The 286027-nt window shown below is 47.4% G+C and overlaps 5 protein-coding genes, 3 long non-coding RNA genes and 1 pseudogene across 14 annotated transcripts; 4 read left to right on the forward strand and 5 right to left on the reverse strand.

The window, feature by feature from the left end:
* Positions 1-4419: 4419 nt before the first annotated feature.
* On the forward strand, positions 4420-22528 carry LOC116277741 (protein FRG1). 4 transcript variants are annotated; one of them, XR_012064334.1, is made up of 10 exons: positions 4420-4705; positions 6667-6737; positions 11822-11947; positions 12744-12801; positions 13129-13243; positions 15534-15638; positions 19155-19246; positions 19775-19885; positions 21148-21312; positions 22168-22528. XR_012064334.1 is itself a non-coding variant. In XM_072950130.1 (9 exons), exons 1-9 carry the CDS (start codon positions 4644-4646, stop codon positions 21206-21208), a joined length of 801 nt encoding a protein of 266 aa, XP_072806231.1. In that variant the 5' UTR covers positions 4420-4643; the 3' UTR covers positions 21209-22528. The 4 variants fall into 4 exon arrangements, 3 of the variants coding, with proteins under 3 accessions (XP_072806231.1, XP_072806232.1, XP_072806233.1); XM_072950130.1 differs by having other exon boundaries at positions 21148-22528; XM_072950131.1 differs by lacking the exons at positions 21148-21312; positions 22168-22528 and adding an exon at positions 19993-21007.
* LOC140689412 (uncharacterized) lies at positions 4725-6649 on the forward strand. Its single transcript, XR_012064336.1, has 3 exons — positions 4725-4958; positions 5052-5122; positions 6578-6649. It is a non-coding gene; the product is annotated as an uncharacterized lncRNA (long non-coding RNA).
* Positions 22529-35759: 13231 nt separating the features above from the next.
* Positions 35760-233786, forward strand: LOC140689396 (uncharacterized). Its single transcript, XM_072950111.1, has 8 exons — positions 35760-35901; positions 36088-36279; positions 47628-47674; positions 227086-227204; positions 227636-227762; positions 232345-232463; positions 232895-233021; positions 233745-233786. Exons 1-8 carry the CDS (start codon positions 35760-35762, stop codon positions 233784-233786), a joined length of 915 nt encoding a protein of 304 aa, XP_072806212.1.
* Positions 59905-106017, reverse strand: LOC116279550 (uncharacterized). 4 transcript variants are annotated; one of them, XM_072950137.1, is made up of 20 exons: positions 101041-106017; positions 100333-100505; positions 99929-100114; positions 97636-97702; positions 93783-93877; positions 89583-89697; positions 89247-89420; positions 85718-85824; positions 84283-84420; positions 82748-82830; positions 80558-80710; positions 79888-79939; positions 79439-79508; positions 76948-77458; positions 75365-75517; positions 68656-69021; positions 67885-68075; positions 66089-66299; positions 61330-61375; positions 59905-60187 (listed from the first exon to the last, which is right to left on the reverse strand). In XM_072950137.1, the coding sequence occupies exons 5-14, from the start codon at positions 93809-93811 to the stop codon at positions 76970-76972; spliced, it is 1410 nt and encodes a 469-aa protein (XP_072806238.1). In that variant the 5' UTR covers positions 93812-93877; positions 97636-97702; positions 99929-100114; positions 100333-100505; positions 101041-106017; the 3' UTR covers positions 59905-60187; positions 61330-61375; positions 66089-66299; positions 67885-68075; positions 68656-69021; positions 75365-75517; positions 76948-76969. The 4 variants fall into 4 exon arrangements, with proteins under 4 accessions (XP_072806238.1, XP_072806239.1, XP_072806236.1 ...); XM_072950138.1 differs by having other exon boundaries at positions 99929-100086; positions 100333-106017; XM_072950135.1 differs by lacking the exons at positions 93783-93877; positions 97636-97702; positions 99929-100114; positions 100333-100505; positions 101041-106017 and adding an exon at positions 90373-92304.
* Positions 112259-113755, forward strand: LOC140689417 (uncharacterized). Its single transcript, XR_012064343.1, has 2 exons — positions 112259-112940; positions 113413-113755. It is a non-coding gene; the product is annotated as an uncharacterized lncRNA (long non-coding RNA).
* LOC140689416 (uncharacterized) lies at positions 132759-160372 on the reverse strand. Its single transcript, XR_012064342.1, has 5 exons — positions 160213-160372; positions 148464-148547; positions 147769-148309; positions 135728-135844; positions 132759-132945 (listed from the first exon to the last, which is right to left on the reverse strand). It is a non-coding gene; the product is annotated as an uncharacterized lncRNA (long non-coding RNA).
* LOC140689554 (adenylate cyclase type 1-like) lies at positions 162465-167658 on the reverse strand. Its single transcript, XM_072950597.1, has 7 exons — positions 167587-167658; positions 166989-167101; positions 166846-166870; positions 166691-166762; positions 166456-166563; positions 165742-165858; positions 162465-163693 (listed from the first exon to the last, which is right to left on the reverse strand). Exons 1-7 carry the CDS (start codon positions 167656-167658, stop codon positions 163490-163492), a joined length of 711 nt encoding a protein of 236 aa, XP_072806698.1. The 3' UTR covers positions 162465-163489.
* LOC140689390 (adenylate cyclase type 1-like) lies at positions 167584-186984 on the reverse strand. Its single transcript, XM_072950107.1, has 8 exons — positions 186970-186984; positions 186716-186832; positions 184553-184667; positions 182410-182534; positions 176818-176957; positions 172337-172462; positions 171675-171793; positions 167584-167666 (listed from the first exon to the last, which is right to left on the reverse strand). The coding sequence occupies exons 1-7, from the start codon at positions 186982-186984 to the stop codon at positions 171727-171729; spliced, it is 705 nt and encodes a 234-aa protein (XP_072806208.1). The 3' UTR covers positions 167584-167666; positions 171675-171726.
* LOC102534987 (cAMP-regulated phosphoprotein 19 pseudogene) lies at positions 190496-190809 on the reverse strand (annotated as a pseudogene).
* Positions 233787-286027: the final 52241 nt, after the last annotated feature.

The following is a 286027-nucleotide window of genomic DNA, read 5'->3' on the forward strand; positions in this document are numbered from 1 at the left end:
ACAGTCATTGGATATATAATATAATGATATTTTTATGAAACCATCAGTATCACTAAAAAATATAATTATTATAAATGAAATCATAAAGAAAGAAGAAAAATCTTCACTCTGACAGTGCCAAACTTTGAACTCATTGCTAAAAGTTATGTTTTTACAAGAAAAACTCTACACAGTTCTTCTATGGGACAAACCTAATTGCACCCTGAAAACTTAATAATTATGGAATAAGAACTATGATAATTTTTTAAGAGTACCTTGTGTTCTTGGAATAAGCTGCCCTGTGTTATTAGAAGGGAAACAGCAGCACCTTGTGGACAACCAAGAAAGTGGATACATTTTGCTCAAGTATCAGGTTATATTAAAAATACCATTTTTTTTAGGTTTGTTGTAGCCCTTTCTACAAGAGACATAGTGTCATATTTGTATTTAAAGGACAGAATAGCACTGCTTATAGAGATCTATAAATAATCCCAAAATGTATTCAGGGAGACAAATCATCTAAATATAGCTACAAGAATGCTTTTCAAATTCCAAATTCAGGTGGGGAAAAAATGAGACAGAAGACTTCTTTGAATGTACCAAAAACTTAGAAGACAGACAAAAAACGTCTTTAATTAGGCAGTATCAATGATATCTATTCACATAATTCCTAATTTATGGCAATATCATAATCTAAAAGTAAATTCCAGCAACAAGAGCAGAAAGGAAAAGAAAGAAGAGCACGACCTTTATCTCCACACTCCCAAACCCCTCACCCCCCAAAACAGCTGCTTTCTCACCTGCACTTACCCTCTACCCTGTGCACATGTGACCCTGGGAGGTCTTGAGTTCCTTTCAGGAAGGCTGCAAGGTCAAAACCCTTTCTGTAATAATACTTAGGTGTTATTTCCCTCTCCCACCCCTATTCTCTCCCGAGTATACACTGGAAGCTACCTGGCCAGCATGTGATATCACAAGAAATTGAACGTGGAAGCAAATAAGAGACCAAGATCTCTTTTATTAAGCCAGACACTAAAGACATATGCAAAAATATAAAATGATGCCACTCTTCTCATCATCAATTTTAATAAAGTATGTTATTTACATGAACACAATAGGTCTATTTTCTAATAATTTGTTAAAATTTCTCAGTTTTCATTTTTAATATGGTAAATATAGATGGGTATAATCCACATAAGCAAAAGCTCTTTAGGGTCCTCAATAATTTTTAAGAGTATAAGTGAGTCCTGACACCAAAGTCTGAGAACTGATGCTCTGAAGCATACTCTCTGAAGTAGCTTCCACCCACTCTATTTCTTAAAGACAATGCTTGATCAATGATCTCCTATTCTCCTCATCCAACCTGTGTTGCAAAATCGAGAAGCTATTTCCCTACTCCAGGACTCCTTGGTAGGGGTAAGTTCTCCAGATTGTGGGCATGATTTATTAACATCTTTTATGAAGAGTTCCCTTCATGTCATTAGCCTATTTGAAACTACTTCCTTCACATCCCCTCTCTCTAAGACATTTTTGTAAATGTTCTCTTTCCAGGCACAAGTAAATAGGGCTTTGCTTGGAAATGTGCCAGTAGGAAAAGAAAAAGAAAAAGAAAATGCTTTGAGGCTTTGATAAGTGAGAAAATGATAGAATGTGGTAGAATGTCATATATCCCAACTGAAGTCCTGTCATCTTGTACTCTATGTGATATATGTTCTGTGTATATTCGTCAATGTAACATGCTGCAGTGGTAAATCCATAGAGCACAGTCCAGAATGTCCCAGTTTAGGTCCTTAGAAGATATGCTCATGATAGACTTCATAACACTCCTGAAATGTTAAGTATTTCTCTTGGCAATGATTTAAGACTCAAACATAAGACCTGAAAACATAAAACTCCTAAAAGGAAACAGAGAGAAAAAGTTCCTAGACATTCATCTTGGTGATAATTTTTTGGATATGACACCAAAAGCACAAGCGACAAAAGCAAAATACCTAAATGGGACTACAACAAACTAAAAAGCTTCTGCACAGCAAAAGACACAATCAATAAAATTAAAAGGCAATCTATAGAGTTGGAGACAATATTTGCAAATCATATTAATATCCCAAGTATATAAGAAACTCATTCAATAGCCAAAAAAAAACCCCACAAATAATTAAAAATAAACAAAGGAAATGAATGGATATTCTTCCAAAGGAGACATATAAATGGCTAACAGGTACATGAAACGATGCTCAATGTCACTAACCATCAGGGAAACGAAAATCAAAACCACAATGAGATGGGGGGAGGGTATAGCTCAGTAGTAGAGTGCACACTTAGCATGCATGAGGTCCTGGGTTCAATCCCCAGCATCTTCATTAAAATAAACAAATAAACCTAATTCCCACCCCACCCCCCAAAAAAACCACAATGCAGTATCACCTCACACCTGTTAGAATGACGATTATCAAGAAGACAAGATAAGGATATGGAGAAAAGGGAACCCTTGTAGCTGAATAAACATAGTTATTGAGAGGTTAAATAACTGATAAAGTCATCTAACTTATAAAGACAGCAAGGTCTGTCCACCCAAGCAGTCTCTCTCCAGAAGCTCCACCCTTAACTATATGCTATACTGCCTCTCACTGCACGTGACTTAGATGAAGGCCCTTAAGATCAGGCCCTGAGTGGAAGCATCTTTTGTATCCTCTTATCACCAAGCATGGTATCTTTGCTGAGATGTCTGATAAATAAGAAACTGACTTCCCAAGGCCTGCTATTCTTTACCCACCCAATTTTCTCCTTCTTTTTTTCTACCACAACCCCTTCCATCTAGTCGTCACACTCTAACTGTTCCACTCTGTTTATTATCCCACACCAGGCTTCAGAATCCTAATAATAATTTAGCAGACACTTACACAGGGTCTACTGTGAAGCAGGCATTAGGTAAGATGTAGGTGAAATAAGCTATGGTTCCTGCCCTTAAAAAGCACACAATTAAGCAATAGGACGAGAAATGAAGGATAGTTGGGGAAATACAGGAAGTCATTCAAAGATGGCTTTTTGGAGGAAGTGAGGCCTGAGTTTGTCTCAAAGGCTGAAAAATGGGGGCCACATGAAGAGGGTAGATAAGAAGACAGGGAAGCATTTTAGGCAGCAGAAACAAACACAGAGCATTCAAACATTTCCAGTCATCTTGTGGGACTGAAACAGGTGGCAAGGGTTCAGTGGTGAAGAATCAGAGGACAGTCATCAGTCGATTAAGTTATATTAGGATGTTTCCTCCCGAAGGCAAAAAGCAGCATTTAATAGATTTTTGGTAAAAGGGAACAATGATCAGCCATTTTTTAGAACGATCACTCAGCACTATAGAAGATGGTTTGGAAGGGGTATAGAATGGAATCAGTGAGGTGGGTTATAAAACTATTGAAGAGACTGGAGCAGGCAGGAGAGATATTCAGGTGACTGAAGCTGTCAAAATCCCTCTCAAGATCCACCCTGTACAGAAAGACCTCTCTACAATAGTTTTCACTACCACCCTCCCACCCCAACTCCACTCAAATTCCTACAGGACTAGTGAAATCTGCCCAGATGCTGATACGTCATTGTCTTTTACTATTCCTTATTTGATGCTGTAATAGGGAAGAACAAATCTGGCTCTATATTAGATCTCTTTCTTTCACTTTAACCTTTCTTTGTATTCTATTGCTTGTTAATCACTAAAGGGGTGTTGCCTATAAACTTAAATTATACCTAAGGCCCATTTCTAGGGATCCTGCCTCCCAGGTAAAGAGTGTTAAGCTAAATTACCTTTGTTTAGCTCACAGAAAACACCCTGACCAGGCCCGCCTGTGAATGGCTGCAGGCAGTAAGAAATCAACACCACCCCTTCCGAGTCTGGCTAGAACCAGTACTTTACACCTCAATTCAAACTCGGGAGATGGTCCTCTAGGACATTAGTTGGCTATTTTCTCCGTCAGCTGGCTTTACAAATAAATTCATTATTCCTCGTCCCAACACCTCCTCTCTTGCTTTATTGGCTTCTCCCAGGGCAAGCAGAATGAGCTTGGACTTACTACGACATTTCTTCTCCATTACTAGAGTCTCCCTAGTTAAAATAATACAATAAACGTTTATGGACTTGAGCTGGCTTGTGGAGTCGTCCAAGGTCAGGTAACGCCGTCGCCTCGCCCCCGCTGCGGGGGACCGTCAGGACCAGTCCGCTGCGAAGAACCTGGAGGGCGGGCTAAGTCATTCCACCCTCTAACCATATTATCGTCTCCTCCCCAGACCCGGCAGGTGGTTCTCTCCAGTGACTCACCAGGCCAAGCTCGGCTGTGAGATCCGCCTGCTCAGCAGAGGGCGCGTCTCCTCCGCGTTCCTCCTTCCGACGAGCCCCTTCAGTTCTCCTGACGCGGCAAAAGAACGCCGCTCTGGTTAGGCCCTCTGCGGCTGCCGTAGCCCCAGGCTGTAAACAGGAAGTCGGGCTCTACTTGGGACGGGGGGGGATCCTTGCGTGAAAAAAAGCCAGGGATCCGGGAGAGTCAGGTCCGCTCCGCTGCTGCTTACATCTGAAGGAGTCAGCCCTCAGTTTTTTGCGTCCCTCGCCCGGCCCTGCTCCGGTCGACGTATTTTGCCCTGAACCAGCTCCCAGCTCTTACTACCGGAGCGTCAGGGGAGCCATGGCCGAATACTCCTACGTGAAGTCCACCAAACTCGTGCTCAAGGGAACCAAGGCCAAGAGGTAAGACGGCAAGTTTGTGCGGCGGACTCTTCCCGTCTCTTTCGACAGCGCTCCGCCCTCCCTCCACGCGGCCAGCCCCGTGGAAGACGTGGGGCGCTCGGGTTCAGGCTCCCAGCCCGGCCTCTTGCCGGAATGGACAGAAGCTGCGACTCGGTTCCCGGGGTCCGTGCAAGGACAGGCCGCAGAGCTGGGCGGACCAGCAGCCCAGGAGGCACAAGTCCTCCGCTTGGTGGATATGTGTTAGTCTGAATGCGTAGGTTACAACAATAACTTCCTTTATTAGGGATAATTATTTTCAACATTGTCTCCCTCCCCCTTAAGATTTTTAATCAATTTTTTAATGCAGATGTGGATTTTGAAAAGGATATAAGCTCGAGCCTGGACTCCACCAATTACTAATTTTATGATTTGTGGCAGGTTCGTTAATACCTTTCAGCTTCCATTTATTAATGTATTGGGAGGGGTTAGTGATACTTTAAAAGGCTTATGAGGATTAAATAAGATAACATCGACAGTAAATAAGTAGAGCCAAATGCAAGGAAGTGGCGTTTTATGATGATTAGATCTTTCAAGAAAAGGAATCTGCCCACTAATATCTCCACCTCTGTTTTAACTGATAAATTTGCTCGGGTTTGATTATTAATGCAAGTGTTGAGCAGTTCATCCTGGTCTCAATGATAGAGGTTTTGGAACTTTTAGGTGAGTTAGAAAGCCTCAAGGAGCAAGCTGAAGCCACTACCCTTGAGAACTCTGCCTAGGGGTCTGGCATCATGAAGAATTTATCCTGAATACATCTGAAACTGTTACTGTCTGAATTTATAGGATGGAGGGGAGAGTTAGCTTCTGAAAGCTTATGATGAAAATGCAAACAAGTGTGTCTTATAATCATTGTAACTGTCAACATAATTAACACGTACGTAGCACTTTCTATGTGCCAAGGACTGTTCTAACCACTTTGCATATTAACTTTTTAAAAAATCATTCTTGAGGTTTTTTATTATTATTGAGGTATAGCACATATACTATAAAATTCATCCCTTTAAGGTGGAATTCAGTCGTTTTTACTATATTCACAAAGTTCACCACTGTTGAGTTGCTGAACATTCTCATCATCTCAAAAGGAAACCCCGTAATCATTAGCAGTCACTTCCCATTTTGCCCTTCCTCTAGTTCCTGACTACCACTAACCCTCTGTTTTGTTTCAGTTTGCCTATTCTAAATATTTCATATAAACAGAATCTATAATATACGACGTTCTTAGGATAACATTCTCAGGGTTCATCGATGTTGTAGCATGTATCAGTCACTACTCATTCCTTTTATGGGTGAATAATATTCTGTTGTATAGATATAACATACGGTTTATCTGTTCATCAGTTGATAAGCATTTGGGTTGTTTGCATTTTTTGGCAGCAGAATAATTCTATCACTATTCTTATACAAGCTTCTGTGAGGACATATGTTTTCATTTCTTTGGGTATATACCTAAGAGGAGAGTTGTAAGGTGATATAGTAACTGTTTAACTTTTTGAGGAACCCAAAACTATTTTCCAAAGCAGCTACACCATTTTACATTCTCAGCAGCAGCATATCAAGTTACACATTAACTCTTAATCTTCACAATAACCTTAAGAGTTGGATTTAATTATTATCCTCATTGTATAGGTGGGGAAACTAACTAAAAGGGGGTGAAGTAAATTTTCCAAAAATCACAGAGCTAAGAAATGACAGAATCAGGATTTTAAAAGGCAGCCTGGCTCCAGGGTCTGTTCTCTTAACTGTAACACAGTACGTACAGGATCAGAAGTGACTTCTCAGTATTAGAAGTTAGAGTGTATATAACTTTAAATCAATTTGTATATCAATGTTCAGCTTCAAAGATTGTTCTCAGATTCCATCTTATGATATTTAACATGCAAATCAACATATCTAAACTCATCTATGAAAATTATCTCCTGTAGTAAGAAGAAAAAGAGCAAAGAGAAGAAGAGAAAAAGAGACGAAGATGAAGAAACTCAACTTGATATTGTTGGTGAGTCAGTTCCCCGTACTTTATTCGGAGAGCATTAGTTGAGATCCCTTTAAAAATATTTTCCTAGTTAGGGATAATCAGTGAAAAGAAAGTGGAAGGAATTTATAACTAACCGCTATTTGTCTTAAAGAGCCCAACTATTACTTACAGTTGTAGATTGCTTTTATGCTCTAGCACAATGGATGTCACTGATGTCTTTTTCATTATTAGAACAAAGCATAGGAGAGAGGACACACAGCTCTCTGATTTAAAAGGTACCATCATTAGACTTTGTAATAATCCAGCGATTCTGATACATCATTTTAAAGGGCTGATATAGATAAATATTATTTAACCAAATATAGGTTACAAATTTTTTTTTCATATTGCAATCCAGTTGTTCCAACATCGCTGTAGAATAGACTTTCTTACTTCATTAAAGTGCTTTGGTATCTTTGTCAAAAATCAATTGACTTTATATGTGTTGGTCTGTTTCTGGACTCTGTCCTATCGATTTCTCTATTCTTTTGATATATTCGTCTTGTTTACTGTCATTTCATAAAGTCTTGAAATCAAGTGGTGTGAGTCTTGCTTTGACCCTTCTAGATCCTTGCATTTCCATACAAATTTTACAATCAATATATTACCTTCCACAGTAAATCATCTTGGATTGTCTGGGTGAACTGTATTGAATGTAGGTCATTTGGGGAGAAACAACCTCTTAATAACATTGACTCTCAATAATTTGCAGTTTTCATTATACACATCTTTTTAAAATTATAAATTATTTTATAATTTTACATTACTTGTAAAGAGAATTTTTAAATCTTATTTTCCAATTGTTTGCTGTTAAAACATAGATGTATAATTGATTTTTGTATATGGACTCTGTAGTCTGAGATACAAGTAAATTCATTAGTTTTAGTATTTTTGTTTGTTTATATAAAAAACTAAGAAATCTGCAGTCATATTTACTGCAGATAGTTTTACTTCTTCCTTTCCAATCTTTGTTTCTTTATTTCTTTTTATTACCTTATTGCACTACCAGGACTTCTACCATGTTAATCAAAGTGTTAAGAGTGGACTTAATGGCCTTGTTCCCAGTCTTAAGCAGAAAGCTTTCAATAGTCCACCATATAGTATGATGTTAGTTGTAGGATTTTCACAGATACCCTTTATCAAAATGTAGAAGTTTCCTTTTAAACTTTTTTTTCAGGAATTTTTAATCATAAAGGTGTCTAATTCTAACTTTTTTTCCTACATCTGTAGAGATGATTATATGGCTTTCTTCTTTTAGTACACCAATGAATTACATTTGATTCATTTTCAACTTTTAAACCAATCTCACATTCCTAAGATAAACCCCACTTGGTTGCAATGTGTTATTCTTTGTATATTGCTGGATTTGATTCCTAACAGTTTTAAGAATTTCTGCATCTGTGTTGATGAGGACATTGAACTTGTGTATCCTTTTCTTGTAATGTCTTTATTTGGTTTTGGTATCAGGGTAATACTGGCCTCGTAAAATGAGCTGGGAAGTACTCTCTCCTCCCTTACTTTTGGAAATAGCTATTTAAGATTGGTATTATTTCTTCTTCAACATATTTCACCAGTGAAATAATCTGAGCCTAGGTTTTTGTGTTGGCTTGTTGTTTTTTGTGGGAATATTTTTAATTACAAATTAAATTTCTTTAAGATATATTTTCAGATTTTCTTTTGTGTCAGTTTTGGTAATTTATGTCTCTTTAGAAAATTTTCATTTCATCTAAGCTGTTGAATTTATTGGCATAATGTGCAGAATATCCTCTTATTCCCCTCATGATGTCTATAGAATCTGTATTGCAATCTTGTCATTCATGCCTCATATTGATAACTTGCGTTTTGGGGTTTTTTTCCTGCACCAATCAGTCTAGCTAAAGGTTTACCAGTTTGTTAATCTTTTTAAGACCCATCTATTGATATCATTTATGTTCTCTATTGGTTTTCATTTTCTATTTCATTTCTTTCCTGTTATTATCATTTCCTTCCTTTAACTTACTTTCAATTTACTTTGCTCTTATTTTATAGCTCCTTAAGGTGGACATTTAGATATCCTTCACACCACTTTACCTATATTCCAGATTTTGATGTCTTATTTTCATTTTCATTCGGTTCAAAGTAGTTTGTTTCCCTTGTGATTTCTTCCTCGGTCCATTGGTTTTATCTTTTTGGGGTTTTTCTTTTTTTGACCCATGGGTTATTCAAAAGGGTGCTATTTAATTTCCTTTGCTTGGAGATACTGTGGATATCTCACTGTTACTAATTCCTATGGTCAGAGAACATACGTTACTTTCTTGGTGAACTTCCATCTACACTTGAAAAGAACGTGTATTCTGCAGGCATTGATTTGCTGCTCTCGAAATGTCAGTTAAGTCATTTGGTGGACAGAGTAGACTTTCAAATCTTCTGTGTCTTTACTGACTTTACTAATACTACCATTTATTAGAGGATTGTGTTAAAGCATATCTAACTATTATTCTGGATTTGTTTACATCTTATTTTCTGTTTAAAGTATATTGAAGCTTTGTTATGAGGTACATGCACATTTAGGACTTTAATGTCTTCCTTTCAGTTTAATGAAATGTCCATTTTTATTTCTGACAGTAGTCATTATCTTGAAGTCTAGTTAAATCATTTGAAGAGCCTTTTGCTCCTATCAGACTTGTTTTTTGTTTGTTTTTTATCTTTAATGATTAGAGGTATTTGGTTTTGCCCTTAGATGTAGATTGTGGCCCTTATTCTAGGAAGGGGTCCTCAAGGGGCCTCAACCAAATGCCCAGGGTACTCTGCGCTCTCTCCACACCAGTGTCTCCCAGCTCTCATGATCTCTGGCGTCTTCAGTCTGCTCTCAGCAGCCACAGCCCCACTGCTTGGCCTTGTGAAGTCTTCCCAGCACACATACTGCCCAGCCCACAGCCAAGGCCCTGCAGAGAGTCCCCACGTATACTTCTGGGGCCCCAGCCCCTGTGCAGTTCCCTCCTGTCTAGAACCTTACTCAGCAGATTCTGATCACATCAGGACGCCAGATCTGAGGTCAGTGAGACTGCCTTGCTCTTCTTGGGCTTCACTTCCCTGCACGGTGGTTGAGACGCTGCCATTCGGCAGAAGGCTAACATGAATGTGATGTTCACCTCATGTGTTTCCCTTTTGTCAACAGCCATAATCCTGTTAACCTGTGTTCCAGTACCAGAGAGTGGTTTTCTCACATACTCTGCCCAGTTTCCTAGTTGTTCACAGTGGGAGGGCAAGTCCAATACTGATCACTCTGTCTTGGCTAGGAAAGGAAGTCACTCTGTCCTCTTCTCCTTGTCCTCCCACCTTCTCATACATTCACAGTTTCCCAAGGTTCCTACACAAATAACAATATATTTTGGGGGAGGGGGGAAATCTTTTTTAATTTTGTGAAGCTGTTCTGTTGATTCCATGCAAGGATCTGAAAGTAAGCTAAAATTTCTACTAATTTTTATTAGTTATGAAACAGAAGGAAGAAGAGAGAAAGAACTCTTTTAAAATATAATAATATATTATTATCAGACCCAACAAAAATTAGATACAGTTTAAGTTCATACTTAACAGTGAAAAGCTGAAAGCTTTTCCGCTAAGATGGGGAACAAGACAAGGATGCCTACACTTGCCACTTTTATTCAGCATAGTGTTAGAAGTCCTAGGCAGAGCAATGAGGCAAAGAAAAGAAATAAAAGACGTCCAAATGAGAAAAGAAGTAAAAATGTCACTATTTACAGGTGACATGATATTATATATAGAAAACCCTAAAGAGTCCACCAAAAAACTGTTAGAACTGATTGACGAGTTCAATAAAGTTGCAGAATACAAAATGAATATACAGAAATCTGTTGCATTGCTATACATTAATACTGAACCACCAGAAAGTGAAATTAAGAAAATAATCCCATTTACAACTGCATCAATAAGAATAAAATACCTAGGAATAAATTTAACCAAGGAGGTGAAAGACCTGTACACTGAAAACTGTAAGACATTAATGACAGAAATTGAAGAAGACACACAGAAAAGATACTCCATACTAGTGAATTGGAAGAATTAATATTATTAAAATGTCTGTACTACCCCAAAGCAATCTACACATTCAGTGCAACGCCTATCAAAATTCCAATGGCATTTTTCATAGAAGTAGAACAAACAATTGTAAAATTTGTATGGAACCACAAAATATCCCAAATAAAGCAATATACAGAAAGAAGAATAAGGCTGGAGGCATCACACTTCCTGATTTAAATTATATTATAAAGCTATAGTAATCAAAACAGTGGTGGTATTGGCATAAACACAGATACATAGATCAATGGAACACAATAGAGAGCCCAGAAATAAACCCATGCATATATAGTCAATTAATTTACAATAGAGGAGCTAGGAGTATACAGTAAAGAAGGGACATCCTCTTCAATAAATGATGTTGGGAAAACTGGACAGCCACATGCAAAAGAATGAAAGTGGACCGCTATCTTGTACCATACACAAAAATCAACTCAAAATGAATTAGACTTAAATGTAAGGTCTGAAACCTAGAAGGAAAATATAGGCAATATGCCCCTTGACATCAGTCTTGGCAATTGTAATTATAATCTGGAAGGATACATAAGAAACAGGTTATAGTCATTGCCTTTGGAAAGCAGTCATGGATGGCTGGAGGCTGAAATGAGAGACTGTTCTCTGTAAATCATTCTGTGCCTTCCCGTGTTCTGCTGTTTTATATTTTAAAAGACCCTAATCTTGACTATGGTGGTAGTCACCTACATCTACACACACACACATACAAACATACAAATGAGTGCATGTAAAACTGATGAAAGCTGAATAAGTTTCATGAATTGTATCAGTGTCAGTTTCCTGGTCTTGATACTGTACTACAGTTATGCAAGATGTTACCATTGGGAGAAAGTGAGTAAAGGGTATATGAGATCTCCCTGTATTATTACAAATGCAAACTAAACAAATTTTAAGTAAGTTACAACAACAGCAACAACTAAGGACCTTCTATCAAATCCAAAATATAAATTTAAATTACTGATTTTATTTTTTAGGAATCTGGTGGACAGTAACAAACTTTGGTGAAATTTCAGGAACCATAGCTATTGAAATGGATAAAGGAACCTACATACATGCACTTGACAATGGACTTTTTACACTGGGAGCGCCACATAAAAAAGGTTTGTGTCTGGTAGAAGCAATGGAATGGAAAAGGCCACTTAAAGTATATATCTTATGATATTCATTCACTTACGCCACATTCTGACTAATCTCAAATATATTCCAAAGGAAAGAATCCATTTATTTTGACTCTTCCACTTTTTTCCTTCCTCACTACTTACCAATGATTGCCAACTCCCTCTCCAGTGTAAGCATTTGAAAACATTCTGAATAGTTCCAGAAGAGTATCTATGGGAATCAAAAACAATACGAGTCATTGAAATAATAAGTGGAAAGAAAAAGGAAACCTGTTTGAGCAAAGGTTTGAATTCCTTTGTTCTTTAGACTTTTTGCCAAAACTAACCTGGAGCATAGTTAGTACTTTGAGGTTCTCTCATCACTTTTAGCCCAACAGAAGAAGCACTAATGAGATAAAAGTAATTGAAAGATTCAAAAGCAGAAGCTTCTGGTCTGAATGGCCATCCCTTGAATAAATTAAAGCATTTAGTTTTTTAAATATTAAGTGCTTATTTGTCTATGTGCTGACTGCATTTTAAAACACAGATAGTGTGTTGGAAGTGACCAAATAAATAAGAATCATGCTGACCTATCTTATTAAGTATGTGAAACTAGCACTTTAGTTATCTAGGAGATAAAGTAGCTCTTGATACTGTGAATACTGTATTACAAATATGTCATAATCTTATATTTGATTTTAAAAGAGAAAAAGCTACTTTTTTAAAGCTAAAGAATATCTTTATATGTGTATTTATAAGAAACATCAAATTTATTTTAAAATGATTTTTTCTCCTATAGTTGATGAGGGTCCTAGTCCTCCAGAGCAGTTTACAGCTGTCAAATTGTCTGACTCCAGGTAAGCTTGAATTGAACTATAATTAACACATTATAATGCATTACTTAAAATATTATATATCCATTAAAAGTAGTGTATTTGAAGAATAATGAATTTGGAAAATGTTTCCTATATAATATAAGGTATTATATAACACTATTTAAAGGAAATAGAATTTTAAATTGTATGTATAGAACTACAGTGTCCAATGTGGTAGCCACTAGCCACACATGGCTTTTGAACACATGAACTATGGTTAATCTGAATTTTTATACACACACATTTTTTTATGTTGCATATTTAATTTTCTTTCAGTTTTTAACATTTACCTGTTTTATTACTCTGAAGAATTGCTCTGAAATCTGGCTATGGAAAATATCTTGGTATAAATTCAGATGGACTTGTTGTTGGGCGTTCAGATGCAATTGGACCAAGAGAACAATGGGAACCAGTGTTTCAAGATGTAAGTACTATTTTGTCTTTAAAAGCTTCTTGTCAATATAAGAGAAAGTCTCTAACAGTCAATGAGAGCATATATTCTAAAAAAATGTAGAATGCAATAATATAAATCACTAAATTGGGAAAACTCCACATGAATTCATAACCTTAAAAAGATCTCAAAAAAATAGTACAGCACAGCAAAAAAAAAAAAAAAAAAAACAAAGTGAAAAAATAAGCTACAGAATGCGAAAAAGTATCTGCAAACCATATATCTGATAAGGAGTTAATATCCAAAATGTAGGAAGAACTCATACAACTCAGTAGCAAGAAAAGCCAAATAATCCAGTTTAAAAATGGGCAAACAACGTGTGTGATTTAGATTCCACCTATAAGTGAGATCAGTTTTTCTCTGTCTGACTTAATTTCACTTAGCATAATGTCCTCAGGGTCCATCCACGTTGCCACAAATGGCAGGATGTCCTCATTTTTTAATGGCTGAATAATATTCCCGTGTGTGTGTGTATGTATGTAGATACAACTTCTTTATCTTTTCATCTGTTGATCCACACTAAGGTTGCTTCTATATTTTGGCTACTGTAAATAATACTGCCATGGACAGGTATCTTTTTGAGTTAGTGTTTTTGTTTACTTTGGATATAATCCCAGAGATGGAATAGCTGAATCACTGCTAGTTCTATTTTTAATTTTTAGGATCCTCCATACTACTTTTCATAGTGGCCGTACAAGTTTGCAATGCCACTGAGAGTGTACAAAGATTCCCTTTTCTCCACATCCCTGCCAGGATTTGTTATCTCTTGTCTTTTTGATGATGGCATGAGGTGGTATCTCACTATGGTTCTGATTTTAATTACCTTAATGGCTAGTGATGTTGAACATCTTTTCATGTACTCATTGGCCATTTGTATGTCTTTTGGAAAAATGTCTATTCAGGCCTTTTTGCCTAATCCAATGAGAAAAACATTTCATACTGCAGCCCGGTACACACGTATGTATAACAGAAGCAAGAGTTGTGCTTAACAATACTTACTTATCTATGTGTTGAACACTCTGATATTTTATATTCTTTAACTTCTTTTGCTGTGTCTTTCCCCTTCCCCCCAGTACTGGTCAGGACCCACTAGACTGATTTCAGAAACCATTGCAACCAGGAGGGGTTACAGCCCCTTCTAGATGATTCTACAAATATAATGAGATACTTATAATAAAAATTATATCAACAGAAGAGGCCAGCATATCATAAGGCCAGTATAATGAGTCAGATACTTCGACTCACACAGAACTTTAGGGACATTCATTTCACTTATTTTTGGGAAAGACACTAAGTTTAAAAATGTTATATTTAAATGAAAAAGAAACTTAAAACTCCCTGATATAATAAGTAAAAACTGTTACAAAAAGGGTCCCAGCCAAAAGATCAGCAGCATAGATTTAAATCACCTTGGACTATGTAGCCACATACAGGTTTACCAGAAGTCATCCAGAAGACAGAAAACCCAGTCCTTGCCACCTTGAATAAGAAATTAAATCAATTCTATGTTATTAGCACTTTTGTAACTGGATATGATAGGTTACTAATACATTTTGTAATGATTAGATTTATAAATATAGTGTCTGATGTTTAAGTTATTCAGAGTTTTCCAAAAGAATCAACCATATACAAGTTATAATTAAATCTTATGTTTGTTAAGGAAATTTAATTAATCAAATTTATAATCTAGGTTTAGATACATAGGAAAACTAGTTTTCACAGTTTTGTTTATTAGAGTCAATACAATACATTGAGCATTAAACAACTAAGTTTGACTATTTCTTCCCAAAAGTCCCTCAGATATTGATTCTTAAAAGTTTTGAGCAGTAAATTAAAAGGCATCAAAGGCTAGCTTTTATATTATGTATTTTTATATTTTCCAATTATGGAGAAATTTTACTTAAAACACTACTATTTGAGCAAAATATTATATATTACAATTGTTTTGTCTTTATAGCTTTTTTTTTTAACTGAACTAAATCCATTACATCCTCAATAGATCTTTGAGGCCAAATGAAATAATTCTATTCCATCTAGTTAGAATTTAGTCCTATAACTAGAATATACTAAAAATATTTAATGTGGTTATCTTTGAGTAGTAAGATTATATGTGATTTTAGTTTTCTGTATTTTTTTTCCCCAAGTTGTCTTCAAATTCTTTTTCCTGATTACTTCTATAATCAGGGGGAAAAATAATTTAGTCTTGAGAATTTTTTGCAGATATTCTTATAACTCATTTTTTTGTTATTATTGTTTTATTTAGGGGAAAATGGCTCTACTGGCCTCAAATAGCTGCTTTATTAGATGCAATGAAGCAGGTGATATAGAAGCAAAAAGTAAAACAGCAGGAGAAGAAGAAATGATAAAGGTAATCATGACATTTTTCTATGGAATAATACATGGCACATATGATGTGACTACATCTCTTAAATGTTGCATCACTTATTATCACTTTAAAGGTTTAAATTCATAGCTTTTTATACTGTCTCCAAATAAACTTTAATTATAAATCCCGTAACTGACTGTTTGCACCATGTGGTAGAGAAATACATCTAAGAGCTACCTTGTTATTCTCTCCATTTATTAGTGTCTTTTTCTGAGTAGTTAGTTCCACATGCTTCTTAGGCCTATGTCTTCTTTCTTTCTTGCCTGCCTTTTAAGTTATAATTTTTTAAATAGATGATGTGTTCACATGGTTCAAAATTGTTTAAATACAAGCATGGAAAGCATGTCCCCCATCTTTCTGTAGCCTTCTTGAGTTCCTATATAAAAAATGAGTTTTTGTAATTTTCTACTCTCCTGAAGTTAGCCTGCTGTACATACTCTTTTAGACCTTGATATTTTTTCCTTTACATTGTATGCTAGAGATTTTTTGTTATCATTATTTAGAAAGTTTTCTCTCTTTTTAATAGCTATATAAGACTCCATTTTAGGTGTGCTCCATAATTTAATCAGTTCCTTATAAATCGAAATTTAGATGATTTCAGTCTCTTATCCTTATAAGCAGTGCTGCAGGACTTAACTTTGAATACACCTCATTTTGTAGGTGTGCAAGTATATGTGAGGATAAACTTCCAGAGGCAGGATTACAGGGTCAAGGGTACATGCATTTGTAATTGTTAGATACTGCCAAATTGTCCTCCCTAGGAGTTATACTAATTTAAACTCCCACTGGCATGTATGAGAAGGTTATGAGTTTAATACTTGAGCATCCATGTTGCTAGTCACTATATAAAATATATAAACGTCATAGCAGAACTTTCAGAGCCTTAGCCCTCAAATTCTGGATCTCTTAATGAATAAGTAAGTCTTCCTTACATGAACAGAAACACAAAGCACCTAAAACGTGTGTGTGTGTTTTAATTTTTTTTAAACATTTTTTATTGTGTTATAGTCATTTTACAATGTTGTGTCAAATTCCAGTGTAGAGCACAATTTTTCAATTATACATGAACATACCATATATTCATTGTCACATTTTTTTTTCTCTGTGAGCTACCACAAGATCTTGTATATCTTTCCCTGTGATATACAGTATAATCTTGTTTATCTGTTCTGCATATGTCTGTCAGTATCTACAATAAACTAGAAATTTCTTTCTCCCAGACTTAACTTCCCTAATCCTTTTCTTTATTTCATTGTAAGAGTTGTACAGGCATCTTCATATCAAGGTGAAAGTCCTATTAAATAAAACTGTAAAGTAGATAATCAGGTAGTTATAGTAACTGGACTTTGATGAAGGCCTTTAAGGCTTAATTTTTTAGCCTTACTAAAATCACCAGATCTTTAATGAAAAACATAACAGCAAGATGAGTCTAAAGAATAACTACCCTTGTTGATGCATTGTTTTCCTTTTTCTTGGCATTCCATCCCAGTACTGAGCATTCTGAACTTTGCCTAATTTGTGTCTGTTGGCAAGTCATTACAGCTAGTCTGATCCAAATTCACTGTGTGTAATACATCAGTGAGGGCCAGAGTGGAAGGCTCAAAGAAATGGGGGGGGGGGGGCTTAAGTTTTACAAATAAAGCATAAAAATTCCCATTACATTTTCTCTACTATCAGCATAATTTAAAAGCATCAAGTATCTGAATATGCTTTATGTTAAATTCCGTGTCATGTATTTGATTTTATTTTTAAAATGTTCTCAGTTTTCAAAATACTTTTTACTCTTACAGTATTCTTTTTACCTTGAAAAATATTGCTAATCTTTCTAAACAAGAATGCTAATACCAGTAACTTTATTCATCATTTGTAGTTGATTAATGGAGAAAGAAATGCCATTCTAGACAGCTTAGGAATTAGAAATTTCTGTATATTTTCATAGTTTTCTCAGAAATCATTTTCACTGCCAAAGTCTCAAATAATTTAAGTATAAAACCTAGATATTCTTTTGTTGTAATTTGAAGTGTCAGTCATAATATTTTTCAATTACATGAACAAAACTAAAGCAAGTAGCTGCAGGTACTCTGCTGAATGTAGCATATGCATTGTTGTCTTTAATCTTCATAATATTCTGGTGAGGTGGTTATTATTAACTTTACAGAACAGGAAACAGCCTTTTACCCTCCTTACATCTCACTGTTTGGATCAGTCACTTCATGAAAGTCACATAGCTCGATAAGGCAGAGACAGAGTGTGTACCCAGGCCCAACTGACTATAGAAATTACATTCCACATCACACCGCTTCTCAGGAAGCAGGTCATAAGAAAAATGCTGATGGATTTCTGACTCATCTATTTTTAATTTTATTTATTTAATTTTATCTTATCATGTTTAAATTATTTTTTATCTGGATTACATTATAAAAGCATGATTATTGAAGACAAACAGTGCAGATATGTGCTGTACTTTGCACATCTATAGGAAAAAAACACTATGCTAATTTATCATTAATTATAACCATTTTTATATGAAGTACCTGTCAGATTTCCCTGGGTCTGTTTTGTTAGTCAGGTACCTGGGAGCTCTGATAATCCTGAAGTCTTTCCACCTTGCCTTTTGCACTGCAGGCTCTGCTAGTCTGTGTCAACATCCACCTTTATGGCATGGCTTTATCTACCAGAATACATTCCCTCCTGCTAAAAGCAGTATTGTGTCACAGACCTAGTCAGGAATTTCCCCAGGTCTTTTAGGACCCCTCTAACCACACATATTACTGGCACATGCTTTATTGGTCACCACTTTCTAAGCAATCTAAGCAATCTTTCTTATGCTCTGAGCCACAGAGATCACTTTGGAGATGTGGGTCCTTTGGGTTGCAAACTGCCAGTTCCACAGCCCTGAATTCTATTCCTCTCCCCTTCTTGCCACACTCAGTTGGTCCGAGTTGCTGTGTCTGTGTCAGTTAATTTATGCCATATGATAGTAAATATCTTGTCAAAACTTTTGAGGATATAAGGAGGATTTAAAAGGGGTGGGTTCCAATTAGGTAAAAACATTGTATTATGTGAAAAGTTTTAATGTATTTGGTATATCCTATGCAAAGTAAAACAGCTATCATCTTAAACATTCAGTGTTATAAAATGAACACTAAATAGCAGGATAATTTGATCCTATTGTATTTCTTTTGAGGCCAAATAACGTTAAACTTTGCCTAATTTACTTAGTGGGATCTGACCTGTAAAACGCTTTTCAAATTTTTTCTTTAGTGTTTCTGATGTAAGGGCTCTTTAGAGAAATATGTAATAACAATTATTTAGATAAATTACAGTTATAAATAAAAACACTTATCTAGAACCTGTCTTTTTCTGAATCTAATTGTTCAGTTAATTGTTTCCTTCTTTCATGTAAGGAATCACCTAGAATGCTATTGTGTAGTAAGTAAAGTGGAGAAGGGGGACGATAAATGTATAACCTGTTGGGGTCTCATCTCCAAAATCCAGATTAGATCCTGTGCTGAAAGAGAGACTAAGAAAAAAGATGATATTCCAGAAGAAGACAAAGGAAATGTTAAGCAGTGTGAAATCAATTATGTGTATGTATTTTTTTTCTTTTTGAAACTATAGATTTGGCAGTGAGAAGTGCTTCTCAATGCAACTAAAATAAAATACCTGAAGGACAAAACGAGGCAGCATAATCTAGATTCTAGGACAGAGCACTAAGCAGAAGAAGCCTTCTCTTAAGGCTTCAGTTTTCCTAGTTATCCTGTTAGCTTTCAAAGCTCAAGTCCCCTGGGTTGGTCTGTTCTCCCTACTCAATGGAGTGGCTCTAATTATCAGTACATGATGCTAACCAAATGCTGTCCCACAGCTGGGATACAAGAGACTCCAGCCAACATTCCCAAATGTTGCGTCTGTAGGGCTTCCCAAACAACTGCCCTATTGATGGTGTGGTATGAAGGTCATTTTTGTAGTTGGAAAGCTATATGTTAAATATTTAAGAAATACAATTCGTTTTTCTTTTAAATAAATGAAAAACCTGTAAAATATCTGTAAGCCCATCAGTGAGTATGGTATAGCCAAATTTGAGATGCTTTTCAGGAAAGATATTTTCTTCCTAACAGAAAGAAATTCCAGAGCTTCCAAGACCACAAACTTAAAATAAGTAAAGAAGACAGTAAAATTCTTAAAAAGGCCCGGAAAGATGGATTTTTGCATGAAACACTTCTGGACAGGTAGGTATATTTTTATTCGTACTGTTTTCAGTAGCCAATAGAAGTGGTGTATATAAACCCATGTTCTTTTCTTAATTACTGTAATTTTAAATTTTTGAATGTTGTAGTATTACCGAAAAAGGACATTATAAGTCGGGGAAAAGATCACGAAGAAAGAGTACCTGAAAATAGCCGGATTCCAAGTTTTTATTTTTGTTGTGAGAAATTCAGATTCGACTGAAATAAAATTGAAGCACTTTTATTAAGCTGCATTCAGAAGTGTGCAGGATATTTGTCTTAGTACATTATTACTATTTACTTATTACTGTTCCTGTTTAGGTAAGTAATGTCCTAGATTTACAACAAAAATAGGGTTAGAGAGGTTTAGCTATGAGCTTACAAGTATAAATCAAGTAAGTGCCAGATCAAAAGAGAATTTGGTAATCTCCTGCCACTCATTCAAGTCATATGTTGCAAAATTAGCCTTAAGATGTGTCTTTACACTACTTAATAAAAGACAATGCTTTATCTTGTATTTGCTATCAGCCAGCTGATCAAGTGGGTTACCTAAAGTCAGAAATAACGCAGTAATTTTCTCCAGCTGAGAAAAATTAGCATGTGCCTATTTTTAAGAAATCAAGAATGAAATATAAAAAATAGTCAGGATGTAGACTCAAAAGAAGAATACAGTCTATGTCCTATGACTTTTATCACTTATGAAAATACAGCATTGCCACCTTATTAAATAAACGTTTAGGGCATGCTTAAATTCAGAGGCAATTAAAATTGCTTATGATGGATTAAAAAAGCTCTTAGGCAACATGTATTAAAGATTAGGAAAAGATTTTTGTAAGAGTAAAATCCATTTAGTATGAAACATAAAATTGAAGAGTAAAATTTTAATTAAAATATTTTACTATAAGCGGTGTGGTAACATAATAACCAAAATTGAAAACACAATTTCTAAGCATGAGTTTATGTTTAGCAGCAGTTGACTATATGACATATTTCATGTAGATTAACTTTTATTATTTGTTTTGTTTAAACAGGAGAGCCAAATTGAAAGCTGATAGATACTGCAAATGACCGCAACTTTTGTTTCTGTCTTCTGTTTTTTCTGAATAAAAAAAAAATCAGTGGAAATGTTTTTACAGAATTATTGTACTGTTATGGAATTACTGCTGAACCAGTAGCTAGATTTAATCAAGTTTAATTGAGTTCATCGGTAAACATGTATAATCAAAATTTGAGATGTTTTTCAAGAAAGGTTTTTTTTTTAACAGAAAGAAATTCCAGAGCTTCCAAGACCACAAACCTAACATATTCCACGGATGTACTTTTTAGCTAATTGCAGTATTTCACATGGAAATGAAGCACAACTTAAAGTGCCACAGAATTTTTTTCTGGACTTCCTGTCATAAAGCATGAGATGCTACTCGAAGAAACAGGTGATGCCACACCCTGTCTAGTTCTCAGCGTTTATGTTCCATCTGTCACCAACTCTAGAGTCACGTGGCCTGTCTACAGCAAGGTAGCTAAGCTACCAGCATTGACCTTAAAAAGGAGCTCCCGCTCTAGATCTGGCCCTAACTTGGCATTCCGTTTCCAATAGCTGGATGTTCTCCCATATTGTGTTCTCTTTCTTCTGATCCTTGGGTACTTAGTACCCTGATCCCCCAAAGTAGTGGTTCTCAACCAAAGGCTATTTTCTCTCCCAGGGGACATTTTGGAATGTCTGGAGACATTTTTGGTTGTGACAGCTGGGAGGAGGGGGTGCTCTGGTCTCTAGAGCGTTAGGGACTAGGGATGCTGCTAAACATCCGACAATGCACAGGACAGCAGCCTCCAACAACAAAGAATTATCCAGCCAAAATGCCAACAATGCCAAGGTTGTGAAACCTGCCCCAGGTCTTAGACTATTCCTTGCTTTCATCAGCTCCCCAACCCCTAAACATAAATAGTTCAAATTTACATACATAAGAATTGCCTAGGGTACCTATACATTTCTAAGACCCACCCTTAGAGATGCAAGCTTAGCAAATTTAGGATTGGTCCCCAAAACTGACATTTTAACAGGTACTCCCGGTAAATCGAGAGTAAGTGATCAGAACCACACTTTGGGAAACACTACCCTCACGAGATTGAAGCTTCCAACAGTAGCTTAGTACTGGAGATCACCTGCCAAAAGACTGATTTCCCCGGAACACACATTCCATCTGCCTGAATTTCTGAACATAGTACGTTCCAGATTTCTTGTCACTATACCCACCCTCTTGTTTACCCAATTCCTGTCCCCATTCCAGGGAGCAGGACTACTTACAGGTCCTGGCAACCAAGAAGATACAGATTAAAAATAGGCATTGCCTGCCCTCATGAAGTTGATACACTAGTGAAGGAGGACAACAAATGAATAAGATACAGGTAAGATGGGCAACAGACACATGAAAAGATGCTCACTAATCAGCAGGGAAATGCAATCAAAACCACAATGAGATACCACTTCACACCTGTCAGAATGGCTCTTATCATAAAACAAATAAAAATGATGAAGAGAAAAGGAAACCTTTATGTACTGTTGGTGGAAATGTAAATTGGTGCAATCACTGTGGAAAACAGTATGGAGATTTCTCAAAAAACTTTAAAGACTATGATATGACCCTGCAATTCCACTCCTGGGTATGTATCCAAAAAAAAACAAAAACACTAATTTGAAAGGATACATGCACCCCAATGTTTATAATAGCATTATTTACAATTGCCAAGACATGGAAACAACCTAAGGATCCATCAATAGATGAATGGATAAAGAAGATGTGATTATATGTGCAATGGAGTACTACTCAGCCATAAAAAATGAAATTTTGCCATTTGCAGCAATATAGATGGACTTGGAGGGCATTATGCTGCTCAATGAAATAAGTGAGAAAGATAAATGCTGTATGATATGTGGAATCTAAGAAATACTACAAAAAAAGAAGCAGATTCACAGATTTAGAGACCAAACTAGTTACCAATGGGAAGGGAAGGGAAGGGCAATATAGGGGTGGGGGAGTGGGAGGTACAAACTGTTAGAGTGTACGATTGACTCAAGGATGTATTGTACAGCACAGGAAGATAGCCAACATTTTGTAATAACTAAATGGAAAGTAACCTTTTAAAGATTAAAAAATTCAGGTAATATGTAAATCTTCCTTCCCTATTTCTAGCATTGCATTTTATTACAACCCCCATGAAAGCTCTGAAGTTAATCTGAGAGTGGCAGAGGTCAAGAATGAATGCATCTAAATACAGTCTTGTGTTCCACGTTTTTCCATCTTGTACATAAGCATATTGAGAATTTGTGTTTAAAGCACTATCAAAATCAAGATACATTCCGGCTGAGCATTTCCCTGATTTACTAGTCTAATAACCTTATCAAAAGGAAGGTTTTATACAATAAAAGCACACCAAAAAAGCTCCCCACACCCAGTTTTGTGTGCTCATATTTTTCAGATTAGATATTTAAAATTTTTCTGTCTCCTAGTTCACTAACTGTTTTATCATCTCCAAACTGTTAAACACATCTGGTTGTTTTTTAATCTCAGACAGTATTTTTCACTTCTAGAATCAATTTGATCCTGTTGTAATTGCTATTGTTATAATTTCTTTTTCTCTGCTGAAATATCCTGTCCATTCATTACAAGTGTACTGGGGAGCAGTTTATTTTTAGGCAGTTATAAATAGCTACCTTAAAAATCCTTGTCTACTAATTCCAACATCCGGGTCATCTTGGAATCAGTCTCCACTGATTGCCTTTTTTTTTTTTTTAGTATGTTTCTTGATATGTCTGATATAATTAGATTGTATCTGGACATTGTGAATAATGCATTGGAGACACTGTGGATGCTGTTTTGACTAACTGAAATTTAGAAAATTGAAGAATTACTATTTTTTCATTTAGTATGCAGTTAATTGGTTGATCACTAGCTCCAAATTCTCTCCCCACAGCAGGCAACAGCTGAAATCTCACATTCGGTTTTAGTTTTAGCTGGGCTGCTTGAATTCTGCCCCAAGAATGTGGAGCTTCCAGATCAGTGAGAGATTTGGGTAGTGTGGCTCTACCTTCTGTGGCTTTTTCCTTTTTCAGCATTTCCTCCCTACTTTCCAGATTCTTAGGTTACTCTGAATCCTGTCTCAGATTCCTAAACTAATAGGACTTAAGGTTTCTATAGGAGTTTTAATTACTCTTAGTGGCACTGCCTGGGGCCTGCCCTAAGTCAAAAAGATGTTAAAAATATGGTTCCTTTCTTACTAGAATTAACTCCATTCAAGTTGCTCCATATTTTTGGTCACTATCCATTACCTTTAGATAATTTTTAATATTTTGTCCAAAGTTTAAGTTGAATGTGTGTGAGAGGGTCAGTCTAGTACAAGCTACTCCACCATGACCTGCTCAAGCTCTTACCAGTTCCTTGTCTTCTCTTCCCCAGATTAAGGACCTGCCTGGACTTGCCTAGGTACAGGTAGAAAACTCTTAACATCCTATAGAAAGAAGTTAATAAAGAAATCATTAAAATAAAGGAATACATTCATACATCTTAAAATAGGCCTGAGTTCCTAAAATGGACTCAGAATACCAGGTGAACCACTACCCACCCGAATGCTATGGAGTTCCTGGGTCATCTCTAGTGTAGACACTAATGAGTCCACAGCCTCAATTCCCTATTGCAGGACTTAACATTTACTCGGTTATTCTAAACTCTTACGACACAGAAGAATATATTAAAATACGCTAGCTCAATATCATTTTATTCACTAAATTATTATGACATGATACCTTTCATAACAGGGATAAAAACATCAAAAATGAATCTTCAAGATACTGTTCTTTTATGGTGTTGTCATAATCAGTATTAGCCTAAGGGGCTTAATTCAGGTAATCTCCATGATAATTTTTTGCAGCTCACTCGCCTTGAAAGTCATTTCATTTAATAAAAAGATTAGAAACAAAATAAGAAAATAATTTCATACCTTTATTTTCCATTTCCTCAACCACCTACTACTGGTGTTTTTTTTTTAAAGTGCATATTTCATTAAGGAAACTTGATTTTTTTTAAGTGCATATTTCATAAGACAGGTTATGACATTCCCTGTATACTTTACCCCAGGAAAATCTCTGGCCCTATTTGGTGTATTTCTGTTTAATTTTTTGCCACTGGACTACTTCTCTTAAAGCATTACTAAAATTTATTTTCCATGACAGAGAAACAAAAAGCCTTCTTTCTATTTGGCCTTGTGTTTCAACCCCGCCTTTGTATTTCATAAAAAATATTTTCTTTTCAGAGTGCATAGCAAGGACTTGCAAATGAAAATCTGCAGGTGTTCACTTTCCTTACAGTGTTCCACAAACCTAATGAGGTTTTGCAATGCTGTTCTGAGTGCTGCTAGTAGAGAAAACAGGGTGTAGCACTACTTACTGGTGTTTATTTTTCCATCATGCTATTTCCTAATTCTGGTCCTTAGATACAAAGTGGAATCATGAGGAAGAGAACAAAGAAAACAAAGCATGTCTCTTTACTCCTTTAGAAAGGTGGAAACAAATATAAGTAGACTCCAAGGTAAGGAAGCTAGTCATGAGTTCTAATTTGAGTTCTGGAACTGCCACCTGACAAAATTAAGTTGGACAGCTGCAGTCAATCACTTGTGGGGGCAGGGGGGAGTAGGCAACGCTTCAAGCTTCTAATGTCATTCTTTTTCTGTATTATTTTTCATGCATGTGTAAGTATTACTCCCTGTTTTTTTATCCTGCTGCTACATATATTCCCCCGAAAGTTTTTTTTTTTCCTCCAACTAATACCAGAAAAAACCCAGGGAGAACTTAGGATAATAGTTTAGCAGACCATCAACATTCATTCAGCATGATGTTACCTGTGTATGTAAAATGGCCTTCTAAAGTGTGGTGACTTGTTTGGAAATGGCCAGTAGACCTCAGGCCATCCTAGGCTGTTGTATAGCTCCTGAGCCCTAAGTCCTAGTTTAGATCAATTTTAAAGTACAGCAGCACAGAAATTGTTTAAATGTATCCCTTCCTGTTGTTGTTTAGGAAAAGAATTTCTTCCCCAATTGCCTACAGAAACAGAACCTTCTCATATGCATCCTTGTTCTTCATTTTCAGCCCAAAAATCCTCTCTAGAAGGCCTTGTAAATATCCATCACCACCTCTCCACCTATGATTACCAACTTTTCTTTTCCCATGTTCCTTTTGCTACCATAGCCTCATTCCACACCAGTATGATCTTTCCATAAAACAGAAAAATGGACAAAGACTTAAGAATTCTGAAGAAGGGAAAACAAAAATTCTAATACACAAATTTCCTCTTGACTTTCCCAAGAAAATGCCCCTTCTGACTTTTTCTAAGCTGAATTCAGCTTTCATTCCAGTGCACCCAGGGTTGGAGAATCATATACCATGGCCCCATGTACCAGTTTTGAAACTTCTCATTATCCCCACCCATCACCTTAGGCCTAGAAGCACACATCATCAAACTCATTACCACAGCAATTCTGCATGGCTCTTCATCAGCGTCCTCGAACCTGGCCCTGGTTCACAGTCTTTCTCTTCACTGAGCCTCCCATCCTTGGTTTCATTGACTTCAGCACTGACACTGTTGTGGCCTTTCATTCAACTGCCTTAAAAATCTTGTCATCTATGCTCAGCTGATCTTCTTCTCCACCTTAAATTAACTATAGACCAACTTGGTTACATACGTATTTTGCTTCTTCCTAGACTGGAAATCCTTATCTCTAACTCTGACCCTTCAGGATCGTGGCTGTTCGTTTCTTTACCAATGTACTTTTCATTTATAAAAGTTTTGAAATACATTGTCTTAGTTCCAAGCCCGCTCTGTTATTATTAGATTTAATTTTCTTGCAGTTAGTGTTTATTTCTAAATCTAATAAATGATTTGCTTTTTAATACATTGTTTTATAGTTGTGAATTCATAGAATATAAAGTATCATTTTTCAAACCAATACTAATATCTTCTTATATAACAAATACATTACCTCTAAGAAATTCCACATTTTGCTCAATTCCAACTATAGTCAGAACCCTCAGTTTTCTCTTTAAAATTAGAAAATTATTGATCAATTGACCATATGGTGTAAATAAGAAGTGAAGGAAGAAAAGTCATTTTACATGTCCAAGAATACATCTACTATTCTTCCTTCTGTTCTCACCCTCACCCTTACTGTTATAACAGAGTTGGCAGCTATGGTACTGATAGACCTACCATTTAAATACACAGAATCACAAACTAATAAGTACTATGCACTGATTTCCTTCCTTCCTGGGATTTCTCATTTCACTCATATCAAACCCAGGAAAAGTGGGGGAGCTTCACCTTTATAAAACCAGGGCTTCCACTCTAAGTGGTACAGTAGACTCGATACCATGAATGGTACTCCTTATTAAAACAACTAACACACTGAATAAAATATTTTAAAATACCTTTTTAAACACCACTCGTCCACACAAAAGAAAGGAATCTATAGATATCAAACAAACAAAAACAGGAACCCTCAGAGGTGAGTAAGTACCAAAGCTCACTCTCACCTGAACGTTTCTGCCAAATCCTGGAGACTCTGAGCTTTTGTTCTGACAAGCGCCCAAGATACAGGAGATAAGAGCCTGGACTCACACAGGAGGGAATCTATGACTACAAAGGACTATTCCTTCAAGGATAACAGTGAATGAGAAATAAATTTTATTGCACAGTGGTGAGTAACACATCTTTTCTTCTGCTTGGCATTGAGTAGAAGGGAAAGAAAAAATATATTCCCTGAGATGTAAGCGTAAGCTGGCTTCAGGCAGGTTTGTGACTCAAAATCACACTACCTCTGATTTTAAAAGAAAAAAAATCTCAAGGAGAGAATTCCATTAAAAATTGTCCCATTCGGCTCTGCCTTTATGATCTTAAATCCTACCAAAAAAAATTTTCAAAGAAAATAAGCAACTAAAAACTAAAAAAAGCTAAAGAAAAAAGAAAAAAAAACAGCTCAAAGTCAAAAATACAGAGAAAGCAAGCACCTTCAGTGAAAATCAGGAGAAACAAAGTTTAATCATCAAATGTAGACTATTAAACAACTATACTTGACATGTTTAAAGAAATAAAACAAGCTGGAACATAAGCAGGAAATAAATTACAAAATACTAAGCAGATTTGAAAGAAAAAATAAGAACTTTAAAAAATAAACATATTTAGAAATTCAGTGGATGTATTAAATATCAGATTAAACAAAGGCAAAGAGACTTAATGAACTAGAATGTAACTGAATAACTGATCCCAAATACAGCGTACAGAGACAAGGAGATGCACTATACAGTGAAATACACATCAAGAGACAGAGAACAGGTTGAGAATGTATAATGTATGCCTACTTCAGGTACAAAAGCAGAGAAGAGAAAGAATGGGAAAGAGGTAATAGAGGTAACAACTGAGAATTTTTCAGATAACAGATCTTAAAATCCTAGTGAATCCCAAACATGGTAATTAAAGATACCTACTTAAGCACATTATGGTAAAATGGCAGAACTACATAGAAGTTTCATCTTAAAAGCAGCTAGAAAGAAAAGAGTGATCACCCAAAAAGTTCAACAGTTTAGCTGATTGCTGGCTTTTCACTAGCAAATATGAAGCCAAAAAACAGAAGAGTACCTTCTGTGAGCTGAGAGAAAGTAATTGTCAACCTAGAACACTAAACTCTATGAAACTATCTTTCAAGAATAAGAAAAGAGCACTAATGCAAAATAAAGACATCACTGGCAGATAAAAATTGAGATAATTTATCAACAATTGATCACCATTAAGAGAAAAATTCTAGGCCGAATGAAAATGATCCCAGAGAGAAGGTCAGAGATGTAACAAAAAATGTTAAGCAAAGATACTGAAGATAATAATGGGTAAAGCTAAGCAAAGCTGACTGTATTTTTAAAACGAACAATAATGCTTAATTTGTGGAAGGGGTGTTAAAACTAAAATATTCCACAAAAATAGCATATACTTGGCAGAGAGAGGGAGATTGGACTTAAACTATTACAAGGTCCTAAATTTGTTCAAAAGGAGAGGGGAAAAATGTAGATTAACTTTAGACTCTGTTAAGCAAGCAAATTAAAATACTTAGGGTAACCACTAAAAGAAGACACAAAGGAAAAAAGGAAAGGAAAATAGGAGGGAAGAGCATAATATAATGGCAGAAATAAAGGTAAAGATATTATTCATCACAGTGAATGTAAATGAGCCAAATGCTCCAAATTTTTTCAATTGGATTTTAAAATATCAAGCAAAAGTTGTTTAAAGAGACACGGAATTCAGAAAGTCAATGAATGGGGAAAAAATTTCTAACAAAAAAGCATTATAGCTATGTTAGAAATTTAAAACAAACGGAATTATTAGAGGTAAAACAGGTTACTATATAATGATAAAAGAGTCATTTCAACCCTAATTTGGAAAGATACACACACCCCAATGTTCATAGCATGGTATTATAGCAGCACTATTCACAAAAGCCAAGACATTGGAAGCAACCCAAATGTCCATCCACAGATGAATGACTAAAGATGTAGTATACATACACACAGTGGAATGCTACTCAGCCATAAAAAGAATAAAATAATGCCATTTACAGAAACATGGATGGACCTAGAGACTATCTTGCTAAGTGAAGTAAGTCAGACTCAGAAAGACAAATATCATATAATATCACTTATATGTGGAATCTGAAATATGATACAAATGAATTTATTTACAAAATAGATAGACTCACAGACACGAAAAACAAACCATGATTACCAAAGGGGAAATGGGCTGGGGAGGGATAAAATAGGAGTTTGGGATTAGCAAATACAAACTTCTATATATATCTAAAATAACAAGGTCCTACTGTATAGCACAGGGAACTATATTCAATATCCTGTAATAAACTATAATGGAAAAGAATATGAAAAAGAATATATACATACACACATATATACATAACTGAAACATTTTGCTATACACCAGAAACTACCACATTATAAATCAACTATACTTATATTTTTTAAAAATTTAAGAGTCATTTCACTACAAAGATAAAACAATTCTAAACTTGTATGCATCTAATAACAACTGCAAAATATATAAACAAAAACTTAAATCTACAAGGAGAAACTGGCACATCTACCATAGCATACCTCCCTTAATAATTAATAAATTAAGCAGACAAACTCAGAAAATTGAATAGCATAATCATGAAGTGTGACCTAAAGGATATGTAAAGAACATTTCACATAAAAGGACTCATATTCTTTCAGGCATGGAACATATACAAATATTGACTCCATGCTTAGCCATAAAGTTAGCCTCCAAAAGTAAAAAACAAAGACCATATATTCTGCAAAATGCAATGAATTATTTAGAAACCAGAACAAAAGATAATTTACAAAGTTAACTGATACTCTGTGAGTGATGCCTCTTATCCACATAGAATTGCCTCCTTTGGCATTTATAAAAGAGAATTAATTTCTCTACCATTCTCCAATATATTTACCACAAAAGAGATACATGCTATACAGAGAAAATCATCAAAATGCAAAAATTACTCTACCTTGAATTTATAGTACAGAAATTATCACAGAGCTAAGGGAGATAGAAAGTCCACGTGTGCTTGAAATATATAAAGTTCTATACATTTGGAAACAAATTTTAAACATCCACTTTTAAAAACTCAGCTCAAAGAAGAAATCAAATTAAAATGATGAAATAACCCTAATTATTGTCATGAAAATGCTACTTATCAAGACATTAGGAAGGTAGCAAAAACAGTAAATACTAATTTAATAAAGTTAATTAAATTAAATGTATAGCCCTTTATGCTTATAGTAGCAAAGAAAAATATTCTAAATTAATGAGCTAAACATCCAACTTACAAAGTAGGGGTAAAATCAAAACAAATTCAAAGGAAGTAGAAAGGAGAAAAAATAAATGGTAGAAAATACTGAAATAAGAAACAAAAAAAATTTTACAGGATAAACAAAACCTAAAATGACAACTTCATATGGTTCCACCCAACAGAACTGAACATACATAAAGTATGTTTGAATTGTGGTTGGCTTCCTAAGTTGATATATATGCATGTTAGCGGTATTTTCTTTTTCCGTTGTAAATTCCCTTTGATCAGGAATTCCTATGTCACTGCATGTGTATCTTTCATAGCAACTAGCGATTTGCTCGGAACTTTCAGCTGGTCATTTAGTACTTGTACACATATTACTATAATTGCCATTGCTGGCTTCTGTTGTCATTTCAGGGTGATAATCATTCTCCTCGCCTTTCCTAGTTGAGAAACAACCGAGAAATATTCACAGGCATCAGACGGGAATCAATATCAACTTTAACTGCTGATTAAACTGGAATAGGGAAAACAGATTGGACCTTAGGCCAAGATGGGATACCAACTCCTTCTCCTCTGGAATGAATTTATGCACTCAGTCATTTGATAAATGCAAACTGCTTCCCAGCGGCACAGCTAGTTTCTAACATGGCAGGGAGTAACCTGAGGGCAAGGTGAGGCTAGGATGGGGGCAGCAGATGAAAATAGTTACAAAAGGCTCCATTTTTTACAACCTTTTCTCCATGTCTCCCAGAGCCACTCTTTCATGATGCTTTTCCTTAAGTCTTCATAGCCATCGTGTTAACATAGTACTCTCAAAATCTGTTGGATGGGTGCCAATTTTGGAAGATGTGGTCAAAGGCAGCAACTACTTTCCTTTCCACTCCTGTCATCCAAGGCTTACTACTGTGGGCAGACAGATTTGAATGAGAGGGCTAAAAAAGTCAGGCCACACATGTGCAGTGACCCGTTCAGCTATTTACCAAATAGGTAAGTTACTCTTCCCCTAGTGAAACATGAGTTAAAGAGCTGGGGAGAAAGGTAACAGTGTTCTCCCCAAAACACCTGACAGTTTGTTAAGTCTAAAGCTTATATGATTTGGATGTTCTTCTTTAAGGGAAAGAATATAAAATGACAAGTGTAAAATTAGATAGAAGGTTTGGAAGGTGAAGGGCCTGAAAACTTAAGCATCTTAGCTTAATAAATATATAGCTTTATAAATCCTCCTCTGCTCCAGCCAAGGAAGACATACCTATTTTTATGTGTACATCAGTTATGATGCTATCGGATACAGTAATTCCACTTGCAAGCAAATCAGCCTGAGCTGGCTTAAATAATAAAGAATACTGGCTCACCGTAACGAGGAGTCCAGTTGTTGGACAGGCTCCATGGTTGATTGATCTAGCAGCTTAACTATGTCATAATGATCCAGTTTCTTTCCATCTCTCTGCCGTGCTGTCCACAGTACCTACCCATCTTTAGGCAGCTCCCTTCAAGTTTACAGCATGAATGCCAGCAACAATGGGGACTAATAGTTTACTGTTTCCTCTTAGAAGAGAAAGGACAATTGCTTCAATCATACAGCAAAAGCTCTGAGATTCAAACCATGGCCTACTGGATTCAAGTCTGAGTGACTAAGGCCAAGGCCAAGCACGGAGGCAAGAGGACTAGGGTAACGAATATGAGACCAAACAGGGCCCACCTCCAGAGAAGAGGCCAATGATAAGGGTATGGCGCATCCAGATCTCATTGCTGCTGTGTAATGGAGGAGTGGAACTACTGAGGTTGGTGAAACATCGCAATATTAAACCAGAAGCTAGAGCATGGAATAATGCACTAAATCTATTGATATTTTACAAGATATTTGTTTGATTTGCATTTCCCCCCATCTTCATTTTTCCCTCTCAGGAGACTGAAAGCCCCAAGGCAGGGATCATTTGTTCACTAGTTACCCAGCACCTAGAGTAAGTGCTCAGTGTTTAGTGAGAGAATAAATGAATTCACCACAAACTTAATCAGAAACAGCTGGTCGGAGCATTAAATAAGTCATTATAATGGCTTATGAAAAGTGGAACTATGCAGGAACACGAAGTCAGAACAACAGAAAAAAAAGATTTTGAGATTATTGGATTTGAACTGAATTGACAAATAATTTTCAAGTCAGAGCAATGTGTCTTATTAAAGAAAGTGGAAACAGGACAAAAGAATTTTATATTAAAAAATGGCTCTTCAAACTCTTACATGTCTAGGGTGTCAGGAGTTCAAGAAGACATCAAAATGTTTCACAAACAGGTGAGTGTGAAGTAAAGGATAATTAAAAATAACTATTTTATTTGACATATGGGGGGCAATTAGATTAAATGCGAGCACTAAATTGGCAGTTTTGTAACAGAATAAAGTATCACATACTTTGAGCCAAAGATAATGATTTAACTTATTTTTCTATACAAAAGTAAAACATAAAGGAAATAAACTTTCCTGGTGTGATAAAGCTCCTGGAGGACAAGAATTGCGTAACAATTTTGCATGACTTCTGATTTTCCATTTTTTTTCATCCTTCACTCTCTGTATTCCTTCCTGAAAAGACGGACAAAATTCAAAGCTTTGAAACTCAGGTTACATTTTAGATATACTAAGCCTCTTTTAAAATTAAACAACTCATTGGTAAATATTTCTGGTAAAATGTTTATTTTTTGAACTGAAACGTTATTTCCATACTTCTTGCTTTTTTAGTGCAAATCTTTGAATATTCAGTTCTATTAAATCAAGCCATACCTGTTCTGGGTACTGTGTTATGTGTGATAATTTCATTCCGGGTGGAGTGCTTAGGCTGCAATGATTTTAAATCAAGGCACCACCTCAGGAACTCAGGAATGTGAGGTAATAGATTAGAAAAGGTCCAAGAATTTCAGCTATTCTGATAAACAATTTGATTATAGATGCTGACTCTTGCAAACTAAACAGGTTATCCAGGTCTTATACTTGGTGGCTGCTGTGAAGATAGTATTTGAATCACCCTTCCCCCTGACATAATCATTCATTTGTACATTTAAATACCATTTCTATGAATATGTCAGTGTGCCACAAATCACAGCAAAGGTTCCCATGGCCACATGCTTCCCCGTGGCCTTCTGTACATTTCTAGTGTTGAAGAATCAAGTAGGTTAAGAAAAAAGATGCATGTGTAAGAAAAAAATGCATAATTTGGGGGAAGTATATTTAAATTTTAATTTGTCTGAAAGTAGAATCAACAGTATATAATAGGGCTTTGAAAGTTAAACGCAAAATTATATGAAACTTATGTCTAAGAATATTATGCCAATTGACGTTAAGTTTTCTGCTTAAAGATTCTGATTTTGCCAGACCACCTAAACAGTAATTAATATCCTCTTGTAGGTAAAGAATGTGTTTGGTGACATGTTTAAAGTGGTCTCAGTAGTATTTAAGATGAATGACCTTCAAACGAAATAGATATTTATATTTTTAAAAAAGGAGGCGGGGAATCCTCTTTTTTTCACTTACTTTAAGGTCCAAAATAATTCAATCTATTTAGACATTCCACATTTGTAGAGTGAAGCCCAGGTATTTACTATGACTCCTTATGCCCTACGTAATCCGTCCTACCCCTCTTACCTCTCAGACTTCATCTACTTCTTTACCCCTCTTCCTTCTGCTCCTTCCTTCCTGACTTCCTGGCTGTCGCCAAACATGCCAGATATTCAGTTAATGCCCCAGCTGCTCCCTCTACCTGGAGTACTCTTTCCTAGGCATTTACAAAACTAACTTCCTCAGCTCCTTCAAATCTTTGCTCAAACATCATTTTCTCAATAATGCTTGTCCTGTTCTTCTTATTTTTAACATTGTAACTCTCCCTACCCTTGATCCCCCTTACTCTGCTTTTTCTCTATAATATTTATCACCTTCTAACATTCTTACATAAATTTTGTTACATATGACGTTCACGTCTACTTATCATCTGGAATAAAGAAGCCTCATGAGGGAAGAACATTCTGTCTTGTTCCCAGCTTATCCCCAGTGTCTGGAGAAATGCTTGGCACATTGTAGGTGGACAGTAAATAATTTTTGAATTAACGACCATTTCTATTATCTACTTGCTTACTGCTGAATCAGGAGCCACTTTAAGCATGTGTGTTTCATAAGTCAGCCTTCCTCTTCAGAGGAACGCTGTCAGCTACCAAAAGGACAAACAGAAACTATGTGGGAAAAACCCAAAGATCAAATTTCATTTCCCAATCTCCAACAAAAAGATTGTTCCCTTTTTCTAAAAAAGTAATATACGTGGGTAAAACTGCAATTCCATACCCACAAGAAAAAACGAAATACATGTAGATTTTAGTTATAGTATTCTGAGTTTTACTGAAGCATTCAAAAAAAAAAAAAGCTAGTTGGACGTCAAGAGGCGCAATCAGAAAGTGGAACGCAGAGGGTAGGATTCCGTTCGACTTTTAAGTAACTCATTTTACCAGGACGGCGGCGTCTACAGAAAGTGCAAATGGCAAGCAAATACATTTTTTATGCTATTTTTCAGGTGCAGACTAAGCAGACACTGACTACCTATCCTCCCAGGTTCTCCTGGGCTCTGCCAACCCAAAGCCTTTGCTGGGCTGGGTGAAAGCGCACAGCTCCTGAAGGAAGGTTCTAGGTTCTACCTGGACGTTCCACCTGCTGTCTAACTGCAGGTAAACGAAGCCTGAATTCTGTGACCTGTCAGCTCGGCTGCGTTACCTCACACCCGGGAGAACCCATGAGGGTTTAATTATCGCCCTCCCGGCGCCAGACACCTGTCGCTGACCCCACAGTCACGACGAATCACCTCACTCACTTGGGCCCTGCTCTCCTCAGAGCGCAAAAGTGGGTCGCGGCAGCGTGTTACGCCGCGTTTTGAAACTCTCGTGAGTCGGGTCCGTTTCGTGGGCATTTGGCACCGAGCGGCCGGAGCACAGACCTCGACCTGGGCCGTTTGGGAATGCTTTGCGGTGGCACCGGGCCGGGCAGTAGCGGGACGAAGCCCATACGCCGGGCTTCGGAGATGGGCGCGGCCCGGGGGGAAAAGTTCCTCAGCCGCACCGCCGGGGCGGGGCTGGGGCTCGGGCGCGGGCGCAACCACTGCGGGGGGAGGGGAGGCGCGACCCAGCCACGGTCCTAACGCGAGCGCTGACCTCCATCCTGCGGGTCCGTCCTCCCTCAAGAAGCCTCTGTCTTCCTGCCGGGCCGCCAAAAAGCCTCGTCCTCTCCTTCCTGCCCCACCTCCTGAGCGGCCGTTCCACACAACCGCCCCCCCCCCCCGCCTTGAGTGGTGCGGTCCAGCTCGTGGGTCACGCGACGGCGGGGGCGCGGCCTGCTCCGAGCCCAGGCGGCGCTTCGAGCGGCCACTCGCGTCTCTCGCGGCGGCGTTAGCAGCTGGGAGGATGCTAGGCTGCGGGCGTCTCATCTTCGTCTTTCTGAGCGTGGCCGTCACCTGCGCTGTGGCGCAGCACGCGCCGCCGGTGGGTGAGCTGGAGCCGCGGGCGCGGAGAGGGGCGCGCGGGAGCACGGGGGTTGGGGAGCAGGTGTGGGGCTGGCGGGGCGTGAGGGACGCCTGGTCCAGGCAGAATCTTTACTGGGGTCTGTCTTTCTGGCAGGGGTAGGGGTGCGGAGCGGTCTGGCGAGCCCCTCCCCGGGTTCCGTACAAGCTGGAACGAGGAAACCTTTGAGGGAAATCCTCCTCTGCCGAATAGTGGTTGTGATTTGCACACCCTCAAATTTGAGTAATTGCACCTGTTCTACCAGTGCCAGGCTCGCGCATCCTGAACTACAAGAGGAGAAGTTCCAGTTGACTTGTGTGCATAACTCACTTAAGCGACTAACTGCCCGATGACTTTGGCATCCTCTACCCCGTGACGAGGTGCAGAAGGAGAAGTAGCAGCTAAAGAGCCTGAGATCTTGGGAAAGGGCGAGGCGTCCCCAGTCCGGGCAGTGGGAGTAGCCCAAGCCGGCCCCGATGTAGCTGCGTTGGCCTTTACCCTAGAGACATGTGAACTCCTGCTCTCAGGGCTCTTTACCCCTCAGGGAAGTAGCAGGGACACAGACTTGATAACTGCAAAAGACAGAGAGGGACCAGTTTGACTCCCATTTTAGAGGGCAGGAAGTAGACTTCGACTGAGAAAGTGCCTAGCCAGAGGTCACACTATTTCCTGAACGTGTCTAAACTCAAGTCTCTGGACGCCCAGGCTAGTGCTCTTGCATAATTCTCTTTTCTAAAGGCAATGAAACTGTATTTTTTCTTTGCAAGTAGATCAGATAAATAGGAACTTGGCTACATGTGACCTGAGACTAAATGAAGTTAATCTTGAATAGTTTAGGTAGGATATTGACAGTAGGAGCAAGATGTGCCTTCTCCCCTTTTATTCTTTTATTTCTCTAAGGAGAAATGCTTTAAGAATAAAATCATGATGGGGAGGAGGTAATTAGGTTTATTTATTTACTTATTTTTTAAGTGGAGGTGCTGGGGATTAAACCCAGGACCTTGTGCATGCTAGGCACACACTTCTACCACTGAGCTGTCCCCTCCCCTGGCCCATTCAAAATTGATATAACGTAAAGCAAATAAAAGCAGAATACAAAATAATATTCGCAGTGATTTCAGTAACAGAAAAATACACAGTATATACATGTGGACAAGGATTGGAAGGATATAAGGAAAAATAAAATTTGTTTGCTTTAGTGTGGGTAGGGAATTAATTTGCTTTAAAATGGCTGGGATTATGGGACTTTTTAAAGAATTTTATACTTTAATACTGTCAGTGCTCTTCAGCCAAAGACCCCAGGAAACACACCTGTAGTTGAAGAAACTGAGTTTATTACTCTTTGTGGTGAAGGAGAATGCGTGTTATAGGCACATGTGGGATCTCTTAGTAAAAGGGCATTAGGAAAAACCTGTTCTATAATTTGGACTTTGGTTGTGTGATTCAGGGGGTGAGTTTTTTGGAATCGGGGTTTACCCTAGATTGGATACTTGTAGAAAGTTAGACCACAGTGTGATTAGATAAAGAAGAAACAGTCATTTGGCAAAAGAAAGGGGAGTTTGGTATTTTGTGGGTTGCACAGTACCCTTGTTTTTTAATCTGGCTTAGAAACATGAAGTGGCCTTGCTTTGCCTCATTTGATCATGTCTCAGATTAACCTTAATATTTGCTTTTTTTCCACCTTTCTCAACGCTTTATTTTTTCAAGGAAGGGTATTTTAAAAGGTATTTTTAGAACAAGAAGAATCAACAGCCCATCTATGAATTTAATAGTTCTTATCTATAACAGTGGTTGTCAAAATCTAGTCTGGCCTCGTATTAGTTTGGGAAGCTGCTTTCACAAGTCTTTTATGAAATGAGAAAAATGAGGGCATAAAACTAAAATTATTAATTCAAAATGTTAGCTTTTATTCTGATTTTCATGGTCTTCCATTTTTTTGTTAAAATGTCCTTTCTTTTATGTATATGGGGTTTTGTTTTGTTTTAACATCTCTATTTGGGAGAATGAAAATTGAGACTCCCCTGTGCTGGGCCCCTGCTAATTTTTTAACTGATCTGGAAAATTCTGGAAGCCACTGACTAAAAGAATTTTTAGAACTTCACAGAAGCTCTGTGAACTCATCCTTTGATGAGAAGAAGCAGTTTTTCATTTTGAATCATTCTATGAAAAACAGTTTGTAGCCACATACTTACAAAAGATATTTCAAAACTATTTTTGATATATATAAATAATGAAGACTGGCTTTAAATTACAAACAGAAATCATTGGATTTGGAATGTCTGGATTTTGTTTTGTTCTGTTTTGTTTTTGAGGCTTTTCAGAATATGGCATATTTTAAGATCTTGAGTCATTCTTTATTATTGATTCTTATTGGTTCTGTTAAGGGATGGTGGTAACAGGCTATGCCACATCTAGGTATTTATCCAAAGAAAACAAAAACATTAATTCAAAAGATATCTGCACCCCCACGTTCACTGCCGCATTATTTACAATAGCCAAGATATGGAAACAACCTCAGTACCTATGAATGGATGAATGGTTAAAGAAGATGGGACATACACACACACACATACAGGTTTTTATATGTATATGATACATATATATGAATACTACTCAGCCATGAAAAAGATGAAATCTTGCCATATGTGACATGTATGGATCTTGAAGGTATTATGTTAAGTGAAATAAATCAGAGAAAGACAAATACCATGTGGTTTACTCAAACGTGGAATATAAAAAACAAACAAAATGAATGGACAAACCAAACAAAAACAAGTACATAGATACAGAGAACAGAGTAGTGGTTACCAGAGGGGAAGGGGCAGGGGGAAGGGTGAAATGGGTAAAGGGAATTAACAGTATGGTGACAGATGGAAACTAAATTTTTATGCTGAGCATACTGTAATGTATACAGAAGTAGACGTATAATGGTTTACACTTGAAACTTACATAATGTTATAAACCTGTATTATCTCAATAAAAAATAAACTTGAAAAATGTTCAAAAAGAAAAAGATGCTGGTGACAGGAATGGTGTAGGCAAAGTCCGGGGAGGGAGACAGAGACGGCATCATTCTGGACTCTGTGGACTTTGTTAAGGATTTTGGAAATTATCCTAAACACAACGGGAGGCCATTGAATACTTTTAAACAAGATATAAATTTTTCACTTTCAAAAGATCAATTTGGATTGGAAGGGAACAAAGGTGGATACGAGGACTCTAGAGGAGAAAAGAGGGTGACTTCTAGAGGGGTGGTGCCCATGGAGAAGGAAGGAAGTGGATGGTTTCAGAGAAAATTCAGGGTTAGAATAAGCAGAAGGAAAGATTGGATAAGGGACATCCTTTCTAAAGTGCTCGGCTGGGTGAATGGTGGCATCACTTATCAGGGAACATGGGGAGGGAAGAATGAAGGTGATTTTCATTCTGGTTATGTCGAATCTCAGGTGGCACTGAGATATCCAGCAGGCCTTTGGGACTGGAGCTCAGTAGAGGATATTGGGAGTCATAGGCATATTATTTACAGCCCACCAGAGCAGGTGAAGATTGAGTGGATAAAGAATACAGAAAGAGAAGAAAAGAAGAGGTATAGACAAAGGCTCAGGGACCCACACATGTATGTGTCAGATAGAGAAGAACCGGCAAAGTTAAATCAGTCAGAATGGGGGAGTGAGTTTTAAGGAAGTTTCAAAGAGAGAGTAAGACAAGTCAACTCTGTTGAATGCCATTGAGATGTCAGGTGTCCATTGTGCTTGGCATATGGAGGTCATTGGTTGCCTTAGCCAGAGCACTGTTGGGAGCAGAAAATAGATTGTAGTAGTCTGTGAAGTGATCAGAAGAAAAGGAATCAGAGGGGGAGAGAGCAATAAATCTGAGCAGATTCCTAAAATGTGTGAAAATTAAGCATAGTGGCTCAGTCATGAATTGCTGAATCAAACTGACTTTTATGCATCAGCTTCTCAAGTGAGTAATAACATTGTTGACATGAGCTGCTGAATCAGCTTTTAGCAGTGATTTCCACGAAGTTTTCAAAAATCTCATCAACACCATCTGGCCTGCCCAGCTTTATTGTACTGCCTTTGCTTTCCTCGGTACTCCAAAGGAAAGAACACACAGGGACCATCTGCTCACTTAGCCCACAAATACTGCATGCTGACTCTGTGCCTGACTCTGTTCCAGATGCCAGGAATGGGTCAGTGAACAAGACAGAAAGTTCTCTGCCCTGATGGAGAGTTTATTCACGATCTTTTTACCTAAATATCCCTCGTTTAATAGGATGCCATTGCATCAAAGATTAGAAAATAAGTGAAAAACTTTGCATGCTCTTTTGGATTTGTTGTATATGCCTTTTCTCAATCAATAGATGTGTGCCTGCTCTATTGTACGTAGAGAACAGTTTAAGAAACAAATTTTGTTTAGAAAATAGCTGTTGGTGAATTGAATTAAAATTGTCTTGCTGGAATTGTTCAGCTTTTCTGATGATGTGAACACTGGTGTGAGCTACATATTTCTTTAAATTACCTTTCACTGACTTTTTCTGATTGTGTGAATAAGACAAACACGAGGGCTTTCTGAACTCTTGTACAGTCTTAGAAGCATACGTTTCATTAGGTTCTCATTAATTCTGCAGGACTCAAGTATTTTAAGGAGCTGGACGAATTATGTCATTTCTCTTAAGCATGGAGCATTTGGGTCACTAATAGAATTTTCACTTTATATGTTACTTTCCTAAATGTAATTGTGTCCAGTATCTCTGTGGTTAATTTTTCTTTGTGAGTGGGGAGGACATAAAGACTGATTACTTTCAAAGAAGTTCAAGTTCCTATCAAATAATCAGAATAATTAGAGAATTCACCGACACAGGGAATACTTCCAAAACATTTTACAGAGATTTTCACCACTTTCTCTGGCCTTAGGAAGCACATATGAGAGAGGGATTGAGATGTTAAGTTGGTTGTACTTTTTCACCCTTGGACAAAGTAAAACAGTACACCAAGCAGAGAACATGATATCGTCCCCTGTCATCTATTTACAATCCTTACCTATCATCTATTTAAGTTTTGACATGTCTTGATATGGTTGTCTAATGTTAAAACCATGTACAGTTGAATTTGAAGATAGTAAGAATCTTTAAATAACAAATGAGCTCACTGTAATTGCATTTCAAGTCTATACATAGATTTTTGAAGCTATCTTTCCTTGTAGAGTCTTCCTTGAAAGTGACTCTCCACTCTACCCCAGATCTAAACTTTTTGTTTAAAATAACTGTTGTTAGAGGGTATTATGCTTAGTGAAATAAGTCAGAGATAAATACTGTATGTTATCACTTAGATGCGGAACCTGAAAAATGAAATGAATGAATATAGCAAAACAGAAACAGACTCACAGAGAACAAACTAGTGGTTACCAGTGGGGAGAGGGAAGGGGGGATAGGGGCAAGTTAGGGGTAGAAGATAAAAGGGATGCAGACTACTATGTATAAAATAAATAAGCTGGAAGGATATATTGTAAAGCCCAGGGAATATAGCTAATATTTTATAGTAACTTTAAATGGAGTATAATTTATAAAAATTTGAGTCACTCTGCTGTACACCTGAAAGTAATACTGTAAATCAACTCTACCTCATTAAGAAAATTAATGAAAAATAATTTTAAAACATGTAAAAGTAAAATGACTTTAGTGTCAGTATCTTACGGACACCTGAAATACCCTTGTGTTAGTTTCTGGTGTGCAGCACAGTGATTCAGTTATACTCATGTATCTTCTTTTTCATTATAGTTATTACAAGCTATTGAATATAGTTTCTTTGCGCTATACAGTAGGGCTTTGTTGTTTATATAGTCTGTGTGTAGTAGTTTGTATCTGCTAATCCCAAACTCCTGATTTTTCCTTTCTCCCCCTTTCCCCTTTGGTAACCATAATTTGTTTTCTATGTCTGTGAGTCTGTTTCTGTTTTGTAAGTAAACTCATTTGTGTTCTTCTTGGAGTCCACATATAAGTGATATCGTATGATACTTGTCTTTCTCTGACTTCACTTAGTATGAGAAATTCTATGTTCATCCATGTTGCTGCAAATGGGATTATTTCATTCTTTTTATGGCTGAGTAGTAGTCCATTGTATAAATATACCACAACTTCTTTATCCAGGCATCTCTCAATGGTCATTTCGGTTGCTTCCATGTCTTGACTATTGTATATAGTGCTGCTATGAACATTGGGGTGCATGTATCTTTTTGAATTGGAGTTTTCTTTGGATATATACCCAGGAGTGGAATTGCTAAATCATATGGTAAGTCTGTTTTTAGTTTTTTTAAGGAATTTCCATGCCATTCCCTGTAGTGACTGCACCAAATTACATTCCCACCAACAGTGTAGGATTCCCCTTTCTTCACACCCTCTCCAGCATTTATTGTTTGTGTACTTTTTAATGATGGCCATTGTGACCTGTGTGAGGTAATACCTCATTATAATTTTGATTTGCATTTCTCTGACAACAATTTTGAGCATTTTTTCATGTGTCTGTTGGCCATCTGTATGTCATCTTGGAGAAATGTCTGGTTAGGTCTTCTGCCCATTTTTTGATTGGGTTGTTTGGGGTTATTTTTTTTGTTACTAAGTTATATGAGTGGTTTTATATTCTGAAAATTAAGCCCTTGTCAGTCACATCATTTGCAAATATTTTCTCCCAGTCTGTAGGTTATCTTTTCATTTTGTTATGGTTTCCTTCGCTGAGCAAAACCTTCAAGTTTAATTCGGTCCCATTTGTTTATTTTTGCTTTTATATTTGCCTTGGTAGACTGACCTAGGAAAACATTGCTACAGTTTATGTCAGAGAATGTTTTGCCTATGTTCTCTTCTAGGAGATTTATAGTGTCTTGTCTTATGTTTATATCTTTAACCCATTTTGAATTTATTTCTATGTGTGGTATGAGGTAATGGTCTAACTTTATTGATATACATGCACTGTCCCACTTTCCCAACACCATTTGCCGAAGAGACTATCTTTTCTCCATTGTATATTTTTGCCTTCTTTGTTAAAGATTAACTGACCATAGGTGTGTAGGTTTATTTCTGAGCTCTCTATTCTGGTCCATTGATCCATATGTCTGTTTTTGTGCCAACACCATGCTATTTTAATTACTGTAGCTCTGTAGTATGGTCTGAAGTCTGGGAGGGTTATGTCTCTAGCTTCATTCTTTTTCTTCAGTATTGCTTTGGCAATTCTGGATCTTTTGTGATTCCATATAAATTTTAGGATTATTTGTTCTATTTTTGTGAAAAATGTCCTGGATAATTGGATAGGGATCACATTAAATCTTTAGATTACTTTGGGTTATATGGCCATTTTAACAATATTAATTCTTCCAAACCAAGAGTGTGTGATATCTTTCTGTTATCTTTAAATCATCTTTAATTTCCTTCATCAGTGTTTCATAGTTCTCAGCATATGTGTCTTTCATCTCCTTTGTCAGGTTTATTCCTAAGTATTTTGTTTTATTTTTGATGTGATTTTAAAAGATACTGAGGTTTTTTTGTTTGTTTGACTTTCCTTTTCTGGACTGGGGCTCTAATCAGCTGTGTAACCTTCTGGTCACTAGTGGAGTTGGACCTTGCATCTAGAACATGACCCTAAAGTTCCTGAAAATTGGAAATTCAGTAAAAGTACATAAATAGGATTTTTGTGAATCAGATCACATTTTAAACTCACAAAAAGTTCTGATATTTAGAAAAATCTGACAGTGAATACGTTAGAATGAATTAAGAGTTCCATTTCTAAAGTTAATAATTGCCTTTCCTATTAAATGATATGTTTGGAAAATTCATAGTTGTAAATTAAGACTTTCTTAAGTAGAGTGCTACTTTTTGGTGTCCATTTCCAACTTCACTGAGCAAGGACTAGTGAATTTAGAGTACCCTGTCCTGTGCTGCAGTCATATGTTGTTATTTTAAAATAGCTTTAGCAATGAAAGTTTAAAACATTTAACATTATGTCTGAGGATCACTTTCTGAAAATCCGTCACATAATGTCAATGAAATCATGTAGTTTTTAAATTTGATATTTAAAAATGTGTGTCTGAGTGGACATACTAAAAGAAAATCAAATAATATAGACAGACTTATGATGAAGAGCTCATCTCTTCTACTGCATTCCCTTTTCTCAGGAAGCAGACACTTTTAACCCTTTATGCTCGGGCCAGAACCCACCTCTACTGTCCTCCTGGTTGCTTGCAGCTCAGTCTATTTTGATTAATTGGTGTTGATGCCAAGTTGGGTGCTAAAGTTTTGAATATTACCTCTGGTTATCTTTATGAGTACTACTGTTGGTAATACGTTTATGCTGAATTTGTCTGAATCCTCTGTAGGCATTGTCTGCTCTCAGACATATCCATCTCGATGATGGATAAAAATTTAGCTTACTTCAACAATCTTCCTTACACCCTCCTTTTTACTTTTTTAACAGCTTTATTGAGATACAATTCATACCATACAATTCACCCACTGAAAGTACACAACTTAATGGCTTCAGCGTATTACAGAGAGTTGTACAACTAACACTACGGTCAATTTTAGAACGTTTTCAGCCCCCCCCCCACCAAGAAGCCCCTTGTCCCTTAGCCATTACCCTGAAACCTACCCTTCATTCTTAGGCAACCAGTAATTTATTTTCTGTCTCCATAGTTTTGCCTATTCTGGACATTTTATCTAAAGGGCATCATATAATACAGGGTCCTTTGTGGCTTCCTTCTTTCACATAGCATGTTTTCAAAGGTTTATCCACATTGTAGCATGTATCAATACTTCATTCCTTTTTATGACTGAATAATATTCCGCTTATGGATCTACCACATTTTGTTCATTCATCAGTCAGTGGACATTCGGGCTGTTTCCACTCTTAGTTATTGTGAGTAATGCTGCTATGAACTTTTGTGTACAGTTTTTTTTTTTTTGTGGACACATGTTTTCATACCTCTTAGGTATATACCTAGGAGAGGAATTGCTGGGTTACATGAAAACTCTTTGTAAGAGTTTGAGGAACTGTCAGACTGTTTCCAGAGAATATAAAATAGGGCAGATTTTATATTCCCACTGGCAATGTATGAGAGTTCCAATTTCTCCATGTCAACTATTTTATTTTATTTTTTAAACATTTTTTATTGATTTATAATCATTTTACAATGTTGTGTCAAATTCCAGTGTTCAGCACAATTTTTCAGCCATACATGGACATATACACACTCATGGTCACATTTTTTTCTCTGTGAGCTACCATAACGTTTTTTGTATATTTCCCTGTGCTATACAGTATAATCTTGTTTATCTATTCTACAATTTTGAAATCCCAGTCTATCCCTTCCCACCCTCCACCCCCCTGGCAACCAAAAGTCTGTATTCTCTGTCTGTGAGTCTATTTCTGTCCTGTATTTACGCTTTGTTTTTGTTTGTTTGTTTTTTAGATTCCACATATGAGCGATCTCATATGGTATTTTTCTTTCTCTTTCTGGCTTTCTTCACTTAGAATGACATTATCCAGGAGCATCCATGTTGCTGCAAATGGCGTTATGTTGTCGGTTTTTATGGCTGAATAGTATTCCATTGTATAAATATACCACATCTTCTTTATCCAGTCACCTGTTGATGGACATTTAGGCTGTTTCCATGTTTTGGCTATTGTAAATAGTGCTGCTATGAACACTGGGGTGCAGGTGCATACACTGTATTCTTTTAGCATAACTCTAGGTAATCATCGCATAACACAATGCTTTGCCATGTGATTCAGTAACAAGATAATCCCTACTCTGCTTGGCAGTGGTAAAGTTTTACTGCAACTTTTGAACTCAGGGCTGAGACTAAAATTTCTCTCAACAAAGAGATCCACCCTCAGTTACTATTATAGAACACTGAATGACTTTGGAAATTAGCTCTTGCTAATTTGATACTGGATTATCAAATTGATACTAATTAATATCTAATATTTTATATTCTAATAACTTAGAAATAGAATTTAAATTCTAATGATTAAATTAGCTTTTGATAATTTAGGTTTACACTTGATAAAGCTGTTTTCTAATGAATTCAATGTAAAATTACAAGGCAAAAAAATACTTACATGAGAAACATACTGTAGTATTTTGATAATTAATGTTTGAATCTCAGGTAGTGTCACACTACCTTGTACACTTTCCATATGAACTAAAGTTAAAACAGCATGTGAGATTTCCATTCCCACAAAAATTTGCTGCAGGTGTATTTTCTGAATTAAAACTGCAGGTCTAGTAGTTTTCTTCCCTACTTATCTTCCTGTTATTGTGGATTTATACTTCTTGAAAAAGTTTTTTTTTTAACTTTTACTATATATTATTATATTTACTATATATAGCAGAAAGGAGATAAATGTGCCAGGCATCTTGAACTAGTAATAAAAGAATGATAAATCAGTGTGGGCTTTTTTGATTATTTTGTGTTAAGAGCTAATTCTGTTTTGCTGCTAAACTTGAACAACACTCCCTTAAACAGTCTGATTGATTGAGCCTCAGTTCTGTGGGCTGTCCTTGCCTCAAGGAACACAGAGTCTGGTCGTGAAGAGAGAGACAAGCAGATAATTACCGTGCAGCGTCCTAAGCATAGCAGTGGACATATATATAGATACTGTGGGAGTATAGAGGAGAGGGTGGCTAGTTTCCTGTGGGAAGTAAAGACTTCACAAAAAAGGCAGTATTTAAACTGGATCCTAGAAGTTGCAGCCAAAGGTTCACGAGGTGGAGAAAGGCATTCTAGGCAGAGGGAACAGGAGACACATGCACAGACATGAAAGAATGAGAGATCATCGGATGTAGTTGTGTGTGGCTGCACATAATAGGGGAGTGGCAGGAGAGGAGGCGGTGGTGGTGATTGGGAGCCAGATTATGGAGGGCCCTGCACAGCGTGCCCTGAAAATCTGGTTTAGGATGCAAATCTCTTACAAAAGAATTGGCTCCTAAGTTCAAGTAATATCACATCCTATCAAGTTATTTCCTTTCAGTGGTAAATCAACCTAGCTGTCATAAACATTTTCCATCTACTTTTTTGCATTTCCTCTTTACTCGGTGTATTTGCATTAGTAAAGCCAAATTACAGTACCTGGCAAATAGTGCAAATTGAATTGAGACTGAAAATGCACTGAAGTTTGAGATGTTACAAGTCTTCATGGGAGGAAAAGACTTTTAAGAGACATTGAAATGGGCTAAAAGGGCGAATTGTACTTAATTTTTGTCTCCACAAACTTTAGCTGTTTCTGCAGATTGCCTGTTTGATTTGTTGTTTTCTGAAACTTTTCATTGTCTTTGTTATTTAGTGGACAGAAGACTGCAGAAAATCAACCTATCCTCCTTCTGGACCGACGTGAGTAAATACCTGATGGTAGAACTCCCTCTGAGCTTGTGGAGGTTTCCCCCCATGCAATGATCTCATAAAAGTGACAACAGTGAATAAAAACTGAAGTCCCGTCTTCTGAGACAAATTTGTTTCCTCAGGTCTGTGTATTATGCACTTGACCAAGACCCTGGACAAATATGAAAATACCCTGTGATGAAAATGTCCTATCATTTTCTGGCCGATCAAAATCATAGGGAAAACAAAAGGTTTTCCATTCTCCACTCAGTTCTTCTGTCTGCCGCTAAGCATTTTATTCTCCCTGACAAATGCGTCATCCCACAGCTGTTCTGTGATTTTCTGTGGTGCCTGAGTGTATATGTTCCCCATCATACTGGAACAAAAAAAGTGCAGAATTTCATGTGAAACATTAAAAAAAAAAAAAAACCCTGGCATGGTAATCAAAACTAGTGGGGACAAAACAGGATTGGAAAACATAAGGGAAGGGCCAGTATCGTGTTTTAGTGTGTTACACATTAATATTTTTAGTCTAGGGTTTTGGCCTTTTCAGATCCTATGTTGCTAAATAGGCCTGTGGGGTAGACATAAGAGTAGCCCAGAGGGTACAGATGTGGAAAAGAAGGAGGAGAAGTCAGGAAGGGTAATCTTCTTTGTCCTGTTCTGCCCTCTCACTGAAAGTAGCCTGGAGCAGGTAAGGGAAGCCAAAGTACGTAAGACTCTAACCAGTAATATGAAGGTAACATTGCAGTTTTTGTAACACTCCAAGCCTGTGGTATTATATGCAGTTGTCTGAATTCTGTTTCTAAATAGGCTCTGTATTCCAGTGAGACTATAATAAACTAAATTCTTTTGATGTACTCATCTTTATGTAGAAAGAAGCAAATATTTGACAGGAAGTAATTTAGAAGCTATCAGTTTCTGTGTTATTCTAAAGCCAGTGCACACTGCAGCCCTCTCCAGTGGCTTGCTTTCCTGGCACCATGTTGGTCTTCATTGCCTTATAGATTGCAAGCATCTCATGGCTGGTCTTTCTGCCCCAATTCATTGAACATTTACTGAGTACCTTCCACGTTTAAGGCTTTTTTTTCCTACTCCTTTTTATGTGTACCTTACGTATCTATGAATTGATTGCTCTTTAAACTGTCCCTGCCTGAGCATTTAACTGATTCCAAGTTGCTGTGTGTCTGTGAGCATGTGTGTACACACACACACACACACACAAATAAAAACATTTTTCCTGTATTTATACGTCTATATAATGTAAATATTTTTGCCCTGGTGTTTCTGGTGAATTTCTTCCTACCTTGCCAGCTTGTTCCCTGCACAAAAGTCCTCAGCCCCACTTATCCTCTCTAAACTTAAACTACAAATGGATCTTGGGATCTGGGAGAGAAGTGTGGTGTTCATATACCTTTCAGTGACAACGCTTCCTCCTGTACATACAAGGCCATCCTTTTCAGTCAGGTGCATAGATTCTGGAGATATGCATGGGCAGCTGTGAGAGAGGAGGGAAACACTGTTTATCCAGCTTGACCAGTCAGATCAACCCTGGAGATGGAGGGACTGACAGCCGGAGCACCCCTGTGTTCATCTGAGTCCCATTAGCATTTCTTTTCTGCTGCTCACTGGTGCTTATCATCCAGTCTTATTTGTGTATGTGAGTGTTGTGTTACTTGGACTGGTTTCCAAGCTACCTGGGGAGCCAAGTGGGTTCAGTCAGTGACTAATACTGATTATGGTGACTTGGGCACAGGAACTGCTAAATCTCAAAAGTAATTTCATGAAGTTTGTTGTTTGTAGTCAAGAAGGAAAATATCCTGTGTTAGTCGCTATTGATTGAATGCCAGTGCTGCTAAGTATTTTTTGCATATTTCACACAATCCTTACTGCCCTCATAAAGTACACATTCTTTATTTCTCTAGGAAATTGAGGTGCAGATGTTGAATACTGAAATATTTTAGAAAAATGTTGAATGAGAAGTGAAATGTGGGATTATGGTTAGCCATAATCATAGTAAGCTTTAGCTATTATAATAATTTTGTTTGTGAGATTAGTAACAGTTCTGTCAGAGAATTCTGAAGAGTGGAGGTTTTACTGTAGAGAGATTTCTGGGGTCTTCCCACCCCCACTTAATTATAAACCTCTGCTGTAATGCATTCGTCTCCTCTTCTTTTCTTCTTTGGAATCCTTGACTGGAAAAGAATCAGGAGTTTAAGGCAGATCTGAGGGACTGGTTTGGGTTTTGTTGGATATTATGAGGAGAGAAGCAGCTGATCGGATTTCACAGGTAGAACATCTGTATCTTATGACAACGCCACCAATGTGCATGGCTCCAGTGGGCCACTAATTTACTATTGCTCCTAGACACTGAGATCCAAATGCACGCTGGTAGGGAGGGGAAGAGGTTAGGAGCACCTTCCCATTGCAGGAGGAACAATAATTATTTTCTTGAATTGTGGGACAGAATTTTGCATGTGAAATTATGATTAGTTGGAAGCTGAATTCACTTGTTTTTATGTAAAGACTTTTTTCTGGGATTTAAGTATTACAGTATTTAATACAGATATCAGCTACTAAGGAAACGGGGGTTTCAAAGTGCTTTGAAAAAAAATTCATTCATTGTGATTTGGTTTAAAGTATGTTCCCAAAATTGTGTGTGCTTTTCCTTTTCCTTTCCTGCTGATAAATAGTTTCATGAAACCTTATACATATACCCAGACCCCAAGCTCAGAGGGACTATATAGAGAAACAAATATTTATTTATGGCAATAGAAGTATAAATAGAATCCTAATTCTTCACTTACAGGAACTAACCCACCCTGGCTTAACCCATCCCCACTATGAACAGTTTGGATAACAGTTATTAAAGCGTCTGGCAACACCGTAGCACACACTCTGGAGCAGTGCAGTAAGGGAGCAAATGCTGCCTACTTTTTGACAGTTTTAAGCTGGTAAGTCACTGAATGGCACACCCTTAGAAGCTATTTCAGTTCAGAAACAAGTACCAGAGAATAATATTTCTGTAGTGACAGAGAAGAGTTACAGAGTTCATCTGCCAGAAATATTGCCCAGTCCATGATAAAGGAGGGGGCGTTGCTCTATCCTCTTAGAAACTGCTGTAGGTAAATGGAAGAGTAGGACGTCTGGGAATGGGTACGACCGAACAGTGCATGCCCCCCATTGGCTGGGCCACTTTCTTGTACTCAGTCACCTTCAAAATGCCCTGCTGCCGTGCTGGTGCAGGCTGGCCTATCACCTATCTCCACTTTGCTTGTTTTGCTTGCCAGTAAATGTCTCCTGGAGACCACAGCACATGAGTGGTGACATTCCTCTACCTTTCTGTAGAAGCATAGGCTCCCACAGACACCACCCTCGTTCCTGTTTGCAAGCTGTGCCTCACCATCCGGTGCTCTCCTTCCTTGAGAATGTCCCCCCAACGCCGCCACACATGCACACTTCTCGAGGAGGCCCGGGAACAGCTCGTGTGGGTGCTCTGAGTGCACCTGTCACATGTATTCTGTGCACAGGATTCAGGCACAGGTGACCAGGAGCTTGGGTGAGCTGCCTCCCTCTGGGGGGTTCTGGTGGAGCTGGGGTTGCCTGCTGACCGCTGCATGAGGTGTCTGTTAGGTGACAACAGGACCCCCATCTGTTGGGGACAGAAAGCCTTCTCCTCTTGGTCTTAGCTTTGTCACCCTGGGGGAGCTCCTCAAGGGAAACTCTTGGCAGTCATATGCTTTGACTCTGATTTCTGTTTAATAACCTGCTTTATGGTTTCAGGTTAGGTGCAGAGTAGGAGGTGCAGAAACTCATGCTCATCTTCTGCCGTGAGGTGAAGGCACCAGTCGGGGGAGCCTTCCTGTTTGTGGGCCCCAGACTCGGGAAGGGTGCCCTGTGCTTGACCATCTGTGGATGCACGGTGGGGCTTTGGGAGTTCTGTCACCCCTGTGATGCTGGAAGTAAATTTTTCTCCACACTGGGTTCTCCTGGAGAGTGGATGGGCTGTGCGTGGTGTAGGGTGTCATCACCTCTCTAAAGCAGCTGGTGACCCAGCAGCACGTTCAGGGCCACTGCTCAGAACTTTGTGTGGGGCTCTGGGGACACTGGTGCCATCCCTTCCTCCTGCCTCCTGCCTCCTGCCCTGTTTGCACAGGAAGTGCCTTCTTTCTGCCTGTGCAGGGACGGCTGTCAGGCCATCAGTGCTGGAAAGCAAAGGCCACGTTCAAGGCTGGGTTTGTGCGTGTCTACATTGAAATTAGTCAAAAGAAAGTAAACTGAAAATTCAGTTCCTCAGCCACGTTCCAAGGACTTGATCACCACAGGTGGCCGGCAGCTACCTCGGTGGACAGCAGAGAACATTTCCACCAGCCACGAGACTCCATTTATTTTTCACTAAGTGACAAAGATGTGCCTTGTTTTCAGCACTGATTTCTTTGTCCATCTTTGCTGTGAGATAAACTACCTCACGTGACCTTCTCTCTTTGTTCTGGTCTTTAGAAGTATGTGACCTGATGCACGCAGCCCCTTTCCAGAACATCTTGCTAAGAGTCCACATGAAAGGTGAACCGGTGTCCTCTGACCAGGGTGGGGAGGCACATCTGTGTGGCCAGAGGGCTCAAGGTGTTTTGAGTTTAGTGCCTGTTCATTGGGATAATGGGTAATTTAATATAGTTAACTGAGTATTGAATCACTGAAGTATTTAGGGCTGAAATGATGTCCTGGATGTGTGTCAGAAAAGCTTGGGGAGGGGGAGACGGTACAGCTCAGTGGCAGAGTGCGTGCCTCGCCTACACAAGGTCCTGGCTTCAGTCCCCAGTATCTCCATTAAAATAAATAAGCCTCATCCCCCCCTCCCCCCAAACCCCCAGAATCGCATAGGAGCAGGGATGTTGAGTATCTGTCCAACAAGAGTGGCAGGAGTTCGTGATCCTTGCAGCAGATGGGCACAGAGGGTTCACTGTCCTGTGCTCTGCTTTTGATTCCTTTGGATTTTTCAATACATTGTTGGCTGGATTTGCATTTCTCTAACTATTCGCGAAGTTGAGCATCTTTTCATGCGCAGTTTAAAAAATGACAATAATAAATACTGGTGATGTAATAGAAAAGCACAAGTCTGACTCCACGTTAGGTCTGTTCCTTTTCCTTTAACCCTGGGCCCTGTTTTCCAGGCTTAGCCTTGCCGGCTCTGCAGCTTTTGGGAAACAATGTTGCCTTTAGCCTGAGATAGACAGGAGAGCCTGTTCTCGGGGCGCTGGCCTTTAAGGCTTCTGCATTCCGGGAACAACAAGCTGCAGACTAGAAAGTAACACTTGTTTTGTTGGAGGTTTTGCAGGAGCATCCTGACCTGGCGCACGGGGACAGCTGCGGGAGCAGAGAACTCCTACAGCAAGAAGTTTACAGCAACTGACACGCACCCCACTTTTTTTTTTTTTTTTTGGTAAAGAATGAGCCTGTATTCTGACTGGGGGAGGATGGTTCTGCAAGGCATTAGTCGGCCATCCTCTCAGTCGGCTGGCTTTCCAAATAAAGTTGCCTTTCTTTGCCCCAACACCTCATCTTTTGATTTATTGGCCTGTCGTGCAGGGAGCAGAGCTTGGACTCGGTAACAGTTTCGCACATACAGCAAAGCGATTGTCTTCAGATTTTTGTCCATTATATGTCATTATAAGAAATTGAGTATCATTCTTTGTGCTCTACAGTAGGACCTTGTTGTTTATTTTATATAGAGTCATGTGTACCTGTTAACCCCAAACTCTTAATTTATCCCTCCCCTGCCTTGTGCCCTTTGGGTACCATAGTTTGTTTTCTGTGTGCAGGAAGCTCTTTTAGAAACAGATTCCAGTGAGCTATAGGCAATGTACATTTAAAATTCTGGTAGATATTGCCAAATGGCTTTTCAAAAAAGACTGTACAACTTCACACACCCACTAACATTTGGGAGTGCCTTGCCTGCTCTGTACATTATCAACCATTTTTCTTTTTTGACAATCTGAGAGGACAGATTCTCACTGTTGCTTTAATTTGCTTTCCTTTTGTTAGGATTGAGGCTGGGTATCTCTCTTCCTTCCCCTCCCAGGACACACAGACATCCTTGTTCATTGGAAAATACACATACAGAAAAAGCAAATTTCTACTGTATAGCACAGGGAACTATATTCACTATCTGGTAATAACCTGTAATGAAAAAGAATATGAAAAGGAATATATGTATGTACATGTATGACTGAAACATCAGGCTGTGCACCAGAAATTGACACATTATAACTGACTATATACTTCAATTAAAATTTTTGTAACTAAAAATAAAATACACATATAGAAACGTTCACAAAGCTTTATTTTATGTGTCTGTGTGTGTGTGTTTGCAAGAGCACACACACACACATTAATGAATAGATACCAAGCAAACACTTGGGCAACCATCACTCTTGTCAAGAAAAAACACGGAATGTGACAAGCACCCCAAAGCACACCCTGCCCCCAAGCTCCTCTCTGATCATAAGCCCCTCCCTCCCGCAGAGGTAACCACTAACTTGTGGTCACACCCAAATAATACGGTCTATTTTAGCCTATATTTGAATTCTCTATGGATGGAACCATATCACACACGTCCTTTTGCCCCGGGTTGTTTGTGAGATTCATGCCCTGTTGCATGGTGATTGGGTGTCATTTCACACGATTAAAAATCATTTCAAATTCTCTCTATACTGGGGGCTGGGTGTCTTCTCTCCTCCCTTCAGTGTCTCACTGGTGGTGTAAAATCTCCCCACATTTCTAGGGAGAAAGATTAAGAAGGTGGGAAGGGGGCTGGGAATTGGGAAGAAGTTGAGGCTCAGAGGAGCCACACAGCCAGCAGGTGCCAGCCCAAATTCACATCCACGACTGTCTGACACCAGAGTCCAGGCTCACTGCCCCATCCCAAGGAGATGAAGCAGCTTCACACAGACCAAGGGCGCCCAGGGTGACCCAGGCTCCGTACAGGGCACATCCCAGTGAGGACTGTAGGAATGCAGGAGAGTTCAGGGAAGGCTTCCTGGAGTGGGCAGCAGTTGACCTTTGCTCTGACCCTTCTTCCTCCCCAAGCCCCCCGCGCCCCTAGCCCAGGGTTGGGGGCTCCAGATGCTCTCACCTCTGGGCAGTGTCTTCTTCGAAATGACTTGTCTGCTTGGCCCCAGATAGGACCTGAGACAGGTTAGAACGTGGAGGCCATGGGCCTGTGCTGGGCTCCTGGGAACCCTGTCGTGACTTACCCTCTCTGCCCTCCCCTTGCAGACACAGCCCTGGACTGCGACCTGAGTTGTGAAGTCAGGCAGGACAGGGGCTTTGTGGACAAGGCAGGGTATCTGTGGCTGGGCCCAGGAAGGGGGATGGAGTTTGGAGCTGCTATAGGTTGGATTAAGATGGATGAGGCCCCTCAGGTGTCCCCCTGCCTCCCAGCTGATGCCGAGGTCTGGGGGGGCAAAGAGGAACCAGGCATGGCTGGGGGTCTTCCACTGGGAGAAAAATCATCACCAAGAATTTTCAAGCACACAGGTGCCCAAAGCTTCCTTTGAAGGGAAAAGTCCTTCTGGATTTTCAGTCTAGACAGGGGGTCAGCAAACATTTCTCCGAGAGCAAGCTAGCAAATATTTGAGGCTTTGGAGCCATACTGTCTCCGCTGCAGGTACTTGGTTCTGCCACTGTGGGATGAGAGAGCTGCAGGCAACACGGAAACAAAGGGATGTGACAGTGTTCCAATAAAACTCCACTCAGAAAACAGGCAGTGGCTGAGCCAAATGTGGCCCTTGGGCAGTAGTATATTAAGCCCCTGATGTACGTGAAAAGGGAAACCTACCAAGGATGAAACTAAGAGCTTTGGGCTGGACTGTGGTGGCACTTGGTGCCCTGGGAGCTTAGAGAAGGTGGTCAGGATGGGTTTTGTGAGCAAGGACTCACTTGAAGTCCACTTGAGCTGGGCTCCAGAGCGATTCCAGAAGGACGACATTCGAGGTGCGGGGACGGCAAGGAACAAGGCCTGGAGGGAGGAATGGGTCTTATAGTCAGGAAGTTGCCTAGGGAAAGAGGATGCTGGCTGGAGACAACACGGACACACATGAAAGACAGCCGTGTAGTTAGACTTGACGGTGTGGGCACTAGGGAGCCATTTGCATTTCTTGAGCAGGAGCGGACCTATCCTCAGAGGGTGGGGTGAAGGTGAACAGATGGAGTTCAGAGGCTGGCCAGGGGGACACTGGGGAGGGGTGCTGGTTGGTCAGGGACCCCACCACCAGCTCTGCTTTGCCACTGGCAGCTGAAGTGGGTCTGGGGGCCTGGTGGGTGTGGAGCCATCCTGCTGGTGATCTGTGACAGGACAATCTGAACTGTGATGACAAGGATAACTGAGCAACACGTGCACTGCCTGTAAGGTGAAGGGGGCAACAGGGCGGCTTGTGTTCCTGGACTTTCAGCATCGCTGCTCAGCTACCCTGCAGGGATTCTGACCCACATGAGCGGCTCTGAAGGCAGAGCTCAGAGCCAGAGTTTCAGCTCCTGATACACCGTGATGTTCCTTCAAACCTACCTCAGACTGGCAGCTGACCCTCCCCACACGCCCAGTGCCACCGGGCACACACACCAGGGCAGAGCTCTGGACATGCGCTGGCTCCCCTTTCTCCCCCTCAAGGGGAGTGGAGAATGCCGACATGACTGAAGCGCCTACTGTGAGCCGGGCCCTTTCCCAGAACTCTCTGACCATTCAAGCCAGAGAGCAGCATCTCCTCACTTCAGAGGTGAGGCTGCTGAGGCCCCTGGAGGCACTCCGCCAGTCTGCAGCAGATCCAAGCTTTCCTATTCCAGCACCAAGTCCAGCCTCCTCCCCGAGTGCTCTGCGTTCCCTGGCCCTAAGGATCACAGGGACTGAGGAGGGTGGCCAGAGGGGTCCTCAGTTCCTCCCCCCAATTTTGGCCAAGATCCAAGCAATTGCCTGCGGCGAACATCATTGCTGGGGCTTGGCACATGGGGTCTAATAACCACAGGATTTAGGGGCTCCCAGGACTGAGGGGCGTGTGGCCCCTACAAGATCCTGAACCTTCTGACTGAGATGAGGACACCAGAGCCAGAGAGCTGAGGGACCCACAGCAGGAGGGAATGTCCGTGTGGAGAGCTGGGGGACAAAGGGGCTTTGCTGCATCTGCCTGGAATTGCTTTCTCATCACCCGCACCTTCAGCCTCACCTCTGGCAGGTACTGGGTGCCTGCTGTGGGCCAGGCACCATGACAGGCATGTCACGGGGTTCTTTCACCCTCATAGCCTGAAATCAACCCTTTGGAAACGTTATCATCCCCACTCTATAGCTGAGGAAACTGAGGCCCAGTGAGAACAGCCACTGAATTGCAGGGATGTCCTCACCGGGTGGGTTCTGAATCCCAGCACAGGCTGCCTGACTCCTGAGCTCTGCACTGACTCCCTCTGCTAACAGGAGCTGGGGGTCCTCGGGCAGCTCCTGTGGGATCAGTCTTCTATGTGGATTGTTTCAGAGCTGCACGCCCATCCTCTGAGGTAGGGACTTGTGTGGTCCCCATTTTGCAGGTGAGGAAACCGAGGCAGCTCAGAAAGGTGAAGGGCCTTGGCCAAGGTCACAGAACCCACATTTCCTGGGCTCAAGTTGAGGCTTACCTGAATCCCACCGTGAAGAGAGAATCCCTAAAGCCTGCCCCGTCCAAACCCCTCATCTTACGGCTGGTGAAGTGGAGCCCCAAAGGGGAGCGGACGCTCGCCCAGGCCCCACAGTGGTCGTCGGCAGCAACGGGACGCAGGTCTCCGTGGAGTCCCTCACATATAGTTTCCATTTTACAGATGGGCCAATTGAGGCGTGGAAAAATAAATGGCACAGAGAAGGCTAAAGGAAGAATCAGGGTGGTAAACCCAACTTTAGCGCACAGAGCTTCCCGAGACCCCCTCCCCTACCTGCCAGATCCCCCAAGACCTGGTCGGGGGCAGGGCTCCTGGCTTCAGCAGCTTGACCCTGGGCCCGCCTCTGCAAGTTCAGATTTTCTGCCATTCCAGCCCTGAGCCCCTGCCCCTGGCCTGTGCGCTGCTCTGCCTCACCTCTGTTAGCTGGGGGGTCTCGGCCAAGGGCGGTGTGCAATTGGTGCTCTATGCCTTAAACTTATAATACAGTGCTGCATGTCAATTACCTCTCAATAAAACTGGAAGAAATAAATTGCGACTTGGGAGACACAGATTTGGGTAAAACTGAGTGTTTCAAAGACGGGAGTCAGGGGCTTATAAAGACAAAAAGCCAAGAGGCTGTCAAAAGTTGCCTGATGAGAATTGTGACTGACACTGACGTGCCAGTCAGGAAACACGTGTCCTTGAGGAATCACAGCTTATTTCAGGCTGGGGGCTTAGTAAGTGGCTGAAGTTCCTGGCAGGTGTTCCGGATGACTTCATTAGGGCAATAAATACTCACGGGGCCGGACTCTCTGTGGGCTGAGATGAGCGTAGGTCGCACCTCCTCCGTGAGCCCTCTCGAGCAATGCAGACTCCATTCTTGTTTTTCTTTCACAAAGGCAGTCTTCTGCTGCCGGGAGCGGTGACCCCAGCTCAGCCTGGAGGACGTTCAGGTGAGCTTCAGCTCACTGGCTAGTGCTGGAGGAAGAGCGGCGTTTGCCATCGATCTCTTCCCTGCAGGCGCGGCAGCGCCCACGCCAGCTGAGAATCAGCACAGCTACCTGTGCTCAGGCTTGCGCTGGGGTGGGGGCGGGGAGCGGTCCTCCACCCTTCTAGGCTCATCTGGCTGGTCTAAGAATTAACCTGACATGAGGCAGACTAACAGGAGAGAAATAAACAAAAATTGAGTAACACATATATTTCCTGTGTATACCGATGGGAGACAGCCAGGGTAAACAGAGTGAACTCACCAAGAAGGCTGCAGCCCTCACCTCCAACATCCTCTTCAGCTAAAGACTAAAGAGGAAGCTGCAGGCAGCAGTCAGTACAGAGGTCAGTTACATGGAATGCCCGGAGGAATGAGAAGTTCAGTTAGACAAGGGCTGGAAAGGTGTCACTTTGGTTTAGACGTGGGAGTCGTCAGTGACTCGCTGCGTGGAAATGGAGGAAGGGAAGACACACCAGAGTGGGTGGGGACAGACTGCTGGTGGGGAAGCAGGCAGATGTCTCAGGAAGTTTGTCGTCAGAAGTAAGACTGTCTGGTTCACGTGAGAGGGATGAAACAGAGGGAGATGTTTACAGAGGGAAATTTGAAATCATCACTGAGAAGGAAGAAGGTGCAAGTTAACTAAATAAAAGTAGCAGGATCGCTGGGCAGTGCGTGACTTTCTTCAGCAGCACTTAGATGCCTGGGGGGATGTGAGGGGGAAGAGTGAGAATCAGTCTGTTGTGCAGCTGGGAGTTTTGCCAAGTAAGCCCACTGAAAAGACAGGAAAGGGAATAAAGGATCTAAGTAGGAGTTATTAAAAATTTAGCTCCTGGAAACTGTTGAGAAGGAGAGTATTTCCCTTACCATCTTACTTTCAGTGACTGGGAACCTGCAAATTAAATTGACAAAAGCAGATTACTGTGAGAAAAGAATTACGTATGAATACATGCAGGAGTTCACAAAGCAATGGGATTTGAAGAAGTGGCTAGAAGTGGGGGCTTATATGCAATTTAATAAGTGACAGGAAAAGGAGAAAGGCATTTTCTGAAAAACAAATGACTTCTTGGTGAGAGGGGAGAGAAAAGGCACTTACGGTAGAACAAGTGACATTTAGGGAAAATAGAGAACGCCTTAGGAGAATGTACGGGAGAGACGGCAGGTTTGTGACAATGTCCGTTAGAGTCTGGTGCTCGGAACTTGTCTCTAATTTTAAGACTGTTTCCAAAAAGTAAATAAATAGAGAAAATGAAAAGCCTGAGGCAGCTTTCGTTTCTCCATGAGGAAACATCTGTGAATCAGTGTTCAAGGTAACATGCAGAAAGCCTGATGGCACCGTAACGATTGTTGGGATCCATCAGAACACTGGAACAGCCACAGCAGATCCAAACGCTGTCCGTCTAAATCTTTAGGTCTAGACAGCGATTAACGCTGGAAAACTCAAAAAGCTATCAATCAGCACGGCTCAGTATCAACAAGTTTGGTGGGTGGCTGGGTGCTGTTAAACAGCTGGCATCCGGGCTCAGTTTGAGGATGTAATACTCCAAAGTGCTGGGTTTTACTCCCAAAGTCTGCTTAAAAGTCAGTGAGATGCAGAGAAGCATGGTTTAAAATACTACATCAAATTTAATCACGCACACAGAATGCAAGAGTATTTTCCCTTAATAAACAGTGCCAGTATCTTACATAACGGGAAGTAAATACAATGTTAGGCAAACAGCCCAGCAGGTAAATGTTTACTATTTATCTTGCAGATCATACACTTATTCTTCCAAATCTCCACATATTCTTCACGTGCTTTTGAATCCAGATCTGGACTTGGACTTGACTCATCCATCAAGGCTACGAGAGACTCTGTAGGACTTAAGATTCAAGTTCAGTAGTAGCTGGAAAGAAAATGAAAGAATTAGACTCTTTACTTAGAATACTTCATAGGTAACTAAATGTCAGTTTATTTTTTAAGAAAAGCTGACTCTTCTAAGTTTGAACGAGAATGAAAAATACCTACATACGATTACAACACAAAATACAAGATTACTACTCTAGACTCTGCCCAGGGCTGCACGTTGAATTAACTGCTCTTGTGGCTAAGGATCAGAGCCCCTGGTTTTCTCATCCTTCATTCATTTACTCAGCAACCATGTACTAAGGCACTGTGACAAGCACTGGAATCACAAGATGAAGATGACAGAGTCCACCCTGAATGATCATGTACCGTAAACTGGAAAAATAGATGAACAGGCAGTTTCGGTACAGAGACATAAATGCCATGACAGGTATAAAAGAGGGCACAGTCGGAACACTCAGAAGGGGCGTCCAGCTTTGTGTCAATACTGTCCCCTCTTTGGTGGCCGTGATGTGTAAGCAGATACCTGAAGGAGGAGGAGAAAGTGTGGGAGGGAGAGGCAAGAAGCAAACAAAGAGCAGAGGCAGGAAGGGCGCCCGCGGAGCTGGACGCAGTCTGACCAGTCGCTGGAGCCAAGGGGCCGAGCAGGGGAGTAAAGAGATACGGCTGAAGACTTTGGCAAGAGCCAAATCGAAGTGGGTGTTTTTCTTCCAAGCTAAGGAATTTGGAATTTTTCCTGAGGGCAAAAGGTTAACCCCTGACAAAGTGAATGACAGGAAATTAATTGTCATCCACCAGGGGACAGGTACAGAGTCTGGGTTTTTGGCCTCAGTCACTACCAAACTCGAGAAGCTGATGACCTCCACGCTTTCTGAGAACAGGTCCGTGTGCAGGTGACAGGCCCATGGGGACAGCAGGAGAGGAAGGGCACGGCCAGAAATAGAGAACACAGACTTCTTGAGTTTTTTTTTTAAAGCTATGGATCGTGATGAATAAATGAGGAATAAGTACACTTATCAGTATGAATGAAATTATGCTTTCACATTTTTCATTAGATATGTGTAAGAAAAAAATTTAACATAGTATCTGTTATTCAAACAATAGAATGAGGTGCCATTTACTCTTTACACTGTATTTCGGAAATCAATGTCTAAATTTAATTCAGAAATGTTGGCAACATACCTTCTTTTAATTCTCTATCTGCATTATTCTCCAACTCCTTCTGCATCTGAAATACGTCAAGTATTATTTTTAATGTGTAAGTTAAACAAGAAACACTATCATAGGAATGACAGCTAGCTTATGAAATGTGGCCTTTAAATAAACACTTTTAGAGACTTGACCTAACTTGGGGATTGCTTAAATAGAAAAAATAATCACAGGAGTAAAATCAAATAAATTCCTACTTACTTTGATTTCAGATAATAGAGAACATATGTATGTAAGGCTACTTCGATTCCCCTGATGGAAAAGCACAGTGAACCCTGCTCTGTCGGATGCACATACTCTCAGAGGGCGATGCCCGATCTTATTAACACAAAGAGTTTAAACAATTCAAGTCACATTCTACACTGAATGCATTACTCTGCAGTTCTCAGAGAAACTGCCTTTTATAAAAGTTTAGGTATTTTTTAACGTTAATGGCTTTTCCCTTAAAATGAGCTTTCCATTCCTGCACTTTGAGAAAACTAAAATTTTAAGGTCTGTTCTTTCTCATGTTTTTAGCACAGAATCGTAGATGCATAAAATGAAGAAAAGGGTTCTGTTATAATGTCAAGTGAAAATTCTACTGGTAAACAAGTTAAGCAAACGTATTTTGCTCTCTGTATATGACTAAAATATTTATATCAGAAAATCTGCTTGAAGAAAAGAAAAGAAGAGGCTAGCGCCAGTTTCAAAAGTTGGTTTCTGATTCACAACTTCCTAGAGTTAGAAATAAGGAAAACAATACGTAATTCTTTAACTGTAACTTTGTTTCCATTCTAGAAATTAGGGCCAACTTTTTGAAACTTGACTTAGTTACGTATTTAATTATGAAATGTGTGGGGACATTTCAAACTACAAACGTCCCCACCTAGAGTGTTCTTTTAAAAATCTTTCTTATAAAAGTCACCCGCTCACTAAACAGGGTCTAAACTAGTACACCAGCCATAATAGACACTGTGGTGATAACAGCGATACAAGAGCCGAGGCCTTTGTAAATGTTAGGTGCAAAGACAAAATTTGGGGCTACCATTAGCCAGTATTTTCAGAGCCTGTTTTCCGTAACACTGTCTGACAAGAGCATTCTACAGAGGCCTTCTGCCATCAACAACGTGACAACAGTGCCAGGTGGGTCCTGTGAAGTGAAAAACACCTAACAGATGAAGGGAGAAGACTTTACTGAAATAAATTCATGTAACCGTTAATAAACACTATGTAAAATGTAGATCACACTTTCACATGAGCTGAATGTAAGATTACTATCTTTTCCTCTGCAAAGCTATTTTCGTAAACAGGTACTTCTGGGACCTTTATGTTTATTTCTAGATGAGGACCCCCATGTCCAGATGGTGGAAGTGGTCTGAAGTCCAACATTAATAAGGAGAAGGCACCTGCAGTTTACTTAAACTTATCCATTTAACAAAAACACAGAAAGGTGAGAAAGTTATACACAGGAAGACAATGTATCAGCAAGTTTTAATTCTAATGATTTTTAATTAGGAGGATTCTCTCCTAACTGGCAGTTTGCAGACTATGTCCCATGGAAATGGAAGGTCCCACTGGGGACACTGCAGGATTGAGGTCAAAACTGAGGTCACAGGCTGAAAGATAATGCTGCCCTCTCTTTCCGAGATCAATTTGATAAAAACACACTTGCCACACACGTATACGCACACGTCCATTTCCAAAGTGAGTATGTTTTCAGATTATTGATACTTTTCAGTTAAAATTTGGTACCATTCTTATTTTAAATGTTATAAAAATAAGTACAATTCCAGAAATGTAATAGAATCAAGTCATTTAACTGCTTTCATTATCCTGTTGTAAATAGGTTAATGTATGAAGGAAATGACACTTGTCAGTTTGTAACTATTAAATGCATGTATTTTGCTGCAGAGAGAAGAAATGAGAAAGTATTTGTTGATCAAGGAGCTAAAAAATTAAGTACAGAGAAAAAAGTGAATGAAAGAAAAAGAACTGGAAGAAGCTGAGTGATTGTCTTTCAAAAGATAACACGCGTCCTCATTTGTCCATTCAGACAAAATGAAACGAGACCAGGAGGGAGTCCACAGGGCAGAGAGCTGATAGCAGAAACAAGGTTACTGAATTCTGCCTCTGCCTTAGAGAAGTGAGCTGAACTACTGTGATAGTTTGATTAGAATTAGAATTCAGAGTGGATGTGCCCTACCTTGGAAGCCTACTTTTAAAAGAAACGTGGCCAGATTCTGCTGAGACGCAGTGCTGTGTCACATAAAAAGTTAAAGTCTTAGGAATGTTAATCGTTTTAGCTCTGGGGGACTGGTATAATCCCATTTAGAAAAAGGGCTGCTAAACTGAATGGACACTTGAGAAATTTAAAAGTTACATAAGTCATTAGAAGATGTTTGAAAGTGTCAGTAATACACCAAAAGTCCAAAATCAATGAGTGTAAAATTTAGTCTTCCTATTTAAAATGGATTTGAAAGACATTTATTAACTATGACCATGCTTCATGTTAGGCACACCAATACTTAAAAACTCTTGAACATAAAAAAATCTTTAAACCAGAGAAATTTTGTCTGTTATAATATTGTCTGGAATCCATTTTTAAGTTTTCAGTTCTGAGAAAAAAATTCTATGTGCAAGAAAATCTAACAGTGGTGTATCTGCTCAGGCTAATTTTAACTTTTCACATTTTATAGTAATAGAGTTAAATAACACAATTGAGTAAAACTGTAAAATTGCTTCTGACATGTAGGACAAAACATCCCAGAAATAAACTAGAATGTGAAATCTGAGGGTAAAAATTAGCAAAACAGATACGGGGTCCATCTGTCATCACTACAACAATGTCACGGGACAAGGCTATATATACTTCATGCAGCAGTAAGAGAGGCGATAAACCCAAGTGTTATGAACTGGAAAAAACTTGCTTCGACAACCAGTACCACCGAAATCATAGACTTAGAGCAATACTTCTGTCAAATTAGAAAAAAATGCGGAGTAAGCTGGAACGTCACAGTAGGAACAGTCCAAAATGTTAAAACCTTGCACATAAAGGAGAATGTTAAATTCAACCCCAATGCCATTTTTAACATTTTGCTTTCTAGAGCCATAGCTGAAAAGCTGTGGAAGTCTGTTGTTTTGTTAAGCCCCATGCAAAAACCCATCCCTTCCTGTCATTTTAAACAGTATGTTCACACCTCTCATAGCATTACTTTATGTTTTCCCAGCAGAAACCATTACATCCCTAGCAATTCCACAAGGTGCCTTCTTTCTCTTATTCTGACTAAGAAATCTGTAAGCAGTAACTGTACAGTAACTCCTGAGAGGCGCCCAGCAGCGCTGAGGGAGACGTGTGTCTGCGCCCAGACACAGCGGGGCTTGTGAACCTCCCTGCTAAACCCAGCATGATTCGGCCCCACGGCCCCACAGAACTACCTGTACCTCGGAACTACAACACTGAGTTTAAAATAAATCATTTTCCAGGGTATCTAGAAGTACTAAAACATAAGACACCTCTCTCCCCCCAAAACATTAAAGGACAAATCTGTCCTCAGGAGCTTTCTCTTGCATTGCTTTTGCACTCACACTCTTCCACTATCATCCTGCAAAGAGACACACTGTCGATTTCTTGGTGACAACTAATGAAAACATTTCGAGTTTGCATCATGCTTTAGCCACTGGCGGAAGTGTTAGCCATGCATTTTTTTTTTAACACCACGCAGTCCGGTTTCATGACTCTGAAGCACTTAGACTCAATTTGCCCACAACCCTGTCTACGAAACCTGAGCTTTTTTCTTCTTTGATTTATTATGACATGAAGCCAAGTGAGAAGAAACAGGTTGAGACCTCACTTAACAAGGGCCTGTGCTACCCTTCTCTGCACCAAGATCATGAAAACACCATCACACCAGAAACCAACGCGCACCACTTTAAATGGCTATTCTAACAACGATACACAATGAAAACTGGTTGTAATTTAAAGACTCCCTACCGTTGCCACCTCGGTATTCCTAAAGGTGAGGGCAAGACAGAGACATAAGCGAACTTCATTTTAAAAATTTAAGTATTTGCTTTACTTGACTACATATTTAGAAATGTTCTACAATTGCTCAATGAGACATTTTATAACAATTAAAATAACAATGCTATAAGTAAAACAGCAATTAAGGATGTACTCTGCCAGAAGAAAATGAAAAAAATTTTAAACTTAAAAACGGAACTTAACGTTTTTAGTGTTACAAGTTTATTGAATTCATAAAAAGAATTTATCTTGGATTCCTTTAAATAAAAAACATCCGCATGTGGTTAAAGTAGCTCAATGCCAATCATTTACTTATGCTTAGGGGTAGAAAAACTGGGGTGCAGCAAAACTTGAAAATTACTATCAACCAGTGCCAAACCGAAATCAATCAGAAACTATGCCAAACATGGGAAAATGGATCTGTAGTTATTTGGCACTAATACTTAACTTCTAAAATAGAATTTAAAATGGAGCTTTTTAAGAACTTTAAAATTTGTCTGTTTAGTTGCATTTATCGAATGAAGTTAATGACAGCTATCTCTTGAAAATTACAAGTCCAGGGACTTAAAAAAATTACAAAATTTCTGTCTCCTTTCTTTATTAGCACAATTAATTATGGCTTTTACTTAGCGTGCGTTAAGTCAAATAAACAACTCAGAATTTCATCAAATTAAAAACAAGAATTATATCAGAAATCTGAAACCCAAGGGAAAAAAAGGTAATGTAACTAACCCGGAACAAGGGATCGCTCAAGTTAGTCGAAGGTTCTGAGAAAGTCCTGAAGCGCCTTCTTCGAGTAGGACTGCCTTTGGCCTCCGCGCTAGTACCAGCAGCAGAAGGCGGTTCGCCAACAGGCCTTGTAGGAACAAAGCCGGGGAAAGAGCTCTTGGGCTGTCTCTCCAGCTGAAGCTTAGAGCTCATCTCGGCCAGCCTCTCATTAACCCTGTGAGGATCGCAGAACACAGATTTCACTCATTTCATTTTCTTCCTAAGTGATGTGTATTTTTAAAGTTGCTATAATAGTAAACAGATTGTCCCATTAAACTGCGTTTTAACACCAAAAATACGTCAGCGAAGACCTACTGTAAACAATTACAGTTTAAAACTGTCCTAAAGAAGGACATATGTCCCTGGGGGGGCCCTTAACTAACAAGTACTTCAAAGTGGGGAGAGTCAGAGATGGAGACGCCCCCACAGAGGACCCCCACTGCCTTCTGCACCGGCTGCATCTAGACATACTCACCCTCAGTAAATCAGTTTAGAAATAAAAACTAAACCATCCCTCAAAGCCATTGTCAAGCATTTGCTTTCACCCCCCTTATATACACATTTCACTCATTACCCGGGAGAAATCAAGCACGCGGCACTGAGCAACAGTTTAGAGCCACCACCTCTGGGGGGCACCAGGCGGCAGAGGCGATGGTGGGAAAGAACTACGACAGCGCCAGGGGCAATTTCAAGTGTCCCCCAATTTCCCAAAGCTCACTTTGTTACTTCGCTTTTACCAGAGGCCTACATCAGCACCTGCTTTCCATAACCAAACAAAATCTCAAGCGGATTTTCACTTTTATGGAAAAAAAGCAAAAGGCCAGAATAGCGCTGGGTGTTTGTTTTAGCCCGAGCCATCAGAGGGGCAACGAGCACCCCGAGCAGCGAGAGGGGCCCCACCGAGCTCCTTCCGCAGAGCCACACTCAGTGTCCCGGCATCCACGCCGCCACGGCTTTGGACTATGTCTGTGAGCGCCTGTGCCTTATGCTATTTATTTCATGCATCCACCAGCAAGATGCGTCCTAACTGCCTCTTTGCTTTACACCGACAACTTTCATAGGAACGCTCTACTTTTGGATAGCGGGGAGACCTGTAGCTTGTAACACTGCCACTCAGGCACCGGAGGTGGGTCCCGCCCTTTCTGTCTTCCACACACCCCCTCGGGCAGGCCACCATATTCTTCTTAGCCACTTTGTGAACCACTATGCTGCCCTTCACCCCCATGTGAATTTCCCATTCCCCAAACATGCCTTTATGTAGCGGAGACAAACTTAGAAGTGTACAGTACTCCGTCTCAGGGTGCCCACGAGCGGTGACACCAAATATCACAATCAAGAAAGTAAATTCACCAAACACCAGTATGGGGCCCCTTGGGTTTACGTTGCGCTCTTCCAAAACACAGTTAATTTTAAACTCATTACCATTTCTATTTATGGGAATTCCAGCTGGAAATTTTGTGATAATATGGCTGTCTAAATTACAAAGTTTGCAAAACCCCTAGCTTAAAGACTAGATCAGGTTAATATACGCAAATATAAAAAATAAAGTCATGTAAAAGCAACAAAAGGCAGGGAGATGCAAACTGCCCTGGACTGACATTTTAAAGGAGACTTCATTTGCTAACATCATTCCCCAAAATTACACTATCTAGTTAGCTCTCACTTGCTACTCACCTCCTGAACCTGGCTCAGTAAGAATGATGCCTTAGAGGCAAATTAGTGACCTAAATTATCTTCTATAATTCTGCGTTTTGACTTACGAGGTTAGCTGACTTGCCAAAGACTTTCTATTTTCTAGCTCTTCCAGGTACATTTGCTTGTACTTTTCCCATCTGTTTTCATCAGAATCACTTTTTAGTTCAGGTTCCAGATCTTTAGCTCTCTGTTCCGTTTGACTGACTGAAGCACGTTTGCACTCTCTTAACACGTTTTCTTGAAGTGCTGCTTGTGCCTAAAGCACATTAAAAGGATACAATTTTAAAAATAATTATAACCTGAGTAATCACAGTCTATTTGTTCCCATTAGTTTTCAGTCAATGACTCAGAGAGCAATTTTAAGTGTGAGAAAACAGCTGAATGTTAAACTACTTATCATCAATGTCAAGTGAATTAAATCTGAATTACAAAATTAAAGTTGAATCACTCTTATACTAGTACTCATGTAATGTGATAGTTCGAAGAATAATAGGATCAACTTAAAATTTTAAAAATTGGACAATACAACCTAAGAGTAATCCCAGAGTGTGGCACAGCATTTACATCACAATATATTCTTTTCCTCCTCGTAGTGTTGATTTACACCAGTTGGTCTTAAAAATGATTCTCTATTGAGAATTGTTCTGAAAGATCAATTTAGTGATAGTGATGATGGAAACTAAATTATTTAAAGGGAGTAACAAATGCGGCCTTCCTTCCAGAAACCTACAAAACAAACTGCTATATGGAAAGTAGGGGAAACACATAAAATGTACACATCCGAACTGTAATTCTCAGCGAAGTGAGTTAGAGCACGTTACAGATCAGTGTCTCACCTGTAAAAACTGGCTGATTTCTTTCAGTTTTTCTAATACATCATGTCTTCCTTGCTCTTCAGTTTCCCGTCTGTACTGCACAGCTCGCCTGAATTTTTTCAGTGTTTTTACTACATCCCGTCTTGTTTGCTCTTCAGTCTCCCGTTTGTCCTGCTCCACTTGACTGTGATCCACTGTATTCATTTCGAGGTGACGTCTGAGGTTTACTGCTTCTTCCTCCAACTTCTTCTTCTCCTCCTCTAGTGCTTCACATTTCTTTTGCATCTGTTTCACAGATAATATCTCCTTTAGAAGAAGCTGAGTTTCTGCACTCAGATGGAGAAGTACTGAAGACGTAGATTCCTCTTTTGCTGGAAGATCAGCATCCTGCGTGAAAAAGGTAAAATTGTTTGGTAATGAGGTTAGCAGACTGAGAACAGCTTAACTCTAACCCAGCATCAAAGGCTGAAATAAATTCAGTTACAATAAAATGGTCTATCTACCTTGTGGAATGGAGAAACTCAAATTACTCAGAAAAATCAAGAAAAAAAGTTCAAACCACCAAGAGTCACAAAAATATACTGTTTACTGTCATCATCTTTGTTATACATTTGTACTTGATTTTACACTCTTTTTCTGTAATTGTTCCATGTCTTTCCTACATAAAATGACTATAAGGCACCTCTTAGTAGAAAGTCTCTTACACCTTCCTTCCCCAAGTCTTCAATCTTCATGATTTTTAAAGTTTTAGGGAGATCGTATTGAATTACTTAAGGGCTGAATTAATAAATGCCTCCCAAAACAAGACTTTTTGAAAAAAAGACTGCAATTAATACATCTTACAAATACGGATTCTAATGCCATAAGCCTTTCTCTGAACTACAAATATTTTATGCTAGTTTGAATTGCATTCCAAGGAGCAATGAATGATTCACAGAGTTAAGGAGAAATCCATCTCCTAGTGTAGTGGTTTAGTAAGATGACCCATACGTTCTTCTAAACAAACAACAAAGCCTTCATTCTTGTAATCCTTTGTGGCTCTCCACAAAACAAGAGAACATACTCAACAAAAACAAACAAAAAAACCTGCTGGAATTTCAGTGACACTGACTTGGGAAGAACTGCTTTCCTTCAGATAGAAGGATTGTTTGCTGAGACAAGGCAGGCGGAGGTGGTGGTTGTAAAACATCTCTACAAATTCCTTGACACTTCCCCTGCTAAATTCCCTCCCCTGAAGTATGTACTGGCCTCAGTCAACTGGTTTCTAGGGGACAGAACGTGGGGGCACTGCTGTGTGATTTCTAAGGCTAAATGGCCTCTGACTTTCACTCCGTAGGGATGCTCACCCTTAGAAGCCAGCCACCACGCTGTGAAGCCCAGGCCACCTACTGAGTGTACACGCAGCTGTCCCAGCTGATGACCCCAGGGAATGTCCTTAACCAAAGCCAGCTCCAACTTCCAGACATGTGCATGAACAAGCCTTTAGATTATTTTAGAGCCCGCTTGATGCCAAGTGGAGAAGAAATGAGCTGGCTCCACTGAGCCTTGTCTAAACACAGATTTGGGAACCAAGCAAATGCTGTTTTGAGTCACCAGGTTTTGAGGCAGTTTATCATATAAATTATTAGCAATAAGTAACTGGCACAGCTATTGATGTGAAAAATGGGGCACAGCCATTAAAAAAGAACCCAAACTGTGGGGATGCCTTTGCACCTGGAGGTAGGCGAAACCTGAACAGATGTAGAGAAGAGTAAGAGTGAAAACCCAAAGTGTCCACGAGACTGTTAGTGGAAGCCTGAGGGCCCTTGAAGGGCTGAGAGTGACAGCTTCTAGGCCAGGGAAGAAAATGACGACCCTGAAACCGGAGGAAACGGGACTCTTGCTACCGGACAGCTGAAAGTAAAATTGATGAGATAAGCTAAAACAAACAAAAAGATTATTAAATAGAAAGGAACCAGGACTCACTGGGTTCAAATTATCTGTATCCCATTTAAAGCATCTCCACATGCCCAATGGTCACATAATGGGTAAGCAGAGAAATGGCTTCCGGGCGAAGATCAAATCTAGGGGGCTGCCAGGAAAACAGTCTAAAGATGAAGCCAAGACTTTGTTAAGACCGTGGAAAGATTTAACGTGCTGCCTCAAATTCCTTTAAAGATCTTAATAGCGTAAGAATTTCAAAGGCGTGGTCCCCCAACAGCTTCACAGGAAGCCCAAGGTGAAGAGTTTATCTCAAAAAGACGTGAGAGTAGCTTTTCCAATGGCAGGAACCCCAATAAAATTCACAGGAAACTCAGTTTTAAAGAGAACTGTGGTAGCAAAACTACTGCTTACTAGCTTGGACTGAAAGAGACAAGACAGTGCAAAATGGGAGGAGGACTTTGGGTTTTTCTTAGAAGGTCTACAAGGACGAAGCTGGCTGGAGAGAACTGCTCAGCTGCAAACAGGGGTCATTGCTCATGAAAAGGACAGAACAAAGAGCTCAGAGAGGGCAACGAAGGAGAACCCCTCCCAGGGTTGGGACTAAGTCCTAATCAAAGAGCCAGCAGCATCAGGCTGCACTGCAGAACTGCTACGGGCCAGCGTGCCTCCCATCTTCCATCTGTGAGTGAGGGAGTCCTCAGCAGTTCAGCAGAATGTCGGGTGTGGGGCGGCAAATAACCCGTGTCTCCTTATCCTCAAGCCTCAGCACTGAGAGGAGTGTACTCAAGGGCTGTACTCCAGAAAGCACGCCCAGGAACCTCAAACCCACCTGGACCTGGTGAAGATGGGAAAGTAAGACCCTGGGCTGGAGCCTGAGCCTAACACCACAGCGACCGAGACCTGCTCACGCCTGTGTGGGGATAAGTCATTTTCTTGTATGGAAGCAATAAGAAAACATTGTGGCTAGTGAGTAGATTATGCTGGTTTTTGAATGTCTCCATACATTTTCAAAATTAATTCCATAAAAAAGGTACAATATGGGCCAACCTTAAGTGCCCTGCTCCTAATGAACAGAAAACGGTGAAAGTGGCACCGAGTGAACTGCAGGGCTCGGTTTGAAAAGGCATTTCAGCTTCTGCCTCGCTCTTAACCCTGGAACCCACTCTCAGGTGGGCAAGCTCAGGCCACAGAGACAGCTTCCGTGTTCCAGGGGAGGTGGTCCACCTGCCCGCCCCACCTAAGCCACAGCCCACCGCCGACATCAACCATCAGACATCAGTGGATAAACCTTCACGTGATTCCAGGCCCCTGCCTTCGAGCTGCCCCACCTGAAGCTGAGAGGAATAGAGGCCAGCTGTCTTGGCCACACTTTTCCTACGTGTAGGTTGTGAACAAAATAAATGCTTATTTAAGCCACTGAACTTTGGGGAGTTTGTTAGGCAAAAACAGATAAACAGAAGAGTGGATGAAAAAAGACAGTAAGAAATGTAACTTGAATAGAGTAGAAATTGGTCCCCTATAAACTGGAATGTAACAAACGTTGATACTAACTTATTAATGACAAAGTGCTGATGAGAAGCAGCAGATAACTGAAAGAAAGACCTCAGAACTAGCGAGAAGGAAGATACTTTAGAGTCCCCCTCCAATTACAGCTTCTTACAAACAGGCATGTATTTCACAGTTTTCCCTCAACTTGGAGGATAAGGAAGACTGGTAAGCAAGGAGACACAGGATTTGAAGTCTAGTAATTGAAAAACAACAAGAAATAGTTTACCAAAATCAACCTTTTTACCTCATTTCAACGAACTGAACTTCTAAGAGACAGGCAGCTTTGAGAAGTTACTAATCTAGCACTCACTCTTCACTTTCCTTTCCTCAGAGAGAAAATAAAATATTATGGAACCATAAATGTAGTGTCCTTTGGCAGTATTTAAATTAAATACAATTTTTCCTTTACCTTACTTAAAAGCTTGTTGGTAAGGGAACGTAAGACTGTCTCAGCTTCGTGTTGTAGCACAATGCTTCCCCATAGCACACAGATTGGCTTTGAACTTTTGAAATTCAAATTACGAATCTGTTATCTGTTTCTGATAAACTGATTGAATATTATCTAATTTTTAACAGCTGTACTCTTGGAATATTTCCCTTGGATGGGATGAAATATTTATTTCATTAATTATGCATTAAGCTATAGAATACAGCGAGGCATCTCTCCTTTTAAGTAAAAGGAGGTAGACACAGGGAGCTGAGAATGCAGGATCTGCACCAAGAACAAGATCGGCACCAGTGTTACACACAAGAACCAAGCCAAAAGAGGACTTCATCGTGAACCACAAGATGATGGATTAGAGAGGCTTCCAAAGAGGAAGGTTGAATTAATCTTTTCCAGACTTATCTTTTGCCTCTAGGTAGTGAAATCTATGGATGAGTCTATGAACTATAATGAATGCAACATAATGAAGTGTATTGCAGACTGAGTCAGCAGATCCCGTGACCATGATTTGATGGAAACTGGAGTGAAGTGGGAGGCACTGGGTGAGAAACTAAAGGTCTGAATGGGGGGAAGGAATGGACTTTACTTTTGCAAGCCTACTTTCTGTCATGTCACAGAGTCAGCAAGGCATAAGCTGGCCACAGGCCCCTTCAGGACGCAGCAGATCTCCACAGAAGTGGAGTTACAGACATTCCGCGACACTGACTTTTTATTATGATGTAAAACAACTGGTACTATGCAAGAAGACTCGGAAAGAGTTCTCATAACATCTGAATTGGTACTGGCATGGGACAGACATAGATCAATGCATCACCACTGAGAATCTAAAAGAAACCCTCACATTTACGGTCAATTGATTTTCAATACGAGTGTCAAATAACTGAATGAGACAATAATAAGTCTTTAACAAATGGTACAGGGACAACTGGATATCCACATGCAAAAGAACAAAATTCGACCTCTACCTCATACAACATATGTAAAATTAACTCAAAATGAAAGAGCTAAACCTACAAAATTCTTAGAAGAAAACACAGGCGTGTGTCTTCATGACTGGATCTGGCACTTGTTTCTTAGGGCAGTAAAAGACAGAAGTAGATTAACTGAACTTCATCAATGTTAAAAACTTCTACTCCTCAAAAGACACCATCAAGAAGGTAAGAAGGCAAGCTCCTGAACAGGAGGAAATACTTGAAAATCCTACATCTGATCAAAGGCTTGCACCCAGGATACAAAAAGGACTCTGACAATTCAATCATAAAAAGACAGCCCAATTTGAAAATGGGCAAAAACCTAAACAGACAGGTCTTCAAAGAACATACACAAATAGATAAGCTCATGAAAAGATCCCCAACATTCTTAGTCATCAGAAAAATGCAAATCAAAGCCACAACGAGATGCCAGTTCACACCTACCAGGAGAGCTGATGGCCAGTGGTGACAGGAATGCATAGAAATTGGGAGAATTATACACTTTGGATAAAAATGTTAGATGGTGCAGCCACTCTGGGAAACAGTATGGCAGGTCCTCAAAAGGTTAAACAGAGTTACCATATGACCCATATGACAGCATTTCCATTCTTAAGTATATTCCCCAAAGAAGTGGAAACATGTTTACACCAAAACTTGGACAGAAATGTTCACAGCAGCATTATTAGCAATAGCCAAAAAGCAGAGGCAACCCAAAGGTCCATCAACTGATGGATGGATAAACGGTTTAGCCCCACAACCGAGTACTGTTCGACAATAAACAGAAATGGAAATACTGACAAGCGCTGTAACATGGATGAACATTGAAGACGTGTTGTCAAATGAAAAAAGCTAATCATGGACCGCACAGCATGTGATTCCATTCCTGGGAAACACCCAGAACAGGCACATCTATAGAGACAGAAGTCAGACTAGTGGTTGCCGGGGGATGGGGGGGCTGCGGTGCTAGGGGTGATGGCCAAGGGATGCAGGCTTTCTTTTTGGGGTGATGGGAATGTTCTAAAATTGATTGTGGTGACAGCTGCACATCTCTGAATATACTAGGAGATACTAACTATGCATCCTAAATGGGTGAATTATATGATACGTGAATATTTTTCTTTTTTGGTGGAGGGAAGTAATTAAGTTTTTCTTATTTATTTTTAGAGGAGGTACAGGGGATCATACCCAGGACCTTGTGTATGCTAAGCATGCACTCTACCACTTGAGTTATGCAATCCCCCTATCATATGTGAATGATATCTCAACAAAGTTAAAAAAATAATCCAAAGGCAGGACTAGACAATTTTCTTAATTCTCTATTTTGGGTGTACAGATGTGATCTGAACTTCTCCATGCTTTGACAACATGTCTAAAATGAATAGAAAATGAAGGCAATGTCTAACTTCAACTGGTTTCTATAATGACCTTTCTGCACAAGGTATTCTGAAACCCATGAAATAAATACACACAGGTTCTATATCCATTCACAAAAGTGAAGATGAGACATGACAATTTCCTGGAACATTCCATGAAACATTATCCTCTGATTTTATCTAGCTTGCCTCATTGTGGTGAGAGATCACTAAAACATACTGTTTAATAGGAAAAAAAAGTTAACTTCTGTGAGGAAAGAGGTATAATTCTCAACTTCTCTAAGGGTAAATATAAGAAAAAAATAAAGAACGGCAGAATGAAAGTCAACACTTAAGAAACAAGTGCATTATAAAGAAAATAAAAGTGAAATTATAATGAAGATGCAAAAGAAAGCTGTCCCTGAAATGCTAGTGTCCTGCAACACTCTGCGCTGCACGTTCATGGCCGACGTGCTGAATTTCATACATACTGGGTTCGCAGTTTGATGTGGCTTCCTCTCTCCATCCTGTCTCTTATTTTCTGAGTTAGTTTGATGATGTGCTGTCACCTCCAGGGATGCTTCCAACGTGGACACTTTCTTTCGGGTGTCAGCCAGTTCTTGCTGAAGCTGTCTCATACGGGCCTAAAAAGATGACTCTGTTACTGAATTTTCAGTCACCTTATCATCAAGTTACATTAATGATATGTAACTCCAACAAATGGGCTTTGAGAACTATCCCCACAGACATCAGTTCACCTTCTTTTCCTCATAGGCACACATTCCTGTTTACTGAATTTCATTAAAGACACAGAAGGCGTGGCCCTCCTGCCTTACTGACAGGAAGTTAACTTAGACAATGGAGGCAGCCCCACCAGCCACTCCCTGCCCCTCCCAGGAAGCGGCCGAGCTTCACCCCCACTGAAGTCTCAGACAGGAAGGGGTGTGCGGGTGGGATGAGCGGTGGTCAGTTCCACACTGTGGAACATTCTCCCTCTTTCTCATTAGAGGCTTAAGTTCAGAGTTCTTCACATATTCAATCTGGTGTTTAAACCCTTCCAACAGACTCCCATCTCACAATAAAAACGAGGATATTCCAATGGCCTTTGGGGACCTGAGACAACCTGGCGTCCCCTGCCTCCTGGACTGCAGCTCCCACAGCTCCCCCCACCCGTCCCACGCACTCCCTTCCTGCCACTCAGGACTCTGGCTGCTCCTCCTCAGTCTGAAAATGGGACCCCAGTGCCAGACTCGAACATCACAGAGCGCCCCAGTTCCTCTGTGCTGGACAAACTTAGATCCGAATGACAGTAACTGAGCCTTGCAATGAGAACTGTGAGCACATTATTTGAAAAAATGTTCAAAGTAAATTACAAATAGAACAGGGGAGACTAAGTCAAACACAGTTTTGCTAAAATTTACATTTGTCCCAAATTATGACTGAATGGTAACTAGATGCCTTTAAGGAGTGGAGAGGTCATAACAATACATGATTTGAGATGGAAGTATTTCTCAATTTAATTCCAATTGACATGAATAAAAATAAAGTTTTATCAACTAAAAATGTATGAAAAGCTACTGAAGGAAAAGTACTGCAAGATACAGCATTTACACATTAACCATCAAGGTAATCCACACAATTGATACTTTTCTCTCTTTCTCTCTCACTTTTTTTTTGTTTACATTTTTGTTCACATAACTGAATCTTAATTTCAAATTACTCATTTTAGGTCTAAGCATTTCATTTATCTGCTTCATGATACTAAAATGTGGTGACAGAAAGATTAAAATGATTTAGGCAGTATAAATTACTAAGACCTGCCTGTATCTGTCAACAGCTTATAGCTTAATCTCTTAGAATTCCAGGTGACACGGCATCTTTACTCAAAGTAAAGCACCTCTCAGGTCTAATTTTTGTTTGCTGCACACAAAAAAATGCCTTTAGGCTGCCTTACGGTGTATATAGCCTGCACATTTTTTATATTCAACTAGTTTCAACGTTCAGCTTCCACCAGGTACTACTTTGAATTCTCTTTGAGGAAGTCTGAAAATTAGTTCCCTTTCTGGGTACTTACTTCCATTTCTGCTCTGTCTGTTTCATACTGACAGTCTGTCCTTTAAACATCTGCATTCTTTAATTAACTCCTTGTTTCCTTCCTCCAGCATGAGAACTCGTGTGCTCATGGCTTCAAGTTTTCCCATGTGATCCAGAAATGGCTCTGGGGTATTAAATATTGTCTTTTCGCTTCTGGCTTCATTTCGAGCAACTTCTAGTTGCTGTCGAAGCAGCGTGTTTTCACTTTGTAGTTTCCATATTGTCTCCTTCAAGAATGGCTGCTTTGCAATGTATTTGATGACGTCCCCTTGTTTGCTCTGAGACAAGGGTTCAGTTTCCTTGTTTGAACGCTGGGCTTGGCCTCGGTCTCTGTGCACACATTGTAATACCAACGTCGTTGGTCTAAGAGCATCTCTCCTGGGATGGAGCTCAATTTCTGGGCCACGGAATTGACGCTCAGCTTCAGGAAGTTGCTGAGGAAGCACCTCGCTGCTATCTTTTGGGTCAGACAGCTCAAAATCCATTGTGTCCTGTAAGTGAAACCCCTCATCTCTTACTCTTTGAACTGTACGCAATAAACTGACATCATAATTTCCTTTGAAGTGGAAGACTAATCTCTAAGTTTATACAACAAAAAGTTTGCAGTAACTGGGTATCCAACTGGAAAAACTTAAGGTGAATACAAACTCAAACTTTAACCAGAAATCCCCCAAAGTTCAAAAATTTAATTGAAGACAGTGAATCCATGAGCTAAGAATCGGAAAGGCCTTTCTTTCTCTGAAATACAACAAACCCAAAAGGCTTAAAATAAAAAATGAATAAATCTGACTACACTTAAAAATTATATCTGACATCTAACCTTTACAGCTAGCCTCAAAGTAAGAGCCTTAGCTCTGTATAAATTGGGACAGGTTAGATTTCCTAAAAAATTCTTTCCTGAGAATATTCCATAAATATTCTCCCTTTCTAACATTTTTAGAGCGAGTTATAAGAAATACATCTACGGATGAATGATAAATCTAAGCACTGTACTAAGCACGTCTACAAACATCAGTTAACTCATTTAGCTGTGACAATTCTGGAATAAAGGGTTAAAAACACAAGCAAGCTGCAGGGTTTTCCCCAGGGCTTCTGACATTCCTAACACATCAACTTTCTACCTAGAGAAACAACAGGTAATCAGGATTCTAAGGATAATATATAGCTTGAAAAGATACATTGAATGGAACATGAGAGGGGGCTAAAAAGAAGGTTAAGAAGTTTTCGTCTCAAATTCTAAGCTCACAATTGGTAGATACTGGAAAACAGACTGTAACTTATTCCTATTCATCATATACTTCTTATCTATTTCCTTGGCATTTATGACATATTTCCTGTCATAACAACTGAACTTTTACAACCTAAACAAAGGGAATAGAAATTTAAGTCATATTTTTAGAATTCAAATAGATTTCATTATGATAGAGTGTGCATGTTATATCACCTGCAGCATGGTGCAGAATTCCGTGTCTCCTCATGCACTCACATTCAAAAAATACTAAAATGCTTCTTACATTTAAGACCTTATTCTAGGTGCTCCAGGAAATGCACAATTACGTTCCCTAATCTCTAGCGGTGTATGCTGATGCAGGGGTTATAAAGTGAATATGCAAATAACTATGCTACAAAGTATCTGAAACTTGAAATTTTAGAATGGGACACGAGGACTGGACATACCTTCTTAAACTATGATACAAAAGAATTCTGAAGTAGGTTTTGTCATATGGTTGTAATTAAGAGTCTACTTTGAGAGCTGCTTGTTATTTCAGGGAAAACATGTATTCTTCAATTAGATGAAGAGTTTTGAATATACTCTTACTGGGATAATTTAGAAAACACAAAGGAATCTATAATATGGATTTTGAGAAACAGAATTTTAATTTCTAAATTTTTATAATTTCAACTATTATTTTAGTCTTAATGCAGAACCCGAGATAGCAATAAAGTAAAACAAACAAAACAAAAACTTCTTTCGTCACAACTCTCTGATACCAAAATAAAAAGTGTCCAAGGGGAAAAAAAAAGACACATGCTACGCAGTTTTGGAACCGAAAGGCCCCAGGAGGGGTCCATGATTATCACAGTAAGTAGCTGTGTGCATTGAAGATGTCCCTGAGGCACGAGTATTATACAAGTGCCGTCAGTGTGGTTTAAAAGTCAAAGAACCCTTATCCTTGGCCAAGTTTCACAGTTCCTCTATTGTGGGAAACCTTTTCACAGTACAGTTTTCCTGTCACTATATATCTTCTAGTCCATTTTGCTTCAGCCTTATCTTCAGTATTTACCAAAGTAAAAAAAAAAAAAAAAAAAAAAAAAAACCTGCCATATTTTTATAAAATGGTTTACTCTGACCAACTTTCTCATACAAACATAAAACAATGATAGGCAGACCACTGCTAAATTTTAACAGTAAATACTACACAAAACTAAATTCAGACCAGAAAAATTAATTTCACAAGAGAACACTTTACCTTGGGAGCAAGAGCTAAGTCATCATCTGATGGAGGCCTTGAATCATCAATATCACGTTTGGGTGAAACTCTTTGGAGCAAAAATACACATCAAAAATAAGTGAGTTCATTTCTTTAAACAAACAAGTCACAAAAGTCTATGCTGAGGGATAAGAAAGCAGATTTGGGAGCCAGGCTGCCTGATGGTCAAGTCACATGTCAACTACTTGCTAACCATGGAATCATGGGCCAACTAGTCAACCTCCTTAAGCTACAGTTGCCTAGTTAACTAACGGTAACCTGTAACAGCACAGCTACTCTGCAAAGCTGTTGTGGTGACTGTACGAGGTAACAAATGTCAAGTACATAACTCGGTGTCTAACCCAGAGTAGGACACTCAACAAGCCTTGTTTCTTTTCTCTGTGTTCCCTTAGTCAACATGAAATTTTTAAAAATCCGTAAAATCCTACCTGATGACAGAGATGTCTTCATGACTCAGTGAAATCTCAACCACTAAATCCGCTATTAAAGAAAAAAGTAAAATAGACTTCGTACCAGCAATAGAAAAATACAGAATATTGAAAGTATAAGACCAATGTTCTGTTAACAAGCATTCCTTTCGGACCACACCTGGAGACTACGCACTTGAGTGAATACTGAGTATACTACTGGTAGGTAATTAATGCATAAAAACCACTTCCCCTCCTTTATATTTATCAAAAAAAAAAAAAGGGGGTGTTTATCCAAATTCGGTATCTTGAAGTGAACTGCTGTTTACAAGGACCAAAATACCAACCAAACTTTACGAGACTCACAAAAGAATGATAATCATTAGTAGAATAAGTATCATAAACTGATGACGTCAAGCTCACACAGCGTGGTGTTTCTGGACGATACCCATGGGACAAACCCACCCCGCCAATTGGCTTTGTCAGCCTCGTGTCATCTGGGCACGGTCATCCCTATTCGCTCACATGCGGTCTAGGGCTGCCTTCACACTGCAATGGCAGACATGAGTAGATCTGACAGGCACCACATGGCCTGAAATATTGACCCTCTGGCCCTTTATAGAAAAAGCTTGTGCATCCCTGCTTTATGTCATAACCAGGAAACCCTAAGACTCAAATCGAATCTTCTTACTCTTCTGCTCAACATTCTTCAATGGATCCATGCAGCTGCCATTGCTGGTTCCCAACTTGACAACCATTTCTTCTTTGTCGTCCTTGCCAGACAACTGCAACTTTTCTTGGATGTTTTCTGCCCCAGTATGCGAAGAAGGTAAACTCTTCTTAGCTGCAAAAAGAGAAATGATTATTCTGCGGTCATCACAGTAACTACATCTCTTTCCCCCGTGGCTGGTTTAGGAATGAGCATGCGATGTAGCCCAGCCAGTAAGATGCTAGGGGAAGTCTACCGGAAGCGTCTCTGTTTTCTTCCTCGTTAACAGGAAACATGCAGAGAGAAGCAGCCCTCCTCACCTGCGGATACTGTCATGTGAGAAGATGACGCTTGGAGCTGCTGCTAATCAGCAGACCAGGAAAGGCGACATCAAACACCAGCAGCCTCACAGCTGAAGGAGGGACAGCATCTGGGATCCTGACGACATCACCGAACCTTCTAAACAATCCTGACTCCTGTTGCTCTAGCCACCGTTACTTAGGCCTCCTATTACTATTCGCAGCTAAAAGCATTCTGACACATCTCCCAAGGTCTACAGCAGACCTCCTCCTTTCTATAGTACTCGAAAGGCTTTCAGAAGCGTGCCTGAGCTAGGTAGTCACCTCGTTCCCAACCATTCCTACAGCATCCTTCCTGCACCAACAAAATGAAACTCATAGATCCTCCAAAGTTCACTGGCACATCTCAGCCTCTGCACCACTGTCCTTTCTGCCAAATGAAATCTTCAAAGATGTTCTGCCCACCAAACACTGCCCTTCTGCCTCCTCCCCTGGCAAACTTCTACTCGCTCTGCATGGCTTACCTGACATCCTACCCACTTTTAAAAAACTTCTTTCCTCACCATGGACTTAAAGTATTTGGCACATATTAAATACCAATAAAAATATACATGAAGACAGTTACAAAGTCCTAGTGGGCTCTGGGACACAGGAAGCACAGAATAAAGTAAAGCAAGTCATAGAAATGGTGACGACAGCAACAAGCTCCCGGAGGCCAGGAACTGTGCTTGTGACCTGTTTGCATTCTGCAACGTCAGAGTGGCGCTCAGTACCTAAACGACACTTAAGAATGTTTTCTGTGAAAATCCTGTTTAAAAAAAATACAGACGTTAACCAGGGACAACTCTGTTGTCTTATGAGCACCTTGAAGACCAAAACTCTGTCTTTTCCATCTTTGTATTTCCTACAGCAGAAGTTCTTTGCTTGATCCAGGTCTACCAAGGTAAAGGTGCCCTCATACAGTTCAGACTGAACAGCACGCTAGGGGTCACATCTAGGCAACACAGTCGTCGTCTTTTTTTTTTTTTTAATGTGAAGCACTTCTGTGCTTTCTTTACAATTTGTTGAGTCCTGAGTTGTGCTATTTGAGTATTTATTATCACAACCCTTTAACTAATGGCAACAGAAAATCTTGTTCTAACAAAACAGTTTCATGACAAGTATCCCCAAAACAGAAGAAAACACCTGACTCTCATGAAGGCGACATGTCGCACTCTGCACTTCTGAGGAATGAAATCGGTAAGAGGGACCTTGTTGGTGTAATGATGCGAAAAGTAACCAGTGCTTCTCAACAAGGCACTGCTTTCCTGACTTCTGCACTATCACTAGGTATCTTTAAAATACCATCTCGTTAGTATGCTGCACACTGGCCCAGCTGTGCAGCTCCAATTGTTGGCCATTTGTTTACAGCACCAGGAAGGTATCGCTGAGCTCCCAGTTTTAAAGACAATCACTTTTTAGTGAGGCTAATCACTATGCAGTAACTAGCATTCATTTACCCAATGGAATCCAACTGCTGTAAAAATTAAAGAGCCAGTTCTGTAACAAGGCCAACTTCTTATAATGTTACAGGAAATGTACAACAAAGTAAAAAACCTGTTTTTCGTATCTACACAAAGATATAATATGGGATTTCAGGGGCCATGATTAAATAAATGAATTTCTTTTCAGACAATATTGTTCCAGATTTTACATTACCTACAATTAACTTCTCAAATAATTCTGCACACTAGACCATTAAGAAAAAATTAATTAAAAAATAAAAACATACATGAAATTTACACACTGGCTTTTTTCACTGCTCTTTCATTATCACAAGTTCCTCAATCTTACTTCCTTATCTATGGTAGGCCCAACAAGAGTAACTTATTACCTGAACTCTGTCCTAGGTCGCTATTTTGAGGGGGAGTATTTGGTATCCTTCCGGCTCTGTAGTCGACAATCAGTTGGTAAAGGCTATGTATAAAAAACGTGATAAATAAATATTACTACTTGAATACTAATATGAAAAACAATTACCAAATATATTAAATTCATAGATTATTTCAGACAATATCAGAGGCAATATCAAAACTTCAATTGTCCCATATTCTTCAAATTTATACAATCTACAAACTTTAAATTTAGCATGTATAATTTGAAAAGAAAAAAAGTAAGGTGAAGTAGTCATGAACTAAAGGCAGTACAGCTCAGTAAGTTAACTAGAGCGAGCCTGACATGTGGTAAGTATCTCGAGCTCAGAAGTCCCAGCTCTATAACCAACAACTATTTGTTCCTGGACAAGGTGCTTCTCTTCAGCTCAAAGTCTCCCTTTATAAAACTGGGATCTTACAGTCTTGTTAGGCAGTTAGTTATTAATACTCATAGAAGTATTACGAAGATTTAATGAAATAATGTATCCCCCAGATGCTCAGAGAATTAGTGGCAGAATGGAATAATTTCTTCCTGAACTTAAACGCTGGAACTACTTGAGAATCCCAAATAAAACCCAATGTGTGTTTTCTTTCATAGGTGTAACATTTAAATGTGGCAGTCTTCAGAAAATGTTACAAATTACAGTGATTAGCTGTTCTTCATGGTTTATAATTCAGGGCACCTCAGCTAGTATATAACTTGCAGCTAAACTCATTTATACATATATGACCTCATACAAGCGTATGTATGAGAACTAAACAAGCCGTCACGCAGAAGTTTACGTGTCGATGGCCACGAAGACCGCGGAAACTGGATCAGCACGGGCGTCCCGGGAGCAGAGGTCAATCACGGCCCGACTGCAGGACCAGTTTCTTTTTCCTTTTCTTCTTTTAAAATTTTATTAAAGGTCTTTAGACAGCAACATCCAGACCCCAGACTCAGCTGCCAAGGAGATCCTGTTAAAACTAGTTTTAGTACCAACGCTGCAGCAACAGAATCAAGGGAAACAAGAGAACGATTAGCATGCCCTCGCCCCGCCCCAGTGCCTTGTGGGAGAGGACTGTCACTGTGGCCCCAGGGAATCCCTTAGGTTCCTGGAAAATTCAAGAGGAAGATTATAGAAGAAAGTCCTCAAAGGAAAATACAGGATTTTCTGCTCTACTAAACATTTCAAGACCCAAATAACTCGTTAGAAAAATCAGGTATGTGACATTATTTGTACCCCATGCATTGGGATTACACTGGAATGAACTGAAGAACAGCAGGACCCTAAGGATAAAGGTCTTACAAACCCTGAGATAAAGAACCCTGTGCCCACTGCTCCATCTCACTAGTCTGGCCTTTGGATGGTTTCCAGCTGATGATGTGAAGGGTCTCACTGCCATCCCCAAAGTGCCTGCTCCCAACTAGGAACTCTTACCTGTCTCATTACAAGTAACAGGTCATTTCCAACCTCAGTTTAGAGATAACTGGCACTTTAATGTAAACACTTACTGTTTAAAACCATTATAACAAGCATATCGTCCAGCAAACCATCCATGTAAATCTAGCAAATCAGTATTAACACGTTTCTCAAGCAGCAGCTTGACTATCTCCGGTGAGTCATGATGTACGGCCAGCATGAGTGCTGATCTAGAATAAAAGAGACAACTTCACTCTTAGGAACTTAGATAGCTCAACTTAGACAGTTAATCTGATCTATTTTACCAAGTTAATATCCTGCCCACCCCTGGAGAACTCACCACTTACATGCTCGAGTGCTCATCTTTGCAAATTACCTCCAAGGCCAAAATGGAGGGACAAAAAAGAAGCCTCCTGTCTTACTTGGCTAGCACACAGTAGAAGTGGCTAATTTAAAGTCCTCTGATGGACAAGAAAGGACGCTGAGGTCACTTATCTGAAGCAGGTAAAGATTTAAATAAAGGATTCCCCATTTCTTCCCTCGTCTGAAGTATAATACTTGAAAATCAGCTAGAGGTCAGGTTAGGAGAAGCTGTTTGCAGGCTGAAAACAGTAATATGAATAAAAACGGCAACAAAAATAGTCACGGCTGCAGTGAATCACGCTGAGGAGCATGTGCCCGGCACTAACCTGAAGAGTCTGCGTATGGTCTTTCTCAGGCACAACCACCCTTGAAGGATGTACTACGACCCTCCTTTACGTGTCAGGAAACATACTGGGTGGTACTAAGTCATGTCCCCCAGGTAACACCCCTGGCCAGCAGGAGAGCTGGGAATTCAACCTCGTCTGACTCTAAAGCCCAGCTCTTTCCTCTTTATCATCCACCAATGACTTGTCTTCTTTAATGGGAATGTTTATTCAATGACTAAAGCTATTTTTCTTCCTTCTACCATTATCAATTAAAAATAAAAACATCAAAATGTACTAGAAATGAAAAGGATAAAAACTGATGAGCCCACAGTATCTGGTAAGTTACTCTCTTAGTGATACTTAATGACAACCTAATAACATCAGTATCCTTCAAAGAAAGTAATTTAAAGCAGTCATCCAAAAAGCAAAACAAACTCCTCTTTGTTTACTATGCATCTTTTAAGAAAAAAATATATACCAAGAAGAGGTTAAAACAAATTATAAAAGAATGAAGTAATTCAACACTGTCTCATAAGGTAAATTAAAATTAGAGTTCATACTAATAAAACTAAAATGAAACCCCTGAACTACTGTAAGATTGTATGACCAAAACTATCAGGTTGCACATGACATCAGTCACTATCATAAAGGAAGATGAATCCTGCTGCATACTGTTCTTTGTAACACCAGGCAGAACAATTCCTTTTCTACCTAACTGATGATGTGTTGATTCTAAGTTAATCCTCTTTTTATTAGGTTAACCTTTCTGATTGGCTGTTACTACTTTAGAACAACATTAAGATTTAAAATGAAAGAGAGAGAGAACACACTATTGTACCTTTGCAGCTTGTCGACTGCATGTACATTTGCCCCATTCTCTATCAAAAATTTGACCATTTCTTCTTTGTTCTCTCTGATGGCGAGTAAAAGTGGTGTGTATTTATACTGTAAAATATTAAAAACAGTTGACAATGTGTAAAATTACATATAAATTTCAAAACTGAGTTTAAAAACTTAAGTTTCTGAACTTACACATACACTATAAATAAAAAGTAGCCCCTTCCTCCTCGCCCCTCTGTGCTCCTTCTCTTTAAAAGGTTCCTCCTTGACCTCCTTGAAAGTTTCCCTGTGAAGTCATTCTCTGAAACTCACTTCAGACATTTGCTGGCTCGAAGAACCTTCACTTCTATCGCAGCGTGTATCAGGCATTCTCTAGTTACCTTACTGCTCAACTACTACTCCTGGCACTCTAAACACTGCTCCAGAGAGAACCATTCAGCTACTGAATCAACTACATTTCTAAGGAGCCATGCTGAGGAGAAAGATACCATACATACTCTCTGCAACATGCAAACCTATCCAATTACAACTACGACTAATCTCATAATGCTTGCAGACATTTCAATGGGAGTATGACTATTTGCATGTAAAGAAAAAGTTTTTCTTAAACCAACTTACAAAATCTAATTTGAAAAATTCCATCCCACTCTTAAGGAATTATTATAAAATATGAAGTAGACTGTAAATTAATATAGACTGTCTTTAAAATCTTGAAATATATATCAAAATAGACCACAAGAATTGGAAATTCAAATGCTTCCAGAGGCAACATAGGTAGCCCGAGTAAGTGAAGGTCACAAGTGAGGACAGCAAACTGGAGAACACACACCCCACCGAGAAGGGGCCAGCTCTGCAGAGCAGACCACATAGGAGCCTGGGCTCAAGGGGGACCAGATTTGATTCTTTAGAAGTTCTGAAGTGTAGATCTCTGCACAAGTCTCCTAAATTTGAAATGTTGACTCAACGTGTGGAGACAAACTGAACATATCCAGGGCCATGTTTAGTCTACAGCCCACTTGTGTTTTTATGTTTGCTGTGTTTCCAAACAGTTGGGTATAAATCAAGTATTTGTATGTAAAACCTTGCCTTTGTTTAGAATCATACGTCTTACGAAAACACTGGGCCCCAACATGTAATAAAAATTGTGATTAAGACACATAATACCCACTTCAAGAATTTTTTCAATGCCTACTAAAACTACAATCTATCTGTATTCTTCCTGATTGTTAATCAAATGGATAATTAGGATTAAGAGGTATAAACAATCAGGCAAAAAATAAGGTACAAGGATGTACTGCACAACATGGGGAATAGAGCCAATAGTTTGTAATAACCGTAAGTGGAGCATAACCCTTAAAAATTTGTGAAACACTCAACTGTATACCTGTAATATATAATATAGTACATCGACTATACCTCAATTAAAAAAGTATATTGTAAAATAAATACATTTAAAAAAGGCTCATAATACCCGCTTCAAGAATTTTTCCAATGACTACTAAAACTACAATCTACCTGTATCTAATTCTCCCCAATTGTTAATCAAATGGATAATTAGTTCATGAGATGGCTGAAACTAAATTATTAAAACAATTCCAATTTGTTACTAATGTCATGGGTCTTGATGTTTAAAACTGCCATCTTGCATGGTATACTTATATATAATGGAATACAACTCAGCCATGAAAAAGAATGGAATACTGCCATTTGCAGCAACATGGAAGGACTTAGAGATTATCATACTGAGTGAGGTCAGAAAGTGAAAGACAAATCCCATAGGATATCACTTAATATGTGGATTCTAAAAATGCGATACAAATGAACTTATTTACAAAACAGAAATAGACTCATAGACATAGAAAACAAACTGATGGTTACCAAAGGGGAAAGGGGGTGGGAGAGGAATAAATTAGCAGTTTTGGACTAGCAGATACAAATTACTATATACAAAATAGATGAACAACAAGGTCCTACTGTATATACTACAGGGAACTGTACTCAATATCCTGTAATAAACCATAATGGAAAAGAATATGAATATATGTATATATATAACTGAATAAGAATATATATGTAACTGAATAATATATATATATAACTGAATACATATAAGTGAATAAGAATATATATATAACTGAGTAAGAATATATATATATAACTGAATACATATAACTGAATAAGAATATATATGTAACTAAGAATGTATATACAACTGAATAAGAATACATATAACTGAATAAGAATATATATATACATATATATATATATATAACTGAATCACTTTGCTGTACACCAGAAACTATCACAACACTGTAAATCAATTAGACTTAAATTTTAAAAAAACTGTCATCTTGATTATGCTAGGGCTCACTGAATCTAACAGATATATTGCAGGAGTCCGTCACACAGCTTTAACCAAAAGAAGGCTCATGATTTCCTATTACTGCAATCAGAAAAACCCTGTTGACCTAATGACCTGGATGGGAACAAATGGTGCAAAATCTTTAAAGGGTCCGACTCTACTTATTGAATCACTCACCACAACCAAGTTTCTAAGACTGTCTGAGTGCCACTGAATGATCAGTGGCTAGAAGGGAAAAGGAGCCATTCTTCAAGGCAATAGATGCTGCCAGTAATATTGCCAGGAAGAGACGGATAAAAGTCAGGCTAACATGGCTGGAAAGGAGAGCACTGAAAGAAGCAGCATCTATCAAACTCCTGCTCTTCCAGAGACGTCTTATTTTTGAGATCTGTGAATTTACATGTATTACACGAATCCATTCAATACTCCTTAACCAAGGGTTGTATCAGAATCTCAGGGAAGTATTTCTAAATACCTGTGTCTAGATCTGCGTACATTTATTCAATCAAAATCTTCAAGGGAGAACCAGGAGAAAAAGCAGGAGGACCAGCTTCACCATCACTTGCTCCCCACCTACAGCCACAGCCCCGCAGGGGAGCTACACCAGGCTGAGCATGGAAGACCCCAAGGTGAAGGTGCACGTGGAGGGCCATGTGACCACCAGCACAAGTGAATGCCCCTGCGGGCTGGCTGTCAAACATGACCTGACCTCACTTGCCCAGATTCTAGAACCTGGGATCCTGGGGTGCTCAGGGCCTGTGGCTTGCTGCCTCCCCTGCCCAGGTGCAGTCACCCAGCTCCCCCTGCTGGGTACTGGGTTCCTTCCTCATCCCACCCATCCCCAGGCAGGCAGGCAGCCAGCCCCTGCCATCACTTTACTCCCCGCAAGCCTTCATCTTCTGTAGGCTCTGAACCTACCACCCACTTCCAGGCACTTCCTAACGGGAAGTTGCTCCTTCTGGGGTAGAAGTGCGGCTGGGAGACAGAGCTCTGCCCTTTCTGTGGGCACTACCTCTAGACTCTGGCCTTGGCTTTGGAGTTGTTTCCATGATAGCAGGGCCTGATGTATTGTATTCAGTACACATATTACTATACATGAAACACCCGTAGCTAGAAAAGACCCTGTATTTCAAATATTTTGAAAATAAAGTCAGTTGAGCTATACCTTGTTTATCGCCTCGATATCTGCCTTATAGTGGAGCAGCTTTGCTGCAATTGATGTATCTTCAGCCAAGACGGCGTAATGCAGAGCAGTGTTTTGACAGTCGTCCACAAGATTTGGGTCAGCACCGTGTTCCAGCAGGATAGTGACACACACTTCTTTCCGGCATTGTACAGCCTGTTGGTATCATGCCAAGAAACAGACTGTAAGTGCTAGGCACTCCAAGTTAACATTCCTCAAGTTCCAGCACTTCATTATATTTAAAACAGACAAATTCATTTTTATTCTAAGTAATTAAATCAAATCAATCTCACGTGGACATGGTTGGCTGCTACACACCTTGATGAGAGCTGTCTTGCCTTCCTCGTCACTAGCATCCAGATCACACCTCCACTGGATAAGGAGAGCCACCACTGATGACTGGCCTCTGGTGCAGGCTAAGTGTAGGGCAGTCCTGGGAACGTAAGAGGACTGTTTAGGAAATCAGAGCTTACTAGTTCAAAGATACAGTTACTCACGTAGTTGTCAACATTCAACAGCATGCTATCCCCACCCCTTTAAAACTAACATTTAGTCTTCTTATCTTAGTTCTTTCTATGGGGAAAGAACAATATTTATTAGCTCTTATTACTCACCACATTAATGGAAGAACTACCTGTTTGAATAGAAAGGGCATGCTGTTGAGATTCAGCTCAACTTGGGTCTGACTTCTACTTTAACACTGTCCCGTATTAGCTCTCACTTAGCCTGACTGTGCCTCAATTTCCTCATCAACAAAATGGGCATGAAGTACTAGTTATCTTACAGGACGCCACTGTGATGCTTAAATGAAAAGCTATGCAAGGTGTCTGGCAGTTCCTTGCACAAACTAACAGCTCAATAATTGTTAGGTAATACTATAATTGTTACCGTTACTATCTTACAAAGACATTTCAATTAAGTAAAATAATAGTGTATCTACTTTGTTGCTGCAAGGATGAGAGAGAATACTGTACTTCAATGATTCTAACATGCTCATTGTCTCACACTTCAACATCTCTGACATGGGAAGGCAATTTAAAATTCATGTCTTACAACCATAGTTGGCAGCTCCTCCCAGGCCTGCCCCGCCCCGCCCCGCCGCTGTTACCTTTTCTTCCTGTCTCTGCTGTCTATGACATTTTTCTTACGTGACAGCAACTCCTCCACTGTACAACTGGCACCTAAATATGCGGCTCTGTGGATCTCCTTTATCTCACTCTTATGGACGTGATACCCAGGCACGGGCTTCTCACAAACCCTGTGTGCTCTCTGATGGGCGCTGAAGCCCACCCAGCTCACGAACTTAGTGAGTCTCTTCTTCATCTGGCTTATCGCCTTCCGACACCGCTCACTTCCCTCCTGGCCTCTTGCCGCCTCCCGATCTCAGCGCTGGCGCTACAGAAGAGCCACAGAGGTCTCGCTGCCACACCTTGGCTGCAAAGCTCAACGGCTCGGAATGTTTGGTCCGGAACAGTCGTAGCCTAGCAACAGCACTGACCCTCAACTGTCCCTCAACTGTCCCTCTAGAGCCAGTGTCCCTGTGAGTGCGCACAGAGGCCCGGAGGCCCAGTGTGCCCAGAGCGCACGTGGGAGCCTAAGGCATTTCAAAACTATGCAATTGCTTGTGGGCCATTTTGGATTCCCTTCAAATGTTGGTGCCAGGTGGCTGAGTGTTTTGGGACATTTCCAGAAGTGAGGCTTGCCCCTGAGAAAGCCATGTTTGCATGCAACTGTGGTTAGAGTGGGGTGGAACCACAGGATGCTGAAGGCCTAGTCCCTCAGAGAGCTCTCCACAAAAAATCTCTAAATCTCCTTATCCCTCAGTTCATTACTTTCCCCGTCCCTCTGGGCCCCAGCCAGTCTCCAGGGAATTTAGCAGATGCAAACAGCAGAAAGCTGTTTTCATGGTTTCAGTGACTGTGACAATATGTATCATTAAGTACAAACTTGAGAAACCAATACGCGCTCTCCAGGTGAAATGAAAATGTGTTTACGCGTGTCTGCTGACCCTGCTCTGTGGCTCAGCCTTATGTTTACACGCTTTCTTCACTTTATTTTAGTTTTTGCTTTTATTTCCACCAAGTAAATCTTTCATCAATCAAAGATTTATTTGGGAGCATGGTATAACATCTGAGAACTTTTTAACCACGTGACTATGAAAACACCACGTCAGTTAATCAGCGAGGCCACGCTGCTGGCTGACCACTTGCAGGAGGGGGGGAGGCAGGGCAGGGCTCTTCTTCCTGCCAAACTCCATCCTTCCTCCCTGTGGGATCCTCTGTGGGATCTACTTCCTCTGTGGGATCTACTGTCTCACTGTCACTATGATTGGGGTTTTCCCCCCACATCTGTCTGCCTATGCCTTTTCCCCCCACTTTTCTATTGTTACAGCAGCGTATTTCTTAGTAAGGTTAGCATAAAACCATAGGTAAGAAGCATAGTATCAACGGAATATAAGTAATTTTTACAAAGGACGGTTTGGGAGCACTATATTCTCTAAGAATCCCTCAAAGGAATGAGGCTTCTGAATGTGTTTTTGAATAGAGGCAGGGAGGGTGTAGCTCAGTGGTAGAGCATGTGCTTAGCATGTAGGAGGTCCTGGGTTCAACCCTCAGTACCTCCATTAAGTAAATAAACCTGATCACTTACCCTCCCTCCCCCTAAAAAAGAAGTAATGGGGGAACCTGGCTCATTGGGTAGCGCTGACCCTACGTAAGTATGCAATGTGGTGTCAGGGTCAAAATTATCAGTCATCTATTCCCAGGAAAGTCCATCGAATTGCAACTCATTGTGGATGCTGTGGTCTACTCAACCGTACAGTAGATGTGGGAAGCTCCAAGACAAAAACAGTAATAAAAGCATAAAACTTCCAAATCAAAGTTATGGGAAGTAGGACTGGCTCACACACAACCTTTAGTCATCAGGTTTTACGACTCTCTCAAAATCAAAACTTCATCAAGTGTTGCAGCATGTGACCATCTCCCTTCACCTCCAAGGCAGCCCCTGTGCCAGAGAGACGACACCTTCACCCTCCTCCAGGCCAGGACAAAGCCCAGGTGAGTGAGGCACTTGCCCCAAGTGCCAAATTCAAGGGGGCATCAAAAAATCTCAGTAATAAAGATAAATAAATTTTTAACACTTAAAATATTTCAAATTTTTAAATGGCAAAAGTGATACAAAAATTAAATTATAAACCAAAAAGTCAAAACATTAAACAAAGGCAGGATCACTATCACTCACTGAAGTTTCCTTTTGCCTCAGACTCCAATACGGCTCAGCAAGGCAGTTTTCTTTTCCAGAACAGAGAAACTGAGACAGAGCATCAATAACACACCCAAGACTTTAAGGCTCATTAGATCAGAAGCAGGGACAAACCAGCCTAGGTCCCTGTGCCAAGAGCCCAAGCCAGTCCCTGAGTGAGGTTCTGTATTTTATACGAAGAAAATCTCTGCTATGAGTTTGAGGAGGCTAATATAATAGCCAATCTCTCAGAAGTAATATTATTCTTAAATAACCTGAAGGGGGAACTGAACTCAAGTCAAACTCACAAGGAATGCAAATTCATATAGAAGCCAATAGAATGTTAATTTCTTTATTTCACTGATGCAATGCGTATCTTTGAAATCAAATTTTTAAAATAAATACTTAATGATGGAAGAGTAAGTGTCTTGAAAGGGCCCAAAAGAAAGAAAATAGTCATGATTTGAATATGATGATATAATACAACACTCCTAAGACTCAATCATCTTTCAGATGCAAAGGGAGTCATAAACTTATGAAACCACAAGCTTATTTGGTCAAACCAAAACAATTTTCCTAAAGCCCAAAATACCTGAGAGTTGTTACAGATTCTAGTGCCAAGAACTAAGGCTTGAAAGGCTGTCAGTGGGTGAAACCCCCCAAAATCAGTTAAGTTCTGCTTCTGCTTTCCATTTTTATTTTTGCTGTCTGTGCTGCTGCTACTCCTACTGCTGTTAAGCTTGTCCATTGTCTAAGGGACACTTCCTACAGTGCACAGAAGCAAGCTGAGGTCCATTTCCTGTGCGCTCACACACTCAGGACACAGGGAAGAGAGGGAGGCACTAGTCACGTCGGGGAGAGCTGGGACTCGTACCTGACCCATTAGTACTAGAATGATGCAGACTTTTTTTCATGTAAGTTCCTAAACAAAGACTGCTAATTTAGCCCATGCCAACTCCTCATCAAATCTATTTATTCCAAGGGGAAAATTGTTCCAAGCTCAAAATAAAAGAGTACTCATCCAAAGTTCTTATTTAAGTGATACGAATTCAGAGATGGTGACAGGCCCTCAATTCCTTCATTCATTCGAGAAACATTTATTTCACCACAGTGAACAGGACACACGTGGTCCCTCTCTCCTGGAGGCCACCTGTGTCTACCCCGAGGGAACAGACAGGAACAGCATGCAGCAGGGTTAAGCAAGTAGCCTCTGCAATCAGACCACATCAGTTCTCTCCTTAGCTAGCTACATATGAGTCCTGTCCTTGACAACGTTACCTGACTCTCCAGGTTCTTTCATCATCCATAAAACGAGGGTGCTAATAATTGCAACCATCTCACCAGGCGGTTGTAAGGAATAAGTACGCCAATGCCTGTAAAGGGTACAGAACAGTGCCTGGCACATAAGAAATACTCGATAAATGTAAGTCATCACAGTGCCAGAAAGCTTGCAGAGTCACCCACTGGCACGTCAGTGTGCCTCTACAGCAGTGTTCGATGATGGAGCGCTCTATCAATAAAGTACTTAGTATCCATTTCCCCAGTCAAGTTAGATTTGTAAAATATATATAAGTATATAACACATAAACATATAGTTTTATATATTATGTAATATTATAAATACATAACATATAATGCATTAATATATATTTAAATATTATATAACTTCTGTATTATATAAAATATAAAATGTTTATATATAAATGTAAGATATATTTTATAAAAATATACATGCACTTTCTCAACCAAAGTATTAAATATTTTATTTTTTTAGTTTTTCAAGAAATAAAAGTATCTCTTCCACCTACACTCTTATAAATGGTCTTGTGCACTCTCAGATGTGGGCACCCCCACTGTGACCACTGCCCCAATGGACCTCAGTGAAACACAAATATGTTTTTAGGAGGAGATAAGCAATGCATCAAATCACTAACCACTCAGCACAGATCAGTTTTTCTAGTAACTGTCCCCAAAGGAAGCAAAGAGCAGGACTCTGAAATCATAGGCCACTGGACAGAGTGCCTTGGAAAGCTGAGGGAGGGACAGCTGAGCAGACAGATACAGCAACTGCAAGGAGAGGGGGTCAGCATGAGTCTACTGAAGCACTGAAGCAAAGAGTTGGATGAGACAAGACCAGAGGAGGGAGGGGCAGTGGAGATGAGGCTGGACCAGACCACAAAAGGCCCGTTAGACAGGTGAGCATCACCAGGAGGGTACAGGTCACACTGTTACCCCAGCATTCTGTGTCTAGGATTTGTCACGAATCTTTTTTGATTTAGCCAAGTATTAATATGAAGTGGGTATAATTTGCACAAGATTTAACTCTGAAAGCGTGTAAATCACGCTTAGGGAGTATCTCCTTTTGTGGGAAGAAACTTCTGTGCATTAAGTTCTTGTTTTTAATGGGAGAGGTGTAGTCTATGGTGAGCTGAAGTGAAATTGAGAAGCCCTAGAGATGCTGCAGCAACTAAAGAGGGTGAAACCCCAAAAGAACCATAAATGGAGACTACTGACAAGTTCTGTCTTGTAAAAATATTTGTTGAATAGAGGCACGGTACTCTGCAGGCAGATCTTGCAAAATATTTGGGCTGAAACACTTAAACAGTTCAATATAGGGGCGGAAACTGGCCCTGGGAGCCATTGGTAGCCACTTTGTTTATCTTTGTAATAGAGAACAAATCTGACTCCATATGAGATCTGTTCTTTTGGCTTTAACCCTGTGCCCTGTTTTCTAAGCTTAGTCTTGCCAGCTCTGCACCTTCTGTAAAGAAATGTTGCCTTTAGCCTGAAATATACAGAAAAGCCTATTCTCAAGGCTCTGACTTTTAAGGATATTGATACTTTTGTACTATATAAACATAACAAGTTGCAGAATAGAAACTTAACTTTTGTTTTGTTGGAGGTTTACACGAACAAAGGATTCCTAAACCAAGAAGTCTGCACCAACCAACCCCCCCCCCCCCTTTAAGTGTAAAAGCAGCCCGAAGTCTGACTTGGGGAAGTGGATGTTAGTCTGCCATCCTCTCCAGTCTGCAGCTTTCCAAATAAAGTCGCTATTCCTTGCCCCAACATCTTGTCTCCTGATTTACTGGCCTGTTGTGCAGCGAGCAGAACGAGTTTGGACTTGGTAACACATTAACAGTCCTATTCCCTCAGTCACAGAGGTTCAGAATCTCAGTCTTCTTGGTCTCCTTTCTCTCCTCAGCTCTATTAGTCATCACCACAACCTACGGATTCTTCTTCCTTAATGTTTCTCCCATCCCTTACAGTTACACACAAGCACTGCAGCAGTGGAACTAATTTTAAAGTAATTTGTGGTATACAAGAACTTCCAAAAAGGAAATAAAAACTAGAAAATTTCCCAACTCTTCTGTCAGTTCTTCACACTACACAGTGTGAAGTTAATTTCAAGATCAAGATCAGAATAACTCATCCTCAAAGGAAAACTGCATCACAACCACTGTCTATCTAGGGCTTCCCCGGGAAGCCGACTCTGAGATAGTTGATTAAACTACAAGAGGTTTTATACAGATTTTCTGCATTTTTTAATAGATGATCACTTTATTGAATTTGTTTATTATTTCCAATTGCTTTTCAGTTGATTTTCTTGTGTTTTTTTGAGGAATGCAATGACAAGATCCATAGATAATAAGAAACATGCTTTCTTATTTAGAACATTAATGCCTTTTACTTTTTAGCTATTTTATTTAGCATGTTTATACTGTGTGAGACTTTAATCAGAATGCTTGTTACACCAATAAGCAGGATACAAGTTATTGGTTTTTATGTATGTGTATACTACTAATTTTATTGAATTTTTTAAAAATCAGGATATTATGTTTTCTGGAAACCTCTCATGATCAAATAATTTCCCCTTTGATTCATTAGTATGAAAAAATATAGTATTAGATGTCCTAAAAGAAAAAAAGTGCAAGAGGTTTTGCAGGGACTGTGCCCGGGACCAGCATCTGGAGAAGGGGAGGGACTAAAAGGAGGCAGGACTGGGGAGAGGGAGGAGGGGCCACAATGCAGGCTCAGGACAGGTCCATGGGGCACTCGGAAGCAGCACTGACCCCTGAGAATTGTCCTGAGTTGAGGGGGAGGGGTGCCCCCGGGACAGGGTGACTCTAGCTGGTGCAGTCCCCGAAGGGGCTGGCTCACAGGGCAGTACTCTCAGCAGCTTCAGGGAACAAGTCTTCATCCCTGATTGGCAGTTCATGGACAGCACAGCACAGCATCCCCACAACACCCCACTGTGGAATGAACTGCAGGGGGCTCGGCCCCAACCAACCAGGACCCTTGATTATTGAGAGTCCCTGATTTTCGTGACTTCAGGATAAATCAGTCATCGGGATTGACTATTGTGTCAGCCCAGCAACCGGAGGAAACACTGTGCTTCCTTTTACCATGGCCTGACACACCATCTTACCTCCCAACACTCACAAAGACTAAAGACCAAATACGTGTGTGTCTGTGCAGGGAATGGATTTACTTTTATCTGACACCAAGCAAGGAAGAAAGTGAAAAAACAGCTCTGAGTCTCCAATCCAAATAAATCTAGTAGACTGATGACAAATTGAAGGGCAAGCATTTCAGCAATTTACAACAGCTACTCAGATTTGAAGTGCAGGAAATCCCATTCACAGAAATAATTTTTTAATGTTGCTCTTCATAGAGTCAAAGCTTTGAGCAGTTTCTCACTTGAGAGAAACTGAAGGGGACTGGACTGCATGCCTGAGTCCTACTGCTCTGACACGTGACTGTGTCCATCACAGACCCAGGAGAGACAGAGCCAGAAACAGAAGCCACACTTCAAAACTAACGTAGAGGCAGAGAGGCCCCACTCATGCCTAATTCTTGCTGGATTCAGCGAGTGACTCAAAGGATGTGCACAGAGATCCAACTTAAGGCCCCCTTCCTTGCCCCATGCATCCTTATTAAAAGGTTGACTTCAAGTACTTGACTTTTTTCAACTTGGTGTTGTCCTGCAATTCAAATCCTTTAGTTGTTACTATTTCTGACACAAATTAAGCTAGAAATGCAATATGGTTATGGTGAAACACTGCCCTGCCCCAGAAATTTCTAAGACTAGAACTGCTAGAAATAGCCCAGAAACAGTCCCCCTACTTACCCAGTTCTGCTAGAAAATGGATCTGTGTTAAGATCAAACTTTTCTTGGCAGGAAGTTCTTGGAGGCCCTTGTAAGATAATGATGAAATAATGAGACCTAACATATATTTATTTGTGTTTATGTGGCAGGGGAAAAAAATGAATCCTAGGAAGATCTAGACCCCATTGATTTAGAAAGTCCTCCTTTATCTACATATTGTTCCAACTGGAGAAAGCAGATAAAGCAAAGGATGTGAAGGCAAGGAGGGAGAAATGTCTTGATCCTTCAGCCCTAACCTTACAGGAAGCATCTGCTCTGATAACAATGACTCACAGCCCCTGATAACAAAGTTAACATTCTCCTTTGAAAGAGGGAAAATGCTCCAGGCAATAGTATTTTCAATAAAACTATGTCAACTGAGTCCAAAACAGCCCCTGAAAGTAGCACATTTCCTTTCTGTTTTTCAAAGATCCATTCTGCTCCCAGGATAGGGTTGTCTGACCCAATCTTGAGCACTTTAGCCTTCCCAAAAGCATATGACCAATTTTCCTCCCAAAGGGAAAATCTAAGAATAAAGTTTAAAAACCAAGTCACAATAACATGCACCTCAGTGTTCATACTATTTGTTTATAGAAAACAAAAAAGGAGACTGATAAAGGAGACTACAGAAGAGACAATGTAGGAGAAATTCTAGAATAAGAGTATGCAAATGCCCAAGCAAAGCCCAAATATCTATCAAAATCATCCTTGTTATTCTGGACCTCTGCCCTGGAGGAAAACTGCCACACTACCAGAGCCAAAGTGATCATTCTTAATGAACAGTGAATGTGGAACTACCTTAAGTGCTGTCTGCTGTGACTTAGTATTTCAACATTTTCTTAGCTATTATCATAAAAGCAAAATTCATTCATTTTCAGAATAAACAGTTCAATAATAAAAGTACAGATCCACCCCCCCACATAAGATGGAAACGACACTTCTGGCATCTTCTTCAACGTTACTATTACTTACAATATTAACAGCTATTGTTTACAGTGTGCCCAATAGGTACTAGTACTGATTGTAACTTTATTAACAACCCTGGGAGGTACCTCATCCCCATTTTACAGAGGAAATTGAGGCTTAGAGAAGTAAAGTAACCTGCCCAAGATCACACAGCTAATACTAAGACTCAGTCTCAGATCTTAAGCACTAACTACATTTCCTCTCCAGGGAAACAAGGCCTCCCACTTTCCTGACATCATACCTATGAAAGACAAAGTGGTCTGGCACCTGCACTTATCACCTCTTCCTGACTCCTATCGCAAGCTAACCCATTCAACTTCGCAGTGCAGAAAGAACCCTGGATGTAGATAAACTTTGATTTTATCTCTTCTCATGATGGGGTTAATTTCTCTGTGCTGGTAAAGGATAAACAAACATTTATAATAATGAAGTACTGTGGAATCCCATCCATCCTTCATTTCATGCCCTTAAATGATGTTTTTAAAAGACAGTTCTTAACATAATAGGAATTTATGCCTCAATTTTTGGCCTCTGACTAAACATCTAAATGTGCATCTGGTTAACACTGTTTGTAGTTGGATGGTAGGATTGCAGGTGATTTTGGTTTATTTCCTTTACTTCCCAGTGTTTATCAGGTTGTGAGCACTGAGTATAGACTATTCTTTCAATTAAAAAACAAAGTTCATTTTAATCAAAAGAAAATGTTTACGTATGTAACTGTTTATCGTCCCCTCCTCAAATTATTTTTCCCTTAGTATCAAAAAAGAAGATACTCCTTGACCCAATTTAATCCTGGGCCTGGTTAGAAAAAAACTTAAAACAAGAGATATGGGTTCTTTTACCAATGGTTCCCACTTTTATGTTATCTGTTCTTTTTCCCGCTACTTAAAAAACTGAAAAAAATTCCATAAAACTAGATTTTTAACTACAGCTCATCTTTTCCTTCCCACAGGACTACTTAGTAAAATCCTCTGCACTCAATAAAGAAATATGGTTATACATGGTTTGTGTAAACCATACATAAGTATGGTCTTGTGTCAAACTGTTAACAACACACACCTCCTCTTCTGGGCACACACTGGTCCATGTTCCCAGCCTCCTGTGCAGCTCAATGTGGCCATCAGAAAAGGAGTGATATGACCACATCCAGGCCTGCCCTATTAAAAGCTCCCAGGGGAGAAATTTCATGCTCTTCCACTGCACTCTTGGAAACCACATGTTAATGATGATGGAGCCACAAAATGGAAGGAACCTGGGTCTCAGAATCTCCACCCGGAAGAGCATCTCAGGAACACCATTTTGGACTCACGTGCATAAGGATTAGAAGTGTATTACGAGGTGGGAAGTCAGTGGGTTCTGCTTGCTTGTCCAGAGTTCTTTCAGAGTAACTCAAGCGGTAGATGTTTACAGTGCGAAGAATATTTTTTAAGTTAAAGAAGTCAGTCTTCTGGTTCTAAGGTGCCATCTCTTAAAAATGCAGGGAAAGAAAAATAAACTGGAAAAAATGAAGAGCTCAATTAATCAAGATGTTACGTTTACCAACTTTCTCTTTTAAGAACTGTGAGGTGGATAAAGCCTTTCTCATATGAAAAAAAAAGTGTATCATGTAAGCGACTGAAAATGTAGGGCTTCTCCATTAACTCACCTAGCACCCAGCTTTATCAACATACTCCAGTTACTACTGCAGAAGGGCAAGACTGCTGCTTATCTCACCTTTTTCAAAGACTCCTTCTGCTTCCAGCACAGAGATGGTGAGGCTGGCCGACATCTTGACCAGCTCCACCTTCACAGTGATCTGTGAGGGGCTGTGTTCCAGAAGCTCCACCCCAATAGTCACATTTCTTCCAGGCCTGATGATCCCTGGGGCTGTCACCAGAAACTTGGGCCTAAAGGAGGGGAAAACAAAGTTTCTTAGCCGCACATCTCTGTTCTTTCAAGATCCTCAACTCTCACAGATAGTGAGACAGTCTCCCTGTACTGTGCCAACTGCAACTGTTCCAATTACTGTTGCCCCACTGCTCCATTTAGCAATGGCACTGACACGCTATGATGACAGTAACACCCATAATCAATTTTTATCCAGCTTTATTGATATAATTGACATGCAGCACCATGTAAGTTTAAAGTGTACAGAGAAGGATATGACTTACATAACATCATGATTATCCTAAGTTTAACGAATATCCATAATCTCATTTAGATACAAAATTAAAGAAATAGAAAAAACATAGTTTTTCCTTAAGATCAAAACTCTAAGGATTTACTCTTAACTTTCATATATGACATGCAGCAGTGTTAGTTGTACTTATCATGCTGTACACTCTCATAAATCAATTTTAATGCAGTAATTCATGCACCACTAGGGGATGGTTGTGTTATAATTTCCATTTTATAAACTACAAACAGCACAGGACAGCTTACCTTGGGACACGCAGAAGTTACCGTCAAAGTATAAGCCTCTAAACTCCTTTACAGAAGGTCTCATCCAGCGTGGCTTTTTTTTTTTTTCTTGGCTTAAACACACACACACACATTTTGCCTGTTTCTTATTCAAATCTTCATGCTTTGGCATCTACTCAAGAAAACACCACTTAACCAACACCACTGATTAAAGTATACCATCTGAAATTCAACTATCCTTGGTGACTTTACCAGGTGCAGAGCATAAAAATCGCTAAAAAAGCACTTTCTCTGCCAGAGCTAGGGGTTAGGGCTCAAGAGCAAAAACCTTTGTGGAGGTAGGGGGCTAGGGGGGCCGACAGGGGCTTTCTATTACTTGGGTGTCTCACGAGTTAACTTCCTACAATGTCTGTACCTGAACCCATGCTTCAATCATCTCGGCCACAGCTTGCCAATGCCAAAGTTGGGATATCTCGTTTAGGGGGGGAAAAAGTCTTCGAAAGAAAAAGGCACGTTATTTGGAAGGAAAAGCTGAGAAAAATGCAGAGGCAACATGGACTAAAAGTGTAACTACAGTCTTTAGAAAGCAGTTATGGGCAGAGACCTTTCAGCAACCTCCTGGGTAGAGAAAGCAACTGTCCCATGGGACACTGAGATCAAGCAACAGACGACCAAACCTCCTGGCCAGGGTCTGGCTGGGGATCACCTCCTGTGCCCCCAACCCCATGCACTCCTACCCGAGGGCGGCGGCCAGCTCTGAGCTCCATAAGCAGAAAAGGTGGATCCAGCATCTCGGCAGCCTGTGCCCAGGGACTGTGGGCTCCAACCTCCTCTGAAATTTCTCCCAACTCTGGAGTTTAGCAATCTGCACTGGGCACACCCCGGAGCCCAGCAGAGGGAAGGATCTAAATTTTGCTGGAATTTGGTAGCTCCATCCCTCCCAATCCATCACAATGGTGCTCCTTGCTGCCCTGGCAAACATCTCAAACCCGGGGCAGGCCGAGTGTGGTCAGCCCACCCTGGCCCCGGCACCGGCCCCGGCCCGGGCATCCCTGCTCCCTGAGGAGAACACAGGGCACCCTGGCCCACCGAGCTTCTGGGGCTGTTTACATTAACGCTCCACCAACGGTGCTTAGTGTGTACAAACAGGCCCATCCTTGCGTGGAGAAATTCATAGCACTTATGTGAGGTGGAAAAAAATCAGTCATTGTCCTCCAGACTATGAGTAAGAATTTTAGAGAAAAGGTGAGTGTGCATGCATGCTCACTCACACACACAGGTCGTTGTTTAATGGATATGAATAGGCACAAAGGAAAACTTTTTTCCTTGAGACAAAAAGTATGGATTATATCCAAGAAAATGTGGTTTCTCAACTTTAAAAACAAAAGGGAGAAAAGAATTCTGGCACACGTGGAAGTTAGGTGTCACCCCTTGGATCTCTGAGAAACAACTATGTGGGAAGACACTCCATACTCTGGGCTGTCTCTAAGCACATCTGCTACATGAAGAATTTTAACAGCACCGCAAGGCTTGGAGCAATTTGTATCAACCCTGTTAGGACCAGGGTGGCTCTCCTGTCCCCAGGAGGGCCAGTGGCCCAGGGTGCCCGGCAGTGGCTGGCCCCAGCTCCTGCAGTCTGGCTTGTGTGCAGCTCCTTTTCAGCTCCTTGGCACTGTCACCATCTTCAGGTGACTCAGGTTCCACCATGACTACACCATAAAAGCCGGGAACTGACAAAAAATGTCAGGAAACAGGCACATTCAGTCCCTGACAAAGTAACGTTTCTAATTTTCATGGAGAAAATGTTTAGATGGTGACATTTTGATACGGGGCAAAATGCAAAAGGGAAAGAGGTCAGCAAAGAGTCGTCTCAGTGGCAGAGCTATGGGCTAAATAGGGGGGAAGCAGCACCTAGACACGGTGTGGTTTTGGCGTCCAGGAACTGCCTGCCTTCCTTTCCTGTGCCACCCTTTCTCACCCTGCTGAGCAGCCTGCAGAGGTCCCTGTGTCCTCCTGTCTCCTGCAAGCACCTATTTTAGTGGCCGCCTTCCTGTGCAGGCAGGGCTCGGGTAAACTGAAAGGGCAGGAGTGGGCACAGGACCTTGGTACAGACCCTGTCCCTGACACAGCTGTTACTGCTTGGCCTGGCCGCCTCACCGCTGTTGTTCAAGGTCCAGTGTGGGCTGTGTCAGGGGCTAAATCAGCGCTTCTCAAGCTCTGTGTGCATGAGAATCACAGTGAAATGCAGATGCGGATCCAGCAGGTCTGGAGGAGGGACTGGAGTTCTGCTTTGTTTCCATGTACAGTGGGCCGTAGAGGGTCTAGAGGCAATTTGGGGGGCACTCTGATGAGAAAAGAAGTTGGACTTAAAGTTTTACTTCATAAGATGGATTGGTAAATCCAGGCATATTCTAGAAGCAGGCAAATTTAAGAGGGACTCCCAAAGATGGCTGATAATGCTGCATTCCAAAGAGACTTCTAGAAAGGTTTACAAAATCCTAGTCATTTTATACAATTCAATCTAGGTAGATTTTAAGCTGATGCAACCTCCCTGTTTATGCTTTCCTTCTCACAACACATATGGAAAACTTAACCATGCAGAAGTTTAGCTATGTTTAGAATCTGGAATTTGCACAGAGAAGACACGATGACCTGCCAGGAACAGAGAAACTACTCAACAAAATTGGTTGAAAGGATTAATTAAAAAATATTCTTCTCGGAGTTTTTTTTTTTTTTAATTAATTAAGAACAACTGAAATTTGTCTGAGGGCAACAATAAGAACTGGGGTTAAATAAGTTATGGTATACCTAAGCAAAAGAACACAGTGAAGTAATTAAAAAGTATGTTCTTGAATTAGGGCTATTTAATTATCTAGAGATAAGTATTCTTGATGTGCTTGCTCTTTGGAGGAGTCTTTTACAAAACAATTTAAAGGTGATTCCATTTTTTAAAAAAATAAAGTGTGCTTATGTGTATATATACATTATAGATAACATACATTGAAGAAAGGCTTGAAGGGTGCTCACCAAAATGTTATTGGTATCCAGATAATTACCTGGATCTGCCAAGTTTTCCACAATGAATATACATATTTTAAGAAGAAAACAAACAAAATGATAGTTTCAATGAGTAGTCTTTAACGGAGCATCTTAGAAACTCTTTGGAATAAATTTCATGAATTTTGATAGAAGAAGTATAATATATATGTGTTCCTGCCAAGAAAACTGAATGGCCTTTAGCATAAGAACCCCATACTGTTCCCACGTCCCTCTGACATGACTTTAGGGTGTGATTCAATGAGAAAAGCAGAACCACGAGGAGACAGATCCTGTGTAACTGTGGGAGCTGGTGGAGTAGCCACGGCCTCTGTGTCAGTGTGAAGCCTAAGTCACTCTGGACAGCCAGAGGAGAAAGCTGCCTGTGCACCAGAACACGGAGATGTGAGGGTGAAGCGGAATGCATGTTTCTGTTACCACTTCCAATGCTGACATCATGGGATGTCACGCAGGAGAAGCTGACTGCACATGCACTGGGCCTGGGATTAAGAAAAGTTCCAGGAGAAGGTCCTCTGAAGACTGGAGGAGCTATGGACCCCACTGCTGCCCCACGCCCACCAAGTCAGTGACAGTCTAGGCGAGTGGCCCACCTGCCTGGCACCCTGCACTGAGCTTCAGAGGGTGAAAGATATGGCTTCCGCTTCACTGCTGGCTTCCAAAATCCCATGAAGTGTCTCTTGCGGCCAACACCTACTCATAACCAGACAGGGAGGGAAATTCTGAGAAGTTTAGCTTCATCTTCAGTAAGCTGGTGCAGTACAAAGCTACCAAAGTCCATGCCTCATCCACTTGGCCTCTGTGTATACACCTTGTAACCATACTTAACTTCAAAAAAAGAGTAGAAAAACCATGCTTGCCCCCAACATGATGCAATTATCCCTCACACAACTAAAACCAACCTGTATCTCCAAAGAGTTTACAAAGTTCCTTCAACTTTGGAAGTTATTTGTCCCTCTTCTAGCTGAAACCACATTCTGCCTTTGACATCCTGTAAATTTAATCCAAATGTATGTGGTTAACTGCTATTAACACATGTTAGATGGTAGAAAAATGAGACGGGGAAGAAAAATATATATTTTTATATATATATATATACACACACACACACACACACACACACACAAACATATCAAAATCAGAAGGAAGTGCAAATAACTATTACAGTCCTTATTTCTGCTCCTGATCACATGGTTGTATTTTTAACTACCTTCTACTACTTATTCCTCTGCCCTCAGTAAGCAGGTAGGCTGCTCACGGCTCTTTGCATGATGGGGTGACTCAAATCTTCACTCCTGAAGGGTGTGAGCCATTAGCAGTCCTCGTATTGTATTGTTGTTTCCTAATGATTTTATTCACAGGACCTGGGAGGACTAACAGATGCCCCACTGTATCTTCTGAAGCCCAGAAATACTCCATACTTCCACTGTGTAGTGGCAATTCCTTGACAATCAAGATCATTCCATCACTCCAGCCAGTAACCACTTCAGTGACTGCTGATTCACTGGCATGAGGAGCCCCAAGGGGCCAGGTTCAACTGCCAGTTAACTGAACCACTACAGTGCCCCCTAGTGGGAATATTTCTCTAATGAGAATTGAGAACTCTAAACCAGCAGAGCCCACTGTTGTGGGAATGAGACAAAAATTTCAGAGGTGGATCACTAGGGGTTAATAGAGAAGCTCCTTTCATTTACATCCTCTATTCTCAGACCAGTGAGGCTGGCTTTGGGAGAAACATTGAGAGAAACATTAGTTACTGATTTAGAGCATATTCTAGGTCCTCAAGTCTCTTATTTTATTTTTACACATTCAAATTGTATAAAAGTTCAGAAATACTAAGTATGAAATGAATGTCTACTTACATTCATTTTCTACTTGAGAACTATTTAGACAGAATTCTGCTAGAACACCAACATTCTTTTTACCAAGGGCAGAGGAGGAAATCCCTGTCCACTGGAAGACAAAGAATGATACTGAAATTAACAAGGAATAAGACTTGTACTTAACTTTCTATATGAAAGTTCAGAATTTAAAATTAGCATTCTGTGTCCAAATTATCAAGTAAGAATGGAGACAGAAAAAAGCATTTTCAGAAGTGGAATGGCTCAGAAATGTTGCCTTCAACGAACTCTTTTCAGGAAGTTACTTTAAGAGGACATATTTAACAAACCAATAAAGTAAGCCACAAAATATGAAGACATAAGATTCAGGAAAAACTTATAATCCCAGAGAGTAGTGAAGAGAGAAGTTCCAAAAGAATACCAGGAGCAAGGTCTCAAGGGGAAAAAAAGGATCTTAATAGAGTAATTAACGTGATGGAAAATGGGGGGAGAAAATCGAGACTATGATAATGTAAAATTGTGCAATGAACGGAAGGAAATTTAGAAACTCTAGGGAAAAGAAAAAACTGGATAAAAAAGGCAGTGTAACCATAACTCATTAGTTGGCTCTGTAGTGAACAAGAACTATATAATGTTGACATAAGCATGGTTTACTTACTTATAACTTAGAGAATCAACCTCATTAAAGGGAGAGCACTTGCCTTTCCTATGTGAACTGGTAGCAAAATAGTAGAAATGGGGAAATTTCTCTTTACAGACGTTTTCCAGCAAGTAAACGTGAAATAAATATTAGACTTAGAAAACCGCTGTATCACAACCCTCAGTGAATTAATACGTCTAGACCAGTTCTATCCATTAGAACTTTCTGTGATGGTGAAAATGTTCCACGTCTGCCCTAATACAGTAGCCGTGAGCAACATGAGGCTGCTGAGCATTGGATATGTGGCTAGAACACCCAAGACACTGATTTTTGTGTTTTATTTCATTTGAATTAATTTAAACTTAAGTAGCTACATGTGACCACCATAGAGGATCATGCATACCTAAACAATGATCATAAATGGCTGCTAGTATTACAAAAGGAAACATCCAGATACTTTAAGTCTCCCTATAGAAGAAACAGAACCACTCAAGTGGTCTTGTCTAAAGACGGAACCTGAATTTAGTTCCAATTTGCAAGGAAATACAGGGGAATATATTAAAATACCATAGGGATGTGTTAGCAAAATTTAGACTGTGGGATTCTACATCAAACAACTGAATTTCTTCAACACATAAACAGCAAGGAAAAATACAGAGAACTGAAAGAAACTATAAATTTAAAGAGACTTAGACAACTAATGGCAATGTGTGAATATTATCTGGCTCCAGATCCAAACAGAAAACTGAAAAAAAAATTACTCCCTTTCAAAATAGTTGAAATTGTACGTACTTACTAGATATTTGGTGATATTTTAAAAATTGTACTAACTGTTTACACTGGAGTTTTAGTTTTTAAAAAAGGCTTCATCTTTCAGAAACATATACTGAAATATTTGTAGGTAAAATTTGCGGTATCTGAGATTTGCTTCAGAAACAATACAGGAACCAATCAGACTCATTAGGATGGCTACTATCAAAGATAAACCACAGAAAGTAACAAATGTTAGAAAGGGTGTGGAGAAACTGAAACCCCTCTGCATTGCTGGTAAGAATGTTAAATGGTGCAGCTACTGTGGAAAAACTGCATGGCAGTTCCTCAAAAAAATTAAACATGCAATTACCATACAGTCCAGGAATTAATTCCACTTCTGAGTATATACCCTAAAAAATTAAATGCAGGCACTCAAACAGATATTTTTACACCTATGCTCATAGAAGTGTTATTTCCAAGAGCCAAAATGTGAAAGCCACCTAAGTGTTCCTTGATGAATTAATGGATAAACAAAATGTGGCGTATTTATACCAGGGGAGATTATTAAGAAAAGAAGTTCTGACACGTGCTATAGTATGTTTGAACCATGATGGCATCATGGTAAGTGAAATAAGCAAGTCACAACAGGGCAAATATTGTATGATTCCATTTATATGAGGTACCCAGAGTAACCAAATTCATAGAGATAGAAAGTACATTCTCCTGGTGGTTGCCAGAGGCTGATGAGGAGAGTGGGGAATGGCCAGTTGTTTAAATGGGTAGCGAGTTTTAAGTTTGGGAAGACTAAATGGTTCTAGAGATGGATGGTAGCGATGGTTACACAACAATGTGAAAGCATTTACTGCCACAGTACTGCACACTTAAAAATGATTAAAATGGCATATTTTATGTTATGAATATTGTACTATAAATAGTTACACTACAGGAGTGGACAAGCAGGAGGGGCTGAGATGGAATTACATGGCTGTAAGTTGGTGGTTGTTTAGGCTGGATGATGGGTATGTGGGAATTCACTGACCTCTTCTCTCTGCTTCTGCATATGCTTGAAATTTTCCATAGTGAAATATTTTTTGTACCAAAACAAGATTTATACAAAAATACAAGAAAATTCCATTCAAAAGAAAAAATGAAAACAGGAAAATGACCAATAATTCCCACCAGAAAAATTAATAACAGAGAAGATAAACAAATGACTGTGAGGAAAATATCACCTGATTGATACTGGTCAAATTTGTAAACGTTTAATTTCTAGAATATACAAACAGTTCACACAACTTACTAATAATAATAAAAAAACCCAATCCAAAAATAGGCAGAAAATCTAAACAAGCAATTACCCACTGAAAACATGTAGCTGGCCAACAGGCACATGAAAAAATGCTCAGTATCACTAATTATCGGAGAAATGCAAATCAAAACTATACCTCACACCAGTCAGGATGGCCATTGTCAAAAAGTCCACGAGCAATAAATCCTGGACAGGAGAAAACGGAACCATGCTACGCTGCTGGTGGGAATGTATTTTGATGCAGCCATTATGGAAAACAGTATGGAGATTCCTCAAAAAACTAAAAATAGACTTAGCATATGCTCCAGCAATCCCACTCCTAGACATATATCCAGAGGGAACTCTAAGTCAAAAAATATGTGCACTCCAATGTTCATAGCTGCACTATCTATAATAGCCAAGACACAGAAACAACCTAATACCCATTGACAGATGACTAGATGAAGAAATCGTGGTACATTTACACAATGGAATACTACTCAGCCATGAAAATAAAATGCCATTTGTTGCAACATGGATGCACCTGGAGACTGTCAAAGTAAAGCAAGCCAGAAAGAGAAAGAAAAATGCCTTATGAATATCACTCATATGTGGAATCTAAAAAAAGAGGACACTAACTCATCTACAAAACAGAAACAGAGTGAAAAAAAGACCTATGGTTACTGGGGGAAAAGAGGTGGGAACGGATATATTTGGGAGTTTGAGATTTGCAAATGTTAGCCATTATATATAAAAATAGACATAAAATATTCTGTATAGCACAGGGAACTATATTCAATACCTTTTAACAATCTTTAACAAAGAAGGAAATGAAAACAAATATATGTATTTATATGCATAACTAAAACATTGTGCTGTACACCAGAAACTGACACATTGTAACTGCTATATTTCAATTTTAAAAAGTCAAAAATAACAGAAAAATAATAAAATGATCAGATTCAATAGTTTGAAATCTGCAATTTTTACTAGTGATTAGTGAATGAGTGTAATAGCATACTTTTGCCTTGAATAGAATTCAGTTCCCCAAGGACTGATTGATTGATTTTCTTTTGGAATTTCAACATTTCTCTATTAAGCCATGTATATCACTGAAATATAAAGAAACCGTAAGTGTTTACAGGAAGATTACCAAGATTGACATCATTAATTTAATATGAGGCTTCATATACTCAAACAATTCATCATCATAGACCACAGAACCTTAAATTTTTGAAAAGCTAAGTAAAACGGTCTATATAACTTTAAATCTGTTTCATGAACACCGCTTCAACAATCATTTGACATACTTTAGGTGCTATGCTAACAGCAAATAATTTAACAATAGCTTTAACAAAACAAAACTAATTTTGTTCAACTCAAAAAAAAAAGTGTTAAGATTCTGTCTGGTCAGTCGTATTCTATTTTTTAGTGACAGGGTAAAAAATTATTGGATTCCCTGTCCTCTGAGCATCTGGAATATCCCTGTTACAATCAAATAATATAAAATGTTATTGTTTGGGGGAGGATATAGCTCAAGGGTAGAGCGACTGCCTGCCTAGCATGCACAAGGTCTTGGGTCCAATCCCCAGTACCTCTGTTAAAAAAACAAACTTAAGTTAGATCCTCCCTCTAAATATTATTGTTAAACTATTAATTACATAAGGAAAAAATGTTGACTTCATCATAACCAAGAGGACTACTAGCTTTTGGTTACTATTAAGATTCAACCATCATTCATTTACCAACTTTCCTGGGTAGCTACTAAAAGCCTGGCACTATTCTAGGCACTGGGGATACAATGAATAAATAAATAGTACTTTTTAATCTTCCAGGGACTTGCATTCTGCAATGGGAAACAGACAAAAACACACACAAAAAATAAGATATAAATGTGGTAAATGCTATGAAGGAGACAGAAAGGCTTTGCCACAGGTTAGTCTCTGAAAGTTGAATTATGAGATTCTAAAACCTAAAAGTAAAAAAATTCATGAAGAGTTACATCAAGATGACATGGATTCTACAACAGACCTTTGCTCATACACAAGAAAACTACAGACATTGTCTGTGAAAACAGATCGATCTTTCATTGTCAAAGCTACTGGATGGCATCACTTAGCAATACAGTGGCCTCAAAAGATAATTAACCTCACAGCTCCAGAGTTCAAAAGCATGTAAACGCAATACCAAAAAAAAAACAAAAAAAAAAAACTAAGAGGCATCTAAGCAGATACAACACCTAAATGTAATGTGGTATACTGAACTGAATGGTGAAGTAAGAAAAGATAAAAACTAAGGAAATCTGAATAAACTATAGGCCATATTAATTACAGTTAATAATGTAACAATATCAGTTTATTAACTATAATCAAAGTACCATACTAACGAAAGATCGTAATAACAAGGGAACATGGTGAAGATACATGGGAACCCTCTGCATGATCTTAATTTTTCTGTAAATCTAAGACCGTTCTAAAAAAATCAAATCTTACCAAAAAAAAAAAAAAACCCCACTAAGATGGCTTCAGGAATTAAAGTGGAAGGGGCGGGGAAGTTAGTAAAGACCTAAAGAAATGAAAAGCCATAAAACTCTGCAATGTGAATTAGAACATGAATACTGAAGACATTCAAAGGAAACTTGCAAATACTTGAGTAATCGTCTATTCATACTAAAATCTTCCTAGGACAGAGATTAACGGATTTTTCATGCACACTAAACAGCTCTGCATCACAACATAAGGCAGGCAGTAACAACCCTAGAGCACAAAACAAGCACTTCAAACCATACTTAACAATAATGATCAAAGGCTGTATCTTATGTGTGGCAGTGTCTTGAAATTGTCATAAAATACCTGAACAAGGATCCACTTTATAAATCTTAGTAAGTTACTGAAAAAACAAGTTCATATTTACTTCTGGAAAAACAGGCAAAGAGGAGACTTGGTTAAAGGGCAGGGAGGGAAAAGTATGTATGAATTGAGAAAAATGATTTCTTAGGTCTAACTGGAAGCAATTTTGCAACTACTATTAACCTACTTTTAATGCCATACAAATTAGTTCAAGGTGGTAATAAAATCTCTGGATTTCTATCAGCTATCTTCTTTCCAGTCAAAAGAAATAAATGTCTTACAACCTAATCTAAAACACCTAGCAGGTAACTCAATGTCTGATGACTCTGGAAGAACTAATACCTCAATGTCTCAACTTTAAAGACAGTCAGGAAAAGTGTGAGAAAAACAACGGAGGATGATCATCTCTACATTATACAGTGCAAAGTTTGCTTAATACAGCATGAAAGCACAACTATCACAAGAAATATTTAGAGACAGCAATCACGAAATTAGAATGTTATACCTCATATAGAAGAATACAGTGACAGCAGAAGCCTGAGAGGTAAATGACATAAAAATTTCACTCAGATACTATGAAATATTAACCAAAAAGAATCATTCAGCCAAAATGACATAACATTTAAATCTAATTTAGATTAGTAAATGATAAATCTGTTCCCTCTCAAATACTCCCTAATTCCAAAGGAAATCCTACAAAACAAAGATGTTCGTTCTGCCTTTTCTCTCAGGAATCCTAACTGTATCACTGGAAAATAGTCAAGAAACGGAGTAATTCCCATTTCCCCAGTAATCCCTGCTGTCTGCACCGCGAGGAGAATCAGACACTGCTTCATGGTGAAAAGAGAAAAATGAGGTGACGTGAAAAATTCCAAGTCAAAGCACCACGACACAGCACCTGGCAGAGACTGGAAAACCTTCATCATTGCCAAACGATCTGTCAGGGATGAAAGTCAAGACAAGAAAACCAGGTTTTCCAACCAGCCGCAGCCTAACCCAAGGGCCACAAATCGCCACTGCCGCCGCCACTCCCCCACTCCCCGACCGCTCCGTCCTCCAGTCACCTCCGAATATACATCCCCTGGAAGCCAGACCAAGCCCCTACCCAGGGGAAAACCATCCGAGAATGTCCCAGGACCCCACTTCCCGCCTTCCGTAAGGCCCGCACTTGTCCGGGCCCAGCCTCAGGGGAAAGCGACGCCTGGATCCCACCCTCCCCGCGCCAGGCTGAAGAGGGCCGGTCCCCCGAGTGGGGCTTCCCGGGTGGCCTCGCAGAGCTGACGCACCGGAAGCGGAGCGGGAACAAGGGTGCGTCTCCAAGGGAGACGCCGGAGACGGGGAGGAAAGGGATGGACGGGAGGCTGGGCCGGGCGGGGTGAGGACCGGGAGGGCAGGTCCACGGGAGCGGGCGGCGTCGGGGACGGAAGAGTCACAGCAGCCCGACGCACCGGGGGCGCCCAGAGGACCCGGGGACTGAGACCGGGCGGCGAGCACGGGCAAGGGCCGGGGGTGGTACGGAGCGCGGGCGCGAGGCCGGCAGGGAGGCTCCGCGGACGGCGGGGCGCCACGGGCGGCGCAGCCGCGGCCGGGGGCCAGGAGGGGGGCGCCACGCACTCACCGCTCTGCTCCCCCACGAGCTCCAGCTCGGACGTCCTCCGCGGAGCCCCGGCGCCTCCGCCCGAGGACACGGTGGAGCCGGAGGAGCGGCGGCCGCCGTCGCCCAGAGACTCCCGGACCGACGCCGCTGCGACCGGCGGACGCAGAGGCCAGAGGAAGGGCGAGCGCGGGGCTCTGTGGGCCCCCGCGGGCTGCGGCGGAGCGAGGCTGGAGCGCGGGGCTCCGCTCCACCGACGGGCCGCCTCCGCTCGGGGCCGCCCCGCACCCGCAGCTCGAAAGGGAGGGCGGGCGCTGTGGGAAGCAGCTGGGGGGTGCTCGGCGGTCTCAAGGCTGCCGTCGTTCCCTTCTCAGCTCCAGGCACGAGCCCGGAGGAGCCGCAGACGCGTCTGGGACCTCACACGCCGCGCCTCAGCGGCCCAGCGCCTCAGCCGCCGCCCGACCTGCTGAGGGCCCCAAACGCCGGCGCGGCGCCGGGAGGGCCCAGGCGCGAGCCCGCCGCCCCGCCCCCAGCCCCGCGTGCGCGCACGCGCGCCACAGCCAGCGCCCGCCTGGGTTAGTCCGCTCTCCCCGCTGCACCTGCAGGGGGAACCAGAGGCCGTTAGGTTTCCACCCACCTCCGATAGAAGCAGACGGTTGGTTTTTTCGTTTCTTTGGTTTGGTTTTACACATAAAGACAATCAGCCAGTTGACCTAACACACTTGCTGCCACGTGTTTATTTTTTCTGTACCTAAGAAAAAAGTGAATTTGACAGTATGATTACATAAAGATGTCTTTTTGTATTTAAAACCATTCGAACAAATTATTTGAGACGCAGTGTTTTGAAGAAGCTATTCTTCTCAGACTTTTTTTTTTTTATTGAAGTAGTCAGTTACAACATGTCAACCTATGGTGTACAGCACAATGTCCCAGTCATACATATACATACATATATGCGCTTTTGTATTTATTTTCATTAAAGGTTATTGTAAGATTGAATGTAGTTGCCTGTGCTATACAGAAGAAATTTTTTCCATCTGTTTTTACACATAGTGGTTAATATTTGCAAATCCCAAATTTATCCCTTCCCACCTTCTTTCCCTGGTAACCGTAAGATTAGAATATGAAAGACAGACATGCACTTGTGTACTGATCTCCTTAATGCCTGCTGATAGAAACTTTTTTTCTTAGATGCAATACTTATTTTCATTACTTTAAAATATAGTATTGAAGTAACAGGTTATAAAGTATTTCTGAATATATTATTTCCCCATAAATTTAGATGTGAAATATTCTGTTAATATCCAAATAATTCATCATTTTGGATTTGATTTTCAATTTGAACCAGGAATCATCTAAAAGAGGATTTAAGTGTTTATATTTTAATTATTAATGTTTTATTCATTACACATTCTTACTTTATCACACGAGGATCAAAATATGGGATGAGTAAAATATCTTTCCTCCACTCCCAAATGTATCAAGTTTTTGCCTATGGCTACAGAAATAAATTTTTAATATATGTTCTGTAGACGCAAGAGAAAAATGTGCATTTTCTGTTTACAGAATAGAAAAGCACTATATTATTACCACCGTACATCATTGTTTACTTTGTCAAATTATGAAAAAAAGTATTAGAATCCCCTAATATGGTTATAGGTTAATCATATTCTCCTGTAGTTCTGTTTTCTTTTCCTTAAAATTTCCATAGCTATGGTGGCCAGTGTACAAAGGATATGTGTGTAATAGTGTCCTTGTCAATTGCACTCTTTATCTATAAATGTATCTTTTTTTCTTATTTAATAATTTTGGTCTCGGGTTCCATCTTAGCTAATGTTAATATCCCCACTTCTGCTTTCCTTTTATTTGCTCACGCTTGGCACGTCCTTGTCCATTTCTTCACCTTCAATGTTTTTAGTTGTTTTCATTTGGTTTTAGCTGTGTTCCCAACAAATAGCTTAAAATTGGATTTTTGGTTTTTTTAACCAACCTAAGTCTGTGACTTCAAAAGGGATCTCAATAAATCCACTTCTATTGTGATAAGACTGTATCTGGTTTACTTCCATCATATCTGTTTTCTCTTAATTACATTTATTGTCACTGCATTTATTTTTATTCATTTCTTCTTTGCTGGACTGATAAAGTTTAAAATTCTATTTTTTCTAATAATTAAGTTTTTATTCCACATGTCTCCCTGATAATTATCTTTCCATTTCTAAAACATTGAGTCCATATATTTCTATTAAAAAAATAAAATGATGCCATTCCACCATCCAGCCATTTCCCTTTGGTCTACTGGAGGAGGGAAGGGTGCTGGTCATTTATGAGCACAGTCCGCAGACACATCTGGCTGTCAGCCCTCTCAGGGTCTGCCACTGGCCGGTAGGCCATGGCCTCCCTGGGGCTGCACACAGCCCGTGACTGGATGACAAGGGAGCACCCCCATCCCGAGTAGGCCCTGGCTCTGTGGGTCCTCCGGGGAGGCCTTGGTTTCTTCCTCTGCTTGCCCAGCGTGCCTCCTTGGCTGCCTCCTCCTTTCACAGGTTGAATGTCTCCAAACTGCATGGATTTAAATGACACAAGTTTATCCTCTCATAGTTGTGGAAGCTAGAAGGCCAAAGTCAAGGTGTCAGCAGTACCCTGCTCCCCCTGAGGCTCTGGACAGAATCCTTCCTTTCCCCTTCCAGCTTCTGGGGGTGGCCATGGATCCTTAGTGCTCCTCTGCATGCAGCTGCATCACTCCAACCTCTGCTTCTGTCGTCTCCCTGTGTCTCTGTCCTCACGTGGCACTTTCTTCTTCTTACATGGACACATCATGTTGGATCGGCGCCCACCCCAATGACCACCTTTTAACCTGATTACATCTTCAAAGACCCTATTTCCAAACAAGTCACGTTAATGGGAATTGGGGGTTAGGACTTCAACGTATTTTGCGGGACACAATTCAACTCATGCCACAGGTACTGACTGCTAAAAACATCTTGCACCCAAAACTCTGGTCCAGTGCTTGCTTCCAGAGAGCCCAACCCATGACATCTCATCTCTTTCTCATCCCCAAGAGGAGATACATGGAGTATTTTCACTCTCACAGCTCTTCTTAATGAACAGTTTATAGTTCATGGTCACATTAGTATCATTTATTTCAACTTGACTAAGTTTTACGAGGTTCATTGCTCAGCGTTTCTTTGGCTGTTCACCTCCCACTACCCCAACACTTTTGATTCAATTTTCATTTGGCTGGAGAACTTCTCAAGTAGTTTTCTCAGGAGTGGCACATGGATGGTCCGTTCCGTGTCATTCCATGTCCAGAAATGTCTCTCTTTTGTCCTCATATATAACTAGATTTTTTGGATTCTTAGCTCCCAGTCCTTCTTTCATCTCTGTTGATGTGCCATTGCCGTCTCCTTGCTTCCTGGATTACAGATGAGTAGTTTCATGCTAGTCGGATGCTCCTGTCTTGTAACTTAGTGGTTTTCTCCTTCTTGAAACCTATGAGACTTTTCTCTCTTAACATATAGTTCAAAAAGTCCACAAGGACAGGTATGTCCTTTTTTATCCATCCTGCTCAGTAAAGGGAAAGTGACAAGAAGCTATTACACAGAAGGGTGATGACTTAAACCATGAATAATATTTAGGCTGTCAAGCTGAGGAATGGACAAACTGCATATCCCTCAGGCGGTGCTCTATGAGTATTACTTCTCATAACCAAACTTTTGATAAGAATTGGACTAGGCAGCACTCAGTTATGGTTTCTGGCAAGAGCCTGGAATGCAAAATTTCTAATGGCCAGAAAGGGCATGATCGTAAGACTCAAGTCTCCTTAGGAAATGTGTTAATATGTAACCTGACACGAGACTCCCAGTTAGAACTTACTTTCTTAAATTATTTCTGACGTTAAACAGAGACAGTTTATGGTGTCATATGGTTAGGCTGTGGAGACACCAGCTCTGTTAACAATAATACATGCCAAGCAAAGAAAATTTTTTTGACTATTTCTTGTCTGTCTCTTCTGGTTATTTGGTATCTGGATTCTGTTCAATAAAAAAATAAATAATTTACACTACTTCATAGCCTTCTACGTGTCTATGCTTTCATTCAATTTGAGTGGAGGAAAGACATTATCACTTACAGAGCAACAACTCTACTGTGTGCAATGCTGTCACATACATGATTTCACTGACTCCTGCAATGAATCCCTTGGCATTCTCCAATTTAGCTTGTGCTATTTTGACGTGTGTAATTGGATGTCCTGTAACATCCATGGGGTGCAGTCATTTTTAATTTTGCTGAGGTTTTTGCTGTGAGGCTGCTTTGCAGAAGTGAAGCCCTTAGTGAGTGACCTGCAGTCCCTCCATCTCAGCCTGGCTCTGCTGTTCTCTATCCCAGTGCTGAGCATCAGAAGCAGCAGGGAGCTTTTTGAAAATTCAGGTTCTCGGGCCATGCACCAAAGCAACGAATTCACTGCTCCTACGTGGTAGGTCTAGGAAACCAGTATTTTCAGCATGCTCCAAGGGCTTGGGAGCATCTGAGCTACTTTGAGCAGTAAAGGCAATTGAAATGTTTTATAACTTCAAGAGGGTTGTCAGGGGCCAGGAGGGAACCCAGAACGCATTCTAGGTGTGTTAAAGAAAGGGAACTTAAGACATGCAATTAGTTATAAAAGTGATGGGCGAGCTGAAAAGCTAAGCAAAAGATGGTGACAAAATGCAGAGATTAACATCAGCACATCAGGGGCTAGAGGTACACCAAGAGGAAGAGGTGTGACCAGGCCTCAAAAGGTATCACTGGGGCCTGGTGAAGGCTAACTGGAAGAGGCAGGAACTACAGACAGAAGGGGGATATCTGGAGGCATGGAAGGCGGTCACTGTTGGGGATACTGCCCAAGAGAGAAGGGGAAGATACCCTAGATTCTCGCTTACCCCCTCAACCACCAATCCCTGCCTGTGACTCCCAGGGGCCGGCCTACTCAAAACCACGTGACACGGGGAGCCTGAGAAGTGCATCCTGTATGAATGCCTGCCCTGTGATACACAACAGGAGAAGAGGGATTCTGAGGACAAGCGGGCCAATGATGGGCCACAGCATGAGATATAAAAGTATGAACGTGGGAAAGCAGCTATGAGCTGATGATACACACAAGAAACATGATTCCCGAAGGAAACATGGACTGACTAATCACTACTTACCCAACTAAGCAGGCCAACCTGTAGATGTGGGGGGGAGGGGCACCAGCCACCAGACCTTACTGATCTTCCCATAAAAACCACCATTTCATTCAACACAGATGAAGCAAAGCAACAAGGACTAAGGGCAAGAGCAGTGCACAGGCCTTCGAAGGTTTGGGTTTTATGTCCACCTCGGCTACTAATTCTCTGTGACCTGGGGCTCCCACCCACTTCTTTTTTACCACGAATCCTGCTGACTCCATCAGATGGTGCTTCTGGTTTGGTGCCGTGACCAAGTTTCTTGGGTTGAGCCTCGCCTCAGATCCTCCTTGGCATGAGGAGGAGACTCAGTAATTGTTTGATCAGCATGAGTGCAACTTGCCCTGTGGGAATGGATCCTCCACAAGAAAGCCACACTGTATAGTTTCCATGCTGTTCGGACTCCTTGTAGTAACATTCCTTAGATCACGTCCCAGTAGGGAAAGCAATTAAAACATGATTTGGGCCCTGGTCATGCCTGCACAGTAATGTTAATCATATTTGTTTAAATTATCCTCTTCTGACTTTATTTTTTCTGCCGGCAAACTAATTCATTCTTTCATTCATTCAACAAACTGATTGAGCCATACAAGCCAGGCTGGGACTTGGTCCTGGAGCCATAAAGACAAAGACAGATCCTAGCCCTCAAAGGAGTCACATCGACGGGAGAGACAGACATAGGACAGGTATAGTACAATGCAACATGTGCTTTATTAGGGTTCTTAGAGGAGGAACTGCCCAAGTCAGCCTGTAGGGACCCATGGAAAGCTTCATTTAGGAGGAGCACTGGAATTGGACTGAGAATGGTTTTTCAGGGACACAAGGTTGAGAGGTAGAGGGTGAAGAAGATGCCAGGCTTCATGCCAGCTTAAAGAAAGACCCCGCAGCACAAAGGAGCATGTTTTACATATTATTATGGGTGTACTGTGAGATCTTGAATCTTGCTGTAAACTGACTATATGCCAATTTTGAAAAAGCCCAATTGGACAGCAGCATGTAAGTCAATGAAGTTAGAACACTCCCTCACACCATACAGAAAAATAAACTCAAAATGGTTTAAAGACTTAAACATAAGACGACACTATAAACCTCTTAGAAGAAAACACAGGCAAAACATTCTCTGACATAAAACTCAGCAATCTTCTCCTAGAGCAGTCTACCCAAGCAATAGAAAGAAAAGTAAAAGTAAACAAATGGGACCTAATTAAACTTACAAGCTTTTGCACAGCAAAGGAAACCATACGGAAAACAAAATGACAACCTATGGAATGGGAGAAAATATTAGCAAATGATGCGACTGACAAAGGTTTAATTTCCAGAATATATAAATAGCTCATACAACTTGATAATAGAAAAACAAACAAGCCAATCCAAAAATGGGCAGAGGACCTAAACAAACAATTCTCCAATGAAAACATATAAATGGCCAATAGGCACATGAAAAAATGGTCAATATCACTAATTATGGGAGAAATGCAAATCAAAACTACAATGAGGCACCACTTCACACCAGTCAGAATGGCCACTGTTAAAAAGTCCACAAACGATAAATGCTAGAGAGGCTGTGGAGAAAAGGGAGCCCTCTTATACTGCTGGTGGGAATGCAGTTTGGCGCAGTCATTATAGAAAACAGAATGGAGATTCCTCACAAAACTAAAAGCAGATTTACCATATGATCCAGCAATCCCACTCCTGGGCATATATCTGGAGGGAACTCTAATTCAAAAAAACACCTGCATCCCAACGTTCACAGCAGCACTGTTTACAATAGCCAAGACACGGAAACAACCTAAATGTCCACTGACAGATGACTGCATAAAGAAGTTGTGGTGTATTTATACAGTGGACTACTACTCAGCCATAAACAAATAATGCCATGTGCAGCAACATGGGTGGACCTAGAGATCGTCATTCTAAGTGAAGTTAGCCAGAAAGAGAAAGAAAAAAATCACATATCACTCATATGTGGAGTCTAAAAAAAAAAGAAAAAAACGAGGCCACTAATGAACTCATCTACAAAACAGAAACAGACTTGCAGACATACTAAATAATCTTATGGTTACCGGGAGAAAGGGGGTGGGAAGGGATAAATTTGGGAGTTGAGATTTGTGAATGCTAGCCACTATATAAATAGATAGATTTTTTAAAAAACAAAGTCCCTTCTGTATAGCACAGGGAACTATACTTCGTATCCCACAACAACCTTTAATGAAAAAGAATATGAAAAGGAATATATGTATGTACATGCATGACTGGGACACTGTGCTGCACACCAGAAACTGACACATTGTAACTGCCTGTACTTCAATAAAATTTCTTTTAAAAAACCCAGAAGTTATTGGAGAAAACAAAAATAAGACAGAAAAATTAAAGGTCAGCATAGAAATTTAAAAATTCAACTTGGAAATACAGAAAAGTACAGCTAGCAGAGCCTGCCCACATATTTCCTCCAGAATTCTAGCTCCTAGAATGAAAAAAAAGAAAGAAAAAAAAGAATTTACCCAGAAGCAGCCCAAGCCTTAGGATGTTACTTGAAGGGTTAGCTACAGACAGACATCCAGATTGCTCCTTCCACCTATGATCAGAAGTCCCTGTTAAGTCCTTTGCCTGAATAAAAATACATGTGTAAAAATGTATACGGATTCATGAAAACCTAGAAAGTCAATTTTTAGGACAATGTCAGCCTTGTAAACAGCTTTGCTGGGGAGGTGGGAAGTGTTGTAGTCCTCCTTCCCTGCGCTTAACAAGAGGTTTGAAGCACTTTTAATGCAGTTTTGGCAATAAAGAACAACAATAACAAAACAGGAAAAAAAGTCAAAGGCTTACAAATGTAACACGTTACTTCCCAAGGCTTCAATATAAGCAACAAAAATACACCAAACTGAAAACATCCCTTGATGTATTTTCCAAAATAAAAATGCCTGTATGTTTCAGCCTGGAAAAAAATTTCTGTTAAGAAATCAAAAGCTCATCTTTATTTCTTTAGATAGTTACATAGACTCTCAAAGAAATGCAGAAGATCTGTATGTTAAGTATTTGCACAATGGAGGCCGCCTATACACACATATGGTCAGACATACGGTGTGTTACACATTTGCAGGCTCAAAGCAGTAAAAATAGAACCGTGGTGCTCTTATATAGTCTTAAGGCTCCCCGATTCCTACTGATGAAAATAATTTAAATGAGGTTTCGTCTCATGTATCTAATATTTATACAATTAGTCTGCTGCCAAAAACAATTCCAAACCACGGCACCTGCTCGCTGTGAATCCAAATGGAGACCAATCAAAACAAATTGCGGGGCTCTTGTATCCTCTCACAAAACACATCCATCAACTCTCAGAAAGGCTCTCACAAAGTGAATAAACAGAACAGCCATAAATGGCGCTGACAAAAGGCTCAGCATAAAACGAACCACTCAGAATTGATTTTCCCAACAAAGGTTGTCCTAAAAGAATTCATACATCTTTTCAAACCAAGCCTTCACTGCAAACATCAGACAGAAGTAAGCAGCCATTGGAAATAACACTGAGGGATGTGTTGTTTTCAGACCAGGGTAACTCACAGCCTTTCAGGAAAACAGCATTAGTGCAGAATCTTCTCCTGCCTCGATTATCATTTTAAATACACAAAAACCTCCAATGTGTTTGTACATGTCTGGGGGTAGTGTTGGAGGGTGGGAGGAAAAGCTGAGAGTCAGGAGAGCAGATTCATAAATGGTCATGACCCCCGGGCTTCCACGTGGCCAGTGGGAAGTGCCTGCATAAAGACTTAACATTGCTCCTTTTTTGCCTCTTCGCAGAGGCATCTGGGATGATCACTAAGAATCTCACCTCCTTGGGCTTTTGGCCTCTACACACTGCTTGCATTGCCTCTTTCCCAATTTTCACTTGACTTCTGGTATTGGCTAGACTTCACAGCATCATAATCTTACTGCATGGTAAAATTTCTCATTTTTATGTACCACATTATGTCTTCTACCACATCTTATTTCTAAGCTGTTTTCCTCTTTTTTCCCACAAGAGTACCTGTCTGAGGAACTACTGAATTATTACAGTAATAATTGTGTAAACCACATGTGAATGAAAGCCAGTCACGACCGGTAGAAAAATATTTGTACTGAGAAGGAAAGAACCAAAGTTGATTTGGTTTTGCTCCTACAGCAGTTGGCAATGCTTTTCTGGGTCTATTTCAACTTCTTTGGAGAAAGCCAAAGCTGAACACAGATCTCCTATATGCCCCCAAAACAAGGGACAGCTGCTCGTTCACCCCAAGGCCCTTCCTCTTTGCTGTGTTTGGGGGCTGCGTGTCTGCAGGGAAGTCTGAAAGAACAGACAGGAGGGTAGGTAGGACCCTGAAAGAAACACACCGCTGGAGGGGGTGGCAAACACTTGGAAGAGTAGAAACTGAGCAGGCAAAAAATTTTGTCCAACCAAAGACTTTCTAGGGCTCTAGGCTAGTAACTTGAATCGTCAGCAAGTAATAAAAGTCATTTCAAAATAGGCACCAATATAAACATCTAGCTAGAGGGCAAACAGGTGAGATGACCGCTTGCGACACACTCCACACCCAGAAAGGTGATTTACCCCATCACTGACGCCAGCACTTCTCCATGGAAGGTACTTCGGCGGTAAACAACAATAAGAGAGATGGTGCTTAAAAAAGAGGCCAAAACAAAAGCAGAGAGAATGGGCACGTCTTTAACAGGATCAGGACTGAAACCTCTCACTTGGCTTTGCCTCTAACACATATTCGAGCATCACAGTCCGAGGGCTCCTATGGAATGTTCTTTAAAAAAATGCAATTAAAAGTTTGAAAGAAAAAAAAATCCAAAGCCAAGGGATCATAAATCAGCCATTAATCACTGAATATTAAATTTCCCAATGGTATGTGCTCGGTTGCGTACAGGTTGGAGACATCCTCACAGAGGGGTGCTTCCAACAGTCCACCAGTCTAACTGGAGAACCAAGACTAACGGAGTTGTCTGGAGGAGAGGGGCTGACAGGGCCGGGTGAGCCGCCAGGTGTGGGGGAAGGAGCGGGAGCACAGACGGAAGTGCCTGCACTGCGTGCATCCTGGAAGGCGGCGACAGAGGAGGGTTATCCTGGCCTGATGGTGGGGCATCGAGTTGGAGGCAGTGATCAGTCCCGGGCTGGATGGCCTTGTGAGCCGACCGCAGGTATGACAAATTAGAGAACATCTGTTGAAGGCTTGGGAGTAGGAAGCCAGTAAGTTTTTTAAAAAAGTGTATTGCTTAAGAGGAGACAAGATGAAATGGGAAGGGAAGACCAGATACAAGAGACTGAATGTAGCAGCTGCTGCAATGGCCATGGTGATGGGAACCTCGAAGGCCAGGGTGGAGCTGGAGACTGAGAGGATGGAGCCCACGCGATGCTGACAATGAAAACACGGTCAGAGCCCGGGCGCTGGCAGGGCCTGCAGGAGGGTGGGGTCAGTCAGCTTCACTGACTGAAGGTCACAGGAGCTCTGAGAGCAGCTGCCTCCCTGCCTGTGGTACCCCTCCCCACCTCCATCCCATCCTTGGAATGAACTGAGGGGGCCCACTTGGCCCGGGCTCAACCACTGGATTATCCACATCGAGAACGTTCCTACAACCCAGGGACTGAATGGTCAAGTGGGGTGGGCCTCAGACTTCTCAGCCAGGTAGAGCCAGGACCAGCCAAAGTCACAGGGGAGTGAAACTAAGAGCCTGGCCATTTAGTCAGACTGGGGGATGACATACAGGCAAAGCCCTGTGTTCCCAGACAGAAACAGCACAACTGCCCGGCAGCACCCAAGCCCGTGAATCCAGCCACAGGCCCCGCTAGCAGCTGGGCTCTGGGAGAGCCTGGTGTCTTCACAACACATCCCCCATCCCCTTGAGCCCCTTGCAGGGGAGCCACACTCTCCTTGACTAAGAAAAGCTACTGTCAACAAGCTGCCAGGGCTTTAGCTGAGATCATCACCTCATCCTCCACCTGTCGTCCTCTCCTCTGAGCCATGACCTCACGGGAGAGGTGGTGACAACGTGGTGGTCATGGGAGCAGGGGATCGAGTCAGACTGCCCAGCTTCACCAGCTGTGTGTCCTCCTCCAGTGACTCGCTCTGTGTGCCTCGGCCTCCTCATCTGAGAAATGGGGAAAGTGACAGGACCTCTCACGGGGCACTTGTGAGCAGGGACCAAAGCGAAGCGCCTTGCAGGGAGCTGGGCACGTAGCACACACTCCATAAATGTAGCATCATTACTATTGTTCTTATTACTATCATTATCCTCCTCATCAGCTACTCTCACCAGCAGGAGCACAGAAGGCAGAGCAGAGCCTTCTGTGGCTCTGCTTCCAAACTTCTTATGGCCACAGTGCAGAATCTCGGCACTCAAGGCCCTGCAAAGTCCAGGACTCACCGCTCCGCACCGCCTGCTCATTCCTCCCTCACTGGAGGCAGGAGGAGCCTTCCCACACACACACCGCTCCCAGAGCCTCACCAGCTCCCTCTCAGGTCTAGAGTGTGCTCTTCCACAGCCTCTTGCCTCTGCCCAGTATTTGTTCTACCTGAGATGGACTCTCCATGACCCCATGTATCAACCACGTGTCTCTCCTCTCTGAGGATTTCCTTGATTCCTTCTGTCCTAGAGAACACAGTGCTTCCTTGGCCAAGCTCTCAGACTCTCCATCAATCACTTACATCTTGGAGTTTATATGACCCCAGACTGCATTTGCTTTTAGTCCTGCCAATAAAATTATTACAGTCAATACACATGGAGCACTTTTTTTGTGCCAGGCATAGTAGTAAGTACTACATTAACCAACTCATTTAACTTTCTCAACAACTCCAAGTAACAGGCTTCTGTTATTACCCTCATTTCACAGATGAGAAAACCGAGGCACAGAGAGGTTAAATAACTTGTCCAAGTTTAGACGGCCAGTTAAGGGGCAGAACCAGGATGTGAGCATAAGGCTGCCCGGTTCCAAAGAAGGGCTCCTGACTACTCTCTGGACACTGCCTGTTTTAAGATTTCACTTATCTCCTCAAGTCTCCTACCTGACAATCTCTGCATCTTGCCTCCTGCTTCCCGGAGGGATGGACAGGCCCTTCATTTGCTGCCTTTCCCACTGTGAACTGAGTACTGATTCCCACCCTTCTCTCTGGTCTGGGGCTCTCTCTTCCTCTCTCATGCACAGCTAAGCTATGCTCTGTGATTCTCCAACACACACCCGCCTGGAGTCCTCTCTCCATTGGTTATAGTGTGACCTGGATCGTCAGACTCTTTCACCTGACTCTTTACCTTGGGAACATGAGCATGCTAATGTCTTTCCCGACACCCTTCCTCCTGACACCGCTTCTTCATCCTGGCTGCGCTCCTCTGGCTGCAACCTTGTCTCACTCCCTTTACACTCAAATTCAAATCCTCCAGACTAGTGTACACTCCCTGCCTTCACGTCCTCCCCCCTTCACTTCTGGATGCACAGCAATCAGCCTCTCCTACAAGCACCCCAAGTTCACAAGTGGACCCTGGTTGCTTTACCTGCACAGTTTCATTCACTGCCTTTCTGGACTTCTTTGAAGCATCAGCCTGGAAGCAGCCTGCACACAGAGGGCTCTGAAATCTTTGTTGAACCGGTGAGTGACCAGTCCTCCTCCACAGGGAGCCCTGCTTCCCTTGGCTCCCCCCGCATGGCCAACACTGTCCTCTGCTTCCCCAAATCGCTTTCCTCCTGGTCTTTACCAACAGAACTGTGATTTTGTCTGAGGAGGCAGTATGTCCAGTTCAACAAACAGAAAGCAACTTGTATTCCCAGATGTTCTGGAAATGAAGTGTTGGCAGAGATATGCCCAGGGAGATTTTAGTTAGAGGCAAACTCAGCTGGCGTGGGCACTTCTGCCACTCGTCATGTGCTCTTTGCCCTTTCTTCCATGCGCGGCTGACTAGACAGTGAGCCTGACCCAAGATCCCACACATACCTGGCTTTGCCCCAGATTCCCAAACCCAGCTTGCGCTCTTTGGCGGGCTCCCTCTACTTTAGCTGCCTCTTAAAATTCATGTTCCTCGTGGTCTTCTGCATTCTTTTCTTCTCTCTCCCTCTGCATAATCTCATTACCAAAATTTCAGCTGCAACCTGCCTGTTGTGATGGGCCCCCAATAACTCCTGAGCCTACATCTCTTTCTTGAGCTCCAAGTCTAGAGTTTGCTTTCAGGTTTTTTATATAGTGTCCAATGGGCACGATAAACTCTACATGCTCCAACTGTAGCTCCACATTCCTCCTCCCTCAGAGAATACTACCATCATCCATCTAGCTGTCCAAGCCAGGAATCGAGGGGCCATCCCGACTCCTCCCTTAACTCCTGTCCCACAGCCCATCAATCAGATTCTTTTGAATCAATCTCCTTAATATTCTTTGATTCTTGCCATTTCCCGTTACTATCTTAATCGAGACTTCGTTTCTTGCACAGATTACTGCCTTAGTCTCCTCTCTTAATTAGTCTGCCTCACTGGGGCACAATATTGCTAGAAGAATCTTTCTGTAATGCCCATCTGTCTATGCCACTCTCCTTCTTTAAAGTCCTCCCATTGCTTGGGGTGGAACTCAAAGGCTTTAGCACAGCACATGACCCCTCACGACCTGGCCACTCTAACCCATCACTCTGGGCTGCCGATCCCAGACATGGCTGTGCTATACGGGGTGACATGCAGTTCCCAGAAGCCACAGCACTCTCCTGCCTCCTTCCTTCATACACCCTTGGAGCCTGACATGCTACTGCTCCCCGCCACCCCCTCGTCCGGGCTAGGTGTTCCTTATCCTTCAAAATGCAGCTCGGGCGTCACTTCTTCCTATGAACCTACCCTACTCCTCCCAGGTCAGGGCTCAGTGCCACTCTGTGCTGCCAGGCCGCCCTGGTCCTGCCCTTACTGTGACACTGACTATACTGCAATCACCAGTTTAACTTTTTCTTTGTACTACATGGTCAGCCCTTTCAGGGCAATAACCTCAATGTACTTCTCTGTGAATCACAGAAACGAGCACAGTGCCTGGCACACGGACAAACATAAAAGTTCGAAGTCTAATGACCATACACATGCGTACGTGTGCCGCACTTCCTCGCTAAGCCACCCTGAGCACAGGAAAGAGGTCTTGTTTTCAGTCTTAACTTACTTTCAGTTAAGTCAATGCCTCATAAATGTTTTCTTCTCCCTTCTTTTTAGCATTGCATAATAAACTAATGTGTGGTTTTCAGAGAAAACAAGATGAGAAACCAGGATGGTGATTCAGCATCCCAAATACTTCTACAAGAGTTCTTTTTCTTTCTCCTGCTTTCCTCCCCTTCCCTGTTTTAGGTTCATTTTACACAAGTTTACCTCATTTTCTTTTTTTTAAATTGAAGCCTAGTTGATTTACAACGCTGTGTTAGTTTCAGGTGTCCAGCGGGGTGATTCAGCCGTACATACATGTCTAGACTTTTTCAGATTCTTTTCCACCATAGGCCACTGCAAGTACTGAACATAGTTCCCTGTGCTCTACAGCAGGACCTCATTGTTTATCTATTTTATATATAGTAGTGTGTATCTATTACTCTCAGACTATTTATCCCACCCCTCATTTTCTTTGAATGGATTTCTTTTTGAATATTTAAAAAATATAGTTATAAATTCAGGTCATGTCTATTATAGAAATATTGGGCAAACACAGAAAATCAGAGAAAATAAAAGCGGCCAGCAATCTCACTGCCCAAAGACGCCCCTGCTCGTTCCTTTGGAGTCTCTTCTCCTGATCTGTTCTGTGTGATGCTCACATGCTGCTTTGCCCCCTTCCCCTCACTGTTTCCAGGGTGGCCCAGGGGCTGGGCTGGGCTGCGATCCCCTGGGGCAAGCCCACGGCAGGCGCCCCATCGGAACTCAGCCCGGCACTAGTCCCAGAGCAAAGCAAGAAGAGCCCATGCAGCAGCCGCCCCCAGGAGTGCACTTCGGCCCGAGGCTGGGCGTCTCCTGCAGCAAGCTGTCCTCGTCTTCACACCTTGCGTGGGTCTGTCCACGCTGCAAAGGAGCCTTACTTTTATGTGCATACATTCTGGATTTTCACTTATCTGTTGGCTGAGACTCAGTCCACTCTGGCAAAGACCTCTTGTCAAGTGGTGTATTAATGTCACAGGAGTACCTTTTAATCTTATTAAACTATTTGAAATCCTATGGCTTTGAAAGTAGAGCAGGAAAAAAAAAATCCCACATCTTCAGCTTTAGGATTTATTTCAAATCCCACACACCTGGCAGGCTGCCTCAAAGCTCATTACTGTGCTGTATCATGATACTAACCATATCCTCTGAACATCAAAGAAAAGGATAAATCTACGATGCTTAAATGCAGCACTACTGAATCTAGGGAGGATCAAGCATTTTTGTGATTATTGGCAATCCACGGGAAAAACAGGCGCCCTTCCCCTAGTGTTAACACGGCTCAGCCTCCCCTGATTCCAGGTTCTCGGCTGCCCAGGCTTGTCCTTCCTCCTTGAATAGCCCTACCTGGGCAGTTTCCATCAGAATACTCAGGACACCTAGGGCAGTCTACCCAAGCAACAGAAGTAAAAGAATAAACAAATGGGACCTAATTGAACTTACATGCTTTTGCACAGCAAGGAAACCATAGCAAAACAAAACGACAACGTATGGATTGGGAGAAAACTTTTGCCAAAGATGAAACAAAGGCTTGAGCTCCAGAATATATAAGCAGCTCATATGACTTAATAAGAATAAAACAAACAACCCAATACAAAAACGGGGAGAAGACCTAAACAAGCAATTCTCCATTGAAGACAAAGGAATGATCAACAAGCACATGAAAAAATGCTCAATATCACTAATTGTCAGAAAAATGCAAATCAAAATTACAGTGAAGTATCACCTCACACCAGTCAGAATGGCCATCATTCAAAAGTCCATGAATGACAAATGCTGGAGAGGCTGTGGAGAAAAAAGAACCCTCCTACATTGCTGGTGGGAATGCAGTCTGGTGCAGCCACTATGGAAAACAGTATGGAGATTCCTCAAAAGACTAGGAATAGACTCACCATGTGACCCAGGAAACCTGCTCCTGGGCATATATCCAGAAGGACCCCTACTTCAAAAAGACACTTGCTCCCCAGTGTTCACAGCAGCACTATTTACAATAGCCAAGACATGGAAACAGCCTAAATGTCCGTCGACAGATGACTGGATAAAGAAGTGGTATATTTATACAATGGAATACTACTCAGCCATAAAAATGACAACATAATGCCATTTGCAGCAACATGGATGTCCCTGGAGAATGTCATTCTAAGTGAAGCAAGCCAGAAAGAGAAAGAAAAATACCATATGAGATTGCTCTTATGTGGAATCTAAAAGAAAAAATAAAGGAACATAAATACAAAACAGAAACAGACTCATAGACATAGAATACAAACTTGTGGTTGCCGGGGGGAAAGGGGTGGGAAGGGGCAGACTGGGAGTTTGAAATTTGTAGATACTGACAGGCATATGTAGAATAGATGAACAAGATTATACTGTATAGCACAGGGAAATATACACAAGATCTTGGGGTAGCTCATGGTGAAAAAGTACGTTACAATGAACATATGTATGTTCATGTATGATTGAAAATTATGCTCTACACTGGAAATTGACACAACATTGTAAAATGACTATACCTCAATTAAAAAAAAAATACTCAGGACACCTGTGTCTCGGCTCAAGGAAAGCAGCCAGTGCCCCTCCCTTATGCACGCAACTTCCATTTACCTTATCAGGGAGGCACGCAGGAGCCCGGAACAGTGAGGGCTTAAAATACCTGTGGACCATCTACCTGTGTGGCTGCAGCAGGTTCTAACAGAGAGGCCTGGGAGCACTGGGAATGGGCACGCACACCACTGACTTGGGTCAAGTTTCCTGTCTGGGATTTTGGGGGAGGTTGAAGGGAAATATAGGTATGGAGACACTAGCTCAGAATATTCTGATGCTAGAAAGGCTTACAGCTTCAACACGTTAAGAACTTAACAGGAATGTAGAATTTTGGAGCCAGGGTACCTGCACTTCCTACCCTCCCAAGACCTTGGGAAGCTTTGTTTGAAAGACCTAAAAAGCACCCCTTCTGACTTAGCAGAAGCCTATTTCCCTGCAGAAAATGGGAAGAAGAGATCTCTAGGCAGATTCAACCTTCTAAAGAAAAAAGCCCTTTTCCGTCAACAGGCTCAGGGCTTTGCAGCTGAGTGTGGGCTGGAAAGCAGGCTTGCCTTGCTCTCAGTGGGGCACCTTTGCAGAACCATACAGGGCAGACCAGCACCCTCAAGGCATGAACCCCGACCCAGGGTTGGTTTTCAAGGCCAGCACCCTATCAGTAAAAAGTGATGGAGGCTCAAGTCCCAACCCTTCTCCCCGACTCATCCCAAAGCCAGAGAATGCACAGAGGATTGAACGCTTCCCTCACTTCGAAAACATCTGTGCTTGTGCAGCCCTGGGGGAGGGCTGGCCCCGACCTAGAGTGCTGGCTGCCTGAGGAGGGGCCCACTCCCAACTGTGCAGGTCTGGGTAAGACCAACAGGGACCCATGTACCGTACGCTGTGAAGGGCCTCCTCACGTACCTCCAGAACTTTAAATAAACTAACTAATGGTTTAAGCTACCAAGCAGCGTTCAATTGAATAAGGGCTGTTTTTAATCTCTATCTACAAGATTTGCTCTGAAGAAACACAAGACAAAAAGAGAAGGCACCCTTAGGTCCTGAGATGACACGGCTCACAGCGTATCCACTGGCCCCTAAAGCCAACAAGGCATCTCTCTCACTCTTCCAACCTCTCTCTCTCTCTGTATGAGTTTATGTACTTCACATGTAGGCAAGTATATGAGTATCATGCATGTAGCTGAAGAAATAATACATACCATCATTCATACACATATATGCCCCTGTGTTATAAATATATATATGTATGTATATATTTGTACGGGTGTTTGGACAAACTGCATTTCAATGTCTATTAGACATCCACATGGACATGGTGAGCAGGCAGTTAAATACATAAATCTAGAAGCCAAGGGAGAGATGGGGAGCTGGACATATACGCTGTGGGTTCTGGAGCACACAGATGGTATGAGATCACGAAGGCAAGAAGCAAGTCTGGCGACTAAGCCCTGGACTTGCGGGTCTGGAAGAGGAGGAGGATCCAGTCCCCAAAACTGAGAAGGGTAACAATAAAGAATGAATGAGAGTGAACACAAACCCCAACTTATATGGTCAATTAATCCATGAAAAAAGAGAGAAGTATATACAATGGAGAAAAGACAGCCTCTTCAATAAATGGGAAAACTGGACGGCTGCCTGCAAAAGAAACAAGCTGGACTTCTTTTTCACACCACATGCAAAAGTAAACTCAAGATGCATTAAAGACTTAAATGTACGACCTGGAACCATGAAACTCAAAGAAGTAAACAGGCAGAACAATCTTTAAGATGGGTCTTTTATTGGATCTGTGTATTTTTGGATCTGTCTCCTTTAGGGAGGGCAACAAAACCAGCAATAAACAAATGGGACCATATCAAACTAGTAAGTTTTGCACAGGAAAGGATACGATCACTAAATGAAAAGGCCACCCAGTGAATGGGAGAAGATACACGCAAACGATACATCCAACAAGGGGTTAGTATCCAAAGTACACAAAGAACTTATACAACTCTACAACAACAACAAGCCAAGTAAGTGTTTAAAAAGTGATTTAAAAAAGGGCAGAGGATCCTAAGTAGACATTCTTCCAAAGAAGATATACAGACGGCCAAGAGGCACGTGAAAAGATGCTCAACATCACTACTCATCGGGGAAATGCCAATGAGAACCACAATGAGACACTACCTCACAGTTGTCAGAATGGTTGTCATCAAACACATAACCCGTAACAAGTGCTGACAAGAATGTGGAGGAAAGGGAACCCTCCAACAGTGTTGGTGGGAATACAAATCAGTACAGCCGCTATGGAAAACAGTGTGGAGGCTCTTCAAAACACTAAAAATAGAACCACCATATGATCCAGGAATTCCACTCCTAGGTATTCTTATAAAGAAAACAAAAACACTAATTCAACAAGGTAGGTGTACCCCAATGTTCACAGCAGAATCATTATTCACAACCACCAAGATACGGAAGCAACCTAAATGTCCATCAATATGTGAATAGATAAAGATGTGGTATATACACAAATGCATATAATGTCATATTATTCAACCATTAAAAAAAGAAATCTTGTCATCTGTGACAACGTGGATAGACACAGAGGGTATTAAGCTAAGTGAAATAGACAGAGATAGACAAACAACATATGATTTCGCTTACACATGGAATCTAAAAAAGAAAAAAAAATGAACAAACGTAACAAGCAGAAATAGAGTCGTAGACGCAGAGAACAAACCGGTGGTTGCCAGAGGGCAGGTGGGAAAGAAGAGAGAAGCAGGGGCGGGAGATGAAGAGGGTCAAGCTTCCAGCTACAGAATAAACGAGTCACAGGGATGAGACGCCCAGTGTGGGAGATACAATCGGTGCCTATGTAGTAACTCTGTATGGTGACAGATGGTAACTTGCTGTGGTGATCCTTCTGAAGTGTACAGATACATGGAATCTCTGTGTTGTACACCAGGAACTAACACAGTGTTTCAGGTCAATTACACTCCAAAAACACACAAACAAACGACCACCTAGAAAGAGATCAGGTTTGTGGTTACAAGCGGTGGGTGGGGCAAGGGAGGAGGGATATTGGAGGAAGGTGGTCAAAAGGCACAGACTCCCAGGTATAAGATAAGTAAGTACTAGGGACATAATGTTCAACATGATGACTGCAGTAACTCTGCTCTATGATACAGAGGAATGTAAAGAGTGTTGATCCTAAGAATTCTCATCACAAAGAATGTGTTTTTTGTTTCTTTTATTTAACATCTGTATGATTTGATGGATGTTCACTAAAATTATTATGGTAGTCATTTCATGATGTAAGTTAGTTAAGTCAGGATGCTGTAAACCTTAAATTTATAGTGTGTATGTCAATTACATCCCAATAAAATTGAGAGAAAAAAATGAAAGAATAGGAGATTTTAAAAAGAACTGATAGGGAGAGGGTATAGCTCAGTGGTGATAGGGAGAGGGTAGAGCTCAGTGGTAGAGTGCATGCCCAGCGTGCACAAGGTCCTGGGTTCAACCTCCAGTACCTCCATTTAAAAATAAGTAAATAAGTCTAATTACTCCCCCCAAATAAAACAAATCAATAAAAATTTTAAAAATTTAAAAAAGAAGTGATACATTGGCCACTAAATGTATGCAAGAATCAACCTTATTAATAAACAAAATAAGAAAAAGAATGGGTGAGGACAACTGACTGCAAATAAAATTCTCAGAGAATTTTGCTATGAAGGTGAGCAAGGAAAGTGAGTGACAGCCACATGAGAATAAATAAGGTTATAAAGAAAGATCCGCCTCCAGTTGCCCAGACAGCTATAGACAGGCCGAATTCTCCCTCAGAGCCATCATCCCTGCACTCTCCTTTCTCATGACCCAGTTCTCCACGTGATCATCACACCAAACTACTCCCATCATTAACCTCTTTTCCCTTCCTGTTTTATTTCCCCCGTGACAATTATCGATGCCTGAAAGGACAACATTTATTCATTCACTTAACTACTGTCTGTCTCTCCCACTGGAATGTAAACTCCAGGGCCATTTTTTTCCTCATAGTCATTACTGTGAACTAGAATTGTAAATGAGACATAGTACGTCCAGCAAGTATTTCTGCAATTAATGCAGAAACAGACGCTTATGTGGCTGTATACATACGTGCACACATACACATGTCCACTGAGGAATCAAGTGAGTTTGATTTATTTGCTAGAAAAATAAAATCACATAAAATATTCCTTTCTGCTCAGGTCATGTGGCATAGAGGCAAAATAGCAGTAAACGAATCAAAATTTGCCAAGGCTTTCTTTTTATTGCCATCAAGTGTCTACTAAGGGAATTTTTTCCATATCCGTATCTGTGGTTTTCTTTCAGCCGCATGTCCAACACCCCTGGCAGTTAAGGTCTTACCTAGGTTCTAAAAAGTACACTTTATAGTGGAATACATTCTTACTGATGCTGTTACTATTCAGTGTTTCCACTGCCTTTCATTCTGTAAAGAAACAATGAACATACTCTAAGCAGAGACAAACAGGATGGACCACCCAGGAGGTAATCAACAGAGAAACACGATTGTAAGTAACAGGTAGTGTCAACAAATTAAACCTGAAGGGAACTTCATAGAAGTAAATTGTTTCTTGCTAGATTTTCAAACACTTATGCTGGTACCTAACATGCTCACAGGAAAAATGGAATCCAATTTCAAACTCTGTGAACAGGAGGAGATGTCCAACTACACGGGAATGAAAAATATACACCTACCCGCTTTAGAAAATATGGAGACCCGACGCAGAAGCTCTGGGAATGCAAGGCTGACTAGGACATTTCTCTGGTCTGCGGAACTAACAGTTTAATGAGAGGAACAGAATTTTTCAATAGAATAGTTTCATGTTTTATGGTTAAGTGACAAGAGGTTTATTAGCCCATCACAAGGGTTCAGGAAGCCCTGCCTAATTTAAATCTTGGAGAATGAGTCAGAGCATAAAAGCATGAAAAGTGAAGTTTCTACTCTAAGACTATGAGATACCTCAAGGACATATAACAAAAAACATTAAAGAATATATGATAGCCAAGACATGGAAACAACCTAAATGTCCATTGACGGAGGACTGGATAAAGAAGCTGTGGTATATTTATACAATGAAATACTACTCAGCCATAAAAAAGAAGAAAATAATGCCATTTGCAGTAACATGGATGGATCTGGAGATTGTTATTCTACGTGAAGTAAGCCAGAAAAGAGAAAGGCAAATATCGTATGATAGCACTTGTATGTGGAATCTAAAAGAAAAAGAAGACACTAATGAACTCATCTACAAAACAGAAAGTCTCACAGACATTGTAAACAATCTTACAGTTTTACAGTGGGAAAGGGAGTGGGAAGGGATAAATGTGGGAGTTCGAGATTTGCAAATATTAACTACTACAGATAAAAATAGATGAACAACAATGTCTTCTGTATAACACAGGGAATTATATTCAATACCTTATAATAATCTTTAATGAAAAAGAATATTCGTATCTATATGCAAGACTGGGACATTACGCTATACACCAGAAATTGACACATTGTAACTGACCATACTTCCAATTTTTAAAAAAAAAAAACTGTTTAAGGGCAAACAAATTTTAAAAAGAAAAACAAAGAAAAACAAAAATTATAGAGGAGACATCAGAACGTGTAATAAATTAGTTCCAGAGGGCAAAAATCATAGGAAATCATTGGAAGAGTTCAGATGTGCTTGTAAATGTGGCCATGGGTGTTACAGGTAACTTCCTGTGTGTGTTAAGTATCAAATTCAAAGTTCATACCTTTGCTTTATCTCTCATTGATCCTTTGCCCACGATAGACATGTTAGCACCTGTTCCTTCCTGTAGCCTCTTCAAGGAGTTTCCTCTTGGTCAAAGCAGTTTCTCCACAAAATTGAACTAGGAAACAAAATCGATACAATGTTTTAAAGTAGAGAAAAGGAATAATTTATACCAAGCATAACTGACAGGTTATGGGTTTTCAGACTTTACCCATTAAGAGAGAGATGCCATTCACATGCCACACACACAAACACAAAGAGACACACACACGGAACCATCTCAGACCTCTAAGCTCAGACCCACTTTTTAAAAGATGCTTCTTCCTAAAGGAATGCCCAAGTAATATGCTAAACACATCACTGACTTGTATCATCACAGGGAGGAGCACTATAGATCACAAAGTTTCCAAAGGCTTTTTCTCTTCAACCAGATCACTGAAAACTAAAAACAGCTCTAACATGCCTATGCACCTCCAAAATTGCAAAAGTGAGTATTTTAAATGTATTTTTAAAGTAAAATTTAATATTCATGTTTGATAAGCATTGTGTCCCTAACAATGTATCTTCCAAATTTCATGATTGGGAATAAAGAGATTTGACTCTTCTTTAATCTCACATTGTCTGTGTTAAAGAGTTGTTTAAAGGATCAGCAAATAAAAGATATGAACACATACAGAAAAGTTTAAAATGCTAGAGACAACATATATACGAAACAGTATCCTAAATGGAAAATTCTGGGGGGTGTTATTTAGTTTGTTTATTCATCCTGAAATATGGTTACAGACAGGTGAACTAAGAGCAGTTATCACAGTACGTTGCCAGCTACCAAAAGGAACATTACCACACCAAGTGACTCAGGTCATCACTCACGGATTAATTTTTAAAATACGAAAAGGCACCAAAAAACTATGTTGGGCATATGAAACAAAGATGAATAAAATTAAGGAACTGCCTTCTAAATCAGAGCTACTCTTTTTTTTTTTTTAAATCCGTGATCCCACAGTAAGAAATAAACCACAAGTTAATGGTGAAAGACTAAATGCTTTTCCTCTAAATCCAGGATAAAGTCAAGGATGTCTGTTCTCATCACATATATTCAGTGCAGTAGGGGAGTAGGCACTGTCTTATCTATAGGAAAATGAGATAAATGGAATAGTATGAAGTTCAGAAAGACCACATTTAAACAGTCAAGCAATTTTCAACAAAACGGCTGGAGCAGTCCAATTTGAAAAGTCAAATCTTTTTAAATAGTAGTGGAACAGCTGGATATTCATATGCAAAAACAAAACAAACACACAAAAAACTTTTGTATCCTTCCTCACATTTAGGCAACCTTTATTCTGAGATCTACCACAGACCTAAACATAAAAGCTAAAATTATGAAGATTCTAGGAGGAAAGCACACACAAACACCTTTGCAGATTTGAGATGGTAAAGGTTACTTAACTAGGAAGCAAAGAGCTGTTCCAAAATCCATTAAGAAATTAAATATATAAGCCACAGACTGGGAGAAAATACTCCACATGCACTTATCTGGAAAATGGCTAGTATCCAGAATCTATTAAAAACTCCATCAAATCAATAATTACACCCACTCCCAACCAGAACTGCTCAAACTAAAGCCCCAATGTTGATGAGGTTGTGGAACTGCTGGAGGAAGGACTGCTGACAGTTTACAGTGATACAGTGACTTCAGGAAGAAGACTGGCAGTTATTTTTGATGTTAAATGTAGAGTCCCACTATGGCCCAGTAATTCTACACATAAGTAGTTAACCAAGAGAAATAAAAGCATATGTTCCCAATGCCTTGCACAAGAAGTACATGACATTTTATTCACAATTACCAGTAAACTGGAAATAAATCAATGTTTATCCAAGGAAAAAGACAAAGTTTATACAAAAAGAGAAAGGGATTAGTTACTGATTGACACAACAGGGGGAGGGTATGGCACAGTGACAGAGCACATGCTTAGCTTAGCATGCATGAGGTCCTGGGTTCAATCCCCAGTACCTCCATTAAAAAAAAGAATGATTGACACTACAGCATGGATTATTTCATAGACATTATATTGAGCAAAAGAAACAGAAACAAAATAGTTTATCATGTTAGACTTTCCATTAATATAAAATCTTAGCGACAAAGATACTATATGATGTTGGAATTCATAAGAGTGGTTGCTTGTTGAGAATAGAAGGCTGGGGTTGGACTGGCTGGAAAGTGGCATGAAGGAAACGTGGGGTGAAGGAGTTATTCTATATTTGGTTGAAAGGATAGGTATGTTTTAGTCAAAACTCATCAAGATGCACATTAAGACCTGTGCATTTTACTGTATGGGAATAGTACTTTAATTAAGAATGGGGGAAAAATTAAAATGTTGAAAACCTATACAAATATTTAAAAATAATATCATAATGAAATGTCCTACAAGTAAGTACTAGTCCCAGGCAGTTGGGCAAAGGAATCTCACTAAACTTCCAAGAAACAAATCATTTCATTCTATGCAGAGGCTGGAGGGGGTCTTCCAGAGGATATGACTACTGGTTGACCCAAGAACTGGGCCCAGGCAATGGGAGACTCCTCACCCCTACCCTGTCCTTGGAATTTATGTTCTACCCACTGTTCCCATGCTAGAAGCCACCTCAAAGACACAGCCTGGAGACAGCACGGTGCTGTTGGGACTCTCTGGATGGTGTACATGACTGAGCCCCGTTAAGCCCTCTCTATAAACTCTTTTAAGACTCTGGTGGGCATGTGTGGAGATCTACTTGCCTTGTCACTGCCAAGACAAGCCTTGTGTGTAGCGTGCTTTACACATTAAACCTGCCACCTATCAATCTGGTGTGATCTGACTCCTCCTTCACCTTCTGTTTACAGGGAGCAGTTTTGAATTTCATCCAGGGAACCCCCAAGATTGCAAATCAACAGAAAACTACTCCAGAGAAAGAAATGCAATACTAACCCCCTACTCCCTTAGCAGGCTGAACCAGAAAAGGAAATTTATAGACCAAATCCACCCATGAAACAAAACCCAATCCACAAAACAGTAGCATAACCAAGACCTGCTGTATACACAAAAAAATGCATGATGATTGAACTGTGTTTACCACAGGTACCTCGGTAGTTTAAGATTTATAACCTCTAACTGTAATTCACCTATTGACAGTGGAGGAAAAAAGGTTAATAGTTTATTTGAACAGAAAATATAATTTGATACAATTCAAATTCAATCATTGTAAAAACTCACATAATCTGAAAAATGAAGGAAATTTCCTTAAATGGATAGAAAGTTTTGACTCAAAACCAGTAAGAATAGTGTACTTAATAGTAAAATAAATATCAAAAACAAGGTGAAGACACACATTCTTGATGTTCTATTTGACACTGAAAACTCAAACCACTGAACAAGAGAAGATAAATGTTATAAATATCAGAAAGTAAGAATAATATCCATAGTTTATATAATTATGTATATATAAAGCTTAAAGTGATTCCAGGAAAATTATTAGAATTAGTGAAAGAGCTTAGCAAAGTGTTTTACAGAAAGTCAACATAAAAAATCAATTGTATTTTGTATACCAGCAACATATAACTAACTAGTAAAGATTTTTCTTAAAAATAGATACCATTTACCAGAAAAAATTTACTAAGAATAAATTTAATTATCGGTGATAAAAACTTTTACAAATATACAAAATACATTAATAAAACCATAAAATAGATATAAATAAATTGACACTAATGAATTTATCTACAAAACAGAAACAGACTCAGACATAGTGAACAAACATGGTTATGGCAGGGAGGGAATGGGAAGAAATAAACTGGGAGTTGGAGATTTGCAAATATTAACTACTATATGTAAAATAGATAAACAACAAGCTCATACTGTAGAGCACAGGAAACTATATTCAATACCTTGTAATAACCTATAATGAAAAAGAATATGAAAACCAGTATATGTATGTATAAGTATGACTGAACCATTATGGTGTATACCAGAAACTGACACATTGTAACTGACTATACTTCAATAAAAATAATTTAAATAATTAAAAAATTTAAAAATAGATTGAAAGATCATATTCATGAAGAGGAAGTCTCAATGCTGTATAGATTTCAAGTATTTTCAATTCATCTGTAGATTTAACACAATTCTAATTTCAATCACAATAATATTTGAATCAATTTGCCAACTGGCTCTAAAAATGTATGAAAAGGTGAAAGCCTGAAAACAGTCAAAACATTTAGATGCAGAAGAGTATCTCGAGGGCTATTCCAATCACATACAAAGATTCATTAACAAGCTGTATTAATGACAATAGTGTGATACTTGCAGCCCTGGGGCACAGACAGAAAACAGAGCCATGAAACCCAGACTCCAGAAACAGATCCCGCTTATGTTTAAGTGATGCGTGATACGGGGGTGTTAGAGATCACTGAGGCAGAATGACACCCACTAAGGGGGGCCACATCCTAACACCAGGATCAGTACATATCTTACTCTGCAAAAGGAACTTTGCAAATGTGATTAAATTAGAAACTCTGAGATGAGGATTGTACCCTAGATGATCCAGGTGTGCCAAACGTCCTTAAAAACTAAATGAGGAAGTAGAACCAGAGGTTAGAGTGATGCCGTTTCTGGTTTCGAGGATGTAAGGGAGTCATGGGCCAAAGAATTAGGGCAGCTTCTGGAGGCTTGAAGAGTCAGGAAACAGTTTCTCCCCCTTAGACCCTCTAAAAGGAATGCAGCCGGACTAATACATGAATTTTAGGCTCTGAGGACCATTTCAGACTTCTGACCTCCATAACTGTAAGATGACACACCTGCTGTGTTTTAAGCCAGTAAGTCTGTGGTAACTGACAGCAACAACAGGAAGCGAGTATACTAAGGAAAGAAGGAACTGTCTAATACAGAGCCTGATTGGCGCGCCACAGTAAGAAAAATGAAACTGCTTCCTACGGCATAACAAAAAATACATACAGATGGATTCTCGACTCAGGTCTGAAAGGCAAAAGTATAGAGATTCTAAGAGAAAAGTGTAAGAAAATGATGCCTAAGAGTTCTAAAGCAAAACATAAAATACGTTAACAGTAACATAAAAATTTGATGTAAATTAAGAATATCTGTTCATTAAAATACAGCACAAAGAAGGCAAAAACATAAATCACAAGTTGGCGACTACATAATATACTAACAATAAAGCACGAGTTTACAAAACACAAGTATAAAACTGTAAGGGGCTATACTTATAATAAATAAACAAGTTTCTTTCGTATAGCACAGGAAACTATATTCAATATCTTATAGTAACCTATGGTGAAAAAGAATATGAAAAAGAATATACGTGTGTATATGTATGACTGGACACTATGCTGTACACCAGAAACTGACACAACATTGTAAACTGACTATACTTCAATTAAAACACATAAACAACAAATTTATACTGTGTAGCACAGGGAACTATAGTCAATATCCTGTAGTAACCTATAATAAAAAAGAATATGAAAAGGAACAGATGTATATATATGCATGACATTACGCTGTACACCGAAATATTATGCAATATTGTAAACTGGCTGTACTTCAATAAAAAAAAAATTGAAACTGCAAGGAAAAGACAAATAACAGATACAGTCATGAAGAAGGAATTAGAACAGTGAAAGAAAAAAGTATGAACCTTGAAACCTCATTAGAATTTAAACAAAAAAATTGAGGAGGGCGTGGCTCAGGGGTAGAGTTCATGCTCAGCATGCACAAGGTCCTCACTTCAATCCCCAGTACCTCCATTAAAAAAAACAAAGAAATAAATAAGCAAGCAAACCTAACATTCCCCAATAAATAAATAAAATAAATTGTACTAAAATAAAATACCAAAGAATTTAAAGAAAAATTAAACTAGGACCAAATGGGGTATCATTTTATACACACTATGATGATAGAAATAAAGAAGTCAGAAACCAAACACTGGCCAGAATGTGGAAACATGGGGACTCATACCCTGTTCGTAGGACTGTGAGTAGATACAACCCTGCTAGCATCGTCCTGCAAATCTGTAAAGGCACTTAACCTACGCCTCAGGGCACCCATTCCCAGGGATACTCTCTAGAGACGTCTTCGCACGTGTACAAGAATGTCTCGCTGCTCGTTTGGACAAAAAGAACCGGGGAACCCATCAAGACTGGTGTACTGTCACCTGGACACCACACCGACACGTGTCCACATCTCGGACAGGTGCCCCCTGTCTGTCAGTGATAGAAAGTTGCACGAGATGTAGAAGGCGAGCCTGGACTGCAGCCCATAGCTCCTGGCAGGTCTCAGCGGTCACACACGGCTGCATCACTGCCCTCTACTGCCCTCTACTGCCCTCTACACGAGCTCCATGCTGTGGCCACCACCACCCCACACCACCCCACAGGCCCCGACCCCAGGCCCTGGCAGGTGTCAGGCTCAGGTCTCACCTCTGCGGGTGGCAACCTTCCTAAGGTCCCTTTCCCTGTGTCCCACAGTCAGGTTCATCCTGAATTATACATTATAACCATTGTGTAGAGAGTGGATTCTATTTTCAAAACTATGCCTGATACAAAGGCGTAAGTAACCTATCACATATCCATAGTGGACTATCTACAGCAGGGAACAGAACTTACCCACAACTCTCTGAAATCGCATTAACAAATCCTAGAAAGAAAACCTTGAGTGAAAAACTCAAACTCCAGCCATGTGACACTTTTCACAAAACTCAACAACAAGCAACATTAAATATTTTACTTATGATTATATGCATGAGTGGTAAATCTAACCTCAAATAACAAGTGTAATAATAAACACCAAAGTCAAGATTTTGGTAACCTCTGAAAATGGATGAGTGTTCATTTTCTTTTCTTAACACTCTGCTTGAAAATCATACATATAATTTGACTACACTGAATTTTATGTAACTTTTAAAAGAAATCAAATAGAACAATCCAGTGGAACAAAATGTGACTAACTTCCCTCATACTCTGTTACAGAACTTCCTTGTGCCCTTACTGGTCATAGTAACACTTTAAATTCAAAAATACCAAAGCACTCAGAGTGATGCCTCCCCTGGGATGCTTATGACCATCCCTGGCTGAGGACAGGCTGCTGACAAAATACAGACATGCTCTCTACCCCCAGAAGTCCCTGTTCTCTGCCATGATTATGTGACACATCTTCCAACACTTCTCTTTCAGTACAACAGCTTTATGTTTAACCAATGACCAATTTGAAACCGAACTGTCCTGAAGCTGTAAGACAGACATCCCCTTTGTTTTACAAACTCTATTTCTTGAAACAGAATATACAAACATCCAACAGAATGAAGAACCCTGTATAATCAGGGGTTTAATTTCACAAATTAACAGAAAATATCTTTGGCGACTAACGTGAATTATGTAACATTTTTAAGCAAACACTTCTTTTAATGTGTCTTTAAAACTGGCAAACGTACAACCTACCATTATCTATCTAGATATAATACAGAAAAAGTTAAATGAAAATCTGACAGTCCTGGTTTGAGTGGAACCAGTGGGAACTTAAGAAATGTTTATATCAAGTACTCTGTGCTCTGCCCAGGGTTCAGTGCTTGTCTACTTGTACCAGAAAAAAAAAAAGACCAACAGATGGGTACCCCTGGCACCAAGAATGTTGTACACCATCATTCACTAAAATAAATCAGAGCTTACTAGACAATTAGCATGTTTAGGGGTAGAAAATTAACAAGCTGGGTATGGAACAGTAGAATTTTTGTCATGGCAGATAATGAGGAAGTTACCAATAACTAAGGTGATATCAGAAGAACTCAGGAACCAACATATACACAGAGCAAAACTCTCACTGGCCTGAGATGGAATAATATGAGCTTCAAGAGGGTGAAAATTGTAATGTACTGAAACCCTTCAAATAGATTTTAATCCAAAAGTACATCAAGATAGTTTAAAATAAATCAATTTACCAACTTTGACAAATGACAAGAAGGCAATACCTTATCTTAAAAACTGTTATACATTAAGTGAAAGAATGAAACATTTATTCTACCAAATTATAGAGAAGTAGAAGCAATTATTTATAATGTAATACTAGCTAATAAATAAAAATCATTGACAGATTAAACAAATTATCACTTTGCATCCCCCTGTGAATTAACAGATTCAGACGCTGGGTATCACAGCTGCTGACATCACAAAATCCATGAGCCACACCACAACACTACGCAGGGGGTACTGTCCTGCCAAAGGGCTTACACCGGAGTCAGGCGACATCTCTGAGTCCAGCTGCCCACTCTGCCCATCTTCACCTGTCGCCCACGGTGGTAATAACGCTAGGGTTTGCTGTGGTGATTCGATGTATGACACGAGGAATTGTGCTTTCCCGTGCCCACTGCACACTGATCACAATTCTCATCCAGGTTCTGGACGAATGAAATCTCAGGAAATCAAGAAGCCTCTAGGTAGGTGCAGGGGGTGAATTCTGCTGGGAACACACTGCGTAGACAGCATCAAATCACCCTCCTGGACACCAAGGACACTCTCTGGTCACATCCAAGCACACATTTCCTAAAGTCATGTTTCCTGCAGGGTTGTTTTTGTTTGGTTTTGTTTTGTTTGCCCCTGGGTGTGTGGAAGGGGACTCTGCAGGACCTGAGGCTCCCTGGTTCATTCCCCTCAGGTCAAACTCAGTGGGTCTGGGGTTTGGCTCCTGACACCCCCCTGCAGAACTCACCCAAATGGCATTTACTGCATACAGTAACCCCATAAAGGTCCATAAAATCCCATTCTTGAGAATGATTTGATGAACACCGCCTGGAAATAGTAACTTCCAGGAAATGAAACATCCCCAAACAAGTGATCAGTTTCCAGTGTGTTCTCTGAGCTGACATCAGAAAGTACGGTCACGACTGAGTCAAAACATTACACACACACAAAAATAAAAATAAAAATAAAAAATAAGTAAAAATTTAAAAAATATTACACAAAGCAACTTTACAAGATTCTGAAGTTTCCTATAAAGCTGGCATGGTAAGAACTAATGTATGTTATTTTATTTCCCCTCTGGCCTCTACCCATGAGAAAAATAGGTATTTTGTGCAGATCAAAACTGCCTACCTGATAAGGGGTATAAAGGAATTCTCTGTACTTTCTGCTTAATTTTACTGTGAATCTAAAAAAAAAAAAGCTGCTCTAAAAACCAAAGCTTATTAATTAAAACAATTACTACCTGATTCAAGGGAATATAGTATTTCACTGTGATTCTACCTCTCCTATTACCTGTTTTCCTAAAACCTTTTTTCTCCAGAATAGATATGAATTTATAAGTGACCTTTATCTTACCCTTTTCTGACTCTAATTTATAGACAAAAGTGAAAAATGCACTGAACAATGAAAGGACAAGGAAATCATTTACTCTCCACTGAAGAAAAAGAAATTCTACTTTTAGGGTCAATTAGCAGTTAATCTGTAAGGCACAGGAACACTGGATAAGGACAAATGAAGAGTGTCCACTGTCCTATGCCTAGTTTTCATGCAGGTGTTAATTTAGAAAAAACCACCTTGGACCATCAGGCAGATTAATTTTTAAAGGGCTGATGGCAAGATTTGGAGATGTGAAGTTTCTACATGAATGGATAAGCTTCAGGAAATTTCCCACAAGTAAAATGGCCCCCAACTAACCTTTCAATAGACATTAAATATCAGTAAGTCTGAGGTTATATCATCTGACAAATACCTGGAATTCAGATAGTCTAGGTATCTGGTTAAGGGCAGATCCACAGTTTTTAAAGCTGAAAGTAAGACGGATATTGTTTCATTTTTTAAAAAAGGAAAATGAATACCCTGATAAGGACCCAAGTCTGAAGACACGACCAGCTAACTTCTGCATGGAAGCGGACGGAGACAGGAAGTCCATTCTAAATTCATTTCAACAACATGCCTGACACGCCTCAATTCTAGGCCACATAGCCCAGTTCTCCCCAAGGTACCCCAGCTACCACCGAGGATGAAAAGAGAAAGAAATGGAACAATTGTATTTACAGGACTCTTTCTGCCAGGAGAGAAGTGGGCTAACTATACAACTGTCTATTAAGAGCACTACTAAATTCCTACCCACAAAACAGCAAAGATACAATATGAATACAAGGAAACATATGTATCTGGTAGCTATAGTACATGTGGGTATCGTGGTGGGGAGGATGGGTACCTGTTAAGGTCAGCAGAAACAGAATCAAGTCACTAAGGTTCAAATTCAAAAGAAGACATGAGAAAACACTTCTGTTCCACCATCTGAAAATTCTGATTTGATCTCCACCCCCTCCCTCCGCCCCCAAAAGCAAAGAAAGCTGTGCATACAGACCACGACACTAAAGGGAATGATACACTAGTTAGACTTCCTCACATCCACTTCTTTTGTTTCGCAGTTTTCAACGGTAAGTCCACTAACTCTCATTAAATGCCTCATGAATTAATCATTGAGCCTGCTGTCCCCAAAAGAAGTCCAATTAGCAGATCTGAGAAAATGATCAATCTGTAACTTTTTTTTTCCATTTTAAAGACATGATCACTTAAATGATGCTTCTGGAAAATATGTTGAAGTAAACGATTTAAAAAGACTTAACTGCATTTTTAATCTTTTTGAACATCCTTAATCATTGATGAACAATTAATTCTCAATATTCCTATTATTTTATATAATTACCTTTATTTTTTAATAGAGGTGAGTTTAATTTTTTAATTGGCTTTCATTTTTAAGTTTAATTTCCACTTTATTCATTCAGTAACCAAGAATGTAGTAAAGCAAGATTGCACTTTCCTTTCCATATCCTCCACAAAACCAACTTGTTCCTTGAGAAAGTTTCATTGTTTTACGTGTTCAATAGTTTGATTATAAACCTTTCCTTCATTGCCTGGTATACAGAACAGAAAAAACCCCTGACACTTTGTTGTTGCAAACAGTAATTCATCAAAGCATTTCAATAAGCCTAATGCCTATGTCAACTAAATCTCAAAAAAGTAAGCATTTCTGTTAATGCTGAAGGGCTGAGGAAGAGAAAGGTGTTACTTTTAGTTTTGCTATAGGTAAGTTCATAACTACCCAAGCTACAAAACTGCACTGTAGTCAATTTGATGAGATGAAGCAGTTCACTACTGAGGCATTAATTTAAAAATCTGCAGCTGTTTTTGAAAAGGCATATATAGATTGCTACAGATACCGTGAGCACCTTTGAGCAGTTAGATGGCATTATTTCAAGATAATGGAGTAATTTAGTTAATACGTCTGTCATATTAAAGTTTGTGTGTGTGTGTGTGTGTGTGTTTAAACAACCTTTCAAAGGAACGCAAAAAACATTTATGTTCCCCTGGGAATGAAATCTCTTTTAACAATACAGGTACACAAAAGAAAATGCACTTTGTAAAAACAGCTGATCAATTGCGGAGTGACCCCAGGAAACAGATCTCCCAGGGCCCCCATTCACCACACTTCAAATTGATAAGCACTTTAGCCTCTTCCCTATTCACAAACACAAATGAACCCGCATCATTTCATCTAGGTTTCTCCAAAGGCTTTTCATAGGAAAACTGTAGTTAGACTAAAGAATATCAAATCACTAGGAAGGAAGAAAAAAACAAAAGACAGAAAAATAAGAAGGAAAAGGAAAAGAAATGCTGATTTATAGCGAAGACGCTCTTAAAACACTACATTTATCACCGTTCACTCCAAACTGATCTCCCTTCCCTCTGCAGAGTGAAAATAACCCTTTCACTGTTAGGTTCCTCCGTCAGTGACCCTGACGGGCCACATCTCCACTGCCCTTAGACCTCCCAGCTTTGGTCTCGCCGACTTCAGACGTGGAGGGCGGGGAGGCAGCATCTGCCACCCGGAAACCGGGCTCTGTCCGCAGCTCTGGAGCATCTTCAGGGACAGTTTCCGCAAAGGAGACAGGGGTCCTCCCCCACCTTCGCTTCCCGAACCCCGCCGCGGTTAAGAGGGGACCAGCGGTCTGCCCAGCTCAGAGGGCCAGTCCTACCTTCAGCCAAAAGGCGCAGCGGTGCTCAAATGATGGATCCTGGCTCTTTCTCTGCCATCAGCTGCGGCAAGTATTTCTCCTCTTCCACAGCGCGGACCTCAGACCTTCTCCAGCCAGGCACTGGGTTCCCGCGCTCGGACGCAGGTCGCCGGGCAGCCCCCTTGCCGCCCTCCGCCGCCAGGGTCTTGGCGCCCTCTCCGGCCCCGCACCGCGCGCCTGCCTCCGCTGTCGGGCTGCGCGCCCAGCCCCACCGGCAGCTCCAGCCGCCGTCCCTCGTTTGCGCTCAGGCCGGCTCACACCAGCAGCCCGGACTGGAGGCATAGGATCGGAGCGCGTCCTGCCTCCGCCCGCCGCTCACTGGCGAAGGTGCTGTGAGAGGCGGGCCCCCGCGGACACTGCGGGCCCTCATTGGACCGCACCACACGTCGTACCTCCTGAGTGGCAGGAGGCAGCCGCAGAGGGGAGGGGAGCGGAAGGTGAGGGTGCTTTCTTCTTGCAGGCCAAGCCCTCCCCAGCTATTAGGAGGAGCCCTCTGTGTCTTCTGCTGAGGTGCAGAGCGGGGAGAGAGAGGGAAAGGCACGGGTTAAACAGAGAGGCTGGGGGCCAAGACGGCAGGGGAGATGGTGGTGAGGAGAGAGGGCTGAGGGGATGGGAAAGCACCCCGGAAAGCCTCAGGAAGGTAGATGGGACTCTACCTGCGTCCCTAAGGCACAGGTGTCTCCTCTCCCTCCTGCAGCGCAGACGCACTCCAGTGTGCAGGAATCAGCGGAGCACCCGGTCTGGAAATATAATAAAGACGGCATGTGATCCGCGGCTGGTATTTCCAATGAGCCTGACCTACATCTCAGGGCCACAGTAGAAAGTTCATTGACAAACAAATAAAGCGGCTCCCGGGCTGTGTTGTACAGCGACATGCCTCCAGTGTGCAATCACTGGGGCATGGACTAAGTTCTGGTTTCCCTCCCTCCATCCTTTCTCCCCCAATCCCTGTATACGGGAGGGGTTCTCAGAGGGGCTGAATTTTATAACTAAAAAGCAACACAATCAATTAAGCACAGTTTGTGAAGGAATTGGGAGAGCATGTGGAAGAAGGAAGAGACTAGGGTACACAGGTGACTACAGTGCTGGCTGATTTCCCCCTTTCTCTTATTTGAGAGGTGACAGTCTCTCTCACCAGGTGCTGGTGCTGGGCCACTTCGCATCTCTCCAGCCTCTTATCTAAAGGAGAGTTAAGCCCGCCAGGTATCACCAGCACTGCCCATCCTTTTACAAATCAGGCTTGAAAATGCACACAGCCTGCACACTTCGTATTTTACAAAACAATCTTTCTACTGTCTCCTTTCACAGTCATTTTCCAATCGCCCCTCCCCCACCATTTTTGTTTGTGGGAGAATGGGGGCTAACTTTGGCACTAATAAAGCATGCTGGAACTTTCCCAAGTTCTCTTCATTGTATTCACATTTTTCCTCATTTATTTTTCTAGTTAAGGTTGGGAGATGATCTTTTACTCATATAATGTTTTAAAAATGTAACATGCCTTCACATCCATGATCTCAATTTGTCCTTAAAGAAGCGCTCAGAAACACTTCGCACAAGTGTGACTTCTTTTGTTTTATAGTTGTGAAAACTAAGACAGAGACAGAAGCTCAATGACCCAGAGGGAACAAGTATGACCTCATTTGGCACTCACCATGTTCACCCACCCAGAAGCAGTGTCTGCCCCACGTGGCCATTGGGAAGGGGTTATGTCACTTACCAATGTGATAGGAATGTTAAAAGTTCATGAAATAAGCTGTGAGAACAGTGACTCATTGATAATTTTGGTTTTTTGACTGTAGAGGAAAAAAACACATTTCTTCAGGAACTTTCATTCATCAAGAGTTTTGCTGTGTAAAAATATACCACTTTAACATGATCTGTGTTCCCTAAAATTTAGTTGTCACCCAAGGCCTATCAGAGTATCTCATGATATAGTGATATAGGGGTGGCCAAAATGTGTGAAGGTGGTCAGAAGATACGAGCTTCTAGTTATAAAACAGATAAGTCCTAGGGGATGTAATGGGTATTGCCTGGTGACTATAGTTAATAAACTGTACTGCATATTTAAAAGTCGGTAAGAGATTAGATCTTAAAAGTTCTCATCACCCCCCCCCCCAAAAAAAACCCTTAGCATTAAGCTAGTTAATGTTAAAGTTGAGATTCAAATTCAGGTCTTTTAGGTACCATTTATCTCCAGCTTGCACTGCTTTGGCCTACCCTTTTTGCACGTTAAATATTTAATCTATTTATGCATGTATGCCATGTTTACTGAATATTGAAAAGAGGCCAGGGAGAAACTGGAGAGACGATGGTGAATGAGCCACAAGCATCCACTCCCCATCATCGTAGAGACGATCTAATGGGGAAAGACAAAACCAAACACACAGGAGAACAGGTCATTGCTGGCCACAATAAAGGCCAAGAGGGAACAAAGCAAGGAGTTAAGAGAATAGGGGAAGGCCTCACGTGAACTGTGGTAAGATACTTCTCCGCATGCATCAGGGCTTTCATTCGCCAGTCAGGAAATGCTGCAGCAAACTCAATAGTCCCCATTAACCAGACCCAAAATACAACGGCTGGATAGTTAATACAGAAAGTACCTTTGAATGAACTACTCAGATTAGACTGGCTAATGCTACTTAAGACAGCACTGACACACACTAAACACTGCTAGATGGAAGGGCTGATCCGTGAGGATTTTTTTTAAAGCTTCTATCATATCTATAACTGTCTACCCAGTTACTTGCTGAACGAGTAAGTATGAAAATTTAACCATATTTCTCTCACATACTCACACGTAATTACTTTCTTGGGTAGGGTATGGAGAGAAGACTTTAACACTCTGTGAGATACTAGCTCAGAAAAATAAAAATAAAAATAAAAAAACAATATGGGGTCAGGTTTTCATGGGCGATGGTTTGAGTCTTTATACTGAGAATGAAACAACCAACTTCGAGAAAACAGCGTTGGGGGGAAGTGCCCTTTTTCATGCACCCGTTGCGGTGAATGTCATGATTAGGAAAGTTTGTAGCAGGGCCAGTATAGTAATATACAGTTTTTTTCGTGTGACAGGCTCTTTGGAGAGGTGGGACTGGCTGGCAGTTAAGTATCAGGGGTAATAGTCATGTTGTTAGGACTAGTAAGGGCGCTGATAGGGAGTCTGAAAAAAATACAAGTGAGAAGTTGGTGCTGTTGTCGCTGTGTTGGTTGAGCAGGGAAAGGCCAATGAGGCTAACTAGTAGACTATGCATAGTGGAGTTAATTCAGATTATGCTGTTTTTTGACAGCCAAGTTAAGGGAATTAGTATGATGGAGGATAAAATGATTTTCAGCATTATAAGAGATTAAGATTTTGTACGTGATCTGTGCCATATGTATTTGAGATTATCACTAACAAGGCCAGACCCAGTGCGGCCTCGCATGCTGCCAACACTAGAAGAATGATAGGTATAATGCTCTTGGAAACCAGCCCCGAGGCCGTGAGGAAACCCAGCAGCCACACGGAGGCTGAGGCCCGGCCACCAACCCAGCTGAGCCCCGGGTGACAGCCCCTGTGAGCAAGGCCTCGGCCAAGGTCCCAGGCAGCGGAGAGGAGCCGGCCCCCTGGGCTGCCCACTCTGTGCAGTCCTGCAGGGACAAATGGGGATTGTTTTAAACCACTGCGTTTAGGGGTGGTTGGTTTCATGACAGCAGGTACCTGAATGCCACCTCGCTCTCACCCCCACCTGCCTCAGGTCCTCGGACTCCTCTCACCTTTACAGACTGGTGTTTGTGTCCCCCAAATTCACAGATTGATGTCCCCCTGTGGCAGATGCAAAGGCTGAGTGAGGTGTCAAGGGTGGCCCTACCTGGTTGATATGATGTCCTTACATGAGAGTCCCCAGAGCTGGCACCCCGCCACATTTGGACACAGCGAGGAGATGGCCAGCTGGCAGCCAGGAGGATTGTCATCACCAGAAAGCCACCTCGTCGGACTTCGCCTGGGCCTCCCACCCCCAGAACTGTAGGAAGACAAACTTCTGCTGTTCAGGACTCCTGGCCTGTGATCCTGGGTCGTGGCTGCCTCTCCGGCCTTGACGCCGCTGCACACCCTCTCCCTCCTGCCTGACACTCGATGCAGCTCCCTGCTCAGCACCTGTGCTCCTAACTCGGGGAGGGGCGGGAGGTGGGGCATCAGCAGGCCCCACCATTCCCCCCTCTCAAAGCCCCCGCCCTCCTCCACAGCAAGGCGCAGGCAGTGGCAGTGGCTTAGATGTCCCTGAGCAATGGTCAGACTGCTGCTCCCCTCCTCCCAGGTCTGCACAGGGCTTGGAACACACACTTGCTCAATTTTTAGAAAGGATGATGTTCTTGACCAGGAAGGTAAGGGCCCCCTCTGACCCAGGAGTTCTGCTCCCAGATGTAAAATAAACACCAGTGAAAGTCCAAACTCGTTCTGCTCGCCACATGACAGGCCAGTAAATTGGAGACAAGGTGTTGGGGCAAGGAATAGCGACTTTATCTGGAAAGCTGGCAGACCGAGAGGATGACTGACTAATGTCTCGGAGAACCATCCTACTTCAGTCAGAATACAGGCTCCTTTTACACAGAAAAACAGGGGAGGAGGTATGGTTGATTGGTGCAAACTTGTTGCTGCAGGCATTCTTTGTTCTCGCAGCTGTCCATGTGGGTCAGGCCATGGTGTCCCTGTAAACCTCCAACAAAACAAGGTTATTCTCTAGTTTGCAACTTGCCATCTCTACATAAGTGCAGAAGAGTTGACATCCTTAAAGGTCAGAACCCGGAGAATAGGCTCGCCTGTGTATTTCAGGTTAAAGGCAACATTATTTCACAGCAGTAGCAGAGCTGGCAAGACTCAGCCTAGAAAACAGGGCACAGGGTTAAAGCTAAAGGAACAGATCTAATATGGAGTCATATGTTTTCTTCTGTTACACTTATACACAGCTTAAAAGCACCCTTAATGCCAATTTAAAAGTGACAATTAAGTGGCAACATCAAGAAACTCAGAGCAGTGGTTTGGAAACGCCAAATGAAAATTAAGAGTTAGTGGTAGTCACACTGTGATCTATAGTTTTTCCATCTTACATATCAAAAGTGTTGACTGTCAATTTAATGACTGCATGACTCCTATCCAGTGGAATTAAAATTTTCAATGTAAATATGAAGTACTTTTTAAAGCAAAGCTCATTCTAAAATATAAAATCTATGACTAAGATATTAGTTTCTATTTTAAACAATCAGTTACATCCAAAGAGAATGATATTCTCTTCACTATAAATAACTGGCTTTCAAACCCTATGATGGTTTTCACCAACAGAACTCTGGCATGTCATCAAGAACATATGTTAAACTCATAACAAAAGTAAAGTTCTTAAAATAAACAAGTCTATACTGTATAGCACAGGGAAATATATTCAATACCTTGTAGTAGCTCATGGTGAAAACCAGTAAGAAAATGAATATATGTATATATTCATGTTTGACTGAAGAATTGTGCTGTACACCAGAGACTGACACAACACTGTAAACGGACTATACCTCTATTTAAAACAAATTGGAAAAAGATTCTTTCCAAAAATTTAGATAAAATGAATGCCTATAGGTGTCTTATTTTAACTCCTAAGTGTGACTGCCTATCCCTAAGGGTACGTATAATGTCCTTTGAGAAGTTTCTGCTTAACTGAGCGGAGTATTCTTGTAGTAGAGAATCTGACTCCACGTCGGATCTGTGCCTTTAGTTTTAACCACTGTGCCCTGTTTTCTAGGCTGAGTCTTACTCACTCTGCACCTTTTGTGAAAGTGTTGTCTTTAGCCTGAAATACACAGGAGAGCCTATTCTCGGGGCTCTGACCTTGAAGGATATTGACACTTATGCACTTAGACAAACAAGTTGCAGAATAAAAATAACATTTGTTTTGTTGGAGGTTTTACAGGGGCACCATGACCTGGCCCACGTGCATAGCTGCAAGAACAGAGAATTCCTGCAGCAAGAAGTTTGCACCAACCAACCACACCTCCTCCCCTATTTTTTTGTGTGTAAAAGGAGCCTGTATTCTGATTGGAGGAGGATGGTTCTCCAAGACATTATTCTGCCATCCTCTCGGTCTGCCAGCTTTCTGAATAAAGTCACTATTCCTTGCCCCAGCACCTCATCTCCTGATTTATTGGCCTGTGTGCGGCAAGCAGAATGAGTTTGGACTTGGTAACATTCTCACACTGCTACCACTGTTAATACCCAGACAGCCAGTACTGACGTTTAAACTCTAATAGGAAAATGTGGGATGTAAGTACACAGCACTACCTAGACACCATGGATGCATAAACAAGCAGCTAAGTTCATGAAACTACAAGTGATTATCCCTGGAGAGAGAAAGGAACAGGACTGGGGTAGGAGGTATTTAGCAGCATCTTTGGGATAAAAAAATGTGAGGCAAATATGGCAAAATAGCATTGTGTTAAACCCCGGTGTTGGTTACACACCTGGCATTATTTCATGAAATCTGCAAATCTACAGACACAAAGGCTCCCAGACCCAATCAACCCTGCCCCAGAATTGCTTATATGAAAACATTTACAGCATTATCAGTGAATTTAGTACAGTGGACTTCAGGCTCCGGATCTAGGCTTCTGGTTCAAATATGAGGTCCACTGTACAATGGTTGTACAATCTTTAGTAAGTTGCTTAGCATCTCAGTACCTTCTTTTCCCCATCAGTAAAATGGAGATGATAATAGGACTTACTCTGTAAGGTTATATTATGAGGACTGAACAGCTTGATACAGGTGAGGCACTTACAAAGGTAAATATTCTAATACAAACACTCAGAGACAAAGGGGTCACCTGATATGAACTAAAGAGATGTCCAGACTCTTTGCCAACCCCCAACTACAACACTGATGGTGTATTTATTTTCCCCATAAAGTGAAATAATCATTAGCCCTCTATTCACATCCCTTTAAATTTGAGTACTATTAGATGGAATTGTTTCCAGGCATGTTTTTGATCAGTGATACATGTGTGTATGTATATGTATTAATCTATTTAGTTTTCAAGTTCAGATGGCAGAACTTCAGCCCAGGGTGCGGGGGGGCTATTGAGTTATCCAAATCTAACTGGTCTCTGAGTTTCAGACACTTAGTAGTAAGGATGGTGAAAAAAAATTTTTTGTTTTTTTTTTTGTGGGGGTAATTAAGTTTACTTATTTATTTAATGGAGGTACTGGGGACTGAATGCAGGACCCTGTGCATGTTAAGTATGCACTCTACCACTGAGCTATACCCTTCCCCCAGGACGTGAGAATTTTAATTGAAAATATATCCAAATCTATTCAATTCCTGAGTTTGAATAGCAAAGGGTATGTGAATACTTGCACACGCACACATACATACACAGATCCACTTTTTAAAATCAACCCATCAAGAGTTCCTATGTAGGAAACTATTAACAGAAACCAATAAAGCTATACACTGGGCAGTATGGTACAATGCAAAGGATGGGAATGCAAAGGATGGGCCTGGACTCAGCAAAACGTGGCCATGAAGTAGTGCTGTGGTCCTGCCCAGCTCAAGACTCAAACACTGGCAGCACCAAATACAGGGCTTTGGTAGTGGAAGGGAATGGAGCAATCTGGGAGAAACAGCCAGATCTCCGGTACCACTCTGCATAAGGCGACTGCCCCTTCCTCATATAAAGTCTCTCAACGCGTGTCTCCTGTGCCCTCTCTGTGCTCAGGAAGCTACCCGAGGATATGACCCACACAAACGGAGTAAAGCTAAGACACACATGAGATACAGGAAACGGGAAATCAGGAAACCCATCACAGGACAGAGACATGGAATTCCCAGGACGATGGCTGTGTGACAGCCGCACGAGGCGAGGGCCAGTCGGACAGAATAGGGCTCCGGGGGCAGCTTCTTCAGGCTGGGTGAGGCTGACGGAGCCCCCGGTGTGCCTGAGCGTAGAGCTCTGGGCTTAGCTAGCAGTGAGCGCACAGGAACCCACACAAACCAAGTCACTGTATTAATGCAATGAAATAAAGATGCGGTACAGGGTGAGGATAACACATCATGTAGTCGGACAGTGCTGCCTAATCTTAATACTGTGAACGGTCCTGATCATAGTCATGTAAACGCTGAGTTACAAACGCTGGGAAAAGGGGAGCGGGAAGGGAAAGCGTAATGGCTGGGAAGCAGAAGAGCAAAGCTTTACACTGGGAATTAGAGAAATGTCTAAAATTAAAAAACAGTAAGAGCAATATAAACATCTTATTTGGAGATAATGACAACAAATAACGCAAATCAGCGCAAGGCCTTACTCTGGGGACAGGGAATCAGAGAAGGTCAAGGGAGTGGCATTTTTCATTTAGAAAAAGTATTTTTATACATCTACTCTGAACTCTGTGTATTTCAGAAATAACAGGGGGAAAAAAGCCCCACAAAATTCTAGCACAGCACCTGGTTCATAAAAATTCAGTGTTAAATCATTTCATTATTATAACGATAAGTCAGACAACAGCTTTTCGTATCACCATTACACTCATGCTACGGATAACAATGCCTCCTCTATTACAAATGCTACATCATCTTGTAAAAACATCCTAATTTACTATGCTTGGAATACTGGGCATGCTTAATGAATTTAAAAATCATAGAACATTTCAAATTTTTTACTTAAGAAAAGTATCTCATTTTATACAATTTACACACAACTTTTAATTTTAGTAACAGAAACAATGAAGTTATTTCAGTTCTTGATATTTAACAATAACACGACTTTAACTCCCCAAGACATGCGCTACAACCATACAGTCCTGTCAGCAGTATGAAGGTCTTGGCATTTTTCACACTACATTCCCACTTTAAATTAAGTCCTATTTACTAAAAAGAGAACAGGCGATGACAATGAACGAGCAGTTCATAAAAAAGGAATACAAACAGCCAATAACAACACCGATATATTAACCTCATTTGTAATGAAAGAAACACAAATTTAAAAAATAAGATACCATTTCCCACCTATATTGGCCAAGATAACATTTTAGAAAAAAGACAGTAGCTACACAAGGGCAGACAGTATGGGGGGTGGTAAGAGAGGGGCACACACAGCACACTAGCTGGCGGTGTGACGTGTACAGCCTTTTTAGAGAACAGTTTGGCAGTATTTATAAAAGCTCTAAATATGTTTAATCCTTTTGAACCAATTATTCCACTCTAGAAATCTACCTTAAGGACATAATTAAACATGTACTTCAAAATGTGGTTACAAAGATATTCAGTGCACCACTGTTTATAGTAAAAAGCACACTCATCATGCCTGACACAGAGGGAAGAATGCGTAAACCGGCACACCTTACCCGATGGCCGGCAGCGGCCTTCCCCCGGTATCACTCCCCAAACCCTGCCCTAGCTACCTCCTTACCAAAAATCTACTTCCCACAGAGGCCAAAAGTGTCCGCGTTCAACCTTTGCAATAACCTGATCTGAGTCAACAGAAACTTTGGGGACATCTTCTGGGGCTTCTTCAGGGGAAAAGGTCTTCCTCACTGAGAAAACTGAGATGTGAGAGGACAATCTTTCCTGCCTTTTTGATGCGATTTTTACGAAGATGTGAAGCCGTAAGTTACATCAGCACCTCTTGTGACCATGAAGGAGACAAGCATAAGGCAAAACCGATAAACTGAGACTGAGGCAAAAAAAATGTCCTTAATGACACCTCTGACCTATATGTTATGTGAGACAATACATGTCGTTGGTTCCTTAAGTCAATCATATATAAACAACTTTACCCCTGGTCAAAACCATCCTGATACTAACCGAACAACAAAACACTTTAGAGCCACTAAAAGCTATGCAACAGAATTTTATTTATGAACATTAGATGTACAGTTAAGAGAAAAAAATTTAAAAACAGCAAGTTCCCATTTTAAAAAACCCCAAAAAACAAAAAACAACTATATCAATATGGATTTTTTCTCAAGAAAAAGGTCTGGAAAGATACTCCAGGTTATAGGAATAATTACCTCTGAAACAGTTTTCTCTGAAAGGAAGGAATTCAGTTATTTCCTTTTAGCATATTTGCATTTTCTATTTTTTCCCTACATCGAACATGTATAACTTTAATAATCTGCCACTGATTTCTATGTTTTCAGTCGATACTATGGGACTTTCAGGACGGACAAGGGGTCAGTGTGAATTCTAGTGAGCTATCCTCACCTGGGAGGCTGCCCTTTTAATCAGAGAACTTTTCTTCTTTTTTAAACTGTTTTGTGAAGCCAATGATTTTTTTACTGTCTACAGAAGAATACTTTTCATTTTCCTTTGTTACTAAGAATATTACATCATGACTTTGTACAATTTCATATTGGAAGTACTGAGAAGTCTACAAGTGACAGATGCTGAAGAGGGTGTGGAGAAAAGGGAATCCTCCAGCAGTGTGGGTGGGAGGGTAGACTGGTGCAGCCACGATGGAGGACAGCATGGAGGTTCCTCAAAAACACGAAAACAAACCTACCACGTGATCCAGCAATCCCACTCCGGGGAACATATCCGGAGAAACAGAAAATGCAAAAAGACATGTGCACCCCAGTGGTCACAGCAGCACTCTTTACGACAGCCAAGACATGGAAACAACCCAGATGTCCATCAACAGATGCCTAGATAAAGAAGATGTGGTACATGTATACAATGGACCAGTACTCAGCCATAAAACAAGAATAAAATAATGCCACTTGCAGCAACACGGATGGACCTGAAGATTGTCATTCTAAGTGAAGTGGGCCGGAGAGAGGAAGAAAAATGCCGTATTATATCATTTCTATGAGGAATCAAAAAAACAGTAACAGTAACAATAAGGTCACAAATGGACTGATTTTCATTTTCATCTCTTCAATGTGTGTAAGCACACCTGACTGTCCTCCATGATCGTATTACCGTGTTCTGTTGATTCTCATTTTGTAGTTGGCTTTAGTCCCTTGATAACTATCTAAGTTTAAAAACCTAGTCTCTTCCTAGAAACGATAAGTAGTACATTTACGGAAACTAAAAAAAAAGTGCAGTACACTGTATATACGTATCTACATGCAATGTAACGTGTATGTGCGCTCGAACTGTAATAATTTTACCTAGCAAAACTGGAAAAGGAGGGGAAAATAAAAACAGACACACGGATCAAGGAAACAGAATAGAGTCCAGAGAGAAAACCCACAAACTTCTGCTCAAGTAATCTTCGACAAAGGAGGCAGGAACAACATACAGCGGAGGAAAGACAGTCTCTTCAGCAAATGACGCGGGGGAAACTGGACAGCTTGCATGGAAATCAATGAAGTTAGGAGACTCCCTCACACCGTGCACAGAAATACATTCAAAATCGCTTAAGGACCTAAACGTAAGACAAGACACTGCACGCCTCTCAGAAGAACACACAGGCAAAACATCTGACACACACGTCAGCAACGCTCTCCTCAGGCAGTGTACCCCAGCAAACAGACATGAACGCTCAAATACACAAACAAATGGGACCAAACTGAATTTATCAGCTTTCTGCACAGCAAAGGAAACTATAAGCAACACAAAAGGACAACCTACGAGAGGGGAGAAAATATTCGCAAAAGATGAGACTGACAAGGGGTTAATCTCAAGAATATATGAACAAATCACAAAATGAACCGAATGACCAAAAATCAACCCAATCCAGAAATGCTCACAACTAAACACGCCTTTCTCCAAGGAAGGCATACAAATGATCAACAGGCAGATGAAACAAATCCTCCGTATCACTCATTATCAGAGACATGCAAGTCCAAACTACAATGAGGTATCACCTCACACCACTCAGAAAGACCTTCATTCAAAAGTCCACAAGGGAGAAACGCTGGAGAGGCTGCGGAGGGAAAGGAAGCCGCCTACACCGCTGGTGGGGAAGGAGTTTGGTGCAGCCACTGTGGCAAACAGCAGACACTCTTCAAAAGCTTTGGATCTCTGGGGGGGTGGGGGGGGCAGGCCAACAAGCTCCCAAAGGCCCAGGCCTCGCCCGTTATTCCGCCCCAGTCCGCCTGTGCCCAGGACGGTCCAGGGCGGCCTCCGCTCCCAGGGTAGGTCCACCTACTGCGGGAAGGCCACGGCCTGAGGGCCAGCCCGGCGCCCTCCCGGCTCCTGGAGCTGTTCCCACTTCCCCAAACCCGCATATGAGCGGCGGCGAAGACGCGGGGTTCAGGGAATACTAAGGTGGCGGGGAGGGGGCACCGCAACCGGGGTGGCGGGCCCGGGACCCGCCTCAGGGTCCTGACGGGGCCGCGCGGTCTGGGCTTCACCTCCGCACCCCTCCCTCCCTGTGCGCCTCCCCAGCTGCACAGCCTCGGCCTTTCCCACCGGCTCCTCGACCCGCGCGCGCCCACCAGCGCCCCCTTACCTGCTCGGCGACGGCAGCAGAAGCGACAGCAAGCGGCGGCCCAGACCCCAGGCCGCGTTCCTCCTCCGGGAGCTGGTCCAGGAGCAGCCGGCTCCCGCCCAGCGTCCGCGCGCTCTGGGCGCGCTCCCGCGTCCGCGCCCCTCCTCCTCCTCCCGCCCCGCCCGCAGCGCGGACCCTCGGCTGGGGCTCCTGCACTAGGGTCGCTGCGACTGGGGCCGGGCTGCGGGGCGGCCGGGCAGCGGGCCCACCCCAGGGCTTGGGCCGGCCGGGTCCCCAACCCACCACCGACCAGGTCCAGGCCACACACCCCAGCCCCACTCCCCCTGCTCGCCGCCAGCCACCCAGTCACCGCCTCTCCACCCAACCCCTCCCACCCCCACCCGCCAGGCCCAGTGCCCTACCTGACCCCCAAGACAAGGCTCCTTCTCCTCACGTTTAAGTAATGCCCCCAGACTCGGCCCCACTAGGTCCTAAGCTACAGCCCTCAAAAACCAAGCTGACCCCTCATGCCTCACCCCACGTCCCCCCACCATCCAGAGACGGACCCCTCCGCCCTCATCCCGGGGTTACCCCCACCCCTCAGCAGGGTACTCCAACTCCAAGGGGCCCTAGCCAAGGCTGGCCCCGTCACCCTTCAGCCTGTCCCCCTTCACCGCGCGATCCCCCCATACCCAGAGTGCAGGGCTACCTCAGCTGAACCCTCACCCCGCGGGGGGCGGGGCGGTCCAGGCTCCCATCACCATGGTGACAGCCACCAGACAGGGATCCAGGGCAGAGTGCAGGCGGGCAGGGCTGGGGGCAGTTCCACTTCCCGCCTGGCTGCCCTGCCCCGCTGTGCCCAGGGCCTCCATCTGAGGCGACGGGTCAGGGTGGTCCCAGGCTGCACACTGCTCAGTCGCCAGCTCGCCGGCAGTCCAGGCTCAATTGTGACTGAAGTCAAGTTCTGCGTGACGGTGCTCGCTTGATCCTATCCACTACTAAACCAGCCCCCACCCAGGCCATGCTCTGCTACCTGAATCAGCTTCAAAGCATCTTCTGGTACTCATTTTCAATGATGGGGTGTCCACCTATTTTCATCTCCAGGGTGAAATCCAGAGAGCCCCAACAAAACCTGGGGAAACATGTAAAAACTCAGTGGGATCTCCTACTTCATCGGGTGTCAAGGAAGCTTTTGCCCTAATTGGCTCTGTTAGTTGAGTCACAGAGCTGGGAACTGAGCTTAGGAAGGAGAGGAGTTCTACATTGTTAATTTCCAGATGTCACAAAAAATTTTCATAAATATTAACTTTTGTCTAGTGTCCCCTTTCCAACCATGATGAATGAGTCCCAGGAAAGAAGAAACACTCTCAGTTGCCATAACTGTGATCTCAGTAAAACTTGGACGGTTAGTGCATCTGCTTGATAATGGTGTCCATGCTACTGTAGGCAAAATTGCTACTCAGAAGCACGGCCAGTGCAAGGGTCCACGAGCCATTCTTAGGGTCACCCTAGAAAGTGTATTAAAGCAAGTGAATAAGAAGTTTGTTCTTCTTTCATTCATTTATTCAGTCACTATTTAATTCATTCGTACAAGGAATTGTACATAGTAGGTGTGAACTTATAATCAGGGTATTATATCTTTAGCAAATTTTATTTATCATTACAATATTGGAAACACAATGCTATTTAATTCACTTTAACAAAAACTTATTGGGTCTCTGCTAAATACCAGGCAGTGTATTTAGTTATGTTTATGCAAAGTTCCATATGACACTCCTTATCTTCAGGAAAATTACATTCTGGATGGGTAGAACACTAAAATAAACATAAAACTATGACCAAGTTTATCATCTCTGCCAGCAGTGGAACCAAAGCTATAGTGTAAAAGACAAAGCAGCAAATTCTGTAAACAAAAACAAGTATCTTTCGAAGACAGAGCAAGAGGAGTCTACATCTGATTATGAAATGATGGCAGTAGGGGAAATCGCTGGGTACTGCTGAACTGGTACAATGTACATCAGTGGTGATGAGAGGATCGTGCAGGCGGAAGGAGCTCGGACTTGGGCCAGGCAGATGTGGGACCTCGGGGAAGAGTCCCCAAAGGGCCCACTTCACAGACGGCTGGGGCGACGCAGAGAGCCCCCCTCTACCACCCCGGAAGCGTCAGCCCATGTGAACGAGTCGGAGCCAGGATCCAGCCTCGTGGGACCAGCCGTCCGGGCACAGAGAGGGCCAATCAGCCAGCAGATTATCAGTAACAGGGTAAGAAATAGAATTTCCATGACGGGCCCTTGGATCTGTCCCCTCTCACGTCAGTACATCTGTTAATCCGAGCCCGCAGCCCCGGAGAACTGACCACTGGCGGGGGGGAGGGGAGGCACAGAGGGCGGCCTGCCCCCACCTCCAGCCCATCCCTCAGGCCAGGCACCAGCTCTAAGTCAGCGCTTCTGCTTAAGCGCGTCAGAACCCCGCCCACTCGGAGGGACACCTGCTGCCCCCTCACACTCAAACCCAGCTCTCGCTCCTGCTCTTAAGGCCACTAGACGTTTCAACTGCAAAACGGCCAGACATGTCCAGTTTAACTAACTCTATCACGGACTAGCAGGAAAAGGAGAGAGAGAGAGAGAAAGGAGAACAAGAAAGAGACCATAAATCTGCAGGGAGGAGGGTACATAATAGCTCAGTGGTAGAGCACGTGCTTAGCACGCAGGAGGCCCTGGCTTCGGTCCTCAGTGCTCCCATTAAAAAAGTAAATAAATCAACCTAATTACCTCCCCCACTCGAAATTAAATCAAAACACCTGTAACAGCTAAGACACAAGGTTTTTAAAAAATCATAAATCTCCAGTTTAACTACATCCTTGACTAGTAAGAATTTTTGTGGGAAACTATCTTCTTGCCAAAAAAAAAGGAGGGGGCGGAATTTAAGAGTTAAAAAATAATCTAACAGTTTTATAAAAGCTAGAAAGGAGCTTAGACCCCCGATGGTCCCCCACCTCACTCCCAGGTGAGGGGAAGGGACCCCAGGAGGACCAAGGGCCCGGCTTGAGTCTGCACAGCCGGGCTCTGCGCAGGGAAACGGGGCGCCCTCCTCCAGCCGCGTGTGGACTCAGACGTGCACGTGAAAGCCTCTGAGACAATCAAGATTTCTCACGTGCCTTGTGAGCTGGACAATCACTCTTTCGGTCCTAAGTCACCGATACCCAGCTCTGAGGCTCACCCGGCTGTCCCTGTGTCCCACGCACTCCTCTGGGTGGCTCCACCCGCCTCCCTGAGACAAGGGAGCCTGGAACGGCCTCCTAGGCAGAGGGCCGTGGCCACCAGCTCCCGGGCCGGGTGCGGGAAGGGTGCGCTGGCCCGAGTGACGGGACGGCCTGCGGCCACGTACCTGCACGGAGCACGAAGTCGTCGCAGGACCGGTAGTCGATCTCGTCCGGGACGCCGAGCGCCCCCACGGGGAAGGCTGCCAACGCGCCGAGGCGGGAGGAGACGCACGGCCTGACCTGGATGGGAGCACACGCGGGTTATTACAGTTGAGGGGCGCGAGGGCAGAGGCAGCAGGGACGCTCAGCCAGTGACCTGCAGGGGGCCAAGCGGCACCCCTGGTGAGCTCGCGATTTGATCTCCACATCAACAATGCAGCAGCCGGGCTGCTTGAGTTCAATCTACAGGTCGAGCAGGGAATAACTGACGTCTTGATGATGTCCTTCTAGGCAGAAACGCGGACTGTATTTCCACTTAGCTAGACCTTCTTTGACTTCTCTCATCAGAGCTTTCTCGCTTTCCTCATAGAGATACTACCTGTATCTTGAAAACCTGTACCCGGTATTTAAGTGTGGGGGTGTGTGCTAACACAAAGGGTATTGTATTTTCAGATTTCACTTGTTCACTGCTGGTGTATTTTAAAAAATCGTTTTTTCTATATAAATAATCGTACTACCTAAGAACAAGGACAGTTTTATCTCATCCTTCTCTGTCTATACACCTTTATTTCCTTTTCCTGTCTCACTGCTCTAGCCAGGTCTTCCAGTGTGACTGGCAAACAGGAGCGGTGAGAGGAGAGGGGCTTCCTTGTCGCGCTCCTATCTCGGGGGAAGGCATCAGTTCCTCCGCATCGTGTCTGCGGGCACGCTACAGGGGGATTTGGTAGATACTCTTTATCAAGTTGAGGAAGTTCCCTTCTATTCGTAGTTTGCTGAGGAAGTTTTCTTTAAATCAGGAATGGGTGTTATATGCTGTCAAATAAATGGTTTGCATCAATTGATATGATCATGTGATTTCTCTTTCTTTATCCTGTTGATATGGTGAGTTTTATTAATTAATTTTGAAATGCTGAGCCAGCCTTGCGTATCTGGAATAAATTCAACACTCATTTGTGGCGCTTAGTTCTTCTCATACCTTGCTGAATTCAATTGTCTAATTAATATTTGGTGAGAATTTATGCATCTATATTCAAAAGGAATACTGGCCCGTAATTTTCCTTTCTTGTAATTTCTTAATCTGGTTTGCTATTGTGGCAATGCGCTAATGTGGTAATGCTGGACTCACAGAATGCGGTGGGAAGCATTGCTTCTACTTCTATATCCTGGAGGAGATTACAGGGAACTGGTATGACTTCTTTATGAAACGTCTGATAGAATTCACCCGTGAACCCAGCTACACCCAGCACTTTCTGTTTTGGAAGGTTATTAATTATTGATTCCATTTATTTAACAATAGACACACAAGGAGGGGGCCTGGAGCATCTAGGACGACGCGAGGTCGTTCAGCTCCCAGGTGAGAGCAGAGCCCCCTGTTGGGGGGTGGCACCAGGGAGGGACATGCTGCTCTGGCAAGACAAACCCCTCTGGACACCCCCAGGCCCAGCAGGTTGAAAGATGAGCCTGGAAGCTACTTCAGGCCACAGCTGGGCAAGCTGAGCCTTGGTGTTTGTGCCTTTAGGACCTAGAAACCCAACCTGAGACTCTCTTATTTTTGAGACGGCTTTTCCAAGCCCTGCGCTGTGCTGCTGGGGTGGTTTTCGAGCTTCACCTCTAGGTCGTGGCCCCAGACTGCACTGAACATGGAGAAGAGGATGAACCACCAGCCCTGCGGCCAGGCGGGCAGGGCCAGGCCAGGCCGCCCACACAAACTCAGCCAGGACGGGACACCACCCAGACCGTGAAGGTCTTGAAACAGCGCTTTCCCCCTTGAGTGTGGTTTCCTGAAGCCCCATCTCCCGCCTTGTGGGGATGGTGAACGTTATGCTCTCTTCCAGGATCAAAGGGGAGGACACGGTGGTTCTGGGCACCTGTCAACCCCACATCCCAGGAGCCTCTGATGGCCCGGCCTCTGCCCTGCGCCTGGGGGTGGGCAGAGGGGCCTCCCCTCCTTGGTGCAGCTGAGGGCTTGGAAAAGGCTACCCCGTGCGGTATGAGGCAGAGGGGAGGGTCCCTCTGGACTGGACCTCCAGCTGCAGCCCTGCAGCCCCTCCCAGAGCAGCTCGGCTTGGAGGAGCACCCTGCTGGGTCTCAGGGCCCGGGAAGCACTGCCACGCAGGCCGCACACTCACCGCGTTCCGGGGGTTGGCCATGAGGCAGTGCAGGGCGACGTGGGCCGGCAGGAGGTTGAAGAGGACCCTCCTGTTGTCCGGCTTCACCCTCTCCGTGTCGTCCCGCTCCTCCTCTGCCTGGGGATGACAGGATGCTCCGTTGGTCACTCGCCCACCCTTCCAGCATCCTTCACTCGCTCGACAACCCGCCACCTGACAAGATCCTCTCCTGGACCAGACTCTGAACTGTCTTCCCAACTGGGCCCTGACTTTGCGGCGTCCCTCTTCATTTCCGCATTGTCCAGTTTTAGCAAGAACCCCGCTGAGCCAGCTCACCCAGACACCCCATCCCTGACAGCCGATCACCCCGGACATCTGATCGGGTTCCTCGCCTCCCACCCTCCCCAGGTGACGTCCGATCACCCAGGCCTGTCCTCAGCATGAATCCTGTTACATCAGCTCAATCAGAAACCCCTGCCCCCTGATCTCTACTCTTCATCACTTTACAGCCACTGCCCCCACCCTGCCCCTCGGCTGTACAAGCCCACCTGCCCTTGCTGTACTTGGGGTGCAGCCTCGTCCCTCTCCCCCACTGCGAGGCCCCCCCGCAGGGGTCCCTATGCCTAACACCACCCACACGGCCAGCTGCTGGCGTCTAGCCGGAAGCCCCCACGTGACACCCTTCCCAAGGGACTCCCTTGCCGACCCCCGCGGAAGCAGAGGGGCTCCTCTTGCCTGCGCAGCCCAGACGTAGTCCGGCCGCAGCTTGACGTCCACGTGCCAGGCGTCAGGGCCAGCGCACGTGAGAACAGCAGGATGGCCAGGATCGGCTCCAAGCTGCCCCTTGGGGAAGAGAAGGAGGAGAACCCCATTCAGTGCCAAGAACACAAGACCCATCCACCGAGGGCCCCACAGGTGCGACACCCCCAGAGGCGCCTGGGACTGACCCGGGCTGAGAGCCACATCTCACCGAGAAACCCAAGGACCTGCTGGAACTGGCACCCAAGTGGACGAGGGGAGAAGCCCTGGCACGAATGAGCTTCTAGTCAGCAGACCACAGCACAGGGCATCACGGATGGGTATCTGCGACGCCTGCCCGTGGGATGCCCGGCAGCAGCAGCGTACCTGCCCCACGGTCCTCGCGTACCCGCTGAGGTCCAGGACGTGGTGACGCCACAAGCGGGGATCATTTGGGGCAAAGAGGAGACCCGCAGGGATATGGCCAGCAGGAGGGCGCCCATGAGGCCTCAGAGCAGGGTATGGGGCACAGCTTGCAGGGCAGGGCGGGCAGGGCGGGCAGCACTAGGGCCCGGCCCTCAGACGACAGGACCGCCAGGGACCCGTTGGGGCTGGAGCTCCTGGCCCAGAGCAGGCAGCCCACCTGGAGGGGGATGGAGGGGCCCCACTCAGAGCACACAGCACCCCCTCCTCCCCGGCATTCTCTGGCCCCCTGCCCCACCCACTCCCCCAGTGCCACCGGCCAGGCCTTGGGTACTCCTGCCCAGTCCTGGCCCTTCGAGGCTCCTCACTACCAGAAGCGGAGCCCCAGGACCTGGGCTGGAGGACACGAGACCCCTACCGTCCTCCTAAACCCCTCAGCTCCATCCTGCTCCCCCCCCACCCCCTCCTTCCTGTTTCACTGCCCCAGCTTCTGTCCTTGGCACGCCACAAAGGGCCGATCACACCTCCTCCACTGGCCGATGTCCCCCTCACCCTGGCTTCCTGGGACACCCCAGGCCCACTTCTGACCCCCCTTGTTTCCCTCCCCATCCTAGGGGCGGGCCCTCCAGTGCGGCTCCCAGCGGCTGCCACTCATCCCTGTCCCTCACGGCCCTTGCCACGCCCAGCCCCTGCAGACACGCTCACCACATATCCTGGGGCCACGGAGTAGATACAGACCACTGTGAAGATACACGAGATGGCGCGGATCGGGATCATCGAGCACTCTGGAAAACACCGAGCAATAAAGCACTATTGAAAACCAAGTCTCTTTTACAGTCATTTGTGGCCACAGTAGGTGATTCACACTCTAGAACGGCCAGAACCATCTGAATGCGGCTAGAGTCTCACCCATAATTCATCCTCCACACACATTTCCTGGCTCTTTTCATATCATTCATCTCCCAGGTGAAAAAACTGCCAAAATTAAAAAGCTGAAAACTGACATCTCTAAATTAAATAGCAACACTTCCCGCCATCTGCCCTGCCCTATGACGTTGACTGGCACCGAAATTCACTGAATAGATTAACTTGACGTTTTCAGAATATTGCGCCCTTCTGTCTCAGCAATGGTAAAAAATTTCCTTTACTTGTTTCTTCTTTTTTATGCTCTATGTTTCGTCCCTTTCTTCACACAGGCTTTACACGATGTTTGTAAAGTTACTAGAAATTTCATTTTCAGCTTCTTTAAATGCATTTCTACAATACTCAACAAATGATTTCATGGATAAAGTCAGAAGGTTTTAGAATCACACTTCTGAAATTAGAACGAAAACACAACTTGAGACCACGGGACCACAGAGGAAGCGCGGACCAGCGAGGGTGCCCTGGGCCGCGTACTCGCGTATCCCTCTAACCCTCCCACCCTGTGAGGTCGGGGCCATTACGGTCCCCGCTCTACAGCCGAGGAACCGGGGCCCAGACACCACCAGCCAACCGCACGCACTCTGCAGACCAGGACGCAGCGGGCTGTTCAGCTCACACCCCGCGCTGACACAGGTACACACACACACACACACAGAGCAAACAGCGGCACGACGGCTAATTTGTCATAACACCAAAGAAAGACGGCCGGTCGGATGCAAACAACAGAAAACGCCCCTAGAACAGGACACACAGTCAGTCAAAGGCGGCCCTCTGGGGTGTCAGCTGTTGGAACGTCCTCAAAGCTCCTGTCACTGTCTCAGAAAGCGACTCTGCAGCCGTGGCCAGGCTGGGCGTCCCGGACCCCACGTCTGGAGGGCAGTTCACAGCCGGAGCTGAATTTCACGAAGGACCCCACGAGGCAGGGGGACGCAGGGCAAATCTGGAGTGAGAGCCTGTGCTCTGCAGGGAAAGAAGCCGTGGAGGGTGCCGTGACCGGGACACGAACCAGGAAAACCGCAGCTGCTCCAAATGGTCGGTGGGAAGCAGGGTGGCCGCTGAGTGACGAACCTCCCCGACGTGCCCGAGCCCTGTGGCTGTGGAGTTCAGTCGAGGCGAATGCGACAGCTACACAACCACATCCTCCGCTCAGCCGGCTGTGCTCCTGGCTTATTCTCAGGGCTCCTGCCCTGTGAGTTAGGGGCCAGGAGGAGGCATGGCCTGGCTCCCTTGACTGCCCGCTGCTGCTCCCATGGGAGGGGAGGGGGCGGGGAGGGGCACTCAAAGGCTTCCAACCAGGCGACAAATTAAGAACCATGCTATAAGCCACACTCACACAGACACACACAACTGAAACAGGCTTCCAGGGAACCCTGATGACGGTCAATAGAGTGACATTTTCATTCATTCCTATTCCATCCCCTTTGATAACAGCACACACACACACACACACACACACACACACACACACACACACACAAATAAATAAAGGAAAAAATAAACAAATTAACAAAAAAGATTACACAGACCCTAGTAAGCTGCAATTTCATGTTTAAAAAATACTGCCATGATTATGCTAAATAAATGAACTCAGTCCCACACAGATACACCGTGGGAGCCACTGGGGCTGAGGTAGGACATGATGTAACACGAGGACCAGGACCGGGGACTTGCAGGGGCTGCCAGGAGCTCTTGGGTTTGTCTTTAGGGTCACTGCCCTCTGCCAAGGCTCCCTCTCTCTCTCCCCAAAGAGGAAAAACCTAGAGGTTTTCTAACTTTGCAGTCAGTGTCCATCCATCAGCCATGTCTAGTTGACCTCACCAGCGCTGCAAACCCCCTCCCTGCCTTCCTCACCCGCTGCAGGCGGCTCTTGGGGGCTGGGGGGGCTGGGGCTGGGGGCGCTCTTCCTCCCTGAAGCCAGCCCTGCGAGGGCAGCAGGTGTAATAGGAAAGAGCAAATCTGACTGCAAACTAGACCTGATCCTTTCGCTTTAACCCTGTGTTGTTTCCTAGGCCTAGTCTTGCTGTTTCTGCACCGTTTGAAGCACAATGTTGCCTTTAGCCTGAAATATACAGCAGAGCCTACTCTCAAGGCTCTGACCTTTAAGGATATTAACACTTTCCCATTCATGTAAAGGCAACACCTTGCAGAACAGAACATGACATCTGCTTTCTTAGAGGCTTTATAGGGGCACCATGACCTCACCCATGCGGACAGCTGCAAGAACAGCAAATTCCTGCACCAAGAACTTTGCAGCAACCAACCACGCCCCCTCCCCCGTTTGGGGTAAAAGGCCCCCGTATTCTGACTTGGAGAAGATGGTTCTGCAGGACACTATTCTGCCATCTTTCTCAGTCAGCCGGCTCTCCGGACAAAGTCACTCTTCTTTGCCCTAACACTTCATCCCCCGGTTTCCTGGCCTGCCACGTGGCGAGCAGAATGAGCTTGGGACTTGGTAACACAGGGAGGCGAGGAAGCCCACGTTAGGACTCTCACCCTCCTGAGCGATCCCCTCTGCCTCGGCTCAGAAGACCATGAAGGGGTTACTGGGATGGTGGATGGAAAAATGAGGCTGAAATACGACCATCAGCGCCAGGCCCGCGTGGGAAAGGTGACAGGGGCGCTGTACGAGGCACACCCAGCCTCCTTCCCAGTCACGTCATGCTCACGTTCCCCAGGGACCAGGGAGGCCTGGACCCCCCCCCCAGACAGCAAAGCGCATCTGAACCCGCAGGTGCCCAGGGACTGGTCCAGTGTGCACCCCTCTGGCTCCCTCCTCACTGTTCCTCTTACCCCTGCCCCCCCCCGCCTGCTCAGCCTCGGCCCCTCCACGTGCCCACCCAAGGCCAGCACCACTGCAGGAACACGTCTGGCCGGTGAGCTCTGCCCCTTTCCAGCCATCACCACGGACTCTCCAGCCCCGTAGAGCGCCTCCTCTGGTCACGGCATCCTGGCCTCCAGGACTGACAGGGATCCCGCCCCTCGGTTTCACCAGCTTCCCCTCTTGTTCCAACAATGTTCAGTTGAGCCTGTGGTGGCCCAGGCCCTGCTCCTAGTACACGATGAATATCAGCTCCAATACCCATCCTTTCGTGGACGGAGACACGAAGGCCCTGGAGCTGGCAGCCTCTAGTGATGATGGAGCCAGTTGGGCCGGTGAAGGCCCCAGGTGGTCCCAGAGCTGCCACACCAACCCTGATGCCCTGGCTGTGGCCACTTCTACGTCACGGAGGAAAGCTCTCTGTTGACGCCTAGGCTTCCTCAGGGATGCACGACTGCGATGGACCCCAACCCAGCCGCGTGCGCGGCCGCGCCCACTGGCAGCTGCCTCCCTCGGTACACACTGGGCCTCTGCTGGACAGATCTGTCCCACCTGCCGGCCCCCATCCTCCCCAGTCGGATCCTGCTGACCACGCCCCCTCCTGTCGCCTGGCCCCACAGTCCTCTGCGCAAGCCCCGGGGCGACCTCAGGGCCCTGCTGTCACGGCCAGGGCCTGGGGAGGGCAGTGTGTGAGCACGTGGGTCGGCCCCTGAACAGGCACGCGCTGGCTGGCCGGGGGAACCGCAGCCGCCTGCCCTCGGGACCGTGCGCCCAGCCCGAGCTGCCTCCTGCCCAGCAGCCCGGAGGGGGGACCCGCTGCAGTGCCGAGAATCCCACCCTGAGAAAAGTGCTCGGGCGACGAGGGAGGGCGAGGAGGGGGGCAGTGGACGTTGGGAAAGAAAGGGGCCAGCCCGGGCCCCCTCCACCAGGAGAGCCGTTTGTCCACCGGGCACACGGGTTCCCAGCACCGGGGACGAGCGTGACAGGACTTAGAAGCCAGCGTCTACGTGCGACGCCTTCGCTTGGAAGTAGGCGCGTAAAGCCGTCTTACCTGAAGCGGGAAACTGCAGCTGACCGGGCCCGATGCCGCCCCGTCTGTGAAGTCAGAGAGCTGGACTGCGGCTGTTTATTCCAGTGGCGTTTTCTTCTCGACTTAAATCAAGAGGGTACCTGAGAATAAGAAAGACTTTAAATAAATAAACCTCGGTTCAATCTTCTCGAGAAGCAGCTGCTTTCGACCGTCGTACACAGATCACCCTTGGTCTGTCAGACGTGACAACTGAGGATCCAGAGGGGAAATGGGACATTTGAACAGGAAGGCTCAGGACATGCGGCAGGTGTGCGGGACGGGGACAGGGCCCTCTCCCAGGAGCCCCGGGCAGAACAGGGCCACGGGCTCTACCCTGGCTCCTACGCCAACGAAGAGTCCTCGAGAGCGTGGAGGCCCCCATCTACGGCACGGTCCCACGACAGGCCACACCCTCGTTTCGGAGAGAACAGTGTCACCCCTCGTGCTCATTTACTGAGTCTCCATCCACACCCACCCCTGTGTCTACGGGGCCCGCTCCCAGAACTCCAAACGGCACCCCACACAGGATGGGGCCTAATGGGCTTGTACCCCGTGGACGACTCTTTTTTCACCTGCCAGGAAGGTGAGGGACAAACTGCCTCCACCTGGCCTGCCAGGAGGGCAGGCAGAGGCCGAGCCCTTACCTGTTCAGGTGACAGGCAGGCGCAAGACACGCACACAGGTACCCGGGCCAGGTGATGAGCAGGCACAGGGCACAGGACACCAGGAAGCAGACGCAGAACCCCAGCAGGAGCAGGACGGCCTCACCCCTAGGACGGACGACACACAGTCCCTGCAGGCTGGGCCAGGTGAGGTGTGCCCAGCGGATGCCCGGGGCCCCTCCCTCCCTCCCCTGCCCCACCCGGGTCCCAGTCCCCGGGAAGCAGCAGTGCTCTCTGGGGAGCTGCCCGTGCTGGTCCTCTTCTAGCAGAGGAGCCCTTCCCGCGTCCGCCCTCACTTCCCCGCCGCCCCAGGGTCTCTCTAGCCCTGGGAGCGCCCGAGAGCTGCTCTCCTCGTGCAGGAAGCGTGACGCTTGCACGGACTTGGCTGCCGGGTACCGCCCTCTTCCTGGGCCTCACCTGGAAAGGGTTTTTCCAGAAAAACTTGGATCCCTATGAGCCCTGCATATGGCCACTGAGTGTCCACAGTGTCTGGGGCTGTCTGGGGCTTCCGTGTGTTTTTCTGGAAACTCACAAGATCTTGAATACAGTTCCCTGTGCTATATTACGGAAGAAACTTGTTTATCTGTTCTATAAATGCCTGTCGTTATCTGCAAGTCTCCAACTCCCAGTCTGTCCGTTCCCAGCCCACTCCCCCCTGGCAACCACAAGTTTGTATTCTCTGTCTGTGACTCTTTTTCTCTTTTACATTTAAGTTCACTTGTCTTTTTTTTTTTTTTTTAGGTTCCACATATGAGTGATAATACTACATGGTGTTTTTCTTTCTGTTTCTGGCTTACTTCACTTAGAATGACCTTCTCCAGGGACATCCATGTTGCTGCAAATGGTATGATGATGTCGTTTTCATGGCTGAGTAGTATTCCACCATATAAATACATCACGTCTTCTTTATCCACTTATCGATGGACAATTAGGTTGTTTCCATGTCTTGTAAGTAGTGCTGCTGTGAACACTGGGGTGCGGGTGTCTTTTTGCATTAAGGTTCCTTCTGGATAGAACCCAGGAGTGGGATTGCTGGGTCATATGGTAAGTCTATTCCTAATCTTTTGAGGAACCTCCATACTGTTTTCCACCATGTCTGAACCAAACTGCATTCCCACCAGCAGTGTAACATTATAGGAGGGTTCCCTTTTCTCCACAGCCTCTCCAGCATTTATCATTTGTGTGGACTTTTGAATGATGGCCACTCTGACTGGTGTGAGGAGATACCTCATTGTAGTTTTGACTTGTATTTCTCTGATAATTACTGATACAGAGCATTTTTTCATGTGCGTATCGATCATTCACACGTCTTCGTTAGAGAATTGCTTGTTTAGGTCTTCTGCCCATTTTTGGATTGGGTTGTTTCTTTTTCTCCTATTAAGTTGTAGGAGCTGCTTACATATTCTAGAGATCAAGCCTTTGTCGGTTTCATCTTTTACAAATAGTTTCTCCCATTCTGTAGGTTGTCATTTTATGCAAAAGCTTGTAAGTTTAACTAGGTCCCAATTTGTGGATTCTTGCTTTTTCTATTGCTTGAGTAGACCGCACTAGGAGGACACTGCCGAGATGTATGTGAGACAAAGTTTTGCTTGTATTTTCTTCTAGGAGCCTTGTTGTCTCTTGTCCTATGTTTAAGCCTTTAATCCATTTTGAGTTGATTTTTGTGTATGGTGTGAGGAAGTATTCTAGCTTCACTGATTTACATGCAGCTGTCCAGTCTTCCCAACACAATTTGCTGAAGAGACTGTCACTATTCCCTTGTACGTTCTTCCCTCCTTTCTCGAAAGATAAATTGACGAAAACATTGCGGGTTCATTTCTGGGTTCTCCATTCTATTCCACTGATCCATACGTCTGTTTCTGTACCAATACCATGCCGTTTTGCTTACTGTAACTCTGTAGAACTGTCTCAAGTCTGGGAAGGTTATTCCTCCAGCTCCATTCTTTTTCTTCAGGGATGCTTTGACAATTCTGTGTCTTTTGTGATTCCCTATACATTTTATTATGCTTTGTTAGTTCTGTGAACGAATACAATTTAAGTATATCCCTTCACTGGAATCCTAATTTCAAGGCTCTTCTATCCAACCTCGTAACTCCACACATTTTAATACCAATAATCTCCCATCGACCTCATGGGTTACAGTTTAGGTTTTGTCTCATCATGAAACTTTCGCTATGTGTACAACCGGGCTGCAGCCATGGCATCCTATACTGATCATGCTTTGTACTGTTTTCCCCTCAACTAGCCTCTGGTCCATCACCTTCCTCACAGTAGTGTCTATACGACTTAATACAAAGCCCTGGATTCACCTCTTAAATAAAACATTTACTAAATTGTGTTATTCTCCAAGGTGTTAAAGAGAAGATGAAAATCTTGCCCTGAAATACACATGTATTTCTACTGATCACAGAAACATGTTTAAAGTAAGAGCATTTAACTTCATTATCCACAATGTGGGTTCACATCTTGCAGGAATAGGTCGTAAAAGTTGAATTAACACGGCAAATTAAGAGGGAAGAGCCAGGATGACTTTCCCATGATCCTCACCGCCCAGGCCTTCTGTGTCTAGAGGGGTGCAGGGCCTGAAGCAATGGGTCTATAACACATCTAGATGTCCTGGGTTCAGATCTCACTGAACAGCCCGGACGGAAGCCTGCAAGGGAGGAGAAGCAGACAGCCTACGGTGACGGCAGATGGTGCAGGTGGCCCAGGGGCCACAGGGATTCGACCTGTAAGTAAGTAACAGCCCAGCAGGGAGAGGAGTCGCTTCTGTTTTGGCAAGGACAGGTGATCCAGTCTTAATTATACATTAAGAATTTTCTCAAGAAACACGTTATGTCCCTAATTCACCACATACCTTTAGAAACTAAACGCCATAGCGAGAGAATTAAGGTAACCTCTGTCAACCTGTATAGTTTTATCTGACGGGCAAGAAGAAAGATAAAACATGCATTCAGAAGCAGAATTTGTGAGAGGGAGGAGGTGACAAGTCTATATTCCTGGTCACCTTCGCATAGCACCTCTGCTTCCTTATCTGTGTCATCCTAAGAGGAGGACAATTCGGTGAGGAAGCTGCCCTCAGAGGAAGGAGAGCGCTGGGCTATCACCCTGGTGCAGGCCTGAAACACGGTTCCAGTGGCAGAGGCGTGAGGACTGAGTCTTGAAACCTAGTTGCAGAATCCATACTGAGGCCCGAACGCCCAGCTAAGTGGGCAGGATTTGTTAGACGACCGAACTACTTCCGTGTCAGTGATGCCCACGTGCCGTGTAAAATGAATAGAATGAGAAGAGCAGAGGATGGGTGCCGGAGCCTTGAGAACACTAACATTTGAGGGGTCGGCAGAGGTGGGATGGGACATGAAGGAGGTGAGAGAAGTGGCCAGAAAAAAGGTTCTCGGAGTTCCGGGACAATGTGATGTCCCATTAATTCAACCAATATTTGTGGCGTCCCTACCTTGTGCTGGGCACAGTTCTAAGGGCTCAGGATCCAGAAGTGAACAAACTGATAAAATCCCTGCCCCAAGCAGCTCTAGTCGACTGGGGTCATCAGGTAATTTCCAAAAAAAAAAAACAACAAAAAAAGCAAAGTCCTCATGTGTGTTAGATGATGGTGCGTCATCTGGAGAAAAACATGCAAGGGATGGAATCCTCAGGAAATGGGACAGAGATTGTTGAGTGTTGGATTCTATGTAGTGTATTCTGAGAAAAAGTTCAAAGGAAGGCGATCAGCAAACTTGACAGGGACCGATTTAGTGAAATGATGGGAACAGGACACAGACTGGATGGCGGAGTAACCGTGAAAGAAGGGAGAAGAGATCCAGAAAGCAGTCTGTCTCCACGTGGAAGGGGAGGACCCACACAGTGCCTAGAGGAAGCTACCTATCTGGGATTAATGTGTTTAACCGGGAGACGAGGACGTTTCTTGTTTACAGGTTGACAAGAAGAGAGCGAACAGCGAGGGTGTCTGAGGATCTCCCGGGTCTGACAGTCCCACCTCTGAAGGAGGCTCTACTCGGTAATAATCGTCTCGATGAAAGGGACGTTTCACGACACCAAGAGACTCGGATGTCCCTTTAGACTATGAAGCGCTAAGCAACACACTCATAAGCCGTGTGTGTCCAGCCGTGTGGTGCCCCTGCCCCAGCCTCGCCCTGGACCCTGGCCCTGCTCTGCTGCCAGGGCTGGTCCCTGCAGGAGCCCGAGGCCCCTGAAGCCCCGAGCATTCACCCCTGTGCCCCCAGCGGCCCGTGTGGGCTCCACTAAGCCTCCTTCCCTGCTGCTCCAGGGGGCAAGTGCTGACCCGGGGGCCAGGGGGTGAACCCCGAGCCGCGCAGAGCCCCCACCCCGGCTCCGACTGAGAGGCTGGCTGCAGCAGGGGGTACCGGGGGGTGGCCCATGACCAGTCTGGTCTGCAGGCTGGCTCTCCCACATGTCCTTACATTTTCCACTCTCAGTTCACAGACCTGGTTTGGGAGCCACTTCCGTCGGTCCTGCCTTCCAGGAAGTACGTCAGCACCTCGCCCTTGCCCTGGACGCCGACTTTCCCACGGCACACAAAGTGGTACGTGCCCCGCCGCAGCAGCCGGTGAACTTCCTCAGTCACCTGCAGGAGAGACATGCGGGCATCACTCTTGGTCAAAGGGGAGCCCATGGAGGGGTCCCTCCTCCACCTGCACAGCCCACCCTGATCACCCAGGCCCTGGCCTCCCTGGCTCGGCCTGCAAGCCAGGTCCTCTGGCTCCTCCTGTGGTGACTCTGATCGCCCTGTGAGAAGAACATGATCCCACAAACAGAGCAGGGGACTCCGAGGGAACTAAGCGGCCCTAGACAAACAGGTGAGGACAGTGGTCCCCACGGATGATGGGTGGGCTGGACAGGGCCTACACAGACCTGGTCCCAGGGTGTGAGCTCCACGGTCACCCCAGGCTCCAGGCACACCTGCAGACATCGAGCTCCAGTTGTGGACACACAGTGGCAGGCCCGGCTCCCCGCAGGGCTCCCGGCACCGGCAGGAACCTCGGACAACCTCGAGGGTCGGGGACTGGCAGGAAGGGGCCGGCACCAGGCTCGCATCCCTGTGGCCGGCACAGAGCCCTCAGGGCCCAGCTGGGGTGCACAGGCTCCTGGCTCCTGGGGCCTCCGTGGGCCCAAAAGCGGGGGCCACCAGCGCAGACAGGGCGGTAGGCACATTCCCCTCCCTAGTGACAGCGGGGACGTGACTTCACTCCCCCAATTCTTGGGTTCCCAGAATTGGGAATCTAGCTAAACAACAGTTTAGCTGGAAGAATTCCCGCCTCACACAGTTAAAAACAACATGAAATCCTGCACCCCAATGTTCATAGCAGCACTATTTACAATAGCCAAAACATGGAAACAGCCTAAATGTCCATCAACAGGTGACTGGATAAAGAAGATGTGGTATATTTATACAATGGAATACTACTCAGCCATGAAAACCGACAACATAACGCCATTTGCAGCAACATGGATGCTCCTAGAGAATGTCATTCTAAGTGAAGTAAGCCAGAAAGAGAAAGAGAAATACCATATGAGATCGCTCATATGTGGAATCTAAAAAACAAAAACAAAAACAAACAAACAAATAAAAACAAAGCATAAATCCAGGACAGAAATAGACTCATGGACAGAGGATACAGACTTGTGGTTACCAGGGGGGTAGAGGGTGGGAAGGGATAGACTGGGATTTCAAAATTGTAGAACAGATAAACAAGATTACACTGCATAGCACAGGGAAATATACACAAAATCTTATGATAAATCACAGAGAAAAAAATGTGACAATGAGTGTGTATGTGTCCATGAATGACTGAAAAATTGTGCTGAACACTGGAATTTGACACAACATTGTAAAATGATTATAAGTCAATAAAAAATGTTAAACAAAACAAAACAAAACAAAACAACATGAAATAGGAGAAAGCTCTTTCTAGCAAGGTTATTTAAGCAGAAGAGGACACGATTCCTTGGGTCCTCCTCGCCTTACACTGAAGGAGACCACCTCGCTCCCCTCCCCTGGGTGCTGCTCTGAAACCCCCCACACCCTCCCCCTCTCATGCCATCTCCCATCTCTGGGATCTTTAGTTACAGCAACTCGGCCCATCCAGGGCCCAGGGTCTCAGGTCCCCAGGGTGTCAGTCCCTGGCAGAGCTGGGCAGAGGACCGTTCTTCTCCCCTGCCCGATGGGCTGGAACCTGGCCTTCTTCCCGCGCGGCCCTCGCACTCACTAACCATCGGCCTGCTTCTGGCACGCACGCCGTCTAATCCCTCTCTGGACAGTCAGCGCCCCACACGAGGGGTCTGGTCTGTCTCAGCACGTCTCCCCAGGGCTCCTGGCATTCATGAGTGCTTGTCGAATACAAGAAGGCAGGCAGGCAGGCAGGCAACCGAGGCCCGCGGGAAACCTACCCAGGGAAGCTCAGAAAGGAAGCATAACCACGGACTATCAGGACCTGCCCAGCTCCCAGGATGGTGAAATCTGCGGATGGCTCTAAATGTGCTGGGAAGGGGCCCCTCGGGAGAACCAAAGCTGGCTGAACCAGTGTAGACAGGAGGGCTGGAAGCGTGTCTGCCAGACCGATAGAAGGAGGCCCAGGGCGCTGTCACTGCCCTTAATTAACTACCTCTGCCAGTTTCTGCAGCTGCTCGTTGGTGAGGCGCAGGCTGGTGCTGGCATGGAGGGGCTGGGGGCTGCCTGGGGTCTGGAGGAAGTCGCCTGGGGAGGAACAGGATGCCGCCATCCACCCACCCGGACGGAGAAGGGTAGGTGGATGCCTGGGGCCTGGACCCTCGCCAGACTGACTCCATCTCTCGGCCTTGGGAGCTGGGCAGGTGGTCCCCCCCCCCAACGCCTTGTAAACGAGAAGGACGCTGTCCACTGACAACAAGAGTAACTCGGTCAGCCTGATGGTGGCTACGACAGTCACAAAGAATCAAATGGCCAAGAAAAAGTGGAGAGTGCTTAAACTCCCCAGGGTGCTGGCTGCTGGGTGGCCCCAAAGCTGCCAAAGGCCCCGGTCTAAAGCCACACAAGGGTGAGGGCCTCACTCAGTTCCCCGGCAGGGCTCACTGAGCGTGCCCCAAAGTCCTTCATGGAACTGAGCCCGAGACTGGCTGCTTACCCGGGGAGACACCGAGGTCACCAAGGCCACCACTCAGACGTGGCCTCTAAGACGCAAGGTGGCAAAATGGATCGTGATCAAAGGCTCCATTTTGCTCTTTCCTCTCACAGCTGAACCCACAACTCATCTGTTCAAAGAGACCTGTGCTCCCGACACCCCGACGCCCTGCTCGAGCCCCCGGATGCACACGGACAAAACCTCTGAGTCTGCTCCTGACCCTGAGCTTTTCCTCTCACTGTTTTCACTTGTTTTATGAAGAACGAGCGGCAATAAAGCATCCAAAACGTTGTGCAAGGAAATGCTGGAGGTGAGGATGACCCACCACCACACACAGCAAAGCCGAGGTTTGACGGCAGGCGGGGACGGGCCGGGGGGTCCTCCCGGGCCGCCTGGGAGCTCGGGCTGCATGCCGCCCCTGTGTCCCCCTCAGCCTCGAGATGCCAGCCAGGAAGTCCCAGGCTGAGAATCAGGGCTGTGCGTGACGTTACCGGGGCGGGTCCTGGTGAGTGTCCAGGTCAGGGGCTCAGAGACACGAGGTCCCCAGGAGGCCACGAGGGCATCCCCTAGAATGTCCGATTCTTAGCCGTCTGCATGAGGCTCCCTGTGTCTCAGCAGCGTCGCGCTGGAACTCTCCCCAGAGTTCCCTGTGAGGCCCGGCCGGCAGGGGAGGACCCGTCCCACAGCCATGTCGACTTCACGCTGCATGAGAACACGTGCTGGGCCCCCTGGAGGCATGTCCAGGGAAGCATCTGCTCGGTCCCCAAGCGGATGGCCGAGGTGGAATCTGGGCATCATCGTGGTCAACCTTCCCTTGGCTGGCTTACTCCTTGGAAAATGGGGCCCCCGAGATGTCCCTGGGACTGTAGTCTGCACAGAACCCCCATCTGCCTCTCCTGGGACGGCAGACACGGGGTGGGCGGTGTCCTTGTTTGGACTTTTGACCCAGAAGAAAGAAGGCTCCCGCCGGAGGGCTGAGGAATGAGACCGTGGGCAGGCGACAGCTAATTGGACAGTATTTTCAGGAAAAAAGACACCTCTTTACAAAACTTGAACATTAAAATCTGAGTCTTTTGTTCACTTCTTCCAGGGAAGAACCAAAGGCTTAGTTTGGGCCAGCAAAGGGAAGGGCATCTCTCCTAGACTGTGACCACGAACCCCTTAAAGAACCACACAGCAGTGGAGCGTAAGTGCTTCTCCCTTCAAACAGGAGGAGGAGCGTGATGGGCTGGGAGCACCTTCTGCGCAGAGGGCGGTCACGCGGCCGGGCCGGGGGGTGGGGGTGGGGGTGGGGACCGCTGGTCTTACCCAGGCTGACAGACGTCAGCAGAGCCCCGCTCCTGTCCTGCCCTGTCCCAAGTGCATGGGTGCTGACACTCAAGCCAAATGGAGGAAGGCGCGGGGCCGGGTCTGCAAAGACCCTGCGTGATGCTGGTGCTCCCGGGAGGTCCACGCAGAGGGACCTTGGAGCCAAGACGCAGCGCTGCCCTGTGGGAGTCCAGACACGGACTTCGCCAGGCAGCAGCTGAGGGAGGCTGGATGCTGTTGGGGAGGCCACACCACGGTAACTGGCCCTCACCGGAGGCTGAGGGAACAGGGGCGGCTCTGAGCAGAGGAGTGGCCGACTCACACCTGACTCCAGACACTTAGACATGTGATGTCGGCTCTGGACGTGGCCAGGCTGGAGAGTGGGTGGGCTTCCCACCAGGTCTGCCCTGGGACATGACCAGCTCTTAGGGAAGGCTGTGAGGAACAGGGGTGAAAGATCCTGTTAGGGAAGGAACACAGTGTCCTGGGATCGACGGCATTAGGACAACGTGCGTGCTCTTGACACCACTGAGCTGGGCACTTAAAAATGGCTAAGACGGTCAATTTTACATTATGTGTGTTTCACCACCTTAAGAGAAGCTTAAGGAAAAGAACGCAGAGGTACAGAGATCTCACCTATGTTCTGAGAGCAGGAGAGCGCCGTGAGGATTTTGACCCGTTTGCCTTTTAAGCTGATGAATCCGAAGGACCCACCAAGGCACCTGACCGACAGCTAGTGCCCCAAAATGCCAGCTGGGGCCACCGGAACCGAACAGGCACGAGGTGGGAGAGCCCCAGGCTTACAACCTTCTCGTTGGAACCACATCCTGCAGGGGGCTGCACCCCAGTGTCTTTGTCAAAACCTGGGATGAATGCACATCTCACAGGGCCTGCAGAGGACCCAGTGTGACTCTGATACAGCAAAAGCCCAGTGCTAACTGGTGACAGCCACTGGGCGCAGTCCTCTGACGCCGCCCTGAGGCCAGGCCGCAGCGGGAAGGCAGCAGCCCTGCTCGCCAAGTGCCACGCTCTCTGCCCTGCCCCCCGGGGTCCCCAGAGGACAGCCACAGCCACACACAGGGGACAGGCTCCCTCCCTCTGAGGCTCCCAGAGGCCTGCAGTGTCCAAGCTTCAGCTGACTCACACTTGCTCATTTGTTCTAAAGGAAATTAGGAGAGTGGGTCCACACTCCCTCCTACCCGTAAAGAGCAGGCGCCACTGTCCTCGACAACTTCAGATGGCTCCCCGCCCAGGGTCACCTGCAGCTTCCCAAGTCAGGTGGCCACACAGCACTCTGCCCTTCGAACGGCGAGGCAGCCCCTTCCCTTCTAAGGAGCCGTCACGCACTGCCCCCAAACATCCCAGTCACTCATCACCCCGACTCTCCCCATGGCCACGTCGGGGCCAACCCCCAAGGCCGCAGACACATCGAGCCCCCATCAGCGTGCCTGCCTGCAGCTTCGCGTCCCCACCCAGAAAAGGCAGACGAGGAAGGGAGGATGCAGGCTGCAGGGCTAGGTGGCCGGCCCCTGCCTCACCCTTGCCTCTCCTGCCTCCGTCTCCTGCCTGCAGGATGGGCACCTGCACCTTGGGGATTCTGAATGCACTGACCTGGATCCTGCCCGGGACCCCGTTGCCGTCCATCCACTGGCCACGTTGACTGTGTTTCCCCAGAATGTCGTACTGCAGCCTGCAAGCCCCAGTCACTCCGGCCACCGCGGGGCCCATGTTGATGCCTGGAAAACAGCCCCGGTGTGGTGTTAGTGGGGAGGCTCTGGAGGGGAGGAGCTGGCCCTTGTGGGGTCATGGATTCCTGGGGCCACCAAGTGCAACCCCCCTCCCTGAAGCAGGGACCCCACAGCATGGCTGAGCGGCTGCTCCCAGCCCCTGCTTGCACCCCACACCCCCAGGAAGCAGTCCTGATCCCGAGAAAAAGTCCCATTTCCTGGAACAGCATCCTCAGACCGAGTCTCACCGCTAAGAAGGCTGACCTTTCGGTCTGTAGAGCCACAGTGTGTGTCCCCCCACCACCACCCCAGCTCCTCCTTCCAGAAAGGACAGAAGCTCCTGACTGCTTCCCTGGGTGGGATCCCTCAGCTCCTTCGGGACTGGGGCCCGGAATGAAGTATTTCAAGATGCTCTGAAGGAGAGCGGAGCCCCCCTTCTCTTTCTGCGATTCGGGGTCCTAACGGCCTGGGGAGTGACACAGGCCCGGGTGCCCCAGCTGTGTCTGCGCCGACACCAGGTCGCATCTACTGATTCTGTCCTCACGTGTCAATTTTTCTGAGCTCAGCCAAGTGTCTTAATAACATTTCAGACACTCGCCCGGTCAATCCCCCGAAGCCTGGGCAGGGGGTGCTGGCGTCTGCGGGAGAAGGTGGGGGAAGCGGGCAGAGCTGGACGGTGAGTTGGGAGAGCTCGGCCGTGGGCCAGGCAGATGTGGGACCTCGGGGAAGAGTCCCCAAAGGGCCCACTTCACAGACGGCTGGGGCGACGCAGAGAGCCCCCCTCTACCACCCCGGAAGTGTCAGCCCACGTGAACGAGTCGGAGCCAGGATCCAGCCTCGTGGGACCAGCCGTCCGGGCACAGAGAGGGCCAATCAGCCAGCAGATTCTCAGTAATAGGGTAAGAAATAGAATTTCCATGACGGGCCCTTGGATCTGTCCCCTCTCACGTCAGTACATCTGTTAATCCAAGCCCGCAGCCCCGGAGAACTGACCACTGGCGGGGGGGAGGGGAGGCACAGAGGGCGGCCTGCCCCCACCTCCAGCCGCCCATCCCTCAGGCCAGGCACCAGCTCTAAGTCAGCGCTTCTGCTTAAGCGCGTCAGAACCCCGCCCACTCGGAGGGACACCTGCTGCCCCCTCACACTCAAACCCAGCTCTCGCTCCTGCTCTTAAGGCCACTAGACGTTTCAACTGTAAAACGGCCAGACATGTCCAGTTTAACTAACTCTATCACGGACTAGCAGGAAAAGGAGAGAGAGAGAGAGAAAGGAGAACAAGAAAGAGACCATAAATCTGCAGGGAGGAGGGTACATAATAGCTCAGTGGTAGAGCACGTGCTTAGCACGCAGGAGGCCCTGGCTTCGGTCCTCAGTGCTCCCATTAAAACAGTAAATAAATCAACCTAATTACCTCCCCCACTCGAAATTAAATCGAAACACCTGTAACAGCTAAGACACAAGGTTTTTAAAAAATCATAAATCTCCAGTTTAACTACATCCTTGACTAGTAAGAATTTTTGTGGGAAACTATCTTCTTGCCAAAAAAAAAGGAGGGGGCGGAATTTAAGAGTTAAAAAATAATCTAACAGTTTTATAAAAGCTAGAAAGGAGCTTAGACCCCCGATGGTCCCCCACCTCACTCCCAGGTGAGGGGAAGGGACCCCAGGAGGACCAAGGGCCCGGCTTGAGTCTGCACAGCCGGGCTCTGCGCAGGGAAACGGGGCGCCCTCCTCCAGCCGCGTGTGGACTCAGACGTGCACGTGAAAGCCTCTGAGACAATCAAGATTTCTCACGTGCCTTGTGAGCTGGACAATCACTCTTTCGGTCCTAAGTCACCGATACCCAGCTCTGAGGCTCACCCGGCTGTCCCTGTGTCCCACGCACTCCTCTGGGTGGCTCCACCCGCCTCCCTGAGACAAGGGAGCCTGGAACGGCCTCCTAGGCAGAGGGCCGTGGCCACCAGCTCCCGGGCCGGGTGCGGGAAGGGTGCGCTGGCCCGAGTGACGGGACGGCCTGCGGCCACGTACCTGCACGGAGCACGAAGTCGTCGCAGGACCGGTAGTCGATCTCGTCCGGGACGCCGAGCGCCTCCACGGGGAAGGCTGCCAACGCGCCGAGGCGGGAGGAGACGCACGGCCTGACCTGGATGTGAGCACACGCGGGTTATTACAGTTGAGGGGCGCGAGGGCAGAGGCAGCAGGGACGCTCAGCCAGTGACCTGCAGGGGGCCAAGCGGCACCCCTGGTGAGCTCGCGATTTGATCTCCACATCAACAATGCAGCAGCCGGGCTGCTTGAGTTCAATCTACAGGTCGAGCAGGGAATAACTGACGTCTTGATGATGTCCTTCTAGGCAGAAACGCGGACTGTATTTCCACTTAGCTAGACCTTCTTTGACTTCTCTCATCAGAGCTTTCTCGCTTTCCTCATAGAGATACTACCTGTATCTTGAAAACCTGTACCCGGTATTTAAGTGTGGGGGTGTGTGCTAACACAAAGGGTATTGTATTTTCAGATTTCACTTGTTCACTGCTGGTGTATTTTAAAAAATCGTTTTTTCTATATAAATAATCGTACTACCTAAGGACAAGGACAGTTTTATCTCATCCTTCTCTGTCTATACACCTTTATTTCCTGTTCCTGTCTCACTGCTCTAGCCAGGTCTTCCAGTGTGACTGGCAAACAGGAGCGGTGAGAGGAGAGGGGCTTCCTGGTCGCGCTCCTATCTCGGGGGAAGGCATCAGTTCCTCCGCATCGTGTCTGCGGGCACGCTACAGGGGGATTTGGTAGATACTCTTTATCAAGTTGAGGAAGTTCCCTTCTATTCGTAGTTTGCTGAGGAAGTTTTCTTTAAATCAGGAATGGGTGTTATATGCTGTCAAGTAAATGGTTTGCATCAATTGATATGATCATGTGATTTCTCTTTCTTTATCCTGTTGATATGGTGAGTTTTATTAATTAATTTTGAAATGCTGAGCCAGCCTTGCGTATCTGGAATAAATTCAACACTCATTTGTGGCGCTTAGTTCTTCTCATACCTTGCTGAATTCAATTGTCTAATTAATATTTGGTGAGAATTTATGCATCTATATTCAAAAGGAATACTGGCCCGTAATTTTCCTTTCTTGTAATTTCTTAATCTGGTTTGCTATTGTGGCAATGCGCTAATGTGGTAATGCTGGACTCACAGAATGCGGTGGGAAGCATTGCTTCTACTTCTATATCCTGGAGGAGATTACAGGGAACTGGTATGACTTCTTTATGAAACGTCTGATAGAATTCACCCGTGAACCCAGCTACACCCAGCACTTTCTGTTTTGGAAGGTTATTAATTATTGATTCCATTTATTTAACAATAGACACACAAGGAGGGGGCCTGGAGCATCTAGGACGACGCGAGGTCGTTCAGCTCCCAGGTGAGAGCAGAGTCCCCTGTTGGGGGGTGGCACCAGGGAGGGACATGCTGCTCTGGCAAGACAAACCTCTCTGGACACCCCCAGGCCCAGCAGGTTGAAAGATGAGCCTGGAAGCTACTTCAGGCCACAGCTGGGCAAGCTGAGCCTTGGTGTTTGTGCCTTTAGGACCTAAAAACCCAACCTGAGACTCTCTTATTTTTGAGACGGCTTTTCCAAGCCCTGCGCTGTGCTGCTGGGGTGGTTTTCGAGCTTCACCTCTAGGTCGTGGCCCCAGACTGCACTGAACATGGAGAAGAGAATGAACCACCAGCCCTGCGGCCAGGCGGGCAGGGCCAGGCCAGGCCGCCCACACAAACTCAGCCAGGACGGGACACCACCCAGACCGTGAAGGTCTTGAAACAGCGCTTTCCCCCTTGAGTGTGGTTTCCTGAAGCCCCATCTCCCGCCTTGTGGGGATGGTGAACGTTATGCTCTCTTCCAGGATCAAAGGGGAGGACACGGTGGTTCTGGGCACCTGTCAACCCCACATCCCAGGAGCCTCTGATGGCCCGGCCTCTGCCCTGCGCCTGGGGGTGGGCAGAGGGGCCTCCCCTCCTTGGTGCAGCTGAGGGCTTGGAAAAGGCTACCCCGTGCGGTATGAGGCAGAGGGGAGGGTCCCTCTGGACTGGACCTCCAGCTGCAGCCCTGCAGCCCCTCCCAGAGCAGCTCGGCTTGGAGGAGCACCCTGCTGGGTCTCAGGGCCCGGGAAGCACTGCCACGCAGGCCGCACACTCACCGCGTTCCGGGGGTTGGCCATGAGGCAGTGCAGGGCGACGTGGGCCGGCAGGAGGTTGAAGAGGACCCTCCTGTTGTCCGGCTTCACCCTCTCCGTGTCGTCCCGCTCCTCCTCTGCCTGGGGATGACAGGATGCTCCGTTGGTCACTCGCCCACCCTTCCAGCATCCTTCACTCGCTCGACAACCCGCCACCTGACAAGATCCTCTCCTGGACCAGACTCTGAACTGTCTTCCCAACTGGGCCCTGACTTTGCGGCGTCCCTCTTCATTTCCGCATTGTCCAGTTTTAGCAATTCTTTCTTAATATGCAAGCATACTTAAAAATACACATTTATCTTTGTTAATATGCAGGGCTCATAATACATATACTCTTTTGCATTCTTACTTTTTACTTAATGTACTTGAAAAAGTTACCAAAAATGGTTTTGCCTCTTTCCTTTAACCTGTTATACAGTATTTTGTAACATGAATGTACACTATTTTATGTAACCAATCCTCTTCTGACAAACACTGAGGCTATTATTTTTGCCTTTGTAAGCAGTGTTGTGATGCACATCCTTCTACAACTCTCTTTCTAAACTTTGAAAGTATCTTTATAGGAGAGAGATTTAACAATGGAAGTGTTGAGTCAAATAATGTGTATAGTCTAAAGTTTGGTAGTGCCGATAAGCATTTTGTGACATTTTAATATTCAACTCAGTATTGCTATTTTCTTGAAATATTATTAGAGATATAATGTCAATAAAACAATGAATGCATTTTGAAATAAAAAGATTATCTCTCAGAATATTAAACAGTTTTAGAGTTCTTTCCATGCAACTAGCACACTCTATTAGGAAACTTCAAATAATTCTAAATGTAATGGTAAATAGAAATGTTCACTTTCAGCTTAAAATGTTGAAAAGTAGTGCTCTTTTTCAGAATACTTTTGAATTTACAAATCATGCTGTGTTATTTCATTATTTAATGCTAGTGCATCATACCTTCCTTACCCACTACCATTTTCTGTTTACATTTACATTATATAAACTACTGTGGACATCAGGCCACTATCTGTTTAATGTTGCTCATCCATTCAACAAATATTTAATGAGTGTCTACTCTATGCAAAATCTCATACTAGTTGTCAGAGCTGTAACAACAGATCAGAAAAAACAAAAATACCAGATTATTCGTGGTATTTATGTTCTAATGGAGGGGGAAGCAAATTAAATAAGTAAAATATAGATTGGGAAAGATAACAACTCATGCTAAGACAACAAAGTAAAGCAGATGAGAAGACTAAGAAGTGTTTGGTGGGAGGTGGTACAATTCTAAGTGTAGGACCTAGAGAAACAAATCACTTAGAAGGGATTCTTGAAGAAACATCTGAAGGAGTGACAGTTTGATTAATGAAGCTAGGTGTGATGGTCAATGTCATGTGTCCACTTAGCCAGGCCACAACCCCCAGTTATTTAATCAAATACTCATCAACATGTTACCATGATAGTACTTTGAAGATGGGATTAAATTTCAAAATCAGTTGACTCTCATCTGAATAATAAGAAATATGACCCGTGGACCTCAGCTTCACCACTTGCCTGAGAGCTTCAAACTGCCCTTCCTGAGAGCACAGCCTGCAGACTTTGATTCCCTTAACCAGCTCTCACAATAGGCTACCACCTTATAATTTATAATTTCTTTAATATATACCATCTCTTACTGGTTCTATTTCTGCGGCGAAAGCTTAACAGATATACTGGGTACACTAGATAATACAGAAATATTTTGAGATTTTATGCTATGAGTTGCATGAGTGGCCAAAACATACATATGACTTAGAATTATTATGTCTAACAGCACAATGACCTTTGAATGAATCATAACCCTGGACAGCCTGTGTTTCATCCTAGGATCTTTTTAGACACCCTCAAGAGTTGATAAAACAACTATACAGACAAACAATAAGTTACAGAAGAACTAAACACCACCATTAACCAATAGGCCCCAGTCAACATTCATAGAACATTCTACCTAACAACCCCAGAATATATTCCTATCAATAAAGGTGCAAAATCACTGTAATAGAGGAAATATATCTGTTCCAAAACATGTGCTAAAGCAAGTGAACCACTATAGGTTAAAAAAAAACAAAACAAAAAAACCCTTAAATTAAATCTTATACCTTATACCAAAAAAAAAAAAAAACTTAAAATGGGTCATGAACTTAGAACATAAAATGTGAAACCAAGCAACATATAAAAAAGGAGACCTTGTTACCAGAAAATGTGGTTTATAAGGAAAAAATAGTAAATTGAACCTCAAAATTAAAAAAAAAAAATTATCTGCAAGAGACCCTGTTACAAGCCTGAAAAGACAAGCTACATATTTTGTTTCATTATAAAGTTCCTTTTATTTAAACAATTATCAAATATTAGTAATAATGCAGGATTAAGAGTAGTTAATTAACAACTGGGAAATTATAAGGAAAATATCATTATTGTGTTAGAAAATACAGCATTCAACAGAGCAGCCTTCAAGAGTAAAGGTATAGACATCTATGCTTCTGAACAGACCGAACAGCACAGCCCAACGTGAGTCAAAGAAGACAGAAAAAAAAGGAGGAAGGGGCCACAGGAGGGAAAGCATTTTATTCCAGTGTCCCCAAAATTGACTGTGGAAGTAAAAAGTTTCTGTATTAAAAAAGTTTATATAAATTACGTGAATTATAATTTTCATAAAAGTCAAAATGAAGTGTTCTGCATAAGACAAAAGATATGCCTAAGCAACACATCGTGTTTACACAAGGCCACTGGGTGTCACGGGTTATTAGTGATGCACGGAAAAGCCTAAGTCTGCGGCAGACCGAGCAGAGATTTTAGTTTGCTATTCTATAGCCCCATGATTGTAAACTAGTCTTTCTATACAAAAGCTCTGATGACATACAGAGTTTTGCGTAGGAACTCTTCTGCTTCTGGTTGGCACATCATCTACTTTTTAATATGTGAAATTAATACTGACATTTGTGAGAGGTTGTGCAAAACTACTGTACTTACAAAAATGGCACAAAAGTGAATTCAACAGTCAATGCACATGCACCCTTCATTCACATCTTCAGCAACAAAAGGCATCCTAACACTGCAGCACTGAGGACGAATACCAGCTTCAGCCACAGCTGTTAAGCACTAGTCACATAGTTACACGAGGACGGGCAAGTATTGCCCAAGTAAAATTCTATTGTTAAAGCTGAAACAGATTTAAGGCCATTCAGGTTCAAGCACAGGATACAAATCTTCTGGAGCCCCATCTACGTGTTTGACCTATGTGACCTTTCTTCTAACTTGTGGTCTTAAACTTCTGTTTTACAAAATCCAAAGGAAAAATACAGAAAAAATCAATACAATAGAGGTTATATTAAATAAGAGTAACATACAAAGCTAAAATTAAGATGAGTTAAAGAAAGCCATAACATTAAAATTGTAAAACTTGCTTGTTACTTGTTGGAACCAGCCCTATACTATGAGTGAGTTAATATATACAATTATTTCCAAGTAGATTGACTATTTTATGTTGCTCTAACATGCTGTTTTCATCAGTGCACTGCTAAACTAATAAAAAAAAAAACCCTACACATGTATATTCCTTTACAAGCGCACAGTACCGCTACCTGCAAAGCAATCAGTCTCAAATGACCTAGTGAATGAAACGAAACAAAAAGCAGAGAAGTAGCATATTAAGGAGAAATAACAGGAATTAGAGGATTCGTGCAGTACAGCTCTTATAATCATCCAGCCAGCTTACTTACAAGAGATGCTTTCCGCTGAGGACGGTCCGTGGAGTGGGAATGTGGTCACCGGTGACCTCCGTCTTACCCGCGGCTGCAGTAGGAAGCTGCTTGTTCTTCATTTTTGCTTTAGCCATGTTGTAATCCCCAGAATTAAAATATTTTTGCCCTCTCTGCAACAGTTGCCTTAAAAAATCTGAACCTCCAGGCTTTAGCCCCAGATGAGAGTATCTTGCTTCTTCAGCTTTCTCTGGACTAGTCACTTTATCTTCCATTTCCTTCTGCTCCTGCGTGGAGGCTGCTTCGGGGACTTCAGCGGACATACTGCTCCCTCTGCGGATGAGCCGTCGGGAGGAGATGCGATTGCCGGGGTGGCCGAGGCCGCCCGCCGCCCGCCGCCCGCCGTCGCGCCGCCTGGGGCCCGCCCGCAGCCGCGCCGCCTCGGGCCCCCCGCCCGCCGCCGCGCCTCCTCGGGCCCCCCGCCCGCCGCCCGCAGCCGCGCCGCCTCGGGCCCCCCCGCCCGCCACCCGCCGCCGCGCCGCGCCGCCTCGGGCCCCCGCCCGCCGCCCACAGCCGCAACGCCTCGGCCCCCCGCCCGCCGCCGCGCCTCCTCGGGCCCCCCGCCCGCCGCCCGCCGCCCGCCGCCGCGCCGCCTCGGGCCCCCCGCCCGCCGCCCGCAGCCGCGCCGCCTCGGGCCCCCCGCCGCCCGCCGCCACCGCGGGCCCGCCCTCAGCCGCGCCGCCTCGAGCCGGCCGCCCGCCGTCGCGCCGCCTGGGGCCCGCCCGCAGCCGCGCCGCCTCGGGTCAGCCGCCCGCCGCTGCGCCGCCGCGCCGCCTCGGGCCCCCCGCCCGCCGCCCGCCGCCCGCCGCCGCGCCGCCTAGGGCCCCCCGCCCGCCGCCCGCCGCCGCGCCGCCTCGGGCCCCCCGCCCGCCGCCCGCAGCCGCGCCGCCTCGGGCCCCCCGCCCGCCGCCGCGCCGCCTCGGGCCCCCCTCCCGCCGCCCGCCGCCGCGCCGCCTCGGGCCCCCCCGCCCGCCGCCCGCAGCCGCGCCGCCTCGGGCCCCCCGCCGCCCGCCGCCGCCGCGGGCCCGCCCTCCGCCGCGCAGCCTCGAGCCGGCCGCACGCAGCCGCGCCGCCTCGGGTCAGCCGCCCCCCGCCCGCAGCCGCGCCGCCTCGGGCCCCCCGCCCGCCGCCGCGCCGCCTCGGGCCCCCTGCCCGCTGCCCGCAGCCGCGCCGCCTCGCCTCCTCGGGCTGGCCGCCCGCCGCCCGCAGCCGCGCCGCCACGCCGCCTCGGGCCCGCCCACAGCTGCGCCGCCTCGACCTCCCGCCGCCGCGCCCCCTCGGGCCCGCCCCACCCCCCGCCTCCCGCCCGGCTCCCCACCCCCGCCCCGCCGCGCCCCGCAACGGCCACTGCGGCCCTCCCCGCCGCTGCCCCCGCCCCACCTCCCCGACTAGCTACGTATTATGAGAAAGTATTTGCAAACCATATATTAAATAAAGGACTGGTGTCTAGAATATGTAAAGAATGCTAAAACTTAAGAGTTAAAAGTCAAAGAACCCAACTAGAAAAATGGGAAACATAAACATTTCACTGAAGAGAACATACAGATTTCAAATTAACACAAGAAAATACACTCAACATCATTAACCTTTAGGGAAATGCAATTTAAAACCACAGTGAGATATGACCATATACATATTAGAATAGTTAAAAAACAATGATGGCACTATCAAATAGTGGTGAGGATGTGGAGAAACTGAATCATCATTCAACCTGACTGTTGAGAATGTAAAATGGAACAGCCATTCTGGAATCTAGCTAGGCAGTTTGTTAAAAGCCAACCATGCAACTTCTATGTGATCCAGCAATTGGGCTCCTGGGCATTTATCCCAGATAAATGAAAATTTATGGTCCCACAAAAAAACCTCTACACAAATGATTCTGGTACATTTATTCATAATAGCCAAAATCTGGAACCAACCCAGATGTCCTCCAGTGGGTGAATAGTTAATCAGACTGTGGCACATCCATACTTGGAATATTTCTGAGCAAGAAACATAAAAGAATACTGATAAAATACAACAACTTCAGTGAATCTCAGAGAATTTTGCTGAGTGACGTAAGCCAATCCCAAAAGGTTATATACAGAATGATTATATAACACTTCGGAATGACAAAATTATAGAAAAGGAGGACAGATGAGTGGTTGCCAGGAGTTGAGAAGACAGGAAGGAGAGGTGCTTGGTGAGGGATGTCGGTGCGGCTGTAAAAGAACAACAAGAGATCTTTGTGGGGACGGAAATGCTCTGTCTTGACTGTTTCAGTATCAATACCCTGGTTACGATACTGAGCCATAGTTTTGCAAGATGTTACATTTGAGAGGAAATGGGTAAAGGTAAATGGGATCTCTTGGCATTATTTCTTACAACTGCATGGGAATTTACAATTATCTAAAATTTTTAAAAGTTTGAGTTTTATAAAAACAAAATGTACAACATCAATATCCTGTATAATATTGCTTTAAATGCACTCAGTTTTCATAAGTGTTAAAAATACTAGTGTTTGCATATTACACAGCTTTTGCTTCTTTTTCAGCATATCCTTTATTAATGAGTGACTGAATCTGGCACCAGTATTTTCTGCTTATTTGAACCCACTCATTCAATTATTATATATTATTCCACATTCTCATCCATTCCAAAAATACATATTTTATCATGCAAGATTTTTATCCCTCATTTTTATTTTTAAAAACCAAATTATGTTAAGTAGATGCTTCTCCTGAATATATTTTCTGAAATGTCTTAATTCCAATATAAACTAAAAATAATAATAGCACAGATAATCTATGAGTTAGTAAAAATATTCTGTCCATGAATGGTAGAATAAGGAATGCATAACGTATTAAATATACCTCAAGCATATTTCAAGATGAAAACAAAATTAAAATACTTTGAACAAATGACCTTTTTGAATGTTGAAAGGGCTACTCCGTGAAAACTTGCACTGACTTTTTGGTAGTTTGTCCAACAATTAAAGTAATTAATTTCCTAATGAGGCAATCATATTGGTCATAAAAATCTGAAATATGTATTTAAGACACCCTAGACGTGTTAATTCAAGCCTATTATGTAAGAACAACAGAAATAATAGTTACACTGGGATCAGTCACAGTATCTTTGTTAAAGAAACACAGAACTTTGTGTAAAAGGAAGTTTGCCTGTGGTTTTCAGAGGGAGAGTCCCGTGAACTTTGGCAAATACTATTTTGCAAATGGCACTCTTAAGACCAGTCCCACCAGCAGTGACCTGACATCTGTAACTATTCTAAGCAATGCAGCAAAGCATTCTCAGGGTTCCTGTGCGTCTTCTCACATGCAGACTGTGCAGTTCTCATCAATAATTGAGCTTGTTTGGACACACCTTTCTGAATCATGTTTTTTGAACTGAAAAAATACATTCACTTGTGAGTCAGTCAGGCATCTGCAGAGTTGCACTCTTGGTTCTTTGCTTTAGCTGGCCCTCTTTTGGGTTTATTTGGCCTCGCCTATTGATCAGGTGTTAGATCCTCGGCAGGTAAACATATTTGTAGGCCATATTCATTTGCTTTGGGTCATTTACTTTGATTTTTATTTACTTTATTTACTTTGGTTAAATTGAGATATCCGCTATTTACAGATATCTGTAACATCTGTCCGGTAAATTGGCTGAGAATCTGAGGTCCTAAAATATGAGTACTAATATTTCACACCATTTCCCTAAATAAACTAGTCCCTTTCTTGGCAACTTGATTCTGACTCTTGTACTCCTGGTTCACTTGATTGTAAATCACAGGTGTGTAATTCCTACAGTAGCCCGACAAGACTGCAAACTGAAAACTAAACACTCATAGGTAACATGTGGGGAATACTACCGTGTGCAAGGATAGATCATTATGAAAATTATTGACAAAATAAGTACTCACGTATCATAAAGTATATTGTTCCGTGTAAGACAATGTATTAAATTTTAATAAATTTTTAGTCAAGTCTCTCAAAACTAAGTTTACAGACAAAGTCATAATACTTATCATTTTGGTAAAGATGAAAACTTTAGAGTCAAACTAGGAGTCCATCACCCACTCTCTCTCATTTAATAGCTACAGAATCTTAGGCTATTTTCATAACCTCTCAGGTGGGACACGGCACTTAAGCCAGTGCTCAGCATGTAACAAACGCTCCACACGCGGCGGCCCTGACTGCTGTCATGATTGTGACCACCAACGCAGCCCCTGCTGTTACCCCCGTGCTTCAGCTGCTACTGCTTACACTAGAGAAAGGAAAAATAATAAAACTATAGAGACGCAAAATATAATTATCCTACACTGATGGTTTCATGATGGGAGGAGTTATTTAGTTGTTCCAACAGTTGAATTACTGATATTTTATGATTCAAAAGATTGAAATGTTCTTTTATCAGATGTTGTTAGTCATTAATCTCAATTTTTAGAGCATTTTAAGTCCCAACTCAGTACTCCTGGTAGCTATGTTTTGCTTGTGCTGTGACAGTTCAGACAGTTAGCAGTTATGGTTGGTCATCATCAAAGGACATTTCCTTGATTTGGAATGGCGTTAGCTTAGTAGATAGTATCTCTCATGTGACGTGAAATAATGTGGAACAAGCTTATTTTACCTAAATTCAGATGAATGGGAGAATTTCAACTGTCGTCCACTGCTTAAAAATAATAGCTTTTGAAAAGAGCTGTAGCGTTCAGATTCACAGTCAGAAAAAGACAGTGGATATTTGTAATAAATAGCATGTTAATTCTTGTGCAAAATCACAAATATTCAGGGTATATTTTAGTGTGTTGATCCCTGGATACATCTGTTTTTCTAATGTGAACTGTCTCCCTTTGTTTCATGTTGAAAGTAGTTTCAATTAAAAATAAAATTGCTAGTGTTTTCAATTTCCAAAATATTACCATAAACTGATTCTGTGTATTGCAGCATATTCATACCTTCATAGAATTTATTCTATTTACAGAACTTACTGAATAAACATGTGTTGCGTAAGTGTTGAATTCGAATTGCTATACAAGATGCAGTTCTGTGTACAAAGCCATAAGGTAAAGATGATTGTTATGCAATCTGCTCTCCTTTTCTGTCACCATATGAAGCCAAGTTCACTCCCTACAATTTTATTAACATGTACTTCAGTCCCCATGTTGTCAAAGTTAGAATTTAAGCAACCATTCCAAAAATAAAATTTTGGAAAACGTACTTTGCATGAGGTGGAAAGTGATGACTGCAATTCTATAAAGCTATTTCGATGGTTTTAATTTTCACTAGATGGAAGACCACCGAAGCTGCTGAAGGCTGCAGCCCTGCTTGGCGTATTTGCCTGCAAGCTGTACTTCAGTGCACAAAAAAGAAGCCATACGTAGCTAGTAACATGACTATCAGGGTGTGAAATGTCCAATTTAATTTCACAACTGACTCAACAATTTCTGCATTTCTAGGGAAAGGGCATTAAAGAGCTAAGCAATAGGCCATTTTTATGCCTGGAGGTAATCTGTTTCATGTTTGCAAAACAAGTACGCTTTCCTACGTAATTCAAACATAGGAAGAAAAATTTAAATATTGAGAAATTATGTTTTGTTTGTGCAATTTTATACCAACTTTTAGAGGATTAATGTATCTCAATTTAAGAAACATTTTCACATGTTCTTCAGGGAAGATAATTAATTAATATATGAAATTTTTAATTATAATATCTAAGTCTTTTAACATTGAACGTGATGTTGAAATAATGCAGCATACATATTTGAGATAGTTTTGAGTAGATGTCATAGAGGCAATTGGATCACTGAAACACCAATAATAGATAAAAAACTACGTAGCAAGAAGGAAGAGGTCATTATTATAATCTCTAAAATGACTTTTCATTGAGCAATAAAATAGAAATTACACTTTATGGGGTTTTTAAAAGAAACTAGGAGTATTTTTATCTTTCTTCACTGAAGCACTCAATTCGAGACTCTACAAGTGTCACAAGTCAAATGCCAATTATGATTTAATGAACATGAGTCAGTGGGGAGCTAAAATAACATGGGTCTGGTCACCTAATTTTCTAAAGTAGTACAAAGATTTTGCTACCTGAATCAGGGTTTTTCAGACATTGTTACACATGAGGATCACCTGGAAAACTTGTTTAGGTGCAAATGCCTGGATCCTGCCCCAAGATATCCTGCTGATCTATGGAGGACCAGAAACCTACTAAAATGGACTCTCCAGGAAATTTTGAGGCAGTCCACACAAGCAGGAGTCTTTTAGGCTATTGATTCAATATATTGTATTTTAAGATCTAAGATGCCATCAATTGTAAGATGCATTTTTCAGTACTTCTAAGAAAGAAAAAAATAATGTCAATTATACAATCTCATTCATGTTAAGATGCATCTTAACTTCAGCAAAGTTAAAATGGACTCATCTTGGATGGTTTTAATACCGTATCAGTAATCTCTACCAAGCTTTTGACATCAGCTGGATAGCAGTTGATTCAAAAATCATAAACTCTAATAAAACTTAGATCCAACCAACCAAACTTGTTTTATGTGTACCATATACTCTGTCAACAGTCTTGATAGGCATCTGTTCCTGTGATCTTTTGCTGCATTAAGAAACACCCCAAAACTTAGGATGTTTAAATACTAATTTATTATTATTTTACTCAATTTGAGTCATCAAATTGGGGGATCAGCTGGGCAGTTCTTGCTTGGGACAGCTCATGTCGTTACAGTCACATGCCAGCTGGAGCTACAATCAAAATAAGGCCCACTGGCCTCTTCATATATGACTTGGGCTTTGCTGCATGGGTAGAGTATTCTGAGAGGAAGCATTTCAAGAGTGAGGGTTAAGACTGAAGCTGCAAGTCTTCCTCCCTCCCAGCCTCTGCTCTCTGTGCCCACAGCATCTCCTTCTCTGCATTCTGTTGGTCAAGAGTGAGTCACTGTCAACTTACAGTCAAGGAGAGGGAGTTACACAGGGGCGTGACTGAAAAGAGGAATGGTTCATTGTGGCACCATCTTTGGAGACTAGCTGTACAGAATCTTTATGTTTTATTTAATTTAATCTTTGTTACAAATTCTAGAAGACACTTGTCAGCCAGAGAGAGCTGGCTCTGGATAACTCACGGAAATGGACACATTTCAAGAAAAGCAAGCTCTTAAACAAGATTACACTGTATAGCACAGGGAAATATACACAAAATGTTATGATAAATCACAGAGAAAAAAATGTGACAATGAGTGTGTATATGTCCATGAATGACTGAAAAATTGTGCTGAACACTTGAATTTGACACAACATTGTAAAATGATTATAAATCAATAAAAAATGTTAAAAAAAAAGAAAAGCAAGCTCTTCATATCGTCTGTTGGCTTCGTTACTGACAAGTCCATTCTTTAAAAAGTTCCTCATTTTATTGTCACCTTCTTAAATGAAGACACTTGCTTTTTCAAGCCCATTTGGTCAGACCTTGAATGCAGAAAAGGCAATCTGGGCTCCCCATAACTCCTCAGCCTCATGCCGCACTCGCATCCCTTCCTTACTGCACTCTCCCCTCCACCCTCCCCACACAGCTAGGGCCAATGGGGGGGAATCAGGAGTCATTTTTTAATTAAATCGGCATGTTTGATTGGGGAACCATAAAAACACCTAAGCAGCATATCAAGCGATTATTGCTGCGTTAACTCTGTATCAACAATGTCAGAGCTTTTTGTTTCCTGTCCAACTGAGCTTCCACAATAAGCCAATGGGGCAGGCATTATCATCCTCATTTTCATGAGGAAAGTGGGGTTAAGAGAGGCAAGGAACCAGACAGCAGTAGGGAGTTGGATCAGATGGTGACCACCGGGAAACTTCTGAACCTTGGTCTCGTAACAGATACTTGAGTTTGGACTCAGTTGATGCTGAACTTTCTCTCAGTTGATGCTATTCTTCCTGTCCATAATTATTCAGTGTTTCCAGTTGCTTCCTAAGGCAGTTCCGTATTTATGATGATACACTGTTATTGTCAGACTACAGGAGGAGACTTGTCTTCCCACTGCTGCTGTGGTAGAGAAAATGTGTGCAGCTTCTCCCAGTGCCATGTCAGGTTGTCTAAATAATCTTAAAGAGAAGGTAGAATTTAGCTTTGTTTTTGTGCTGCTTAAGAACAGATTTTTATATGCTAATATTCCATTCTTACCCATTAAGACACTTGAAACAACATAATGTTGCGAACTTAGAAGAACATTGCATGTCAGTTTAATGGGACTTATGGTGAAATTCAAGAGCTGATCCCAAAGATAATACTATCCAGAAAACCAAAGACTAATAAGGAAAGTAGTGCTAGGAGTCCTTATACTATGTTTTCTAGAGTTGCCCTTTGTTTTGTTCTCATTGTAAATTTAGCAGCTTTTATATGTGTAAGAAAAGTGATGTTGAGTTTGGGTGGAATGTTCTGCAGGGTTGGGTGTGCGACTTCATGATAAGAGAGAGTTAGCCTTTTAAAGACACTCCTGGAGGGAAGCTGAATTCTGCTCTCAACAGTGTCAGCTTGCCTTCCAATGAAGCCAAACCGCTTTACACATTGGTCAGTACAGGTCAGTCAGCTGCTCAGCTACGACTCTTTCTTTGTGGTAACCTCATCCCATCCCCAGCATTGTTTTCGGTCCTAAGGGGAAAGCTATACAGTCTCAGTGTAAAAAGTTACTGCCTGGGATTTTTGCCCCCAAGTCCTCATTCAGCAAGTCATATTTCTATGCATAGCCACCATGTGTGAACAATGATCACCTCTGCCATCAAAGGGTCTTGCCGTGTATGGGAAATACAGACAAGTAAGCAATCAAGTTATGGGAGGGTAAGAACAATGGGATATGGAAAGTTGAAAGCGCTGGGGAAAGTTGAAAGCGCTGGTGGAAGACCTCCCCGCACTTGAGGTCTGGAAAAGCCTTCCCGGAGGGTTACTTCTAAAGCACAAACCTGCAAGAAAACTAAGAATTTATCCAGATGAAAAAGCATTCATGGGGAGGAAGAGTGTCCTCGCCAGAGGAATCAGTTTATGAGAAGACCCACCAGTGAGTGAGGGAGCGTGTGAGGGACCTGAAGAACTGAGAGATGGTCGGCCTGGCTGTAACCTACAAGACGTGGGGTGGAGGTGGGCGCCATTGTGTTGGCGATGTAAACCAGGGGCACATCCTGCAGCTGTGCTAAGTATTCTGAACTTTTTCTAGAAGCAAGGAGTGCCAACAAAATCTTTTAAGTGAGAAAAGAACAAAATGACTTTTGCAATAGATAAATAAATGAATCTCTCAGAAGGTAATTTGGAGAGGAGAATGGTGGTTGGGGAAGAGAATGGTAAATGACTGAAGGCAGAGTGGCCTTGGAAAAGCTTTCTGGCCATTTAACAGATGGCTGAAGTGAGTGCTGAGGGAGCAGAGTTTTTCCTTCATTCATTAATCTAACATAAATTTATCTCAAATTCATTTTAAGTCATTAGGGGATATAGCAGTGAATGGACCAGACAATATCTTTGCCATTATGGAGTTTATGTGCAGAAATGAATGCATGTCAGGTATCACTTATGCTGTAAGGAAAATGAAACAGGATAAGGAGATACAGAATGAGGGGATGAAGGGGTTCTTATTTTACAGATGATGCTCAGGTACAGGTATATATCTCACCCATCTCTTGTCTCTGGATGCTTCCTGTCTGAGAAAAAAATGTGATGTTGGCTTATCCCTTCATCCCATATTCCTGTAGTGCCTCTGTGTAGCAGGCACCCTGTGAGACCCTGTGGCAACATGATATGGGTTGAGAGGCAGGAAAGATCAATCAAGCAGTACTTTGTAGACCATGTTAAAGGTTAAAGGTTTGGATGTTTCTCCTGTGGACAATGGAAGCCATTGTAGGGTTTTAATTAAGAATTGCATGTGATTAGATTTGTATTTCTAAAAGAGCATTCTAGCCACAGGGAGAAGACTGAATTAACAGATCAGGAATGGGTTCTCTTCAATTAAAGGGAAAAGAACAGATTTACCTTGCTTAGCTATTAGCAGTGAAGGCTAAATTTTTTCCCAAAGAAATGTAACTTTTTTTTAACCGTAAATGAAAGTTTTTTTCTCTGAAGCAGAAAAAAATTGCTTAGGCTAAAACAGAATCTAGTGTTTTCAAAATTTGTTACCACCCAATCCTTTGAATTCCTGACATGTGTTTGCAGACCCATAAATAAATCTCTTATGTATATTTTCCCCTTTTGAATGCCAAACTTACTATTTTGTGAAGGGTAAGATGTGAGTGTGTGAACCAAATGAACCAAAGACATCCTAATGTGTTCTTGCCTATTGATGGGAGAGATTTTGTATCTAAAGAGGAGTAATATTATCTTTATCCATGACACTTGATTGGCAGAAAATACTCACTTTATTATGAAAACACATCACTCATTTGTTTCCACTGCTAAACAACTTTCTCATTAACATTTTATACAAGTGGAAGGTTAGAATATTTGTTTGGATAACATTATGTAAGGAAGTATCTTAACACAGCTTTGGCCATATTAAAAATGCCTTCTGTGCCATGTTGCTCAGATGGCATGTTTATGAATAAGTTTTCAAAGCTCCATATGCACAAATATGAAATATGAAGTCTTTCTTCAAATACTAAGAATACAGCTCATTCTACACTTGCTAGTTGGTCTTACTAACATTTATCTGTATCTCCACATCCCAAGATTTGCAAATGAGATAATTCTGTTGCAGTATGCCGCCGAGTATAAACAGCTGGTTCTCTTTGGCAAGCAGAGTATCATCTGAACATTTAATGCAACCCTTCCTCTAGGATGCCTTTTATCATCAGAATTTAGGGAGGGACAGTTGCTCGGCATATTTTGAACGTACTATTCCCTGAAGTCTTACAGCCCATGGATTCTCTTGATAACAACAATAATAAGAGATATGGGAAGGACAAGATATTAAAATTAAGCATGGTGAATGAAATCTTATGAACCTATAAGAGGGATAATTAAGGGAAATGGTTTGAAATTTTAAATAGGTCATTTAATATAGTGATGGAATCTTAAATTATTTAGTGGAGCTTTGAGGAGCCACAGTGTATCCAAATACGTAGTAGGCGTGAGAAAGAATTTCATTATGTACATGACATAAAATATGAATAAAATAACCAAATATTTCCCTCTGGATCCCAGTAATCCTTATAGAAGCATAATTCTTCCATTCTTTCACAGGTGGAAATAACACTCATTGACACACATTCATAAAGTTACAAATAACAGCACACAAAAAGTCACCAAGACGAATTTGACAATTTGAGAAGGAAATTACATGAACAAATGTAAGAATAGAAAGAGTAGTCAGTGCTAAAGTGTAGTTAGTACAACTGAGAAATGCATTTTAATTTTTATTTAATTTAAATTCATGGAAACAAATTTAAATAGAAACATGAGGCTATTGACTATCACCTTGGACATGCATGTCTAGGCCATAAGAAGACTCTTTCTCTCTGTAACTATAGGACAAGGGACAATCATTCAGAGCTGGTCCTACAGCCACTGCAGCCCACACTTCACAGGACGGCTAAGACCTAGACAAAGCAGTAGCTCCAGAATCCAGTGTTATGTCAGGCTGGGTGGCAGATTATCCTGGAAGACTCTGGAGAAGAACTGGTCATTCTAAAAACTCATTCAGAAGTGGTGATAGCCTAGATGAGGGGGCTATTTTAGCTACCCAAATGAGCAATAAGCAGTATCTTAACTGAAAATCAAATGTTTCACGGGGGAGACATGATTAGCTAAGACAAACTCACTGTGGTGGTACAGATATCACTTGATGATGTTTCAAAATGTTGCTCTTTTTAACTATTTAGATCAAGTATTTATTTTGACCTTTTCTTACCTCTATACTCTAGGGAACCTTATTTATAGAGTACATTTTGAAGGTAATTCACTTCGGGTTAAAGCTTTGTCAGTATTGAGACAGAGACATGTTATGACGTCTCTTTCAGGCCAACTAAACTGAGACCTAACCTGACTCTGACTCTGTGAGGCGTGGCTATGCTGCTAAGTTGGACAGCGGACTGTTCAGGGCTGTGGTGGTACAACGGTATCTGAAGTGCTGTGTATGCACTGGGTTGGCTGTTTTATCCTGTCCTACTTTACAGCAACTGAGATGACCAGCACCTACGTTTCTGCACGATATTTTAGATGTCATCCTTTAAAAATGTCTGTATTTGTGACAGGCAATATTTAGCATTTATCTTCCTCTTGTCAGAGTATTTCCAATTACATTTTAGAAAATTCTTTAATTTAGTCATTCAATTAAGTATGTAGCCATTATAAAGCAGTTTTTCCTAGATGAAGCATTTGGGTAACTGGCTGCCTCAAAAGTCAATATAGAACCACATGTTAACAATGAGTATCTGTGAAAGACAGGATTGTGGACAATATTGTCACTGTGTGTGTGGTTGTCTGTATGTGTGTGAATTCTGTTTCTTTAAACTATTTTTAAAAGAAGATAGTATAATATTAAGTGGATTTGATTAATTGAATAAAAATAAAGTAAGTTTCTTCAGTATTCTTATTTAACAATATTCCATATGGAGAAGGAATGAGACAGCCATTGAAATATTCTTTTCTGGTATGCATGGTATTTGCCTAAAACATGCCTACTATGTTTGATTCAGCTTTACGAAGAAAAGGAATGAATTTGTTGAGATACTTACTCCAGAGGAGGAAATGGAAAATACGTGTAGTTTACTACCCATAACACTAGCTAATGTTTATTGAGCATTGATCATAACAGGGGCTTTACATCTATTATCTTATTTTATTTTCATAAGGTCTCATAGAACAGATGGGCTTCAACAGCCCCGCTTTAGGACTAAAGCTTAGATACCCACCAAGCTGAACTTGGCAGATTCTCTGGGCACGTGTATCCAGGATCTAGAGGTCCAGCAGAGGAGAAGTTTACTGATTTGGCTGCATGTATAAATAAATATAAACAAATCTAGCTTCACTTCTCAGTCTTTCCCTACACCTGACTCTCAAATCTGTTCCTGAATTATTTCAGAACATAAGCCACTTTATCTTTAAAAATATAGTTTAAATCATATCAACCTCCTGTTTAAAACAATATTCCACTGAAGTTAGAATAAAGCCCACGCTCGGTCACATGGCCCACAAGCCTGTGCCGCGTCTGTCTCCTTACTGCCTCCCTGACCTTGACGAGGACTCTTCTCTTTCTTGCCATAACGGCCTTGTTTTAAGTGTGCACAGCTCACTGCTGTTTCAGGACCTTTACAATGGATATTCTCGCTTCCTGTTCTGACCCGGCACCTTTATCACTGCTCACTGTTTTTGACCATTCAGTTCTTCGTTTAAATATCATCTCCACAGAGAGGGTGTAAGATCACCCATTCCATATAATCTTAACCAAAGCAAACTTTCTTCCCTCCACCTTAATGCTCTCTATCCCCCATACTGTTAATTTCTTTTTTTTTTTTTAGTACTTATCACTATTTAAAATTATTTTATGTATTTGTTCATGTTTATCATTTGTCTTTCCCAGCTTAAGCAGGCCAGGAGTTTTACCCATCTTATTATTGACTCTCTCATCAGGACCTAGAACTGTGTCTGAAATGAAACAAACAAATCTACAACATATTAAATGAATGAATAGATAAAATTGATGTGACATCAAATAAATACATTCAGAAATATCTTCATTCTCGGACTCACATGGCCTTAATACTGTGAAAGATCTAAAAAGATTCACCTGCTTTAGAAAGCTTTCTCAGTTAGATGCTTCATATCACATGTTTATTAAGCTCATATCTCAGTTTGCCCAGGAGTAGGAAGTGCATTAACTCCCAGTGTAAACCATAACATAAATAATCACCTTGGGGTGGTTCTGGCTGCTAGAAAATTCTTCCTAAGATTGAGGTGAAAAGTGTGTGCCTTTTTAGCCTAAAGTCATGTGTGAGACTACCCACTGGGACCGCGGAAGTCTTAAGACCTCAGTTATTTGATAAGCACTGTAATATACATTGTGAATCTTATCGTCTGCAGGACAAGACATCATAAGTACATTTAACTGATTTTTTAAATAAGATGTCCTTTTATTGTTTTTTATATATATTCCTTTCTGGACATCTCTCATTTTGACTATATGTCTTCTACATTGTGGGACATGAAATTTGTGGTAAACATAATTGATTGTCCTGTCGCCTGCTGGTAAATGTTTAACAACTGACTCTCCTAGTCCTGATATAAATGTTGGTTAATATGCTAGTTTACTGTAATGAATAAGATGAAAGTGACACAATAAAGACCTAAGTCTTTGTTCTTTCATCAGCATCATGACTCCATGTAGCTTAAATGTGCACTACAGTATCTTAACACATAATTCCTGATAGCTTAAGGGGATACCTGACAATACTGGTTGAGTTTGTGGCTGTTTTTCAGGCATATGGAAGACACAGGGCTAGCCAAACGTGATCCTCAATCACGTCTACGACACCCACAGCTTCTTAGTAGGAAGGAGAGCCTGAGTGTGGAGTCTAGGTGTGGGTAGCTTGCTTAATTCCAAAGTCTCAGCCTTGGCAAGTAGCCTGGGCTATGGACAAGCATTGACCTTATTTTTCCTTTTTTTAAACTTAAGAAAATAGTTCACACAATACCTTCCCAGCAATGCATCCCATCCTGATTGAGGGAGAAAATCGTGGCTCTTTTGAAGTTTTTCTTCTAGGCAGGTTTCCTTTCCTGTTAGAAACAAAGAAACAACACAAATTTAATTTTAAAGAAGATGTGTCCAAAATTCTCCTTTAGGAATGAGGAAGGCCTATGTTACAGTTCTACGGCGATGCAGTCTCATTCTTGAGAATGTGAGCTTTCACTGCAGTCCTGGATTTTAGTCCCAGCTCTGTCACTTGGCCAACTGCTTAACCTTTCAGAGGCTCAATTCCTTCGTGTTTAAAATGGGAAAACTAAAATTTAGCTATATTTTATAGCTGAATCTGCAATTAATGTCTTGTTTTCTAGCAATGAGCAAAAAAAAAGGGAAAGGGGAGAAGAAGGGAGCCCAGACAGCAACTGAATGGAATCCTGCGCACCTACTTGGCCAGAGGGAGGTGCTATCAGGAACCTATACAGGGTCCTAGTTAATGCTAATAAGCACATCCTGTTGGATTGATTTCCTGTTTATTAGCCAAAGATAATTCTTGCATTTTAAACTAAAAGTGTACTACAACTGTCATTAGCCTTGTCAAACTGCTAAATTTGAAAAATGCTAGTACAATTTTCATTTCAAAAATCACAATATTTCCTTGATCCCTCCCAACATCCTTTCTCTTTACTGCTGCTTGCTGAAGGGCATATTACCTTTTAAATTCTGCATCTTTGTTTCATAGCGCACCCTCATTTGCATTCCTAAAATCCGATGTTTCTTTCATAGAACACAGTATCCTATTTAAATATTAAAAGATGCTTTTTGAATGAAGGGAATTTACACTGCCATAAAAAATGCTCAGAGTGATGCAGGATGTTTCCTTTTTATATTTCAATGATTCTTTCTCTCTAAATTATTTCTAGTTATGGAGCTAACCCTCTCAGCCTTCAGGGTGTATTAAAACTGTGGAAGAGGAACAGGCAGCAAAAAGAATTGAAGCAAAAAGAGTTGACGTCATAGTAAAATTCTGAAAAAAAATCAATGTATTTATTTTCTAATTAACTCTCACCAAGGTGTCTTATTTTCTTGATTGATTGTTTCATTTGACCTCCTTCAATTGGCAGGGCAGGGCTAAGCACATCTTGGGTTTGCAGCTCAGCAGCTCATTGTTTTACTGTTTGTGGAAACCCAATCCCTTGTTCCATTTGACTTTCTTTCCTTTCTTGATCTCCATTCTCATCCCACTCACTTTTACTGAGACGTTTGAAACCCTTACCATTTTCTTTTAAATATCTTTTGTAATTATACGTACTTTAAGTTAACTGAATGATGCCTTATTCTGTTTCCTACTCTCTTAACTCAACACTATGATTCTGAGGTCTGGATATTATTGCTGAATGTATCTGTATATTCTAGATATATCTGTCAAACATTTGTAGACATTTTTTCTATTCTGTATTTTACAGTTACCTCTATTGTGTCATTTTATAAAAATAAATTTGGTGTTTTTTTAAGTCCAAGTTATCCTTTGTCTTCCTTATATGCTTAGTACTTCCTTATACGGTTAGACCTCTGGGTCTTCTCACCCTAAAAGTTGTGTAGCCTCAGCCAATCAGATATTTTCTATTTTCCTCTTCCTTGCTCTTTACTCTTTATCCTATAAAAATCTCTTGCCTTCTGCCCATTTTGCAGTTCTCTGCAATATGACAGTCCACTTCATGAAGTGTTAAATAAAATTTGTTTATATCATCTAAATTATCTTCTTTAATGATTTTAACAGTTGAATGAAGTAAAAAGAAATAAATTTAGTTTAATGTGAATCTACTGTATATTATAGACTTTACCTAGAACATTTAAATGATTTCACCAAGAATTATCTCGTTCAATTTGAAAGAAATTCCAAGTCTGAATGGAATAAATAAAACTTCTTCTGAGGTCTAGAATCTGATAATGCCAATTGAAATAAAGTAAGAAGAGTGAGCAAATCAAAAGTACCTGTGGGAAATAATATCTTTCTTGGTAGATTCTTCAATTTATTTGGAAAAGGGTCAGGCAAAATATTAACCTGTAGTATGTGGGTTTTAATTTTGAGGTTTCAGACTCATTCAAAACCACAGGAATTTACAAGTAAGAAAAGGAGGAAAATACGTAATTCTTTTGATAATTAAAAATTTATGAAACAAAGTCAAGAAAAATACATAATTAGGCCTTCTAAACCAACTGAAGAAGTTTAATTCATTATACTTCCTCAGATCTCGAGCAACTTGTTACAAATCTGATATGAAATCAAAGAAAAATAATAATATATTCCTTTATACTCTTATACTCCTTATATTCCCTTTTTGGTTAATCTTACCACATCTACTTAGGGAACCAGACCAGAATAAGGAAGCACTTCCATTTCCCAAGTCATAAGTATCTTGTAAAATGCATACTTGGAAATAGATCCCCACTAAATTACTTGTTAATTCATTGTTAAATTCATTGTTAAATGAATGAATAAGTAAATAGAAGGCCATCGAAGTCTACTATTGGAACTAGATAAAGACTAGAGAAGTAGTCTGTCATTTTTTTTAAATTGCCCTAAGAATTTGAGAATACACAGACCCACAAGAAAATACTTTCTTCCTCATTTGAGTAATTAAATCAGGTTATGTATGTAAACCAACAGCTACCTTGTTTGTGCTACATTCGGGCTCCGTTTTTCTGCTGAATTTGGCGCCGCAATCTCGGGGCGGCGGGGGAAGCGGCTTGGGCGGCGGCTTGCTTGGGCGGCGGCTTGGGCGGCGGCTTGGGCGGCGGCTTGGGCGGCGGCTTGGGCGGCCTGTGCGCATGCGCACAGACGCCCCCCCGCCGTCCCGCCTGCGCAGTCGCGGCCACAGCTTCTGGCAAGTTCACTCTCAGCTGCCGAGGAAGCGACTCCGGGCGGAATTGAGGAGAACCCGCCCCGACAGTGTGGAGGGCCGGAACGGACAGAGCCCTCTTCCCTTTTAAAAATGTCTCAGCAGAGAACTGAGTCCATTTTGGCTTTAATGAAATGTCCTGAAGGAGTCGGGGAGAGAATGCACTTTCCTTCCGTGAAGAAACACCGCGCAGGAGGAGCGTGGAAGAGAAGGCCCGGACGTTCGAAAGGAGCCGAAACTCAGACGGCCCGTCGGGGAGGACGCGAGAGCCTGCAAAGGTAAGAAGCTGCTTTTCTGTTCTGGCTCCTTTCTACTTTGTACTAGAACTACCGTCACTAAATTGTATACGTTTTCAGATAAGTCTTTAGAAAACATAATCTTAAGTCTTAACAAAGTTCATTCTGCTACAAACTCTTAATTTTCGTTGTTTAATTAGAAGGTGCTTCTAACACATCTGATCCAAAGGTCTCATTAAAACCAGCAGGAAAAGCTTTAATGCCAATCATGCAGAAACTACGTGGTTTGACAAATTCTTTTTAATGGTCTTGTAAACATATTAAAAGCAGTTTCAGGCCAAGAAATGTAAATAAGATGAACCAATTTATACTTATGTAAACACATAGCATAAGAATTACATTAAAAATTAAACACCATTAAAATCATTTTTGTAAGTAATGTCCCTTGCATTGAACTAAAAGAATTATATATATATTTTTATACCAGATGTTTATCATTGTTCATAGATATAAATTAGTAAATTCCTGTGATTTAAAACTCTTAATTAAACTTTAGGATATTTTCTTCTTTTAAAGTTTAATATAAAGTGATGAAAATGTATATATATACAAAGAAAAAGGTAACTGTAATTTTGAAATTACAATGCATTTTCTTGGCTCTCATCTGAAAAATATGGAATTAAATATTTATATCAAAACCAACATTTATTTCATTTATTTCATCAGTTATATTTGTGGCTAAGTAATCCAATCTTGAGACATTTTTCTAATTTATGTATGTAATTTAAGGAGTTTAAAATTTGCCTAGTGCCTATTTCAACATTTGTCACTTTATGAATTGTGAGGTGATAATATTTACATGGAAAGGAAGTTGATGAGTCATTATATTAAAGCCGTAATTATAAGCCATTAACTTGAAAGTAATAAGTATAACTTATCCTTTTGAAAAACTTTAAGAATCCCTAATGTAGTTCAGGTGAAAAGATTTTCTGTAGATGGAACTCTTCTGTTTCCAGAATTGCCTTCTACACTTGATGATTTTAAGTTTCTACTCTCTATAGCACCGTACTATCATTTTAATAGAACAGCAGGTGAAATCTATTATTTTTTATGAATTAGATTGGCTTAGTTTAGAATCTGTTCCTTAGAATTCAGTTGCATGCTTTGAGAATTTAACTCTTTTGTTTTCAGAGCCGTATTAAAATACAAGATTACTCCCCCCGCCCCCAGCATTGGAGTAGATTTTTGGTAAATAGAGATCAGGACCCAATTCTGGTTCCTTTCTGAGAGGCTTGGGCGGCTTGAGCGGCTTGGGCAGCTTGGGCGGCTTGGGCGGCTTGAGAGGCTTCCGCGGCTTCGGCGGCTTGAGAACCTTGAGAGGCTTGAGAGGCTTCGGCGGCTTGAGAGCCTTCGGCGGCTTCAGCGGCTTGAGCGGCTTGAGAGGCTTGGGCGGCTTGAGCGGCTTCGGCGACTTGAGCGGCTTTGGCGGCTTGAGAGGCTTGAGCGGCTTGGGAGGCTTCGGCGTCTTGGGCGGCTTGAGAGGCTTCGGCGGCTTGGGCGACTTCGGCGGCTTGGGCGGCTTGAGCGGCTTGAGCGGCTTGCGAGGCTTCGGCGGCTTGAGAGGCTTGGGCGGCTTGGGAGGCTTCGGCGGCTTGAGCGGCTTGCGAGGCTTCGGCGGCTTGAGAGGCTTGAGCGGCTTGAGCGGCTTGCGAGGCTTCGGCGGCTTGGGCGGCTTGAGCGGCTTCGGCGGCTTGAGAGGCTTGAGCGGCTTGAGGCGCTTCGGCGGCTTGGGCGGCTTGGGCGGCTTGAGAGGCTTTGGCGGCTTGGGCGGCTTGAGCGGCTTGGGCGGCTTGAGCGGCTTGGGCGGCTTGAGAGGCTTGGGCGGCTTGAGAGGCTTCGGCGACTTGAGCGGCTTTGGCGGCTTGAGAGGCTTGAGCGGCTTGGGAGGCTTCGGCGTCTTGGGCGGCTTGAGAGGCTTCGGCGGCTTGGGCGGCTTCGGCGGCTTGAGCGGCTTCGGCGGCTTGAGAGGCTTGAGCGGCTTGAGGCGCTTCGGCGGCTTGGGCGGCTTGGGCGGCTTGAGCGGCTTTGGCGGCTTGGGCGGCTTGAGCGGCTTGGGCGGCTTGAGCGGCTTGAGAGGTTTCGGCGGCTTGGGCGGCTTCGGTGGCTTGGGCGAATTGAGCGGCTTGAGAGGCTTGGGCGGCTTGAGCGGCTTCGGCGGGTTGAGAGGCTTGGGCAGCTTGAGAGGCTTCGGCGGCTTGGGCGGCTTGAGAGGCTTGGGCGGCTTGAGCGGCTTCGGCGGCTTGGGCGGATTGAGAGGCTTGGGCGGCTTGGGCGGCTTCGGTGGCTTGGGCGGATTGAGCGGCTTGAGCGGCTTCGGCGGGTTGAGAGGCTTGGGCGGCTTGGGCGGCTTGGGCGGCTTGAGCGGCTTGAGCGGCTTGCGAGGCTTCGGCGGCTTGAGAGGCTTGCGCGGCTTGAGCGGCTTGGGCGGCTTGGGCGGCTTGGGCGGCTTGAGCGGCTTGAGCGGCTTGCGAGGCTTGAGCGGCTTGAGAGGCTTCGGCGGCTTGAGAGGCTTGAGAGGCTTGAGGCGCTTCGGCGGCTTGGGCGGCTTGAGTGGCTTGGGCGGCTTGAGCGGCTTCGGCGGCTTGGGCGGATTGAGAGGCTTGAGCGGCTTGGGCGGCTTGGGCGGCTTGGGCGGCTTGGGCGGCTTGAGCGGCTTGAGAGGTTTCGGCGGCTTGGGCGGCTTGAGCGGCTTGAGCGGCTTGAGAGGTTTCGGCGGCTTGGGCGGCTTGAGCGGCTTGGGCGGCTTGAGCGGCTTGAGAGGCTTGGGCGGCTTGGGCGGCTTGAGCGGCTTGAGGCTTCGGCGGCTTGAGAGGCTTCGGCGGCTTGGGCGGCTTGAGCGGCTTGAGAGGCTTCGGCGGCTTCAGAGGCTTGGGCGGCTTCGGCGGCCTGAGATACTTCTTAAGTATCTGTTTATTGAATGTTGTTTGTCCTATAATCATGATAAAGTTTATATGCATTGCTAGTAAAAAAAAAGTGTTTCCAAGAAATCAACCTCAAATGACAAACCACTTATGTAAGTTAATAAAATGCCTATCTGATAGAACAGTGTTCAAATAAAATATGTTACATATAAAATGTTCAGAAAATTACTTTCAGTTGGTACTAGTCTTGGATTTTCTTTAAAGGGAAAGTGACCTCCTTACAGAGCAGAACATCCAGAACTGAAGCTTTTCAAGTTGTAGTAAGTATCTTCCTACTCTTCCAGTATTCCAAACTGTTCAGATTTGCACCATAGTGAAAGTGATACTTTTAGAAATGAATGAATCAAATCTAAATGCAGGAGGTGATTAAATCATACTATTTTTCCAAGTGAAAATGCTCACGCAAATATGAAAGTGTTCTTCACATTTATTAAATTCACTATTAAAGAGCCTCAGGATCGTTTATTGTTGTTCTTAACATAATAGTCATTTTCACATACATACACATACAGGTCATATTTTTAGTAGCATGAGAGAGCCTATGTGTTTTTTGTGTGGTGTCTCTGGATTCTAGACCAGAACGTCAAGAGCTGGAATAGATCTTAGGTATCATGAAGTTAACCTCCTGATTTTACAGGGAGAAAAGGGTCTCACAGACATATGCCTGCATCCAAAGTGACTCCTGTTTGTACAGGATACAACCCACAAACAAAAGAATACATTCTAGGAAATTCATATTCAGATATGCCTTTTAAAAAATGTCTATACTTCTCTGGAAAGACTTATTATAACACAAGGTACTTAATAGATTTTAATTTTCAATTCTAAATCTCATCTCTTCCCCCACTTTTGTCCATTTAGACAATGGTCACATTGAAATGGTTATGAATGCTGAATGATATTGAATACTTAACAAATTGTTGAAAATTATGGAACTATAATTCCGCAGAAGGTTGTTACATAAAAAAAGCAACTGGCTCATGTGGACAGCAGAATCCTTGTGTAGAATACTGTAGTCTCGTAATTCAAAATATGCTTGTTATCTGATATAACATAAGAGTTCAAGAATAAAGATCTTTCTATTATTTATTCTGCAGTTTTAGGTTCAAAAAATTGCTTAAAAGAAGAGATTTTTCTTTCACCAAGCCAGCATGACTGCATGTTAGACACTTGGAATGATCGAACTCACATTTTCAGCTTATATATCAGCAGTTTCCCTAGCAGTGAGAGTTCATAGTTTTCTTTACAAAAATTTGTTGCTTACTACCTATGAGAACACTATTAAATAGGTGAATGTAAGTAATACAAACTCTTCAGTGAAGTTAGAGTTCTATTAAGAGCACTCACAGTAAAGATATTGCTAAGAATACTTAAAAGATCACGTGTGTGTATATATATACATATATACACATACATACATACACACACTGTAGGCACATAGATGTGCATTTTATTTGGTGACCACAGCTGAAATCTGAGAAAGACTGTTCTTTCTCCATGACTTATAAAGACTGAGTTTAAAATTCTCATTCATAAATAGGAAATATTTTATCAAGTGTGTGTTAAGCTTATTTCTCTGTGTATTTATGAGTTTGGTTGGTTATTTGTTTTACTGAAGAAAGACTTGGTCTAGAGGAAAGAAAATACTGGTAAGATTTCTAGTCTCTTCATTCAGCTCCTTATGTCCAAAATCTGAAAATCTAGAGTTGTCACCAGTTAGGCCAAAGTGCAGTGACTCCAGCTTGCTCACTGCTCCATGGAACAGTGGGATAGAAGGAAAGCCGTGGGCGTGTGGCTCGGCAGTCCCTCCATCAGTCAGGGGCCTTGTAACCCGACGGTCTCACAGCATTCCAGCATCCATGCTGATTAATAGAAACAGAGCATAAAAGCTGCGGGTGCTGCCCAGAACATGATTATATATAGCACATTCTAGAGCATTGCATTTATGTTCAGTAGTGTATCACATGTGCATATACAGCTGTCTTCATTATTTTAGGAGAAATTAGTTTTGAGAATACTATATTGGGATTTAAAAATGAAAGGATCTATTTGGTTTCTTTTTTCTTACATTTGTGTTCTATATAAAATAAAAATCACGCAGTGTCAACATTAATTTAATGAAGTTAGTAATTTATGTACATGTATTTAACTTTTTTGTTATCATGATCAAAATCAAAAGTACTTTTATCTGTCTTCTGCAGGTAGGAAATGAAGTCATTTAGATAGTACACTTCTGATCAATCACTATACATAATAGGAGGGCCCAGCTGAAAATATAACAAGTGTTTAATGTTCTTGTGATTTTTAGTATAAAGAAATATAATCTAAAATAAGAACTAGACACCAAATGCCATATTCATCGTTTTTTTCAGAAAAATGGCATATTCTAAACATTCATAACCTTGTTTCTTAAGAAACGATGATAGTCTTACTTAAGAATGATAGTCTACAAGACATACATTCTAAATGTTTTTGTTTCTAGGAGAAAAAGTAAAACCAGTATTTAGTGAAATAATTAATGTTTAATAAAATATTTAATGAGTTAGTAATAGTATTTAACTAAATATATTGCAACTCTGACCAAAACCATTATATTTTATTTGAACAAGGTTACAAGAAAGGAAAATAGACTGTTAAGAGATAAAAATTACATTAAAAGAAAAAAAGAAAAACAGCAACATGAAGTGTAAACTTTAAGACACCGACCTAATTCAGGAGCAACAAAGATTGCACGGTGGTCAGGATTCCATTTCTCTGCCTGGTTCCTTCATTTTCTCAGGCACATAGGCACTCCTTCATCTATTTTGGGTGTTTTCCTCACTGTAGGCACTAACAGAGGAGGGTGCAGGCCCAAGGGTGTGCAGGTCCAGGAGAGGGCCAGTAAAATTGGGGGCAGGCCCAGGAGAGGAAATGCCGAGGAGCTTGCAGGCCCAGGAGTGTGCAGAAAGAGGAGGGTGCAGGCCAAGGCCAGGGCAGGTCCAGGAGTCTACCGGCCCAGGTTCGTGCCGGCCCAGGTGTGAGCAGGCCCAGGAGTGTGCAGTCCCAGAGGTGTGCAGACACGAGATGGAACAGGCCTAGGAGTGTGCAGGCCAAGGAGTGTGCAGACCCAGGACTGTGCAGTCTCAGGAGTGTGCAGACACGGGGTGGAGCAGGCACTCGAGTGTACTGGCCCAGGAGTGTAGAAGCCCAGATGTGTGGAGGCCCAGGTGTGTGGAAGCCCAGGTGTGTGCAGGCCCTGGAGTGTGCAGGCCCAGAGGTGTGCAGACACAAGACGGAACAGGCCCAGGAGTGTGTAGGCCCAAGAGTGTGCATGTCCAGGAGAGGGCCGGCCCAGCAGTGTGCAGACAGAGGAGTGTACAGGCCCAGTAAGGTGCAGGCGCAGGCCAGGGCAGGCCCAGGAGTGTACAGACCAGGGCTGTGCAGGCGCAGGAGTGTGCAGAAAGAGGAAGGTGCAGGCCTAGGCCAGGGTAGGCCCAGAAGTACACAGGCCCAGGTTCTTGCCGGACCAGGAGGGGGCAGGCCCTGGAGTGTGCATGCCCAGGAGTGTGTAGTTAAAATAGGAAGAAGGAGCAGGATTGTGTAGGCCCAGGAGTGTACAGGTATAGGTGTGTGCAGGCCCAGGTTCGTGCAGGCCCAGCAGTGTGCAGGCACAGGAGTGTGCTGTCCCAGGAGTGTGCCAGCACAGGTGGGAAAAGGCCTAGGAGTGTGCAGGCCCAGGCCAAGGAAGGCCCAGGCCAGGGAAGGTCCAGGAGTGTACAGGTCCAGGAGTGTGCAGACCCAGGAGTGTGCAGACCGAGGAGTGTGCAGGCCCAGTAGGGTGCAGGCCCAGGCCAGGGCAGGCTCAGGAGTGTGCAGGCCCAAGAGTGTGCAGACACCAGAGTGTGCAGAGACAGGAGTGTGCAGCCGAACATTGTACAGGCCCAGGGCTGTGCAGGCCCAAGAGTGTGCAGGCCCTGTAGTGTGCAGTCCCAGGAGTGTAAAGGCCCAGGTTCGTGCCGGTCCAGGTGTGTGCAGGCCCTGGAGTGTGCAGTCCCAGAGGTGCGCAGACACAAGACGGAACAGGCCTTGGAGGGTGCAGGCTAAGGAGTGTGCAGACCCAGGACTGAGCAGTCCCAGGAGTGTGCAGATATGGGGGGGAGCAGGCAGACGAGTGTACTGGCCCAGGAATGTAGAGGCCCAGGTGTGTGGAGGCTCTGGGATACGCAGCCCCAGGAGTGTGCAGGCCCAGGAGTGTGCAGACAGAGGAGTGTGCAGGCCCAGTAGGGTGCAGGCCCAGGCCAGGGCAGGCCCAGGAGTGTGCAGGCCCAGGACTGTGCAGTCTCAGGAGTGTGCAGACCCAGGTTCGTGCCAGCCCAGGTGTGTGTGCACGCCCTGGAGTGTGCAGTCCCAGAGGTGTGCATACATAAGCCGGAATAGGTCTAGGAGTGGGCAGGCCAAGGAGTGTGCAGACCCAAGACTGTGCATTCTAAGGAGTGTGCAGACATGGTGTGGAGCAGGCACTCGAGTGTACTGGCCTAGGAGTGTAGAGGCCCAGGCATGTGCAGGCTCTGGGATGAGCAGACCCAGCAGTGTGCAGGCCCAGGAGTGTGCCGACAGAGGAGTGTGCAGGCACAGGAGGGTTTATTCCCAGGAGTGTGCAGGCCCATTAGTGTGCAGGCCCAGGCCAGGACAGGCCCAGGCGTGTACAGGCCCATGTTTGTGCTGGCACAGGAGTGTGCAGGCACAGGAGTGTGCTGTCCCAGGAGTATGCCAGCACAGGTGGGAACAGGCCTAGGAGTGTGGAGTCCCAGGCCAGGGAAGGCCAAGGCCAGGGAAGGTTCAGGAGTGTGCAGACAGAGGAGTGTGCAGGCCCAGTAGGGTGCAGGCCCTGGCCAGGGCAGGCCCAGGGGTTGACCGGCCCAGGTTCATGCTGACCCAGGTGTGTGCAGGCTCTGGAGTGTGCAGTCCCAGAGGTGTGCAGACACAAGAAGGAACAGGCCTAGGAGTGCGCAGGCCAAGGAGTGTGCAGACCCAGTACTGTGCAGTCTCAGGGGTGTGCAGACACGGGGTGGAGCAGGCACTCGAGTGTACTGGCCCAGGAGTGTAGAGACCCAGATGTGTGGAGGCCCAGGTGTGCGCAGCCCTGGAGTGTGCAGGCCCAGAGGTGTAGAGACACAGGACGGAACAGGCCTAGGAGTGTGCAAGCGTAGGGGTGTGCAGGCCTAGGAGTGTGCAGGCCTAAGAGTGTGCAGGTCAAGAAGAGGGCCGGCCCAGCAGTGTGCAGACAGAGGAGTGTGCAGGCCCAGTAGGGTGCAGGCCCAGGCCAGGGCAGGCCCAGGAGTGTACAGGCACAGGAGTGTGCATGCCCAGGTGTGTTTAGACACCAGAGTGTGCAGAGACAAGAGTATGCAAGCCCAGGAGTGTACAGGCCCACGGCTGTGCAGGCCCAGGAGTGTGCAGACAGAGGAGGGTGCAGGCCCAATGGTGTGCAGGTCCAGGAGAGGGTCAGTAAAATTGGGGGCAGGCCCAGGAGAGGAAAGGCCCAGGAGTGTGCAGGCCCAGGAGTGTGCAGTCCCAAGAGTGTGCATGTCCAGGAGAGGGCCGGCCCAGCAGTGTGCAGACAGAGGAGTGTACAGGCCCAGTAGGGTGCAGGCCCAGGCCAGGGCAGGCCCAGGAGTGTACAGGCCCAGGAGTGTACAGGCCAGGGCTGTGCAGGCACAGGAGTGTGCAGACAGAGGAAGGTGCAGGCCCAGGCCAGGGCAGGCCCAGGAGTGTACAGGCCCAGGACTGTGCAGGCCAAGGAGTGGGCAGATACGGGGGGGAACAAGCCTAGGAGTGTGCAGGCCCAGGCCAGGGAAGGCCCAGGTCAGGGAAGGTCCAGGAGTGAATAGGCCCATGTTCGTGCAGGCCCAGGAGTGTGCAGGCACAGGAGTGTGCAGTCCCAGGGGTGTGCCAGCACAGGTGGGAACAGGCCTAGGAGTGTGCAGGCCCAGGCCAGGGAAGGCCCATGCCAGGGAAGGTCCAGGAGTGTACAGGTCCAGGAGTGTGCAGACAGAGGAGTGTGCAGGTCAAGTAGGGTGCAGGACCAGGCCAGGGCAGGCCCAGGAGTGTACAGGCACAGGAGTCTGCAGGACCAGGAGTGTGCAGACACCAGAGTGTGCAGAGACAGGAGTATGCAAGCCCAGGAATGTACAGGCCCAGCGCTGTGCAGGCCCAGGAGTGTGCAGGCCCTGGAGTGTGCAGTCCCAGGAGTGTACAGGCCAGGTTCGTGCCGGCCCAGGTGTGTGCACGCCCTGGAGTGTGCAGTCCCAGAGGTGTGCATACACAAGACGGAATAGTTCTAGGAGTGTGCAGGCCAAGGAGTATGCAGACCCAGGATTGTGCATTGTATGGAGTGTGGAGACACGGGGTGGAGCAGGCACTCGAGTGTACTGGCCCAGGAGTGTAGAGGCCCAGGTGTGTGCAGGCTCTGGGATGAGCAGGCCCAGGAGTGTGCAGGCCCAAGTGTGTGCAGGTCCAGGAGTGTGCAGACACCAGAGTGTGCAGAGATAGGGGTGTGCAGCCCCAGGAGTGTACAGGTCTAGGGCTCTGCAGGCCTAGGAGTGTGCTGACCCTGGAGTGTGCAGTCCCAGGAGTATATATGCCCAGGTTCGTGCCGGCCAAGGTGTGTGCAGGCCCTGGAGTGTGCAGGCACTGTAGGGTGCAGGCCCAGGCCAGGGCAGGCCCAGGAGTGAGCAGGCCCAATTGTGTGCATGTCCAGGAGAGGGCCGGCCCAGCAGTGTACAGACAGAGGAGTGTACAGGCCCAGTAGGGTGCAGGCGCAGGCCAGGGCAGGCCCAGGAGTGAGCAGGCCCAATTGTGTGCATGTCCAGGAGTGTACAGTCCTAGGTTCGTGCCGGCCCAGGTGTGTGCAGGCCCTGGAGTGTGGAATTTCAGAAGTTTGCAGACACAAGACGGACCAGGCCCACGAGTGTGCATACCCAGGACTGTGCAGTCCCAGGAGTGTGCAGACATGGGGTGGAACAGGCACTCGAGTGGACTGGCCCAGGAGTGTAGAGGCCCAGTTGTGTGCAGGCTCTGGGAAGAGCAGGCCCAGGAGTGTGCAGGTCCAAGAGTGTGCAGGTCCAGGAGTGTGCAGACACCAGAGTGTGCAGAGACAGGAGTGTGCAGCCCCAGGAGTGTACAGGCCTTGGGCTCTGCAGGCCTAGGAGTGTGCTGACCCTGGAGTGTGCATTCTCAGGAGTGTACATGCCCAGGTTCGTGCCGGCCCAGGTGTGTGCAGACAGAGGAGTGTGCAGGCACTGTAGGGTGCAGGCCCAGGCCAGGGCAGGACCAGGAGTGTGCAGGCCTAGGGCTGTGCAGTCCCCGGAGTGTGCAGGCCCTAGAGTGTCAGCCCCAGGCGTGTAAAGGCCAAGGTTCGTGCCGGCCCAGGTGTGTGCAGGCCCAGGAGTGTGCAGTTCCAGAGGTGCGCAGTCACAGGACGGAACAGGCCTTGGAGTGTGCAGGCCAAGGAGTGTGCAGACCCAGGACTGTGCATTTCCAGGAGTGTGCAGATACAGGGGTGAGCAGGCAGACGTGTGTACTGGCCCAGGAATGTAGAGGCCCAGGTGTGTGCAGGCTCTGGGATGAACAGGCCTAGGAGTGTGCCGACAGAGGAGTGTGCAGGCACAGGAGGGTGTATTACCAGGAGTGTGCAGGCCCATTAGTGTGCAGACCCAAGCCAGGGCAAGCCCTGGAGTGTACAGGACCAGGTTCGTGCAGGCCCAGGAGTGTGCAGGCACAGGAGTATGCTGTCCCAGGTGTGTGCCAGCACAGGTGGGAACAGGGCTAGGAGTGTGCAGGCCCAGGCCAGGGAATGCCCAGGCCAGGGAAGGTCCAGGAGTGTACAGGTCCGGGAGTGTGCAGGCCCAGGAGTGTGCAGGCCCAGTACGGTGCAGGCTCAGGCCAGGGCAGGCCCAGGAGTGTACAGGCACAGGAGTGTGCAAGCCTAGGAGTGTGTAGACACCAGAGTGTGCAGAGACAGGAGTATGCAAGCCCAGAAGTGTACAGGCCCAGGGCTGTGCAGGCCCAGGAGTGTGCAGACATTGGAGAGTGCAGGCCCAATTGTGTGCAGGTCCAGCAGAGGGCCAGTAAAATTGGGGGCACGCCCAGGGGAAGAAAGGCCCAGGAGTGTGCAGGCCCAGGAGTGTGCAGACAGAGGAGGGTGCAGGCCAAGGCCAGGGCAGGCCCAAGAGTGTACCGGCCCAGGTTCGTGCCGGCCCAGGTGTGTGCAGGCCCTAGAGTGTGCAGTCCCATAGGTGTGCAGACACAAGACGGAACAGCCTAGGAGTGTGCAGGCCAAGGAGTGTGCAGACCCAGGACTGTGCAGTCTCAGGGGTGTGCAGACACGGGGTGGAGCAGGCACTCGAGTGTACTTGCCCATGAGTGTAGAGGCCCAGATGTGTGGAGGCCCAGGTGTGTGCAGGCCCTGGAGTGTGCAGGCCCAGAGGTGTGCAGTCACAGGACGGAACAGGCCCAGGAGTGTGCAGGCCCAGGATTGTGCAGGCCCAAGTGTGTGCATGTCCAGGAGAGGGCCGGCCCAGCAGTCTGCAGACAGAGGAGTGTACAGGCCCAGTAGTGTGCTGGCCCAGGCCAGGTCAGGCTCAGGAGTGTTCAGGCCAGGGCTGTGCAGGGGCAGGAGTGTTCAGACAGAGGAAGGTGCAGGCCCAACCAGGGGAGGCCCGGGATAGGGCAGGCCCTGGAGTGTGCATGCCCAGGAGTGTGTAGTTACAATAGGAAGCAGGAGCAGGACTGTGTATGCCCAGGAGTGTACAGGCATAGGTGTGTGCAGGCCCACGTTCGTGCAGTCCTTGCAGTGTGCCGGCACAGGAGTGTGCTGTCCCAGGAGTGTGCCAGCACGGGTGGGAACAGGCGTAGGAGTGTGTAGGCCCAGGCCAGGTAAGGCCCAGGCAAGGGCAGGCCCAGAAGTGTACAGGCCCAGTACTGTGCAGGCCCAGGTGTTGCAGACAGAGGAGGGTGCAGGCCCAAGGTTGTGCAGGTGCAGGAGAGGGCCAGTAAAATTGGGGCAGGCCCAGGAGAGGAAAGGCCGAGGAGCGTGCAGGCCCAGGGCTGTGCAGACCCAGGACTGTGCAGTCTCAGGGGTGTGCAGACACGGGGTGGAGCAGGCACTCGTGTGTACTGGCCCAGGAGTGTAGAGGCCCAGATGTGTGGAGGCCCAGGTGTGTGCAGGCCCTGGAATGTGCAGGCCCAGAAGTGTGCAGACACAAGACGGAACAGGCCCAGGAGTGTGTATTCCCAGGAGTGTGCAGGCCCAATTGTGCGCATGTCCAGGAGAGGCCCGGCCGAGCAGTGGGCAGAGAGAGGAGTGTACAGGCCCAGTAGGGTGCAGGCCCAGGCCAGGGCATGCCCAGGAGTGTACAGGCCCAGGAGTGTACTGGCTAGGGCTGTGCAGGCGCAGGAGTGTGCAGAGAGAGGAAGGTGCAGGCCCAGGCCAGGGCAGGCCCGGGAGTGTACAGGCCCAGGTTCTTGCCAGACCAGGAGAGGGCAGGCCGTGGAGTGTGCATGCCCAGGAGTGTGTAGTTTCAATTGGAAGCAGGAGCAGGATTGTGTGTGCCCAGGAGTGTACAGGCATAGGTGTGTGCAGGCCCAGGTTCATGCAGGCACAGGATTGTGCTGTCCCAGGTGTGTGCCAGCACAGGTGGGAACAGGCCAAGGAGATGCAGGCCCAGACCAGGGAAGGCCCAGGCCAGGGAAGGCCCAGGCCAGGGAAGGTCCAGGTGTGTACAGGTCCGGGAGAGTGCAGGCCCAGGAGTGTGCAGGCCCAGTAAATTGCAGGCACAGGCCAGGGCAGGCCCAGAAGTGTGCAGGCCCAGGAGTGTGCAGGCCCTGGAGTGTGCAGTCCCAGGAGTATACAGGCCTAGGTTCGTGCCGGCACATGTGTGTGCAGGCCCTGGAGTGTGCAGTCCCACGAGTGTGCATACCCAGGACTGTGCAGTCCCAGGAGTGTGCAGACATGGGGTGGAACAGGCACTCGAGTGTACTGGCCCAGGAGTGTAGAGGCCCAGGTGTGTGCATGCTCTGGGAAGAGCAGGCCCAGGAGTGTGCATGTCCAAGAGTGTGCAGGTCCAGGAGTGTGCAGACACCAGAGTGTGCAGACAGGAGTGTGCAGCCCCAGGTGTGTACACGCCTAGGGCTCTGCAGGCCTAGGAGTGTGCTGACCCTGGAGGGTGCAGTCCCAGGAGTGTACATGCCCAGGTTCGTGCCGGCCCAGGTGTGGGCAGGCCCTGGAGTGTGCAGAGGAGTGTGCAGGCACTGTAGGGTGCAGGCCCAGGCCAGGGCAGGACCAGGAGTGTACAGGCCTAGGGCTGTGCAGTCCCAGGTGTATGCAGGCCCTGGAGTGTGCAGACACCAGTATGTGCAGAGACAGGAGCGTGCAGCCGAGCAGTGTACAGGTCCAGGGCTGTGCAGGCCCAGGAGTGTGCAAGCCCTGGAGTGTGCAGTCCCAGGAGTGTACAGGCCCAGGTTCATGCCGGCCCAGGTGTGTGCACGCCCTGGAGTGTGCAGTCCCAGAGGTGTGCATACATAAGGCGGAATAGGTCTAGGAGTGTGCGGCCAAGGTGTGTGCAGACCCAGGACTGTGCATTCTAAGGAGTGTGCAGACACGGGGTGGAGCAGGCACTCGAGTGTACAGGCCCAGGTGTGTAGAGGCCCTGGCGTGTGCAGGCTCTGGGATGAGCAGACCCAGGAGTGTACCGACAGAGGAGTGTGCAGGCACAGGAGGGTGTATTCCCAGGAGTGTGCAGGCCCATTAGTGTGCAGGCCCGGGCCTTAGCAGGCCCAGGGTTGTACAGGCCCAGGTTCGTACAGGCCCAGGAGTATGCAGGGAGAGGATTGTGCTGTCCCAGGATTGTGCCAGCACAGGTGGGAACAGGCCTAGGAGTGTGCAGGCCCAGGCCAGGGAAGGCCAAGGCCAGGGAAGGTCCAGAAGTGTGCAGACAGAGGAGTGTGCATGCCCAGTAGGGTGCAGGCCCTGGCCAGGGCAGGCCCAGGGGTGTACCGGCCGAGGATCTTGCTGAACCAGGTGTGTGAAGGCCCAGGAGTGTGCATGGATAGGTGGGAGCAGGCCGACGAGTGTGCAGGCACAGAGGGAACAGGCCAGGAGTGTGCAGGCCAAAGAGAGTGCAGGGCCAACAGCGGGCAGGTCCAGGAGTGTGCAGGCCCAGGATTGTGCAGGCTCAAGATTGTGCAGGTCCAGGAGTGTGCAGGCCCAGGATTGTGCAGGCTCAAGATTGGGCAGGTCCAGGAGTGTGCAGGCCCAGGAGTGTGCAGACAGAGGAGTGTGCAGGACAGAGGAGGGTGCAGGCCAATGCCAGGGCAGGCCCAGGGGTGTACAGGCCCAGATTCGTGCCGGCCCAGGTGTGTGCAAGCCCTGGAGTGTGCAGGCCCTGGAGTGTGCAGGCCCAGAAGTGTGCCAGACACAAGACGGTACAGGCCCAGGAGTGTGCAGGCCAAGGAACGTGCAGACCCAGGACTGTGCAGCCCCAGGAGTGTGCAGACACTGGGGGGAGCAGGCAGACAATTGTACTGGCCCAGGAATATAGAGGGCCAGGTGTATGCAGGCTCTGGGATGCGCAGACCCAGTAGTGTGCAGGCCCAGGAGTGTGCAGACACAGGAGTCAGCAGACCCTGGAGTGTGCAGGCCCAGGCCAGGGCAGGCACAGGAGTGTACAGGCACAGGAGTGTGCCGGCCCAGGAGTGTGCAGACACCAGAGAGTGCAGAGACAGGAGTTTGCAGCCCCAGGAGTGTACAGGCACAGGAGTGTACAGGCCCAAGTGTGTGCAGACACCTGAGAGTGCAGAGACAGGAGTGTGCAGCCCCAGGAGTGTACAGACCCAGGGCTGTGCAGGTCCTGGAGTGTGCATTCCCAAAGGTGTGCAGACACAAGACGGAACAGGCCTAGGAGTGTGCAGGCCAAGGAGTGTGCAGACCCAGGACTGTGCATTCTCAGGAGTGTGCAGACATGGGGTGGTGCAGGCACTCAAGTGTACTGGCTCAGGAGTATAGAGGACCAGGTGTGTACAGGCTCTGGGATGAGCAGGCCCAGGAGTGTGCAGGCCCAGGAATGTGCCGACAGAGGAGTGTGCAGGCACAGGAGGGTGCATTCCCAGGTGTGTGCAGGCCCTGGCCAGGGCAGGCCCAGGAATGAAGAGGCCCAGGTTCGTGCAGGCCCAGGAGTGTGCAGGCCCAGGAGTGTGCTGGCCCTGGAGTGTGCAGTCCCAGGAATGTACAGGCCAGGTTCGTGCCGACCCAGGTGTGTGCACGCCCTGGAGTGTGCAGTCCCAGAGGTGTGCATACACAAGCCGGAATAGGTCTAGGAGTGTGTAGGCCAAGGTGTGTGCAGACCCAGGACTGTGCATTCTATGGAGTGTGGAAACACGGGGTGGAGCAGGAACCCGAGTGTACTGGCCCAGGAGTGTAGAGGCCCAGGTGTATGCAGGCTCTGGGATGAGCAGGCCCAGGAGTGTGCAGGCCCAGGAGTGTGCCGACAGAGGAGTGTGCAGGCACAGGAGGGTGTATTCCCAGGAGTGTGCAGGCCCATGCCAGGGCAGGCCCAGGAGTGTACCGGCCCAGGTTCGTACAGGCCCAGGAGTGTGCATGCCGTGAAGTGTGTAGGTACAATAGGAAGCAGGAGCAGGATTGTGTAGGTCAAGGTGTGTACAGGCGTAGGTGTGTGCTGGCCCAGGAGTGTGCAGTCCCAGGAGTGTGCCGGCACAGGTGGGATCAGGCCTAGGTGTGTGCCGGCCCAGGCCAGGGAAGGTCCAGGAGTGTACAGGTCCAGGAGTGTGCAGGCCCAGGAGTGTGCAGTCCCAGGAGTGTGCCGGCATACGTGGGAACAGGCCTAGGAGTGTGTAGGCCCAGTAGGGTGCAGGCCCATGTTAAGGCAGGCCCAGGAGTGTACAGGCATGGGAGTGTGCAGGCCCAGGTGTGTGCGGACACCAGAGTGTGCAGAGACAGGAGTATGCAAGCCCAGGAGTGTACAGGCCCAGGGCTGTGCAGGCCCAGGAGTGTGCAGTCCCAGAAGTGTAATGGCGCAGGATTGAGCAGGCCAGAAGTCTGAAGATCCAGGAGTGTTCAGGCCTAGGATAGGGCAGGCCCAGGAGTGTACATGTGCAGGTTCATTCAGGCCTAGGAGTGCGCAGGTCCAGGAGTGTGAGGCCCAGGTGTGTGCTGTCCCAGGACTGTGCAGGCCTAGGAGAGGGCAGGCCCTGGAGTGTGCAGGCCCAGGAGTGTGCATGCCCAGGAGTGTAAAGGCACAGGAGGGAGCATACCGAGGAGTGTGCAGGCCCAGGTGTGTGCGGGCACATGTGGGCGCAGGCCCAGTATTGTGCAAGCCCAAGAGTGTGCAGGTCAAGGACAGGGTCAGCTCAATTGGGGTCAGGCCCAGGAGTGGTAAGCTCAGGAGTGTGCAGGCCCAGGAGTGTGCAGACAAGGGATAGTGTGGGCCCAGGAGAAGGAAGGCCCAGGAGTGTGCAGGGCCAGAAGTGTGCAGGCCCAGGAGTGTACAGGACCATGTGTGTGCAGTCGCTGGAGTTTGCAGGCTCAGGAATGTGCAGGCCCAGTAGTGTGCAGACAGAGGAATGTGCAGGACAAGGAGGGTACAGGCTCAGGCCAGGGCAGGCCCAGAAGTGTACAGGCCCAGGTGTGTGCCGACACAGGTGTGAACAGGCCAAGGATTGTGCAGACCTGGTAGTGTGCAGGGCCAGGAGTGTGCAGACGAGGGATTGTGCGGGCCCAGGAAAGGGCAGGCCCAGGAGTGTGCAGGGAGTGAAGTGTGCAGACCCAGAGTGTGCCGCCCCAGGAGTGTGCAGCCGTGTGCAGCCCCAGGGGTGTGCCGGACAGACGGAAACAAGCCTAGGAGTGTACAGGCCCAGGAGTGTGCAGGCCCAGGAGTGTGCAGGCCCAGGGTGTGCAGGCCCAGGAGTGTGCAGACACTGGAGTGTGCAGAGACAGGAGTGTGCAGACCCAGCAGTGTGCGGGCACAGTAGTGTGCAGATCCAGCAGTATACCAGGCCCAGGTGTGTTCAGGCCCAAGATTGTGCAGATCCTGGAGTGTGTAGGCCAATGAGAGTGCAGTTCCTGGAGTGTGCGGGCCCAGTAGTGTGTCGGCCCAGGCCAGGGAAGGCCCAGGAGTGTACAGGCCCAGGTCCTTGCCGGCCCAGGTGTGTGCAGGCCTGGAGTGTGCAGGCCCAGAGGTGTGCAGACACAAGACGGAACAGGCCCAGGTGTGTGCAGGCCCAGGAGTGTGCAGGCCCAAGAGTGTACATGTCCAGGAGAGGGCCGGCCCAGCAGTGTGCAGACAGAGGAATGTATAGGCCCAGTAGGGTGCAGGCCCAGGCCAGGGCAGGCCCAGGAGTGTACAGGCCCAGGAGTGTACAGGCCAGGGCTGTGCAGGCACAGGAGTGTGCAGACAGAGGAAGGTGCAGGCCCAGGCCAGGGCAGGCCCAGGTGTGTACAGGCCCAGGACTGTGCAGGCCAAGGAGTGTGCAGATACGGGGGGGAACAGGCCTAGGAGTGTGCAGGCCCAGGCCAGGGAAGGCCCAGGTCAGGGAAGGTCCAGGAGTGAATAGGCCCATGTTCGTGCAGGCCCAGGAGTGTGCAGGCACAGGAGTGTGCAGTCCCAGGGGTGTGCCAGCACAGGTGGGAACAGGCCTAGGAGTGTGCAGGCCCAGGCCAGGGAAGGTCCAGGAGTGTACAGGTCCACGAGTGTGCAGACAGAAGACTGTGCAGTCCAAGTAGGGTGCAGGACCAGGCCATTGCAGGCCCAGGAGTGTACAGGCACAGGAGTCTGCAGGACCAGGAGTGTGCAGACACCAGAGTGTGCAGAGACAGGAGTATGAAAGCCCAGGAATGTACAGGCCCAGCGCTGTGCAGGCCCAGGAGTGTGCAGGCCCTGGCGGCCCTGGAGGGCAGGATGCCGTGACCAGGGGAGGCGCTCTGTAGGACTGGGGGCGGAGTGCGGGAGAGCAGGAGAGCAGGTGGTTGGAGAGTCGGTGGTGAGGGCTGGAAAGGGGCAGAGCTGCACCAACCAGGTGTGCGGACCTGAGGGCGTGAGGCTGGGCGGCCTGCCGAGGGTGTTCCTGCAGCAGTGCTGGCCCTGGGTGAGGATGTGGTGGGACCAGGGCTGAGCCAGCGGGGCAGAAGGAGGAGCGGGGAGGAGGGCGCCAGAGGGTGCACAGTGGACCGGTCAGTGGGCATCTGCAGGTTTGGATGCGCTCTGCTGTGTGGGGCTCCAGGCCTCCCTGGGTCTGGGGACGTGGGTGTGATGTGACTCGGAAGGAGGCCGGGTGCGCTTCGGACAGCACCCGCCATCTCTCCCACCCAGGCCCAGTGCTCATGGTCGTGTTGCAGCCTCAGTTTTCCGTCCACTGTCCCAGCAACCCCTTGGTGGTATTCTGAGCAGAGGCAGAGGGCGAGAGTCCTGACTTGGCTTTCCTTCCCTGTGTTTCCGAGGCCACACTCATTCCACAAGTCGCACGACAGGCCAAGAAATCGGGAGTCGGGGTGTCAGGGTAAAGAATAGTGAGTTTATTTGGAAAGCCAGCTGACCGAGAAGATGGCAGGCTAATGTCCTGGAGAGCCACCTTCTCCGAGTGAGACTTCAGGCTCCTTTTACACTCAAAAGGAGAGGGGTTGTGGGTGGTTGGTGCAAAGTCCTTGGTGCAGGAATTCTTTGTCTTTGCAGTTGTGGGTCAGCTCATGGGGCCCCTGTAAAACCTCTAACAAAACAAATGTTACTTTCTGTTCTGCAGCTTGTTGTGTGTATAGGAGAGCAAAGAGGTTGTATCCTGAAGGATGAGAGCCTTGAGAACAGGCTCTCCTGTCAATTTCAGGCTGAAGGCAACATTGTTTTCCAAACGGTGCAGAGCTGGTAAGACAGCCTGGAAAACAGCAGAGGGTTCAAGGAAAAAGAACAGATCTAATATGCAGTGAGATCTGGTCTTTTCTATTACACCTGCTGCCCCAGCAGGGCTGGCCTCAGGGAGGAAGGGCGCCCCCCAGCCCCCGAGAGCCGCCTGCAGGGGGTGGGGAAGGCAGGGAGGGGGTCTGCCGTGCTGGGGAGGTAAACTAGACATGGCTGATACATGGACAGTGACTGCAAAGTTAGAAAACCCCTGGGTTTTCCCTCTTTAGGGAGGGAGAGGGAGGCTCAGCATAGGTCCTTGAGCTTCCGCGAGAGAAGTGGCTCTGAGCCCAGGTCGGCTGCGGGCGCCTCTGGGGTTGTCACACCTGAGGGGCCCTCTGTGGACGGGTCCTGTGTTCTTGGCACTGACGTGGATTTTCCTCCTCCTCTTCCCCAAGGGGCGGTAGTGGCTCCGGGGGCAGCTTCCAGCCGATCACGGCCATCCTGCTGTCCTCATGCACGCTGGCCCTGCACGCCAGGCAGCTGGACGTCAGGCTGCAGCTGGACTACGTCTCCGCCTCGCAGGTAAGAGAGCCCCGCTGCTTCCCTAGGGGCCGGCGAGGGGGTCCCTCGGGAGGGGTTTCGGTTGGGGGATCCTGGCTAGACGCCGCAGCCGTGTGAGTGGCACCGCTGGGGTGAAGGAGGCTGGTGCCAGGGACAGGACAGGTCCAGGAGTGTGCAGGCCCAGGAGTGTGCGGGCCCAGGAGTGTGCAGACACTGCAGTGTGCAGGTCCAGGAGAGGGCCGGCGGAATTGGGGGCAGGCCCAGGCTAGGAAAGGCCCAGGAGCGTGCAGGCCCAGGAGCGTGCAGGCCCAAGAGTGTGCAGGGCCAGTAGTGCTCAGGTCCAGGAGTGTGCAGGACAGAGGAGGGTGCATGCCCAGGCCAGGGCAGGCCCAGGAGTGTACAGGCCCAGATTCGTGCCGGCCTAGGTTTGTGCAGGCTCTGGGATGTGCAGCCCCAGGCGTGTGCAGGCCCAGGAGTGTGCAGGCCCAAGTGTGTGCAGACACCAGAGTGTGCAGAGACAGGAATGTGCAGTCGAGCAGTGTACAGGCCCAGGGCTGTGCAGGCCCAGGAGTGTGCAGGCTCTGGATTGTGCAGTCCCAGAAGTTTACAGGCCCAGATTCGTGCCAGCCCAGGTGTGTGCACGCCCTGGAGTGTGCAGTCCTCGAGGTCTGCATACTCAAGACGGATCAGGCCCAGGAGCGTGCAGGCCCAAGAGTGTGCAGGGCCAGTAGTGCTCAGGTCCAGGAGTGTGCAGGACAGAGGAGGGTGCAGGCCCAGGCCAGGGCAGGCCCAGGAGTGTACAGGCCCAGATTCGTGCCGGCCTAGGTGTGTGCAGGCCCTGGAGTGTGCAGTCCCAGAAGTGTGCAGACACAAGATGGAACAGGCCCAGGTGTGTGCAGGCCCTAGAGTGTGCAGTCCCAGAGGTGTGCAGACACAAGACGGAACAGGCCTAGGAGTGTGCAGGCCAAGGAGTGTGCAGACCCAGGACTGTGCAGTCTCAGGAGTGTGCAGACACGGGGTGGAGCACGCACTCGAGTGTACTGGCCCAGGAGTGTAGAGGCCTAGGTGTGTGCAGGCTCTGGGACGAGCATGCCCAGGAGTGTGCAGGCCAAGGAGTGTGCAGACCCAGGACTGTGCAGTCCCAGGGTGTGCACATACGGGGGGGAGCAGGCAGAGGAGTGTGCAGGCCCAGGGTTGTGTAGGCCCAGGATTATGTAGGCCCAGGAGTGTGAAGGCGCAGAATTGTGCAGTCCCAGGAGTGTGCCGGCACAGGTGGGAACAGCCTAGGTGTGTGCAGGCATAGGTGCTAGCAGGCCGAGGAGTGTGCAGGCACAGGAGGGAGCAGGCCCAGGAGTGTGCAAGCCGAGGAGAGTGCAGGCCCAGGAGTGTGTAGGAGAGGGATTGTGCGGGCCCATGGGAGGGCAGGCCCGGGAGTGTGCAGGCCAAGGAGTGTGTAGGGACAGATGCGAGCAGGCCCTGGAGTGTGCAGCCCCAGGAGTGTGCAGGTCCATGAGAGGGTCGGCCCAAGTGGGGGCTGGCCCGGGAAAGGGCAGGGCCAGGTGTGTGTAGGCCCAAGACTGTGCTTGCCCAGGAGTATGCAGTCAAAGGAGTGAGCATGTACAGGGGTGTGCAGGCCCAGGAGGGAGCAGGACGAGGAGTGTGCAGTCCCAGGTGTGTGCAGGCACAAGTGGGAGCAGGCCCAGTAGTGTGAAGGCCCAAGAATGTACAGGTCCAGGAGAGGGCCGGCCAAATTGGGGGCAGGCCCAGGAGAGGGAAGGCCCAGAAGAGTGCAGGCCCAGGAGTGTGCAGACTAGGGATAGTGCGGGCCCAGGAGAAGGCAGGCCCAGGAGTGCGCAGGGCCAGAAGTGTGCAGGCCCAAGAGTGTGCGGGGCCAGTAGTGTTCAGGCCCAGGAGTGTTCAGGACCAGGAGTTTGCAGGCACACAAGTGTGCAGTCCCAGAAGTGTGATGGCACAGGAGGGAGCAGGCCCAGGAGTGTGCAGACCTAGGATAAGGCAGGCCTGAGAGTGTGCAGATACATGAGGGAGCAGGCACAGGCTAGGGCAGGCCAGGAGTGTACAGGTCCAGGAGTGTGCAGGCCCAGGAGTGTGCAGTCCCAGAAGTGTAACGGCGCAGGAGGGAGCAGGCCAGAAGTCTGAAGATCCAGGTGTGTTCAGGCCTAGGATAGGGCAGGCCCAGGAGTGTACATGTCCAGGTTCATTCAGGCCTAGGAGTGCGCAGGTTCAGGAGTGTGTAGGCCCAGGTGTGTGCTGTCCCAGGACTGTGCAGGCCTAGGAGAGGGCAGGCCCGGAGTGTCCAGGCCCTGGAGTGTGCAGGCCCAGGAGTGTGCATGCCCAGGAGTGTGAAGGCACTGGAGGGAGCATACCGAGGAGTGTGCAGGCCCAGGTGTGTGCGGGCACATGTGGGCGCAGGCCCAGTAGTGTGCAAGCCCAAGAGTGTTCAGGTCAAGGACAGGGTCAGCTCAATTGGGGTCAGGCCCAGGAGTGGTAAGCCCAGGAGTGTGCAGGTCCAGGAGTGTGCAGACAAGGGATAGTGTGGGCCCAGGAGAAGGAAGGCCCAGGAGTGTGCAGGGCCAGAAGTGTGCAGGCCCAGGAGTGTGTAGGGCCAGAAGTGTGCAGGCCCAGGAGTGTACAGGCCCATGTGTGTGCAGTCTCTGGAGTTTGCAGGCTCAGGAATGTGCAGGCCCAGTAGTGTCCAGACAGAGGAATGTGCAGGACAAGGAGGGTACAGGCCCAGGCCAGGGCAGGCCCAGAAGTGTACAGGCCCAGGAGTGTGCAGGCCCAGGAGTGTGCAGAAACTGGAGTGTGCAGAGACAGGAGTGTGCAGGCCCAGCAGTGTGCAGGCAGAGGAGTGTGCAGATCCAGCAGTATACCAGGCCCAGGTGTGTTCAGGCCCAAGATTGTGCAGATCCTAGAGTGTGTAGGCCAATGAGAGTGCAGTTCCTGGAGTGTGCGGGCCCAGTAGTGTGTCGGCCCAGGCCAGGGAAGGCCCAGGAGTGTACAGGCCCAGGTCCTTGCCGGCCCTGGAGTGTGCAGGCCCAGAGGTGTGCAGACACAAGACGGAACAGGCCCAGGAGTGTGCAGGCCCAGGAGTGTGCAGGCCCAAGAGTGTGCATGTCCAGGTGAGGGCCGGCCCAGCAGTGTGCAGACAGAGGAATGTATAGGCCCAGTAGGGTGCAGGCCCAGGCCAGGGCAGGCCCAGGAGTGTACAGGCCCAGGAGTGTACAGGCCAGGGCTGTGCAGGCACAGGAGTGTGCAGACAGAGGAAGGTGCAGGCCCAGGCCAGGGCAGGCCCAGGTGTGTACAGGCCCAGGACTGTGCAGGCCAAGGAGTGTGCAGGTACGGGGGGGAACAGGCCTAGGAGTGTGCAGGCCCAGGCCAGGGAAGGCCCAGGTCAGGGAAGGTCCAGGAGTGAATAGGCCCATGTTCGTGCAGGCCCAGGAGTGTGCAGTCCCAGGGGTGTGCCAGCACAGGTGGGAACAGGCCTAGGAGTGTGCAGGCCCAGGCCAGGGAAGGTCCAGGAGTGTACAGGTCCACGAGTGTGCAGACAGAAGACTGTGCAGTCCAAGTAGGGTGCAGGACCAGGCCAGGGCAGGCCCAGGAGTGTACAGGCACAGGAGTCTGCAGGACCAGGAGTGTGCAGACACCAGAGTGTGCAGAGACAGGAGTATGAAAGCCCAGGAATGTACAGGCCCAGCGCTGTGCAGGCCCAGGAGTGTGCAGGCCCTGGCGGCCCTGGAGGGCAGGATGCCGTGACCAGGGGAGGCGCTCTGTAGGACTGGGGGCGGAGTGCGGGAGAGCAGGAGAGCAGGTGGTTGGAGAGTCGGTGGTGAGGGCTGGAAAGGGGCAGAGCTGCACCAACCAGGTGTGCGGACCTGAGGGCGTGAGGCTGGGCGGCCTGCCGAGGGTGTTCCTGCAGCAGTGCTGGCCCTGGGTGAGGATGTGGTGGGACCAGGGCTGAGCCAGCGGGGCAGAAGGAGGAGCGGGGAGGAGGGCGCCAGAGGGTGCACAGTGGACCGGTCAGTGGGCATCTGCAGGTTTGGATGCGCTCTGCTGTGTGGGGCTCCAGGCCTCCCTGGGTCTGGGGACGTGGGTGTGATGTGACTCGGAAGGAGGCCGGGTGCGCTTCGGACAGCACCCGCCATCTCTCCCACCCAGGCCCAGTGCTCATGGTCGTGTTGCAGCCTCAGTTTTCCGTCCACTGTCCCAGCAACCCCTTGGTGGTATTCTGAGCAGAGGCAGAGGGCGAGAGTCCTGACTTGGCTTTCCTTCCCTGTGTTTCCGAGGCCACACTCATTCCGCAAGTCGCACGACAGGCCAAGAAATCGGGAGTCGGGGTGTCAGGGTAAAGAATAGTGAGTTTATTTGGAAAGCCAGCTGACCGAGAAGATGGCAGGCTAATGTCCTGGAGAGCCACCTTCTCCGAGTGAGACTTCAGGCTCCTTTTACACTCAAAAGGAGAGGGGTTGTGGGTGGTTGGTGCAAAGTCCTTGGTGCAGGAATTCTTTGTCTTTGCAGTTGTGGGTCAGCTCATGGGGCCCCTGTAAAACCTCTAACAAAACAAATGTTACTTTCTGTTCTGCAGCTTGTTGTGTGTATAGGAGAGCAAAGAGGTTGTATCCTGAAGGATGAGAGCCTTGAGAACAGGCTCTCCTGTCAATTTCAGGCTGAAGGCAACATTGTTTTCCAAACGGTGCAGAGCTGGTAAGACAGCCTGGAAAACAGCAGAGGGTTCAAGGAAAAAGAACAGATCTAATATGCAGTGAGATCTGGTCTTTTCTATTACACCTGCTGCCCCAGCAGGGCTGGCCTCAGGGAGGAAGGGCGCCCCCCAGCCCCCGAGAGCCGCCTGCAGGGGGTGGGGAAGGCAGGGAGGGGGTCTGCCGTGCTGGGGAGGTAAACTAGACATGGCTGATACATGGACAGTGACTGCAAAGTTAGAAAACCCCTGGGTTTTCCCTCTTTAGGGAGGGAGAGGGAGGCTCAGCATAGGTCCTTGAGCTTCCGCGAGAGAAGTGGCTCTGAGCCCAGGTCGGCTGCGGGCGCCTCTGGGGTTGTCACACCTGAGGGGCCCTCTGTGGACGGGTCCTGTGTTCTTGGCACTGACGTGGATTTTCCTCCTCCTCTTCCCCAAGGGGCGGTAGTGGCTCCGGGGGCAGCTTCCAGCCGATCACGGCCATCCTGCTGTCCTCATGCACGCTGGCCCTGCACGCCAGGCAGCTGGACGTCAGGCTGCAGCTGGACTACGTCTCCGCCTCGCAGGTAAGAGAGCCCCGCTGCTTCCCTGGGGGCCGGCGAAGGGGTCCCTCGGGAGGGGTTTCGGTTGGGGGATCCTGGCTAGACGCCGCAGCCGTGTGAGTGGCACCGCTGGGGTGAAGGAGGCTGGTGCCAGGGACAGGACAGGTCCAGGAGTGTGCAGGCCCAGGAGTGTGCGGGCCCAGGAGTGTGCAGACACTGCAGTGTGCAGGTCCAGGAGAGGGCCGGCGGAATTGGGGGCAGGCCCAGGCTAGGAAAGGCCCAGGAGCGTGCAGGCCCAGGAGCGTGCAGGCCCAAGAGTGTGCAGGGCCAGTAGTGCTCAGGTCCAGGAGTGTGCAGGACAGAGGAGGGTGCATGCCCAGGCCAGGGCAGGCCCAGGAGTGTACAGGCCCAGATTCGTGCCGGCCTAGGTTTGTGCAGGCTCTGGGATGTGCAGCCCCAGGAGTGTGCAGGCCCAGGAGTGTGCAGGCCCAAGAGTGTGCATATCCAGGTGAGGGCCGGCCCAGCAGTGTGCAGACAGAGGAATGTACAGGCCCAGTAGGGTGCAGGCCCAGGCCAGGGCAGGCCCAGGAGTGTACAGGCCCAGGAGTGTACAGACCAGGGCTGTGCAGGCGCAGGAGTGTGCAGACAGAGGAAGGTGCAGGCCCAGGCCAGGGCAGGCCCAGGAGTGTACAGGCCCAGGTTCTTGCCGCACCAGGAGAGGGCAGGCCCTGGAGTGTGCATTCCCAGGGGTGTGTAGTTATAATAGGTAGCAGGAGCAGGATTGTGTAGGCCCAGGAGTGTTCAGGCATAGGTGTGTGCAGGCCCAGGTTCGTGCAGGCCCAGGTGTGCGCAGGTCCAGCAGTGTGCAGGCCTGGGTGTGTGCAGTTGCAAGAGTGTGCAGGCCCAGGAGAGGGCAGGCCCAAGAGTGTGCAGACAAAGGAGTCAGCAGGCCCTGGAATGTGCAGGCCCAGGAGTGTGCAGACAGAGGAGTGTGAAGGCCCAGTAGGGTGCAGGCCCAGGCCAGGGCAGACCCAGGAGTGTACAGGCCCAGGTTCTTGCCGGCACAGTTGTGTGCAGGCCCTGGAGTGTGCAGTCCCAGAGCTGTGCAGACACAAGACGGAACAGGCCCAGGAGTGTGCTGGCCAAGGAGTGTGCAGACCCAGGACTGTGCAGTCCCAGGAGTGTGCAGACACGGGGGGGAGCAGGACACGAGTGTACTGACCCAGGAGTGTAGAGGCCCAGGAGTATGCAGGCCCTGGAGTGTGCAGACAGAGGAGTGTGCAGGCACTTTAGGGTGCAGGCCCAGGCCAGGGCAGGACCAGGAGTGTACAGGCCTAGGGCTGTGCAGTCCCAGGAGTGTGTAGACCCTGGAGTGTGCAGCCCCAGGCGTGTAAAGGCCCAGGTTCGTCCCGGCTCAGGTGTGTGCAGGCCCTGGAGTGTGCAGTCACAGAGGTGTGCAGACACAAGACGGAACAGGCCTTGGAGGGTGCAGGCCAAGGAGTGTGCTGACCCAGGACTGTGCAGTCCCGTGAGTGTGCAGATACGGGGGGGAGCAGGCAGACGAGTGTACTGGCCCAGGAATGCAGAGGCCCAGGTGTGTGCAGGCTCTGGGATGCGCAGCCCCAAGAGTGTGCAGGCCCAGGAGTGTGCAGGCACAGGAGTGTGCTGTCCCAGGAGTATGCCAGCACAGGTGGGAACAGGCCTAGGAGTGTGGAGGCCCAGGCCAGGGAAGGCCCAGGCCAGGGAAGGATCAGGAGTGTGCAGACAGATGAGTGCGCAGGCCCAGTAGGGTGCAGGCCCTGGCCAGGGCAGGCCCAGGGGTGTACCGGCCCAGGTTCGTGCTGACCCAGTTGTGTGCAGGCTCTGGAGTGTGCAGTCCCAGAGGTGTGCAGAAACAAGAAGGAACAGGCCTAGGAGTGTGCAGGCCAAGGAGTGTGCAGACCCAGTACTATGCAGTCTCAGGGGTGTGCAGACAAGGGGAGGAGCAGGCACTCGAGTGTACTGGCCCAGGAATGTAGAGGCCCAGATGTGTGGAGGCCAAGGTGAGCGCAGCCCTGGAGTGTGCAGGCCCAGAGGTGTAGAGACACAAGACGGAACAGGCCCAGGAGTGTGCAGGCCTAGGAGTGTGCAGGCCTAAGAGTGTGCAGGTTAAGGAGAGGGCCGGCCCAGCAGTGTGCAGACAGAGGAGTGTTCAGGCCCAGTAGGGTGCAGGCCCAGGCCAGGGCAGGCCCAGGGGTGTACAGGCACAGGAGCGTGCAGGCCCAGGTGTGTGCAGGCCCTGGAGTGTGCAGTCCCAGGACTTTATAGGCCCAGGTTCGTGCAGGCCCAGGGCTGTGCAGGCCCAGGAGTGTGCAGACAAGGGATAGTGTGGGCCCAGGAGAAGGAAGGCCCAGGAGTGTGCAGGGCCAGAAGTGTGCAGGCCCAGGAGTGTACAGGACCATGTATGTGCAGTCGCTGGAGTTTGCAGGCTCAGGAATGTGCAGGCACAGTAGTGTGCAGACAGAGGAATGTGCAGGACAAGGAGGGTACAGGCTCAGGCCAGGGCAGGCCCAGAAGTGTACAGGCCCAGGAGTGTGCCGACACAGGTGTGAACAGGCCAAGGATTGTGCAGACCTGGTAGTGTGCAGGGCCAGGAGTGTGCAGACGAGGGATTGTGCGGGCCCAGGAAAGGGCAGGCCCAGGAGTGTGCAGGGAGAGAAGTGGGCAGACCCAGAGTGTGCCGCCCCAGGAGTGTGCAGCCGTGTGCAGCCCCAGGGGTGTGCTGGACAGACGGAAACAAGCCTAGGAGTGTACAGGCCCAGGAGTGTGCAGGCCCAGGAGTGTGCAGACACTGGAGTGTGCAGACACAGGAGTGTGCAGACCCAGCATGTGCAGGCACAGGAGTGTGCAGATCCAGCAGTATACCAGGCCCAGGTGTGTTCAGGCCCAAGATTGTGCAGATCCTGGAGCGTGTAGGCCAATGAGAGTGCAGTTCCTGGAGTGTGCGGGCCCAGTAGTGTGTCGGCCCAGGCCAGGGAAGGCCCAGGAGTGTACAGGCCCAGGTCCTTGCCGGCCCAGGTGTGTGCAGGCCTGGAGTGTGCAGTCCCAGAGGTGTGCAGACACAAGACGGAAAAGGCCTAGGAGTGTGCAGGCCAAGGAGTGTGCAGACCCAGGACTGTGCAGTCTCAGGAGTGTGCAGACACGGGGTGGAGCAGGCATTCGAGTGTGCTGTCCCAGGAGTGTAGAGGCCCAGGAATGTGGAGGCCCAGGTGTGTGCAGGCCCTGGAGTGTGCAGGCCCAGAGGTGTGCAGACACAAGATGGAACAGGCCCAGGAGTGTGCAGGCCCAGGAGTGTGCATGCCCAAGAGTGTGCATGTCCAGGAGAGGGCCGGCCCAGCAGTGTGCAGACAGAGGAGTGTACAGGCCCAGTAGGGTGCAGGCCCAGGCCAGGGCAGGCCCAGGAGTGTACAGGCCCAGGAGTGTACAGGCCAGGGCTGTGCAGGCACAGGAGTGTGCAGACAGAGGAAGGTGCAGGCCCAGGCCAGGGCAGGCCCAGGAGTGTACAGGCCCAGGACTGTGCAGGCCAAGGAGTGGGCAGATACGGGGGGGAACAAGCCTAGGAGTGTGCAGGCCCAGGCCAGGGAAGGCCCAGGTCAGGGAAGGTCCAGGAGTGAATAGGCCCATGTTCGTGCAGGCCCAGGAGTGTGCAGGCACAGGAGTGTGCAGTCCCAGGGGTGTGCCAGCACAGGTGGGAACAGGCCTAGGAGTGTGCAGGCCCAGGCCAGGGAAGGCCCATGCCAGGGAAGGTCCAGGAGTGTACAGGTCCAGGAGTGTGCAGACAGAGGAGTGTGCAGGTCAAGTAGGGTGCAGGACCAGGCCAGGGCAGGCCCAGGAGTGTACAGGCACAGAAGTCTGCAGGACCAGGAGTGTGCAGACACCAGAGTGTGCAGAGACAGGAGTATGCAAGCCCAGGAATGTACAGGCCCAGCGCTGTGCAGGCCCAGGAGTGTGCAGGCCCTGGAGTGTGCAGTCCCAGGAGTGTACAGGCCAGGTTCGTGCCGGCCCAGGTGTGTGCACGCCCTGGAGTGTGCAGTCCCAGAGGTGTGCATACACAAGACGGAATAGTTCTAGGAGTGTGCAAGCCAAGGAGTATGCAGACCCAGGACTGTGCATTGTATGGAGTGTGGAGACACGGGGTGGAGCAGGCACTCGAGTGTACTGGCCCAGGAGTGTAGAGGCCCAGGTGTGTGCAGGCTCTGGGATGAGCAGGCCCAGGAGTGTGCAGGCCCAAGTGTGTGCAGGTCCAGGAGTGTGCAGACACCAGAGTGTGCAGAGATAGGGGTGTGCAGCCCCAGGAGTGTACAGGTCTAGGGCTCTTCAGGCCTAGGAGTGTACTGACCCTGGAGTGTGCAGTCCCAGGAGTATACATGCCCAGGTTCGTGCCGGCCAAGGTGTGTGCAGGCCCTGGAGTGTGCAGACAGAGGAGTGTGCAGGCACTGTAGGGTGCAGGCCCAGGCCAGGTCAGGACCAGGAGTGTACAGGCCTAGGGCTGTGCAGTCCCAGGAGTGTGCAGGCCCTTTAGTGTGCAGCCCCAGGCGTGTAAAGGCCCAGGTTCGTGCCAGCCCAGGTGTGTGGTGGCACAGGAGTGTGCAGACAGAGGAAGGTGCAGGCCCAGGCCAGGGCAGGCCCAGGAGTGTACAGGCACAGGTTCTTGCCACACCAGGAGAGGGCAGGCCCTGGAGTGTGCATTCCCAGGAGTGTGTAGTTATAATAGGAAACAGGAGCAGGATTGTGTAGGCCCAGGAGTGTTCAGGCATAGGTGTGTGCAGGCCCAGGTTCGTGCAGGCCCAGGTGTGCGCAGGTCCAGCAGTGTGCAGGCCTGGGTGTGTGCAGTCGCAAGAGTGTGCAGGCCCAGGAGAGGGCAGGCCCAAGAGTGTGCAGACACAGGAGTCAGCAGGCCCTGGAATGTGCAGGCCCAGGAGTGTGCAGACACCAAGGTGTGCAGAGACAGGAGCGTGCAGCCAAGCAGTGTACAGGTCCAGGGCTGTGCTGGCCCAGGAGTGTGCAGACAGAGGAGTGTGCAGGCCCAGTACGGTGCAGGCCCCGGCCAGGACAGGCTCAGGAGTGTACAGACCAGGGCTGTGAAGGCGCAGGAGTGTTCAGACAGAGGAAGGTGCAGGCTCAGGCCAGGGGAGGCCTAGGAGAGGGCTGGCCCTGGAGTGTGCATGCCCAGGAGTGTGTAGTTACAATAGGAAGCGGGAGCAGAATTGTGAAGGACCAGGAGTGTACAGGCATAGGTGTGTGCAGGCCCAGGTTCGTGCAGGACTTGCAGTTTGCAGGCACAGGAGTGTGCTGTCCCAGGAGTGTGCCAGCACAGGTGGGAACAGGCGTAGGAGTGTGTAGGCCCAGGCCAGGTAAGGCCCAGTCCAGGGCAGTCCAGGAGTATACAGGTCCAGTTCTGTGCAGGCCCAGGTGTTGCAGACAGAGGAGGGTGCAGGCCCAAGGGTGTGCAGGTCCAGGAGAGGGCCAGTAAAATTGGGGCAGGCCCAGGAGCGGAAAGGCCCAGGAGCGTGCAGGCCCAGGAGTGTGCAGACCCAGGACTGTGCAGCCTAAGGGGTGTGCAGACACGGGGTGGATCAGGCACTCGTGTGTACTGGCCCAGGAGTGTACAGGCCCAGATGTGTGTAGGCCCAGGAGTGTGCAGGCCCAGGAGTGTGCAGGCCCAATTGTGTGCATGTCCAGGAGAGGGCCGGCCCAGCAGTGTACAGACAGAGGAGTGTACAGGCCCAGTAGGGTGCAGGCCCAGGAGTGAGCAGGCCCAATTGTGTGCATGTCCAGGAGTGTACAGTCCTAGGTTCGTGCCGGCCCAGGTGTGTGCAGGCCCTGGAGTGTGCAATCTCAGAAGTTTGCAGACACAAGACGGACCAGGCCCACGAGTGTGCATACCCAGGACTGTGCAGTCCCAGGAGTGTGCAGACATGGGGTGGAACAGGCACTCGAGTGTACTGGCCCAGGAGTGTAGAGGCCCAGGTGTGTGCATGCTCTGGGAAGAGCAGGCCCAGGAGTGTGCATGTCCAAGAGTGTGCAGGTCCAGGAGTGTGCAGACACCAGAGTGTGCAGACAGGAGTGTGCAGCCCCAGGTGTGTACACGCCTAGGGCTCTGCAGGCCTAGGAGTGTGCTTACCCTGGAGGGTGCAGTCCCAGGAGTGTACATGCCCAGGTTCGTGCCGGCCCAGGTGTGGGCAGGCCCTGGAGTGTGCAGACAGAGGAGTGTGCAGGCACTGTAGGGTGCAGGCCCAGGCCAGGGCAGGCCCAGGGGTGTACCGGCCGAGGATCTTGCTGAACCAGGTGTGTGCAGGCCCTGGAGTGTGCAGTCCCAGAGGTGTGCAGACACAAGAAGGAACAGGCCTAGTAGTGTTCAGGCCATGGAGTGTGCAGACCCAGTACTGTGCAGTCTCAGGAGTGTGCAGACACGGGGTGGAGCAGGCACTCGAGTGTACTGGCCCAGGAGTGTAGAGGCCCAGATGTGTGGAGGCCCAGGTGTGCGCGGCCCTGGAGTGTGCAGGCCCAGAGGTGTAGAGACACAAGCCGGAACAGGCCCAGGAGTGTGCAGGCTTAGGAGTGTGCAGTCCCAAGAGTGTGCAGGTCCAGGAGAGGGCCGGCCCAGCAGTGTGCAGAGAGAGGAGTGTTCAGGCCCAGTAGGGTGCAGGCCCAGGCCAGGGCAGGCCCAGGAGTGTACACTCACAGGAGTGTGCAGGCCCAGGTGTGTTTAGACTTCAGAGTGTGCAGAGACAGGAGTATGCAAGCCCAGTAGTGTACAGGCCCAGGGCTGTGCAGGCCCAGGAGTGTGCAGACAGAGGAGGGTGCAGGCCCAAGGGTTTGCAGGTCCAGGAGAGGGCCAGTAAAATTCTGGGCAGGCCCAGGAGAGGAAAGGCCCAGGGCTGTGCAGGCCCAAGAGTGTGCAGACAGAGGAGGGTGCAGGCCAAGCCAAGGCAGGCCCAGGAGTGTACCGGCCAATGTTCGTGCCGGCCCAGGTGTGTGTAGGCCCTGGAGTGTGCAGTCCCAGAAGTGTGCAGACACAAGACGGAACAGGCCTAGGAGTGTGCAGACCCAGGACTGTGCAGTCTCAGGTGTGTGCAGACACGGGGTGAAGCAAGCACTCGAGTGTACTGGCCCAGGAGTGTAGAGGCCCAGATGTGTGGAGGCCCAGGTGTGTGCAGGCCCTGGAGTGTGCAGGCCCAGAAGTGTGCAGACACAAGACGGAACTGGGCCAGAAGTGTGCGGGCCCAGGAGTGTGCAGAAATTGCCGAGTGCAGGTCCAGGAGAGGGCCGGCGGAATTGGGGGCAGGCCCAGGCTAGGAAAGGCCCAGGAGCGTGCAGGCCCAGGAATGTGCAGGCCCAAGAGTGTGCAGGGCCAGTAGTGCTCAGGACCAGGGGTGTGCAGGACAGAGGAGGGTGCAGGCCCAGGCCAGGGCAGGCCCAGGAGTGTACAGGCCCAGATTCGTGCTGGCCCAGGTGTGTGCAGGCCCTGGAGTGTGCAGTCCCAGAAGTGTGCAGACACAAGACAGAACAGGCCCAGGAGTGTGCAGGCCCAAGAGTGTGCAGACCCAGGACTGTGCAGTGTCAGGAGTGTACAGACACGGGGTGGAACAGGCACTCGAGTGTACTGGCCCAGGAGTGTAGAGGCCCAGGTGTGTGCAGGCTCTGGGGTGAGCAGGCCCAGGAGTGTGCATGGATAGGTGGGAGCAGGCCGACGAGTGTGCAGGCACGGAGGGAACAGGCCAGGAGTGTGCAGGCCAAAGAGAGTGCAGGGCCAACAGCGGGCAGGCCCAGGAGTGTGCAGGCCCAGGATTGTGCAGGCTCAAGATTGTGCAGGTCCAGGAGTGTGCAGACAGAGGAGTGTGCAGGACAGAGGAGGGTGCAGGCCAATGCCAGGGCAGGCCCAGGGGTGTACAGGCCCAGATTCGTGCCGGCCCAGGTGTGTGCAAGCCCTGGAGTGTGCAGGCCCTGGAGTGTGCAGGCCCAGAAGTGTGCCAGACACAAGACGGTACAGGCCCAGGAGTGTGCAGGCCAAGGAACGTGCAGACCCAGGACTGTGCAGCCCCAGGAGTGTGCAGACACTGGGGGGAGCAGGCAGACAATTGTACTGGCCCAGGAATATAGAGGGCCAGGTGTATGCAGGCTCTGGGATGCGCAGACCCAGTAGTGTGCAGGCCCAGGAGTGTGCAGACACAGGAGTCAGCAGACCCTGGAGTGTGCAGGCCCAGGCCAGGGCAGGCACAGGAGTGTACAGGCACAGGAGTGTGCCGGCCCAGGAGTGTGCAGACACCAGAGAGTGCAGAGACAGGAGTTTGCAGCCCCAGGAGTGTACAGGCACAGGAGTGTACAGGCCCAAGTGTGTGCAGACACCTGAGAGTGCAGAGACAGGAGTGTGCAGCCCCAGGAGTGTACAGACCCAGGGCTGTGCAGGTCCTGGAGTGTGCATTCCCAAAGGTGTGCAGACACAAGACGGAACAGGCCTAGGAGTGTGCAGGCCAAGGAGTGTGCAGACCCAGGACTGTGCATTCTCAGGAGTGTGCAGACACGGGGTGGTGCAGGCACTCAAGTGTACTGGCTCAGGAGTATAGAGGACCAGGTGTGTACAGGCTCTGGGATGAGCAGGCCCAGGAGTGTGCAGGCCCAGGAATGTGCCGACAGAGGAGTGTGCAGGCACAGGAGGGTGCATTCCCAGGTGTGTGCAGGCCCTGGCCAGGGCAGGCCCAGGAATGAAGAGGCCCAGGTTCGTGCAGGCCCAGGAGTGTGCAGTCCCAGGGGTGTGCCAGCACAGGTGGGAACAGGCCTAGGAGTGTGCAGGCCCAGGCCAGGGAAGGCCCATGCCAGGGAAGGTCCAGGAGTGTACAGGTCCAGGAGTGTGCAGACAGAGGAGTGTGCAGGTCAAGTAGGGTGCAGGACCAGGCCAGGGCAGGCCCAGGAGTGTACAGGCACAGGAGTCTGCAGGACCAGGAGTGTGCAGACACCAGAGTGTGCAGAGACAGGAGTATACAAGCCCAGGAATGTACAGGCTCAGCGCTGTGCAGGCCCAGGAGTGTGCTGGCCCTGGAGTGTGCAGTCCCAGGAGTGTACAGGCCAGGTTCGTGCCGGCCCAGGTGTGTGCACGCCCTGGAGTGTGCAGTCCCAGAGGTGTGCATACACAAGACGGAATAGTTCTAGGAGTGTGCAGGCCAAGGAGTATGCAGACCCAGGACTGTGCATTGTATGGAGTGTGGAGACACGGGGTGGAGCAGGCACTCGAGTGTACTGGCCCAGGAGTGTAGAGGCCCAGGTGTGTGCAGGCTCTGGGATGAGCAGGCCCAGGAGTGTGCAGGCCCAAGTGTGTGCAGGTCCAGGAGTGTGCAGACACCAGAGTGTGCAGAGATAGGAGTGTGCAGCCCCAGGAGTGTACAGGTCTAGGGCTCTGCAGGCCTAGGAGTGTGCTGACCCTGGAGTGTGCAGTCCCAGGAGTATACATGCCCAGGTTCGTGCCGGCCAAGGTGTGTGCAGGCCCTGGAGTGTGCAGACAGAGGAGTGTGCAGGCACTGTAGGGTGCAGGCCCAGGCCAGGTCAGGACCAGGAGTGTACAGGCCTAGGGCTGTGCAGTCCCAGGAGTGTGCAGGCCCTGGAGTGTGCAGCCCCAGGCGTGTAAAGGCCCAGGTTCGAGCCAGCCCAGGTGTGTGGTGGCGCAGGAGTGTGCAGACAGAGGAAGGTCAGGCCCAGGCCAGGGCAGGCCCAGGAGTGTACAGGCACAGGTTCTTGCCACACCAGGAGAGGGCAGGCCCTGGAGTGTGCATTCCCAGGAGTGTGTAGTTATAATAGGAAACAGGAGCAGGATTGTGTAGGCCCAGGAGTGTTCAGGCATAGGTGTGTGCAGGCCCAGGTTCGTGCAGGCCCAGGTGTGCGCAGGTCCAGCAGTGTGCAGGCCTGGGTGTGTGCAGTCGCAAGAGTGTGCAGGCCCAGGAGAGGGCAGGCCCAAGAGTGTGCAGACACAGGAGTCAGCAGGCCCTGGAATGTGCAGGCCCAGGAGTGTGCAGACACCAAGGTGTGCAGAGACAGGAGCGTGCAGCCAAGCAGTGTACAGGTCCAGGGCTGTGCTGGCCCAGGAGTGTGCAGACAGAGGAGTGTGCAGGCCCAGTACGGTGCAGGCCCCGGCCAGGACAGGCTCAGGAGTGTACAGACCAGGGCTGTGAAGGCGCAGGAGTGTTCAGACAGAGGAAGGTGCAGGCTCAGGCCAGGGGAGGCCCAGGAGAGGGCTGGCCCTGGAGTGTGCATGCCCAGGAGTGTGTAGTTACAATAGGAAGCGGGAGCAGAATTGTGAAGGACCAGGAGTGTACAGGCATAGGTGTGTGCAGGCCCAGGTTCGTGCAGGACTTGCAGTTTGCAGGCACAGGAGTGTGCTGTCCCAGGAGTGTGCCAGCACAGGTGGGAACAGGCGTAGGAGTGTGCAGGCCCAGGCCAGGTAAGGCCCAGTCCAGGGCAGTCCAGGAGTATACAGGTCCAGTTCTGTGCAGGCCCAGGTGTTGCAGACAGAGGAGGGTGCAGGCCCAAGGGTGTGCAGGTCCAGGAGAGGGCCAGTAAAATTGGGGCAGGCCCAGGAGCGGAAAGGCCCAGGAGCGTGCAGGCCCAGGAGTGTGCAGACCCAGGACTGTGCAGCCTAAGGGGTGTGCAGACACGGGGTGGATCAGGCACTCGTGTGTACTGGCCCAGGAGTGTAGAGGCCCAGATGTGTGGAGGCCCAGGAGTGTGCAGGCCCAGGAGTGTGCAGGCCCAATTGTGTGCATGTCCAGGAGAGGGCCGGCCCAGCAGTGTACAGACAGAGGAGTGTACAGGCCCAGTAGGGTGCAGGCCCAGGAGTGAGCAGGCCCAATTGTGTGCATGTCCAGGAGTGTACAGTCCTAGGTTCGTGCCGGCCCAGGTGTGTGCAGGCCCTGGAGTGTGCAATCTCAGAAGTTTGCAGACACAAGACGGACCAGGCCCACGAGTGTGCATACCCAGGACTGTGCAGTCCCAGGAGTGTGCAGACATGGGGTGGAACAGGCACTCGAGTGTACTGGCCCAGGAGTGTAGAGGCCCAGGTGTGTGCATGCTCTGGGAAGAGCAGGCCCAGGAGTGTGCATGTCCAAGAGTGTGCAGGTCCAGGAGTGTGCAGACACCAGAGTGTGCAGACAGGAGTGTGCAGCCCCAGGTGTGTACACGCCTAGGGCTCTGCAGGCCTAGGAGTGTGCTGACCCTGGAGGGTGCAGTCCCAGGAGTGTACATGCCCAGGTTCGTGCCGGCCCAGGTGTGGGCAGGCCCTGGAGTGTGCAGACAGAGGAGTGTGCAGGCACTGTAGGGTGCAGGCCCAGGCCAGGGCAGGACCAGGAGTGTACAGGCCTAGGGCTGTGCAGTCCCAGGAGTATGCAGGCCCTGGAGTGTGCAGACACCAGTGTGTGCAGAGACAGGAGCGTGCAGCCGAGCAGTGTACAGGTCCAGGGCTGTGCAGGCCCAGGAGTGTGCAAGCCCTGGAGTGTGCAGTCCCAGGAGTGTACAGGCCCAGGTTCATGCCGGCCCAGGTGTGTGCACGCCGTGGAGTGTGCAGTCCCAGAGGTGTGCATACATAAGGCGGAATAGGTCTAGGAGTGTGTAGGCCAAGGTGTGTGCAGACCCAGGACTGTGCATTCTAAGGAGTGTGCAGACACGGGGTGGAGCAGGCACTCGAGTGTACAGGCCCAGGTGTGTAGAGGCCCTGGCGTGTGCAGGCTCTGGGATGAGCAGACCCAGGAGTGTACCGACAGAGGAGTGTGCAGGCACAGGAGGGTGTATTCCCAGGAGTGTGCAGGCCCGGGCCTTAGCAGGCCCAGGGTTGTACAGGCCCAGGTTCGTACAGGCCCAGGAGTATGCAGGGAGAGGATTGTGCTGTCCCAGGATTGTGCCAGCACAGGTGGGAACAGGCCTAGGAGTGTGCAGGCCCAGGCCAGGGAAGGCCAAGGCCAGGGAAGGTCCAGAAGTGTGCAGACAGAGGAGTGTGCATGCCCAGTAGGGTGCAGGCCCTGGCCAGGGCAGGCCCAGGGGTGTACCGGCCGAGGATCTTGCTGAACCAGGTGTGTGCAGGCCCTGGAGTGTGCAGTCCCAGAGGTGTGCAGACACAAGAAGGAACAGGCCTAGTAGTGTTCAGGCCATGGAGTGTGCAGACCCAGTACTGTGCAGTCTCAGGAGTGTGCAGACACGGGGTGGAGCAGGCACTCGAGTGTACTGGCCCAGGAGTGTAGAGGCCCAGATGTGTGGAGGCCCAGGTGTGCGCGGCCCTGGAGTGTGCAGGCCCAGAGGTGTAGAGACACAATCCGGAACAGGCCCAGGAGTGTGCAGGCTTAGGAGTGTGCAGTCCCAAGAGTGTGCAGGTCCAGGAGAGGGCCGGCCCAGCAGGGTGCAGAGAGAGGAGTGTTCAGGCCCAGTAGGGTGCAGGCCCAGGCCAGGGCAGGCCCAGGAGTGTACAGGCACAGGAGTGTGCAGGCCCAGGTGTGTTTAGACTTCAGAGTGTGCAGAGACAGGAGTATGCAAGCCCAGTAGTGTACAGGCCCAGGGCTGTGCAGGCCCAGGAGTGTGCAGACAGAGGAGGGTGCAGGCCCAAGGGTTTGCAGGTCCAGGAGAGGGCCAGTAAAATTCTGGGCTGGCCCAGGAGAGGAAAGGCCCAGGGCTGTGCAGGCCCAAGAGTGTGCAGACAGAGGAGGGTGCAGGCCAAGCCAAGGCAGGCCCAGGAGTGTACCGGCCAATGTTCGTGCCGGCCCAGGTGTGTGTAGGCCCTGGAGTGTGCAGTCCCAGAGCTGTGCAGACACAAGACGGAACAGGCCCAGGAGTGTGCTGGCCAAGGAGTGTGCAGACCCAGGACTGTGCAGTCCCAGGAGTGTGCAGACACGGGGGGGAGCAGGACACGGGTGTACTGACCCAGGAGTGTAGAGGCCCAGGAGTATGCAGGCCCTGGAGTGTGCAGACAGAGGAGTGTGCAGGCACTTTAGGGTGCAGGCCCAGGCCAGGGCAGGACCAGGAGTGTACAGGCCTAGGGCTGTGCAGTCCCAGGAGTGTGTAGACCCTGGAGTGTGCAGCCCCAGGCGTGTAAAGGCCCAGGTTCGTCCCGGCTCAGGTGTGTGCAGGCCCTGGAGTGTGCAGTCACAGAGGTGTGCAGACACAAGAGGGAACAGGCCTTGGAGGGTGCAGGCCAAGGAGTGTGCTGACCCAGGACTGTGCAGTCCCGTGAGTGTGCAGATACGGGGGGGAGCAGGCAGACGAGTGTACTGGCCCAGGAATGCAGAGGCCCAGGTGTGTGCAGGCTCTGGGATGCGCAGCCCCAAGAGTGTGCAGGCCCAGGAGTGTGCAGGCACAGGAGTGTGCTGTCCCAGGAGTATGCCAGCACAGGTGGGAACAGGCCTAGGAGTGTGGAGGCCCAGGCCAGGGAAGGCCCAGGCCAGGGAAGGATCAGGAGTGTGCAGACAGATGAGTGCGCAGGCCCAGTAGGGTGCAGGCCCTGGCCAGGGCAGGCCCAGGGGTGTACCGGCCCAGGTTCGTGCTGACCCAGTTGTGTGCAGGCTCTGGAGTGTGCAGTCCCAGAGGTGTGCAGAAACAAGAAGGAACAGGCCTAGGAGTGTGCAGGCCAAGGAGTGTGCAGACCCAGTACTATGCAGTCTCAGGGGTGTGCAGACAAGGGGAGGAGCAGGCACTCGAGTGTACTGGCCCAGGAATGTAGAGGCCCAGATGTGTGGAGGCCAAGGTGAGCGCAGCCCTGGAGTGTGCAGGCCCAGAGGTGTAGAGACACAAGACGGAACAGGCCCAGGAGTGTGCAGGCCTAGGAGTGTGCAGGCCTAAGAGTGTGCAGGTTAAGGAGAGGGCCGGCCCAGCAGTGTGCAGACAGAGGAGTGTGCAGGCCCAGTAGGGTGCAGGCCCAGGCCAGGGCAGGCCCAGGGGTGTACAGGCACAGGAGCGTGCAGGCCCAGGTGTGTGCAGGCCCTGGAGTGTGCAGTCCCAGGACTTTATAGGCCCAGGTTCGTGCAGGCCCAGGGCTGTGCAGGCCCAGGAGTGTGCAGACAAGGGATAGTGTGGGCCCAGGAGAAGGAAGGCCCAGGAGTGTGCAGGGCCAGAAGTGTACAGGCCCAGGAGTGTACAGGACCATGTATGTGCAGTCGCTGGAGTTTGCAGGCTCAGGAATGTGCAGGCACAGTAGTGTGCAGACAGAGGAATGTGCAGGACAAGGAGGGTACAGGCTCAGGCCAGGGCAGGCCCAGAAGTGTACAGGCCCAGGAGTGTGCCGACACAGGTGTGAACAGGCCAAGGATTGTGCAGACCTGGTAGTGTGCAGGGCCAGGAGTGTGCAGACGAGGGATTGTGCGGGCCCAGGAAAGGGCAGGCCCAGGAGTGTGCAGGGAGAGAAGTGGGCAGACCCAGAGTGTGCCGCCCCAGGAGTGTGCAGCCGTGTGCAGCCCCAGGGGTGTGCTGGACAGACGGAAACAAGCCTAGGAGTGTACAGGCCCAGGAGTGTGCAGGCCCAGGAGTGTGCAGACACTGGAGTGTGCAGACACAGGAGTGTGCAGACCCAGCATGTGCAGGCACAGGAGTGTGCAGATCCAGCAGTATACCAGGCCCAGGTGTGTTCAGGCCCAAGATTGTGCAGATCCTGGAGCGTGTAGGCCAATGAGAGTGCAGTTCCTGGAGTGTGCGGGCCCAGTAGTGTGTCGGCCCAGGCCAGGGAAGGCCCAGGAGTGTACAGGCCCAGGTCCTTGCCGGCCCAGGTGTGTGCAGGCCTGGAGTGTGCAGTCCCAGAGGTGTGCAGACACAAGACGGAAAAGGCCTAGGAGTGTGCAGGCCAAGGAGTGTGCAGACCCAGGACTGTGCAGTCTCAGGAGTGTGCAGACACGGGGTGGAGCAGGCATTCGAGTGTGCTGTCCCAGGAGTGTAGAGGCCCAGGAATGTGGAGGCCCAGGTGTGTGCAGGCCCTGGAGTGTGCAGGCCCAGAGGTGTGCAGACACAAGATGGAACAGGCCCAGGAGTGTGCAGGCCCAGGAGTGTGCATGCCCAAGAGTGTGCATGTCCAGGAGAGGGCCGGCCCAGCAGTGTGCAGACAGAGGAGTGTACAGGCCCAGTAGGGTGCAGGCCCAGGCCAGGGCAGGCCCAGGAGTGTACAGGCCCAGGAGTGTACAGGCCAGGGCTGTGCAGGCACAGGAGTGTGCAGACAGAGGAAGGTGCAGGCCCAGGCCAGGGCAGGCCCAGGAGTGTACAGGCCCAGGACTGTGCAGGCCAAGGAGTGGGCAGATACGGGGGGGAACAAGCCTAGGAGTGTGCAGGCCCAGGCCAGGGAAGGCCCAGGTCAGGGAAGGTCCAGGAGTGAATAGGCCCATGTTCGTGCAGGCCCAGGAGTGTGCAGGCACAGGAGTGTGCAGTCCCAGGGGTGTGCCAGCACAGGTGGGAACAGGCCTAGGAGTGTGCAGGCCCAGGCCAGGGAAGGCCCATGCCAGGGAAGGTCCAGGAGTGTACAGGTCCAGGAGTGTGCAGACAGAGGAGTGTGCAGGTCAAGTAGGGTGCAGGACCAGGCCAGGGCAGGCCCAGGAGTGTACAGGCACAGAAGTCTGCAGGACCAGGAGTGTGCAGACACCAGAGTGTGCAGAGACAGGAGTATGCAAGCCCAGGAATGTACAGGCCCAGCGCTGTGCAGGCCCAGGAGTGTGCAGGCCCTGGAGTGTGCAGTCCCAGGAGTGTACAGGCCAGGTTCGTGCCGGCCCAGGTGTGTGCACGCCCTGGAGTGTGCAGTCCCAGAGGTGTGCATACACAAGACGGAATAGTTCTAGGAGTGTGCAGGCCAAGGAGTATGCAGACCCAGGACTGTGCATTGTATGGAGTGTGGAGACACGGGGTGGAGCAGGCACTCGAGTGTACTGGCCCAGGAGTGTAGAGGCCCAGGTGTGTGCAGGCTCTGGGATGAGCAGGCCCAGGAGTGTGCAGGCCCAAGTGTGTGCAGGTCCAGGAGTGTGCAGACACCAGAGTGTGCAGAGATAGGGGTGTGCAGCCCCAGGAGTGTACAGGTCTAGGGCTCTTCAGGCCTAGGAGTGTACTGACCCTGGAGTGTGCAGTCCCAGGAGTATACATGCCCAGGTTCGTGCCGGCCAAGGTGTGTGCAGGCCCTGGAGTGTGCAGACAGAGGAGTGTGCAGGCACTGTAGGGTGCAGGCCCAGGCCAGGTCAGGACCAGGAGTGTACAGGCCTAGGGCTGTGCAGTCCCAGGAGTGTGCAGGCCCTTTAGTGTGCAGCCCCAGGCGTGTAAAGGCCCAGGTTCGTGCCAGCCCAGGTGTGTGGTGGCACAGGAGTGTGCAGACAGAGGAAGGTGCAGGCCCAGGCCAGGGCAGGCCCAGGAGTGTACAGGCACAGGTTCTTGCCACACCAGGAGAGGGCAGGCCCTGGAGTGTGCATTCCCAGGAGTGTGTAGTTATAATAGGAAACAGGAGCAGGATTGTGTAGGCCCAGGAGTGTTCAGGCATAGGTGTGTGCAGGCCCAGGTTCGTGCAGGCCCAGGTGTGCGCAGGTCCAGCAGTGTGCAGGCCTGGGTGTGTGCAGTCGCAAGAGTGTGCAGGCCCAGGAGAGGGCAGGCCCTGGAATGTGCAGGCCCTGGAGTGTGCAGACACCAAGGTGTGCAGAGACAGGAGCGTGCAGCCAAGCAGTGTACAGGTCCAGGGCTGTGCTGGCCCAGGAGTGTGCAGACAGAGGAGTGTGCAGGCCCAGTACGGTGCAGGCCCCGGCCAGGACAGGCTCAGGAGTGTACAGACCAGGGCTGTGAAGGCGCAGGAGTGTTCAGACAGAGGAAGGTGCAGGCTCAGGCCAGGGGAGGCCTAGGAGAGGGCTGGCCCTGGAGTGTGCATGCCCAGGAGTGTGTAGTTACAATAGGAAGCGGGAGCAGAATTGTGAAGGACCAGGAGTGTACAGGCATAGGTGTGTGCAGGCCCAGGTTCGTGCAGGACTTGCAGTTTGCAGGCACAGGAGTGTGCTGTCCCAGGAGTGTGCCAGCACAGGTGGGAACAGGCGTAGGAGTGTGTAGGCCCAGGCCAGGTAAGGCCCAGTCCAGGGCAGTCCAGGAGTATACAGGTCCAGTTCTGTGCAGGCCCAGGTGTTGCAGACAGAGGAGGGTGCAGGCCCAAGGGTGTGCAGGTCCAGGAGAGGGCCAGTAAAATTGGGGCAGGCCCAGGAGCGGAAAGGCCCAGGAGCGTGCAGGCCCAGGAGTGTGCAGACCCAGGACTGTGCAGCCTAAGGGGTGTGCAGACACGGGGTGGATCAGGCACTCGTGTGTACTGGCCCAGGAGTGTAGAGGCCCAGATGTGTGGAGGCCCAGGAGTGTGCAGGCCCAGGAGTGTGCAGGCCCAATTGTGTGCATGTCCAGGAGAGGGCCGGCCCAGCAGTGTACAGACAGAGGAGTGTACAGGCCCAGTAGGGTGCAGGCCCAGGAGTGAGCAGGCCCAATTGTGTGCATGTCCAGGAGTGTACAGTCCTAGGTTCGTGCCGGCCCAGGTGTGTGCAGGCCCTGGAGTGTGCAATCTCAGAAGTTTGCAGACACAAGACGGACCAGGCCCACGAGTGTGCATACCCAGGACTGTGCAGTCCCAGGAGTGTGCAGACATGGGGTGGAACAGGCACTCGAGTGTACTGGCCCAGGAGTGTAGAGGCCCAGGTGTGTGCATGCTCTGGGAAGAGCAGGCCCAGGAGTGTGCATGTCCAAGAGTGTGCAGGTCCAGGAGTGTGCAGACACCAGAGTGTGCAGACAGGAGTGTGCAGCCCCAGGTGTGTACACGCCTAGGGCTCTGCAGGCCTAGGAGTGTGCTGACCCTGGAGGGTGCAGTCCCAGGAGTGTACATGCCCAGGTTCGTGCCGGCCCAGGTGTGGGCAGGCCCTGGAGTGTGCAGACAGAGGAGTGTGCAGGCACTGTAGGGTGCAGGCCCAGGCCAGGGCAGGACCAGGAGTGTACAGGCCTAGGGCTGTGCAGTCCCAGGAGTATGCAGGCCCTGGAGTGTGCAGACACCAGTGTGTGCAGAGACAGGAGCGTGCAGCCGAGCAGTGTACAGGTCCAGGGCTGTGCAGGCCCAGGAGTGTGCAAGCCCTGGAGTGTGCAGTCCCAGGAGTGTACAGGCCCAGGTTCATGCCGGCCCAGGTGTGTGCACGCCGTGGAGTGTGCAGTCCCAGAGGTGTGCATACATAAGGCGGAATAGGTCTAGGAGTGTGTAGGCCAAGGTGTGTGCAGACCCAGGACTGTGCATTCTAAGGAGTGTGCAGACACGGGGTGGAGCAGGCACTCGAGTGTACAGGCCCAGGTGTGTAGAGGCCCTGGCGTGTGCAGGCTCTGGGATGAGCAGACCCAGGAGTGTACCGACAGAGGAGTGTGCAGGCACAGGAGGGTGTATTCCCAGGAGTGTGCAGGCCCGGGCCTTAGCAGGCCCAGGGTTGTACAGGCCCAGGTTCGTACAGGCCCAGGAGTATGCAGGGAGAGGATTGTGCTGTCCCAGGATTGTGCCAGCACAGGTGGGAACAGGCCTAGGAGTGTGCAGGCCCAGGCCAGGGAAGGCCAAGGCCAGGGAAGGTCCAGAAGTGTGCAGACAGAGGAGTGTGCATGCCCAGTAGGGTGCAGGCCCTGGCCAGGGCAGGCCCAGGGGTGTACCGGCCGAGGATCTTGCTGAACCAGGTGTGTGCAGGCCCTGGAGTGTGCAGTCCCAGAGGTGTGCAGACACAAGAAGGAACAGGCCTAGTAGTGTTCAGGCCATGGAGTGTGCAGACCCAGTACTGTGCAGTCTCAGGAGTGTGCAGACACGGGGTGGAGCAGGCACTCGAGTGTACTGGCCCAGGAGTGTAGAGGCCCAGATGTGTGGAGGCCCAGGTGTGCGCGGCCCTGGAGTGTGCAGGCCCAGAGGTGTAGAGACACAATCCGGAACAGGCCCAGGAGTGTGCAGGCTTAGGAGTGTGCAGTCCCAAGAGTGTGCAGGTCCAGGAGAGGGCCGGCCCAGCAGGGTGCAGAGAGAGGAGTGTTCAGGCCCAGTAGGGTGCAGGCCCAGGCCAGGGCAGGCCCAGGAGTGTACAGGCACAGGAGTGTGCAGGCCCAGGTGTGTTTAGACTTCAGAGTGTGCAGAGACAGGAGTATGCAAGCCCAGTAGTGTACAGGCCCAGGGCTGTGCAGGCCCAGGAGTGTGCAGACAGAGGAGGGTGCAGGCCCAAGGGTTTGCAGGTCCAGGAGAGGGCCAGTAAAATTCTGGGCTGGCCCAGGAGAGGAAAGGCCCAGGGCTGTGCAGGCCCAAGAGTGTGCAGACAGAGGAGGGTGCAGGCCAAGCCAAGGCAGGCCCAGGAGTGTACCGGCCAATGTTCGTGCCGGCCCAGGTGTGTGTAGGCCCTGGAGTGTGCAGTCCCAGAGCTGTGCAGACACAAGACGGAACAGGCCCAGGAGTGTGCTGGCCAAGGAGTGTGCAGACCCAGGACTGTGCAGTCCCAGGAGTGTGCAGACACGGGGGGGAGCAGGACACGGGTGTACTGACCCAGGAGTGTAGAGGCCCAGGAGTATGCAGGCCCTGGAGTGTGCAGACAGAGGAGTGTGCAGGCACTTTAGGGTGCAGGCCCAGGCCAGGGCAGGACCAGGAGTGTACAGGCCTAGGGCTGTGCAGTCCCAGGAGTGTGTAGACCCTGGAGTGTGCAGCCCCAGGCGTGTAAAGGCCCAGGTTCGTCCCGGCTCAGGTGTGTGCAGGCCCTGGAGTGTGCAGTCACAGAGGTGTGCAGACACAAGAGGGAACAGGCCTTGGAGGGTGCAGGCCAAGGAGTGTGCTGACCCAGGACTGTGCAGTCCCGTGAGTGTGCAGATACGGGGGGGAGCAGGCAGACGAGTGTACTGGCCCAGGAATGCAGAGGCCCAGGTGTGTGCAGGCTCTGGGATGCGCAGCCCCAAGAGTGTGCAGGCCCAGGAGTGTGCAGGCACAGGAGTGTGCTGTCCCAGGAGTATGCCAGCACAGGTGGGAACAGGCCTAGGAGTGTGGAGGCCCAGGCCAGGGAAGGCCCAGGCCAGGGAAGGATCAGGAGTGTGCAGACAGATGAGTGCGCAGGCCCAGTAGGGTGCAGGCCCTGGCCAGGGCAGGCCCAGGGGTGTACCGGCCCAGGTTCGTGCTGACCCAGTTGTGTGCAGGCTCTGGAGTGTGCAGTCCCAGAGGTGTGCAGAAACAAGAAGGAACAGGCCTAGGAGTGTGCAGGCCAAGGAGTGTGCAGACCCAGTACTATGCAGTCTCAGGGGTGTGCAGACAAGGGGAGGAGCAGGCACTCGAGTGTACTGGCCCAGGAATGTAGAGGCCCAGATGTGTGGAGGCCAAGGTGAGCGCAGCCCTGGAGTGTGCAGGCCCAGAGGTGTAGAGACACAAGACGGAACAGGCCCAGGAGTGTGCAGGCCTAGGAGTGTGCAGGCCTAAGAGTGTGCAGGTTAAGGAGAGGGCCGGCCCAGCAGTGTGCAGACAGAGGAGTGTGCAGGCCCAGTAGGGTGCAGGCCCAGGCCAGGGCAGGCCCAGGGGTGTACAGGCACAGGAGCGTGCAGGCCCAGGTGTGTGCAGGCCCTGGAGTGTGCAGTCCCAGGACTTTATAGGCCCAGGTTCGTGCAGGCCCAGGGCTGTGCAGGCCCAGGAGTGTGCAGACAAGGGATAGTGTGGGCCCAGGAGAAGGAAGGCCCAGGAGTGTGCAGGGCCAGAAGTGTACAGGCCCAGGAGTGTACAGGACCATGTATGTGCAGTCGCTGGAGTTTGCAGGCTCAGGAATGTGCAGGCACAGTAGTGTGCAGACAGAGGAATGTGCAGGACAAGGAGGGTACAGGCTCAGGCCAGGGCAGGCCCAGAAGTGTACAGGCCCAGGAGTGTGCCGACACAGGTGTGAACAGGCCAAGGATTGTGCAGACCTGGTAGTGTGCAGGGCCAGGAGTGTGCAGACGAGGGATTGTGCGGGCCCAGGAAAGGGCAGGCCCAGGAGTGTGCAGGGAGAGAAGTGGGCAGACCCAGAGTGTGCCGCCCCAGGAGTGTGCAGCCGTGTGCAGCCCCAGGGGTGTGCTGGACAGACGGAAACAAGCCTAGGAGTGTACAGGCCCAGGAGTGTGCAGGCCCAGGAGTGTGCAGACACTGGAGTGTGCAGACACAGGAGTGTGCAGACCCAGCATGTGCAGGCACAGGAGTGTGCAGATCCAGCAGTATACCAGGCCCAGGTGTGTTCAGGCCCAAGATTGTGCAGATCCTGGAGCGTGTAGGCCAATGAGAGTGCAGTTCCTGGAGTGTGCGGGCCCAGTAGTGTGTCGGCCCAGGCCAGGGAAGGCCCAGGAGTGTACAGGCCCAGGTCCTTGCCGGCCCAGGTGTGTGCAGGCCTGGAGTGTGCAGTCCCAGAGGTGTGCAGACACAAGACGGAAAAGGCCTAGGAGTGTGCAGGCCAAGGAGTGTGCAGACCCAGGACTGTGCAGTCTCAGGAGTGTGCAGACACGGGGTGGAGCAGGCATTCGAGTGTGCTGTCCCAGGAGTGTAGAGGCCCAGGAATGTGGAGGCCCAGGTGTGTGCAGGCCCTGGAGTGTGCAGGCCCAGAGGTGTGCAGACACAAGATGGAACAGGCCCAGGAGTGTGCAGGCCCAGGAGTGTGCATGCCCAAGAGTGTGCATGTCCAGGAGAGGGCCGGCCCAGCAGTGTGCAGACAGAGGAGTGTACAGGCCCAGTAGGGTGCAGGCCCAGGCCAGGGCAGGCCCAGGAGTGTACAGGCCCAGGAGTGTACAGGCCAGGGCTGTGCAGGCACAGGAGTGTGCAGACAGAGGAAGGTGCAGGCCCAGGCCAGGGCAGGCCCAGGAGTGTACAGGCCCAGGACTGTGCAGGCCAAGGAGTGGGCAGATACGGGGGGGAACAAGCCTAGGAGTGTGCAGGCCCAGGCCAGGGAAGGCCCAGGTCAGGGAAGGTCCAGGAGTGAATAGGCCCATGTTCGTGCAGGCCCAGGAGTGTGCAGGCACAGGAGTGTGCAGTCCCAGGGGTGTGCCAGCACAGGTGGGAACAGGCCTAGGAGTGTGCAGGCCCAGGCCAGGGAAGGCCCATGCCAGGGAAGGTCCAGGAGTGTACAGGTCCAGGAGTGTGCAGACAGAGGAGTGTGCAGGTCAAGTAGGGTGCAGGACCAGGCCAGGGCAGGCCCAGGAGTGTACAGGCACAGAAGTCTGCAGGACCAGGAGTGTGCAGACACCAGAGTGTGCAGAGACAGGAGTATGCAAGCCCAGGAATGTACAGGCCCAGCGCTGTGCAGGCCCAGGAGTGTGCAGGCCCTGGAGTGTGCAGTCCCAGGAGTGTACAGGCCAGGTTCGTGCCGGCCCAGGTGTGTGCACGCCCTGGAGTGTGCAGTCCCAGAGGTGTGCATACACAAGACGGAATAGTTCTAGGAGTGTGCAGGCCAAGGAGTATGCAGACCCAGGACTGTGCATTGTATGGAGTGTGGAGACACGGGGTGGAGCAGGCACTCGAGTGTACTGGCCCAGGAGTGTAGAGGCCCAGGTGTGTGCAGGCTCTGGGATGAGCAGGCCCAGGAGTGTGCAGGCCCAAGTGTGTGCAGGTCCAGGAGTGTGCAGACACCAGAGTGTGCAGAGATAGGGGTGTGCAGCCCCAGGAGTGTACAGGTCTAGGGCTCTTCAGGCCTAGGAGTGTACTGACCCTGGAGTGTGCAGTCCCAGGAGTATACATGCCCAGGTTCGTGCCGGCCAAGGTGTGTGCAGGCCCTGGAGTGTGCAGACAGAGGAGTGTGCAGGCACTGTAGGGTGCAGGCCCAGGCCAGGTCAGGACCAGGAGTGTACAGGCCTAGGGCTGTGCAGTCCCAGGAGTGTGCAGGCCCTTTAGTGTGCAGCCCCAGGCGTGTAAAGGCCCAGGTTCGTGCCAGCCCAGGTGTGTGGTGGCACAGGAGTGTGCAGACAGAGGAAGGTGCAGGCCCAGGCCAGGGCAGGCCCAGGAGTGTACAGGCACAGGTTCTTGCCACACCAGGAGAGGGCAGGCCCTGGAGTGTGCATTCCCAGGAGTGTGTAGTTATAATAGGAAACAGGAGCAGGATTGTGTAGGCCCAGGAGTGTTCAGGCATAGGTGTGTGCAGGCCCAGGTTCGTGCAGGCCCAGGTGTGCGCAGGTCCAGCAGTGTGCAGGCCTGGGTGTGTGCAGTCGCAAGAGTGTGCAGGCCCAGGAGAGGGCAGGCCCTGGAATGTGCAGGCCCAGGAGTGTGCAGACACCAAGGTGTGCAGAGACAGGAGCGTGCAGCCAAGCAGTGTACAGGTCCAGGGCTGTGCTGGCCCAGGAGTGTGCAGACAGAGGAGTGTGCAGGCCCAGTACGGTGCAGGCCCCGGCCAGGACAGGCTCAGGAGTGTACAGACCAGGGCTGTGAAGGCGCAGGAGTGTTCAGACAGAGGAAGGTGCAGGCTCAGGCCAGGGGAGGCCTAGGAGAGGGCTGGCCCTGGAGTGTGCATGCCCAGGAGTGTGTAGTTACAATAGGAAGCGGGAGCAGAATTGTGAAGGACCAGGAGTGTACAGGCATAGGTGTGTGCAGGCCCAGGTTCGTGCAGGACTTGCAGTTTGCAGGCACAGGAGTGTGCTGTCCCAGGAGTGTGCCAGCACAGGTGGGAACAGGCGTAGGAGTGTGTAGGCCCAGGCCAGGTAAGGCCCAGTCCAGGGCAGTCCAGGAGTATACAGGTCCAGTTCTGTGCAGGCCCAGGTGTTGCAGACAGAGGAGGGTGCAGGCCCAAGGGTGTGCAGGTCCAGGAGAGGGCCAGTAAAATTGGGGCAGGCCCAGGAGCGGAAAGGCCCAGGAGCGTGCAGGCCCAGGAGTGTGCAGACCCAGGACTGTGCAGCCTAAGGGGTGTGCAGACACGGGGTGGATCAGGCACTCGTGTGTACTGGCCCAGGAGTGTAGAGGCCCAGATGTGTGGAGGCCCAGGAGTGTGCAGGCCCAGGAGTGTGCAGGCCCAATTGTGTGCATGTCCAGGAGAGGGCCGGCCCAGCAGTGTACAGACAGAGGAGTGTACAGGCCCAGTAGGGTGCAGGCCCAGGAGTGAGCAGGCCCAATTGTGTGCATGTCCAGGAGTGTACAGTCCTAGGTTCGTGCCGGCCCAGGTGTGTGCAGGCCCTGGAGTGTGCAATCTCAGAAGTTTGCAGACACAAGACGGACCAGGCCCACGAGTGTGCATACCCAGGACTGTGCAGTCCCAGGAGTGTGCAGACATGGGGTGGAACAGGCACTCGAGTGTACTGGCCCAGGAGTGTAGAGGCCCAGGTGTGTGCATGCTCTGGGAAGAGCAGGCCCAGGAGTGTGCATGTCCAAGAGTGTGCAGGTCCAGGAGTGTGCAGACACCAGAGTGTGCAGACAGGAGTGTGCAGCCCCAGGTGTGTACACGCCTAGGGCTCTGCAGGCCTAGGAGTGTGCTGACCCTGGAGGGTGCAGTCCCAGGAGTGTACATGCCCAGGTTCGTGCCGGCCCAGGTGTGGGCAGGCCCTGGAGTGTGCAGACAGAGGAGTGTGCAGGCACTGTAGGGTGCAGGCCCAGGCCAGGGCAGGACCAGGAGTGTACAGGCCTAGGGCTGTGCAGTCCCAGGAGTATGCAGGCCCTGGAGTGTGCAGACACCAGTGTGTGCAGAGACAGGAGCGTGCAGCCGAGCAGTGTACAGGTCCAGGGCTGTGCAGGCCCAGGAGTGTGCAAGCCCTGGAGTGTGCAGTCCCAGGAGTGTACAGGCCCAGGTTCATGCCGGCCCAGGTGTGTGCACGCCGTGGAGTGTGCAGTCCCAGAGGTGTGCATACATAAGGCGGAATAGGTCTAGGAGTGTGTAGGCCAAGGTGTGTGCAGACCCAGGACTGTGCATTCTAAGGAGTGTGCAGACACGGGGTGGAGCAGGCACTCGAGTGTACAGGCCCAGGTGTGTAGAGGCCCTGGCGTGTGCAGGCTCTGGGATGAGCAGACCCAGGAGTGTACCGACAGAGGAGTGTGCAGGCACAGGAGGGTGTATTCCCAGGAGTGTGCAGGCCCGGGCCTTAGCAGGCCCAGGGTTGTACAGGCCCAGGTTCGTACAGGCCCAGGAGTATGCAGGGAGAGGATTGTGCTGTCCCAGGATTGTGCCAGCACAGGTGGGAACAGGCCTAGGAGTGTGCAGGCCCAGGCCAGGGAAGGCCAAGGCCAGGGAAGGTCCAGAAGTGTGCAGACAGAGGAGTGTGCATGCCCAGTAGGGTGCAGGCCCTGGCCAGGGCAGGCCCAGGGGTGTACCGGCCGAGGATCTTGCTGAACCAGGTGTGTGCAGGCCCTGGAGTGTGCAGTCCCAGAGGTGTGCAGACACAAGAAGGAACAGGCCTAGTAGTGTTCAGGCCATGGAGTGTGCAGACCCAGTACTGTGCAGTCTCAGGAGTGTGCAGACACGGGGTGGAGCAGGCACTCGAGTGTACTGGCCCAGGAGTGTAGAGGCCCAGATGTGTGGAGGCCCAGGTGTGCGCGGCCCTGGAGTGTGCAGGCCCAGAGGTGTAGAGACACAATCCGGAACAGGCCCAGGAGTGTGCAGGCTTAGGAGTGTGCAGTCCCAAGAGTGTGCAGGTCCAGGAGAGGGCCGGCCCAGCAGGGTGCAGAGAGAGGAGTGTTCAGGCCCAGTAGGGTGCAGGCCCAGGCCAGGGCAGGCCCAGGAGTGTACAGGCACAGGAGTGTGCAGGCCCAGGTGTGTTTAGACTTCAGAGTGTGCAGAGACAGGAGTATGCAAGCCCAGTAGTGTACAGGCCCAGGGCTGTGCAGGCCCAGGAGTGTGCAGACAGAGGAGGGTGCAGGCCCAAGGGTTTGCAGGTCCAGGAGAGGGCCAGTAAAATTCTGGGCTGGCCCAGGAGAGGAAAGGCCCAGGGCTGTGCAGGCCCAAGAGTGTGCAGACAGAGGAGGGTGCAGGCCAAGCCAAGGCAGGCCCAGGAGTGTACCGGCCAATGTTCGTGCCGGCCCAGGTGTGTGTAGGCCCTGGAGTGTGCAGTCCCAGAGCTGTGCAGACACAAGACGGAACAGGCCCAGGAGTGTGCTGGCCAAGGAGTGTGCAGACCCAGGACTGTGCAGTCCCAGGAGTGTGCAGACACGGGGGGGAGCAGGACACGGGTGTACTGACCCAGGAGTGTAGAGGCCCAGGAGTATGCAGGCCCTGGAGTGTGCAGACAGAGGAGTGTGCAGGCACTTTAGGGTGCAGGCCCAGGCCAGGGCAGGACCAGGAGTGTACAGGCCTAGGGCTGTGCAGTCCCAGGAGTGTGTAGACCCTGGAGTGTGCAGCCCCAGGCGTGTAAAGGCCCAGGTTCGTCCCGGCTCAGGTGTGTGCAGGCCCTGGAGTGTGCAGTCACAGAGGTGTGCAGACACAAGAGGGAACAGGCCTTGGAGGGTGCAGGCCAAGGAGTGTGCTGACCCAGGACTGTGCAGTCCCGTGAGTGTGCAGATACGGGGGGGAGCAGGCAGACGAGTGTACTGGCCCAGGAATGCAGAGGCCCAGGTGTGTGCAGGCTCTGGGATGCGCAGCCCCAAGAGTGTGCAGGCCCAGGAGTGTGCAGGCACAGGAGTGTGCTGTCCCAGGAGTATGCCAGCACAGGTGGGAACAGGCCTAGGAGTGTGGAGGCCCAGGCCAGGGAAGGCCCAGGCCAGGGAAGGATCAGGAGTGTGCAGACAGATGAGTGCGCAGGCCCAGTAGGGTGCAGGGCCTGGCCAGGGCAGGCCCAGGGGTGTACCGGCCCAGGTTCGTGCTGACCCAGTTGTGTGCAGGCTCTGGAGTGTGCAGTCCCAGAGGTGTGCAGAAACAAGAAGGAACAGGCCTAGGAGTGTGCAGGCCAAGGAGTGTGCAGACCCAGTACTATGCAGTCTCAGGGGTGTGCAGACAAGGGGAGGAGCAGGCACTCGAGTGTACTGGCCCAGGAATGTAGAGGCCCAGATGTGTGGAGGCCAAGGTGAGCGCAGCCCTGGAGTGTGCAGGCCCAGAGGTGTAGAGACACAAGACGGAACAGGCCCAGGAGTGTGCAGGCCTAGGAGTGTGCAGGCCTAAGAGTGTGCAGGTTAAGGAGAGGGCCGGCCCAGCAGTGTGCAGACAGAGGAGTGTGCAGGCCCAGTAGGGTGCAGGCCCAGGCCAGGGCAGGCCCAGGGGTGTACAGGCACAGGAGCGTGCAGGCCCAGGTGTGTGCAGGCCCTGGAGTGTGCAGTCCCAGGACTTTATAGGCCCAGGTTCGTGCAGGCCCAGGGCTGTGCAGGCCCAGGAGTGTGCAGACAAGGGATAGTGTGGGCCCAGGAGAAGGAAGGCCCAGGAGTGTGCAGGGCCAGAAGTGTACAGGCCCAGGAGTGTACAGGACCATGTATGTGCAGTCGCTGGAGTTTGCAGGCTCAGGAATGTGCAGGCACAGTAGTGTGCAGACAGAGGAATGTGCAGGACAAGGAGGGTACAGGCTCAGGCCAGGGCAGGCCCAGAAGTGTACAGGCCCAGGAGTGTGCCGACACAGGTGTGAACAGGCCAAGGATTGTGCAGACCTGGTAGTGTGCAGGGCCAGGAGTGTGCAGACGAGGGATTGTGCGGGCCCAGGAAAGGGCAGGCCCAGGAGTGTGCAGGGAGAGAAGTGGGCAGACCCAGAGTGTGCCGCCCCAGGAGTGTGCAGCCGTGTGCAGCCCCAGGGGTGTGCTGGACAGACGGAAACAAGCCTAGGAGTGTACAGGCCCAGGAGTGTGCAGGCCCAGGAGTGTGCAGACACTGGAGTGTGCAGACACAGGAGTGTGCAGACCCAGCATGTGCAGGCACAGGAGTGTGCAGATCCAGCAGTATACCAGGCCCAGGTGTGTTCAGGCCCAAGATTGTGCAGATCCTGGAGCGTGTAGGCCAATGAGAGTGCAGTTCCTGGAGTGTGCGGGCCCAGTAGTGTGTCGGCCCAGGCCAGGGAAGGCCCAGGAGTGTACAGGCCCAGGTCCTTGCCGGCCCAGGTGTGTGCAGGCCTGGAGTGTGCAGTCCCAGAGGTGTGCAGACACAAGACGGAAAAGGCCTAGGAGTGTGCAGGCCAAGGAGTGTGCAGACCCAGGACTGTGCAGTCTCAGGAGTGTGCAGACACGGGGTGGAGCAGGCATTCGAGTGTGCTGTCCCAGGAGTGTAGAGGCCCAGGAATGTGGAGGCCCAGGTGTGTGCAGGCCCTGGAGTGTGCAGGCCCAGAGGTGTGCAGACACAAGATGGAACAGGCCCAGGAGTGTGCAGGCCCAGGAGTGTGCATGCCCAAGAGTGTGCATGTCCAGGAGAGGGCCGGCCCAGCAGTGTGCAGACAGAGGAGTGTACAGGCCCAGTAGGGTGCAGGCCCAGGCCAGGGCAGGCCCAGGAGTGTACAGGCCCAGGAGTGTACAGGCCAGGGCTGTGCAGGCACAGGAGTGTGCAGACAGAGGAAGGTGCAGGCCCAGGCCAGGGCAGGCCCAGGAGTGTACAGGCCCAGGACTGTGCAGGCCAAGGAGTGGGCAGATACGGGGGGGAACAAGCCTAGGAGTGTGCAGGCCCAGGCCAGGGAAGGCCCAGGTCAGGGAAGGTCCAGGAGTGAATAGGCCCATGTTCGTGCAGGCCCAGGAGTGTGCAGGCACAGGAGTGTGCAGTCCCAGGGGTGTGCCAGCACAGGTGGGAACAGGCCTAGGAGTGTGCAGGCCCAGGCCAGGGAAGGCCCATGCCAGGGAAGGTCCAGGAGTGTACAGGTCCAGGAGTGTGCAGACAGAGGAGTGTGCAGGTCAAGTAGGGTGCAGGACCAGGCCAGGGCAGGCCCAGGAGTGTACAGGCACAGAAGTCTGCAGGACCAGGAGTGTGCAGACACCAGAGTGTGCAGAGACAGGAGTATGCAAGCCCAGGAATGTACAGGCCCAGCGCTGTGCAGGCCCAGGAGTGTGCAGGCCCTGGAGTGTGCAGTCCCAGGAGTGTACAGGCCAGGTTCGTGCCGGCCCAGGTGTGTGCACGCCCTGGAGTGTGCAGTCCCAGAGGTGTGCATACACAAGACGGAATAGTTCTAGGAGTGTGCAGGCCAAGGAGTATGCAGACCCAGGACTGTGCATTGTATGGAGTGTGGAGACACGGGGTGGAGCAGGCACTCGAGTGTACTGGCCCAGGAGTGTAGAGGCCCAGGTGTGTGCAGGCTCTGGGATGAGCAGGCCCAGGAGTGTGCAGGCCCAAGTGTGTGCAGGTCCAGGAGTGTGCAGACACCAGAGTGTGCAGAGATAGGGGTGTGCAGCCCCAGGAGTGTACAGGTCTAGGGCTCTTCAGGCCTAGGAGTGTACTGACCCTGGAGTGTGCAGTCCCAGGAGTATACATGCCCAGGTTCGTGCCGGCCAAGGTGTGTGCAGGCCCTGGAGTGTGCAGACAGAGGAGTGTGCAGGCACTGTAGGGTGCAGGCCCAGGCCAGGTCAGGACCAGGAGTGTACAGGCCTAGGGCTGTGCAGTCCCAGGAGTGTGCAGGCCCTTTAGTGTGCAGCCCCAGGCGTGTAAAGGCCCAGGTTCGTGCCAGCCCAGGTGTGTGGTGGCACAGGAGTGTGCAGACAGAGGAAGGTGCAGGCCCAGGCCAGGGCAGGCCCAGGAGTGTACAGGCACAGGTTCTTGCCACACCAGGAGAGGGCAGGCCCTGGAGTGTGCATTCCCAGGAGTGTGTAGTTATAATAGGAAACAGGAGCAGGATTGTGTAGGCCCAGGAGTGTTCAGGCATAGGTGTGTGCAGGCCCAGGTTCGTGCAGGCCCAGGTGTGCGCAGGTCCAGCAGTGTGCAGGCCTGGGTGTGTGCAGTCGCAAGAGTGTGCAGGCCCAGGAGAGGGCAGGCCCTGGAATGTGCAGGCCCAGGAGTGTGCAGACACCAAGGTGTGCAGAGACAGGAGCGTGCAGCCAAGCAGTGTACAGGTCCAGGGCTGTGCTGGCCCAGGAGTGTGCAGACAGAGGAGTGTGCAGGCCCAGTACGGTGCAGGCCCCGGCCAGGACAGGCTCAGGAGTGTACAGACCAGGGCTGTGAAGGCGCAGGAGTGTTCAGACAGAGGAAGGTGCAGGCTCAGGCCAGGGGAGGCCTAGGAGAGGGCTGGCCCTGGAGTGTGCATGCCCAGGAGTGTGTAGTTACAATAGGAAGCGGGAGCAGAATTGTGAAGGACCAGGAGTGTACAGGCATAGGTGTGTGCAGGCCCAGGTTCGTGCAGGACTTGCAGTTTGCAGGCACAGGAGTGTGCTGTCCCAGGAGTGTGCCAGCACAGGTGGGAACAGGCGTAGGAGTGTGTAGGCCCAGGCCAGGTAAGGCCCAGTCCAGGGCAGTCCAGGAGTATACAGGTCCAGTTCTGTGCAGGCCCAGGTGTTGCAGACAGAGGAGGGTGCAGGCCCAAGGGTGTGCAGGTCCAGGAGAGGGCCAGTAAAATTGGGGCAGGCCCAGGAGCGGAAAGGCCCAGGAGCGTGCAGGCCCAGGAGTGTGCAGACCCAGGACTGTGCAGCCTAAGGGGTGTGCAGACACGGGGTGGATCAGGCACTCGTGTGTACTGGCCCAGGAGTGTAGAGGCCCAGATGTGTGGAGGCCCAGGAGTGTGCAGGCCCAGGAGTGTGCAGGCCCAATTGTGTGCATGTCCAGGAGAGGGCCGGCCCAGCAGTGTACAAACAGAGGAGTGTACAGGCCCAGTAGGGTGCAGGCCCAGGAGTGAGCAGGCCCAATTGTGTGCATGTCCAGGAGTGTACAGTCCTAGGTTCGTGCCGGCCCAGGTGTGTGCAGGCCCTGGAGTGTGCAATCTCAGAAGTTTGCAGACACAAGACGGACCAGGCCCACGAGTGTGCATACCCAGGACTGTGCAGTCCCAGGAGTGTGCAGACATGGGGTGGAACAGGCACTCGAGTGTACTGGCCCAGGAGTGTAGAGGCCCAGGTGTGTGCATGCTCTGGGAAGAGCAGGCCCAGGAGTGTGCATGTCCAAGAGTGTGCAGGTCCAGGAGTGTGCAGACACCAGAGTGTGCAGACAGGAGTGTGCAGCCCCAGGTGTGTACACGCCTAGGGCTCTGCAGGCCTAGGAGTGTGCTGACCCTGGAGGGTGCAGTCCCAGGAGTGTACATGCCCAGGTTCGTGCCGGCCCAGGTGTGGGCAGGCCCTGGAGTGTGCAGACAGAGGAGTGTGCAGGCACTGTAGGGTGCAGGCCCAGGCCAGGGCAGGCCCAGGGGTGTACCGGCCGAGGATCTTGCTGAACCAGGTGTGTGCAGGCCCTGGAGTGTGCAGTCCCAGAGGTGTGCAGACACAAGAAGGAACAGGCCTAGTAGTGTTCAGGCCATGGAGTGTGCAGACCCAGTACTGTGCAGTCTCAGGAGTGTGCAGACACGGGGTGGAGCAGGCACTCGAGTGTACTGGCCCAGGAGTGTAGAGGCCCAGATGTGTGGAGGCCCAGGTGTGCGCGGCCCTGGAGTGTGCAGGCCCAGAGGTGTAGAGACACAAGCCGGAACAGGCCCAGGAGTGTGCAGGCTTAGGAGTGTGCAGTCCCAAGAGTGTGCAGGTCCAGGAGAGGGCCGGCCCAGCAGTGTGCAGAGAGAGGAGTGTTCAGGCCCAGTAGGGTGCAGGCCCAGGCCAGGGCAGGCCCAGGAGTGTACAGGCACAGGAGTGTGCAGGCCCAGGTGTGTTTAGACTTCAGAGTGTGCAGAGACAGGAGTATGCAAGCCCAGTAGTGTACAGGCCCAGGGCTGTGCAGGCCCAGGAGTGTGCAGACAGAGGAGGGTGCAGGCCCAAGGGTTTGCAGGTCCAGGAGAGGGCCAGTAAAATTCTGGGCAGGCCCAGGAGAGGAAAGGCCCAGGGCTGTGCAGGCCCAAGAGTGTGCAGACAGAGGAGGGTGCAGGCCAAGCCAAGGCAGGCCCAGGAGTGTACCGGCCAATGTTCGTGCCGGCCCAGGTGTGTGTAGGCCCTGGAGTGTGCAGTCCCAGAAGTGTTCAGACACAAGACGGAACAGGCCTAGGAGTGTGCAGGCCAAGGAGTGTGCAGACCCAGGACTGTGCAGTCTCAGGTGTGTGCAGACACGGGGTGAAGCAAGCACTCGAGTGTACTGGCCCAGGAGTGTAGAGGCCCAGATGTGTGGAGGCCCAGGTGTGTGCAGGCCCTGGAGTGTGCAGGCCCAGAAGTGTGCAGACACAAGACGGAACTGGGCCAGAAGTGTGCGGGCCCAGGAGTGTGCAGAAATTGCCGAGTGCAGGTCCAGGAGAGGGCCGGCGGAATTGGGGGCAGGCCCAGGCTAGGAAAGGCCCAGGAGCGTGCAGGCCCAGGAATGTGCAGGCCCAAGAGTGTGCAGGGCCAGTAGTGCTCAGGACCAGGGGTGTGCAGGACAGAGGAGGGTGCAGGCCCAGGCCAGGGCAGGCCCAGGAGTGTACAGGCCCAGATTCGTGCTGGCCCAGGTGTGTGCAGGCCCAAGATTGTGCAGATCCTAGAGTGTGTAGGCCAATGAGAGTGCAGTTCCTGGAGTGTGCGGGCCCAGTAGTGTGTCGGCCCAGGCCAGGGAAGGCCCAGGAGTGTACAGGCCCAGGTCCTTGCCGGCCCTGGAGTGTGCAGGCCCAGAGGTGTGCAGATACAAGACGGAACAGGCCCAGGAGTGTGCAGGCCCAGGAGTGTGCAGGCCCAAGAGTGTGCATGTCCAGGTGAGGGCCGGCCCAGCAGTGTGCAGACAGAGGAATGTATAGGCCCAGTAGGGTGCAGGCCCAGGCCAGGGCAGGCCCAGGAGTGTACAGGCCCAGGAGTGTACAGACCAGGGCTGTGCAGGCGCAGGAGTGTGCAGACAGAGGAAGGTGCAGGCCCAGGCCAGGGCAGGCCCAGGAGTGTACAGGCCCAGGTTCTTGCCGCACCAGGAGAGGGCAGGCCCTGGAGTGTGCATTCCCAGGGGTGTGTAGTTATAATAGGTAGCAGGAGCAGGATTGTGTAGGCCCAGGAGTGTTCAGGCATAGGTGTGTGCAGGCCCAGGTTCGTGCAGGCCCAGGTGTGCGCAGGTCCAGCAGTGTGCAGGCCTGGGTGTGTGCAGTTGCAAGAGTGTGCAGGCCCAGGAGAGGGCAGGCCCAAGAGTGTGCAGACAAAGGAGTCAGCAGGCCCTGGAATGTGCAGGCCCAGGAGTGTGCAGACAGTGGAGTGTGCAGGCCCAGTAGGGTGCAGGCCCAGGCCAGGGCAGACCCAGGAGTGTACAGGCCCAGGTTCTTGCCGGCACAGTTGTGTGCAGGCCCTGGAGTGTGCAGTCCCAGAGCTGTGCAGACACAAGACGGAACAGGCCCAGGAGTGTGCTGGCCAAGGAGTGTGCAGACCCAGGACTGTGCAGTCCCAGGAGTGTGCAGACACGGGGGGGAGCAGGACACGAGTGTACTGACCCAGGAGTGTAGAGGCCCAGGAGTATGCAGGCCCTGGAGTGTGCAGACAGAGGAGTGTGCAGGCACTTTAGGGTGCAGGCCCAGGCCAGGGCAGGACCAGGAGTGTACAGGCCTAGGGCTGTGCAGTCCCAGGAGTGTGTAGACCCTGGAGTGTGCAGCCCCAGGCGTGTAAAGGCCCAGGTTCGCCCCGGCTCAGGTGTGTGCAGGCCCTGGAGTGTGCAGTCACAGAGGTGTGCAGACACAAGACGGAACAGGCCTTGGAGGGTGCAGGCCAAGGAGTGTGCTGACCCAGGACTGTGCAGTCCCGTGAGTGTGCAGATACGGGGGGGAGCAGGCAGACGAGTGTACTGGCCCAGGAATGCAGAGGCCCAGGTGTGTGCAGGCTCTGGGATGCGCAGCCCCAAGAGTGTGCAGGCCCAGGAGTGTGCAGGCACAGGAGTGTGCTGTCCCAGGAGTATGCCAGCACAGGTGGGAACAGGCCTAGGAGTGTGGAGGCCCAGGCCAGGGAAGGCCCAGGCCAGGGAAGGATCAGGAGTGTGCAGACAGATGAGTGTGCAACCCAGTAGGGTGCAGGCCCTGGCCAGGGCAGGCCCAGGGGTGTACCGGCCCAGGTTCGTGCTGACCCAGTTGTGTGCAGGCTCTGGAGTGTGCAGTCCCAGAGGTGTGCAGAAACAAGAAGGAACAGGCCTAGGAGTGTGCAGGCCAAGGAGTGTGCAGACCCAGTACTATGCAGTCTCAGGGGTGTGCAGACACGGGGAGGAGCAGGCACTCGAGTGTACTGGCCCAGGAATGTAGAGGCCCAGATGTGTGGAGGCCAAGGTGAGCGCAGCCCTGGAGTGTGCAGGCCCAGAGGTGTAGAGACACAAGACGGAACAGGCCCAGGAGTGTGCAGGCCTAGGAGTGTGCAGGCCTAAGAGTGTGCAGGTTAAGGAGAGGGCCGGCCCAGCAGTGTGCAGACAGAGGAGTGTGCAGGCCCAGTAGGGTGCAGGCCCAGGCCAGGGCAGGCCCAGGGGTGTACAGGCACAGGAGCGTGCAGGCCCAGGTGTGTGCAGGCCCTGGAGTGTGCAGTCCCAGGACTTTACAGGCCCAGGTTCGTGCAGGCCCAGGGCTGTGCAGGCCCAGGAGTGTGCAGACAAGGGATAGTGTGGGCCCAGGAGAAGGAAGGCCCAGGAGTGTGCAGGGCCAGAAGTGTGCAGGCCCAGGAGTGTGCAGTCCCAGGAGTGTGCCGGCATACGTGGGAACAGGCCTAGGAGTGTGTAGGCCCAGTAGGGTGCAGGCCCATGTTAGGGCAGGCCCAGGAGTGTACAGGCATGGGAGTGTGCAGGCCCAGGTGTGTGCGGACACCAGAGTGTGCAGAGACAGGAGTATGCAAGCCCAGGAGTGTACAGGCCCAGGGCTGTGCAGGCCCAGGAGTGTGCAGTCCCAGAAGTGTAATGGCGCAGGATTGAGCAGGCCAGAAGTCTGAAGATCCAGGAGTGTTCAGGCCTAGGATAGGGCAGGCCCAGGAGTGTACATGTGCAGGTTCATTCAGGCCTAGGAGTGCGCAGGTCCAGGAGTGTGAGGCCCAGGTGTGTGCTGTCCCAGGACTGTGCAGGCCTAGGAGAGGGCAGGCCCTGGAGTGTGCAGGCCCAGGAGTGTGCATGCCCAGGAGTGTAAAGGCACAGGAGGGAGCATACCGAGGAGTGTGCAGGCCCAGGTGTGTGCGGGCCCATGTGGGCGCAGGCCCAGTATTGTGCAAGCCCAAGAGTGTGCAGGTCAAGGACAGGGTCAGCTCAATTGGGGTCAGGCCCAGGAGTGGTAAGCTCAGGAGTGTGCAGGCCCAGGAGTGTGCAGACAAGGGATAGTGTGGGCCCAGGAGAAGGAAGGCCCAGGAGTGTGCAGGGCCAGAAGTGTGCAGGCCCAGGAGTGTACAGGACCATGTGTGTGCAGTCGCTGGAGTTTGCAGGCTCAGGAATGTGCAGGCCCAGTAGTGTGCAGACAGAGGAATGTGCAGGACAAGGAGGGTACAGGCTCAGGCCAGGGCAGGCCCAGAAGTGTACAGGCCCAGGTGTGTGCCGACACAGGTGTGAACAGGCCAAGGATTGTGCAGACCTGGTAGTGTGCAGGGCCAGGAGTGTGCAGACGAGGGATTGTGCGGGCCCAGGAAAGGGCAGGCCCAGGAGTGTGCAGGGAGTGAAGTGTGCAGACTCAGAGTGTGCCGCCCCAGGAGTGTGCAGCCGTGTGCAGCCCCAGGGGTGTGCCGGACAGACGGAAACAAGCCTAGGAGTGTACAGGCCCAGGAGTGTGCAGGCCCAGGAGTGTGCAGACACTGGAGTGTGCAGAGACAGGAGTGTGCAGACCCAGCAGTGTGCAGGCACAGGAGTGTGCAGATCCAGCAGTATACCAGGCCCAGGTGTGTTCAGGCCCAAGATTGTGCAGATCCTGGAGTGTGTAGGCCAATGAGAGTGCAGTTCCTGGAGTGTGCGGGCCCAGTAGTGTGTCGGCCCAGGCCAGGGAAGGCCCAGGAGTGTACAGGCCCAAGTCCTTGCCGGCCCAGGTGTGTGCAGGCCTGGAGTGTGCAGTCCCAGAGGTGTGCAGACACAAGACGGAAAAGGCCTAGGAGTGTGCAGGCCAAGGAGTGTGCAGACCCAGGACTGTGCAGTCTCAGGAGTGTGCAGACACGGGGTGGAGCAGGCACTCGAGTGTGCTGGCCCAGGAATGTAGAGGCCCAGGTGTGTGGAGGCCCAGGTGTGTGGAGGCCCAGGTGTGTGGAGGCCCAGGTGTGTGCAGGCCCTGGAGTGTGCAGGCCCTGGAGTGTGCAGGCCCAGAAGTGTGCCAGACACAAGACGGTACAGGCCCAGGAGTGTGCAGGCCAAGGAACGTGCAGACCCAGGACTGTGCAGCCCCAGGAGTGTGCAGACACTGGGGGGAGCAGGCAGACAATTGTACTGGCCCAGGAATATAGAGGGCCAGGTGTATGCAGGCTCTGGGATGCGCAGACCCAGTAGTGTGCAGGCCCAGGAGTGTGCAGACACAGGAGTCAGCAGACCCTGGTGTGTGCAGGCCCAGGCCAGGGCAGGCACAGGAGTGTACAGGCACAGGAGTGTGCCGGCCCAGGAGTGTGCAGACACCAGAGAGTGCAGAGACAGGAGTTTGCAGCCCCAGGAGTGTACAGGCACAGGAGTGTACAGGCCCAAGTGTGTGCAGACACCTGAGAGTGCAGAGACAGGAGTGTGCAGCCCCAGGAGTGTACAGACCCAGGGCTGTGCAAGTCCTGGAGTGTGCATTCCCAAAGGTGTGCAGACACAAGACGGAACAGGCCTAGGAGTGTGCAGGCCAAGGAGTGTGCAGACCCAGGACTGTGCATTCTCAGGAGTGTGCAGACACGGGGTGGTGCAGGCACTCAAGTGTACTGGCTCAGGAGTATAGAGGACCAGGTGTGTACAGGCTCTGGGATGAGCAGGCCCAGGAGTGTGCAGGCCCAGGAATGTGCCGACAGAGGAGTGTGCAGGCACAGGAGGGTGCATTCCCAGGTGTGTGCAGGCCCTGGCCAGGGCAGGCCCAGGAATGAAGAGGCCCAGGTTCGTGCAGGCCCAGGAGTGTGCAGGCACAGGAGTGTGCAGTCCCAGGGGTGTGCCAGCACAGGTGGGAACAGGCCTAGGAGTGTGCAGGCCCAGGCCAGGGAAGGCCCAGGCCAGGGAAGGTCCAGGAGTGTACAGGTCCAGGAGTGTGCAGACAGAGGAGTGTGCAGGCCAAGTAGGGTGCAGGACGAGGCCAGGGCAGGCCCAGGAGTGTACAGGCACAGGAGTGTGCAGGCCCAGGTGTGTGCAGACACCAGAGTGTGCAGAGACAGGAGTATTCAAGCCCAGGAATGTACAGGCCTAGGGCTGTGCAGGCCCAGGAGTGTGCTGGCCCTGGAGTGTGCAGTCCCAGGAATGTACAGGCCAGGTTCGTGCCGACCCAGGTGTGTGCACGCCCTGGAGTGTGCAGTCCCAGAGGTGTGCATACACAAGCCGGAATAGGTCTAGGAGTGTGTAGGCCAAGGTGTGTGCAGACCCAGGACTGTGCATTCTATGGAGTGTGGAGACACGGGGTGGAGCAGGCACTCGAGTGTACTGGCCCAGGAGTGTAGAGGCCCAGGTGTGTGCAGGCTCTGGGATGAGCAGGCCCAGGAGTGTGCAGGCCCAGGAGTGTGCCGACAGAGGAGTGTGCAGGCACAGGAGGGTGTATTCCCAGGAGTGTGCAGGCCCAGGCCAGGGCAGGCCCAGGAGTGTACAGGCCCAGGTTCGTACAGGCCCAGGAGTGTGCATGCCGTGAAGTGTGTAGGTACAATAGGAAGCAGGAGCAGGATTGTGTAGGTGAAGGTGTGTACAGGCGTAGGTGTGTGCAGGCCCAGGAGTGTGCAGTCCCAGGAGTGTGCCGGCACAGGTGGGATCAGGCCTAGGTGTGTGCAGGCCCAGGAGTGTACAGGTCCAGGAGTGTGCAGGCCCAGGAGTGTGCATGCCGTGAAGTGTGTAGGTACAATAGGAAGCAGGAGCAGGATTGTGTAGGCCAAGGTGTGTACAGGCGTAGGTGTGTGCAGGCCCAGGAGTGTGCAGTCCCAGGAGTGTGCCGGCACACGTGCCGGCACGAAGGAGGCTGGGAGCCCCCTGACCATGTGCCCTGTCTCCTGGGTGGCCAAGGCTGCCTGGCTGCCGTTAATTTGCTCAGTTTTTCAGGTAATGAGATGAAAGTGAGGCTTCCAGACAGAGGGGGCATTGAGCCGGGGGAGAATGGCTGCTTCCTTCTGGGCCTGGAGGGGCAGCCCACCCCCCAGCCTTGCCCACTCCTCTGCTGCCCTCTCACTGCCCACCCAGCCCAGGAGCCCTGTGGCCACCCAGCAAAGGGGGTCCTGCGAGCCTCTGCCGAGCACTGTGGGCCCCAGGACTCCTTGCGAACAGTCCCCCATTGCGGTTACGTTAGTCTGAATAACATTCGTTAGGTGTCAGCTGTGAGTGGGACGCACGTTAAAGGCCCAACGATGACAACAGAAGTAGCAGTCACCACTTGCTGAGTGTCTCTCCGTGGTGGTTGCGCGGCCAAGCTCAGGTGGCGGTCTGGGACCAGGAACAGGGCTCGTCTGTGATAAGGGCCAGGCACCCTGTGTCAGGATCCGAGGTCAGTGTGTGATGAAATTCAAGGCTCAGTGTGTGACCAGGGTCATGTCTAGGTCTGAGGGTCAGTCTGTCCTCTGAGCCGGTGGCCCCCTGCCTGGCCTCTCCACCCCCTCCTCCCACCACGTCCTCACCACCTGGGTCACCAAGGTAACCAGCCTTGAAATAATGGGTGTTTCAGCAGCTGAGGCCTTACTTGAATTTATCCTGAAAGACTCAGTTCTGCAGCAGTTGCCAGGGAAACTAAGGGGCATCCTGTCTCTCCCACCCACTGCCAGTTTCCACGTGAGTCAGGCTTCCACTTGACACCTGGGCTGGGGCAGCAAAGGGGGATGGGCAGAACGTGCCCACCCTGGCCCTGCTAGCAGTCCTGTCTCCTGGACCCCAGGCCTCTGTGCTTTTGTCTCAGTGTGATGGGATGGGATGGGATGGCTCAGCAGGGGAGCCCACTGAGGTATAGAGTGCCAGGCGGGGGCCCCTGTGGTCGGTTTTGGCAGGCAGGCTTAGTCTGGGGCCAGCGAGCGGAGCACTTGGAATCTGATCCTGGATTTGATCCCAGCTCCTCTCCTTGTCAGCCTGGTGGATAACTTGGTGTCTCTGTCTGCATCTGCCAAATGGGTGTGGTCATGGGGCTGTTGAGGTCATCCGAGCAAAGTGGTAGTGATGAAGGCCCCCTGGGCAGCCTCGGCTGTCATATCTTCAGAGCTGCTCCCCTGCCCTGTGCCGAGGGCATGGAGGCATTCCTGGGGCTCCCTGCCTTCCCCCGGGCTCCGGTCTGCTTCCCATCTCCTCCACCCTGGCCCCCAGGGTCTTTCCACAACATTCCCAGTTCGGAGTGAAGTCCTGTTTGTGCAGTATCCTTGAGACCCTGGTTTCACCTGTCTTCTGAGACTTGGGCCTCCACACCATCTCCAGGGCAGACCTTCCTCTTTGAGCCTCAGGTGTCTCTGCTGTAGGTGGGTGAACGTTTGGTTCCTGGGTGGACTGAGACTCAAGGCTTCTGTGTACTGAGGTTACCAGCACAGAGCAGGTGCAGGGGGTAGTCGGGACTCCCTTGCCCAGGTTTATACCCAGAGAGCCAACCTTGGGGGGAGCAATCTTCCTTGAAGATTGTGGGGCCCAGTCCAACTCAGCCTCCTGCTTCCCAATTGGGGAAGCAGGGCGTCGCTTCAGGTGGGCAGGCTCATGTCTTCCCATCTGAACAATGAGAGCAGAGAGGTCTCCCTTGTGGGATCACCCAAGGCATCGTGCCCAGACCCAGGGCGTGGCTCAAAACCAGGTCCCTCGGCCCCCGCATAGTCGGGATTCATGCAGAACTCAGCCCTGCCCCTGCCCTGTGGCCCTCCCTGGCAAGTCCTCCCTGGGCCTCTGCTGCACAGCTGGGAGCTCAGGGGTCAAGCACGGTGCACGCCCACTCCCGTAAGGTTGCAGCCAGCCCTCCTACCCATCCCTTGTCTGGCAGAGGGGCTCTGCCTCTGGGTTCAGGGGAAAGTGGGACCCATGGGAGGGTGGGCTCTGTGAGAGGAGAAGTTTCTGCTAGGGCGTGGGGGGTGTGAAATTCTCAGTTACCACATCACTCAGCAGGGAGAAGGAGCCCCGGCTTCCAAATTGGGGGAGTTAGGGGTGTCCCTTTCTAGCGTCCGGTTCATTCACCAGGCCCCCCTTGATGGTCAGTGCCCAACACAGGCACGGGGACCGCTGGGAGGGGACTCTGCACGTCTCTAGCCGCCCTCCCCGGAACAGAGCACCTGGACACTGAACCTGCTGCCCATCAATAAAGTGGGTTCCCTGGGATCAACTCTGATCCCAGCAACGTGCCCACACCTGTCATCTCCCACCATTTCAGGCATCAGTCCGTCCTCAGATGAGGGGTTTGAGGCCGTGGTGGGATGTATTCACGGGCATAAATAGCATAAATAGCATAAAACTACATGGTAGTGATGGTCGGACAGCATGGGAATGCACTTAATGTTCCTGAAATGCACAATTTAAAAGGGAAAAAATCTGTATTTTATTAAAGGAAGTGGGAAATGGAAAAATATAGGATGCCATAAATGATGTAAAACAAAAAACTAAACTAAAGAAAAACAAACAAAAGCAAATTCAGGGGTAGGGAAGTCAACTTCGGGTAGGGGAGGGGATTCATGGTGGGATTTTGGAGAAGGTGTAGGAGGGGGCAGAGGGGGCTCAGCCCTAGGGGGTGATGATGCCTGAAATGGTTCTCCACTGCCCAGCGGCCCAGCTGCAGGTGCAGGAACTGCAGGCTATTCAGGAGCAGCAAGATCAGCAGGAGCAGCAGGCTCTTCAGGAGCTGCAGGCTCTTCAGGAGCGGCTAGATCAGCAGGAGCGGCAGGCTCTTCAGGAGCGGCTAGATCAGCAGGAGCGGCAGGCTCTTCAGGAGCGGCTAGATCAGCAGGAATGGCAGGCTCTTCATATGCAGCTGGAGCAGCAGGATCTTCATGTTCAGCAGGAGCAGCTGGAGGGAGTTCGCGGTCTCCTGCTGGACCCTGGTGGTCCTGTTTTTGTTCTCTGGCGTCTTCCCCTGCCCCTGCCTGCTCTGGACCTGTAACTGTTGGACGTGGAGAGAGCTTTAAGTCTAGTGGTTGTGCTCAGGCACAGCCTGGAAAAAGGTACCCACATGCCTCCCTTTCCACGTGCCTTTTCAAGGACAGAAATCTTCCCAGAGCTTTGCAGACAGCTCCCACTGAGCAAGTGCCCACAGGCACTTGTTCTGTGCCTGAATTCTTCCAGACAGGTGGTCTGAGGCCAGTCTTTGCTCTGGTCCCAACAGCAGACTTTGGGGATGCCTCCTTGTGTGGCCCAGCCCTCCGGCCTCCCTCACCTACACACCCGCACCGGCCCCGCCCTTCTCACCTTTGGGCTCTGCTTCGGGGGGCTCCTGGTCCTCTACCTGAATCCCCGGGAGGTGGGCATGGTGGTCCAGGTCAGAGCCGGGGGTGCTGAGCTGCCCCTCAGCCCTGGGCAAGATCCTGGGGAGAGACCTGGGCGATGTCTGGGCAGGAGGCCGTGGTGGTGGGGAGCCCTTCATACCCAGACTCTTCCGGAGCCTGTGCTGGCCTTCCACAGTGTGGCACACCAGCCCCTCACTTGGGGAGGTGGCATGAGTGTCCTGGTTCCCCGGATCCTGCGGTGTCTGGCTCTGCAATGACAGTGACCGGCAGCCGGCCCGGCCCGGCCCGGAGGTCTCAGAGCCCTGCCCGGCCAGGACCACTCCTGCTTCTGCCCGACTCGACCCTCTGCTGCCAGATCAGACTGGGACCTTGGTCATCTCAGTCACCCGGGAGGCAAGAGACACACCCTAGGGCATGGGCGCCACCTCGGGCAGCAGGGCCCTGCCCCGGTTCTCCACATCCCAGCCAGCCCACTTGGACCCAGGTTGGGGACATGGTCGGCCCCCCAGGCCTCTGACCCTTCCTCAGCCTGCTGTTGCTTGAGGCAGGACCCCCCCCAACATGACTGCCCCACCGCCACCAGTCAGGAAGGGGCCGTGGGGCCACCCGGGTAGGGTCTGAGTGGTGGCCCGGCCTGGGCGGGCCTGCCCTGGGCCTCCCTGTGTTACCTTTCGGTCCCTCTGGCCAAAAGGCCAGAGGCGCCTGGGGTGAGACCCGACCCACTGTCGGCACTGTTGGCAAAGGCCGTTGCTGCGGGCTTTCCGGGGGCCGCGACGTCGGGATCTTGGGATGCAACAAAACATGTCTGAGCTGAGCTGAGTTCACCAGCCAAGTCAGTTGAGAAGTGTCCTTCTCTACAGAGCGGGTGCCTGGTGACCTGGGTTCCAAGTTCTGTTGGGCTCTGTTGCCAGGGAAGTGAGGTCACTTCCTGGGATCCCCTTCCCCAAGTTTCCTCCTTACACAAAGTTCCCCAAGGGCCTCTCTGGGCTGCTGATGGTTCACTTCCCACCCCATGCCATGTCCACCCAGTGACACCAACTCGGCCCCTCCTATAGCCCTGGGGAGACCTGGATGCAGCCAGGGTCACAGCTCTGACGACACAGCTGGGTTCAGACCCGGCTCCCCCGCCAGCAGTGCTGTCACCCTGGACAAGCCACCTGCTTCTCAGGGTCTCCCCAATCCCCCATCGGCGCAGTGGGGATCATTCTGGACCCGGCTTCCTAGGAAAGCCATCATGTCTCTAGAACCACAAACACCTACTGCACCTGTCACCTCTGCGGGCTGGCATCACAGGGAGCTCATGCACAGACTCAGCAAAGGAAGGGCCCCACAGAGGGCTGGTGTGCAGGCCCAGGAGGGGGCAGGACCTAGGGTGTGCAGACACAGGAGAGAGGAGGACCAGGAGTGTGCAGGCCGAGGAGGGTGCAGGCCGAGGAGTGTACAGGCATAGGTGTGTGCAGGCCCAGGTTTGTGCAGGCCCAGGAGTGTGCAGTCCCAGGAGTGTGCCGGCATACGTGGGAACAGGCCTAGGAGTGTGTAGGCCCAGTAGGGTGCAGGCCCATGTTAGGGCAGGCCCAGGAGTGTACAGGCATGGGAGTGTGCAGGCCCAGGTGTGTGCGGACACCAGAGTGTGCAGAGACAGGAGTATGCAAGCCCAGGAGTGTACAGGCCCAGGGCTGTGCAGGCCCAGGAGTGTGCAGTCCCAGAAGTGTAATGGCGCAGGATTGAGCAGGCCAGAAGTCTGAAGATCCAGGAGTGTTCAGGCCTAGGATAGGGCAGGCCCAGGAGTGTACATGTGCAGGTTCATTCAGGCCTAGGAGTGCGCAGGTCCAGGAGTGTGAGGCCCAGGTGTGTGCTGTCCCAGGACTGTGCAGGCCTAGGAGAGGGCAGGCCCTGGAGTGTGCAGGCCCAGGAGTGTGCATGCCCAGGAGTGTAAAGGCACAGGAGGGAGCATACCGAGGAGTGTGCAGGCCCAGGTGTGTGCGGGCACATGTGGGCGCAGGCCCAGTATTGTGCAAGCCCAAGAGTGTGCAGGTCAAGGACAGGGTCAGCTCAATTGGGGTCAGGCCCAGGAGTGGTAAGCTCAGGAGTGTGCAGGCCCAGGAGTGTGCAGACAAGGGATAGTGTGGGCCCAGGAGAAGGAAGGCCCAGGAGTGTGCAGGGCCAGAAGTGTGCAGGCCCAGGAGTGTACAGGACCATGTGTGTGCAGTCGCTGGAGTTTGCAGGCTCAGGAATGTGCAGGCCCAGTAGTGTGCAGACAGAGGAATGTGCAGGACAAGGAGGGTACAGGCTCAGGCCAGGGCAGGCCCAGAAGTGTACAGGCCCAGGTGTGTGCCGACACAGGTGTGAACAGGCCAAGGATTGTGCAGACCTGGTAGTGTGCAGGGCCAGGAGTGTGCAGACGAGGGATTGTGCGGGCCCAGGAAAGGGCAGGCCCAGGAGTGTGCAGGGAGTGAAGTGTGCAGACTCAGAGTGTGCCGCCCCAGGAGTGTGCAGCCGTGTGCAGCCCCAGGGGTGTGCCGGACAGACGGAAACAAGCCTAGGAGTGTACAGGCCCAGGAGTGTGCAGGCCCAGGAGTGTGCAGACACTGGAGTGTGCAGAGACAGGAGTGTGCAGACCCAGCAGTGTGCAGGCACAGGAGTGTGCAGATCCAGCAGTATACCAGGCCCAGGTGTGTTCAGGCCCAAGATTGTGCAGATCCTGGAGTGTGTAGGCCAATGAGAGTGCAGTTCCTGGAGTGTGCGGGCCCAGTAGTGTGTCGGCCCAGGCCAGGGAAGGCCCAGGAGTGTACAGGCCCAGGTCCTTGCCGGCCCAGGTGTGTGCAGGCCTGGAGTGTGCAGTCCCAGAGGTGTGCAGACACAAGACGGAAAAGGCCTAGGAGTGTGCAGGCCAAGGAGTGTGCAGACCCAGGACTGTGCAGTCTCAGGAGTGTGCAGACACGGGGTGGAGCAGGCACTCGAGTGTGCTGGCCCAGGAATGTAGAGGCCCAGGTGTGTGGAGGCCCAGGTGTGTGGAGGCCCAGGTGTGTGCAGGCCCTGGAGTGTGCAGGCCCTGGAGTGTGCAGGCCCAGAAGTGTGCCAGACACAAGACGGTACAGGCCCAGGAGTGTGCAGGCCAAGGAACGTGCAGACCCAGGACTGTGCAGCCCCAGGAGTGTGCAGACACTGGGGGGAGCAGGCAGACAATTGTACTGGCCCAGGAATATAGAGGGCCAGGTGTATGCAGGCTCTGGGATGCGCAGACCCAGTAGTGTGCAGGCCCAGGAGTGTGCAGACACAGGAGTCAGCAGACCCTGGAGTGTGCAGGCCCAGGCCAGGGCAGGCACAGGAGTGTACAGGCACAGGAGTGTGCCGGCCCAGGAGTGTGCAGACACCAGAGAGTGCAGAGACAGGAGTTTGCAGCCCCAGGAGTGTACAGGCACAGGAGTGTACAGGCCCAAGTGTGTGCAGACACCTGAGAGTGCAGAGACAGGAGTGTGCAGCCCCAGGAGTGTACAGACCCAGGGCTGTGCAGGTCCTGGAGTGTGCATTCCCAAAGGTGTGCAGACACAAGACGGAACAGGCCTAGGAGTGTGCAGGCCAAGGAGTGTGCAGACCCAGGACTGTGCATTCTCAGGAGTGTGCAGACACGGGGTGGTGCAGGCACTCAAGTGTACTGGCTCAGGAGTATAGAGGACCAGGTGTGTACAGGCTCTGGGATGAGCAGGCCCAGGAGTGTGCAGGCCCAGGAATGTGCCGACAGAGGAGTGTGCAGGCACAGGAGGGTGCATTCCCAGGTGTGTGCAGGCCCTGGCCAGGGCAGGCCCAGGAATGAAGAGGCCCAGGTTCGTGCAGGCCCAGGAGTGTGCAGGCACAGGAGTGTGCAGTCCCAGGGGTGTGCCAGCACAGGTGGGAACAGGCCTAGGAGTGTGCAGGCCCAGGCCAGGGAAGGCCCAGGCCAGGGAAGGTCCAGGAGTGTACAGGTCCAGGAGTGTGCAGACAGAGGAGTGTGCAGGCCAAGTAGGGTGCAGGACGAGGCCAGGGCAGGCCCAGGAGTGTACAGGCACAGGAGTGTGCAGGCCCAGGTGTGTGCAGACACCAGAGTGTGCAGAGACAGGAGTATTCAAGCCCAGGAATGTACAGGCCTAGGGCTGTGCAGGCCCAGGAGTGTGCTGGCCCTGGAGTGTGCAGTCCCAGGAATGTACAGGCCAGGTTCGTGCCGACCCAGGTGTGTGCACGCCCTGGAGTGTGCAGTCCCAGAGGTGTGCATACACAAGCCGGAATAGGTCTAGGAGTGTGTAGGCCAAGGTGTGTGCAGACCCAGGACTGTGCATTCTATGGAGTGTGGAGACACGGGGTGGAGCAGGCACTCGAGTGTACTGGCCCAGGAGTGTAGAGGCCCAGGTGTGTGCAGGCTCTGGGATGAGCAGGCCCAGGAGTGTGCAGGCCCAGGAGTGTGCCGACAGAGGAGTGTGCAGGCACAGGAGGGTGTATTCCCAGGAGTGTGCAGGCCCAGGCCAGGGCAGGCCCAGGAGTGTACAGGCCCAGGTTCGTACAGGCCCAGGAGTGTGCATGCCGTGAAGTGTGTAGGTACAATAGGAAGCAGGAGCAGGATTGTGTAGGTGAAGGTGTGTACAGGCGTAGGTGTGTGCAGGCCCAGGAGTGTGCAGTCCCAGGAGTGTGCCGGCACAGGTGGGATCAGGCCTAGGTGTGTGCAGGCCCAGGACAGGGAAGGTCCAGGAGTGTGCAGGCCCAGGAGTGTGCATGCCGTGAAGTGTGTAGGTACAATAGGAAGCAGGAGCAGGATTGTGTAGGCCAAGGTGTGTACAGGCGTAGGTGTGTGCAGGCCCAGGAGTGTGCAGTCCCAGGAGTGTGCCGGCACACGTGCCGGCACGAAGGAGGCTGGGAGCCCCCTGACCATGTGCCCTGTCTCCTGGGTGGCCAAGGCTGCCTGGCTGCCGTTAATTTGCTCAGTTTTTCAGGTAATGAGATGAAAGTGAGGCTTCCAGACAGAGGGGGCATTGAGCCGGGGGAGAATGGCTGCTTCCTTCTGGGCCTGGAGGGGCAGCCCACCCCCCAGCCTTGCCCACTCCTCTGCTGCCCTCTCACTGCCCACCCAGCCCAGGAGCCCTGTGGCCACCCAGCAAAGGGGGTCCTGCGAGCCTCTGCCGAGCACTGTGGGCCCCAGGACTCCTTGCGAACAGTCCCCCATTGCGGTTACGTTAGTCTGAATAACATTCGTTAGGTGTCAGCTGTGAGTGGGACGCACGTTAAAGGCCCAACGATGACAACAGAAGTAGCAGTCACCACTTGCTGAGTGTCTCTCCGTGGTGGTTGCGCGGCCAAGCTCAGGTGGCGGTCTGGGACCAGGAACAGGGCTCGTCTGTGATAAGGGCCAGGCACCCTGTGTCAGGATCCGAGGTCAGTGTGTGATGAAATTCAAGGCTCAGTGTGTGACCAGGGTCATGTCTAGGTCTGAGGGTCAGTCTGTCCTCTGAGCCGGTGGCCCCCTGCCTGGCCTCTCCACCCCCTCCTCCCACCACGTCCTCACCACCTGGGTCACCAAGGTAACCAGCCTTGAAATAATGGGTGTTTCAGCAGCTGAGGCCTTACTTGAATTTATCCTGAAAGACTCAGTTCTGCAGCAGTTGCCAGGGAAACTAAGGGGCATCCTGTCTCTCCCACCCACTGCCAGTTTCCACGTGAGTCAGGCTTCCACTTGACACCTGGGCTGGGGCAGCAAAGGGGGATGGGCAGAACGTGCCCACCCTGGCCCTGCTAGCAGTCCTGTCTCCTGGACCCCAGGCCTCTGTGCTTTTGTCTCAGTGTGATGGGATGGGATGGGATGGCTCAGCAGGGGAGCCCACTGAGGTATAGAGTGCCAGGCGGGGGCCCCTGTGGTCGGTTTTGGCAGGCAGGCTTAGTCTGGGGCCAGCGAGCGGAGCACTTGGAATCTGATCCTGGATTTGATCCCAGCTCCTCTCCTTGTCAGCCTGGTGGATAACTTGGTGTCTCTGTCTGCATCTGCCAAATGGGTGTGGTCATGGGGCTGTTGAGGTCATCCGAGCAAAGTGGTAGTGATGAAGGCCCCCTGGGCAGCCTCGGCTGTCATATCTTCAGAGCTGCTCCCCTGCCCTGTGCCGAGGGCATGGAGGCATTCCTGGGGCTCCCTGCCTTCCCCCGGGCTCTGGTCTGCTTCCCATCTCCTCCACCCTGGCCCCCAGGGTCTTTCCACAACATTCCCAGTTCGGAGTGAAGTCCTGTTTGTGCAGTATCCTTGAGACCCTGGTTTCACCTGTCTTCTGAGACTTGGGCCTCCACACCATCTCCAGGGCAGACCTTCCTCTTTGAGCCTCAGGTGTCTCTGCTGTAGGTGGGTGAACGTTTGGTTCCTGGGTGGACTGAGACTCAAGGCTTCTGTGTACTGAGGTTACCAGCACAGAGCAGGTGCAGGGGGTAGTCGGGACTCCCTTGCCCAGGTTTATACCCAGAGAGCCAACCTTGGGGGGAGCAATCTTCCTTGAAGATTGTGGGGCCCAGTCCAACTCAGCCTCCTGCTTCCCAATTGGGGAAGCAGGGCGTCGCTTCAGGTGGGCAGGCTCATGTCTTCCCATCTGAACAATGAGAGCAGAGAGGTCTCCCTTGTGGGATCACCCAAGGCATCGTGCCCAGACCCAGGGCGTGGCTCAAAACCAGGTCCCTCGGCCCCCGCATAGTCGGGATTCATGCAGAACTCAGCCCTGCCCCTGCCCTGTGGCCCTCCCTGGCAAGTCCTCCCTGGGCCTCTGCTGCACAGCTGGGAGCTCAGGGGTCAAGCACGGTGCACGCCCACTCCCGTAAGGTTGCAGCCAGCCCTCCTACCCATCCCTTGTCTGGCAGAGGGGCTCTGCCTCTGGGTTCAGGGGAAAGTGGGACCCATGGGAGGGTGGGCTCTGTGAGAGGAGAAGTTTCTGCTAGGGCGTGGGGGGTGTGAAATTCTCAGTTACCACATCACTCAGCAGGGAGAAGGAGCCCCGGCTTCCAAATTGGGGGAGTTAGGGGTGTCCCTTTCTAGCGTCCGGTTCATTCACCAGGCCCCCCTTGATGGTCAGTGCCCAACACAGGCACGGGGACCGCTGGGAGGGGACTCTGCACGTCTCTAGCCGCCCTCCCCGGAACAGAGCACCTGGACACTGAACCTGCTGCCCATCAATAAAGTGGGTTCCCTGGGATCAACTCTGATCCCAGCAACGTGCCCACACCTGTCATCTCCCACCATTTCAGGCATCAGTCCGTCCTCAGATGAGGGGTTTGAGGCCGTGGTGGGATGTATTCACGGGCATAAATAGCATAAATAGCATAAAACTACATGGTAGTGATGGTCGGACAGCATGGGAATGCACTTAATGTTCCTGAAATGCACAATTTAAAAGGGAAAAAATCTGTATTTTATTAAAGGAAGTGGGAAATGGAAAAATATAGGATGCCATAAATGATGTAAAACAAAAAACTAAACTAAAGAAAAACAAACAAAAGCAAATTCAGGGGTAGGGAAGTCAACTTCGGGTAGGGGAGGGGATTCATGGTGGGATTTTGGAGAAGGTGTAGGAGGGGGCAGAGGGGGCTCAGCCCTAGGGGGTGATGATGCCTGAAATGGTTCTCCACTGCCCAGCGGCCCAGCTGCAGGTGCAGGAACTGCAGGCTATTCAGGAGCAGCAAGATCAGCAGGAGCAGCAGGCTCTTCAGGAGCTGCAGGCTCTTCAGGAGCGGCTAGATCAGCAGGAGCGGCAGGCTGTTCAGGAGCGGCAGGCTCTTCAGGAGCTGCAGGCTCTTCAGGAGCGGCAGGCTCTTCAGGAGCTGCAGGCTCTTCAGGAGCGGCTAGATCAGCAGGAGCGGCAGGCTCTTCAGGAGCGGCAGGCTCTTCAGGAGCGGCTAGATCAGCAGGAGCGGCAGGCTCTTCAGGAGTGGCAGGCTCTTCAGGAGCTGCAGGCTCTTCAGGACTGGCAGGCTCTTCAGGAGCGGCAGGCTCTTCAGGAGCGGCTAGATCAGCAGGAGCGGCAGGCTCTTCAGGAGCGGCTAGATCAGCAGGAATGGCAGGCTCTTCATATGCAGCTGGAGCAGCAGGATCTTCATGTTCAGCAGGAGCAGCTGGAGGGAGTTCGCGGTCTCCTGCTGGACCCTGGTGGTCCTGTTTTTGTTCTCTGGCGTCTTCCCCTGCCCCTGCCTGCTCTGGACCTGTAACTGTTGGACGTGGAGAGAGCTTTAAGTCTAGTGGTTGTGCTCAGGCACAGCCTGGAAAAAGGTACCCACATGCCTCCCTTTCCACGTGCCTTTTCAAGGACAGAAATCTTCCCAGAGCTTTGCAGACAGCTCCCACTGAGCAAGTGCCCACAGGCACTTGTTCTGTGCCTGAATTCTTCCAGACAGGTGGTCTGAGGCCAGTCTTTGCTCTGGTCCCAACAGCAGACTTTGGGGATGCCTCCTTGTGTGGCCCAGCCCTCCGGCCTCCCTCACCTACACACCCGCACCGGCCCCGCCCTTCTCACCTTTGGGCTCTGCTTCGGGGGGCTCCTGGTCCTCTACCTGAATCCCCGGGAGGTGGGCATGGTGGTCCAGGTCAGAGCCGGGGGTGCTGAGCTGCCCCTCAGCCCTGGGCAAGATCCTGGGGAGAGACCTGGGCGATGTCTGGGCAGGAGGCCGTGGTGGTGGGGAGCCCTTCATACCCAGACTCTTCCGGAGCCTGTGCTGGCCTTCCACAGTGTGGCACACCAGCCCCTCACTTGGGGAGGTGGCATGAGTGTCCTGGTTCCCCGGATCCTGCGGTGTCTGGCTCTGCAATGACAGTGACCGGCAGCCGGCCCGGCCCGGCCCGGAGGTCTCAGAGCCCTGCCCGGCCAGGACCACTCCTGCTTCTGCCCGACTCGACCCTCTGCTGCCAGATCAGACTGGGACCTTGGTCATCTCAGTCACCCGGGAGGCAAGAGACACACCCTAGGGCATGGGCGCCACCTCGGGCAGCAGGGCCCTGCCCCGGTTCTCCACATCCCAGCCAGCCCACTTGGACCCAGGTTGGGGACATGGTCGGCCCCCCAGGCCTCTGACCCTTCCTCAGCCTGCTGTTGCTTGAGGCAGGACTGCCCCCAACATGACTGCCCCACCGCCACCAGTCAGGAAGGGGCCGTGGGGCCACCCGGGTAGGGTCTGAGTGGTGGCCCGGCCTGGGCGGGCCTGCCCTGGGCCTCCCTGTGTTACCTTTCAGTCCCTCTGGCCAAAAGGCCAGAGGCGCCTGGGGTGAGACCCGACCCACTGTCGGCACTGTTGGCAAAGGCCGTTGCTGCGGGCTTTCCGGGGGCCGCGACCTCGGGATCTTGGGATGCAACAAAACATGTCTGAGCTGAGCTGAGTTCACCAGCCAAGTCAGTTGAGAAGTGTCCTTCTCTACAGAGCGGGTGCCTGGTGACCTGGGTTCCAAGTTCTGTTGGGCTCTGTTGCCAGGGAAGTGAGGTCACTTCCTGGGATCCCCTTCCCCAAGTTTCCTCCTTACACAAAGTTCCCCAAGGGCCTCTCTGGGCTGCTGATGGTTCACTTCCCACCCCATGCCATGTCCACCCAGTGACACCAACTCGGCCCCTCCTATAGCCCTGGGGAGACCTGGATGCAGCCAGGGTCACAGCTCTGACGACACAGCTGGGTTCAGACCCGGCTCCCCCGCCAGCAGTGCTGTCACCCTGGACAAGCCACCTGCTTCTCAGGGTCTCCCCAATCCCCCATCGGCGCAGTGGGGATCATTCTGGACCCGGCTTCCTAGGAAAGCCATCATGTCTCTAGAACCACAAACACCTACTGCACCTGTCACCTCTGCGGGCTGGCATCACAGGGAGCTCATGCACAGACTCAGCAAAGGAAGGGCCCCACAGAGGGCTGGTGTGCAGGCCCAGGAGGGGGCAGGACCTAGGGTGTGCAGACACAGGAGAGAGGAGGACCAGGAGTGTGCAGGCCGAGGAGGGTGCAGGCCGAGGAGTGTACAGGCATAGGTGTGTGCAGGCCCAGGTTTGTGCAGGCCCAGGAGTGTGCAGTCCCAGGAGTGTGCCGGCATACGTGGGAACAGGCCTAGGAGTGTGTAGGCCCAGTAGGGTGCAGGCCCATGTTAGGGCAGGCCCAGGAGTGTACAGGCATGGGAGTGTGCAGGCCCAGGTGTGTGCGGACACCAGAGTGTGCAGAGACAGGAGTATGCAAGCCCAGGAGTGTACAGGCCCAGGGCTGTGCAGGCCCAGGAGTGTGCAGTCCCAGAAGTGTAATGGCGCAGGATTGAGCAGGCCAGAAGTCTGAAGATCCAGGAGTGTTCAGGCCTAGGATAGGGCAGGCCCAGGAGTGTACATGTGCAGGTTCATTCAGGCCTAGGAGTGCGCAGGTCCAGGAGTGTGAGGCCCAGGTGTGTGCTGTCCCAGGACTGTGCAGGCCTAGGAGAGGGCAGGCCCTGGAGTGTGCAGGCCCAGGAGTGTGCATGCCCAGGAGTGTAAAGGCACAGGAGGGAGCATACCGAGGAGTGTGCAGGCCCAGGTGTGTGCGGGCACATGTGGGCGCAGGCCCAGTATTGTGCAAGCCCAAGAGTGTGCAGGTCAAGGACAGGGTCAGCTCAATTGGGGTCAGGCCCAGGAGTGGTAAGCTCAGGAGTGTGCAGACAAGGGATAGTGTGGGCCCAGGAGAAGGAAGGCCCAGGAGTGTGCAGGGCCAGAAGTGTGCAGGCCCAGGAGTGTACAGGACCATGTGTGTGCAGTCGCTGGAGTTTGCAGGCTCAGGAATGTGCAGGCCCAGTAGTGTGCAGACAGAGGAATGTGCAGGACAAGGAGGGTACAGGCTCAGGCCAGGGCAGGCCCAGAAGTGTACAGGCCCAGGAGTGTGCCGACACAGGTGTGAACAGGCCAAGGATTGTGCAGACCTGGTAGTGTGCAGGGCCAGGAGTGTGCAGACGAGGGATTGTGCGGGCCCAGGAAAGGGCAGGCCCAGGAGTGTGCAGGGAGTGAAGTGTGCAGACTCAGAGTGTGCCGCCCCAGGAGTGTGCAGCCGTGTGCAGCCCCAGGGGTGTGCCGGACAGACGGAAACAAGCCTAGGAGTGTACAGGCCCAGGAGTGTGCAGGCCCAGGAGTGTGCAGACACTGGAGTGTGCAGAGACAGGAGTGTGCAGACCCAGCAGTGTGCAGGCACAGGAGTGTGCAGATCCAGCAGTATACCAGGCCCAGGTGTGTTCAGGCCCAAGATTGTGCAGATTCTGGAGTGTTTAGGCCAATGAGAGTGCAGTTCCTGGAGTGTGCGGGCCCAGTAGTGTGTCGGCCCAGGCCAGGGAAGGCCCAGGAGTGTACAGGCCCAGGTCCTTGCCGGCCCAGGTGTGTGCAGGCCTGGAGTGTGCAGTCCCAGAGGTGTGCAGACACAAGACGGAAAAGGCCTAGGAGTGTGCAGGCCAAGGAGTGTGCAGACCCAGGACTGTGCAGTCTCAGGAGTGTGCAGACACGGGGTGGAGCAGGCACTCGAGTGTGCTGGCCCAGGAATGTAGAGGCCCAGGTGTGTGGAGGCCCAGGTGTGTGGAGGCCCAGGTGTGTGGAGGCCCAGGTGTGTGCAGGCCCTGGAGTGTGCAGGCCCTGGAGTGTGCAGGCCCAGAAGTGTGCCAGACACAAGACGGTACAGG

Source organism: Vicugna pacos, chromosome 26, assembly GCF_048564905.1.
Source record: "Vicugna pacos chromosome 26, VicPac4, whole genome shotgun sequence".
NCBI lineage: Eukaryota > Metazoa > Chordata > Mammalia > Artiodactyla > Camelidae > Vicugna > Vicugna pacos.

Coding starts and splice junctions, on each gene's coding strand:
- LOC116277741 (XM_072950130.1), top strand. CDS start 4,644: ATGGCCGAATACTCCTACGTGAAGTCCACCAAACTCGTGCTCAAGGGA. Junction 15,639..19,154: donor GAGAAGAAGAAATGATAAAG/GTAATCATGACA, acceptor TCCAAAATCCAG/ATTAGATCCTGTGCTGAAAG. Junction 19,247..19,774: donor CAGTGTGAAATCAATTATGT/GTATGTATTTTT, acceptor TCTTCCTAACAG/AAAGAAATTCCAGAGCTTCC.
- LOC140689396 (XM_072950111.1), top strand. CDS start 35,760: ATGCTTTGCGGTGGCACCGGGCCGGGCAGTAGCGGGACGAAGCCCATA. Junction 227,763..232,344: donor ACTACGTCTCCGCCTCGCAG/GTAAGAGAGCCC, acceptor TCTGTTCTGCAG/CTTGTTGTGTGTATAGGAGA. Junction 232,464..232,894: donor TTCCAAACGGTGCAGAGCTG/GTAAGACAGCCT, acceptor CTCTTCCCCAAG/GGGCGGTAGTGGCTCCGGGG.
- LOC116279550 (XM_072950136.1), bottom strand. CDS start 90,587: ATGAAGAAGAGACTCACTAAGTTCGTGAGCTGGGTGGGCTTCAGCGCC. Junction 84,421..85,717: donor GCAGTCGACAAGCTGCAAAG/GTACAATAGTGT, acceptor CTTTTATTCTAG/ATCAGCACTCATGCTGGCCG. Junction 77,459..79,438: donor ACTTAGCTCTTGCTCCCAAG/GTAAAGTGTTCT, acceptor TTTCACTTACAG/GACACAATGGATTTTGAGCT.
- LOC140689554 (XM_072950597.1), bottom strand. CDS start 167,658: ATGATCCCGATCCGCGCCATCTCGTGTATCTTCACAGTGGTCTGTATC. Junction 165,859..166,455: donor ACTACGTCTGGGCTGCGCAG/GCAAGAGGAGCC, acceptor TGTCATCCCCAG/GCAGAGGAGGAGCGGGACGA. Junction 163,694..165,741: donor TGGCCAACCCCCGGAACGCG/GTGAGTGTGCGG, acceptor GCTCCCATCCAG/GTCAGGCCGTGCGTCTCCTC.
- LOC140689390 (XM_072950107.1), bottom strand. Junction 182,535..184,552: donor CGACTTCGTGCTCCGTGCAG/GTACGTGGCCGC, acceptor GCTGTTTTCCAG/GCATCAACATGGGCCCCGCG. Junction 171,794..172,336: donor CCTGCCTGTCACCTGAACAG/GTAAGGGCTCGG, acceptor TCTTATTCTCAG/GTACCCTCTTGATTTAAGTC.